At 41.1% G+C, this 247,205-nt stretch overlaps 10 protein-coding genes across 21 annotated transcripts in view; 6 read left to right on the forward strand and 4 right to left on the reverse strand.

Moving 5' to 3' along the window:
• Positions 1–12,582: 12,582 nt before the first annotated feature.
• Positions 12,583–107,684, reverse strand: gpc5c (glypican 5c). Of its 2 annotated transcripts, XM_051404541.1 has the most exons (9): positions 107,181–107,684; positions 97,795–97,956; positions 82,093–82,796; positions 67,181–67,344; positions 65,963–66,019; positions 64,703–64,825; positions 43,483–43,603; positions 30,083–30,224; positions 12,583–15,153 (listed from the first exon to the last, which is right to left on the reverse strand). In XM_051404541.1, the coding sequence occupies exons 1-9, from the start codon at positions 107,356–107,358 to the stop codon at positions 14,966–14,968; spliced, it is 1,839 nt and encodes a 612-aa protein (XP_051260501.1). In that variant the 5' UTR covers positions 107,359–107,684; the 3' UTR covers positions 12,583–14,965. The 2 variants fall into 2 exon arrangements, with proteins under 2 accessions (XP_051260501.1, XP_051260512.1); XM_051404552.1 differs by lacking the exon at positions 65,963–66,019.
• A 9,012-nt stretch (positions 107,685–116,696) lies between these two features.
• nyap2b (neuronal tyrosine-phosphorylated phosphoinositide-3-kinase adaptor 2b) lies at positions 116,697–136,040 on the forward strand. 2 transcript variants are annotated; one of them, XM_051405091.1, is made up of 8 exons: positions 116,697–117,690; positions 120,099–120,300; positions 124,141–124,191; positions 124,313–124,629; positions 127,765–128,841; positions 131,806–133,188; positions 133,318–133,421; positions 133,693–136,040. In XM_051405091.1, the coding sequence occupies exons 2-8, from the start codon at positions 120,122–120,124 to the stop codon at positions 133,978–133,980; spliced, it is 3,399 nt and encodes a 1,132-aa protein (XP_051261051.1). In that variant the 5' UTR covers positions 116,697–117,690; positions 120,099–120,121; the 3' UTR covers positions 133,981–136,040. The 2 variants fall into 2 exon arrangements, with proteins under 2 accessions (XP_051261051.1, XP_051261060.1); XM_051405100.1 differs by lacking the exon at positions 124,141–124,191 and having other exon boundaries at positions 116,698–117,690.
• Positions 136,041–136,207: 167 nt separating this feature from the next.
• Positions 136,208–160,766, reverse strand: LOC127366190 (collagen alpha-1(I) chain-like). The gene is made up of 47 exons (XM_051405032.1): positions 160,661–160,766; positions 160,299–160,398; positions 158,790–158,832; positions 153,082–153,153; positions 152,517–152,651; positions 152,297–152,341; positions 151,608–151,724; positions 151,093–151,158; positions 150,898–150,933; positions 150,666–150,728; positions 150,472–150,507; positions 150,314–150,355; positions 150,087–150,170; positions 149,883–149,927; positions 149,716–149,787; positions 149,584–149,628; positions 149,449–149,502; positions 148,962–149,025; positions 148,016–148,120; positions 147,588–147,749; positions 146,650–146,739; positions 146,359–146,510; positions 146,164–146,236; positions 145,845–145,951; positions 145,518–145,701; positions 145,347–145,418; positions 144,906–145,013; positions 144,503–144,721; positions 144,189–144,353; positions 143,839–144,006; positions 143,306–143,449; positions 142,655–142,765; positions 141,467–141,645; positions 140,990–141,053; positions 140,675–140,749; positions 140,406–140,513; positions 139,927–140,034; positions 139,512–139,583; positions 139,172–139,300; positions 138,882–138,989; positions 138,579–138,734; positions 138,389–138,496; positions 137,975–138,112; positions 137,749–137,865; positions 137,245–137,433; positions 136,856–137,139; positions 136,208–136,767 (listed from the first exon to the last, which is right to left on the reverse strand). The coding sequence occupies exons 2-47, from the start codon at positions 160,355–160,357 to the stop codon at positions 136,507–136,509; spliced, it is 5,034 nt and encodes a 1,677-aa protein (XP_051260992.1). The 5' UTR covers positions 160,358–160,398; positions 160,661–160,766; the 3' UTR covers positions 136,208–136,506.
• A 242-nt stretch (positions 160,767–161,008) lies between these two features.
• On the forward strand, positions 161,009–183,678 carry LOC127366197 (collagen alpha-1(IV) chain-like). The gene is made up of 52 exons (XM_051405044.1): positions 161,009–161,125; positions 162,812–162,859; positions 164,260–164,349; positions 164,554–164,598; positions 164,763–164,807; positions 164,903–164,965; positions 165,525–165,578; positions 165,761–165,787; positions 167,716–167,784; positions 167,908–167,970; positions 168,194–168,229; positions 168,745–168,789; positions 168,980–169,057; positions 169,486–169,539; positions 169,727–169,792; positions 170,992–171,036; positions 171,154–171,207; positions 171,295–171,336; positions 171,474–171,552; positions 171,712–171,747; positions 171,895–172,071; positions 172,627–172,716; positions 173,016–173,096; positions 173,237–173,307; positions 173,384–173,572; positions 173,656–173,827; positions 173,952–174,041; positions 174,157–174,258; positions 174,494–174,588; positions 175,031–175,181; positions 175,312–175,425; positions 175,649–175,813; positions 175,929–176,015; positions 176,143–176,286; positions 176,472–176,570; positions 176,703–176,801; positions 176,941–177,080; positions 177,228–177,351; positions 177,459–177,539; positions 177,735–177,833; positions 177,993–178,040; positions 178,530–178,712; positions 178,979–179,109; positions 179,456–179,528; positions 179,772–179,846; positions 180,109–180,234; positions 180,459–180,554; positions 181,005–181,214; positions 181,297–181,474; positions 181,686–181,800; positions 181,889–182,061; positions 182,254–183,678. Exons 1-52 carry the CDS (start codon positions 161,054–161,056, stop codon positions 182,339–182,341), a joined length of 4,977 nt encoding a protein of 1,658 aa, XP_051261004.1. The 5' UTR covers positions 161,009–161,053; the 3' UTR covers positions 182,342–183,678.
• A 1,157-nt stretch (positions 183,679–184,835) lies between these two features.
• LOC127366394 (somatostatin-1-like) lies at positions 184,836–186,065 on the forward strand. The gene is made up of 2 exons (XM_051405237.1): positions 184,836–185,043; positions 185,537–186,065. Exons 1-2 carry the CDS (start codon positions 184,903–184,905, stop codon positions 185,726–185,728), a joined length of 333 nt encoding a protein of 110 aa, XP_051261197.1. The 5' UTR covers positions 184,836–184,902; the 3' UTR covers positions 185,729–186,065.
• Positions 186,066–191,988: 5,923 nt separating this feature from the next.
• Positions 191,989–228,897, reverse strand: fgf12a (fibroblast growth factor 12a). Of its 5 annotated transcripts, XM_051405180.1 has the most exons (7): positions 220,458–220,524; positions 214,100–216,414; positions 212,671–212,718; positions 209,391–209,501; positions 204,860–204,963; positions 196,317–196,515; positions 191,989–194,958 (listed from the first exon to the last, which is right to left on the reverse strand). In XM_051405180.1, exons 2-7 carry the CDS (start codon positions 214,293–214,295, stop codon positions 194,843–194,845), a joined length of 774 nt encoding a protein of 257 aa, XP_051261140.1. In that variant the 5' UTR covers positions 214,296–216,414; positions 220,458–220,524; the 3' UTR covers positions 191,989–194,842. The 5 variants fall into 5 exon arrangements, with proteins under 5 accessions (XP_051261140.1, XP_051261139.1, XP_051261168.1 ...); XM_051405179.1 differs by lacking the exon at positions 220,458–220,524 and having other exon boundaries at positions 214,100–220,297; XM_051405208.1 differs by lacking the exons at positions 212,671–212,718; positions 214,100–216,414; positions 220,458–220,524 and adding an exon at positions 228,879–228,897.
• Positions 228,898–233,574: 4,677 nt separating this feature from the next.
• Positions 233,575–238,465, forward strand: parla (presenilin associated, rhomboid-like a). 2 transcript variants are annotated; one of them, XR_007885302.1, is made up of 11 exons: positions 233,575–233,706; positions 234,664–234,847; positions 234,956–235,060; positions 235,145–235,277; positions 235,398–235,493; positions 235,637–235,786; positions 236,052–236,122; positions 236,212–236,313; positions 236,529–236,590; positions 236,692–236,789; positions 237,812–237,833. XR_007885302.1 is itself a non-coding variant. In XM_051405149.1 (10 exons), the coding sequence occupies exons 1-10, from the start codon at positions 233,576–233,578 to the stop codon at positions 237,966–237,968; spliced, it is 1,227 nt and encodes a 408-aa protein (XP_051261109.1). In that variant the 5' UTR covers position 233,575; the 3' UTR covers positions 237,969–238,465. The 2 variants fall into 2 exon arrangements, 1 of the variants encoding a protein (XP_051261109.1); XM_051405149.1 differs by lacking the exon at positions 236,529–236,590 and having other exon boundaries at positions 237,812–238,465.
• A 158-nt stretch (positions 238,466–238,623) lies between these two features.
• Positions 238,624–241,929, reverse strand: extl2 (exostosin-like glycosyltransferase 2). Of its 2 annotated transcripts, none has more exons than XM_051405170.1 (5): positions 241,838–241,929; positions 240,613–241,061; positions 240,307–240,377; positions 240,057–240,172; positions 238,624–239,949 (listed from the first exon to the last, which is right to left on the reverse strand). In XM_051405170.1, the coding sequence occupies exons 1-5, from the start codon at positions 241,918–241,920 to the stop codon at positions 239,544–239,546; spliced, it is 1,125 nt and encodes a 374-aa protein (XP_051261130.1). In that variant the 5' UTR covers positions 241,921–241,929; the 3' UTR covers positions 238,624–239,543. The 2 variants fall into 2 exon arrangements, with proteins under 2 accessions (XP_051261130.1, XP_051261131.1); XM_051405171.1 differs by lacking the exon at positions 241,838–241,929 and adding an exon at positions 241,588–241,726.
• zgc:110366 (uncharacterized protein LOC550476 homolog) lies at positions 240,980–244,992 on the forward strand. 4 transcript variants are annotated; one of them, XM_051405177.1, is made up of 8 exons: positions 240,980–241,077; positions 242,282–242,373; positions 242,718–242,966; positions 243,151–243,252; positions 243,343–243,434; positions 243,757–243,939; positions 244,037–244,096; positions 244,394–244,992. In XM_051405177.1, the coding sequence occupies exons 2-8, from the start codon at positions 242,301–242,303 to the stop codon at positions 244,487–244,489; spliced, it is 855 nt and encodes a 284-aa protein (XP_051261137.1). In that variant the 5' UTR covers positions 240,980–241,077; positions 242,282–242,300; the 3' UTR covers positions 244,490–244,992. The 4 variants fall into 4 exon arrangements, with proteins under 4 accessions (XP_051261137.1, XP_051261133.1, XP_051261135.1 ...); XM_051405173.1 differs by lacking the exon at positions 240,980–241,077 and adding an exon at positions 241,948–242,069; XM_051405175.1 differs by lacking the exon at positions 240,980–241,077 and adding an exon at positions 241,993–242,082.
• Positions 244,993–245,131: 139 nt separating this feature from the next.
• LOC127366347 (glyoxal reductase-like) overlaps positions 245,132–247,205 on the forward strand; it is a 2,401-nt gene continuing 327 nt past the window's right edge. The window contains exons 1-7 of the mRNA XM_051405178.1: positions 245,132–245,452; positions 245,678–245,926; positions 246,019–246,120; positions 246,332–246,423; positions 246,589–246,771; positions 247,019–247,078; positions 247,203–247,205. The exon at positions 247,203–247,205 is cut by the window's right edge and continues 327 nt beyond it. Of these exons, the coding sequence (XP_051261138.1) occupies positions 245,377–245,452; positions 245,678–245,926; positions 246,019–246,120; positions 246,332–246,423; positions 246,589–246,771; positions 247,019–247,078; positions 247,203–247,205 (765 nt within the window). The 5' untranslated portion in view covers positions 245,132–245,376. The remainder of the gene's footprint in view (positions 245,453–245,677; positions 245,927–246,018; positions 246,121–246,331; positions 246,424–246,588; positions 246,772–247,018; positions 247,079–247,202) is intronic.

A 247,205-nucleotide genomic window follows, 5' to 3' on the forward strand; every position in this document is an offset into this window, starting at 1 on the left:
TGGTCTGGTTTTGAGTGAAAGAATGCGCCTCTACGCGTCCTGACAGCTTGCTCTCCACCAGCCCAGGTGTCACAGGTGGACTGTGGGCGTGCTTTCGACCCCTCTTACCCACCCACTCACCAATATGGGTCACTGTTGAGTACCTCTCCTCCACTCTGCGGAAGGTATCTGCGCACTGTACATGCGCCATATCAGTCTTCAAGGTGCAATTAAAGGACAAGTCGCTACCTGCCCTGTGCCGCTGCTAGTTTACCTGTCACCAGCTGAATGCCTTCATTATCGGAGTTTCTGTACGCTGGTTGCAACACAAGCATGTCATGTTCCTGGATCATTTCAGGCTTGAATATATAAAACAAGGCATGATAAACAATATGCTCACCCTTATGGAATAAATTTGTTCTCTTCTACGTAATAATTCACTTTTTGTTGTTTTTGTTTTTGTTTTTTTTCTTTTACCATTCTACAGTTCCTTAGCTTTTGCAATCTGAAGGCTGTTTATATAATTGGCTTTGTTTGGTGAAAGTTATTTCTAAAGGAAATGCTTTGTTTATAAAACCGGCAACATTTTATACATACTTGGCATTTTTCAGTCTATTCATTACTTCTAATAGGATCAGTGAGTCCAGGTTCCCAGCTCCAGATCCAGTAAGTCATTGCCTTGTCATGGCCAATGGCAGCAATATGTCCATGACTACCCTTTTTTTCCCTCTTTTCTTTTTTCTTTTTTATATGTGAGTACATTCACTCAGTTCAAGTTGGTTCTCACCCAGGGCCCTCTTCCTGTGAAGCAACAATTTCAGTTTAAAGGTCTTATGCTGCAATGAGCTGATTATACTTTGCACTGGTTTTCATGAGCACAAGGATCATACATCCTCTAATACCCATGCCTGTGAATATGCATAGGCATAGGTTCAGGTAAAAACAGTAAAGCACCACAAAGTGTTACATGTTTCCTGTGACTTTAGAAATCCACAAAAACATTTGGCCGGTGTAAAGTACCTCTGCGGTTTAGACCTTATATGCTGGATAGTTGTGTTGTAGCAACAAAGAGACATACAGTTCTCCCACTTAAAAATAATGTCTCTTTAGTCATCTCAGCGTGTGAAATTGAATCAGACGGCGTTTGATGGTGTCACTCCTGTGGGAGATGCTTTTTAAGGATTGTTTGTGGAAGAAGATGCCACCGCACATTATTGCAGTGACACATGGAAAAACTCCAGCACAGCCTGAAATAACCAGCCGTCACACGACAGATAGACAAACAACAGCGAGAAGCTAAGAGAGAAACGAGGAAAGACAAAGAGAAGGAGAGAGCAACATGGCAAGAGCAGTCATCTTCTGCCTCCCAATCATTCTATTTATGAAGGCAGACATTGTTTATGAATACATTAGGAAATGTTACTCTATAATTAGTCTGTTCCTCATGACTGGATGAGTCCAAACAAAGAGGACAGCATCTCACATATCACCAACTGACAAATGGCACTCGCTTCCCATTATTACAGCTCTGAAATGAGAAGGCATGAATTACACCTTTGCTCTGCAATGTCACGTGTCTCACTCATCTGCAATACGCCATCGCAGTTACTCTGCTAAAGTTGAGAATTGTGTAACTGTGACGTACAGCAGACATGAAGCATTTTCTAATTATAATACTGTTGCTTCATTTTCTTGTTGCTGTGAGAGAACACCAGGCAGAGCTGAGCACATGTGGCCAGAGGTTAATAAGTCTAATGTTCTCAAAGTGTGTGTGTGTGTGTGTGTGTGTGTGTGTGTGTGTGTGTGTGTGTGTGTGTGTGTGTGTGTGTGTGATAATATGTCTGTCGGTATTATATATGGGTTTGTGCATGTATGACCTTTATACATGTGGGTCTGTGCACATTTCTTCTGTGTGTCACAGGCAGTTGGTGTGTGTGCGTTATGTGAGTTTATGTGTCTGACTGTGGCCCACATGTGGCCATAGGTCGGCAGTGCTATTGGAGAAACTGATTGGCGCTCCACTGTCTGGTACGGGGATCATGTAATTAACGCCACAGAACAGCCATGTTTTCTTCAGGCTGCTTCCAATTGAAGTTTTATTGGCTCTGACCATGAAAGGCCTTCTAATGAGGAGCAGGATGCTGGGGGGAAGTTCGGGAGACCGGGGAGAGCAAAAGAGGGGAGGCAGAGTGGTAGCAAAGAAAGGGGAGAGTACCGGGGTGAGAGGCCATACAACTGAGCAACTGTCAGTTTAGTGTACACATGCAACAATTATGTGGTGAGCATTTTCAGGGCGTGATGAGGTTTTCTAGTGAAAATTACATTGCTTCTATACAGAAATGCTACAGATGTTTTACCACTCCTTTCAGGAAAAAACACTCACACTTAGTTGCAAAGAAGAGGGATGAAAATTTTAATATAACACAGGCCTTTCACTCTAAATGCTCTGTAAACTTTATAACCCATGTCTGAGCATCTGCACACTGAAAATCAGTATGTAGCTACAGTGACTCTTAACAAGGCCAAGGATAGCTTTGTCAGACAGACAGCTCTCAGTACTGCTCTGGTCACCACAGCAGACCTGTCTACAGCAACGACAGAATCCACTGTCGGTTAAGTATTGTGAACCTAACTTTAACTCCACTACGGTAACTTAGAGACCTCGAGCTTCCCATAACCTGAATACCTCAATCATTATAGTCCAAAGACATGGATGAAGAGATGGCTAACTCAAGTGCATAAAGGGACTTGTTTTCCTTCAGCTTCAAATTGACTAATTTATAGTATTTACAGAAATACTTATTTCATCAATTCTGCATAAGAAGAAGAACTAAGCATATTGATTCTTGTATTTCTGTGTTATGAAGGCATCAGGAAAAATGTAAAAATACACTGCTGTCAAACCTCATGTTTTCTAAATTTCTTTATTTTTTGTGCAATCAGAATAGTTTTGAAACCTGGTGCTGTGTTAAACATTCAGTCCATGCCAACTGAACAGTTCCTGCAAGCCACTAGAATACCTTTATTGTGAAGCAGCTACAGGAAATGGATTGGACTGGAAAATCAAATTAATTCAAGTCTAGAGTTTGACATTGCATGTTTTAAATATTCCTTGGGAGGGATGGCAAAAGCAGATGCTAATACATAGAGATGATAGCAAAAACTTTTATGATGGAGTTCCTGTCATCCTGGTTTACAACATGTCATTTCTACAGTTACACACACATATATAGAGACAGGCATTCTCATCCTCCTGTTGAAGGTCAATTTATGTAACCATATGAGTATGGTGCAAAGGAGAATATTGACATTTTTTATCATTTTCATACTGTGCCATGTGCACAAGTACAGAGTGCTCCCACCCATCGCACCCAAGAGCACAGTTTTATGAAGATGTGAATGACAAAAAGAGCAGGGTGCAGCCAGATCTGATCGAAGACACACAAAAACACACACCGGTTTCTCCCAACAAATAAAGTAATGCAATGAGGGAGCAGCAGGATTGGCCAGCGTACAGGGCCCAGCAGCCTGCTGAGCCTCAGCTGGGTTTCTATGTAAATATCAGTGCGCTGTTTCAACAGATGTAATCAGCCTTTAGAGGGAGATCATTGTGTCCTCTTTCTAAAACCTGTCTCATCCTGGCCTCTTACAGATAGCATCGATTCTGCCTCTTTTCTGGGTTTTTATGTCAACCATTAGCCTGAGTTCAGCACATTCGCCAGAGTGCTCAAGTGTGTACACATTACTCACCAGGACTACCTCCCTTTCTCGGATCTTGTTCATTCTATCTTTTCTTCTTCCAACTTGTTACTATATTCTCTCTTGTAAAACCTCCACTGTTCTGTCTTTTCTTTCTTCCCATCTAAGTCTCATGAGATCATATGATCCTCGCTGCCTGTTAAAACAGTCATGCGTACAACTTAAATTCAGAGTTGTTTTAAGTCCTGCCTTCTCTTCTTGCCATTTTGCACATTTTCCATTGTGCTACATCATCCCTTGATCACATTTACCCAGTGTCTGTCTGTGCAAACATAGCCTCCACAAACAGTAGATTTGCATATCTCCACACGTAGCCCTCCCTAGTTGCCAGAGACGGATGATGACAGAAAAAGGAGAAATTTTGATGGTAAGTGCAAAGGGTTGACAGATAGTATTGTAGAGAAAAATGCGAAATAGTGAGGGGAACTGGGGGCGGGGGGGGAGTTATGAGGCAAGATAAGGAGGGAGAGAATATGATGATGGATGACACGGGGAGAATGACAGAGAAGTGAGTTGGGGAAAAAGTAGCAGGGAAGGATTGTACGTTCAAAATGGAAAGGATAAAGTGTTGGAGATAAAACAAATACAAGTTTCCAAAGGAGAGGAGTGAAAAGAAAAGGGTTAGTATTACATGAAAACACCCGGTGGCCAACGTGGTCCGATCCTTAAATTCTTGGGGTTGTTCTTGTGAACAGGCACTGTCCTAGATGTGAAATGCCCCCTGTGGTGTATTGCGTTTTGCTTTTGTGTCTCTCTGTGGGCATCCTGGCACTTTTTCTGTTCAGTAATCTGAGCACATTCTGGTTTTCTCCATGCATGGACACAGGAGAAGAAAAAAAAAACATGTTTATGTAATCCAGTCGCAAAACAGCACAAATAACTAACAAAAAATTAATACATGAAGAGTGCATGAAATCTAATTGAAACACCACTTAAATCTGAATAATAACCACTGAATGCAGTGTTTTAATATTTGTTCATTTACTTATCTAGTCAGAAAAGAAAGCACATATCTCATTTTAGAGAACTGCATTGACTCAAATACTGGACTTTTTCCTAAATCTCATACAGTGGCAAACCGTACCCATCTGGCAGTGGTGTCTCCTCAGTCCTGCACCAACTTCATCCAATCACTCTGTTCATTTTCCTGCATGCTGTTCTCATAAAAATATTTCACCTCCTCTATTTGTCATGTGTCTTAGAGGATAAATGAACTACTCTCCTCATCTGCCTCTTGCTGTGAAAACTCATAAACTCATGGGAAACAATGACAAAACTGCAAGACTCTTATGTTGACCTCTTATGGCTAACTTGCATGCCAGCAATTGTTTTCCAGGAATTAATACTTCTACCCATATAATCATCAAATTCATGGTGGTAAGTTCTATGTCTTGTGCTAAAAAATAACAAGGTTGTGAATAATATTTTCCTGAGAGCAACCTTGACAGTGACCTTGGTATCATAACAGAAATGAAAACACTGAAACTGGCCACAAGTCCTCTCTGAATTTTTGATGCATGCAAATGGTCCAGAGTCGACTAACCTCAACTCTCCTCAGGTTTAATGTGGTTCTATGGCAGATCTTCAACCGGATTGGCAGCATCTCCCTCCACGTGGACTTTGGAAACAGTGGGAGGCCACGTCTCTGTGTGATTCATTATTTTCTCACTGCCACTTCAGTATATGCACACATTCCTTCAACATTCCTCTCATGCCTCCCCCTGCACAGAGACACTTTGCATTACTCCTCTTCACATTTCTCCAATTTGTTTTTAATGAGAGAAAAGTAAAAAGTGCAATGCATCACCCAGTTTGATCACCGAATACAAACACAGTGACTGTGTAAGTACTAATTCTTGTATATAATATATAAATACACCGCCAGCTTTCACAAGTAATGTTTTCTATTTTACAACAACCCACTTTTGAAAGCTGCCCAGTTTTTTCTGAAGCCTTTTCCCTCATCCTCTCTGATCAGAGTGAAGCTGCTAATGGGGAATTGCCATATAGACGGGTGGTTCTCTGAGCAATCCCTTCATATGGTGTTGTAAACTGGATTATAAAACAAATCTAGCCTGTAAATCTCTCTGCTGAGAAACAGTCTGTCTTTGGTTGGATTTCAAATGAAGCTGTTGTGCTGGGTGCAGTGGAAAAGTGGTAAAAATGCTGTGCGTCTTATCTTTGTTGCAAAAGACCAACCAGTGATGCATACATGCATGTTTCACAAGGTGCCTACTGTGAGAGGGTAGGGATGCATATCATTTGTCATTGCAAGACTTTAAAAGTATAATTTGATGAGAAGAGTAACTCCTGGACAAAGTCCCCAGCACACAAATGTATTCCATTAATATTCGGATTCATGTTAGCCTAGATCTTTATCAGGTCAAACTTTTTCCATCTTAGTATTTGAATACATTTATAGATTGTCAGTGTTCACTTCTTCAGCTCAGTTCTTTCCCTAATAAGGACATCAAAAGCTGCGTCAAGTCAAATCAGTTTTATTTCAAATTGACTCGACACTTGATCTTAGCATGAATGCTATTCTGTGAAAATCTACACCATTCATATCCTGCTTCCTAAATATTCAGTTGCAAGTTTTGAACAATGGACATTTCGACTTGTAACAGCACAGGTATAATTAATGACATTAATGATGGCCCCGTTGCACTGAAACTATTATGACAAAGCAAAGAGAGCAACCTGTTGTCCACACACCATGCATGAGCAGTGTGTGATGGCTGCCTGGTTGAACTACTGCTGCCAGTTCTTTCTTTCTACATTGAGTTTGCCTTTGATAAATATAATACAATAAAACATTTGTTAACAAATTAATGGATTCTGCCCACATAAATGCTAGAGAGCTTTTAATCTGGAACAAACACAGGAGGTGTCGAGTTGAAAAATATATTCATATGTTTTCATGTCTGTAGTAGGATTTTGCACAATCAGGTTTAGGGGTTAGAGTGTTATAGAGTAGAGAATCAAGTGCTGTGATTAAAGTAACATTATGAAACATTTTTACCTTACAATAACAGCTTCAAACTCAATTTGATGCTACACTGACTTATAGGGCAAATGGTGCCTTTTTCATTCCCACTCTGAACCCCGTGTTCCTGAATGTAACTGTCATTGATTTTGATTATGTTACAGGCAATGTAACCTGGCTCAATAGTTTCTGGACAAGGCAGAGGCAACAAGACCTAAACGGACGACGGAAGCTAAGAAGAGAAAAGGAACGAGAACCAGCCAAACAGGAGTAAATCTTGCACTGGTAAAAAAATAAAATAAAAAATAAACTGGAAATAAAAGGCTGCAGACAGATGGCAAGCTAGCCTCCTTTCTTTTGGACTAGTAAATAATATTAGCTGGTGTGTTATGTCTTACGTTGTTTCACTCACTTAACAGTAAAAAATATCATTAATGCTTATTGTTAAAGCTAGATTTGAGTGAAAATTGTCCATGTTTGCATGTTTAGACTGAACTTTCAGCAAAGAAATGTGGGGAAAAAAGCAAACAGAAACAAATGAATTGCAGACATGTCTACATTACAATAGAATTCTAGTCCAGGTGGTACTGTGCCAGGTTGAAAGTAAAACAATGCGCTAGGCTTTTGTTGGCCCAACAGTAGTCATGTCAACCAACAATGTGTTTTTAGTGTCATTAATGTAATCCAAATCCTGTCTGGTATGAGGAAAGGCAGATATGTGTTATACATGTATGAGGATGTATGAGGGTGAAGGCCTAGAGGCCCTGCAACATTGATTTCCCCTCTCTCATAATCTGCAGAATCCGTCAGCAGCAGGCAGCCCTGAATCCCTAATGCCAATCAACGATGCTCCTGTCCACCGGTATGCACATTCATCCTGAATCACACACCTAGCCATCATCCTTGTACATGTATTTACCAACAAATTAGTGACTTAACTGCCCTACTCCAAATGTAACATTCACGCTAATGTAACAAACTGATATCAGGTATTCAGATGACAAATGTGCGGGGGGAAATCCTGACAGACAAGGGGAAGTATGAAATTAAAAACAAAACAAAACAAAGACCAAATAATACAATAGTCATACAGGGGAATGTGTGAATTCAGTTCCAACCCGATAGAGATGGAAAAAGAAGGAGAGAGCGGGAGAGAGAGTTGGAAAGGTGGAATGGCACCCAAGGGAGCCATGGAACATTCACACCAGTGCTCATCCATCTCTGGGACATGAGGAAGGAGGCTGCCTGTAGCATGCCAAACAGAGCGCGCCTGACACAGAATTCAACATGAGATGCTGACCAGCCTTGAACATGTTCCACACACACTCACACACACACACACACACACACACACACACACACACACACACACACACACACACACACACACACACACACACTCTTTCTTTAGCTCCTCAATCAAACCTCACACCCCACACACACATATACACCAATGCCGACCCCACCGGTCTAATTGGAATGGGGGCTCGTGCTAGCCCGGCCACATTTCTCTCCGGCTGGCCATTGTCATGTGGCGACATAGTTAATCTGTTTTCCTAACAGCCAGACTTTCATGGTGACTAATGTTCAGGCCCCCCTGTACGACCTTATTAAGACACAATACATTCTAATGACAACTCATCCTCACCCAGCACTTCTGTTTCTTTCACCGGCGAGGAAATAACTTTGAGTCTTCTGTGGGCACGTGCATGACATGTGCACAGTGTGTACAATCATTTGCATCTGTTGGTCAAAAATATAGACTAATGTGGAGGTTGATTTATGGGTTCCACTCTCATTCTGTGCTGCCATTACTGGGGTAGAACTGTCAGACTGGGCGCAGTGAAAAGACTGATGGTTACATTGATCAGTGTCAGCAATCGCTCTCTCAGATGGATGCAGATAGCCAAACATAATGTGAATGTGGATGTTTTTCAGCCAAAACACTGGTCTGAAATGTGTGCAGGAAAGTCTCATGAATGACATTAACAGTATTACTTTTGTTATGATGCCTAAATGTAGTAATTAAGCTCTATGCAGAATTACTTGTCAGGATTTGGTTAGTTTATGATTATAACTCAACAAACTTGCAATCCATGTTTTATTTTATTGGAATTAGATGAAATATATCATTTGCAGCAGGAAATATAACTACGTAGAAAGTATGATTTCACATTACAGTTATTACAGTTTATTATTCTACAGCCGACATAGCACAACCCAGTAAGCTTTTTGGTTATTTGCAGGTGGAAAGACATCTAGGTGTCTCTTAATACTGGGCTTCATTTCTTTGAAAACATTTTTAGACATCTGGCTTACATATAACCCATATTCCAACTGAATTTTAATGACTATATTTTTACACATAATAGGCTCTACAGAATCTCCTGTTCATATTTCTTGGCAAACGCTATATAAAAGCAGTGAGATCCTTTGCATAAAATTCAGCGTTGTTGTGCAGTTTTACAGGTGAGATGGTACCGCAGTAATGTGGCCTGTTTATTTTGGCCTAGAACCTGCATTAGTCTGCACAGTAAGGAGCAGAAAGGCTGGTAAATGAGCACACACTGATGCTCAATAAGCAAAATCCATGTTGTATTGCCAGCTGAAAAAGGGAGGGAGGGAGGGAGGGAAAACCTTTTCTATCTTCCTCTAACCAAGATGCATTCTCTCCTCACTCATCTGCCTGACACATGGTCAGGGATTTTGTGACCATGAGTGGTGGTCAGCAAAGTCCAGAAAACCTCTTCACCCGTGGGTGTCCTCAGAGTGGTTAGACAGGGGTCCATGCCAGACATCCAATCCTTTGGCTTGCGGTATGAAAGTTCATGTCTGCCTCTATTTGTCTTTTATAACAGGCAGAATAAATTGGGATTCTGGAGGGATCTGAAATTATTCCACATTTGAATGGCTGTTCTGCATTATTGCCTTCATATCCGTCACATCCAGAGACTTGCCAGAAAGAGTCTACTGAGTGACAATCTTAAACTCTTTCAATTGTCAGTATGCATGAATGTTTTGTACATGCATTTTGTTTTTTATGTCTTCAGTCAGCAACAAACAGCTGTGCATTGCCCCACATCAGTTTTTCTCACAGTCAGACAGGAAATGACAACAACCTCATGGTAGCTTGCAGGAAGATAACACCTCCTAACACTCTTTTTGCACTGTTTACCTGCCCTCTGCCAGCAGCACAGTGCATGATGCGAAACATAACTGACAAGTGAGGCCAATAAGTGAATAGGAGGAATCAAGCAAAAGTTGCTTGATTAGATCTCTGTCAGTGTTGCTGATGCTCCTCTTGATGGTCTGTCATGTCGCAAATTTGTTTAATTGGACTCAATGAGTAAACTCAAGAGCTCAATGAGAGCATAATTCTAATTGGCCAGTGGAGCAGGGTGACAGAGGGAGAATTGGCAGTGACAGCTTGTGTTAGCCTGTTGTGAGGGCGTAGGGTGCTCTGCGCAGAGGGGAAACAGATACAGCTGACGACTGAAACTCAAGGAGCAGAGCTGTGGTTAATAGGAGCCGCAGGTGCCCCTTTCGTTTCCCCTCTATCTCACCCAATTGTTCGTCTTTGAAAAGCTATTTCCAGCGCCTCCCGCCTCCTTTGCTCCCTCCTCCTAGTTCAAGCTTGTCACTCTGATCCCCAGGCTGAAAAGGTAAGACAATCTCGGGAGGGGGGGGTTTGCTCAACTGCTGTCACCTTGCTATCGCACAATCAGGTTGACTTCAGGGGACATCTGTTAGAAAACGCAGTTATGCATCTTAAGGCTCTTTTCACAGTGTGTGATGCGACTGTGGTTCATCCCTGATGTGTGAATTACTGTTAGATCTACTTTTTGCTAAGGCAAGAACGATTACAGTGTGTGTGTGTGTGTGTGTGTGAGTGTGTGTGAGAGAGAGAGAGAGAGAGAGACAGAGAGAGAGAGAGAGAGAGAGAGAGAGAGAGAGAGAGACATTTAGGTGTGGACTTGGCCAAGCCAGTGGGACAGAAGCGCTGATGTGTGCTACCGTTTAAAATAGCCCAGACAGACAGCTGAGCAGCTGTGACCTCAGGTCCCCCGAATTCTCAGTTACACTCACTGACCACACTGCTCCTTGCAATGTGTGTCTGTACATACAGTATAATACACTGAATCATCCTTACCCATTTTAAAGACATTAAACTGTCTCTATAAAGTTAACTTAAGCCCAATTGAAAGTCATTTTCAGACTAACTCTCTTTCACTGTCTGAGTTTGCTCCCATTATTGTCCATATTTTAAAGTAATCCATAGCTTTCTGCGTCAGTCAGCGGAGGTTATTAAAGGACGACAGACGGCTTTGGTTTTGTCAGGCAGGGACAATGCAGTTCAATTACGGCTCAGGCGAAGACGAGGCACGGTATCCTTGGACTGGGCACTGTCTCTGCTCTCGTCTGCAGCCAGCCAGACACTCAGTTTCACAGCAACAAGCATGAAATAGACTCCGAGGATCAAATACAGACTGCGTGCAATTGGAAGTGTACAACTGTGGGACGGGGTGTGTGAATGAGATCATCGGTGTGCGTTTGTGATGATTTTGGTGTTCGTAAAAATGCGTGTGTATGTGTGAGAGAGACAAAGAGAGTGAGAAAAAGCTCATGGACACTGTATGCTTCAGCCAGGAAAGTGCTATTAGTTATGTGCTCGCAGGCTGATGGCTAAAACAGTAGGAGGTGTGGTGAGACTTGGAGGGCCACTGTCGCCTGATACGCTGCCATCAAATGCTTTTATAATCACTGTGGAGGAAGAAGGAAGAAAAGACCAGTGTTACCCTGAAGACCAATTATATACATTATTTCTAAATATTTAGCTTCAGTCGCTTCGTAGGTCACGTGTGGCTTTATCTAGTAATGCTAAACTAATGCATGAAAAAGGGATACCACATGACATACACCTGATTTAGGCCATAACCTCACTCCATTACATATGTGCGTCACCCCACAAGAATGTCTGTTTTCACCAACAGTAGCACCCCACGCTTGCTTTGTGTTTATTTGTCTTACAGTATCTAACCAAGCAAAAGGCAAAAGCTAACATTGAAGCCGACAGCACAGACTAATACGGGGCAATTACGGCCCATGAATAGGCAAAGTTTCCCCTGCAGGAGCAGCCAACGGGTCAGCCACACATCAGCTGAGTGAGCAAACTGTCACTGTCGACGCCGCTGTCATCATGACCGACTGCCACAGCCCTTTCCAGCACCGAACCTCACGCTCTACCCCCTGCCTCTATTCCTGGTGCACACGGACTGATATGTTTAGCAAGAGACTTCCTGGATGCAAATAGAGAAGGTCAGACTTAGACGGCTTACCCTGCCTACACCCTCATAACTCAGTCCTCCTCCACTGCTCACCAGCAGCCAAGTATGGTTAGTGATCATAGAACACCATAGAACATAGTATCATAGTTAACAAGTCTTCTTTGTTTGAAGGAATAGTTCAGTATGTTGGGAAAATAGCTTCTTGCCGAGAGTTAGATGAGAAGATCAATACCACTCATGTCTGTGCACTAACTATGGAGCGTGAGCCAGGAGGGGATTACCTAGCTTTGCATACAGACTGGAAACAGCTAGCTTGGATCTCTCTAGTTCAAAAATACACCGTAGCAGCCCTGAAGCTCACAACCTTGCTGATTCTATTTCTTTAATCCAAACACAAATTAAAATGTAAAACTGACAAGTTGTGAATTGCAGGGAACTACATGCCGTTACTATTTTATGGCCGGGCATAGTGACTTCTTGGAATCCTGGAACTTCCATTGGCAAGAAAGTAAATTAAGTGTACTTCCCAAAAAGAAAATTATTTTTAAAAAAAGCTCAAACAGTATCACTTGATGTGCATAATTTGGCCACTTCAGTTTAATATTCTGTTTTGCAGACAGGGGAAATGTGAGTGGTGTCAACATGAAATATCCTGAAAGAGCCTGTATACCTACACAGGTGTTTTCACTTATTATGACTGATTAGACCTCCTCTCTTATTGAGGCTGGGTGGAGCTACGCTGGGAATCACATAAGGTCACTTAACTCAGCGTACCAATAGAACAAAGACACGAGTTGTCCTAACAGGTGCAGTAGGAGAATGTGGTGGGTGTCAATCAAGCGCAGTGTGTACAATCTCACACAGGCATAGGAGGATGGAGGATTAATCAGGAAAAATCTGTAAAACACCTGTGTGCCATAGGTGTGTATGGCCTTAATAAACATCCTTTCTAAGCAAATCTCAGTTTATCAATGTCTAGTGTGACTGATATTCTTTAAGGAGAGGCTATTGAGACAGGCAAAAAAGCAGAGCACCTTTAATAGAGCTCAGCTACACTGTATCATACTGATACAAAAGAGAGGAAATGAGACACAAAACAAATGGCAAGACTTACAATATGTACATTTATACACATGCAAGGGTAATGGGCTGTAAGTGATCTGTGGGTGGACAGCCATGAACAAAACATACATGGAGGAACTTATGAACTAAACAAATATGGTTACAGAGCACAGAATGTGACACAGGTCAAAACCTTAACATAGCTGCAGTCATCTCCATTATTCATTAACTACAGGGCTTTCATGTATAATTGCATGTATTTGCATGTAGTTAGCAGGTAATCCTTTCCCCACTTTTAGGCAGAGTCAACGGTGAAATACTTTTCAGTAAGGAGAGGAAGAGTTTGTTCAAATAAAGGTAATGAAAGAGGTATTTCACTGCACATAGACCCATGTAAGTGTATAGACCTATTTAGCTTAGATACTGTGTGTAGCCTTTAGGCATTATCAGGTTTAATACTGTAGCTGCATAGCATTGATGATACATTCATCCTCACACACACAGGTACTCTGCTGTACCAGTACGTAAACCATCCTCATCTACACAAGAGAGAAAACAGTTATACAGAGGAAGCCATTATAGAAGTCACTAATAATAAGTCAAACAAAGAAGGATTTGTTTTTATTCTGTTGGAATTCTAAGGAATGGTCTGCTTAAGAGAGGGTGGAGAGATGTTAGAACTTATTTGGCAAAATGTTTGATAAATCCATGTATAGGAACTTACCCAATGGCTACCACTCTACTAGATCAAACAATAGATGCACCCAACTTTGTAAAAAATATTTTGTTTTTTTGTGTTTATATGAAATTGTATCTGCATGTGTTGGATCTGCAGCCCACCTTCTCTTGTATTCAAGTTCCAAACTATCATTTTAGAGAGGAAGACCAAACCTGACGTCACGCCATCAGCGAGATGCAGTGGAAAAGGCAATACATGAGGTTTTTTTTTTTGCTTCCTGAAAAAATGCCTGATCCTATCATAACAATTATGATAACTTGGTAAATTATACATGCATTAATGTGCAATTCAACGAGCAAACACACAAAACTGTATGCGCAATAAACATTAGTAAAACCAACAATGTACAGTCTTTTTTTTTCAAATGTCCAAAATGTGTCCATTTATGTCATGGGCTTGAATTGAAAAATAATGTGCATTCTTGATTTATTTTTTTACAGAAATTAATCTCTATAGGTATTTTTTTGCATTGTTTTCTATGTAGCAGACAAGCACAGTCCATTCATAGCTAAGGGAAAAGAAAACCCCATTCAGCTCAATCAGTTAAGAGCTTTTTGTTGAATCAGAACCTCATACACTCCATCAAATCTTTCCACCTATATACAGTTACATACTATACACACCTAGTTTGTCTGCACAATGTGTTCAGCCGTGCAAGTGTGCCCGTGCTCTACCTGTGAACTCATTACATTCTAATCCCTGCCAAGGTACACAGTCATTAGAGTATATCAAATCTGCTGTTCTGGGCCAGGCACCTGGGATTGATCTATCAATCTATCATGCATTCCTTAATCCTCAAAAAGAAAATGAGTTGAGTTTTCAAATGAGCTGAATTCTTCTGCCTCGCTGGCAAATGGTGCAGTGGCCGTGATGAGGTTTTTAGCCTGAAAGGATAAGTAAAAACCAGCAGCAGAAAAAAAGAAGTCAGCTGTATTTCTACTGTATATGCAAGTCTGTATATGTGTAAGTGTTTTTAAGTAAAATCAGACTGATGCCGTTTTTATTTTTCCATCATTACCATCCATCCATCCATGTCTGCTGAGGACAGGAGTAAGGATACTATGCGTGATATGTATATAATATGAGTGTCTGTGTGAATGTATGTGGATCCTAGAGGGGCAGGGTTGGGTGGCAGATTCACAGAAGGAGCTGGCATCAGAACAGGGTCCACTGCAAGCACAGTGCAGCAAAGAGCAGTGCAAGGCTCCAGGGTCGTGCCCAGCTGGCAGACTCCGAGCCCCCTATCACCTTCACTGAGGGGGGCTTGGAAGGGTTCTCATGTGGGCTGTCACCTCCAGGCTGTCTCCCAATGGGCTTCACTTCACTGGAGGTTTCTGGATGTGCTGTGAAAAAACAGAAACACGGGAAATAAATGGTTTGGCTCATCATGGTAATCATGTTAATCTGCTTTTATATTCAGACTCTTTTAGGCTTGTAAAATTGTACATTAGAGGCTCCTCATCATCCAATCACTGATCCCATCACTCCATTCCAAGGGTTTTCAAAAACAATCACACATAAAAATGATGTATGATTATGTTTGAGTGAGTTCATATGTACACCAGAAGAAGCACAGCTGTGGCTGTTGAAGATAAAAGCAACCATAATTTACTTTGAAGAGTGGCTAAAAAAAAAAAAAAAAAAAAAAAAAAATGCATTTACAGTGCCACTGTGTTAATATTCAGCTACCAACTCACTTTTAAATACTTTTGTCTAAGTTACACAAAAAAAAAGCTGTGCCGCTATTTACTGGGTTTCTCCACACATACATCATGATGCAGGACTGACTTGGTGTCTAATCTCCAGCAGCAGATGATAGACAGCCCTCACTGTGCCATAACACTCAGTCAGAGATAAATCAGGGTGACGAGGGTAGGGAAGACATTAAGCACCCATTTAATCACAAGCCCCGCAAACACATATAAAGTTACACAAACAAACCCTTTGCTGATGCTGGTGAAATCGCAGCTTTCCTTAAAGAGGACTTCACTCATGTCTCCACCCCTCGCTGTTTTTCCAGTCTCCTTTAAACTTGATCCCTTCTATCCTCATACAGTATCATCGCCCTGGCACTGAACGTATCTCTCTCCTCTCGCTTCCCTCTGGGATGCGACAGGACGTTGGTGTCTCCAAAACTGAAGGGAAATTGATTCCATGTGCTCATTACCCGTTCTTCTTTTCACTGTTCTTCGTGTATCCCAGCCAGACCCAACTCAGCCCAGCAAAGTACACCACACACTCCCAGTTACCAATGAAATGCCAGTTAATCTGCACCACTAAGCCCTAACAAGTGTCATATACATTCAGTTTATAACCATAGGATAAAGGCTCTGCAAGCCTTGTGTGAGTGCATAGAGAGGGAAAGGGTGACAAGACTGTATTGTGATAGGGAGTAAGCTAGGTATAAGAGTACTGACAGTGCCAAAGCCCAGTGTCAAAATGTCTCTTTAAGTTGTCGCTGTCACAAAAATGGCCAAGTTTGCAAAGATGATTCCTACCACTGTGTGTTCAACTGATCTGTCTAGGATTCAGTTGTCTAATTAAATACAGTTACAGACTCCCCTGTGTGGGGACTTGACAGCCAGATGTGTGATAGGTTATGTGAAAATTCATAGCAGTCCACAAGAGTTTTGAATACCGAACTAAAATCACTCCTTCTGACATAAAAGAACAAAATGCATTGCTCTTTTAAGCTGCCGTTTAATTAAGAATGTTTCCTTTCACACCTGGCATGGTCAAATGTGTAAATCTAAGAATACATTGTTCTGTAGAACTGAGAATGCATATCAACCCATCCCTACTGTGCACTTGGGTTTGTATGTGTGCATGTGTATGCATGTGTAAATAGGGCTAGGCAGGGCTCTAGAGAGAGAAGTGTTTCCCGTGCCAGTCGTTTTTGTTGTTCTAGAAGACAATAGACAAAGACATCATTTATCCTAAATCAGATTGCTGTTATTGTTTCAATGGAAATGGGCTGCATCTCATCAGGGAGATGTCAGAAAACAGCAATTGAATGGGCCAACACAACACTAATACCACTCCACTGCAGGCTAACCAACTGGCTAATTATTGAAGCAGGTCCTAGTGCCAGAACAACCAATTACAGCATAAACAACAGTACTGCCAACTAGTTAAAGTGTATTTTTATATAAGGTAGGCATTTTGGAATGCATGGTATTGTAATGCTTTGTGATCTTTGAAATAAAATACAATTGGACACAATAAAATGAAGTTACAAGGCTGAGAGTCAATACCCATTAAACGAATCATCTAACCGGGCAAAGCCAAACTATGGGATTGCTTGGGAGGGGTATAAAAAATAAGACATGGAAGAAATGTTTGTGCAAATGATATAATGTCTCATTTCCTTTCAAATGCCTTTCAAAATTGCATCTGATGCAGCAAATTAATTTATAAATAAACCAAAGCTCACACTACTCTACACTACACATGCCCTAAAAGAGTATTCTGAGCTCATTACAGCAGGATGAGGCCCTGGAAAAGACCCAGAACACGTACAAGAGATTGTGTATCCCAACCAGAGAATGCTCCAGTGTCCAATGGGATGGAGGACATGGCTGGGGAAAAGAACATCTGAGCTGTTCTCATGTGCCGCTGTTGTGACCTGGACCCAAATAAGTGGCCACATTTTGATGGAAGGATCAATGTTGCAGTAGTACTGTGGTACATCAGTTTGAAATATTTTTTGCACTATGCAATATGTTTTATGGACAGATTTATACAATTTGTTTGAAGTCTTGAAAACAGACGAACATCTGTAATGTAAAGTGTTCCAAAACACAACAGAATTTTACAAAATCATCATTTTATATTGAAATGTAATAATGCATTGTGTCATATTTAGGTAAACACATACTACAGAAATTTTTATCATAACATTTTGAGCAATATCACCTACCACTAGTTAAAGATATATTAATTATTAAAGCAATAAAGTGGAACAGTAGAAGAGGTAGAACACTGAGGAGAAACAGCCTAAAAGCAAGCAACAACTTGAGGTACAAAGAAATGAAAAACCAGGAGGGCAGGAGGATAATGGAATGTGATGTTGTTGTTGTCATAATGAGACAATGTTAGCAGATAAGCTGTGCTTTATAAGCTGGCTCATGTGTAAATCCCCCAAATATGGCGGGGAAACGAAGGGAGAATGAGCAAGACAGAAAAACAGAGGGTGGGAGTGAAAGATGACGTGGAGGGTTAGAGGAGGAAAACAGTTAGTTTGTCTTTTAAGTATGAGGATGAAGATCTATCATCACTCGTGTCTAGGCAGATGGAATCAATCAAGTTCGGGCGAGCAGCAGTGAATGACATATGTTCCCCACCAGTAAAAGACAAATGTGATTTGATTGGTAAAAAGCTTTATAATAGGCAATGAACAGTGACAAAGACAAACAAAAACAGAGTGAAGGAAACCAGAGAAACAAATGGAACTGGAGCGCTGAGAGGTCCATACATGACCACAAATGAAACGAAATAAATATGTGTGCATTTTTGTGTGTGTGTGCCTTATACTAGAATAAGTAATGTGGTAGCTTTAATTTGTCAGTAAAGCCTGCAGTAGGCACGGTCATGGAGAGGAAGGGGATCGTGTCAGTTTGTCGTCCGAACATCCAACACCCAGATACAGTGTATAGCCATTGTGTTACCTTCATAACTACACACACACACTACAAGGAAGCAATGTAGCTCAACCCAAGGCTGTGGCTTGTTAAGGAGGGATGTTCTGTCTTCTGCCCACCTTGTTGACCTTGGTGTTGGCGAAGTGTGTGAGAAATGGTTCATAGTGTCCTTTGCCACTAATGCCTCTCCAGATGGGCAGCTTGTGTGTTTGAGAGGAGCCTCCATTTCCCACTGGCCAAGGGAGTAACAACAGCTGCTTCTAACAAGCCTGGCCGCAGCACTGAAGAAGAGGTGGACCTCGGGCCCTCGCCAAGAGGAAGGAGGGATGGGAGGGGACGGAGAGAGGAAGGGAGGAATAAGGGCTGGAAGGTGAGTGGGAGGAATAACAAACGCCTCTGCCATCATTTTGACCATGTCAGTTTTCTACTGCTACTCTCCTCCCTCTCTCTCGCTCCTTCTTTCTCCCTTCTCTTCTTTTCTTCAGGGTTTACCAGCATACGGCCACTGCCGCCACACAGATTAAATCCTCAAACCTATGCAAAGGGAAGAAGCGAACTGTTCTCAAACAATCCTCCCTCTGTCTTCAGCTGATAAGATTTAGTCTCTCCTCCTGAGCACGTCATACATGCTGCAGACAAGAATACACACACACACACACACACACACACACACACACACACACACACACACACTAACACACACACACACACACAGGCAGCTTGAATGCACATAACACACATGCACAAAAGCATACAGAGGAGCAGTACTGGGACGATAGGGCTACAAGTTTATTAAGGGACCAATGAGTTAGGCCAAAAAATTAAGATCCATATGTGCATGGCTGTGTGTGTGTGTGTGTGTGTGTGTGTGTGTGTGTGTGTGTGTGTGTGTGTGTGTGTGGCATGTTGTGCGACCCTGCATGTGGGCTTGGCTGAGCACAAGCTGCAGAGCTGTAATCCAGTGAGGAATGGTGCTACTGTATACTGGGGCTTAGCAAGTTGTCACACTATATGCTATCAAGATGACAAGGCAGCTTTTCTAGACTCAACTCTGACTTGCAGCCAGTACAGACATAGCTATGCATTATTATCAACTTAATAGTGATCATATTTTTCTAGTCTAAATTGTGTTGTAGCATCGCAGTGTAATTATAGTGTAACCTGTTGTTGTCCAGTGTAACTTAACCCCACAGAGTGGTTAAATGTGTGAATAGAAGACTTGTTTATCATGGGCTTTAAAGCAACTGTGGCAGTTTTTACTCTTATTATAAAGACGGTCAGAAGGTGGAAGTTTGATTTATGATACATGGAGAGAGTGTGGTGGAGGTGGGTGGAAGTCGGTAACTTCCCTCCTCCTCTCTTTCTCCTTCTCACCATCTTCTTCTCTCTTGGCTCACACCCCAGCTTTGACCTTGAGGGTCTTCGCCCTGCTAAGCGTTTGATAGGAGGCGGGGGTGGCGGTGGTGGTGGTTATAAAGCTGCTCATGGGCCTGGCTTTTGACAAGGCCACTGGACCTGCCTCGCGGCGATGTTTCATTAAGAGAGGTGACCTTTGACATATTTTTTTTACCACTCACACAGGCAGACACATAAAGGTAAGCATGCACACAGGCGCAAAGATTTACACACACTCATGGTGCACGCACACATGCAGACGGACATGGTGTTTGAAAATTAGTGAGATGATATGTGATTAGCCACCCTTCTCCACAGTGTGTGCTTGGTTCCAGCATAAGTTCCACACTTAGACTCAAAAAGTACAGTTTATCTATCTGTTCCCCTCCTGTGACATCTCTGCCCAGCAGAATTTGATTGACAAAGTTGATTTACTAGATCCATCCTTATTTGCTGTAAAACAAGATATTTATGCAATAGCCAATATGTCTTTGAAGCGTGGGCGCCAGCTTACCGTTTTTCAAATGCAGTGAAGTCAGTAAAAATGATTTGTACCATTAGTCTCTGTCATTAACAGGGACAGAGCATTTTCCTTTGATCCAACCTGATGTGTGACCTTTGCTAGATATCTGCTACCTGCCATCTATCCCTTTGAGAGAAAGAGGCTCTCTGTTTCCCAAGTGAAGAGAGACGCAGATGTGGTACAATGTTCCTCTACTCCCTTTTACTATAAGCACGTATTAAAAAGAAGCTTTATGATTTTAGATTTTACCCTAGTAAATTGTATACACTTATGCCACTTTGTATAGATAAGCTGGCCCCCATTTGGGGTTCAACAATATTATACAATACTGATACACAGAGGACTTAAACCACACACCCATTAAGCGACCGTTGTTACTCCTCGGTTGCAACATTACCATCATTTTCACACACCACAAAATTTGATTGCACATGCACACCAAGTATTATGTTGGTATCTTTTTATTCCTGGGTAAAGCTAGCATTACTGAGACACAGAGCTATCGGTCTGCCTCCGATCAGACCTCTGGACACCAATAAAAGACTGATGCTGCTCTTGGTGGCTATGGATCACGGGTGTCCTGACATTGTTTGGCCGAGCCGGAGAATGCTAAACCTCTCTAGGTCACTATGTTTTTAGGGGCTTCTCTTTCACTGTCTCATACACACATATATGCCTTCCCAAGCACTCACACAACATTTCCTTATCTCTTTTCACACACACTTTTCTTTCAAAGAGGGTAAGGTTAGAGGGTGGAAGGAAGGGGAGGATGCATTCACACAGTTCATTACTGGCCATCCATCTCTGTGCTGTTTTTGTCCACGACTCACTCTTTATGTGGTGCCATGTCAGGCAGGGCCTCTTCGCCCCATCTAACTAATCTCCCTATTCCCCATACACCCATGCACACACACACACACACACACACACACACACACACACACACACACACACACACACACACACACACACACACACACACACACACACTCACTTCTCTGGGAACTGTCCCTCTGGTTCACAGGCAACCTATACAGGGAATCCAGGACTGGTACAGGGTCTCTGGCAGGCCATTTAAGGGGCTAAAGGGCCAAAAATACTGGGGCATCAGTGGGGTACACATCTAAGCCTACAGCTAACCTAGCAACGGGCATAGCAGCCTGGCAACTCCAGAGCAGGGATCAGTGCAATGGAATCTGCCCAGTGCGTTTCTTGGCTGTACTAGACTATTAAGCTCCTTGGCAAGATTAAGATTTACACCCCTATGAACACACACAAACACATACACACAGAAACAAATGGGCAAAAGGGGCCCTGGGAGGACAGTGACCTCCACCAGTCAATGTGACAGATTCTCAAGATGGAGGGGAATCCTGAGGAGAAAACAGCCTCTATTGAAGACAGAAGTTAAAGGCTCAGTACAACTCCTCAATGTCTCACAGATGCAAACATACCACATTCCCCACCAGCAGCACACTGATTTTGGATCATACCAGTGTTCGGTCACACACACCACCACACCTGCGTGCACTCAAACACCAGATGCTTCATTGCATTGGCAGGTGTCAGGTTGTCCTTGTAGACAGACAAGCGTGAAGGAGGCAGAGATAAACTTCACATTCATATTCTTCTGCTCTCTCACTCTGATGCATGCATACACTTCATTGCCATCCATTATCGCTGAGAGGAAGTGCACATCAGGTAGCACTCAAGAGATACTGTCACCGTGTGTGTCTCCTGACATAACATTTCACACATGAATCCCTCCCCCTGCCCACCGGAATCAGCCGAGCAGAGCAGAAATCTCAAGTTGCATCCTTTCACCTGTTCTGACACTGTTTCTATCTTAATGATTTTGCGTGTCATCTTGCCTCGAGTATCGAGAATCCAATGACACACTCAATCTTTTTATAGTGTTGCTGTTGATGTTCAAGTGCAGTGAGGCTATAAGGGAAAAGAGGTTTTACTGTTAATGTTAAGGCGCTAACTGCTCAGTGACGCCAAGAAGCAGCAGCAGTGCTCACACAGAAGTAAAATACAGAGAATAGAATGCAGCCTTGTGTTGCTCCATGTGACCAGCCTCCTCTGAATTAAACTGATCTAAGTGATACATGCCTTTTCAACTTCAAAGTCTTTTCAGAAATCTGTGTGGGTTAGAAGAAAAAAAAAAGTTGTGCTGTGATGTTATAAATGTTTGATTTTGTGGGGGTGAGTCAAATACTTTGATGTAAACTCTTGGTTGCATAACTGACTGCAGTTTTAGAATCAAATTAGAACGGTGCACTAAGTACACTGTCAGTGGCCGTTCCTATCTGATCTGTAATCAGCAGAAGCAGTGAGAGGTCAGCCCCCTCCCAGCCCTCAGGCCTGACAGTCTGTTCTAGGTTCAGCTCTAATTGCCACATCAATTATGGATAAGGGAGAACGGCTTGGTCGCTCTCACCGCTGGTCAATAGGATAGGCCTTTAATGAAGTGTCTTGCATCCCTTTGATGCATACACATATATAAAACTCGCACTGCAGGTAGTCAATACAATAATGGGCTCATTGCTACCAACCTCCATTATCTGACCTCTCATGCAATGCTAATGCACCTATGCCATCTAAAACAGATACAATGATTGGGGTTTTACTTTAAAACAAAAGTTCAAGTCTTTTGAGTTTGAGATAGAGTACCTGTCTCAATGGGAAAATTCCACCCCAAGTGCTCCATGCTTTCCCTCCTTCTCCCCTCACCTAGTCTGTATTTCCCCCTGCATACCAGGCTGAGCTGAGACAAAGAGGATCAGGCTCATCCCTGCTTATCCTTCTACTGTATTTTTCAATATCAATGGAATGTCTGCCTTTATTTGCTCAGTGCTGTGTTACAGCAGGAATGTCAGTTTCTGTATTAGTAGCCAGGGCTGGGCTCCAGGCGAGTCAAGACAATCAAGGGGGTCACTCACGCAACAACCCCCTGCCCTACCATTCAATCCCTATCCCAACCCCAGCAGAGAAGCCTGGGTACAAGCATTAATAAAGCAGCCCAAATAAACCGGGGCCACCACTAAGTTGTCTCAGCTGCACATTAGGTCTGCCTGTTAATGTGTATAGTCAGCAACAAAATACTTCAACAAATTCATTAAGAACTGATTAAATCTGGTCCCAATGATGAAAAAGCTTAAATGTTTAATCTAAGGCTGACTGGGGCTGATGTGGAGGTTGATGTGCAAGGGTGTTTTGCAGTCATATCTACTGAATTTGCAGCTTTCAATAAAGAACACTTTATGAGTCTGAACACCATCTTTAACCATCTTTAAAATGCCATTTACTGCTTGGAAACCCACACATGTTGTAAGTATTTCTTGTTATATTACCAAATAACAGTTACTTCAGTAGTAATGTAGTTAAAGCTTTTATGTGGCTATGGTATCAGAGCACTGAGACACTAGCATTCCTTGTTGCTCTGCTATAAACTTCATAGCAACCATACGAAGTGCTAAATTGTACGTATCATTTTTGCTAACTTCAGAGGTAGCAACTCCCAACACTTCCTTAGTTTACAACCTGTTGCCACGCCAGAGATTCTTGGTGTTTCCCAATCAGGGTCCCAAAGGTGTGCTGGAGAGGCTCAGTCATAAAGGCCTCGCTGATACTGCTTCGAAAGGAAATGATGATGCTGGCTAATGAGAACCATTCTCCTCTGATGACCGCACGCCTAGGGAGCCCTTCAAGCTAAATCACTCTCAAAGTGCCATAAAAACCACAGGGCAGAATATGCCAAGCTAGGTAAAAAAGGAGACCACTGAAAGGAAAGGTGGAAGATGGTATAAAGGGGGAAAGATGGGGGCAGCAGGAAATGGGAGACAGTTGATCACAAATGCTGATGTGTACAATAAAAAAATGTGTCATACAGTGATTATAATAAAACTGAATATGTTCGGTAGTTTAAGTTCTATCAAATGATTTGAGCACATATTTGTCTAAAGGATTATACCTCTGATTGTTTTGTTTGAAAGTCCTTTCCAATATTAATTTCATAGGGAATGATGATGATATCATTTCTCAGAATTGTTCATAGATTTTGTGAAAACAAGTACTGAGAAAATTATGCAATGTTGGACAGATAGAACAAATATGAAGATGACTCGGCATATCAGAGTGAAAAAGTGAATCACTCCTCCCACATCCATCCGCAAACCAGACCATCTTCCTGCCTAGCTAAAGCCATCTCTGATCCTCTTGTTCCTTCTTCTCCAACCCTACTCTGCCCTGCGGAGCTCTCTCTTAGCCCCTTGAGCTCCAGATGAAAGGCTAAGGGAAATGGCAGTCCTACTGATAATATCCGCATCGGGACACAGCCACCACATCTGCTGGCCAGGCGGCCTCTATGCACGCCAGTCCTCGGGACCTAGTATGGGAAGATCAAGGGGTGGATTGGTTCTACCCAGTCTAGAAGAGAATACAAGCACCAAATCCCCAACCCACCCTTCTAACCCCCCTCTCTCACGGTAGATTGAATAATAGGTTTGGATGTTGCAATCATCTTTACTGAACTTCAGGCCTCGACATTTTATTTTAATGTTAGCGATACTTCCATGCCTGTTATCTCTTGTCCTGTAACATCACATCATATAGCTCTATGGTATTACCCCTCCATTGTTTTAACTCTTAACTACTACCTCTGACCTTGGGACCTCTCTCAGACCCCGACATGCAGCACTTCGCACTTAATAACCACACTTTTTTCCATCTTGCAAGTTTTTTAAACATGAAAGACAGGTGTGTGCTGGGTCCAGGGTAACAGCAGGCTGTAGTGGACTTGGGGCCGATCCAGGGTAATCCTGCTAACACTGGTGCATGTTGGCCATATCCTGCCCAGGCAGCCGTTCATTTTAGGAATGTGCTTTTCCTGCCACGACGAACAGCTGCCGCACACCTTTATGGCCTTAGAGGCTTTGGAGAGTTCTCTCTATGCCTTTGACATTCAGGTACAAACACACCAGCAACCAAAGAACACTGTGAGGCTGATATGTCAAAGCTGAATCACTGTATCAAGGCCAGGATCAAGGTCAGTATCTATACGATACCATACAGTCTTTTGAACCTTCAAGTGGTAGAAACGAAATACAGAACAGAAGTGCCTTACACAGCTACACAAAATCTAAACTGCATATTACAGTGGACATTGATAGATGGGGAGTGCAGATTTTGCTCTGGTGTCCTTCAGCCTTAAATTCAAAATCTGCTGATTGGAGCCTTCTCGTGCCATACAGGCCCAGCTCTCCCTGTCTTTGAATGTGTGTGTGCCTGTGTGGAGTCAAATTCACAACTTATTCTATACTCTATTTTCTTAGGAAAAGAATGTTTCACAAAATTAGCAGCTGTGGATTTGAAATAGTGTTCAGAGTTTACCTCCCTTGGGCCAGGTTTACACACTGACATACACACACACAGCCAGCTGTTTCCTTCTGTATGAGGGTATGCAAGGAGAGACAAAAAAAGTTAATATATTTGTCCTTCTGTCCAAGAATAACTAAAATCCACTCTTAAATCTCTCCATCTTGTCATATTTAAATAATTATGTTCTTTGACAGCAAAAGCAAAACAATCATTGCCAATGGCTTCATGCTAATAGACAGGTTTAGCCACCGAAGTGCAGAGTGTGTGAGCAATGCCGGGGGTGTCTTCACTTTCTTGATGAGCTCACCAGTGTTCCAGACAGATGGTGTTTGTTACCAAAAGAGAATTGTACTTTCATGGCTGTACAATTCACACGTTTGCACAGCACATCCCTCTGGCTCAATCACAGGAAGTGTTTATCCATGCATTTACTTCTCCTCCTCTGAGATGGATAACCTGCTTTCTCCTCCTTTTTGTTTTTATCACTTCTCACACCTTTGTCAGGCAGATTGCAGCAGCAACAGCAAAACAAACAACACTATACTGCAGTCAGATTCAAAGGTGTAGCAGTGGGAAAGTTTTTGGTTTTAAATCTCCCACGTTCCATCCTAAACTCCTACAAGATTTCATAAAAGCTAAACTTTTATTGTATATTCTCCTGCACTTTCAATATCAGAAAAAATAACATATCTTCTCCTCATCTTCTTTATTAACAGGCTTTCTTCCAAATCTGCACAAAAGGACAAAGGAGAAAAGTCTGCCCCTACCCTGCCAGAGACTCAGACAAGCCTCCTAAACTAAACTCCCAAACTCACAGACAGACAAATAAAGTACTGTTCCACCTTTTGATGCACAGACATTTAGAGTCTCCTCTCTCTTCCTAATGGAGAAATAGTGGTCTAATGTGCCACAGTGGGTCTTTTAGAGATTAATACGTTAATGAGCTAGCTACAAATGAATAGCTCCTTTGGAAGGAGCAGCCATAAGCGTTCCCGGGCTAATACAGTTAATAAGCCATAGTCACGCCACAAAATGTACCACAGAAGAGGCTCTCATAGCTGCAGGGGAGAGGGATGATATGGTTCATTAAAGATTCACTGATTTATTCTCCTGTTAGTGGCTGTGGCCATGGCAGCTCGTACATGACCAGGCCTTGTTTAGTTGGCACACACTTGCATGTCTCCAGGCAAGAGGGGGAGGATCTGAAGATCAAACAGGCATGACATCATGCAATCCGACTTTTCTTTAGTGGTAGAGAGCTAATTGGAGTATGTGAAAAGAATGTAACTTTTCCAGCTTTTGTCTGTAGTTTCTTTTGCATATTTGTAATCCTTTACTTAGAACTTAGTCAAATAGTAACACTGTGCTACATTCATAGCTCACTTTTTATATGGTTCCCTATAATCATTTAGTTTTCACAATCACTGCTCTTACGTATGTACTGTATGTATGAAGCATTTGCATCTGCATTCTTAAACATACCTTCACTATGCAGGGGGCTGTATAAATGCATCTTATCTCATTAGTAAGACTTGCAGCAGTTCCATCATATCTGAGTGATGATAGAGACAGTGAGTCTGTTCTCTGCAGATTAGTGCTGTTCATTAACTTGGTGATGAAGTCTCTCTTAGCAGAACAGTAGGTGGTCATGCCCCCTTTTAACACGGAACTTGGGAGCTCTGCCACAGCTACACAGAGGCAAACAAATGCACAGACAGATGGAAGGTAAAATATGCCTCCTACCACTATAATGCATTACAACCTCATTCAACTAAGGACTTCCTTTAAAGGTCCAGTGTGTGATATTTAAGAGGCTCTGTTGGCAGAAATGGATAATAATATTCATAGGTATGTATTCAGTAGTGTATAATCAACTGAATATAAGAGACATTTTGTTTTTGTTACCTAAGAATAAGTCTTTTATATCTACAAACACAGAGGGTCACCTTCTATGGAATCTGCCATGTTGAACCACCATGTTTCTAAAGTAACCCAAAAGGGCAATTCAATAAAACTTTAACGAATATTTGTGAAGTCATAAGAGAATAAAACAAAATATATAGATATATGTAAATCCAAACAAGTCAATATTGCATTAACACGCCAATTTTAAGACCTCACTTGATGATTTGTGAGGCAGATGGAATAAAACAAAAATCAAGAGGCATATAAATACCATGTAAAAATATAATGAGAAAGTCTTATCTAATCATTATGGAAAACTCTAGACCCCAAAACTGGTCACTTCAAAGAGCTTGACAGGGGAGTGTGTGAGAACAACACATGACTGAAAAACAGAATTAAAGAATGCCTATTACCATAGCTGTTATCCACCTGAAAGCTTCAGAAATTGCCAAATAGCAGAACATATCCACAGCTGACTTCAAAGACAGGCTTGGCTGGCGTAAATGGATGATGTGCCAAAAATGGACTGTCCATGCGTCACTGGACAACATGTTGCCCAGCTCTTGGCATCAGTCTCCAGAGAAGAGAATAACTGTCTTATAGTCAGAGTTGTCTTATAATAGGGCCAGTGCTGTAATTTGCTTTGACAGATACCAATAGGCCAGTCACCTTTCCAAGCAGCATTATTGTGTTACTGGATGACTAATATTCTTTTGAAACCTAAGGGACAGTTGCACAGGCAACAGGGCTCACCATGATATGGATTTATACTTTGAACACAGACTAATGGGTTTTGTTCTGTAAATCTCAGACAGTGGTTTTGATTGATTATCCCCTGCAGTTGGGACACTGCTGCTGCTGTCACAGCTCTAAGAAAGGGTGGCATGTTTTATCCACATCACAACAAGGAGCAGGGCAGAGAGGACCTGTCCAGGGCTGGTTGTACTGGAACTGGGAATGTAATGGCTATTGATTAGTTTATCAGCTGTACTGTTGTGTGGATAGCCTTAGGTAAGACTATACCAGTAGGTAAGCTATGATGATAGCACACTAAGCCACACTGGCTGTCACCTGTTATATGCTGACTTAGAGCCCTTATGCCTTGTGAGTATAATTTTGTACATATGAGAAAGAGATGAAAGGTTTGTTGGTATTTGAAAAAACTTTTGAATTCCTTTTGTATCCTTTGAAAGGATATTTTGGGGGCATTTATGCCTTTATTGTTATAGCAGAGAGTGGACAGGTGAGAGAAAATAAAGGGAAACAGTGGAGGGATGACATTACTTGCAACAAAGGTCCTAGGGTAAATATGAAATGTGTTCATTGTGATTCTTAAACTCTAGGTCACCAGGACCCCCCCCCCCCCATGTCTGTTGTATTTATTTGGTTACATTTATTTGCTAATACATGTGGTTGTGCAAAATACACCTTTGTGCATTTGTATTGGAAACATAAACATGGCACGTGTTACATATGAAAAGACTGCTTATTCAGCATCTGGCATTTCTGCAGTCTTGCAAAAGATTTGGGGAAGCCCAAAAAGACTATACTTACTCCAGTGATGATCTTATCACGGGGCTTGTATTCATTGTGTTTGTCTGTCTGCTTGCTTGAATGTCTCAGCTTATCTCCTGACGGCCTATTTACTAGCCACATGAAAAAGACATTTTTTATACTTCACCTGGCCCCTGCTGCTATTATGTGCATGGATGAGTGCATATTTGCTCCTCCGTATTTCTCTCTCCTCCCTCAGTGCCAGTAAGACAATGCTTCACACTAGACTCCTTTGTTTAACTGTGTAGGTGGAAAAAACCAACATGATAATTAGGGTTGGTTAACAAGAAGCTTCTGCAGGAGATCAAATGATTCTCATCCAACACAAGCCCTAACACCTCTCACTGCCTTGTGTGTGTATATGTATATGTGTGTGTTTCTGTGTGTGCCCACTGGATTAAAAATATCTGAAGAACCTCATATGCCTCCACCTTTGCTCTAACCTCAAGACACAGTAGGTAAGGATGTTAAAGTGTGTTTGAAAGTGAATTTCTCTTGCCATGTAGGAGGTGAATGAAAGAGTGACTTTGTGGCAATCCTTAGAAAACAATTCAAGACTCACTGAGCTAGAGAAAAGAGAGGAAGGACGCTGCCTTGTCAGCAGCTGATCTGTCCTTGGTTCTAAACTGCACAAAGTCATCTGATTAAAGGCACAATTAAAAATATAACAGTGATATTGTAAATCATCACAAGATTGATGAATAAGAGGTGATAAAAAAAGAAGTAAGGGTCCTATATGTAAGAAGTGAAGGAAACTTGCACAAGATTAGGGCTCATTACTTTTGCCAACAATATTGCAATTGGCAAAGGGAAAAGGAACAGAGGGAAGGGGATTTGTGTGTGTGTGTGTGGAGGTGGGGATGTATTACTTACAGTTATGGCCTGGCCCGTCTCCTGAGGCTTGACATCCATCTTCATCATCACAGTCTGTGGTGCTGCCCTCCTCTCTTTCACCACTGCCCAGCTCATCCCAGGCCTCCATCTGGCCCAGTTTTGGAAACCTCTCCTGGGTCTCCTGAACCACAAACAAAGTAATATAAGGTTTATTACACACTGGTTTATGTATAATAGTCATTTTACTTTATCATCTTTACCCCCCCTTACCCTGTAGACGAAACCTTATAGGAAATGAAAAACTCAGTAATGGACTGGAAAGCAAACCTGATTCTCAAATTTATCACATATAAGCTAAGCCTCTACTATATAAGTAGAGTCTTTGTAAAACACATTTCAATTCTACATGAAACACTCTAAAATACATTTGCGTAGCAAGTTATAGATCTTGCAATCAGTAAGTGGTATAATGTTTCCCAGTGGAATACTGGTGGTTCTATGTTCCTTCTCTAGCTCTATAACAATACGAATTCCTGTAAATGTCAGCAAAGGCTCAATAGATGATACATAGCATCCTGTGGAAACAGAAGAGCATTGTGGGTGGTGTAAAGTGAGGGCCCTGGGTGGTAAAATGACGTGTTTCATTTAATTACAACCACATTTTAAGAGGATCATTGATTACAGGGTTGAGAAAGTAACCCCCAATACAAAAGGTAGTTTTATAACTTTGTACAATTCCCTTCAGACAGCAAAGTTTAAATTTTTTGGATGAAGTTAAATTTACTTTTCCATTGCTAATGTCTACAGGAAACCAAATATATTACCCAATACTGTAACATTAGTCAATTTTTAGGTGCATGATTTATTCGTATGGCAATTAGAACATCAAACATCTGCAAATATCTAATGACATCTGTTTATTTCCCCACAGTACAGCATCATTCATACACTGTAAGCTTTTCATATAGCACACATTCATTTGTTAGATTATGAATCTTTCTGTCACAACTGATTGAAGATTGCTTCATTGATCGATAAAGTAGATCATCTATATTTTCACTACACTCTTGCATCTAATTGTAATCGACACCGGGACCTATAGAACCCATATCACGCCCCACTATAATCACAGTTCTCCATGAAAACTTTCTCAGCCCGGAGCGTGAAATACTACTCTTTATGATGTTCCTCCCTCTCAGCATGAGGCCAACTAATTGGACCTCCTGCTGGCTCTTCCTGCTGTCCACCATCATGAAGGTGGTCTTTGTTCCATCACACCATGTCTGACAAGAAGCTCTCCTGACACAACAACAAATGATCCTTTGGAGTACGGGGCTAAGAAAGTCACCTGAATACCAGATTTGTAGAACATGTGGAGCTATAGACATACACACAGTTCGCTTATTTTGACGGGCGCGCGCACACATAACACACACACACACACACACACACACACACACACACACACACACACACACACACACACACTACTAAACATTCATGAGAAAGCTGACAAGATCAATCCTGGTACACAGCTGACCTTCATATGGAGAGAACAACCACTAAAGCCATGTTGAGAGGTGTGTGTGTGGGGGGCGGGATGGGTGTGGGGCTTGGGGTGCTGAGGGATGACTAATATCCTTGCCATTGACACCAGACTCTGACTCTGTCACTCAACACACCTGACAGCAAAGGTGACCTTTAACCAGTTGTCTCCTAAGCCTTCAACACTCCAAAAGAAATGAAAGCAGACAGGATTATATATACTGTTTACAATGCAGAGCTAAATGTAAGGTACAATCCTGAAACAACACTTGGAGTCTACGGCGTGCTTGCAGTAGCAATGTTAAAATGCTGATGTTTAGCAGATATAATGTTTAGCGTCTTAGCATGCTCACATTTCCTAATTAGCACTATAAACACAAAGCTCAGTTAAGGCTGATGGGAATGTGATTAGTATTGGACACAGCACTAAATTAAAAGCCAGAGGAGCACCAAAATCATGGGGATACGTCATCTGAGGACCTTAAATGTATGTGCCAAATGTCATGGCAATCCATCCAAAAGTTGTCAAGACATTTCACACAAAACCAGAAATATCAAATTCTTGGTGGTACTAAAGGAAGAGTCAGGGGATCACCAAAGCCATGAGGTCTTCTCTAAATATTTCTCATGAATATGTATACAAACGTTCATGGCGATTCATTCAGTCGTTATCTCAGTCTAGACATTTCTAACTTAGAAATTATATAGAAGAGTAGATGCCCAGACAGTCAAGGTCTAAAACATCCAAGTAGGAATGAAGAGGCAAGTAATGGGAAACCTACACAAAACTTAGCTGATGTTTTTGTATAAATATTTGATTGTTAGCACTAATTCTACAGCAGCTTAATTGGTGTCAAAGTAGTGAGTAGTAATAATCACAAGGGGAGAGTGGAAAAGGATGAGAATGTTCCTGCTCCGAGCAGGTACTTTTGATATTGTAAATCACTGCATCTTTCAGGTATCCTATTTTTACTTCATGTAAATGCACCCTCTCTCACACCGGCCTGAGTGAGTGAAACAAATGCTACTGTACAGTGAAATGAGAACACAAGGCCAAGCTTCATGAAACTCGAGTGGGCCCTTTAGTGAAAGCAGGTAAAACATATCACTTATGCTCATTGCAAAAGCCACTGACAATAGCGGGGTGGCTCAGTTTTCACAGATGGACAGAGACAGTACAAGAGGATTTCTTAAAAAAAAAAATATGAACAATATTGCACACTTGTCACAGCATTTTATGGTTATGTATTGGCTCACATTACATACAACCTGTTGACAGGCTCTTTGTGTGTCCTGTACTCGTTTCGCCTGTTTTGAGGCTGCAATGTGATATTCTATTAGAAGAAGGAGAAACTTTGTTTGGACTCATATATCATGTACTGTGTGGTACTGGTTGTTTTCATTACACGTTTAGGAAAAACTATTCTGTTGCTGTGAATTACAGGAAAAAGTTTAAAAACTATTAGTGCATAACAAAGTAAGCTATAATTTAAGTATCTATCCTGCATCAATACTGCATCAATCCAAATAGTTTAGCAGAAACCTGCAAGGGTAAGATAATGGAAGATAGAAAGCTAGAGAGAGAAAACATCTCACTTGATTCTGGACAGCAACCGTGATAAACCCATTAACATTTTTCTGTGTAAAGCAACTGAATAAATTCAATGCACATTCCACGAGCTTATGAGGAAATGCTCTGCTGAACAGCAGAGTGCTGTGTACCAACACCATCCAGATAACCGTTTGGGTATTAAGCTAATAACCATGCCGTTCAGGGGACGTTTAACACAATGCTGCTTGGCCCAGCTGTCCTTAAAGCATGTTAATTAGGGAAGGAATCAATTAAGGGGCTGTCGCTGTGGAAACCACAGTTGGGCCGTTGTAGAATCGTTGGTTGGCTGCCGTCCAATGCAGTTTGTTGGTTTGTTTGGACTCTGTCAGGACTGCAAAACTGCCATTAAATTCAGTTCTTTCTGTTCAAATTTCAACTCTACTGTGGGTAATTTCAAAAGTAACACGCACGGAATGCAATTGTGGTATTCCAACAACATGGTGAAGAAGCAAATTTCTAATTTGCCCTGGGAGCGAAAGAGGGAGTGATATACAATATTCCAATATGAGTTCTTAAGGACTGTTGAATGCAAAATATGCAGTGAATAGTCTCTCTCTCTCCCTATCTGCTTTCTGATAGAAAAATACTGTTGCTGCACTAAGGACCAGCTCTGGGTTTCAATGAGTGTCTTAAGCCGTTTCTCAAATTGGCTTTTTTGTTCAGTTTTCCATCTTCTTCAGAGAAGCAGTCATCACGTCAGGGGAGAGTTCATATATATTATATGCTAAGCTGTGTAAGTTAATCACAAATACAAATAATAATGCAACTATGAAAAACAATATTTCCTAGCAACAAATGACTCAGAACCGATACATGAATACTATAATAACACAACAAAAGGTGGTCTATATATGCCATCCGAAACAACAACCTTTCAAAGGCTCTTCATCCTGATCTGTCACACTGTACTGCATGGTAAATGTGAACAAGTGGGCAGAATATTTCAATAGCAGCAGCCTTTATGAAATGTACAAAGAAGAAATGTAACCCTAGAGGAAGAAATGTCTTTGTTCTCACTTGACTCGGCCTTCTCTCTATGACATGCAAAACAATGCAGAATATCACTATACTATTGGACTAGATGGAGTTTTGCTGTTTCAGAAAAGCTTATTAATAGTGAGTACAGACACTGAAATAATAATAAAACATTGGAGCTTTTAAAGGTTAGAATTTAAGGTCATATAGCAATTTCCCTACTTTTATTACTGCGATTGTATGTTCCTTAAAATATGATGTGCATAAGAAAACTGGTGAATTTTAATTTATCAGTCTAGTCAACTTCTTCCAGAATTATTTTCATTGTTATATAGGTCCTGTTGCTGAGTGTAGCTGAGAATATTGAGAAAACAATTAACAAATAGCTACAGCAACCTGTTTTAACATATATGTTTTCCTGTTTCAGTATCATTGGCAGGTTTAAAGTTAATCCACTTCTCTTCAGTGCTGAGGGTCCGACACAAAAATCTGAAATTTTAGATCATTTGATTATTTCCTCAGGAAGTTATAGAGGAAATGGATTTTCCTTTGATACCCACTAACAATATGATGACTGGATGAAGTTGAGAGGGATGTGAAACTGGAACAATCAGTTCAAGTGTCAACTTCAGATCAACATGTAAGATTTGCAAATGCACCCGCCAAGTAAAACAGATAGTGACAGGTTGACGACGAATGAAAAAGAGACAGACAGACAGAAAGGGGGAGAGACTGAGGAAGACTGAGCCTGTAGTTGTGTAAGCAGGTGAGGGCGCTGAGGGCGGAGGGGTTGAAAAAAACAAGATGCCAGCCTCTAAACCCAGGGCTTGCCTTGAAATTACCCTGACATCCGAAGACAAATCAGGTATTCCCATAAGGCTTTGAATAAAATCCCAAATCATGAAATATTTTTTAGTTCTCCTCTCAGCCTGCCAACTCATTCTCCTCTCTTTCTTTTCAAAAGCATTCTTCAGTCAGAGGGTGATGGGGCATGTTTGAGAGCATCAAGGGCTGAATTCCTGCATGTATTTGACTGCATCCTAGTCACACTAAAATCTGTACTGCCAGGAGTAATCAATCAGGAGTTTGGAAGAAAGACAACCCTGAAAAAGAATGTGTGTGTGTGTTTGTGTGTGGTTTAAGGCTACTGTGAACACAAGTTCCAGTTTTATGTGGAAAGAGAAAATCTGATTATGATGTAAAAATGTGAACATGTGCACAAGAAATGGGATATGAATACTGCAACTGTCGCAGTAATTGTGTAAGAGGGTTTCTGTGTGTGTGTGTGTGTGTGTGTGTGTGTGTGTGTGTGTGTGTGTGTGTGTGTGCACACATGTCTGTGCATGTGTAATAAGTAGGATACTGCTGTCAAACTAGTGAACCAAGATCTTAAGTCATAACCTTTGTATGCCCACTTTAAGACATGTGCTCTTTTTCTTCCCTGACAGTTTGAAACAGTATCACCTCATTGAGGGCAGTCGTGGCAAAAACTGCATATGTGGACAGAGAAAGGGAGAATGGAAGGAAAACCTGGAGGAGACTGTAGGAAAAAGTGACAGCGGTAATCTCTAAAATCTGCAAAAGTCCTCCTAACTTTTAAATTAAAATTCTCTCCTGTACAGGCTCATAATGCTTTTGTGTAAAAACAAACATCAGCTAAGAGACAGAATACATGTGTACTGTATCTATGTGTGTGTGTGTGTGTGTGTGTGTGTGTGTGTGTGTGTGTGTGTGTGTGTGTGTGTGTATACGTCCCTGGATCTAGAGGGAGTATCTGCAATTCTCTCTACACCTCACATCAACAGACAAATGAAGCCTTCTAGGAAGAGTGTCAGGCTGCAGACAAACGGAACTGTTGATAGCTGCACTGCTCAGCCATCCATAGCTGCTGATTCTGGAGCAGATATGATGTATTGTTTGTGTGGATTAATGATGCCTGTTATGGCCAACCAGTTTCCTGACAGTTCTTAATTAATAAAGATCCTTTGACTGGCAGATTAAGCAAAGTTCTGAACTGGACAGCAATGGTAGCTGTCAGAGTCTTTACTTAAGCAAAAGCCTGCATTGCCATCCACAACATGGAAAGTGAAATTCAAAAGTGAATTTCAAATCAAAGGCATAACAACACTGTGAGCCAAGTACTTTTCTGCTGTTGTCCTTTTCCATGGTTAAAGATGAGGCCAATAAAAACCCTTTATCCAAAGATGACAAACAGATCTTTTGCCTTGTTGACTTTTAGATGTGAAACCCATATCACTCTGGAGACTGAAGGTTTAACTGTCAATAGATCGCTGACCACCACCTCACATAAAAACATACAAACTACATGTAGTTAGACTATAAAGACAAGGCAAAATAAAATAAATGAAAAAGTCTATTATCATATGAGTGGGCACACTTACTGACCACACGCACCTCTGCCAAGGCCACACAAACCTCCACTATGTTATTTGATGATAAAAAAAGTTTTATATTTCGGCATCTGGATCTGCATCAATGTACAAATAGCTGATGGCAGAAGAAATATGTGAGTCAGACTCATTATTTATGAGTCACTGCCAGTTAAATTAATCATATGTCTACGGCACCATCCAATTTGGCAAGATCGCTTGGAGTAAACCTACACAATGGTCATCTAAAGTTTGAAGTATAGAAAAGGTGTAGCTATAGAAAAAAAAAAAAAAAGACTGACTATTTGTTTAGGCAGACATGTTCCTGGACAAATACTGAAAGGTTTGTCTTGAACCAAAGAAGGCAACGTCTCAGGAGTTACAAGCCAAAACTAAATGCTTTTTTAAGTGGCCACATGGTTGTGTTTTCTGCAACAAAAAATGCATGAGTTAACTTCCCACAAAATTTCATGCAATCTGTATAAAATCTGAAAACAGAAATTGCTTGTACTTTTTGAAATAAACATGTAGATTTCCCAAGAGGTCTGAGTAATACTTTGAAAATTTTTTTAAACAATGGCAGAGACACACACCCCAACACTACAAGCTAGTACAAGCCGATTCTGTTGCTAACCATTAGTGACACTTTATTGGCCATGACCTCATGTAACCCTCATGAGTCAGTCACGACAACATGCTGTGGCGTTGAACTGTCACACCCTGCTCCTGTCAGACACTGGCTCAGGAACATTGGTGTGTGTGTGTGTGTGTGTGTGTGTAACGTATTTACGGGTGAATACACTTTCGCTTCTGTCAGGCAAATGATGGAGATGTTGATAAAAAATGCAAGACAGTTTGAGTGACATCAGCGATTTTCTGAGAGCATGTTCAAACAGCTACCTAGCTGATGAAAAGTCGACTGAGATGTGAGGGTCAACAGACAATGAAGGCTGCTGCTGGGTTTCTGGGAAACAGAAGCCTTGCAGACTTTAAACTGTGCTACAGAAGGCCTTATAAAGGCAGCAGTACAAATGGTTGATATGGTACCACTCCAGGTCGTTCCCCATGATAATCCATCATTATGATCATCAACCCACATATTGCATCAATCAATGCAGGCTCTACACTACATACATCTTTAATACAGTGCATGTGAGACAGGGAACAAGAAGAAGAAGTGCACTGGGTAAAACAACATGATTGTAATTGTAATTTTTTGTTAAGTGATACTGTACAGGATCAATCTTAAAATCCCAAGATCAGCCTTTGCATGCAGCTGTATTTATTTGTTATAAAGGATACGGTTAGGGATTCGCAGTGTGTAAAATACTGACATTATGGAAATTACAACACACACAAAAAAAAGTCAAAAAGTAATGTAAATAACAGCTGTTAGCTTATCTGATGTAAATCTTCAAGAACTGAATTTAACTTGAATTGAGTTGGATCAAATTAAATTGAATCAAACTAGGACTTTTGGAGTCAAAATGTAATCATATCAGGAAAACAGTGCCAATATCAATATCCATCCCTAATTAACAACATTTTATGTTCTATCATCCAAAATGGAATACTTTCTTTAATATTTACTAAATATATGAAGCCACAGGAGCCTATAATCCCTGTTGCGGATAAACTTTGGAACATGGTGTTTGCACAGCATATTACACTGAAAAGGGGGATTTTAATAACTATGAGCCAGAAACAGGTCACATATTTTCTCCATATGACAAGAATCACTGTCTTCATGTAACTGAAACCCACCAGGAGAGTAAATGTGACCCAATGTGGAAAAACAGTCACAGTTCACTGGAATTTTATGAGCTTTACATCTAATTATTACAGCCAAAAAAAAACTGTTATGCTTAAATTAGAGTCTGGATTCAAGAAGTTTGGCTGCCAAGCTGAGAGAGAGCCCTGGGCAGTGAGACTTGTTGCTGTGTTGTTGCCACAGCAGCAGCAAAGAGCAGCAGAGCTCCTGTGAAGGCCAGCTCCATCATCTTCTTCAAGTGGAAAGAATCTGTCCCCTCCCTGTGACGGGCTGCCAGCTCAGCCCCAGCTCTTCCTTCATCCCTGGACTCCACTTACTCTTTAAAGCTCAAACCCTTTCTGACTACTACAGGCATTGCTAAAACATAAAAGAGACTGTGAAGGTACATAGAAGTCACACAAGCAACTGTAGTGTGCTTTTTAGACACTTTTTATAATGTTAATAGAAAGACATCAAGAAAGTTAAGATGACACATTATTTGTGTTTAATTTCACCACCTTATAAATAGCATACACAAACTGTCCTCACTAACAAGAGCACGTATTAACTCTTGAGTCCTTTCAGCAGCTGATAGATCCGAGGATCGACTGGATCCACAGAGGGGATGTTCTGATGGTGTGTTAAGTACAAGTAAGGCCTCCCTGAAGTGGAACCTGGCCGGGCCACTGGCCAAACCAGACAGCAAAGCAGTAGTCAATCCCATCAATCACGTATACACAACTGGCCTCTCTGTATTGGATTTGTATGCAGGAGTCTTTCCAACTCTCCATCCACCACAGCTTTCTCTAATGATGCTTTCTGTGTTGGTGTGTGCGTCCAACACAAAAAAATAAAGATGGAAATTAAGCGTGAGAATGACCGCCTGGTTGTTTTTCCCCCTGCACTGCGTGTTGCCACTGGGTTTGCATTTACCATAGTGCAAATTGACACACTGACAAATTATCTGGCCTTAACACTCACATGGAAACAGATAGACCATTGTAAAAGGATCCCCACCCAAAAACAGCTGGACCGATGGCCGGGAATCAAAAATCCACTTTGAAACATTTATTGTCCACATTAGCAATATTTACAGGCCGAGAGAAAGAGAGCGGGGAAGAGGATAGTCAGAGGAGATACACGGGGGAGGACCATAACTTGGCCTGCTCACTTAATGGACCATTTTATAGGAGGTCAAGAGATTAGGCTTTTCCTGTGTGTGTTTGTGTGTTATATCCAACTTTTTATGTGTCGGATTCTGCATGGAGATGTCTGCAACTGTGTATGATTCCTCTGTCTTCTTTCACCTTGCAAACCTGTCCACCACAGGTTGGGTGTATATGTCTGAATCAAAAATCAATGTGCAAGCTTGTGTGCACACCAACACAAACACACACACACACACTAATGTTTTATGCAGCTCTGAGTGCTTTAGGAGGAGAATGTCATGGGTAGATGAGGGGTCAGAGTCTGTGATACATCAGCAGCGGTTTCCCAATCCTCTTAGTGCCACAGTGCTCACGGTCTAACTACTCTCCAGTAGGTAAAAATATACACATCTTAACCTCACTAATCCCGGAAATGGAGGTTATTCAAATTTGGAAAAGCTCAGATTAGCGATTCATTGAAATACCTGCAATACCTTTTAAATGGGAAAAAGAGAATATGCATGCAATTTAAAATCCATCCACTGTTTTGCTTTGTCTTTCACTGAAAACAACAAGCCAGACTGGGAAGGGATGAGGCTGGGAAGGTGATGGCAGTGGTAATGGTGACATAAAGCAGCAGTTGTGCAGTGTGCTGCTGAGTTTAACTTAGCCTTTTAAATAACTGTGATTTTTTGTATTGTATTTATGTACTTTATTTAACATTGTTGTCCAGTCATGTTGATTATGCATATACTGCTGGCTGTACAACAAATTGCCCTGTGGGGATAATAAAGCTACCCTTAAAAACTAGCTCCAAGGATAAAAGAAGCCAAACACACAGGCACTCCTAATTGTGCTTCTACTGTAACATTGACACAAAATCAAGCCTAAAAAGATCATTTGTATCATTCTTCCCTACTTCAAAGGCCTAACAAGAACACACACAAAGAACCAAAATTAATAACCCAGGAGACATTAGTTTGATCATATCTAGTCCACGGGAGACATCTAAGCAAATCCATTATTTAATGTTTCTCTCAGTTCAGCTTTTTTCTTACTGCGAAGGTCAGGTTTTTATTCTCAGTGTGCGGTTTCCAGACTTTCAAATGATCTGCCTGTTTAATAACAACAGATCAGATTTTTAAAGGAATATACTCATTTTAAGATATAATCAGTAATACTTTACTGAATCTTTCCACCAACTAGCCATAACACACAGTATCAGGTAGAGCTCGCAGGTGTTGCTGATCAATGTCAAGCACTCTGCTGTTACCGCAATGCCTGTTAAGATTTTAAGCTTTCAAAGTAGACCGTTTTTTTTGCTGGGAATGCTACAGTGAACTAGGTTTCATTTCTCAAAAAATTAAAGACATCAGCATTGTAACACGGAGGGATATAAGGACTATGAAAAACTTTCTCTGGTTCATTAACCCAAAACCTACTCCCTTCACTTATTTGCACAGGATCCACACACAGTGAATGTGCAGTAACCCCCAGCATCAAGAATCTGATTTGTGATAGTCATGTTGTTATATTACCTACTGATGATGGAGCTCTTGTCCACAATCACCGGGCTAAGTCGGAGGCCTTCATAAACAATTGTAAACTGTATGCCTCCACAGTGCTTTATATCTGTAAACTACTCCTTTAGGATTGAACTGCAATTAACATTACAGCCTAAAAGGCACCAAGGGTGTCCAGAAAAGTTTGTAATTTGGAGAGGGATCCAGATGGGCTTGCCAAAATGAATCTGTAAAATAACTTATTTTGTGAACTGACTCGCCCACCTGGAAGATTCTTATATAATGGCCCTGTCTCCAAACATCTGTTCAGGGCTCTGTAGCCAGGATAAAGAGAGCCAGGGACAAGCGTTTGCTCGAAAAGTAGACATCAAGACAGGTGACAATATGTTCAGGGTTTTATGCCTTTATTTATTAGAGCAGAGGAAGATAGACAGAAGTGGGGGAGACGACGTGCAGCAAAGGGCTACATGGGGCTACCATGTGCCTCGGCTTGTAACATTTCTGACAGGGATGTGATTTACTCTCATTTTAATAATATGTAAATTACACTTTAAGTAAATTACTCTAACTTAATTTCAGACTACAGACAAGGGGAGAGAGAGAGAATATGATATTTTGCTTTAAACAAGTAGTCAGTTAAATACTCAATGAGTCAATGTCAATGAGAAGATCAAGTTAAATTAACCTAGAAACCTGAGGAGGTAGAACAACTAAGGATACACTCCCTGATTTTGTGCCATATAGCCTCAAAAATGTCCGTTCAGTTCAAAGTTGACTTCAACAGTGAGGTGGGAAGAAATTAGGAAGCGTGCCTTTAAGCCTGTCAAAGGACTTTTGAGCATGAAATGGTATTAGCCTATTTTGGCGGTTGGCAGAGCTTTTCCTTCTGAACAAAACCACTTTGATCTATATGAATTAGTTTGGATAGTAACCAGTGTCAGTAGCAGTCAAAGGTGAATGTCAAAAGTTAGAAATTAAAATTCTGAAATAAACTAGATTTTAAGCAAACTTTTTGCCATGTTTGATGCTTTGGAACAGTTAAATAGATGGAAACTTCAACTGTGTAACGCCGCCTGTGTGCAGGTATGCGCACACACGTGATAAAATATTATTTCTGCGCTTGTGGATGTTTAACTGTTCCGGATATATACCTTAGAAAGCCTGCCGCATTATGGAATTTAACACTCTGTGATCCTTTCCTCTTATCTGGCACAAACACAAAGCTCTGTCACCGGGTCTAGATTCAAGGTAGGCTTTTCAACCGTGTAAATGTCAACAGGACACCCGCTCCACTCTGCATAGTTACCATGACGACAGGGCACTTGACAGCCACCATGCACAATGGGATGTTGTGGTCTGACAGAAATGATCTTGAGCTGTCAGTGGCAGACAGGTGGACAGGCTGGCCTCTGAGATATATGTAAGATACAAGATACACGTGAGCAGAGAGGGAAAATAAGTGTACGGATGGGAGAGTAAAGAAAGAAGGAGATGGGGGTAAGGGGATGTGTGCTGATAATGATAAAGAATTGTCATGATTAGGGTGGAACAAAACAGAATAATACAGAAATGCATTAACAGAGGGAAAGAAGGACAGGTTTTTAGGTGCATTAGAGAGAAGATTTAGCAATCTAATAGGTACCAAAAAGGGTAAAAACAGAGAAAATAAAGAGGTAGATTGAGATAAAAAGTGAGAGATGGCTGGTGTGCTATCTGTGGGCATAATTTTCAGGGCAACAAAAGGGCAGACAGGCAGAGGGGAACCAAATCCTGGTCCGTTTGTCTCCTCAAATGGCCTCTAGGGACTGTGTGAAATGGCCCTTTTCTTCTTGGTCCTTTTCAGCACTAAACCCCATCTACATGACAAACAGTGTCACTTTGAAGCTGCTTGTGTCATCTCTGCCTATCTGTCACTCATTCCTGACCTTTTGCTCCCGCCTCTCATCTTTCTTTTTTTTTCTCTTTCTTTCCACAGTAATTCACTTTTTTTGTCACCGCCTCCCTTTCACCCTCTATGCTTTTCATTTTTCTTTGATATCTGCCTCTGCTCTCAAAACAAGTCTTTGGATCTGAGGAAAATGGAGGGGACGTTTTAGCAGTTACGCCTATGTGTCATATTGTTCGAGGCTTTAATGTTGTTGATTATATAACTCATTAATTGACGAACAACCTTTGACCTGGTTCAGTATAGTGAAATTTTTTAGTACACAAAACAATTGTTCTTATAGAAATATAGACATAGAACAGCCACCATTACTTCATGCTGAAATCATTATTCAGTCTTCTTAGGAAGTCTCTCCTTGTTTGGACAGGAATTTTAGCAAGCCCCTTGGCATCCAGCAGTGTCTCAGATATTATGTGTGAAATGTGGACGAACAAACAAATGATTGAGTGGCACCCTTAGGCCAATCACTACGTTTACTACATGCTGAAACACAGACACATGCATTGTGCGTATATATGTTTTTATGTGTACAACAGTGCATGTCATCCTACCTGGTTGAAGCGCTCCAACCTCTCCTTGACCTCAGCCAGCGCAGGGTTCGGGCTGCGAACTTTGACTTCTGGGTTTTGCCTCTGAGCGTGCAGACCATTTCCTACAACTCTGCCACTATAGCTGTGAAAGGAAGAGTCAGATATTTAGAAAAATACTGCGGGATGCTGGTGTCAAATAGATGCAGATCACCAGTTAGTTAGTGGAAAGACAAGAAGTGGTTGCTTGACAAAACACAAGCCATGTTCTGTTGTTATTTTGCTTGATTCTGATTGTTAAAGTGCATTACTGTATGGATTTGTTATTGTGGGGTTCTTTCTTGTTGATTTTTTTATTGTTGTATGTAACAGTGTGTGATTATATAACAGTATCTCAAGAACCACAATGGAAAAAGGTCTTGAGCTGTGCTTGAAAAATAAACTGAGATGTAATTTTGCTTCTGTCAAACAAACTAAAAAACAACAAACAGAAACATCATCATCATGTAGTCTATCAATGTCTGTATTTAGAAGTCTGCCAACTGTACCACAGCACTTCTTCAACATAAACTTAAAACCATTAGGGCCTCATTTGTCAAAGAGGAAACACAGAGCCTGTGGCACGGAACTCCTTAAAAGCTCCATTATGCAAAAATGTTTGCTTCAGCATTGAATCAAATGTGGTCAAAAATTACATTTATGTTCTACTGTGATTGAAAGTTTTATAAATGAAGATATGACTGAGTACAGCCTTGTAAAAATGAAATTGAGAGGCATGGTGAGCTCGACTCTTTAATCCCTGGCATGCTCCGTGGGCATGCAGCTTGGCAGGGATTATAGCTGTTGATTTTCGATGTAGAGATGACGTAAGGGAGGCTAACATTTCTAGCAACTGCCTGATGTGGATGGTGGGAGTGTTTTAATTGTGTATAATAGACACAAAAGTTGTTTTGGCAGAAATAGCTTAGTGTCATGACACATCAAACCACAGTCCACGCTCCAGAATGAATTAATTTAACACCTTAAAGTTATAAAGGGTAAACAATGTTTGAACCATGGAGTGAATTACATTGCTTTTTGTTTTTCTTGAATGGACATTTGATGATATAGTGTACCAGGCACCACACTTGTCCCAATGATTATACACCAGCAACATGTGGGGAAACTTGGGCCAGCAGATTTGTATCAGTGATACAATCACTGTATCCTTTTGGTTACTACCTAAAGCCTTAAACCCCTTAAACTTATCTGAGGGCCTGATTCACAGACTTTCAAAGCTTTGCCTTACATACATACGTAAAGTTTGTTTTTTCCCCCAACAGCCGTTATACGCATCTCCAAATTAATTTGAGAATTATATGTTGACGCTAATCGTCCATGCATGGTGGATTTAACAGCATTGGAGAGGAATGACATGTACTGGCATCAAATCAATGGATGCTTCCACTGGCAGGACAAGGCTGATAAAGTGATTATATATTGTGTAAGTGAATGTGTTTATATGGATGGGTTTAAGGGTATGTGGTTGTGCATGCACAAACATTGCACGTGAATATGTGACTATGTGAATATGAGCAGAGGCAATCATAAAAGTGCTGAACTTGAGAATCTTGGGCACATGATCTAAGCAATGTCCCGATAAGGTCTGTGCTCCTTCGGCTTGCTGAAACAGCGCTTTCCAGATCAGGCCCATAAAAATGCAAAAATGTCTTGCTTAACCCTCTGCCACTACACATTACTTTACATCCCCTGCTTGTTTATTTCCTCTTCCTCCTTCAATTGCTTGGTTCACTTTAGTGTATTTGCAAAGTGGACCCCCCCCCCCCAACAACCCATCAGCCTCACACACACACAAACCACTGTCTTCTTTTGACAACAATTGAAGCTCTTAATTGCCAGTGGCTCTGAATCTTCTCTTGTCAAGATGGAAACAATCAATAGCTTTTGGACTTTCAACTCCCCCCTGACATAAATGATGAATTGAAGAATCAAACAGCTCCGTGCACAGTGGTTGAAAGTGGGGGCCTGTCTGTTAGGGAGCGTATGTGTGTCTGTCTCCAGGCTTGGCTTGGGATAATAGTGTTGGCGTGGAAATGAGCTCATCAGATGGGATGCTAATGAAAGGGAAGTGTCAGGGTGAGTTTGGCAGTGTGCTAGGCCTGGAACATTTCATTGCAGGCTATGTTTGATATTATTTTAGGGGATGTGACAACTGACACAGCAGGACATCCCAGTGCTTATTACCTGATAGACAGACAATTAATGCTGCAAATTTCTGGACGGATCTGGAGCAGACATCAGATGGTATGATAAGATTCCTGCCAATGGCAATAATGTACTCTTTCAAAATAGTTCTCTCTAGCCTCATGTCCCAATGAATTAAAATGTGACTGCAAAAATAGAGCAGAAGATTGTACAAGAAAAATAAAAGGGTGCTGCAGGCTTTTATTTTGAATGATATCCCTCTCCTGTTTGGCTAATGAACGAAAAACAGCTTTCTCTAATCAACAGTCCGTGCTCTCCTCTGGTGGTTTCAAACATTCAACAAAAAATCAAAATGACTGCCTACACATGTATGGCTTCTGACTCATGGCTCCGACTTCTTTCTATGGAATTGACTCATATCCCTGTGAATGCCCAATTGATGCACTTTCCTAAAGGCAGCTTTGTCTGTTCTCATCTTTCCCTCCGCCTGGAGCACAGACTAACAGTGACCTCCACTCCCTGATGCTGACCGCAAACTGAACTGTCTTGATCTTCTGGAGGCCTGCAGGAATGCTCGTAGGTTGCAAGGCAGAAAACAGAAATTAAATATTCATCTTTCAAGGTGTACAGGGAGATAACAGGGGGAAAAAAAGAAAAGAATTATGTGCATTTTGAGCGTACATGCTGGTGTGTATGCTGTAAACAAAACTAGAGTATAGCATGAATAATAACATTTCAAGGATGGGTAAGCATTTGATGAAGGGTCTGCAGAAGCAGTGAGGGGGTGTCTAGTAAACTGCCCCCAGGTAAAGTAGATTCTGCTTGTCATTCATCTGTTCTCAGTTCTTCACTGATCACCGAGGTCTGGCTGGAAGGTTTAATGAGCAGACAAAACCCACCAGGAATTCAATTAGCTGGATTATTTGTGTATATATGTGCACGTCTCTCTTTAACTACAGGTAAGGCGGTGGAACTCATCAGAGCACTCCACGCTGTTCTGGTTGGTCACATTTCCCCAAAAAACAAACATAACAAACGACATCAAAACTAGACTTTTACTTAACCTTTTCAGTGTAGCTTCTTTTTAACCCTCCCAGAGTACGATAATTACTGGAGACCTACGAGATGACCTATAGACACAATAAAATAAACATATGGCAGGTGGGCCTGTTGGATTGTAATTTGTCTACACTAACTGCTTAATTGCATTCATACCGCAAGCTGTCTGCAGAGATCTTTGCCAGGATCCCAGTGGTTAATGAGATTATCCACTAGTATCTGCCAGGGAGGGAAATGGTTGCACATCATCTGTGAGATGATTAAAGGCAGTTTTGTTGATATTTCTGATGCGCTTTCGAAATTTACATCAGGATTATAAAGCACACCGAGGTTACATGCCGTGCTCGGGGCTTGAAATTTTGTGCAAGGAATTTTAAGTTAGTACACTGTTCATCTGAATCTTTGCTTCAGTAATTACAATCAATAATGATCGTGTAGCAGCTCAAAAGCAGGACATTTAATGAAATCCTCGGTTTATTAAATCAATGCTTTGATAAAGTGTAACCACAGGATAACATCACTGACTAGTATAATAAAATCATTCTTGTAGACAATAAAATGATTTCCCACTGTCAGCATGTAAACACTGAACTACACAAGTCCCAATGGATCCTTGAAGACCCTGCATGTTACAGTGTTTTTATAAGGCCAGAGCCCAAAGACAAGGGAGAAAACATACAGTAGTCTCCGCCAGACAGGTCTTGTAAGTCCTACACCAATGTAAAACTGTGCTAAACATAACTCTGTTGTTCAGTGAGATATGCAAATTATCAACTGTATCATATAAAAGAACTCACATTGGAAACTGTCTTCTAATAAAAGTCACAACTCAACTTGAAGCAAAGTCTTTTAACATTGAAGTTGATGAAAAAACTGATTGTTTGAGGTGTGTATGTGTGTGTGTGTGTGTGTGTGTGTGTGTGTGTCAAACATCATAGGTGCCACAAAACTGAACTACTGCTGTCTGAATATATAGGCCATGAGGCATTTGCTGTCATGCTTCCTTCAAATTTGCACTAGTACTAACTAATTATTCACATGAATAGTTTTTATAATATAATAGTAACTTTATTTTTTAACAATGTAATCTTAAAAAAAAAAGAAATACACAGCGTTACTGAAGGATTTGTAGTTGTTTCATTAATTGACCTAAGGCTTCTTCTGCCCAGCCAAAAGATTAGACATGAAACATGTTTGTCATCTTTGGCTGACACATAAACTGATTTGGATGAATGAAACAAACATCAGGCTGAATCAGAGAAAACTGAGGAGGGGAAAAGTGTCAATGAGTTATGATTAAGAGGGGATGGTTGCTTTCATCTGAGTGAGTGTGTGTATTTCCGTGGCTGTGGGTGGTACTATTTCAGCCTAGGAGGGCATTGGATTAGAGCTGGTGGTACTGCTGTCAGGTAAACAGCAAATTGTTGGTTCATCATGATTAATAAAGCCTCTCCCCACCCTCCCGGCTGATCTGGGAATACAAAATTGAACATGTGTTGAGTCATATGATTAATACACGTTGGGTAATGCCAGCTGTAGTTTTTTAAGATGTCATGTTTGAGTTAGTTTTTTTTTTTTGCTCTTTGTGATTTCTGTGGGAATTTTTTTGTTGTTGTTTTTGCTGCTTCTCTGAAAAACAACAAGTAGTGTCAACATTACACTTACAACATTATGTATTTTCCACCAATGTGGCAATTACCACACATAATCAATTTTTTCTGCAATGTAGACAATAACTAAAGGAGTTAAAATGTCTGCTCTGCATCTTTTTCATTACACACACACACACACACACACACACACACACACACACCCCATTAATAACTGAATTGTACTGCGTATGGTAAACACTCACAACATTGCTGCTGAAGTCACGAAGAAAGCAACTGACATGGAGTTTTAAACTCAATGTGTCTTGTGGTCGCCTGTGCATATTTTAACAGAATGGATGCTATTAACCAGTCCAAAATAAATTTTAATTACACAGTATAGACATTTTTATTTCCTTTTCTTTTCACTCATACAGCAAACATGTTTACACATAAACCAAGATAAAGAGATATCACATTTTAGAATCAAAACCAGATAAACTTGCAGAGATGCACTAATATGTTTTTTTTAAGCCGATATAAATTTCACATACTTGACTACCCACACTGGTAGATTCCGGTATTTTTCAAACACGCCTTTTTTCTGCTAAGACCAAAACATTTTATTGTCTGTTGCTAAATTTATAGTTTTATTAAGTGGAATAATTAGCAATACAACAGTAAGCCCATAACATTGAATAATATAGTATTACAACTTTCTCTTCCTGGAACAAGAGGACCTGAAGTCACGAGTGAGGCCAGTAGTGAGAGCAAGGGAGGGGCTGAATAGATGTTTGTAGCCAGCTAACTTTACGAGCAGTGCTTGGACATGTTGAAATACTCTGAACAGGAGGTTTTGTTCTGAAAGGCCAGGCTGTTCTCACACACTGTGAGCTTAGCAGCCATTCACTGTATTAACACTAAGCACATGAACAGGCAACTGGTCAAAAGCCATGGTGCAAACATTTAATCAACATGACATATGTGCACATGCTGTCCCTTGGACTGTAAACATGAACATGTGCAAACACATACAAATGTTACGCAAGCTGGTGCCCTGTAATGCAATGTGAACATACACACAGCACACTCAACCCACAAACCCTTGTGGTAGGGCTGAGTTTATGGCAGGTTCCGCAACGATAAACAGAATGAAAATAAATATGTCAAGCTATCAGGCTATATACAAAATTAAGCACTGGTAAAATCTTTGACTGCTCTTATAGAAGATGTCCAAACTCCTGTCAGTTTGTATCGTAACTCGCTGTGCTTCAAAGACAATGTTATTAGAGAGAAAAATACTAAGATCATAAAATGTGCAAGAAGGAATAGCAAACAAATCAGGAGAGGTCATCTGCAGGGTAGGCAAGCTCAAACAGTGTACTTTTTTCCTATGCTCTATTTCCACCGCCCTACCTATTATTCTGCATCCTTAAACGTTGTCTCAAAGCCTCAAAGAGGCTATATCTTCAGTTTAACTCATCTTTCTTCTTCCACTTGATTTCTCTGCCCACTACCACAAACTCCATTAAATGCTGCTTTCTCTGTCTTTGTTCTCACTGCTGTCTTTTGTACCCCAGCTGGTAACCACATGAACACGCTGAGCACCACCAGTAGCTGAAGTCACTTGGAAGTCTCAGCAGTACCTGGGGCATGCAGTCTTGGCTTAATTTTACTCTCACTCTATTCCCAACAGCTCTGTGTTTTTCCCCTCTTTATCTTTTTCCCTGCCTATCTTTTGACCTCACCTCACTTCTTCCTAGTTCCAGCTGGCAGCTTGGGGATTTGGAAATTAAGCAGTTCTCTGGCCAGTCTCTTCCCAGTGAGACATCAACCTAATGGTTGTTCAGAAACACTGTGACACTGCGGATGATGAGGCTGACTTTGAGAAAAGTTATTCCAAGTTCAACTACTAGAAAAAGGTTACATTTACTGTAACTGTTCTGGTTTCCAAAGTGGAACTTTTGACTATAGTTCTAATCAATGAGACTATAGTTCTATTCAACGAGACTCCAAAATATTTGTCCAAATTCTGTGAAGCTCCCAGTTAATTTCTTAAAGAGCTGAGTCAAGGGTACCGTGTGATTTTATAGACCTGGCCAGTAGCCCAGTGGGCCCTCTGTCATGCTTCCTTGCAGACTGGCCAGCTTCTTTATTGAGTGATGAGTCAGATATGTAGGCAGAGTCAGCGAGGGTCAGAAATATAAAGAGCACTGACACGGCAGTCATGTTGGCAACTCCTCACAAGATCAAAAACACAGTCAGCTGCTCAACCCAGCAATCCCATCACTCTTGTTTTGAAGTTAGCTTTAAACTGTTTTGATGATTTCATACTGACTAGCTGCTCCTTGTGCTTGGGAACCATCTGCATGACTAATTGGAAGATGGTGTGCAAGTCTTTAAACTTGTTTTGCCTACAAAATCTGTCATCTTCAGTTTAACAAACAGTGTCCTTCACATGACTTCAACTTACAGTGTGTTGCCTCGAGCAGTGGTTCGCAACCTTTTTGACCTCTGACCCCTTAAATGAACGGTATGTCATTTCTGCCGCTAGGGGTCTCCCACATCAAAACAATGATAAACGGTGTAGTTTGATGTTTTGAAGTAGCATGGGATCAAAGTTGTTGTCTTCATTGTTAAACGACAACCATTGCTGATGAAAATCTAAATGACACGAAGAAATCATGTTCACGGACAAGGTAATATATTAAAGTTTTATTTATCTTACGTTTGCCAACTTCCTTCTTCACTTCCTGACATATCCTGTGTTTCCCTGGAAGTCATAGCAACTAGTGGGGCTAAACAGCATATGACGCCATTGACAGGCGACCAAATATTACACACTGTTACCTTGAATAAAATTACAGATTTATCTGAGTTTGAACAGTCCTCGAAACAAAATGTGATTTAACTGTGATTCTACTTGTTTTAGGTAATTTGATTGTGGAAATGTTTCATATTATATCTTTAAAACAAAGCCATGTCTACTTGCAGTGCCTTTGTTTGTTAGTTGGGAACCACTGACCAAAGAGTAACTGCAGTGAGTGCTGAAGACATGTCCCTTTACTATTAATAATGGGGCTCTACACTCAAAAATAAACACTGTTTGTAACTCTAGTAACACTAACTGCAGGGTTATGTCATTTCTGCGTTTACGTTAATGAATCTTTACAGTTTCTGTCTTGGGACTTCACCTGAGGCACGACACCTGTGCTGAGCTGGCTGTATATCTGTCTTTATGGGACTGTGGACCAGTGAAATATGGCTGTTTATGGCTGTGTGGTTGGGTTGGAATTACACACCACTATGTTGGTCTCAACTGCTTTGCCACTTCTTAAGAGGTCCCAGGGTGATTTTACCAAGACCAGGCTGGTTTATTGAGTGGCTGCACTGTAACAGCTATATGTTTGAAGGTCCAATGGCTCAAATTACTCATGGCTATTACGCACTGAAAGCCTGTCCTCTACAGTGCAATAAAAGGTGTTACTGCACTTATGAATGGCTCCCTTCATGCTGTATGTTTGTTTTCTATATCCTTTTTTAATGTTCTCAAATACATGCACTTGCCTTTATTGGGTTAGGTCAAATATCCAATCAATTTTTCTCCTCCATCCTGTTTTTCAACTCACCCATCACTGCCAACACTTATCTTTTTCATTGAGTACTCCTGAGGGGAATCTAGCTTTCATACACAATCATTACACTCAGATTTCCTTTCATTTGTATCATGCTCATGTCCCTCTTTTTGCAGCGACCAGAGCTCCATGTGGCGAAGCAAAGCAGCATGTCTGAATGTTTGCTTGTCTCTCTGTTTGTTTGTGTAATCAGCATGGTAGCGTGGTAGCTGTTGACTGGATGTGTCTTATCAGATTGTTGGGTGGATGGAGATGAAAGCTGACCCCAGTCCCCTCTGAGCCAGTAGACCATGTGGAGATGTGGCCCACTGCTAATAGCGGGCTGGAACTCTCTTTAGAATTTGGGATTTCCAAAATGCTCAGTGCCAAATTTATATATAAAAAAAAACACACAGCTTAATTTCCAGTGGGAAACAGTGTTCTCATTTTGCAGGTTTTAGCAGATTGGTTTGGTGTCTGCACGGTTGACCAAGGTTAAACTTACACTTCCTGGATACATCAAACCTAAAAGTTTAAATTTAGATGTCGTCCGACTCCCTATTGTGGTAGCAAACCAACCCAGCTGTAGGCTACCCCAACAAGCACTCTGGGTACTCTTCTAGTTTCAGCCCAACCTTCCTTGGTATGCTCTTCAGGTCCCTGTGACCTGGGCCAACCCTATGAGGAGTCAGAGAGCTGGAACAGAGACTGAGCAAGAGGGAGGGCAGTGAGTTTAAAGAGAGAAAAACAGAGATGGGAAAATGATCTGTGACTAGGCCCAGTGATTCGCTTAGCATGCGCATACACTTACAGGTAATCACATACTGTGATTACCTTGTACCCAGGAGGCGTTTGATACTCATCATTAGGGCTATTCTACCTGTCTATTTCTATTTCCGTCTGCAGGCTAGGTGATGTCTACAATATCTAGTTTGGCTCATCATTAGCCCATTATAGGCCTACACACAGCCAAGCATGTTTCATTTCAATGCTACTCCAGGCTAATGAACAAGTATCGATTTATCTAACAATCAAAGCAACTGCAGAGAGCCGAATTAATTTGGTGTAAGTGACTCGCTTTTGCGAACAAACTCTCTCTCTCTCTCTCTCTCTCTCTCTCTCTCTCTCTCACACACACACACACACACACACACACACACACACACACACACACACACTCTCTTTCTCACTCCATTTCTCTCATCCCTGTGGCAGTGTAAGCAAATCCTGACATTAGCAAATCAAAGCAAAGTAGCAGCACAGTGTAATGTATATACTCTCCTACTCTCTGTATGAAGCCACCAGATCCAACATGTACTGTCCGTGCTTAGTTCTGCTTCCAAACACTGCCATAATAAAAGAGGGCTAAGATGCTTTCTCATGCAGAAATATTACAAAATACAAATGATTGTAATTTGATTACACAATACATAAACAATATCTTCAGATTTAGCTGCTGGTCTGACAGAGGAGTAAAATATGCTTCCATACTGCACCCGTGTGGCCAATATTGTGTACTGAAAGTCTCTTGTATCCACCGTTTGAGGCTAATATGCTTTTATTAACAGTACTAGTTCATTTTAAGCTTGTATCTGAAGTGTAAGATATGGCTCTAACAGAACATTCAATTGTTATCCATTCATTAGTCTGCTGTACAGCGGTATAATACTTTTAAATTATACATTCCTCAACTTTGTATCATAGTAAAAACTAATTATGGTATACGTATGTCAAGAGGTGACTCTGACTTCGACTTGAATTGACTTTGTAGGTATGCCCGACCTACATTAATATTAAACTGCAATTTACAGCTTTTATTTTCAGCTAATTCAATACACTTTCTTCATAGGAATGAAGGAGAGCTGCTACCCACACTGCCCCTCCACAACAAGAAATCAATGTGACTACTTGGTTACTTGCAAGTTAAGCAAATTACACAATGAAGAGCTTCCATTTGTCTGTCTCTAGTGCTAGAGACAAATGGAAACTATAGTGTTTAAAGCTTTAATAGTCTCTGGTGGCAGTTACATAGATTACAACTGTAATTGGCCCGTGGTTTCCTTTGAGGACATTCCCAGGCCTGACTGTCCCGACTGTGTCTGTCACTGGGTGTAACTGTTCCCCACCTCTCTGTGTCGCCTGCGCTGATGTACCAGCAGACGTACTGCAGGCTGAGTCAACAGACCACACAGACTTCTGGGAAAAGACCATGCAGCTCCATTAGATTGGAGTAACAAGAGCTAGTCATGTCCGCCTTGCCCACACATGCAAATTACATGCAGACAAGCATCATTTCCTGACAAAGAAGGCAATTTTTCTTTTGTACATATGCCCCCACACACTCACTCACACACACACACACACACACACACACACACACACACACACACACACACACACGCTTCCTCCTCTCAGGTTTAACTACACAGCTATGTTTTTAAAATGTTACTGTTGGTTCTTCTTAATGAGAAAATGTCACAAGTTATTACGCTATCATCAAGTGCTACATATCTTTATGTCAGCACAAAATAAGCTTTCACAGTGTAACTGTATTGTTGAACAAAGAGCACTGATATATTTAACTTTTATTTAACAAACAAGCAAAGTGGGCAAGATTCAAGCAAAATTCACAGATTTCCATCCACCATCAGTATAGACAGTTTGTTCAATGATAACCTGTGTTGAATTAATTTTCCTAGCTTTGCAATTATTTCTCAAATACATTTTGAAACCTAATTACTTCCTGTGTAATCTGATTAAAAATATACCTACAATTCTTCAATGACATTTCTTTCCCAGTAGGTGGCAGCATTAGCCAATATAAAATCCACAAAGTTCCACCAGACAGCTCACTGACTTCAAGAATACTGTATGTATATATTTAGGAACAAAGGGATACACAAAGTGTGTACAATTAAGTGACAGAGAAAGGACGACAGATAGATACTGGACGCAACAACAATTTGCTTACAAAAATAGAGAAATGGCACTACAGAAACCAACAAAGCAAGGGCATTAGATGGAAAAAAGAAAGAAAGAAAGAGAAAGAAAGAAAAAGAAAGAAAGAAAGAAAAACATTACAAGACCTAGAGCAATGAATCTATCTCTCCTTCCTGCCACATGCCCACATGCCGAGGAGGGCATGGATAACTGAGGTTAGAGGTCTGGGGGGAGCTGGAGGGGCAGTTGGTGTGTGGAAGGCAGACAAGGGCAGGCAGGGGCAGAGCCAGGAGAGTAAACTATGCCCCGGAGCACAGACGGGTGGAGTGGACCATGATCCTCTGGTGTGGTACGACCACCTGTTTGTCTGTCTGTCTGTCTGACTGATCCAAGCCAGAATGGCGTGATCTAGTGCTTAAGGTTGACAGCTCCAGTGTAAACTAAAAACCAGTGACGGGGTTCACTGTGGATAAAACTAAATATACCACACGTTGTGATTTTATGGTATTTTATTAAATATGTATGTACTAGCAGCTTTGCAACCACATAATGGCTCGGTGTGTATCATAAAAACGGACAAACACAGAGAGAGAGAGGCATAATGTCACATCTGGACTGTACTGTATATGCTGCCTGTGTAAGCAAAGAGCACTCAGTGCAAACAGTCCAGTTTCAACTCAAACATACAGTACATTTGACTCAAGGCAACAAACATACACAGACATCCACATACTCAGACATACCCAGCATAGAGAGTGGAGAGGGCTTGTGAGGGTGTTGAGTGAGGGGGTCAGGGATCAGACTCTCTGCTGCTGCAAAGGGCATGTGGGAGCACAACTCACAGCGATCCTCTGCCACGAACACATGCACGCACACGCAGACAACCACACAGTACATTTATATGCTTATATACGATCACAATATAGCAGCGCTGGTCCCAAGACACTCAATAAGATGGACATTTGAGAGCATATTCTAGATAGACAGACAGGGAGGCGGTTCTAACTATCTACTTGACATACGTAGGATTATTTCCTGCAGTGTTGTGCAAACTACTGTTAAGGTCAGGGGAGTAAGAAAGAGTGACTGTACTGTGGGCAGAAGAAACAAGGGCAAAGGTTAGGGCGCTATTATCCAAATGAAGTCAGTCAATCTGACTGACTTCATTTGGATAATAACAGATAACAGTAGCACTGACAAACACATGGCCAAAATGGCTTTGTTGGCAGGAATCCCAGCCATAACTACGATGTTTGTCATGATCAGCCACAGGTTGGAAATTGGACACATGGTCATAAGTCAGTCAGTGAGCTGAGTCTGAGAAGTCCAGGTTTGGGTTAAGAGGTTCAGACTGTAGATGAGCAAATTTCTCCCTAGAGTGCCGAGTCATTGACAGTATCACTTTTTATAAGGTCAGTCCCTCTCTGGCATTTTCTGTGCTCTATACTGTTCCAATAAATTACAATGTTTTGCCAGGATCTTCTTAAAAGGGGATAATTTATGGAGCTGGTGATAACTTGAACCTATTAAGAAAGTGACATTCCTAAATGTAAAACTATATACAGTAGGTCTTACTTATGTTGGTGGCCTTGTCATCACCTCAAAGAAATACCATCTTTCCCTGGTGTTCTTTGTCTTTTTTTTCCCTCTCTGTTTTCTGGTTAAAATCTGAAGTGGCATTTGTTTAAATTGCAAACATCTCTCCACAAAAGGCCTTCAATGTATATGGCTGTGGGATGGTCACCCTATGAAGCAGCCACTATTATGTAGCCACGATGATCACATTTACCTTTAATGCCATTTAGTATTTAAGTGCCCTTATTTATTTCATTTGTCCAAACAAATGAAATGAAAATGAAAAACTGAATGCCTGCACCCTCAAAGTCTAACCAAATCTGGCAGCCATATATGGACCAGATCCAGTTCACATTTGGTCCTTGCATGCATCGTCACTCTGTCACAATCAGACTGACCTGACTGGTTATGAGACACCCATACTGTCCTCAACTTTCATTTTAAACAGTATTTAGCGCAATAAATAAGCTGTATATGTACACATACAGTTTTGAGTAAGGTTAGAGCAACAGGGTCAGGTTCAAGGGTTAAGCAAAATAGACTACTAAAAAGCTGTTCTAAATATAAACAGTTCTTGAATACTTCTTCGAGTACTATCCTGCACCTATATTCTATACATGCATTTATTGATTAGTCTGTAAAGAATGTATCAGTGTGTCTATGTGTTTGTTTGGCAGCAGGGTGAAGTGTGTAAGGATGTATGAAAGTTTGGGGGCAGGGGGACTTTCCCTTCATTCAGTATAGCTCTTCCGTGCGGAGGCCGCATTCCCAGCACCACTCAGGGGGCTCCAGTGAGTGAGCCACGACACCAAACCCACCCGGAATTCTAGGAACGTTTTCCCTGTGGTTTCAGGTTACCACATACACACTGACCACAGATCAGAGGCACAGGCACACACACACACACACACACACACACACACACACACACACACACACACACACACACACACACACACACACACCCTCCACAGTAGTGTACTGTACTTTTGTTGTTTGTACAGAGTTGGTTTTGTTAGCTTTCCCTCTCTCCTCCCTTGCCTGTCATTCATTTTCATTTTAAACTCACATACTTATCCATCGGGTTGGACAACAGCTCGGAGCAACGCTTAAACTTGCAACTGGATTCAAACCAGAAGTCTCGTTCAGAATCTCACTCTGATGGTAAATACCACACACTGAAAACTTAAACTGGTACACACATTCACACCAAAACGCTACAGGGAATCTTGCCAATGCTCGCTACGGGCCCAAAATTCTGACTTACAGGTAGACATTGCATCACACAAAACTGAGCTCAAATTTAGACAAAAACTTTCAATCAAGCTCTGACATTCGTAAAGTTGACTGTATCCCCCAGGATAAGGGATAACAGTGTCCCTTAAATAGTCAGAACAGAGAGAGGTTCAGCTCTGCAAGTCATATGTGATCATGCTGTGTGAGTGTTGATGTGTGTTGGCCGTGTGAATGTGTTGTGTATAGAGCGTGCGCTGTCTGTGGAACACAGAAATAGTGTGATGGTCTCTAAGGCCGTAATCCCGTGTCCGCACGACTGAAGTACGAGCTGCGTGTTTGGATCAAAGCAGAGGTTTCAAAGTGGATTTTCTCTGCCTTTGAAGAGTGTTAAAATGCACACTGAACTGACTGATTCAGTAAGTGTGTGTTACTGATATGGTGAGAGTCAAAGATATGAAGCCTTTCTCATACAGTACCAGGGCCTGTATTACCTGAGAACTAGTTTTAGTTTTCTTTGTTTTAACGGCACTAAAAGTCACACTTTGCCGCTTCAACAAGTGGCAAATGTGTGGCTTACTTTGGTAGGCACATTGAGGTTTGACTCATGTGCCACCACTCAAATCCCCTCTAAGGTCACAAGGGGCAGCCAGTATAGACAATGTATACTGTAACCTTTGATTTTGTAACTTATGTTACAAAAAGTGGAAATTAAACTGAAATTGCAATACAAAGTACATTAGGAACATTGCAACACCATGATAAGCATCACAGAGTGTGTTCCGGTAAACAGCGAGCACTTCATTGCATAGCTGTGGTGTCTTCCAAGAGCAAATTTATGACACAAGATAAAATTGCCTCTAAAATGCAGGGTTCGTCCTGGAGGACTCTTCCTTGACTGTTTTGTTTTACATGTAATATTTTAGGGCGGTGTGGTGTTTCTGTGTGCAAATGCATATAATCAGTGGCGTAATCAAGGGGGACACATTTTTTAGGGTTTTGCCCTTTGTTCACTCGCACGATGCGTCAAAACCTGTGTCTGAGATACAGAAATGCTCGAGAGGCTAACCTGACCCTTTTTAAACACACACCCACAGACCACACAGACCACTACTGGCTGTCACCCAGACACGCTAGCAGGACTTCAAACAGGCTCATAGAGGCAATTAAGCCACAAAGGCAGAGGGCTCTCCTAAAGCCACTGCTTCCTGCTGCCACTGACCTACATCCCTCATTTTTTCCCCTTCATTCATTCATCCATTAGTTTGTTTCTCCTTCTATCCATTGTTTTCTCATCCACACCTCCTTTGCCCATAACCAGCATGTCTATCCCTCTTTTTCTCATCCTCCTCTCCAGTCATGAGTTTGATGCCTTGCCAATGGGCAAGGACAGAGGTTAGTGAGTACAGTCTACCTCGCCCAGTAGGAACTGCTCCAGTAAAACATGCCAGTCTATTGTGGCACTTTAATTATATTAGCTCAAACCACACTACCGGCTGGACACACAACAGAAGGGAGGGACTGAAGGGAGTTGGAAGGAAATTTCACAAACATGCAATGTGCACAAGGCACACCATAAAACCTAAACTTGAGGGGGCCCAAAGACATAAACACTCTTAACTCAGTGGCATGTTAAGTCCCAAATTGGCAAATAATTGTACAGTGAGGCAAACAAAATCACATTTGCTTACACACAAACTATCTTCCTACACATTTCCCCCTATTTTCTCGTGCCCAGTTACAGATTTAGAAATACCATAACTCTAAACTCTCACAATCCAAGCATTTCAGCAGAGAGAAAAAATAACTCACAGTTATTGCAATATGATCGCTGTTTTTCCACACACACACACACACACACACACACACACACACAATACAAAGATGTAGATGCAAAGAGAGAAAAGTCTAAGCAATGTAGTAATGTAGAGCGGGTCATGCTGAGGTCCCAGGCAGCAGCCCAGGGTTATGGGAAAGGGATGGGCCACTGAATCAGAGCTAAGGAGAAATAGAAGAGAGGGATTATGGGAGGGACGGAAGGAAGGACTGAGAGGTTTCTTGAAGACGCCAAATGCAAATGGAAGGGGTGAAAGGGTAGGTGCAAGAGAAAAAAATGAAGTCTGTATTTCCATAACTTCATTATTTCTCTGATGTCAACTGTTCTCATGACTCTACTGTGCCACCATTCCATCAAGTCTGTCTTCATGTCTACATTTAAAAAAAGAATATGCATACTTAACAGACTGACTTCTGCTGGTGTTTTGATCCCACAACAAAAACCCTTAGCTACACATTTACAGCACACAGAGGCTCACAGCAGGGACTGTCCTTCCTCTGCATATTGTAATTAATTTATTGTCCCTGCTGCAAGAATTTCATTATCCAATCCCTTGCAGTCATTGAACTGAGCTCGTCTGACCCAAGAGACCGACACGGAGAAGGGAGGGAAGAAGAAAAAACTATGACTCGATGGAAGTGGAGGAAAGAGAGAAAGTGAGTGAGAGTGTGAGGGGTTAGGGCTTTGCCCGGTGTAGCGCTCTCCCCTCTTCTCCCTGCAATAGCAAAATGGATTCCAGATGTCAAAATGATAAACAAATGGATTGTCATAACCTTATAAAAATGCAAGGCATTCAGAAGCTCTCACACTGCTGTATTGTCTGTGGTCCGTCCCCTTGAGTCAATCCAAAACTTTAGAATCATCCCCTAAGTATAGTGATGAGTTATTAGCTCTCCATTCTTATTGAAGAGCATACACACACATATCCACATGCACGACACACCCACATGTGCATACACCCACTCTTGTTAAGGTCTCATCCCTTTCTTGTCCTCCCTGCAGAATATACACTGTGTATACAGTTTGTAAATCAGCTCAATGCAAAGTGAATCCCTAAAGTCCACCTAAATCATCTCTTAACACATGCACCGTAGGCCAAGTTCAAACAGGAAGACTTACGTACACTCCTCTCCATTACTTTTACTTCCTTCTACTATACTATCAGCTTAGGATTTATTTGCCTTCCTAGTTCACATCATTTAATCAAATGAGTCTAAGGCTACAGCAAGACAACGCACCAGTAATGCCACACAGAATCACCTGCTTGTTCATCCAAATTATGTTTAGAGTTTGCTATCATGGTTGTTGCAGCTAACTTTCATTGGTGAAACGGCTGGTTGCATGAGCTGCTGTCCAATTTCATCAACAAAGTCACATGCTGCAATCTTTATTTAGATTAAAAACACAACCGACAGCTGTGACTGGTTAACATGCCATTATTGTTCACCCTTTCCAGCTCACTATTTACTCATTTCAACTGGCTTTCTTTTGTCACCTAATGTGCTGCTTCTCATAAAAAAATTAAATAATAATGTAGAGGTGGCTACAGCTAGCTAGCTGCTACCAGTTTGGCTTTACCCTACAGTAACTCCCGCTCTCACAAACCAACACAGGGACCAATCACGTATCACCAATCCTCTTTTCAATCCAGTTAGCTGCACCTACAGTGTTCCGCTTGCAGGCTCCCACAACAATGATGCTAACAGCTATTCACTGTGTTCCCCACCACTTAAATGAAGAATCTCTTATATCTGTAAACTGTCCTGAGTTGAAATATTATTCCCCCTTGATTTTCCAACCATACCCAATTATTTTGGGTCTGATTATGTCTGGGAGAAACTTAACAATAAGTTGTTGTCTAATAAAATCCTTATCAAGCCTCATGTGTTTGCCATCATGCGGCTAGTCAAGGCCTTTTTGATGCCATAACAGAGGCTACAGCCTGCAGCATTATTTCATAATCTATTTTATAACCTGCACACACTATCTACTACATTAAGTATGTCAAAAAGGCAAGCGAAAACAGGGATGTATCAGCATAATCATAGTTAATTATAGTTGCATAAATATAGTTGAAAGAGATAGCAATGAATTATTGAGGTTTGTGATGAGACTGCTACAATAGATAAATAGTAACTGGCTAACCTAAATAAAGAATGGTAATTTTGGTTGATCCTATCTTTCCGGAAAAGATGCTGCAAAGTATTCACACATGTGATGCTGTAAATGTTCAGAGATGTTTGAACACATGCCAACATGCACTTTTGGTTGTAAGTACAACTGCAACTCGCGCCTCTGTCATCAGATGCTGAATAAAGAGAGGAAGGGAATTTCAACCCTCAATTCCTTTGATGTGCTTTGAAGTATTACAACATACAAGTGTGTGTGTGTGTGCGTGGGTGTGTGTGGGTTTGTGTGTGTGTGTGTATGTGGAAGTGTGTCTCCTTGCCCCGAGCACAGTATGATTGTGTCTGAATGAATGAATAACCCCTCCAGCTGTTGAATAGCATATGGATCCCGTGTGGATTGATATGCGAGTGTGCATGAGTTTATGAGTCCATGTCCTCCTCTTTATGGGGGAAACCCACCAAGTCTCCAGGGGCTTTATGTGCCCAACACACAGGAAGTCAGACTATGACAGCGACTAACACTGTAGCATTTTAGCATGTCCACTTTTAACCATAATTCGAGTCTTCTTCACTGCACACTTATTCTCATCTCTTCTCATATTTTCTCATCTTTGCTTCTCCCTATCTACCCATCTCTCATCTCCTCTGCTGTTCTCATGCAGCTTTCCCAGGCATGGTGTGGGCAGTGGCAGTAGTAGTGGCAGTGATGTCCAAGTCTTTCCCATGCAGCCTCATAGGAGGGTCTTTGTTTCCCCTCCAGGCTTTGGGGGTCCCCACGGCAGGGCTGTGCCCCACTCCACTGACTCCACAATGGGTCTTTATGCTGCCAGGGCCCCCACCCCCACATCACTCCATCATGCTTCCCTCATCAGGGGCACAGGGAGGCACAGGGGGCACCACAGCACCAAAACGCCAACCCTTTTCATGCCCTGCCCCGTCCCTCTCTCTATAATACATGCCAACAGAGTCAGATACAGTGAGAGAGGTTTGCTGAATAGCCACAGGCCAATCGGAGCAGTTTATGAGTGGTGCCAAATGTTTCAGAAGGGTACTGTTTTCTTATTCAACCCAAGAACACTTGAAACCACAAGCAAAGACCTGGCTCTCACCAGGGAGTGTGTGATAACACACCGTTACAACCCATTAGCACTGTTGTTGAAAAACCAATGCCCTTGGTTGTAAAAGTGACACACACACACACACACACACACACACACACACACACACACACACACACGGTGAGGGAATAAAGAACTGGCTTTGAATACAGACAATGAACTTGACAAGATTAGAGATTTCTTGTTTAAGGCGCTGAATTGTTGCCTTGCCCTGTGTTTACTCACTCATATGCTCCTGATCATGGACCTAGTACACACACACACACACACACACACACACTGGCTGCCTACTGTACTTTGTGTGCTGACAAACTGTCACAGGCCATGATGAATGGGTGGTCTGCTCAATATGTCTCAGTCATTGGCAGATCCTCTGCAGCTGAGAAGGGTAGGAGAGTACAGGGCCAGAAGAGAAGAGAAGAGAAGAGAAGAAAAGAGAAGAGAAGAGAAGAGAAGAGAAGAGAAGAGAAGAGAAGAGAAGAGAAGAGAAGAGAGCCAAGCTAAAACAATGATGAGATTTTGAAAGCTAACTATTTATAAGTATAAGGCCAAACTAAAGCCTAACTTATTCATAGAACCCTCAGACAAAATACTTATGCCAACCACTTAAGATAATAAAAAAGATATCTGAGACATCTTTTCATGTGCCTAATGTCTTCCCATGTATTCATGTAAAGCAAAATGCATGGCTTAATCCAGCACAACAGACAAGGGCCAAAGGATCTGACAAACACTAAGGGTGGATCATGGGGAAAGGCATCCCGGACCTCTGTTTTCCTCAGTGAAGGCCAATATTGACAGTGCCAAGAACTGAGGTTGTCATGGTAATGGGAGCCAGTTTAGGGCCACCGCAGAAGAAGGAGAGCATAACCTTGTCATAATTGTGGACTGAGTTTCGAGAGCATTTAAGAAACAGATCCAGCAGGGGGAATCAGTTACAGACTTGCACTGGCTCAATAATCTGCATCAAATCTCCTCATGCTAACTGAGAAAGCACATAACCACACACGCACACACACACTCATATAGAGTGTAAGTACTTCAGTCTCTGAGAGATGCACCCAAAACCATAAGCAGGAAAAGGGCTCTGGGGCCACACCTATAAATCAGCACAAAATAAAAACTTCATAAATAAGAACAAAACAGAATGTAGTAGAAAAAAAGAGAAAGGCACAGATAACAACTCATTAACTGACTCTCATACAAAGGAGAGGAGAGCCTAGCAACTATTTGTTCAGCCTGCAATCACTCAATGTGGAGATGGATTTAATGACTTCCTTATTCCACATTGATTAACAACAGTCAGCCACACTGACTCACAAACTGACATTATCCAACACAAGCACACAAACAAATGCACAGAGGGTTTTTTACAACTGAATGTATTCAGAACTGATCCTTCTCAAAGCAAAGTATTAGTTATTTCTCTATTATTGGCTGAAACTGGGTGACCTGTTTTGAAAAGAATGCATACAAGCCAGCATCTACTGTCGTGTCATTTGGAGAAATGAAATGTCTCATCTCCAAATTCCAATGCTGCCAAAATAATAAAAAGAAGTGTTTATGCAACAACTGGCAATAGCAAAGTATTATAACAAGATACAAAATGTTGCCTAATCATGAGGAACTCTACAAATCTAAATACCAAAATTAATTAAAGTCTGCTGCTTTTATTAAATCTGAAAAGAACAATGGATTTGTGCCATGTAGGCCAATAAGGGATCAGCTGAAGGGAATGATCATTTAATATTTCTAGTTTAAAAATCTAAAACAACTTTTTAGTTGTGTTCACAGCACTGTCCAACAAAAAAACTGATTTACAGGGAAATCTGGTTTGTTTCTTTGTTTGATCAGAAAGAAACATCTGTAATGTGAAGGGTCAGGAGGGAATGATTGTCTCATCTCTATTTGTAAAGTCTTTATCTTCAAGCTCTTTTTCTCTTACCTCTCCACCACATCATCTCCGCTCCAGCATGTGGAGTCGTCCACTACATTCTCCCCCTCGCACAGCATCTCCGGCAACGCTGCAAAGAAAGACTTGTAGCGCTGCAGGTACATCAAGAACTCCCTAAGGAAAAACACACACACACACGGGGGGGAAGGGCATAGAGTGATTTTAAAACATACTACAAATGTTTCTAAATCACTAGCCATGTTAGAAAACATTAAACTGAGGAATGCATTGTGTGGTTGTGGTTACATTTTTGGTGTGGTTGGTGATCACACTTCTCAATACTTTGGTACCGTACCACTGACAACAAACAGTATCTGCATTCCACTCAACAACACATGCGTGTGAAAAATACATGTTGATATTGATGGTGGCAGAAAATGAGTGAATGTGACCACTTCACTGAGTCAGCACATTTTTCTCAATCATACTGTGCGGTAAAGTGCTTGCTTCACCAGATCTGCTAACACATGTCATCGATATAGACACTGTCATCTCAAGCAAAACAATGCCGTAGTATTATGATCGGACACACATTGTTGCCACCCATGAGGCAGAGCAAGAGGGTGGGGGTCATGAGAGGTTATGTGCTGAGTCAGTCAGTGTCGGGAATCACAACAGACAATATGAATATGGATTGACTCTGTAAGACATTATAAATGCAGTCACCCAAAAGACAAAGATAATTAACCGTTAACCCTTTATAGGGCACTTATTGAAATACTTTTATACTTAATATACTTAAATTTAAAATTTTAACCCTCGAGGTGGATATAAGAAGAAATTCTTTATTTTTTGACTTTTTTAAAAAGTTTCAGTTTTAGGCTGCAGATCAAAGTCAATGATGTCTAGGTGGGCTGGCACAACAACAATCTGCAGCACAGCAGGCCTCCTCTTTCCATAGAAGGATTGAGCAGACAGCTACTGCAAAAGAAATATGCCACATCAATATGCTATGAAAATATGTAATAAATAAGCCATAAGCAAATCAAGATCAAGCCCACTTTGAGTTATTTGTCAAAGAAAGCCGTAACAGTGAAGTGTATATTAGTATATCACTTATTAAAAAAACCCACCAAAATATGCCATAGAAGTGTATAAAAACTGTCATAAAGGAAGTTACCATATATGGTTCTTGGCCCGATAAAGGGTTAAAGTAAATTAAATGTCCATACCAGTTACAATATGAGCTGTCATTGCTAGATTAAATGTGTGAGAGATTGAAAGAAATACGACGCTTGTGTTCATGCTTACCTAGAGAGTGTTCTCAGACTATGTTTATTGTTCTTGGAGGGTTTCAGGGGGAACGAGCTGGGAATGATGGGAGTTGGAGTCCAGGGGAGATTGTTGCAAGCAAGGAGGATGCAGGGATGTGAAGGGGGGGGTTGAGAGAAAGAAAAAAAGAAACAGAAGGATGACATGACAAGACACGTAGGGAGGAGGGAGAAAAGACAGTCAGTTGACCCTGGAAGAGAGTGATTAATCATGCACATGCAGAGACTGGCCACACCACATTTAAATCAATAACCATTTCTCCCCACACCGCACCAACAATTAAAACAGACACTGGTATATGTTAAGTCAGAAAACACAGACCCAAGCAAACATCTGCATATGAGCAAACAGTAAAATATTCACAGGAAAACCAGAGAAATTCTGCTGAGCTTCTTGATTCATACTTTTCCCCATTAAAACGAAACATAAATGTTGCTTTACTCTATCACATTTCATATTTTTTGAAGCAATACACTATTCTCCCTTTACTGCAGTGTGCCGCTGCCACGTCTCTGAAGTGGTCAGCGCTCACATGTGCTCTGGTCAGGGTTGGCAGCAGGCTGGGAGCTGGATTGTGTTGCCATGAATGGCGGTGGCAGTGCCAGGCCAGACCTGTCAGCTAGGCTGGCATCAGTGTAGTGATTCATGGTTTGGGACAAGGTCAGGCAGGAAACGCTGTGTGTTGTTGTGTGTGTGTGTTTCTGTCTGTGATGCTATTTAAGCTGCGGCCGACTGGTGTGCAGAGTTGGTGGTATGGCCGTCTGGGTAAACAGGAAATTGTTGGTCCGTCAAGATTAATCTTACCCACTCTCCCCCTTTCATGGCACATCGCTGCCAGCTGCTGTGGGCATGGGATGGCTGCCTCAGAGGCCAGGTGGAGGGCACAGACTTTGGTGCCAGGCACTACATTTACTATGTGTGTCTGAGTGGGTGGGTGGGTGACTGGGTGTGTGTTGTGTCCAACTAACAATATGAAGAAAGAGGGAAGTGATAGCAGCTGTGAATAGACATCGGCCAACCCCTCAGGCTATGTCATACAGATCTGACCAGTTTTTACTTAATTTACATTTCCATCGAGCTGACTATATAGAGCTATAACTAATTAACAGGCAAAAGTTTCAGTTAAAATAAACGATGATTAACAAAAGGCAGTAGTAAACTTCTAAGTTCACAGTGCAGTTCATTGCTTTGTCTTACCTCTTCAATTGGGCAAACTGCCCCAGCCACTGCTCTGGTAGAGGTTTAGAGGGGGCAACAGATGGAAGAGGAGAAGATGAGGTCACGGTAGAGGTTGTGACCTCTTCGGTATAAGGCTTCATGCTTGTAGGTTCACCAGTAGACAGGCCACACACCTTGTCCACCTGTGGGAAAGACAGAGCAAATACACACACACACACACACACACACACACACACACACACACACACACACACACACACACACACACACACACACACACACACACCTGTTAAGCAAGGAAAACATATAACAGCATGGGTGGAGCTGCAGGGCAACTTCCATAAACCGCCAATTGGCACCTGCACAGTTGAAAGCATATAAAACGCAAATAAGTTATATGTGAACACATTTTTTTAGAGTGATGCCATCAGTTTGGTTGAGAATGCACACATTTCAGTTGAATGATTGCAGGGTGAGAAGAGGTGAAAAGAATTATGGAACAGAGAAGTTCAGAGTAACTGACAACATGGGAAAACGGTGGGCGTGAAGTGAGGGATGTGATGAAAGAAAACGGTGTGATGAGTGAGTTATTGGCGGGAGGGCTGACAGTAAATGTAGAACATTCCACTACCTCATGGAGGTGAGTGCACGTGTGCACAGTTGGCAATGATGGCGAGTATCTCCAGTGGGCTATTAAAGCCAGCAGTGGAGAGGAGGAGACAGCGGGGTCATGAAAATTAAGGGGCGTGTGCTTCAAACCAAGAGGTAAAATCAATGACAACTCATTGGCTTAAAAGCCTCTGGCCAGTGTTATTAAGTGGTCCTCAATTAGCCAGAGAGACAGAGTGTAATGGCTGTTGCACACAGGACTGAGTATCTCCAGTGATCGATGCATATACACCGCTTTGTCTAGAGGGATGAGTCATTGTACCGAGTAAGGGCGTCCAACAGGAATATGTAATATTTAGCAGCACCACTTATTCATCACTGATTTAGAAACAGGAGGCTTACAGTAAGAAGCAGCGAGAATGATTCAGTTCAACTTCATTGAAGGAGAGTTGCCTCTTCATTCTTAGTGACGTTTTCATACATACAGTAAACCACACCTAGACTATTCCCAGAACAGATGGATGAATATACTGTGTTTGTGTGTCTGTTTGTCATCATAAGAACGTCGAAAAATATTGTTTTGTCATTTACTTCGCTGGTAGGTTTGGGCAACTAGCGCATCCAAAGTACAAAGACATGTGACAATACCCATACCAATTTATTAAACAACACAGTGATCAACTCTGACACTAATCCTCCGCTCTGGACCTCCCTATAGCCAAAATATGAAAGCTATTGTGCAAACTTTGCCACAAAGTGTTTAGGATAGCCTGTGAGGGGGCCAAAACAATGGAATGCACAAACAAATACATAAACTTAATTTGGGAAGGAGCTGGCAAGCATCTGTGTTTAAATGGTTGGTTGAAGGGGTGTGTCCACATGCTGGGAAGAGTTTGGATAAGTAAGTCTGGAAACAGCTGAAATATGTGTTAACGGTCACAAAATGTGTCTTGCCAGCCTGCTAAAAATACAATTTCCCTCCGGGGTGAGACAGATCCATCATCTTGTGTGCCTTATAAATGGAGTTTAAATGGGAAGTTTTCACATTCTTACAGCAGAGGGGTTGTCAATGGCTCAGGAATCCAAGAGATGCTTCCTAACAGCATAACTAACTAGCCGAACATTTTTAATCTTCATTGCTCTGTTTGCACTTCGCTCTTCACTCTGGCCTTTCTCTCCTACTTTAGCTCAACTACGGTCTTAAATCCTCTGTTAAGGCAGACGCTGGGCACGGGGATGGTTGTTTTATTGCATTAACCTTAACTCCCTCTGGACCAATAAAACATGCTCACATGTGGTAGAGCTGCTCACAGTCATGCATACACAAAGCCACACACACACACACACACACACACACACACACACACACAGACACACACACTCACACACACACACCATTGTGGCAGGGAGAAAAGATAGAACACAGCAACTGTTTTGGCCATGTAGCCTATCCACACACTTAGCTGAATGCTCTTTGCATGTTGCAATGCTTTTGCAGACAATTACTGTTTAATTCATCTTCATACCGTCTGTGCAGCAATATGTGTTCAGACATTATTACAACACTTGTAAATTTCAAACCTCTAAAGGAATTGCTTTATGAAACAAAGTTTGCCAAATTCGAATATCTGAGCGAGGGTAATGGCAAGGATATTTTAAAATTTACAGTTTAAGTTTATAATTTGTCGATAAGCCTGAAGCTTTCAGTATCATTCAGTCCATAATTATCTACACTGGCAAGTACATGAGTGTTTGTAGCAACAAATAAAATGACTCAGTATAGCGCTGTTAATTCCAAGAAGCAGTGATGCTATAAATGTCAAGGCAAGTACTTAGCCAGATGTGGTTCAAGTGAACCATATTCCTCTTCCTTATTTAGCAAAAAATTAAATTTCTATCAAATAAATCCCAAAGATTCAAAAGACACATTTCAGACAACATACAGTCCAATGACATCATGTCCAGGCTGCAGTGTTTGGGAGGTCTACGGCACTGTGCGTGTGAAAGAGAGAGTGTGTATGTTTGAAAGGGGTGAAGCTTGCAGCTGTGCAAAGGGCCGAGTATAAACCAAGACTGGTCAGTGACAATAGTTGCTGTTTTTTAATACGGAAATAGTGTCCACTTCATTGTGGACTAGGACTTTAAAAAGACACTCTTGGTTAAATACATGTACAATAAATGGGGACAAAAAGAAAATACCTACCTTCTCACTGCTAAATACACTTCAGCAAATATAAACACACCATAACATACCCAATCAGTATACAGAAAAATATCCATTGTGCTATTATATAGTATGATGCCAATTGCTTAAAAGCGCAGGGAAATAGTACTAGGCTGTAAATGTTTGTTTATTGCTACTCTTGGGCAGCCTTGTGCCTCCTAAAAGTGTAAAATTATGTTTTAAATGCACTTCATGGGACCAAAGGCGATACAAACATAAAATAATTCACATGAATAACAGCCAAAAAAGGTCAGAGCTCCAGGTTATCATTGCTCTGCAGTGGTGATAAATGGAGGATTAAGACAGGATCTAGTTCTGACATTGTGAACTTTTCGAAGAGGCAGACTACAGTTTTAAATCCAGTGCCATTTCTCACCTGCCTTTGCATGACACTTTGCTATTCTCCGAGACAAAAATGTAAACATCCATGTAAAATATGGACATCAAGAGGAGGTCATTCTCAGTTCTGTTTGCATTACCCCATTATTTTTACAACCAAACGACAGAGAAGAGGTTCAAAAATCCACTACTTTTGAAGAGGCCAGAAGAGACCGAAGAAAGGCCCGCATTTCAAAACAAAAATGCTGACACAAATCATTCTCATGCCTAACTAAGCATACAACAGTGTAAACAGACCACAAAGTCATCGCAGGGAAAATAAACAGTATCTTGGTTATGGATCCTCTTGAGAAATGGAGACATACTCCTACAGGTTGGAGCTTATGACCACATAATCCTGAGGGCCAATCAGACGGCAGGTTGAATAACGACAGGGGCTAGAACACGGCCATAAATCAATTATCTCTTGACCTGATGATGGCGTGAGAATGAAAATCCCGTTTGGGAGCAGCATGAGTCTTTGGTTTTGTATGCGTATGTTTGGGCAGACACCTGTTTGTCCTCGTTATACCTCCACAATTCCAGCTATTTTGCGGGGCATTCCTTGTATGATTGCCTGAGGACAGAGACAGATGGAGGGGGCAGATTGGTGGGATGCATGTCATCCACATAGGAAGACTTTAGGGAAATACAAGGCATGTATTCTATGTGCGTCTGAGCTAGCCACTTATATTTGATTTCTTCTGCTGGGGGCAGAACGGATCTTTTACAACTACGTACATGTGTTTTGCTGTTTTGCATATCAACAGAATATACAATATAGTCAACTCAAACTCAATCATTTATTTTTACCTTACAAAAGGTGTGTGCCAGGATCTGTTTCCATGTGTTTATCTCAAAATGTATATATGTATTTGTGTGTATCTGCGCCCTTATGCAAAGTCAAGCCAGTGTAAGAGTGCAGCTCCAAGCTAGCCAAGTCCAGGGCCATCCCTCCTCTAGGGGAGTATTGGTTTACAGATAGCAGCGGTGGTCTTGTCTTCCCAGTTTATTTATCAAGGGATTACCCAGTAAAGCCAAGGGAACTTTCTCAGCCCCCCTCTCACCCCAAGCACATTGCACTGTGGGATGAAGAGAGCTTGTTCTGTCAGTTAAGACCACCCTCTTTCACTTTTTCCATAGTTTGTGTGCTAACGATGCATACACGCATACAGTTCGGTCACCTCACGCTACCGACTGTTCGGGAACAATACGATATTTGTTATATCTGCCAAAGTGAACAACAACTTTCTAGTAGACCTCAAACATTCTTACCATTTGCAACAAAGACACACAGACATTTCCACTACAGCAGTTGGCCAAGTGTACTGAAATAAAAGTCACATACTGAGATTGTGTTATATTAGCTGTTCCTGACCTTAGCTAAAACAATATACACTTTTCAACCAAGCCTTAGGAATTGTTTTAATTTATCACAGCTATGCATCATAGGGCTGGATGGCCTAAATCAGAACTAAAAACCACTGGATCTGTGCTGTTTGTACTGTTGAAATTAATCCTAGGAATTCATATAAAGTTTTTTTGCACCGTCTCATTGGTGTACATTTTGTAAGTGCTCGTGTAATTGAGCATGCATATGTGCAAAGACGTACATTTTATGACTTTAATTATGGCAGGAAGCTCTAAACTGCTAATTGCCTCTGTCTTCATTTGTATCTCTGAGAATGGCTCTTGAGACTGCTGCTTACATCCATTATCCAAACCACAGTCACTGTCATCTCAAATATTGGAAACTCTTAAACCGTTTTTTCTCATAACCATGAAATATTCACTAACCAGTAAAAATTAGGAAATTAAATTACATTTCCGTAAGTGACAGTAAAACATAGCCTACTGCTCTCAAAGACAGAAATCAAAAGTAGCAACAGTGCTCTCCTACTATTTGGGTTCCGATACATGAGGCTGTGACACAGAGTCAGAGAAGAGATGCACCAGAAAAACAGAATCCCCAATTCAGCATCATGTTGGACTACCTTTGGCATGGTAATTTAATTCAAAATCTATGTTTCAGTGAGAGTTATGCAGAACAACCAACGCCCAGACTGAAAAAAAGCAAGCAAATGAGAGCGAACGCAATTAGCTTTATTTGGTATTTACTTAATTGCGGTTACTAACTAAACAAGAAAAAATAAAAAGCAGAAGAAAAAGTGCAATCAGTAGCCAAGTAGTGGAATGATTAGTGGGAATGCAGAGGGAAAACCAGGCCACTGATTCACATACCGCACAGGAAAATCCTTGTTACTTTGGCAACATGTTTGTTTATGATGTTTTCTCCAAAGAAAACCCAAGGCATCAATTTTATTTGAAATGACTGGGTTTTTTGCTGTAGAGAATCACGATAATTGTGTTTAAACAAGTAACAATTTCCAGCCCTAATTGCAACACATATGAAAATAGAAAGGGAGGGCCCACTACTTGTGCAGGGTCTCCGTATTCACAGAGTGAAAATAAGAGAATTCATCAACAACCTTAGACCTACTCTTACTAATATACTTTATAAGGCTTTTAGGTATATCTGATTTTGTCTCATCCAAATGACGAAAAAGGGGACACATTACATGATGTATGTATAACATCCAAGAATAATCATGTATGTATAGCAAGGACCCAGCGAGATACAAAAAACATTTGCCTTTTATTTACGAATGAAGGTGACCACTTGAATTTCGCAGGACTAACATTGTGGTGGAGGCCTTGAGGTTAAAGAAGCAAGCTTGAGACTGGAAAGTTGCCAGTTCAAACGCAGATCCATCTGGGGCAATCTGGGTGGGTTAAGGGAATAAGGAAGTCTCTCTCCCCCCTCAACGACACTGTTAGACTGTGTTTTAAACCACACAAAGAGAGAGATGTAAGCTTTAATGTATTGAGTTTAATCAGACCATTAGAGCCTCAAACAATCAATCCAGGACTAGGACAGTATACTTACATTTTCCGTCAATAGAATAGATAGCAAGGTACGGTAACTGTAGTGTGCCCTCCAAACAAATAAAGTGTCTGGGTTTTCAGAGACAATGTAAAGTGGCTCTGAGTGGAACAGCCAGGGATTCTATTAAACCCTGATTATATACAATGAGAGGTTTACACCTTAAATGATGAAGATTGCTGTGTGTGGAGCCAGTTGACAGATGAGTCACTTATATATAGCTACACGTCTCCAGATATAAGATTTATGATAATGTAATATATGAGCCATCAGTAGACATTGTTCTCTGTGATTAGACCTGTTGATGATAGTGAGTCTTGAGTGACAGACAGAAAACAGTAATTGCGTGACTCAAGGATGGTGCAAAAGGAGGTGGGTGACAAGGCCTAGGACCTATTTTTACATGCACTCATGAGCAGTGTTAGTCCGTTTCTATGGTTTTCCTGCTGAACACAAGATCTCTCATACTTGAATGTAAAGTAAATTCTCAGTAAACGTACACTGTTGGCTTCAAGTTTCTACATTACACTAGTATAAGTTACAAATTGGACCAGAACTGACTTCCAAACTATTTATGATGTCACAATTCATGGTCTTAGGCCCACCCTTTAAAATCTTATTTTCAGTGAGCACAGACAAACGTTCTACTTTTAGCAGAGGAATGTGAAAACATCCCTGTAGTGTCATACTTTGCACGTACACTATTCTGGACAGTGCAGCTCAAACATTAAACTGTAGGAGCATATTTTTGAATGGAAGAAGGCTTGAAGTTCTTCTGGGCAGGTAAGATTAAAGCTGGAGACTGAGAGCAGGCGGTGTGTGTCATATGAACTGTAAAACACAAATTCATAATCAATTACTGAATGCAAAAGAAAGTCAAAATCATCAATTTATGGGTTTGGCTCCACCCTAAACATTGTAGTCTTCATTCTATTTTAGTGTAAAACCATTCAGCATATACAAAACCCTCTGAACCACTCGTAGGCTAATGCGACAGCTTTCCACTTGGCCTCTCCCAGAAATCCTTGAGAGAGTAAAGATGATTTACAACACTACTCTTTTCTCCATGCCTTCTTTTTTCCCTCTCCCCGCTAATTCTTCATTGCCATCTTTTTAGGTCTCTCTTCATTCTTTCTTAATCACTTTGTCTCCATCTTTCTCTTCAGTCTTCACTCTGCAGTCACTGTCAATCAACCCCCCCCCCCCCCTTTCCCTCTCTCTTATCCGAAATGATGTCAGTGCTAATTAAAGAGAGCCTCGGTCCCTCGTATATCACAGGGAAAAGTCCTTGAGATTCCAATCAGTAAAGAGAACATTGAGTTTCTCTCTCCACACTGAGGCTTGTTTATTCTGATTAAATCACTCACAGATGATCTAAAAATGAGAGCCTCTCATTTTTTCCCCCCCTTGTAAATATAGGTGTTACTTTGCAGTTTGTTGACAACATTTTCCCATCTTTGTAAACAAATTTACGAGAAATTACAGACACAAAATGTGGCAAGATGTCTCAGAGGATTCAAGTGGTGTTAAACCGCAGAGATCGAGGACCAGGAAAAAGGGACAGGGGAAGGTCAAGCGAGTTCATCTCGCCTGTGCCTGCAATATGGTGGAACATATGCGCGCAAGCAAAGAAAATAAGCTTGTGGATAGCACCGTTGAGGGTCCACGTGTCCGTTTGAAGCCTTCCAACGAACCAGCAATTGCCACTAAAATCATAACACAGATGCAGTAGGCATTCGCATTAACTTCACAGCAGCAGCTGCACAATATTATCATCATACCAGCTAGCTTAAGTTTAAAGACGCTCAAACACCAGGTCAGCAGGCACCAAGGCATCAGGTGAAGTTGTTGGGAGAGTAAAGACACATACAGGGATGGCAGGGGATATTTAAAGGGTGACAGAGATGGAGGGGGAGAGGCTTGGAGGGGTAGGAACGAGGGCTTGCAGTGTGATATTGAAACAGCTTATAGGGGGAATAAGCAATACCACATAATGAGGTGTCCTGATTTACTAGATAATAGATAAGGTGGAGGCAAAACCTCTTCATCATGTCACTCACATCATTTTTCTCAGTCACAACTTAAATGTATTGCCCAAATCAAGTTCATCATAAGCCATGAATCTCATTGATAAACAGCATCAACATATTTGTGTGTCAACCCTCTTTCTTTTTCCAGTCCTCTCTCTCTCTCTCTCTCTCTCTCTCTCTCTCTCTCTTGTCGTTTCTTATTCTGTGTGAAACAGTTCGCCGGAGCAGCAGACCTCAGGCTCTGAGGGAATACCCCACATCATTTAGTCTCCGTTGTGTGAACATCTCATCAACTTATAATCAACTACATATCTGAGAAATGACATGATTTCTGAAATTATATGATTCCACCGACCCCAGTTTCAGTTAAGGACCACTGCTTTATGTTCAGAGCCAAATTTAATGGCCCAGCAATCTATCATATGACGACCGCTCACTGTTACAACAGCATTTTTCACACAGAGGAGAGGAAATGCAGGATTTTTTTTTGTGGTGTTGAGGGCTGCTGCATATTAGTAGTAAGGCAAACACTAAACGAGGGAAGAGGAGAACGAGAAAGAAAAGATGTGTGAGGGTGGCTGAGGAGAAGAGAGGCTGCACCCACAATCATTAGCTAATGGACTGCTGAGTAAGTCAGTCATTCAGTCTGAGGGTTAGACAGAGGGCCAAAGGCGCACACAACTTAGAAAGATGGGTTAAGCTTATAGACTGGCCATGAGCACGTTCTGAGTAAGCTAAACACTCTGCAAACAGTCTCAATTATTAAATCCAGAAACCATATACAGTATAAAGGCTAATCCTTTTATATAAGGTGAACTCTGGAGGTGCGTCAGCAGCTGATGTCAGAGTGTAATTTAAAAAGTAAAAAAAAAAAAAACTTCCTCTGTCTTACCGGCACACTTAGTTAATTAATACATTAGTTAAAATATGGTTTTGCAATTTTGCATAACTCTTTTTTTCAAACATGCCCCATTGCAAAGAGTACTGACTGTAACGCCTAACTAACATGAGTACAGCTCTGGTTACATTTTAGTTACACCTGTAATTATCTTAATTAATTGGCTTGAGTTCACACATTTAGTTTCCCCCCCTTGAATTAATATGTTTAAAAATAAATCAGTTAAGAAAAAACACTGCATGCATATATATTTGATGCATCTCCATCTCATGTCCATCAGATTATACAGACATTTTTGGTTTCCTTGTCTTATATATACATTTATTTAAAGGAAAATGCATAAACTGTCAATTTTTAATGTGAGATGATGCCGAATTAAGTATGGAAAAATCATTTGTTAATTGTAATTTTATATTTAAATATGAATATATATATATTGTGCCTGTTTTTGTCTTATCCAATAAATGAAATACCCACATCGATAAAAAAATCGATTTTGGATCGATTTCATTAACATTTTGCAATATCGATTCATAGGGCATGAGATCGATTTTTCCCCATGAAGGTTTTTTTTTTTTTTTTCCAGATTCTCCACAGGCCATAAAGATAACAGAGGCCATCGCAACTTTTGTTTGCAAAGATTTACGACCGTACTCGGTAGCGGGAAACGAAGGCTTCAAGCGGCTCATTCAGGTGCTCGAACCACACTTGAGACAGTTTCGTGTACAGCTCAAGTTTAAACTGTCCAATTTACAAGTTTGCACTTAAAACCTGTTGTTTAAGGTGAAGAGAAAAAATAAAGTACATTTGTATTTTGTAACACAGTTGAGCCATTTTCATTATTTAAGAGCAGATTGAATTGAATCGACTCAAATCGAATCGTGATTAATCGATTCAGAACCTTATGAATCGGAATCGAATCATAAAAATTGGCCACGATACACAGCTTTAAACATCATCACATTGATAAAGAAAAATCATAAAAATGGAATAGTTTTTTTTTTTAAATATGCTAACTGCTTTGCTGCATTGCCCACAATGCCCTGATACATACTGTACCCCCGTATGGTAAAATAACTGATGGGACACTGATGGGATTGCTCAGTCCTATGCTGAAACTATAAAAATACAGGGTTGCAGAGAATGAGACAGGGAAAGTAAAATAAAAAAAAACTGTGATAACAACAAAGTTTATTTTCACACCAACGATATCTTTTTATATTATTGTGGGATAGAGTAAAGTAAAAAGTGCCTGCAATGTAAGCCACTGCAGTCTGTTGAGGTGCCGCCGTGGTGAATGGAAACCTTCCAGCCATCCCACTGGCCCTTGTTTCCATTATCTAAAGGCCCAGGCTGCTATTATCATTCCTCCATAAGACTCTAATGAGAAGCTGGGGTAAAACCAACAAGCGGATAAGGTAGACCTGCATATAAACTGCTCTAATCTGGACCACTGGTACTATTTTCTCATAAGCAGACTATAAAGCGCTCAGTGAGCAACTGACTGAGTGAATGAATGAAGGTGTGAGTGATTATATGCTTCTCTATGTTAAGATTTATCCTAAAGTCTACTCATCTTAAGCAAGTAGAAGTTCCCTTCCAGGTCATATGAGCCATATCATTTTTATGGCCATGTCAATAAACAGCAGTCTGTGGCCTCTTAAGCACAGTTGACTCTGGAGGGAGAAGATGAACTCAACAGGGCAGCATTCAGATGGAGAAAACCTCACTAAACATTGGAGCTACCATTTCCACTGGGGCCCAATAAGAGTGGCCACTTTTACTGGACATTTTCCAATTTTCTCCTAATTGTGTCTACTCGACATAATCCAGCCCCAGGCTCCCCCAATATCCATAACCATAACCACTTCCCTTTGACCCGCGTTCACGCTCCATTTCAATAAGAGCAGGAATGTGTTAAAACAGAATCTATCCTTCTGTTGCCCCACATAACTATCAATAGCTGCCTTTCAGTCTCACGTGCACTGCTAGTATTGTCAAAAGGTGTGGGCTGCACATCTAGGCTCCGTACAGGACTTCTGAAAACCTGATACCTGCGCACAGCGTGGTCATGTGTGTATGTACAGTATATGTGTTATGACCCCGGTCCTGCCCCATGACGTATTGCAACATATAGTGCAGACTCTGTGTAGTCTGCAGCTCTCTAAGTGAGAGAGAGAGAGCAACCACAAAATGGTTTGGGATAACATCCCAGTGTAAAACCACACAGTCACAATAATTCCTTTAATAACAACTCCATATAATATTCTGACTCTGCAAAAAACAGTTACTTCTTTGTGCTTGATTTCACATGTACAGCATAAGTTATAAAAATCAACAGTATGTTAAGTAAGGTATTTGCACTTTATTTGCTTTGCAGTAAGATAGTAAGGATAATAGGTGTTTAAAACTGGGTGTATGTCTGGGAAGGGGGGTATATGGAGGTGTAAGGGTGAAGGTGGCTACGCTGACACAGTAGTTGTGCACTGGAGACTTAACAGTTTTCCTTGACAGGCCACTGTGGCTTTATAAAAACATACTGTGATTTAAAAAGGCCATGGGTTCTAGGTAGTACATGGCAATAGACCTGTGTGTTAGTCTGTGTGTGGGTAAGGGTGTGCGTCCGTGTGTGTGTGTGTCTGAATGAGTAAACTTCGGTGATCGTGTTTGTACTCCAGCCTGGGTGAATGGCTAGAGCAATGAGAGCACTGAAAATGGGAGCCACCAGTATCCGACTGGGGGCCGCCTCCTTTATCATCAACAATTCTCTGGGCCCTTTTTTCCAGCTGGCTGGGTCTAGTTTGTATGGCCTAGCTGGAACCCTTTCAATTCTGTCCCACTTGTCCCCGTGCTGGACTCCCTGCTCCAGGATTGCCTGCCACCCCATGAATACCAAGCAGGCATACACACACATACGTACATACATACACACACGAAGTACAAGCTGGGTCTCTCTCTGCATAGTTTTATTAGGTCAGTCTTCAAGCCTGGCAACCAACCCTCCTCTGTCTGCGCGTGCATGTATATATACAGTAAGTGTGTGTTTAATGTGAGTGTTTAATTTAGAATCATTCAGGCTCTGTGATGTTCCTTCACAATTTTAAAAAGACCATACCAGTGGTTTTGCATGTTTAAGCCCATTAACCACAAATTACTTGCATTTTATGTTACTGCCAACCATTTTCCACTAGAATTGCTATATATGTTAGAGGTGTTTTTCCACCTCCCAGGCGGACATTCATTTTGGTTCATTCTGGTACACTATGACCCTTTACTTGCAGGGAGTATTGAAACGTGCTTGACAAAGATAATCTGTCACACTTACCACCTTGTCATAGCTATTATTTGTTACTTCATTACTGCACGCTGATTGCTGCAATTTATGCAGGAAATTCAAAATGAGTAATTTCTTTTATTTGTCTCCATAGTGCCTTCAAGAGTAACTTTGGTATTTTTCAACCTGGACCTTATTTCCACATGTTTTGTGTCAAAGTGACTAATGGGGACAAGACGTTTTGAATTTGGTATTGAGCGAGAGTGCTGCAGCTGCGAAATGGGCTACAATGTAATCATTATGAGCAATCACGCACCATCAAAATACGTCCATTACAAGTGCTTGTTTTTGCCACTGACCAGCTCAGATTGTTATTATAAGTGTTTGACTGCATTATGAAAAGGACCCTACAGGCAAATTACATTCTTCCTGTACCTTTCGCTTGATTTAGTCTGTGAAATCTCCTCTGTGGGCATAGGGTCACAGCATAGTGTCAGCGCTCTCACTCTAGCTCTCTCAGTGAGTGATGTAAGGGATTACAACTTTCATTCTTTAATTCAATAATTACATTAAGTAATCCCAGTAGTGCTTCGTTACTTTGACATTTTGGGAGGATTGCTTCTTTGCTTGCCAGGAGTTGAATGGAGGGATGATATTAATTTTGTTTTTCGTTCAGTGGAGAGACTGGTGTGGACCTGGCAGCTCGGAGCAGGGATTTAGGTGGGGAGAGGCAGCTAGCGTCTGCCAAAAGAACAGAAATACAAATTTTGATAACTCTGTAATATGTAATTGCTAATGGGCTAAAACATGCGGAACTAACTGGTATGTTCCTTGACGCAAACCTTTTTCTTCACTAAGTTACCAAAGTAATGACTTGTCTGTCAGAATAATTGACAACAGTTCACTGGAAGACTGCAACTGTACATTAAGTCAAACCAAATAGCCAAGTCAAAGTTTAATCCACTAACAGCTTGCACATTATGGCTTCTATACTGTCGTCTTACAGTCCAGTCCACTTCTGGGAACAGTTCCAGTGTAGACGTGTCCACAAGTGGTTAAAGATATTAGGGAGCTGCACTGTACATAACCCTGTCAACATCTGAAGCATTGTTCTTCCCCTCTCTGGTCCCATGTTCAACACATTCATATCACAGAAAGCTTTTCCAAAGGAGCAAGTCAAGGTGTTGACAGGATATTAATCATAAAAACTCATATCTTTAACCTGCCATAGCCAGCTAATGAGATGTAGCGAGGTGGGGATGAGGATAAGATAGACATAGACTGGGAGAATAAACAGAAATAACACAAGACTATTCCCACAACTGGGGAAAGTCTCGTCCAGCCACGTACTCAGTAAAGGAAAGCATGATGTCCACAATTTTCCAGCTCATGCCCAGAGGACACCCATTTATAAGTGCTCTTATAGATTCATTTAAAAACAATAAATACACATACACTGCATCGACAAACATGCCTGAAAGAGAGATGCAATGGGGACTGGCGTGCTAGTAAGTATTTAGTTACGCGTTTCTTGATGATGCCTTCTGTTCCTTGGTGTATGACTCATGTTACCATACACCCTTATGAATTCCTCCACCTTTCAATTTAGGTATAAAGAAAGTCAGGTTCTGTTTAAAATAAGAAGATATAGATCACAGTGTACTGTATTTACTGACAAAGCTGACTTTAGATGCCATCTCAAATAAAGCAAATTATCTTTACACATACACATCTGATGTGTTATATATATTACATTTAAATATGTGTAAGATGTGGAGATTTGATCCACATTCAGACACATCATTCATGAAAAGGTCTACATGTTGTGAACATCCAACTTAAAACTGCATTTAACATAAGGCATATGGTAGCACTCACAGCATGAAAGAGCACCAAATCCCCATTTTATCGGCAACTTTCCTCATTTTCATCGTAGTAAATTAGGAATTTATAATACTTCCCTACAGTCCTAACTGAAGTTAGAGGCAAATTTTCCAAAATGGCAAGGCAGCATAAAATCACCGTTGTTGTTTAGGGTCGGACTACGGAGCCCCTAAAGGGACATGGAAAAAAAAAATGTAAATTAAACGTTTCTAGTGCGCACTAGATAGTATCTAGTGCTCACAAGATAGTATCTAGTGCGCACTAGAAGCGTTAAATTTTTTTTTTTCTTCCCCATGTCCCTTTAGGGGCTCCGTAGTCCGACCCTAAACAACAACGGTAATTTTATGCTGCCTTGCCATTTTGGAAAATTTGCCTCTAACTTCAGTTCAGCCGGCATTTCTTTGGACACTGAACTTTTATTGTATTTTTTTTTTTTTTTTTTAGTATAAACATATTTTTCACTTAATAGTTTCAACACTGTGCAAACATGAATGTGGTGTGCAGGGTTCTTTGTTGCACGAGTGGAAAAAAATACCTCATAAATCACAAGCACCCTGCTAAAGCTTTCCAATCAATACATTGAACATTGCCAAGGTATATGTATAAAACAAAGATGTTAAATAAAAAGGTTTGTGGGTGGTTTTTTTTTTGCATGTGCCATTAAAGCTGCTGATCTAGTGTGTACTCACCGTGGCAGTGATGAGTGGACCATGGAGCTGTGCGTAGAGCAAAGCTTCATTAACGTGCCCCCTGACCTCCAGCAGGGCTAGTTCCATGCTGTGGTGCCCGGCCATGGCATGGGTTAGCTGCTCCAACAAGCTGGTATACCTCCTCCAAGGCTGATCCAACTCCGACACGCTGGCCAAGCAGCCGCGCATTACATTCAGACAGTATCCCACGCAGGGCTTGATCAGCGTCAAGCCTCTGCAGTGGGAGCAGTACACCATCTTCACCAGGCCCTTCACACACTCTTTGCTCAGGGTGACATGTTCGGTGGCATTCATCACCTCCAGACCCTCCTCCAGTGCTAGGGCCAGTTGTCGCCCGGCTCCCAGTGCCCCAGCCAGCTCCTGGGCCATGATGGCTGGATGAGGCCCAAAAGGGTTGACATCCTGCCTGATCATACGAAGACAGTCGCCCATTTCACTGCCCATCATCATGCCGCCTTTAATGCCTGGATTGATGAGCCGAGTGTAGACAAGTGGGAAGAGGTTGTTAAAAAATTGGTGAACTGACACCTCCACAGAGACGTTGGCCCCACGGAGGTAGAGGGAGAGTGAGGAGAAGAGTTGGTTAACGTGGGGTAGGGCATGGCGGGACAGGGATGAGTAGGTTCCCTCCAACAGAGAGCTCAGGTGGCCCTGAGAGAAGGATAGAAGGTACTGGAACATGTCTGCAAGTAGAGTAAAAAAAACAACAACACAGAGATAAGAGATTAGAGGAAAGACATTTCATATGAGAGGAATATTGAAAACCCTTGATGACATGATCTACAAGCTCTCCAGGAAATGGGTAAGGCATTCAAAATGCAAACTCATATCCAAAACCCTGGCTCCTAACCAGCCAGCCTTGGCTTGTGTGTATTAGTAAGTGGGGTTGAGAAACCAGTGTCAAGTTTCCCTATAACACGGCTGGATATCATGTGTATGAAGTGATCACCCCAATAACTATGTCTTAAGTAGGCAGTCTGTCTGAGAGAGTTGTCTCTGAGAGAGAGAGAGAGAGAGAGAGAGAGAGAGAGAGAGAGAGAGAGAGAGAAAGAGAGAGAGAGAGAGAGAGAGAGAGAGAGAGAGATTGAACAGTATCCTGATGTGTGTATAACTGCAATCAGTCTGCATTTTCTGAGGTAAATACTCTATATTCCAGATTCTACAGGGGTCACACACAAACACACACCCACACCCACATACACACATACATACAGAGTTGAGTAATCCTGTTCTTATGTCATTTCCTGGTGAAACCATGAAGCTGTAAAGCAATCAATGATGTCAGTGCGGAGGCTGATTAGTGCCAATAAAGTGCCACTTCTTGCTAAGCAAGATACTGTAACAGAGTGGAGACGGAGTAGAAGGAGTGACAGGAGGTTAGCAAGGGAAAAAAAAGACATGTAATATAGAAAAACAGCTTGACTCTCTTGCCTGTCAATTTCTCTTCCTTTTCTCCAATGTACCCCTTTGTCTAACCCCATTTGCACTGCTCACAGACATTTATTTTTAATAACTACACTTAATTAAACAGTAACTACAAATGAAAAATGATCAGGCAGTAAAACGGGCAGTCTTGCTTATTACCATACATGAGGTCACTTATATAGCATAACCTAACTCATCCCTTCCATCTCCTTCAACTTAATCATGTAACCAGCAACTCCACACATCCATGCTTCTGTGTGCAATGTGTGTATGTGTGGGACTGTATGTACATGTATGTGTGTGTGTTTGTGTATGTGTGTCCTGGACACAACACTCTCCTATGGGGTGTGATGTCAGCCTAAAAGCATGCCAGGGCATGAAGGAGCAGTAGCAACTGTACAGAAATTGAGACAGGAGAAGGAGGGTGTCAACAGAACCCCACCACCACCACCACCACACACACACACACACACACACACACACACACACACACACACACACACACACACACACACGCACGCACACATGTAAATCCATACATCAAATTAAAAATAAATAAATCCTAAACTCACAGTGTATGAATATTCTGCATATGTTTCTGACCTCTAAGCAATTGTTATTAATCATGTACTGTGGTGTTCAAAAAAAAGTTTGATGGAACTGAAGCTTGATGAAAACACTTGCACATTAATTTACGAGTGTAACTCTCTCATTGTGAATGTACCCCGGCACAGTGATTGTTACCAAATTCAATTCAATTTCAATTCAATTTTATTTGTATAGCGCCAATTCATAACAGAAGTTATCTCAGGACTCTTTTCAAATAGAGCAGGTTTAGACCGAACTCCTTATAACATTTACAGAGACCCAACAGTACCACCATGAGCAAGCACTTGGCGACGGGGGCAAGGAAAAACTGCCTGTTGAGTATATGTGTTTGTGTGTGTGTGTGTGTGTGTGTGTGTGTGTGTGCGCCTGTGTGTGTCCAGCCCCTCCCAGCTCACAGACAGAAGGATAACAACAGTCATGTCCTCCTCAACAGCTGCACTAATATGACCGCTGTCTGTGACACACGGGGACTCCCCACTGGCCAGTAAGAGGCACGACTCATTTGTAATGCACCAGAAAACACCGTCGTCATGATCAGAGCTAGTCTCGCACACACGCTACATTTAATGTTGTAGCCTGTTGGGTTTGAAGAGGGTGACTGCGTGTGACAGAAATAAAGCAGACAGACATGACAAGTAATGGTCTGTTAGGGATTATTACTGTAAAGCAAGGGGTGATGAGTTGTAGTCTGACTGTATGCTGAGAGCAGTCAGAAAGACCTCCAGCTAGAGACAGACCAAGAAAATCAACAAAGTGCAAAAGCAACATGAGAAAAACCAAAAGGAAGGGAATAAGCAAAAATTGCATCAGGCTGGCAGAGAAGTTCCAGTTTCAGTTCCACTTCAGTCTCTCCTAAGCCTGTGGGGCCACAGAGTTGGTACCAGTGTGAGGTCTAATTTCTTCGATAGCCACAAGAAGTTTACACCACAAGATGTACCCACAGGCTTATGTTACACAGCATTACATAATGTTATTATAAAATTATCATGCTCAGAAATACCACAGTTTAATCTTACTCTTTATGAGGCGTGGTGGGTGCAAAACAAAACCAGATTAGTCTACATGACAAGGCAATCGAGTTTTCCTCGAGAAGGCGAGAAAAGAAGAATCTCAGTCTTATACTCTTCGAGCATTAAGACTGGATGCACATCTTTTAAAAGGGTTTATGACAGGATCATTAAATCCTTAAGACATTCCATACTTGTTAAAAAATCTTTTTTTTATTTGCCAAGAGAGTGACACAGAGAGAGAAGACGAAAGAGGAAAAACGGGAAGGGAGAGTGAGACCGCCAGGAAAAATTGGAATAAAAAGAGGCGACTGAACTTTTGAACAAGGAAAAACAACTACTGTACAAGTGGACTCCACCTTGTGAACATGCTCTGACATCTGGATTCATTTGGCCCCTGGGTCCGGTGCACTTCCCTGTCTCTCCATGGCTGTTACTTCAAACATGTCCTTCTCTGAATGTACAGAAGTAGGACAAAAATCCACCTTTCTTTCTCTCCACACTCCCTTTGAAAAAAAAAAACCTGATCCCATGATTCATTCATTTTCAACATCAGTTATTTTCTGTTCTCCATCAAGTTCTCTCCCACGCTCAAATGGATCCTGTTTCTCATTCTGTGATAAATCAAGTGCACAATCGTTGCGGGTTTCTCTACACTTTCCAGTACTGGGAAACAGTGCGATAACAAAAAACAAGAAACCAGCAGCTTTTTAAGTCCTAACTACCATTGCATGATAGTCAGTTGGGTTTGATTGGGTTTGATTGTTCTGTCTGACCACTATGTCTGAATCTGGATTTTGACCACACTCCATTCAGACACTCAGTCGTGGGTGGCTATCATTACCATGTCACAGTCTCCCATCAGTAAGCCTCTTGGGAAATAAAGTCTGGCTGGATCGAGGCTATTTTGCATGAAGCAATTATCTTTAATTTCCAAGGAAGTCCAAAATTCAAAACACATAATTGTCAAGCTAACTATACGGGAATAAATGAACAGGCTTGCTTTGTCTGTGGCCCCGTGGGGCTAATCTGACATGCTCTCTGCTTGGAATAAACAAGGTATTAAACAGATAAAAAAGCACCGTGGAGGAGACCTCTGTCCTGCAGTGACCTAAACTAAGTATTTATGTCTCTGTGATGGGATGGGATATTATACCATATCTTTCCACCAATGCCATGCCGAGGCCACTTTTCTGAGATCACTGGGTTTAATCATAGGAAGCTATTTGTACTTTACATTCTGCATGGCAACCCAGTGTTTTACTGGCACAATTAAAGCTTAAGTGTCACCATGGTGAAGCTGCCACAATAACTGACTCAAAACATGCACAGTGGCAGCTTTGTGATTTAAGTCACAACTATGGCGTTCCTAATTTCTAAGCCACTTTCACACTGAGAAAAATGTGTGTGTACTCAGTCTTACTGAGCAGTATTGTCACAGTTTGAAGAGGTATTTAAGGCCAAGGCATCAAAGCTGGGTTGCCAGAACTCACAGCACAGGAGACGTTGCAAAAAAAGGCCATCACGGACCAACACTGTAAGCGTGTGGGGTTGGACAAACTGATTATACTGTATGACTAGTAGTAGTTGTTGCAGCAAGTTATTTGTTAATGCCTTTTTAAAGCTCCTATGTGTAACACTTGGAAAAATCTGACTCTAGAGACTCATAATGGTGGTAACAAAAAAGACACAGTGGCAGACAGCAATGCCGCAAAAGTTACGTCACTTACACATGTGTGCAGCGTTTACTCCCCAGAGCTTACAAAGTGTGGCTAAGCTTCACAGCAAAATGTTATAACTTAGTGAAAATAATTTATGAAAGTGAGAAAGTCTGTCTAGCTCGACAAAGCATTTCCTGAAGTGTGAGAAAGCAGCATTTCTGAAATCCCTAGTCATAATTCCCCCGAATAAGCTCATGTTAGTACGTCCAATTTAATTAGACACAAGTGTACAACAGCAAACATTGCCCTTGCAGTATATTTTTGTTATTTACCCTTTAACCAAAAGGAAATGTAACATGTTTGACCAAGGCTACCTTAGCTACTCCTGCAAAATCCTGGAAATGTATTTTGTCCCATTAGATAAAGATATCAAATGTTTTCAGATTTGGCCTGTTGAGTGATCAAGAAGGTGTTGAACTTTGCACAATGAAATGGTCCTTCAAGTTTTTATTGTAGTGTAATTAAGACTTTGCTTTTAAATATACAGCAAGCAAATGATTAAAAATAAATAAAAACTCTACATACACAAAAAATATAAAGTGAGATTAGATAGATCAAATAATAAGTAAACTGTAAAAATACACACAGTTGCAAAATGCACTGGAAAATTTCATGTGTATGCAAATATTTTGAAAAAAAAGTGAAAAATTGATCATGTGTGGCCCCTTTCCCCATCCTAAACAAGTTGCATAGTCCTATGTTAGAATGAGTGAGACTGCATCCTTTAATAAGTGTAAGCGGTGCATGTATGTGTGTATTTTTAAGTTCATGCATGTAGGCCTGCAGAGTTGGGTGTGCATATGTGTGTGTATGCTCGAGCGTGCTGGAAGATGCGGTAATATTGTGATAATGAGGTAGGAGACACTGTTCTCATACCATGAAGCTGTGGGCCTTTCCTATCTTGGCAATCAGACCCGACTGGACCTGACCAACCTTTTTCTCAGGCAAAACATTTTAATCCTGCCACAGGCTTGGGTTTCAGACAGGTCACCACACAGATATATGACATAGTGACACATGTGTAGATTACATATCCTTGTTTTAATTAGTAGAAATACTGTACATAGGGCCATCTCCCACTCAGCACTGGTCATCTTAGGTTACAGGGGAGAGCTGCAATGTCATACAATCTCCCAGCCTCTAACCTTTCAACAAACAGTTTAATGGTAATAAACTATTAATAAGTCAATGAATCAATCTGTTGATTCATCATACTTGTGTGGCAAAATCACACGTCTGAAGTCTAAAGTGGGAGCATGACTCATCTGTCAGACAAGACGCGCAGACATGCTGTCCATGCAAATATGACCTGCACAAACTGGGGAGCCGCACTCCTGCCAAAATCACTGTGACTCTAAAAGTCCCTTAGAAAACCCTCATATTTAATCACAAAAGTGTGTGCACAAATTTCAGCGAAACCCTGGCTCCAAATCCTAATTTGATTGTGTTGTCCTATCAGGGGGCTAACAGGTGGGATAATGAGCTTGAGAGGGAGCACAGGAGGAGGAGGAGGAGAAGGTGGAGGGAGGGAGGAAGGGAGGGAGGGAGGGAGGGAGGGGGCAAGCTCCCCATCTCTCAATCAGCATTCCAGTAATTAAAAAGGCAGCCAAGCTATATCAAAACTCTGAAACATAAACAATTCCACAGATGCCAGGGGCATTCGGGGTGCACTGGGCTATAATGTGGTGGGGGGTGGGTATTAGACAGGGTGGGGGGGGGGGGGGGATCACTGCTCTCTGCTCTGGCCAAAGTAGGGAAACATGATCGAAGGCAGGGGAATGAGCAGACGAGAGAAGGACGGGGACAGAGGAGACAGAGCACAGGGGCAGTGGGTGAGGGGCCGAGGGAAGCGCAGGGGAGGGAGAAAGGGTTGTTCAAATGGCTAATACCATAAAGGGGAGATATGGAGGACCAGCCTGAGGGCAGACTGTTGACAGGCTGATGGACAGCACCTCTGGTCCTAAGCATTAAAGGGGCCACAGGCCTATAGAGACCCCCCATTTCTCTTTTGTTTATTGGTATATAAATCAGTGTCTCTTTTGATATAGTGTAGTGCTGAGGAGCAGCACAGAGTGTCATACAGAAAAAGCATTTGGACTCAATGATAACTACTACTGCCAGTTACACAAGTAGGAATGACTTCTGACTCTTGACTACAGCATGAGCAGCACTACTGTACATACAGAATGTTAGTTCATTCTACACCTTAGAGGGCCTGCTACATGCATGTTTGTGCAAAACAGCTGAAAATCAGCTGTGAAATATTACTTTGATCGGCGGATTGGAGTAAGTAGAACATCCACATCCAAAAAAGGACTCAAGTGCAGGAAAGAAAGAAATTTGCAACAGCAAATCAGCTGCCATTAGCTTATTGCTCTGCAGACTGAAGTCTTAAGAAGTGAATCTATTCGAATGGAGGCATTTTCTCCGAAACCTGGCAGTGTACATGACAGTCTGTGGTTATGTAATAAACAAAAAAACCTGTCATAGGCTTGTCATGCTAATGGCTCGCTATATGAGTGGAAACTGATGATGACTAGAGACGGCCGAAGAAAGAGACTGGATTCCAGATTTTCATGAAAGAGGAAAGGAAACATTTAGGCAAACATTAGATTAACATGAAACAGACCCATGAACTGAGTCGGAGGTGTGAAAGGACTCCAAGATGAAAGGCAGTCTAATGAAGTATTTTCCACTTTTCTTTCTTTTCAGGTGTGGCCCCTGTTTTCATTTTTTCAGCTTTATTATAAATTAAGCATACAGTAGAGGTTCATTTTTGCATTGTTTCAATTATGGGTCAAAGCTACTCTTTGATTGGGCCTGAGCCCTTATGCTTGTGCCATTAAAAACAACACAAAAACGCTTCAATCCATTTTGTGGGAAACAAATAAAAAGGAAAATACTAAATAATCAAGATGAATGCATAAAAAAAAATTGTGAAGGACAAATTCCATCATATTACTGGAACCACATGAAGTATTAAGAGTTTGCTGGTAACAGACTACATTGTGGTTGATTTAAGAGAAGATCCGTGTTCATTTTGGCAGACAGTACAGCAGATATCATAAACCATCATGGATCATACAAACAGGACACGCCTGGGCAGAGTGAGAACAACATTTTTTATTTATATATTGTTCTGTCCATTTCTCTCATTTACTGTACCTCCTTGTCTGAAATACAATGGATGAATGACTGGAGGATCAGTGAATAAAGCCCACCGTGGGGACTCCTTAATGGTGCACTAGGAGCCATAGAGACGAGGAGGAAGACGGAGAGGAAGCAGAGGAGTGTCCAGCACAGGGCGTAATGAGGACAGTAAGTTGACTTGAATGGGGGAGTGATGAAGTGAGTTAGTGGTGAGGGATGGGAGAACGACAGCCAACTCCAACCTACTCTGGGCTGAAGGAACAGTATGAGTCACGACACGGAGACATGTACATCACGATGCTCATCCACATATGCATTAGAAGGACATATTAAGCACACACCCTGATCTCCCACAGGCGTCGGATGGAAACGACTCTCCCTTACAGACATGCGAGTCCGGCCAATTTGCGACTTTCAGCCCCTTTTCCCCCCCTCACGCTACATCTCACCAATGCTCCCTCATTTCTTCCAGGATGACCTTATTTCGGTCAAAATCCACCATAATTCATCCTGACAATATCTCCTTTCATTAAACAGAATAAAAGTAGATGTGTGGAAACGTCACCAAAAAGGGAACTAGTCTGTCAATTTTGTTAGTTATTAGACGTTTTCTGAAAAAGATTTTGACTGTCAGCTGCTATGGACACGTGCACACGCAGATCTACATTTCACTCTTCCACACATGCCTAAACACACACACACACACACACACACACACACACACACACACACACACACACACACACACACACACACACACACACACATTTTTATGGCTTGTGAGATCAGTCTGTGAAGGACGGGTGCAGCAGTGTCAGACAGGACACAGGAAAAGGCCAGGCTGGACCAATCAGCTACAGCAGAGTACAAATCCCATCAGCCAGGCAGACAGATTGTGTTCCAGAAAAGCCAAATTCTCTTGGACAGAGAACAAGCCCCGGGAGATGCGTCTTTGTCTGATTACCAAGAAACTTCCTGGACATCAAGCTTATTGTGCTCATACGATAGTAGTGAGACTGATGAAGCTTAGTCTACACCGAGAGTGTTTGTTCACGCTATCTGAAAGGCAGTGTCAGGAGCAGTATTAGTAAAGTAGTATCAGAAAATCATTCCATGATAGAAGAGATTGTGTTGGCAAGAAATAAATGGTTATTTATCTCAGTTTCATTTCATGCTAGTATGTCAAATTATGGCCGAGGAGACTGGCGGCAGGCTAATCTACACAGACCTCATCTTTGTTTAGGCACTGGATGTAATATTGGGGAGCATGGATGGTTGGTGAGGTAGACTGGGGCTGTTGGGAAGCAGAATAACAATGATGAAGGAAAATGAAAGGAAACTTGTGGGTGAAGAAGAAGATGGGGAAGAATTTTGTGTTTTTATGGTTTCATTCTGTGGAGCGCAATCTTGGCAGCTGGGTTATCTTTGAGACGCGAGCATATGCCAGCAAGCAAGCAGTTGGCATGGTGCCCACCCAGACACAGCATGCTCTTGTTAAGCAACCAGTGCTGACAAAGCATGGGCCACAGACAGAGAGAGACACCCGGTAAGAAAAAAGGGAGAGCTGTCAGAGAGCAGCAGTACACAGTGAATCTTTAGGGCAAAAACCTGTTGATTTAACGATCTTTAAAAAGGCAGACCACACTGCACACACGCCTGATAGAATCACACTCAAAACACACCTGTGCACACTTTCACTGAAACTTTGCTTTAACCATCAACCCTACCTCCATCTCATTTTTCTTTTCCTCACTTTCTAGACCCAACTGCCGGCTCCTCTGGGTTCTCACACATTCATGCTGAGGTGAGAGGGGCAGATGAAAAGCAGAGGTAATTAGGGAAGCTTTGAGTGTGACTTTATGACTGCGAGAGGCTTTGAGCTTTCCCCCTCTCTCCTCCCTCCTTCCCTTTGTTCTATCCCTCTTTTCCCAAGCGAGCCCGAGTCCTGCAAAAAGGGAAATGCATCCTGCCCTTATGTGTCATGTCCACTCAGGAGACCAGAAAGGCGTAGTTGAAACACAAACATGCTTAGGACACAAACTCAAATACGCAATGTATTCGATCCTCTATTAGGTCCATAAACACGTTTCCCCTCCGCCCTGCATGATTAAATAGGACGTGTAGGGATGGATTCCGGATATCCTCCCTAATTTGAGCATGAGCTCATGGTGCAGCGCAATGTCATCCTGTGTCCAAGCATCAGCCTCTAGAGCAATAACCCTGTCGGTCAAAACATCTGCAAAGAAAAATACATGCAGACATGAAGTAAGAGGGGGAAAAAATTATGATGTGAGAGAGAACGGACTAAAAAGATCACAGGCAAAGTGAGAGAAAACTTCCAGACAAATGCAGAGAGATCGCAATATAGATAGAAGGACGTGCGTCTGATGAAAGAATGACGATAAGACACAACAGCCAAGTGATTCATCATTCTTGTCACTTGCACACACATATAGGCATGCAGACACACATAGATACCACATAAATCATCACTATTTAATAAATAAGACAGTTGCTTTTACATAGGCTGTGTTGTGCCACCCAGGATGATCCTGACAAAGTCAAAGTGAAGAAAAAACACTTTCTTCACTTTGAAAAAGGGGGGGGAGATCTTCTTCTTATAAACAGTAAGACTTTAGGCTATATATCCTTGTCTATGTGATTGTCTATAACTGGAGGGAGATTGAGGAACATTTGCAGATAGGGGTGCAAATAGCAACAGACGTGGAAAATAGTCTACTGTCTGCAAGCAGGCAATCGAGGAGGCTGCGAATTCCCAGGGGGCAGAGAGACAATTACTGTAGGTTGAAATCAGCCACCTGTGAAAGCCTGAGGAGACAAACATCCACAGGAGAGAAACAAACTAACCATACAGTCAGTGTTTCTCACTTCACATCTCACTTCTCTGAGTCCTCTTATTCTGCATTCTGCCATTAACATCTGAGGCCCTCAAGTATTCCCGTGCCTCAGGTCGTGGTTTTGATCACTTTGTCTCTTGCAAACACTCGTGCACATGCTGTCTCCCAGGACAGGGGGGTCTGGAGAGTTCCTGGATGATGAGACAAAGATCAGCTAATTATGGTGCCTCAATGAGAAAAAGGCACCGTCCTTGCCATGGCCTCTTTCTCTATTCTATCTCTCTCTTGCTGTCGCGCTTTCTCAAATGAACTCCTTGTCCCTTCTTTGAAGGGCACCTAAAGTTTTAAATGCAATGCACTTTCATTGATGATAGGGAGCTATCTAGGCCAGGAGAATACATTTCTCTGAAAAGCATTTGTCAACTCCTGTGAGGAGAACTTGAGCTCGGAGACGGTCATGGTGACTTGCAAAGGTGGTAAATATTGTACATGCTCACATGTCTTTGGTACACATGTATGCACACACACAATGATCAAGATGCACATGTACAAAACGCTTGAACACCCACATTAGACACACACACAGACACACACACACCCATACACCCATACACACACACAGATGTCATGGCCTTTAGCTGTGGGACACGTCCCCCTCATATCGGTGACACTGGTGATCAAAAGTGTCAGCATTTTCCTGACATCTGCTCCCCAGCAGTGTGAGTATACAGTATACCCAGATACTTACTCTCTTGCTCATCATTCCCACCTGTCATACAGACATTCAAATTGGATTGCTTGCACAACTATTTGTCAACAAGAGATGCTGCATATTGGACTAAGGGCTTGTTAAAACTAACTAACTAACTAAAAGTACACAGACCATTGGACAAACATATTCCAGTTGTCAATCCATCTGTTCAACTTTCTCTCGCCAATCAAGAGGCCACAGAGGTGTCCAGCCAGTAAGATTACTCCAGATCTGATTGGCTAGAACAGGCTGACAGGACAAAGCCCTTGATGGCAGCTTTAAGCTGACCGAGCTTTGACTGGGGCTTTGTGGTTGACACCTACCCACCATCAGGCCCAAACACTCATTACCTATCAACTATGGCATAGATTAGGAGAGTTGGTCACTTTGTGAGTTGGGGAAGAAAGTAGAGAACAGGGGGGGCTGTGACTGTGTGCATGTTTTGGGAAAGTTGAATGGCAAGAGGAAGAAGGAGGAAGATGGAGGAGATTTAGGGTGTGGCAGTCGCAGGGTACAAGTGGACAGCAAAATCTGGAGAATCCTGAAAGATAACAGGTTGTTTCACTAGAAAGCTTTGTTATTGCAGCATTGAACCTATTCCTTCATATTAATGCAGTATCAGAAATATTTGAAGAAAACCTCTCAGCATTCATAAATGTGGTCTGTGTTTATGGGGTCATACTCATGACATGACAACTCCCACACATGACAAAGCACAGTAGGGCCTTTAGGGCTGTCAAAACAAAGGCAGGCCAATGAAAACACACAGACACACACACACAGACACACTTCTTACACATGAACACTCCTACCACACTCCTCGCACACACACACACACACACACACACACACACACACACACACACACACACCATCTCCCTTTTAATGGGCATGTCTTCTGGCTAAACTTTAGCAATCAGCTGGAGTGATTCTGAGTAGAAACAATAAAAGCTAGTTTGTAAAGAAAAAAACACACACACACACACACACACACTAACACACACACACACACACACTAGTCGTTATAAGATTTATGGTATGGCTTGAATGACAGACAGATGGAAAGCTGTACAGAAAATAGTGGCCACATCATGAAAGAATTATCAAATAAACACATCAGATTAACAGCAGAGTTTTTAGCTCGCAGACAACTGGCTCTGTGGTGAACTGCATATGGTGCAATTGGATAGATACAGAACAAACAAAAAGGAGCAGGAGAAGAAAGCTACCCCCCAAACAATTTCCCACCATTCGGTGTGTGAATAACAGTACCAGTGGTATCAGCCAAAATCATACTCTAATTACTTTGTGCGGTATATGAGCCACTTGCTACTTCACATTCCACTCGAGGCACTCAGACAGCACAGAGACTGTCCTTAGAAGGCCTTGCAAATTGAGGGCTAGTGACATCATCATTTTCGGCACCACCATACTCTAGTTTCTATTGTTATTCCATTGTTATTTTCCATCTTGGCCTTTTCTGGACACTTGGAACACCTGATCATTCTCCAGACAGGCTCAGACATGAGGTAAGAAGGGAAAGATCTCAATAACGATGAAAAGGATAAATACCAGGAACACTATTCAAACACGCTTATTGCTTATTTCTATTCATGTAACCATCCTGCTTGTAAAACAACTGTAAGAGGGGCTTATCTTCAGCACTCTGTGAACACCTACATAGTCATCTGTTTAAAAATGACTGGAATTTCATATCCTGGCCTTTTAGTACATTGAACACTATGTGACAATATTCTGTCCAGATCATATATAAGTTAAACATGACAGTAATCATTCCCAATTTCATGTCTGCAAATAAGAAATTTTCCATGAGCTAACCACTTTCATTCTCTATTACACGATTTGTTCACGTATGATATGAGTTCCATATTGGACGCCAAGACACATAGTGTTCTTACATCCGTCATAAAACAGGACTTGGCCACATGGTGTCTCAGAAGCCCATTGTCTTATAAAACTAACTGTATGGTACCAACATTCCTGTAGCGCTAAAAACATCCAAAGCATGTCTCCCACCCTGTGGGATTGTGTTGGAGGTTTTGTGGAGGAAAAAAATTGATCCGTTTCGGAAATGTTTAAATGTGAATGACACTGCAATTATACAGAAAGAGGAAGGACCAGCTTGGGCAACTAGTGTACCATTTGATTCAGTTGTGCGTAGTACAAAACCCAGAATTAAAATAGGCTTTGTATTTACAGCAGAGGCTTGTTTATCCGGAACTCAGACATCTGAACTGACCAGGCTCCCAAACAAAAAAATACACCCAGAAAATAAACACCAAACAAACAAACAAACAAAAACAAATGACTGTGTACAGATTGTTTCACTCTCCAAAACTACTGTACTTTATTTAAGGGCTCCAGTAATTGTTTTGTTGTCCTGAGAGCAAGATCAGATAATGACAAAGCAGATCATCTTCCACCAAACTCTAAAGCCTGAGAAAAAGGCCTCTATACCCTCTTTTTCCTGTTTACCCTAACTGATCCTTCTCCACAGTTCTGTTACTGCCAAACCCACAGAATAAGGGAAGAGGGGAGAAAGTGAAGCCATGCCCATTTTCTGAGTTGCACACTTGCCTGCACACCAGCTACCGCGACCCTGGGAAACGGAGTAAAAACTTTTTTCACCAAGTACTGGACAAATAAATATTCTTTACAAGCAAGAAAATAAACAGTTATGTTGTCTTTATTGCTGAATTTGGATTAAAATAAGGGGCATAAAGTTCAGTTCCAGGTTAACATAAAGCTGGATCAAGTTTTTAAATGAAATACATTGCAAAAGCTAGCATTCTGGGGTATCAGGCCCATGCACTAAATTAGCTTTTTATCACCTCAAAAATATTGCTAAGTAACACCATTTCTCTCTCTGAGTGGCACTGACATATTAGAGCTGATTCAGACCTCTGCAGCCCCAGTGCTTACCAGGACCAGAGGAAGAGAACACATTACACCTGTTTTAAAGCTTACATTGGCTGGCTGTCATCTTCCGCATTGATTTAAATTTTTTTTTATATATGTCACACATGCTCACAGTGTATGAGCTGGCGCGGCCCCTCAGATCCTCTTGCACGAGTCTGTTAGCAGTGCAGGACTAAAACCTTTGGTGAGGCAGCTTTTAGGTTTTATGCTCCAAGCCGCTGGAGAGGATCTGAAGAGCAGCTGGAAGTGTTAAAACTTTTAAAACGTAAACTTAAATTATACCTCTTCAGCCTGACTTTTAACTTAGAATGGTTTATAAACTATCTAGTTTTTTATTCTTATTTTATTGTAAAATTGTATTGTTTTGTATTTTATCAGATATTTATTTTTATTTATTTTATCCCTCATTGATTTTATTTGTGCTTTGTTTTGTCTAATCTTCTTAATCAACTTCATCCAGTCTCTAGTCTAGCTTTTATTAAACTATTTTATTGTTATACTTGTTCAATCTGTCCTGTTAAATCTATTTTATTATATTTTATTGTCTTTGAAATCAATTTAATCTAGTTTGTATTTCTAGACTTAAAACATCATGAGGAGAGTACTGCAGACAAATTAGCTCTGTAACCTATGACCTTTGCAAAACATTAGCACATCAGAGAACTCAGTGTGCATGATTCATTGCTGCTGTATTTGAAGTCTGTTCTTGGGATCTGTTTTGTATTTTATGGTCATCATTCACTTAATGAGTTTGTTTTCCTCCCTCTTCAGTGATATCGTTTCCTTGCTTGGCTATGGAGTTTTGGAGAAAAAATACATTTGGTTGTCTGTCCCCATTACAGCTCTTTTTCCTTTTAGACAGTGCCATGGTACACTTGTGCACTCATATGCTCGTGCAACCATAGTCATTTAAAGTGACTCTGATATCAGTGGCACTCGCAAAAGAATTCGCCGGCAACAACACAGAGGTTTGAGGAAAAAAAATGATATTTGTCATTATTTCTGTCATTTAAAAAATAGATTTTTCTGGCTTGGCTGTGGTTCCCTGTTGGGCTGGTGGCCGGCCAGGCCTGTGGTAGGTATAGTATGTGCCAGATAGCTAAATGACAACTCACCAACCACTGAATCTCAACATCTCTTACCAGTTCATTGACAATGACCCAGTGTGTCAGGCAAATCCCTTCCAACCCAAGCTTGGCACCCTTTGCCCCAGCACTTACCCTGGAAGGCATCCGAGTGGCCAGAGATGAGGTGCTCAAGCTCATAGCTGTAGGAGTGAATGTTGTGGAGGGTTTCCCTTTTTACAGCAAACTGGTAGCTCTCCTCCATCTTTCGGGTGCAGCAGGATGGACCCTGGTGCTTACAAACCAGCAGATCCACATCTAGGAAAGTCAAGTAGAAATGGATGCATGTTACTTATTTTTCTTCAAATCAACCTTTAGCTTTTGTTCTATTTTAAAGTGGTAACACATAACACTAAAGCATATCACATGAATTGGGAGTGCAGAATAATTGAGGTATCTCAGTTTGGATGAAAAAACTTATTTGTGAAAATACCAAGAATATGAATGTCCTCTATTCTGTGAGATATAGCCTATATGTGATTCTACACTGCGCTGGGCAAATATGTGTGAGTATATGTATAGTGTCCTGAGAATGCACATAGATAGACAGGCCATAACTCCACTGGGAGACAGAGGAGGCACCATGGGAGGGTGAGAAAGTAGACCAAGAATTCATCCACGTTTCCTGTTATAAATACTGTCTCTGCTAAATATATAAATATCTTTGACTCATACGCCTGCACACGTCGTCAAGACATACATTTGGACAGGCATGTACTGTATACTGTATGTCCCATAAAAACACAAAAAAACATATGCATGCACTAGCAATCAGCAATGCGAACATGCAGTATTTACTGTCGCACACACATGCACACACAAACATATACAATAATATGTATGAAATCATCTCTAGAACTAGACAGTCATTAGACATAATACTGCAGATCATTACAACCACATGAAAGCAATGACCTAACTGCAAATACTATGATCCAAGGAACAGCTCAATCAGGCACAATTACATCAGCTGAAACGGAGTCCACCCCGCCGCCCTGCCAGTGTCACCTGCTTCTCACCATTGCTACACATATAGACACTGTCATGACATCACTGAGACTGGTCACAATTAGCACAGGCTGTTAGAATTGTCCTTTCCCACACATTTCCTTGTCCAGGGACATTTCCATAATGCAGAAGTCTGATATGATAACTCATTTTAAAGGGGGGTTGGACGGGGGTGGCTGGAGGCAGGTGTTGTAACCAGAGCCTAAAGCATGGCCTTAGGACAGACCGCAAGACCAGTGCCTCACTGTCCAAATCCCTCCATGAAACACAATAGGGTTGCATTCTCAATCCCTCTTTCCCTTTCTGCTCCCTCTCTCCCATTTGCCTGGCATATCCTAGTGAGGCCTGGGTGTCTCTTAATTACCCAGTGAGGCTCCATTTGTTCCCATCCCAGAGCCAGACGAGTGAAGTCATAACTGGCTGTCCTGCCCCTTCCAGCTCATTATCTCCATCTCTGTAGCAGTCCACTCTTTTTATGTCGACACTGTCTCCCTGTCGACACTGTTTCTGCACAGTCCAATCCAGTATTTCGATCATTTACCCGGACCTTTGCATATGACCAATCTTAACAAAATAATAATAATGCTACACTTTTGTTTTTGGCTTACCTCTACTACTTCCCAATGTACTTCCTAGCGGGCTTAATAGTGCTCATTTGATGAGTGCAATATAAATGAGACACCCGATCAGTTTCAACATACAAACAAAAGGAGGACCTAAATGGTCAGAAAAGAGCAAATAATGGGTATGTCAGCACTTTAGAGACACAAGAACAAGTGAATACTGCTGGCGGCTCATCCTTCAGTTGAATGTCATCAAATCTTTGACCATCAAACATTGAATGACACCAACCTCTTGAAATGGATCTCTTTCGATATGGGAGTATTTTGTTGAGAGCAGAGCTCGCACACCCACCTCAGCAACCCAAAGAAGCAATCCAAGAACATATTTCCACTACTTTTTACTGGCAAAGTGCAACTATGCAGCTATCCAACAACTCATATGCTTTAAACTTCCACCAACAACAAAAGATGTTCCAGTCTCTCAATAAATATAAATATCCACACAGAAGTGGGACCAAATCCTTGTAGATACTTTAAATAAGCTCATTCACCAAACACATTACCTATACAACAAGCTCAAACTGTTTTCTCAGCAGGACAGTGATTATGTCCTAATATGAAACTGTTGGAGAGAAATCTTTCTTGACATTTACTGGAACCCCTTAGCGGTAAAGAAAAATACTTGAATGAGTTTGCCTCCTGGAAAGCATACTGTGGGCCATGTGGGAAGGGTGTCCCTCTTGTAAAATCTGCATTCCTCATTGAAAGCACGATTGTTTTAATTCAGTTTTAATGTTGTCATTTGACCATATTTGGTGTCTGCCCTCTCTCCTGTTCTGTCCCTGACCCTGTTCTCCTCACTGGCTGGCTCTTTCTCTCCTTTGTGTTTGTGTGTTATCTGTGATATGAAACTAATATCCAGGGACTCACAGTGGAATCCAGCCTGGCCTCTCCATCCCTTGCGAGTAGCTGCATGGAGTAAGTGATACTCAGAAAGACTTTGGCTGTTAAAGCCACCACAGCAGTCAGGACAGGCTGACTGTGTCACGAATATACCAGGCCACTTTCTGGAATCATTAGAAGCCGTGTCACTGCTCGTATGTCCAACAGCAAACATATTGCTGAAAATATTTAACATACATTATATTAACAAAAAGCATTTCACTGGCTTCTGCCTGAAGGGCTTACTAAAATATGTATTGAGGACTCAGGGAAGCAGCCTTTTGAGGACTCTAAGAGTCATTGAAGTCTAAAATGAACTATCTGTTCATATCTGACTGCCTTGTTTTTGAGTAACATGTATTTTTTAACCATACTCCATTTGCATACAGAGTACAGACCTGTAAATGGCATCGACTTCTTCTTGAAGTTGAAATTCAAGCAATTGGTGTCATGGGTGTTTTAAAGGTTGTTTAAGATCAACTTAAAAACAAATATCTACATATTCCAAATATTTGTAAGCACCTTTGGCAACAGTAAAACTTTTGAACATCTGGACACTGCAAAATCCTCCCATTATTCTTTGCAAAACAACTCATGCGCTTAGAAATTGCTTGGGGACCATGACTCAACAACAATTTGAAAATTCTGCTCCAAATGTTCAATTGGATGGAAATAATGTTTTTTAAGACATTCCTGCATAGGTTTGGCTTTAAGTTTAGGCTTGTTATCTTGCTGGAAGATGAGTTAAGATGTAATTTTAGTTAATTCCACTTACTCTTTGTCTCTCTGCCATAAAGCTCCCAGACATAGAATGTTACTATATGCACCGTCAAACCCAATCACAGCCATGGAACCCTGTAGCTACGTCACACAGGGATCTTGGTGGCCTCACTCACTAGTGCCCTGCTCAGCCTCTGTTCAACTATTACACCCTTCTAAGGGCAGCTGTGCCAGTGATGATTAAGCTGTGTCATTACTGTAAATACATATGTAATAACTATTTTTTAAGGCATTACATAAGGCAAATGAAGCTCAGCGTAAGTTGAAGCAGGAAGCCCTTCTCATTATCCCTCCTTCATTCACAATTATCTCACTCTCCTTTTTAATCAGCTATGGCCGTTTACTCTTTCAGTTAATCCAATCAGACTTAGCCTCAATCTCCTCCGGCCAATCATGCTGCTGCTGTCAAACTTTAAATCTGTCCTCCTCTCTGCTTCATTTCAGCATGACCTCTTCTTCATTGTGCACATATCAAATATAATTGTTCATTCTAAAATGTTGTGTTCTTAATATGTTGAAAGTTCACAAGAACCGATAAATTGCATTGTCATGTCAAATCTTGAAACTAACCGGCCATGGATATAACAATGACAATGGCAAATGTAGCTATTTGGCATGCAACATGATATGAGTCACTCTTGTAGCATTTGTTATTGTGATTTTCAACAAATCAGTTTCTAACGAATTGTAAATGTTTTGTCTACAAGCTGCAGCCATTTTTCTGATTTCAAAGAACTCTTGGCTCTAATGTGAATTCAAATGGACTCCAATAGCCCATGAAGACTCCACAGCTCCTTTGTAATTAGTGCCCAATGTGTATGCTACTCATTCTGCCTGGCTAAACCTTAACACACTTTGCTCTCCACGCTGGGTGTCAACTCTGAATCCTAATTCACTTAATCGTCCTCAGGTGACAAATACCTCTGGAGTAATTTGCCGTATTAAAGCCATGGCTCAGGGGTCTTGACTTGTTAGTCACAATCCCTTCAGCAACACCTCAGTGCCCTTCATTGCACAAGTCAAAACTACTGAGTGGAGAAACTCTACCACTGTATAATTGCCCTGCTATCTCACATGCCATTTTCAATATGCCGTATAACAGTAGCAGAGCAGAATACAGTATACTGCTGAGAAGACGGTTTTCCAAGTTATTACCACCCTTTTCAAACACACGTACATAAATTCCTGCACTCATAAAATGATTTATATGCCGCTCACATCTCCTCAATATCCTATGGAAACTTTGTTTTGATTTGAAATGCGTTGATGACCAGGAGGGGTTGCAGTTTCCTGATGCTGCTGTTTTGATATTTTTCCAAAAACAAGAATAACTTTGTTAGAAAGTAGGCAATTAATGCAGTTACCCTTCTCCTGCCTCAGGAAACCAGCTCACTTTGAAGTTCCCAGATCCACTGAACATACACAATATTTACTCTATACGGATTTGCTGTGTTTTGGATGGACCGTGTTTAATGAAAACACATCTCAAAGGGACTTTGCCGCATACCTGCAGTTTTGGACAACCTTGAAACTCAACTGGAATGTTTAGATTTCTCAGACCCCACGCTGGAACTGCTTCCAGCAATTGGCACGGGGTCCAAAGCCAGACCAGCCAGAGGGCAGAGGTTGGTCAGACGGGGCTTAAAAAGAAAAATGGAAGGCTGGTGGGCAGATGGATGCAGACCTGATGAAGCAGCATTATATCAGGGGGTGCTCAAACACAGACTGGCACAGTAATTATGTTAACATTTAAGATAATCTGAGAAGGTGAAGGAGCATTCACCTTCTCAGAAACCAGCTCTCCTGTCATGTACTATTCCTATTCCTAGAGCGCAAGAGGATGGTTTTATTATTGCGGAGGTAGAGATATACTCGGCAGTCAAATAAAACTGTCAGAAAATTACAACTGCCTCTACCACAGTAGCAAGCCAGAAGGGTAAGGTCCCACACAATCCACTAAATGACACAAGAAAGACTTACGCTGAAATCCAATAAGATGTGCTGTGTAGAGACAGACTCAGACACAGTAATCAGCTTCACACTGGGACATTACTGGTAAAGCTGGAATGTTTGGGGTGGACTGGAGAAAGAGCATCTGAGGTGCTTGAAAGTTCAATAATCTGTACTGTGTCTTTTTACTTGACGGGATTGTCAGAGATGGGTTGTTTTTTTTGCTTGTTTGTTGTTTTTTTAACCACCAATGGCTTCTCCAAAATTAACCGGAGATGTTCTTGTGTGACTTTCACATCAGACTGAAGTAGGTAGTTGAGAGATGGCCGGGAAGAGAAAACACAGATGTGCAATGATTTGAAGTGTGTATGCAGTAGGTGTGTACCATGTGTTACTCTCTCAGTGAGAAAGGCCAAGTTAAAAAGGGAATCAAAATAACTACAGCCAATCAAAGACCATGTTGAGCTTTGAGAGCTTGCCAAGGCTTTTGACGCTGTAACTGGTTAAGGATGTGGCGACATGTGATAACACACTGTGTTCCCATTCCCTTGCTATTAACACATGACCCTGCTTGCCTTTTATTAAAGATATAAAGACACTTTCTCTTTCACTCTAAAAAAGCTGTTAATGATTTAGTAAATCACAGTATGACAGTGGAGTCACTGAAAAAACGTTTTTGTGTGTGGTATGTACACAATCAGATAATCCCTGCTCAATCAGATAGTTTCAACTGAGCTGTAAAATAGTCCGATCATATCTGGGGACATTATCCCAGAAGCCAACTGTAGAAGTGGTCTGTCTGTGAACAGCACTGCTAGCCGTCTGCTTTCCAAATGACCTGTCTCCAAAGGCCTATATCAGCACCCCATAGTAATCTCAATATGGAGTGTTTGGCTGCGTACCACCGCACCAAAGTGGTCATAACTCTTCAAAATAATCACAGGATAAGCAACTTCATGTCCGTCATTATCTAAGTTCCCCTGATGCTGAATCTGGCATGGATATAAAGTCGCTCTTTAAAAAAAGTGCGGCCCATGGAACAAACATTCAGTGTCTGGAAAGTAAATATTTTGGTCTGAAATAATTAAACACAAAGACATACAGTGTTGGTTTAAGGGTCATTCATTAACATCTAAGCATAACTAGCAATTAAGTATTTTGTACTATAAAATACAAGTGCATTTAAATTACATTGTAGTTTAGTGGTGGAGATGCCTATGAAGAATGACATTTTATAACATTCCAACTATCTGGACAGAAAAAACAGTAACAGTAGGAATTCACTTATATTTTTACATGGAGCTATTGCTACATTAAAGTATTTTCCTACTTTCTTAAGTAGGGAATATGAGTATTTCTTCCACCACTGCTTGCCAACATGAGATTACAGTGCTCTTGATAATCATAAGGTGTTATCACTGCTTACTGCACTTCATGCTTTCTTAGGATACGAGAAAAACAAACGAAGAAATACTGCATGAAAAAAAACTTGCTGCAGAAGTGCAATTGATTTTTACATAAGATCATATCCAATTGGCCGACTCTTAAGCTCCCTGCTGCCGCACTCCTGGCGCTTAGTGAGAAATCCGTTCACCTCACATGAATGAAACGCAGCACTGTATCCTAAAACAAACATCAAACTGTGAAAAGAGCTGAAGTTTTGCCACTTCAAATTTCAAGAGTTGCTTTTGTTGGCATTTGATCTGAGAAGTGAAGCAGAGTAGTATAATTGTGTACACACACACACACGTATACACCAAATCTCCCACTCTAACACCCCCTTCCATTGGTCGGCGCTTTGAAGACATGATTGCGCCTGACCCAAAACAACCTCTAGGACAAGTACAAATAAAAAGCATAAAAAGGGATAGAAGCCCAAAACGTACTGGTGAAGGTACAGCAATGTTTAATTAGCTGTTAGGGGAAGGTATAGCAGAGAAGTGGTGGAGTGTAAATGCACAAAAAATGTAGTTCACCACACCTTGTAAACAAACATAAATATTTATATCAATTAATAGTCCAGACCAGGGAGCCACAGTTTGTATCTGGATCATATCAGCCCCATTTTCCAAAAATGTTATACCTACAGACATAGGGTGTGTGTCACAAAATATCCTGCTGTTGGAAGTCGGATGTGGGGAAGTTCAATAAAAGAGAAGACTATAGCATACCTTTCACACCATACTGTTTGAATGTTTCTGTTCGTTCACTGTCACGCAAAATGCTCATCAACAGCTGCAATCGCCGGCAGAGATACCCACATGTAGCCCGTGCCAATGCACTGCAGACTGTAAACGCTTGTCATGCCAGCCTCGCTCCAGACTGCTGACATCCTCAGAAGACCAAGGTCCTTCTGTTGTCTTTAAGAGCTAACCCTAATCTACAGCTTGCAATGAAATTGACATCTTCTGTTGCTAGTAGTGACACCCTGCTAAACAAACATATCAAGTGGTTTGGATGCACCTCTAGGTATGTTTCCCACTCAGCTATCTATTGCTCTTCTCCCCGTCACAGCTTGCAGACTCATACTGGGTGATACTTCAGCTGCCACCAACCTGCATGTGACACTACTGAAGGAAGGAATTCTGGTCTTTAGTCACATAGATAGCTGTACATTGCATGTCTACTGGTATTTTAGTAATTACGGAGGACAAATGCACTACAATTTTAGACACATTTTAGGCTTAAAGATTCACAGTAAAGGAAAAGAGACCAACAGTAACTATTTAAAGAAGATTAAAGATTTAAAAGACTGGAGTACAACTGTATTGATAATGCCCACTTAGTATCCTGATTTGTTTGAAATGACCCCACAAACATGACTTAAGTGATAAGTGATGAAGTGTCTTACAATGCCCTGCAGAAACTTTCAAGCAAAACTAGCATACTTGAACTAAATCCTAAACCCGCACAAAATGCGTTTTGCCTCCAAAACAGATTTGGAACCAATGTTTATCCTCATAAAATAACTTTTCCTCGGTGTGGAGGAGAAAAGCACATACCACAAAAACTTCAAGGCATTTGAAGCGACTTTCAAGCATCGCTCTGACAAAAATCTAACAGAAGACAGGAAAAATTTGGGAACCATGTCCGCAGAGGTGCCAAAACACTTTATAGGCCCCACTGTGGGAGTCTGGACATCTATTCTCATAAACTGTGGCTCCTGAGCTCAAGAGCATGTAGGGTTAAGGGCCACCGCAAGCATCTAAAGACAATGGCCAAAAGGGTTGGTGATGGCTGACGTCTGCAAATCAATATGAAGATCCAAATCATTCACTCCCCTTATTGTGGACACAATAACGTAGCCTCTTTATCTAGAGATTAAACCTTATGAGACCTCTGCGTCACACTAGACCTGTTCTAGCTCAGAACCCCCGTCTCAGCAGCTTGTGAATGTGCTCCGAGGCTTTCTGCCAAAATACATTTGCAAAATAATTGCATAATCTCTCCAAACAGCCTGCTTGTGATAAGCAGCTGTGTGGCATATGAACCTGCAAACTGTAGAGAAAATCAAGAGGCTCTGATGCTTTAAACCAGCCAGATCAGATGGGGCCCATATAACGGGTGACTTAAACATGTAATATTAAGTACAAATAAACACATACATGTTTTTTTGGGAAAGAAAAATAAAACTCTACATGCTCCAAATGCACAATGATGGACATATATTACGCCAGGAATTTAATAAAATGGTACAGACAAACATGTTAGCTCACTTTAAGATCGTTTTTCAGAGTTGGCAGTGGGCTATATTGTTTAGAATACAACACACAATAACCAATAGCATCCATATTCTCCAAGTCTCTTTAACTAACATTACTAATATGGGGAGAGAGAGAATAGGACAAAAGTGCAGACAGAAAAGGTATCTGTTCTGTCTCTCAGCCATTCAATCTCTTGCTGCTGTCACTTGAGTGGGCTTACATTTGCTTCTGGGAGACCACTCACAGTGCATGAGTACTGACCCACGTGTGCTTTTGACAGAAGCACAGTTAGACTGTATAGTTAGAAGTATAGGAAATGAATTAAAGGCTATTTGTTTGTTTTTAAATACAAGTAATCATATACAGTATCACATCGACATGTCACATTGGATTTGCTAAACTCGCTATGATTATAGTAGTAGTAGTAATAAATGTGTGACTTGTGTCAGCGCATCCATTAGCAAAATCTCTGATGTCTGCAGTGCGCTTTACACAAAGTGCCGTTCACTTTGAGGTGCCGAACCCACTGGCTCACCTGTGCCAGGTGTCTCCGGGACGCGGTGCAGCGGCCCGACCTGCCGCAGCTGGAAAGCGGTCCTCACTTCATGACAGCTGTACGCGTCCACGTCGATCACATTCGCCACAAATATGATCAATGACAAAATCCAAAAGGACCCGCAAGAGTTTACGCGTGGGCATATTCCTCGGGACATTGCCGCATCTCACACCAGGTACCCTTGTGGATAGCCTACTGTAGCCTGACTGCAAACTGTGTGACACTGTTGAAAATAGACGGCACTGGAGTACAATGAAGCGACGATGACTTTAAACATCTGACACACGTTTCCGTCTGATTTTCACATTATTGTTGCGGATGAGTGTGAGCGCCTCACAGCAGAGGTTTGAGGGTCTTCTCTTGGACAGAGGAAGAGTGGTGTGGGCTAAAGCCGGTCTGTCCCGCGCTCAATACTTTGCAGTGGTCGGCTGTCTGCATGCCTGTCTCCAAAGCCTTGCGCACACTCCCCTCCCTTTCTGTTTACTTCAGCTAAGTGCCCCAACTAAAACTCACTACAGTATCCCTATAGGGAACTTGCAGAGTCGGTGTCCTTATAACAGCATTTTAGATCCCAACAGCAAAACAAGTTCTCGTGGTATTATAAAACCAGAAAAGTTCATTATATAGCTGAATCATAATTGAACGCGACTTTTTGCGTCATTTTTAAAAATGTTTTTTGTTTGTTTGTTTGCTCCTGTAACAGAACCAAAGATCTTTCCAATTTTAAACTAAAGGGAGACATCCAGTCACTACTACAAGTAGGAGACCATGTTGAAAATGTTGAGAGGGAACCTTATACATACTGTCATAACTGTTCTTTATGAAGACTTAAGATGATGACTAAATGAATGACAGGCCAATATAATTCTATCTCTTCAAGACAAATAAATATCCATGGCAGGGGGGATGAGGTTAAACAGAACAGCATATTTTATTTAGTTTTCAGGGTATGATGATTGTTGAGTTGCAACTGATTTTCCCTGCAACCAGGAGAATCCTGTCCTGGTGTTGCTGAAGCATGAACAGCAATACTTGTTATCTGATTTACATTGCTGCCATCTACTGGCGAACACGTTTAATGAAAAAGCAACCAATATGTTTTTTACAGACTAATTTGCGCGCACCGTGCTTTTTTATTTTACAGCCTTTGATGTCAAGTTTTATCCATAGTCTGTCTATGGTGTATCATGTAAGAGGATGATTCAAATATATGATTATTATTTTTTTTTTTTTTTATGTCTAAAAACCCAGAGTGTGGTCATTGGAGGGCATGCCCCATGTGAGAATGAACACACCTGAGATACAAAACCTTCAAACTGTGTTAACCACACATATCATTACAAAATGCTATTAGTCTACACCCCAGTATTTTTCAAGAAATGTTTCCTTAGTGTTTTGCATACAATTTGAAAGTTTGTCACCACATTTCCAAATTTAACCTTACAGTGTTCAGTTCTTTTTACATATTTACTGTTGAATACTACCCTCTCCTGGACAGACACAGCACTACATCAGTGGTCAGGTGCCAACTGTTTAATATTAGTCTACAAAGAATTTTGCAATCTGTTTTTACAAATTTTCTATATAAATAAATGATCAAATTGTAGTGGGACTGGGCAAGTTTATTGTACTGTGGTTTGCAGGGCTGCTTCAGCAGAGTTTTCCATTGCTTATTGTTCTCTGAACCAAGGATATCATTTTCATTGTAACTCCTACCACCAGTTAAAGCAGTGTGTTCTTAATGGGATGCTATTCACCTCTGTAATACACTTATACCATATGTAACCACAGCCTGAACTGAACTGTGTATTGAGAAAGAGAAAGGGGGTTGCAAGTTGTAATTCTGACATTTTTCTATATAATACTGAAAATAGGTAAAAACATGAGGATAAAGCTCAAGTTACAGTGAAAATGTCTCCCAATGAAACATCTTCCAGGTGACCCTAAAACCTGCTGTCCTGATCAAATGACATCTGATGGACTTTTAGTTTGAGCTATAATGTCAGCAACACAGTTCGAGCTCCTACTTGGACAAGGAACCACCCATCTCGTGGCCTCCATAACACACAAACAGCTGCTGCCGCAATATACTCTTTAAGAAGTTTAACGGGGCAGAGACTGACATTAGCTCTTCTTCAGGTGGTTTAGAAGCGAAAGCAGCCAGGCTTGAGAGCTGGTCTCTTAGGAATAAGGAAGGTGCAAGGTCACAATAGTGACTCCACATTAGGGCTGCACAATTAATCTAAATATTATTGAAATCACAATATGGCCAAGTGCAATATGCAAATTACAGAAGCTGGTAAAATGTATTAGTGGCTGTTCTAAAGAGATGGCCTGGCCTACTAATCTTGTTCTCCAGATTTAAGAAAACATGTTTGTTTGGTGAAGACCACAACAAATGCCACATCTTCATGATTTTTATAGTTTTTTTTTCGTGAAATTAAATTTATGATCCAAAAATCATCATTCACACAGTAAGAGTGAATCATATCGTATTTGCAATACCTGTCAAAATAATGGCAATATGATATTTTTTACCATATCATACAGCCCTACTCCACAGCAATCAGGATTACCACAAAAACAACAAACAATGCATGAATGTCACTAGAGCTCACTTTGTGCATGCAGCAGCGAGTCTGAGCTTACAAATGGCCTCCTCAGGATGTCGGGTCCAGAGGCATAAATGGTGGTGACTACACTTCGCCTCAAGAACAGGTAAGTCTTGTGGGGACACCTGTAGAGAAAGTAGGACCACAGCTGCACTGCCTCGTAGAGAGACAACTCACACACAAAAAAATACCTACAACATAAACTACATGTACTGTAGTCGTTACAACTACATAGATACATATTAAAGACATAAATATGTTTATTCAGCAGTGTTTGTAATTACTACAGACCGTTTCCACACTGTACTGCCTGCACCCTTCTGGTATTAAGTTCCAATCTACTGGTATAAATATTCCACTAGAGGGTGCTATTGAGTTAAGTGCTGAATGTTGGCCTGATCACGTGTGATTCTGATTTATACCAGTGATTCTGCTACTGCAGAGACAAAACATAGCAGTAGATCTGGGTGGGGGAGCCATGTGACCCCTACTTGTAACAGAAGAGCTAGTCTCAGTAGGAGCAGCCAAAGCATTCTATCAAGAAGTCTGTATTGGTATATCTTCCCTGGCTAGTTTGGAGGCATCAGCAGTACTGGCTCAACCTGGTCACCCTGCTTTTTTTTTGTAGCATGATCTAGAACAACAGAGTCCAAGGCTATTTGGTCAGGTATATACTAGTTAATCTTGGCACAACAGCTGGTCAGTTCAAAGTGGTAAACGATTCTGAGATAAGCAGGTCCTCCTCCTGCTTATCTTTCCCACATGACGCTCTAGCTCCGGCTCAGTCTCCACTTACCTGAAGGAGGCCTTCAGCAGAGGCTATAGCACATGAAAGTGCAGAGGTTGCATGTAGTACACCACACTCGCTGATTTTCCTCCATTCCTGAAAGGCAAATACGTTCTTAATTAGTCTTGACCTCAACATGTTCAATGTGAACAACAACTAATCAAGTGAATTATTAAGATTAAGGCGGTCTCAACAGGACCTGAAGCTTGGGGGCCAGCTTCAGAACTGCATATTGTGTCAAAACCATTTCTTGAACTGATACGGTACTCGGTGCTGGTATGGTGTATGCTTTTATTATAGGCGAGTTTAGGCATTTTAGAGATGACTTTGGTCTTTAGGAGTACTGTTAACTTACAATTTATTATGAAATGTAAGTACGCCGTTTATTTTATGTATAGACTTTTTCTCACAGCAGCCATTTTAACATGAAATAGCAAACACAAGTGTTATCAATGATAAAAGTTTTGGTCCATTTAGGTCAAACAGAGTCATGGTGCTGCTGTTGTGCATCACTGGAAAGGCTCTGCTATACTAAATGGAAAGGAGCCTTGCTTGATATCACACTTGTTGATTATTTTATGTCAAAATGGCTGCTGTAAAAAAGGTCTAATTTTAAGGTCAGATTTCTTACTTTCTTGCCAAAACAAGCTCAAGGACACCTAACACGGGAGACTTTCTTGATATGAGATCAGACGTCTGGTTTCACAACTGATCTGTTCTGCCATTACGCCACAGTACTAACATGGAGACATTGCAAAAGGTCAGTCTGAAGGGGATGTACGTAGCTTGCTAACTTGGTTTAAGGGACATCAACTCAGCTGTTCCACCATCGACTCAGCAGGACCAGAGAGATTAACATTTTAACAGCCTAAGGAGAACATGGACACAGCTTCAACCAGGCAACAAGTACATTAGTCATTTGCTGTGATCATCAAACGATGGTAAAAAAAATAGGCATAATCACTATGAGGCCATCTAGCTAGTGTGACTTTGTTGGTGTGTGCCTGGTGGTGGAAATCCAGATATGGATTTTCTGCTGTGGTGGTAATGAAGAATGAAACAGACCAATTTCTCTCGTTGACAAATTACATAAAGTAATGTGAACTGCTGAGTTTCACACCTGATATTCATATGAAAATTAAATTATCCATTCTTCTTAAGACCCAGAAATCCTGTCCTGTTAATGTCAGACAAAAAAAAAAAAGATTAAGACACTTAATGCTAGCACAGAAATGCTCATTTAACGTTACATAAGTGTGTACAATAACGTTAGCATACGACACAGACCAATGTTTGGTTAAACATAGCCACGAACAGTGACTCAAATTTATGCTATTTTATACTGTAGCTAGTCCGTTCATACGGTCCATGCTTAAGTTAGCTTCTAACAGACACTCTGTTAACTCACATTTCTGTTGTTCCATTATTTAGTTCGGCAGGCTGGCATAAGACCCCATCTTACAACTAACTAAAACAGCCGACTTGGGAGATTTGGTTAAGGTCTGAAATGTACAATATGTAACGCTAAATATAAAAATACTGCGAAAGTCCGCCACCATTTGTGCATACGTGCTCACTAGCTACTAGCTATTATCTATAACTACAGTAACAGCTTCGAGGTGTTGCTAACTTACATGAATTAAGCTAGACTCCGAAAAGAAGGATGACGGTGAGGTGGTTTCCGAAAAAGTTGTGTCGACCTAAAACAAGGCCTTAATGTCCAGCTAAAACTCTGTTGTTGTTTTTCAACTTGAATAGTATAGGCTCTACTTTTCTGTTCTTTGAGTATATCTTAATAAGGTCTTAAAGTAAGAAAACCATTTTTAATAGCAGACATTTTGACTTGTTTTAGCAGGAAATATACAGGTTGTTTGACCCCCAGCTCCCGTCTGGCTTTACAGTGAAGCTCATACACTGACCTGCTGCTCCATTAGGACCAGCAATGGGTACGTTTGCATGGGTGAAACATGTTGGAGGTGCTTTGGACTACTTTATATAGGTCCAGTTGTTTATTTTGGTGTTCATTGTGTTGGGCTTCTTTCCTTGTAGCAACAGCATGGTGTCACCTTTTTAAGAGTTTTGGTGTTTGTTTGATATGATTTATGTGAGTAATCTTCTATTTATTATTATGTCTGACTTTTTGGACTTTATGGTTGTTTCTATATGTAGTATTTTTGTTCATCCAGGACTTGGATCACCCGAAAGGTCTCCAGTGAGAGTAGGTTATCATAGTGTGTCTCTACCTATGTATCCATGCCACACTGAAACTGTGATTATGAGCTGCTAAGTTCATTTCTTAACCACAGGCAAACACAAATCAGCAATGTTATACAGTCAGTTGTCCATAGCAAATATTCACTTATTTATTATTTATTTAGATTTATAGACTAAAGGACAGTCCCGATGCAGCTGCTTCTGGCTAGGCTTTTTTGACATTTAGAAACCAAGTGAGGGAAGAGAGGAGGGAGATTTTGTGTGTGTGTGTGTGTGTGTGTGTGTGTGTGAGTGACATATATGTGTCAGCAGATGGCGCCAATAACCCTAGATTTCATAGTCCTTACTCAGACACCTTTGATGCTAATTTATGCAGGTTATATTTTTTCTGTGCAAAGTACTATTACCATTACCATTAACTGTAGTTCAAAATAAGGTCAGTAGGAGGTGACTAGGAGCACATGTTTTCTGTAACCTGTCTGAGGTGACAAGAAGTTCTTATTTGCTCTCCAGACAGTCTAGACTTTATTTCAAAGCCAGCTAGACTTTATTTTGAACAAAACTAATCTCCTGTATCCCTAGTTATTGGCTGGCAGTCAGTCATCAGTTACCCCTAGAATCCCGACTTTGTCACATAAAACATGGCAATTGTATCAATGTATTATCACTGAAGAACAATATATATCAGTATTTACACTTTAATCATAAACCTGATCTTTTAAAATATGATAACAGTCATAAACATAACTGTGGCACTTCTGACGCCAATTAAGTCCATCCAATCCTTTAACTAGGACTAGGATGAACTGGCTGCAGTAGTCGTGGTAGGGGATCCATTCTGCGTCCTCATGCTGTGTCGGAGTCCAGTAGTTAGTACACAATCTCTGGGGGCTTTAGCCCATCAGTTCTGGCCCTCTAAACTGGGGATTTAAGGGGGTTACAGGGGGTTAAACCCCCAAGATTGGAGCCCTCAACCGCCTGTTTGAGAGATTACGCTGTTCAGTCTCCCATTTTCACCTCTCTGTCTTGGTGGAACAGCGGGAAGTGTAGAGGGTGGTCATTAGAGACATGCCTCAGCTTGACATCTCTGGAGGGAGGAAGTGGTGATAAATGAGTGTTGAGAAGCTTGATTAAGTAGAACATTGCCTCATGCTGTGCAGCTCCATTCTAAGGAATGTGTGGATAAGATTTTGGTAAAAAAAATAAATCTAAGTAATGGAGAATCTTGTATTCCAAAATTCCTAAATAGGGTATGTAGTGCATTAAGTAGGAAAGTGGTGCTGCATACATTTATAGTACATGCATGCATACATGAAAGATGGAGTGGTCAAATGTCTGCACATTGCTGGTCAGAGCAAGAACCTTATGCTCCATTTCTCTCGGGTGGAGATGTGAGGAGTGGAAGTAAGCCATGCTGCATCTTTAATGAGAGTCTGACATATTCAGTGCCACTGTCTCACTATCTGTCCTGCCAGTGCCTTCTTCATCCTCACCTGCATGTGCATGGCACTCCCAGGGAGGACAGCAAAATGAGAATGCCACTGAGCCCCACACCAAAGCTTTCAAGAATCGGAATGCCACCCCACACCCACCTTAGGAGCAGATACAGCCGCACCGTGTGTAGGTGCCAATCCCAGATGACAAGAAATCACACTTAAAAAAGCCCTCTAAAGCTATTTGTAATGGCTCTCTTTCCTCAGTGGCAGTTAATTGATTGCTATAATGGTTTTTATAGACTCTTCATTAGCCTGTTACAGCAGTGGATCAATACAACATCATTATGTGCATGATTGAACCGAGTACCAGGCATCTGCTCCGGAGCACTTTGGTCTGTATTTGTAAACAGTCATTAATGTCACAGTGTGCCACTACATGCATGAACTGTGAGGTTATATTACTTTGCCAGACTGATTGGTTGACTACATGTTATTGGCTTGTTAGTAAATGAATGAGGGAGATATTATCTAACCACAAAATTGATCAGATGTATTGTGATCAGCTCCCAGTCAAAGTCCTCTGTTTCCTTATGCTATGGGCCTTAGATGATCACTAGAAGGTGTGAGGCTTGGTTCTTAGCTCTGGCATTACAAATGTATATAAGTACTCGTTGGCGTAGTGCAGCCCGTATGATCATATCAAGTGTAAATTGAGTAGTATCTTCCCAGAACATGTTTAATCAGCTTTACTAAACATAAAAAGATAATAATATCATTATCAAAATCCAGCTACAAATGAATTTGAATACAGTAAAACATGGTTTTAATAATGTATTCAGAAGGTTTGGATCTCTTTCTCTCAGTATGCAGTATGTCTTTGTGTGTCTGTAAGTGTGTGTAAACAGAAAAGTTACAGGCATTGTATCTTATTTCACCCTTTATTCTGCCCCTGAGGGAGTGTCCTACACTGTTCACAAAACAAAGTACTGTTGTGCACATAGGTGGAAAAATTTGTTTAACCCATTCACCCCTGAGATTTCCTTACTGTCTGTGTTCATTGAACTCCGATAGGATCTAAATACTTCCTTTGAGATTGTATACATGGGCCGTGCACCGAGGTCAGACCGGGGCCTTTGTGTATATGTGCATGTGCAAGGGTGCGTGTGCTAAGTTGGTCTGGATGGAGGGACTCGCTTTGTGCGTGACCAGTCGACCACATCCCTCACAATAGGCAGAAAAAGGGGGTGACTACCTTTTTGACATAGCATTTTATCTCAGTGAGATCATAGCAATTGGCTATTTATGGCATGTGGCATGCCGGTGTGAGGGGAGTGTTTGCACTGGGTGCAGAGAAATAGTGTTTAATTTCACCCTATTTTACCTTTCCTTTTCTCACTCCAAAAACACAGGTGCCTCTTTTGATAATAATATGCAGTCCAGCAGAGTGGTTCATCCATAGCCCTTCTGAACTCACCACTGTGTTTTTGCTCTTTTTGGCTCCCCCTCCCCATTATTTTTAACCAACCCATTATCCCCTTCTCTCCTCTTAGCAGATCACCACATGTTTGTGAAATCTGATTTTGGTGCCTCCGATTTCCCACTCCTGCACCCCCACCCCCCACCCCCCACCCACCCCTTGCAAAGTGCGAGACAGAACCAGGGATAGAGGGAGGGGGAAAGTGAGGAGGGGGGAGAAGGGCGGGGGTTAAGAGAAATGGAGGGAAGGGTTGATGAAAACAACAGATCTCTGCTCCCTAATCCTTTTGTGTCGACGGTGTTAATCCACCCGAGCAAACCCGGCCCCCCCGCACCCACCCGCACTACTCACCCTCCCGCAACCCCTGGTTCTGCACTACTGAAACCAATACTCTTCCCCCAGACAGTCAGGCAGAAGTATACGGCAGCCGCAGTGTACCCCCCTGATAAACACGCAACTCAGGCTCAACTCTGTCCCTGCTTTCATCCTGTTCATCTTTGTGGACACTGGGAACAAGTTTCCATCCTGAATTGCTTGCTTTGTTTGTTTATGCAAACATTATTTTAATCTTGCGTCAGCATGTCAATGTGTGTGTATTGGAAATTGCAAAGTACTGTTTTTCCCCTTTTGTGTGTTTTGCTTTCATACATTTGCTCCTCTTTGTTTTGTTCTGCTTTGTTTTGGCTACTGTACATGTAATGAATGCACTTGAGAGCAACACGGTGTATTCACTGCAAGTGTTTTTGTGTCGTGGTCTTGTTTACGAGCTGTAAGAGAGAGGGGAGGGAGGAGGGAAGGGGGGGGGCGTCGGGGAGGGAGAGCACAGTGGTTGCCGGGGGAAGAGGAGGTTGTGTCTAATGAGGTCACACCCTGGCAACCCGGTGACTCCTCCCACTCAGAGCCCCCCTTTCCATTTGGCCCTTCTGAGTATGCCCACCCACTCACCCCCCCTCACCCACTGACAGGGAGAGCTCTCCGTGGTGCTGAAAGCAGAAAAACACATCCAGTCTCCAGTTACAGTGCAGCTGCAAAGGGAAGGCAGGCGAGAGACACGAGGAAAAAAAACATAAAACGACTACATGGAGAAAGAGACTGGGGTATGAGTACTTATGAAGATGAGTTGAAAAGCGCACAGCGAGAGAAGCAGGGGGGTAAGAAAAGGAAGGGGAGAGACAGCGAGAGTGGATGACGCTCCAGTAGAAGGCGGCTACAGTAGGCAGTGGGCGTGTTCTTCTTGTTGTGATCTATAGTTGGGAAGCCCGGTGTCATCTGCTTAAGCACAGACCGACTGTACAGACCTGTGTGGACGAGCAGGACGGAGCCGGCAGGGAATGTCATAACTGGAAACGCACACCACTCTGCTTTACCTCGGTCTCAGGCTTCAGGGTACTGTGGATGAGGATTCCTTTCACCTGCATGACACTCTGAGACATTTTGTGCATTCTGACATATGAAAGCAGAAGGAGAGGCTTTCTGGGAAAGAAGCTTTAGAAAGATTGTGAGTTCCTGGTCGGCAACTGTAAGGGGAGTCTTGATGTGAGTGTGTTAGTGTGTATTTGTGTCATGCTTGCGGTCGCGGGTGCGGTCTGTTGCTACGCTGCGTCTTCCTTCTGTCTTTAGCATGTGCAGATGTTTGGAGCAGTGAAGCTGGCACCTGGCTTGGAGTTTGGCACCATCTGGACTGGAGGGGTCGCATCTCCCTTTTGTGCCCAGGGGAGGGAGCATTGGGCTGGGCACCCAATGGCCTACCTCCCCTCTAGCACCAGCCTTATCCTGGGTCACAGGGACTCCTTCTAACAAATCAATCAGTTGGACCATACAATGGATGGAAGTCTATGTGGATTTAAGTGGAATAGTGCACTGGTGCTCCAGCATAGGTCAGAGTTCACTAGCGTGCACTGGACTCATCGGGGGAAGACAGAAGACACGTTGGTGCACAAACCAGCAGGGACACAGCCCCATTGTGAGTATGCATCATAACACTCGCTTCAGTCCACATAAAAATCCCAAAAGCAGAGCTGCCAAGTGCAGCACCTGTGTGTTCATGGGTTTGCAGGTTAATCTTTACTTGGTCCACTGCACTTGTGTCTGTGTGTGTGTGTGCGTGAGTGTGTGTGTGTGTGTGTGTGTGTGTGTGTGTGTGTGTGTGTGTGTGTGTGTGTGCACAAATGCCCACATGTGTTGTCACCAGACAATTGGCCTTGCAATCTTTTTGACATTGTGTCTCTAGAATATCCATGCTGCCCTTCTCCTGTGACATGGTTGCCTGGAAACAGAAATGGTGTGCCACTTTCATTTACTTTTAAATCAAAGTGCACCTCGGTGTACTCCAACTGTTGCAGCCCATGTCAACTGTGGCAAAGGGAGAGAGAAGCAATGAGATAGGGGGGAAAAAATGCATCAAGTTAAGGGAAGAGAGTGAGAATGGAGAGCAAAATAAAGCTAGGTTGAAAGAAATGGCTTGCTCAATTGACAGGTTTTGTAGAGATTAACAAACAAGAATAGCATTTTACATCGATGAGTTATGGGAGGACAATCCAATGTGAAAGGCTCGGTTGGTGAAAACAGTGTGATAAACAAGCTGATTCTAGTGCAGAGTGCTGCTGCAGGCTTACAGGGATTAGGCAGGCAGGCTTAATTCAGCTCAAACACTGTTTGAACTGTGCCTTCCTATTGCTGCACCCTCAACACATCTAACTGGTGCACCTCGTTTCTCCTCAGAAACCAAGATTTATTTCCTTTGTACAGCTTCAGATCTCTAGCTGTGCCTGTGCACCAGTGATAAGAAGTGATAATCAAGGGAAAAAATCTCTACACCGCTTGACACCAGGATTCTGTGCCCTAGTTTGAACTCTGCTCCGAGATGGTGAATCTGTTGGTTCTGTCGGCTCTTATCAACCCTCTCCTCACACCCGTAAGAACCTTTGCTAAGGAATGTGAGAACACGGCGGAGTGAGTGGAACCGGAAGATAAACCCACTGACCTAGGCCCCATGCAGGACTTAATGATAGACAGACACGAGTTAGAGGGACGCTGAGGATGGCCAGACAATGCCCAGTCTCTCAGTTAGCCCTGCAATCTCCATCTGGCACGCCCCCCCACCCCCACCCCACTGCCCTTGCCTCCCTACGCACACAACATACATACAGTTATCACAAGCCCCCTCCCCCCTCCCCACGCACACTCACACTCAGTGCATCTCTCACACGTAAACAAGCATGAGTCTTAGGCTGATCTGAAAACATTGACCTACATAAAAGCATGTCTTCTTCTCTTCCACCACTGCCCGGCTGTTGCACATAGGATATACCATGTTGCATGCAGTTGCACATGTTTTTCAGGCTAATACATACTGTACATGCATGCACACTGAGTCACATCATTAGCTGCTCCGTGCTGTGTTTGGATCTTAAGTGGCTGCAAACAATACTGATTCCCATACAGAAGAAGTGAATCATTGTATGAATGCACCAATGTATGTGTTTCATTGAAGAGGCTTTTCCTCACAAAAACATTCTCACTCTTTCTTCTGACAATGATGCTGTCCGTAATAGACTTTTTGTTTAAAAGAATCAAAAGGCAGAGGGAGGATTATTTTTAGATCTTAAACATAAGACTGATGCTGATATCCGCATATGCGAAACCATGCATCACAGTCTTGTAAGATTGGAACACTTAATATGTGTGGTTGGTCCCAGGAGTGCAATATTTTTACATCTGAGTCCAGAACATATTACAACTGCAGAAGATGAAAGGCCTTTTTCAGTTTCATTCAGACACTCACTTGGTTAAAGCCAATAATTTCAGCCAGAAAATGTGCAAACACAACTGAGAAAATGATCAGCCGCCACTGATCCGCAGCCAATAAGACAACTGAAACGGAAGGTTATGAGTAACAGCAGCTACATAGTGAGTCCCTTGACTGTTTGCATATTTACTTGTGCTTTTGTATGTTTGTGTATGTACGTGAGCACAATGGACGATAGAGAAAGATGTTGCAACCCTCCAGGGAAAATGTTTACTCTTGTGGACACAGGCATGATGCAAGTCTATGAATCTTTCATACATGTAGGCCATGAACTCCACAATGAGGGACAATAAAAACAATAGCAACATCACACAAACTCAATGTGTGACACTATTATGGTGCTGATGCAATCGTGCTTCATCTGTTTTCATCTAACCAAGGTTGACCTTGAAAAATGAAGGTTGAGAGAGTGATTACAGACATAACGGCATACTAGTTTAGCATTTAGATCATGGTCTTATAAAGTGCCCTGGTAGTCCATATAAATAGTTTTATATTTAGTATTTTGTGTATCTCGTTATGGCAAACAATTGTCACTAACATTTTCTTTATGTCTCTATCAGAATGCTGTGGAAACACTTGAAGAATGATGAGCTCCAAAGAGGAGGAAACTCTCCGTTTTTTCCAGTATGTTGAGGAGAATGGGCTGAGAGCCTACAACGGCCTGGTAGCTCAGAACTTGGACCACGCCAGGAATGAGAGAAATAGGACATTCCTGCAGGAAAAAAACGACAAGAAGAGAAAACAGGAGGAAGCCATAAGGAGGTAAGAAGACAACAAACAAATAAAGAGCTTCACAAAAATAGAAAAGTAACAGACTCATTGACAAAGAGAACATAGAATAGAATAAGGTAGTGGTATGACAGCATTTTATGAAGTAGACTCACTACTTGCTACAGCACACATGCAGGGATGTCACTGGGTTCACTTTAGGAAGAGGTTGTAAGGAATTGGGACAAGTGGCCAGAGGGTCCCTGTGGCAATGGCAGGCTGCCATATTTTGGGGGTTGCCAGTGTGGACTGGTGCACCCCATGATCTATAGAGGATAATTAATTTTTCACTTTCCGACTTATTTAGGACTTGCCCTTGGATTGAGGTCGTCGCTGCTCCATTTCTGAGATGGAGAGAATTGAGGAATGGGTTGGGCTGTGACAGAAAGTGTGTTAGGATGTGAGACACGTTAAGAGACTGTTTATGCTATTGTGATTTACGTATATCTAACTGGTCAGAAAAGTATTGTACAACTGTGTAGAAAATCAATGTTATTGTCAGAAGTTGTTGTAACACCCCTTAGAGTTCGAGATAATGTGTTTTTTCCAATCGACCGATGTGCTGCTGTACCCTGTTTCACATGTTGTGATGAGCAAGCAGTTAAAGTGGTGCCGCTGTGCAGGGCAACACCACTGTGTGGCATTCCAAAACTTGAGCGAATAAGAGGCACGCAGTCACAACGTGACTAGCACGTGGATACGGCGTGGCTGTGTTGTGGGGTAGAATACCGAAAACTGAGTCACAGAGTCATTGGCTTGATAACAGAACGTTGCAGAGAGGTTTGGAATGTGTTGGTGCGATAACATGGACAATTGTGTTGCTTTATTTCCCGAAAAATTGAGAGCAGAACTTCAGGATTTTTAGGGTTATTTTTTTGTGGGCTTTGTTTTACATTTTTTAGCGGCAAACAATGATTTGAGCCTTGCTTCAAGACCACTGAACTTAAGTCATGAATCATAAATCTGCTTAGGTGCTTAATTTTATATTATAACATGGAATAATATCACTTTTATCGAGTCTAAGGACAAATTAATCTTTTTTTTGATTTGATATGATTCTACTCATCATAGGTAAAGGACATCAATCAAGTGGATGCATATTTTATCTGCAAGAATACCCATCATAGAGTAAAGAAGCACTTGTTGACGTCAGCGGAAAGGCTTATGGGAAATGTTGTCATGTCATCTAAATAATCATTTGTGTCCAGTCGGTATTTTAGCAGCTGTTGTGAGTTTTAGCTGTCCATGAGATGATTACATTGATGTGGTTTCAGAGGCTGAGCATTTATGTGCGACCAGATGTGATTCTTCTTAACTGATTTATTCGGGAACACTTTGAACCCTGTGACATTCCTGTCCAAGGGTCGTGCGATTCCAAAAGAGCTGTTACTCTCCGCTGCTACTGTGATTGTCAGCACATTGTACAGTATACTGTACATTTTGTATATCGCTTGCACAGTCAAAGTTGACTCAGAGTTCAACTTTATACCTCAGGAATCAGAAAGACAGCTAAGTTATAGCTCTAAAAAAACACTTTGAAATTCATTCTGGGCTCTCTTTTATCACTTGCCAGCAAAATTTCTGCACTTCCATCCTTATTAGTAGTCTGATGCAGTCCCGTACAGTAACTTGGTGAATGGGACAAGGCGATGCCTGAGGAAAGTGGCATCTACTGTTTTGCTATCCTTCCACTGTCTCTCAGCTGTTGCTATAGCTAAAATATTAATACACAGTCACTGGAGGAAGAGTCTAAAAAATAACTGGATTTTTCATGAGGCCTATAAGTAGGTCAATGAGACGACCCATTTTTACAGTAACTGACTGAGAGTGTGAGGATTCATGTGTGCATGCCGGCACTTGCGTGTGCGCGGGCTAGTACATGCATGCTTGTGTACATGTGCGTGCATGGACATGAACAACAGGAAACATAGAATATATTGCTTTCTGAGAAAGGGTGGGAAAGAACAAATGGCCTTTGTGGTTGTGTGAGGGTGAAAGAGCTTGTTAGAGCAAATGTGTTTAAGAGTGGGGGAAAAGAAGGGAAAAAAACCTGTTAGAGAGAGATTAAGTGTGAGCTCAGTTGCAGGAGATGTGTTCTGCCTGGTGACAGCTGGAACAGCCATAAGCCAATCAGAACAGCACACTAGGTTTGAGTAAGGCGGGCCTTCCTGCCTGCTGCTAACTCGCTTTGGATTTCTTTTATTGTATTTCATCAGAAGAACTTATTCACACAGTCACAGACACACGCACAAACAGATGCCCACAAATTTACTTAAACGTGCAAGTGTATTCAGAAATACACACACACATGCCCCACACAAGCACTTACATTTACTTATATTTACATATGCTTGCAAATTCCAAACGGCTGCTTTCCTCTTTCTTTACCCTCTGTGCACACATTCACAGATTTATTTTTCTTTCAGGTTTTGTTTCTTTCTTTCTGTGATGTTGTTTTTCTTGTTGCATGCATGGTGTCACAGTGAGAGAACCAGAGCTGCCCGACAACAAGTCAACTCCAACTGGTCCAAGTGCACCTGTGGTCTGTCCTCCAGCCAATCACTGGGCAAATATCCTATAAATAATCCAGTCACCACCACCACTCCAGTCACACCCACCCACCCACACACACAAAACCCATGTATATGGGTGTGCGTGTACACAGTCACAGCAGACGCACACCCAAAACATATGAGACGGAGAGACTGTTGTGCTGCTTGACACCTGTGGCTAAATGTAATAGATGAAGATTTATTTTTTATTTTTTCAGACACATTTTTGCCCAAACATGGGTGGATTATTAATATTTGTATACAACATATGCATTAATATCCACTAAACATGTGATTGATATTTGTTTTTTTCCCAGATTTTTTTAAAAGAACGTCGACATTGTGGCTCGACGGGTTGCTGCAGGCACCTTCTCTTGTATCACCACTGTCATCTTTTAAAGGAAAATGTGATGTGGTTATGATATGCACACCATGTGCACGTGCGCTTTATTATTGTTGTGTGGTGGCAGCTGGTTTTGTGTCTGGTTTCTATGGGTACCCTGTTGCTAGGCAAAGTTAAGCCCCTGACCAATGAACCCACCCCACCAAGCACCTTCTGTTCAGCAGCTGGCCTGGAGGGAATCAGAATCAGCAAAGTCACACACTGAGGGGTCACACAGATACACACACACACACACACACACACACACACACACACATAGATACATACACATCCACATGTATACACACAGTCACACAAGATAGAGATTTGTGAAGACACAAATGCAAATTCATCCTGTTTCATACCATTTGTTTAAACAAATCTCTGACTTTAAACTTAATTGTGGCTCTCTGATATGAGAATAAATGAATGTGTGAAGTGAAAAACATTTTCCCTGAACACAGTCAGATCTTGAGCTCATTTACTCTGCTATACACACACACACACAGCCCTCCTTTCCCCCCATTACCACGTAACACTCAGACATCATTAACGCTCCATTCAGGCCAATCATCCATTTATAGGGATTGATTGTGTACAGGCTGGGGGACTTCCATGGTGTCATTATGTGTTTGGTTGTGTGAGCGGCATCGGTCATATCCAGGGTTAAACTCAAATCAATGTTTTGCCCTGAAAGTGACCCTTTTTTCAGTGCCACTAACATGTCTTTTATTGTTAACTTAGCGCTCTCATCGTCACTTGCACAGACTGAAATGCACATATTGTATTGTATATATGTACATACACGTGCCCGCATACACATGCTCACACAAATGGAGACATGCCATGATAGCTCTGTATGTCAGGGTATGGAATGTTATTTTTGCTGTCTTCTGGCAGGAATGACTTCCAGTGGATGAGGAACTTGGGTCAAGATTTTTGTCCAATGATGTAAACTAATATATTTTGTATATTTATCATTCATATTTAAATAGATCATACATATCTCAGTTCCTTGACCCTATATCCATCTTCTCTAACCTCTCTCTCGCTTCCTCTCTTTCTGTTTTAGGACGGGTGAGGACATAGCAACTGAAGGCAAGCACTTACGTATGGGCTCAATTACCATGCCGGACCCCCAGGAACGTATGCCAATGCCCCACCCGCATGCCCTTGCCTGTGGGCAGGGCTTCTCTGTACGCTCCCAGTCCCTTCACTCTGTCGGCGGTGGGAACAGTGGGGGCGGAGGAGAGGAGGAAGTGGGAAGCCCGACCTCTAGGAAGCAGCCCCCACCCAAGCCCAGGAGGGACCCGGCAACCAAGCTGAGCATGTCATCTGAGGCGGTGGACCACAGTCCTGTATCCACCTGCCGTGGGGAGAGATGTGATGGTGAGTGGTGGTGGCACTTCACACCAAACTGCTGCGCTATATTTAGCTGCTCTCTGCAGTGCCCTCCTCAACACATTTTCTCCTACAATGACATGACATCTAACTATTCACAGCATACTTCACACTAAGTACCACAAGTACCATAGTGGCAAATTAATGTAAATAAAATAAATAATGAGCTATAAGTACAAAACATTGCATTTGGCAACAATGAAATGTGATAACTTGCAGTTGAATAAACAACATATGAATGAAAGAATCTTTGAATGACAGTGGACCATTGTACATACATTCCAGTATGATTAAGCACAGAACAGTTGCAGATGCCAGAATCTATGAAGAAAGGTTTGAAAGATTAAGGATAAGTTGTAACTTTATTTTAGTTTTCACTGTGCTCCTATACTTTCTGTTACTGTCCGATAAACAAATATACAGGTTGTTCATGTGTTTTCCCGTGCTCCCACTGATAAATCAGATATTCATTCAGAAAATGTCAGGATGGAAAGTATCAATATGTGATGCATATGAATGTCTGATCCAGTTTTTATGCTTTATGTGATGGCACATTGTCAGTTTTCACAGCAGAAACCAAAATGTGATCAGTATTGTCTATCTGGTCTTTTGCATGTAGTCCTCAGGTGTCATATGTCCACTATGTCTTTTGATCAGGTTTGAATACTGTTTCTACTGCTGAGAGTAATATATTGACATAATTAGTGTAGTAAGAAGTGTATTAAGTTGAAGCTCCAAAACTCTATCTTAGTAGATGGATCAGAGTACTGTGCTGGTTACAGGGAATTTCCAAAATTGAGTGCACACAAGAAGTGTCTTGACAGTTCTATAACCTAATTCAAAACTGACATACTTTAATATTTCTACAAGGCAAATTACCAATAAAGGCCAAACAATTTTCCTTCCAGTTAAAACTGGCAAGGCCAACATTTAGAGATGCCTTGATCAAGATCCAGTAGAAGCACCCTACAGCAATTTCACTCAGTTTTCTGAAGCAAAATAAACAAACACAATATGCTTGCTTGGCCACGGATGAAAAAGAGGGCATAATTATAGTACATCAACTCAGTGTAAGAAAAGCTTTAATGAATAGATAGGAATTAATTGAGCTAAATGAATGTTTCCCTCAACAAGCCACATATACAATCACTCCTGTTGCAAATGCACAATGCACACAGTACACATTTTTATTTGGAAACAAGTCACCCATAGTACATGTGCTGATCACAAAGAAAAAATAAAAAGCACTGCAAAACTAAACAATCTCTTAGAGTATAATAATGTCTTTGAGCCAGGTGGCAGTGAGAGCAAAAAGAATTAGAGGTTGGAGGAAGCTTTGACTCCATTTCAGTTTGGATGCTTCATTGCCGATGTTTAGGGAGTCGCCCAGCCTGGCTCAGATTGGTGGGGATCTCTCTATGTGCACACAGATCTTCCTGGGCACCACGGCAACCATCCCACAGAAACAAGACCCCCTGCAGCCTACCCAATCACAGAATCACCAAGCAGCTCGAGCCAATGGGGCTCTAGAGATGTTGAAGTCTGAGGCGTGTGAGCCAATCAGAGTGAGAGTGTGGGGGTGTCCCTGGCTGAGGGGAGTGTTGCGTGCTCTGTAGCTGGCGCTGTAGCAGGAAGGGGAGGAGCTTGTCAGAGTACGATTCATTCAGGAGGAGCGATTGACCTAGATTCATTTTCCCCAGGAGGAGAGGGAGGGGGGAGGGGGTTGCGGGTAAACACATCCGCTACAGGGGGAGGGGGAGAAGAGGGAGCAATAGAGAGAGGAAGAGAAGTAACAGGGAGTAAAAGATGTTGTGAGGGATAAATTCATCATCAGTGCTGAAACAGATCCACCATGCAAACCTGTTAATGTAATAATGCATTTGGTGATTGCTCAGACATAGGTATACTACTGTGTACACATTACTGTATGCACGCACATATATGCAATTGCTTGCACAAAGAAAGGCAGAGAGAGTACACTAGAATACGTCAGTCAAGTTAAACACAAACAAGGAACACATCTGGGCTGAACCAAATCCTGTATTAACACCTTATTAATTAGTGGTAATGAGGAAAAAATGTGGAACCAAAAGGCCTGTTTGATCCTCAGTTCAAATTAGCATCATCATCATCGACCTGGATAAATGCATAGTGTGCAAAATACCAGTGAAGAACAAAATTAAATGTTTCAAGTGTCATTTATTTTCTTGACTTTGAATCAACTGCTTTTTCTCTACTTGTTTTCTAAACTTTAAAAAAGACTAATATTTTTTATCTACTCCCATTTATCTAACTTTCTGCAAAGCTATACATTCAGATGTAGAAACACACAAACACTTTTAGTCTTCCATTTTCTGGGAAGACTGACTTCATAGCTTGTGAGACCGTGGCATAAAATGTGTACATGCCTGTCCTAATTTCCTTCTCTGAATGTGTAGGCATGTGCAGTGTACGTGTGTGCGTGCATGTAGTGATGGTGGTGAGTCATACAGTTACGGGAAGTATGCGTGTGTCTGGGCCATCTGGCATCTGAATTATTAAAGGTGTAAAATCGGCAGTTTGAAGCCCTCAGACATGGTCCGGCTCTTAACTACACTTATCTCCCCCTGCCTATCAGAGAAAGGGACACTCCTATCCAAACATCTCAGTGTCTGACCTAGACACTGTGCGCACCTCAGTAGTATAGAGCGCTGTCTACTCTGAGTAAACTAGCATTAGGACCGTACTGTACAGTAGTAGCTAGTCAACGTGAACACTGTACCATAGCCTCACTGCACCACATCTAAAGAGATTCACACTGCAATGCTACGTCACCACTATCAGAAAGAAGCTCCACAGTGTGTGTGACCTAGATACTATACTCACATACTGCTCCACTGCCGTATAGCTGACCTAGAAACATGCATATGCCTCAACTTTTCCCACATATGACTTAAGATATTACTCCCACCTATACACATTGACCTGCATCTGGCCCACAAAACCGCAGTAGGCTTTATATGAAATGGCATACTCTATACCTGTCTTCTATGTAATGTAATGTAATGTCTAGGTAACGCTTATGATAAATGTGATTTTCTCCAGTGAGTTTGTGTATCGACTTTTTTCTCTCTGTCTTTTTAGAGGCTCAAGGATGCAGTGAGGACTGCAGGAGGGTGCCGCCACCCAAACCTAAGAGGAACCCCAACACACAACTGAGCGTTTCCTTTGATGAGTCCTTCATCAAGAGCCACGGAGGCGGTGGGGTTTGCTCCTCCAAACCCCTCCACCATGTCACCTCCCCCTGCGAACGCAACCCCTCGCCTCCACAGAGTGATGAGAGCCCTACAGACGACTGTGAAGATGAACCTGTCTACATAGAGATGGGCGGGATTGATGTCGGATCACGAGAACCCCTGAAGAGTGAGGACGAGGAGCCGGGAGAGTCTGTGTACGAGGAGATGAAGTACCCAGCTCTGGATGATATGGAGTACCGCACTGACCCTGTGGGTTGTCGCTCCGCATGCCCCACCCCGGCACCCTATGACCCTGAACCTCTCAGTCGCTGCTCCACACCTCGAAACATTCCCCTCTGTGACATTCCTGCACCCTTTCCCAATTTACTTACCCATCGGCCTCCGCTGCTGGTGTTCCCACCGGCGCCAGCCCAGTGCTCGCCCAACTCAGACGAGTCTCCCCTCACCCCTCTAGATGTTACCAAATTGCCCATGCTGGAGAACCAGTCCTACAGCAAATCTCCAACATCCTCCACCGAGCCACCCTCCTCTGCACATATCCGCAGGGAGCTCACTGCCACCCCAACCCTCACCGTCTCTGGCCGCTCCTCTGCGCCCCCTCTACCCTGCACCCTCTACAAATCCTCCTCCTCATCCTCCTATCAGCGCAGCCACTCTGCTTGTCCATCGCCGGTCAGCATGGGCCGCTGCCTCACCCCTCTCAGCCTCATGCGTACGCCTCCCTTTGACGCTCCTATGCCATTCCCCGGAGGTCTGCCGCGGAGTGCCTCTGCCACCCCTCACGGCAAAGGCTCGCCACCTCAAGACGGTGTGGGTCGACTTCACGGCTCTATGCAGAATGTGTCAACAGGGCGTTCACGGACACCCACCAGCCCGCTAGATGAACTAACCAACCTGTTCACCACAGGCAGGAACATGCTGAAGAAAAATGCCAGTGGCAGGAAGTCTAAAGAGCCTGGAGAGAGTGAGTCATTCCACACATTTGCCTCATCATCGTAGAACGTAGTGTAGCAAAGGGCACAAACACATGTGCTCATATCATGTCAGTGTCAAAATGTGTCTGCAGTAAACTCTGGAACAAACACTAATAAGTAGTCTCCAGTTGCCTAATCAGTAACAGTGTAATTTATCCCTCTTTTGGGTTACCAAGTTTAACCTGCCAAATTAGGAGGCTGTGGCAGAGAATGCATCACTTTTACAGTGCCATGCATGGTGTTTGTGGCACTCCCTGCAAACATCCATTTGTTTAATCTAGGACCAGCAAGCCAAGTCTGATACAGATCGTATGATTTAATCTGAGGGGATTAGAGACTAAAGCGGACAGCAGGTCCCTCAAACCTACTCATGGCATTAGGCCATCAGGCAGCATTACTTTTAAATATGTAAACATCATGTTTAAATACAGATAATAACCATGCCACACTCACGGCTCTGCCAAAACTAATGCAACTGTGAAGGAAAACACAATTTGCTTATAATCGGTGTGCGAACTGTACCATGGCTTTCGGGGGAGCTCACTTACGTGGACTGATCGTGACGCACAGTATGCTGAATAAGAAAACTGAGGAATGAATAATCAGTCTGCAGACTGACTGGGACTAGAACGTTTATGTATATTTTCTAATCTAAAGTTAATAATATTGTGCTGCCACGCTTCATCGGTGATGGCAAGAATAGAAGTATCTTTATTAAGGTGAAGTAGTGATGAATCACGCTTATGCACAAATCATGCATAGTATAGTATAGCCCAAGTTTACACATAATCCATGATTCCATGAATCGTGTGTTGTCATATTGTGAGTCTGGTGCCAGCAGCATCAGTCACAAATCAACATCATTGATCTCATGTACAATGCAATCATTATTTTTGTGCTAAAATAGCCATTTTAAGCCTAAATATTTTGAAATATAATGTAAATCAACAAGAGATTGATGACTGCAGGCTTTAAACCAAACTAAATAAGCAAGAGGGTGTTTCATAAATGCATGAAGGATAGTATAGTTTATGCAAAGGCCTATCATGCATTATTTTAAAAGGGTCACTAATAAATTAATATAGAGTATCTAATGATTTAGAGTGAGGTTTGACATGACATGTAATCCTATAGTTGACATATAATTCCAATGCTACATCCTCTTCGTAGCTGAGCTGTACAATGAAAAAATGAACTAAAGCCCTTAATTGAGTGCTCTAAAACAGATTTATTCAAGCAAATTTGGTACATAAATCATAAAAGAAAAAAAAAGAGTCCACACATCCATCCTTACTCGCTCTTAGCAACTACAACATAGCAACAGTGAAAAGAGGAGAAATCCCTGTTTCTTATTTGCAGATTCCCTCCCCATGGGTAATGCAGCCAATCACAGCTTAGGGCATGCCAGTCTACAACGGAGCAATGAGCTCCTGATGGGGAATAGCTATGGCTCTGAACTCAAATCTACACCTGATCAGAGGATTTCAGATTTTCTTTTCTGTCCAATCAGCGCATACTCTACTTGTGATTAAGCCAATCAGGTTGCTGTGGCAGCTGTGCATATGGTGATAGTGGAAGCTGAGACAATTTATGACTTCTTGCTATTTTGACTTCCGTGACAAATACATCCTCCGCTGAGCGTATTTACATCTGCCAATTGGTGCACATTTGCTTTTCAGTTCGGTGAATTCGTGTCTCATTGGCTTACATTTAGTAATGGTTAGCTTGTCAAGGGCTGCATCCAGGTGCCAGGAATTCCCTGTGATGTCTTACAAATGAGCCTTTTGACAGTATTATGTTCTCTAGCCTCATATTATTTGTAAACAGTTTGCATATGCTTTCCATACATCAATGGTGGGCAGTTCTGACAGGTCTTTTTAAATTATTTATATTTTTATCCCAACACCTGTGTGAGAGCACCACATGGAGCTAAAGGACTGACAGGTTGTGTGCGTTGCTCCGTGACTGGCTACAAGCACACACGGCGTAATGAGCACACAAACCTAACACAATGAATGGAGGTTAATTTTTTCTCTCTCCCTTTCTGAGGCAGTAACAACTAATCTGACCCACTTACCAACCGGTTAATCGCCACACTAGCTCTCATACACACACACACATGCATGTATGCACACACACTAAAAACCATGTATGACGCATGACATGATAAGGGATGGGCATGACAAGGGATGCTTGTGCATGGTACTGTATGTTAAAGCCCATATAGAAAATATATAGAGTAACAGCCTACATGGAAATCAATCATGCACATACATTTTTTATTTGCACAGTGAAGATCTATAATGTCTTTATTGAGCATTGAATCAGTGACATACATACGGTTCCCTATTTCCCCATTTGCAATGCTCACAGGCTGGAATATTATATGTATACATGGTTAAGAAGAGCAGAGAGAAATTCAAAATTTAAACACAGAGAAATGTGATGGCAGTGGTTCATGTTCTAGTTATGTTTTGCATTGGTACTCATGGTTGTTTTAAAGTAACATCTTGTGTATTATTTTGTAGACTTTAAGGTGAAAGAATAAGTACAATGAAAAAATACAAACAATTGAATTGGTTTTACTAAAAATGTAAGCTAATGATAGTGTGTATTATTATATACCAGGATGAACATAATTGCAATGCCTGTTAGCCCACATACTGACTCATCTAACTCCAGTGGTTTACTGCAGCTGCCTCAGTGAATATTGAGTGACACCTAGAGGATATATGTAGTAATGCAGATATTTAAAGCAGAAATTTAGTATTTCTTTATATATTTTTTTATATTTAAACTATTAATCTAGTATACAACCATATTTTAAGTAAATTACATTATGTATCAGCTAGTTATTAGTCATATTTTCAATGCATTATCCACTACAGCAGAATAAGCTTGGATGTAGCTTTTAAGTGTTTGTCTTCTGACTTTTTCTTCCGGTTCTTTTACAGCGGATTCCAAAAGCAAGTCTCACAGTGATTCCAAACGTGAAGGCAAGGAGCGCCACAGTCACGGCAAGGAGTCCAAGCGAGACAAGGATCGCCACAGCAAAGAGTCCTCTCACCGGAGAGACAGAGACAAAGACAAAGATAAAGAGAAGGATAAAGACAGAGAAAAAGACAGAGATAAAGACAGAGACAAACACAGAGACAAAGACAGAGATAAAGACAGAGACAAAGACAAAGACAGAGACAAACACAGAGACAAAGACAGAGATAAAGACAGAGAAAGAGGGAGCAGCAATGTAGAGCCACTGCCCCACAGACGCAACAGTAAAGACCGTACTTGTAGCGGTGTAGATGCACCACCTGTTCGCAGGGACAGCAGGGACAGCAGGGACAGCAGGGACAGCAGGGACCAAGGCTGCAGCAGCGTAGAGCCGATCTCATTGATAAGAAGAGACTCCAAGGACAGAGGCATTAGCAATGGTGACCTGATGCCTAGGAGAGACAGCAAAGATCGGAGCGGGGGACATGGAATGGAGTCTTTGCTGAGACAGGACAGCAAAGACAGAGAGAGGCTGCTAGATCAGCCACCTGAGCTGTTACCAAGACAAGACAGCAAGGAAAGGGCAAGAAACAGTGTAGACTTTAGACAGGAAAGCAGAGAGAGACTGCTGGACCAGCCACCTGAGCTCTTACCACGACAGGATATCAAAGAGAGAGCCAGGAACGGTGTGGACTCAAAACATGAAAGCAGAGACAGGCCACCTGAGCTTCTACCCCGACAAGAAAGCAAAGACAGAGCCAGAACTGGAGCAGAAAAGAAAGACCATCGTCCTGATTTGTTACCCCAGCAGGATGGCAAAGAGAGAGTAAGAAACGACATGGAACACAGACATGAAGGTAGAATAGACCAGCCACCTGAGATCATACCCCGACAAGAAACGTCCAGAAGCAGCAACAGCAAGGACAGGGTTGGCTACGGCTCTGAATCCAAGCACGAGGGGAGAGATCGCAGCTGCCACAACGGAGGAGATCTTCCTCCTTCTCCCCTGCCCAGGCAGGACAGCAAAGATCTAAGCCGAACTGGACTCGAAATGAGACGTGACAGCAAGGACAGAAGCTTGAATGGCTCAGAGCAGCATCATTATGATGTCAAGAGCACAAAGAGCCCTTCTGCAATGGAGTATAGGTGTGACAATAAAGAACGAGGATACCGATCGGATGGCACGCCCAGACGAGATAAGACGAGAGTGAGTTACAGCATGGACCAATCAAAAGCACAAGAGAGGAATGGCAGCACAGGGTTAGGGCAGCTTTCATCCACAACGACACCTACTCACCACGGAAGATCATCGGGTAGCCCACCAATGAACACAGGAACAGGAAATGGTGAGGCTGTAGATCTCGTATTCATAAAAGAATCCTCTATTTCTCAGATAACATTTGCATATGTGAAAGAAAACATTTAGCTAAAATGCATTTAACTCTTCTTATTCCTTTACGTTCCTCCCTTTGTAGATGTGAAAGTAGCACCTAAGTATGGCCGCTCACCTTCTATGCCTGCTAACCCCTCCCCAATGGGAACCCCACAAAGGAGAGCAGCAGAGACGCAACAAAGTCAGGTACGCAGATTTGCCTGTTTGTCTTAGCTCTTAACTTCTAAGCCTGTTGCAGGCCCTGAAAACTTTCAGTTTCAATCTGTTTCTGACTAACTACTAACGCACAAGTTAGAAGAGTTCTCAATTTCACTAGAGACATTTCAGTGCTTATTTAGTTATTAACAGTGTTGTAGAGAAATACTTCAGAGCTAAGTTTTAGGGCCTTTAAAGTGTGCAACTAACTTTGAAGTTGAGTTGTATATGCTTCACCTAATGCATTGACTCTGCTCTTCAGATGCCCCAGATGCCATGGATCTGTGGAGACACCACCATGCTGGAACAGATCGAGAGAAAACGCACCCTCTGCATGGAGATCCGCTCCAGACAACATCCACACCTGCAGAGATCTCTGGAGAGGCCTCCCCCTCCGGACAAGAACGAGGACAGGCACCAGGAGCGGAGTCAGTGCAAGCAAGAAAGTGCATCTGTCCTCCCAGGCTGGGGGAAAAGCAGCGGGGCCAAAAAGATCCGTCCTCCCCCTTACCCTACACAGACAACTGTGTTCTGGGACACTGCCATCTGACAGTAACGACACACTTACACCTCCATGCCACACAACCCCCAATTACCCGCTCCCTCTTTCCTCTGGGTTGTGCTGATTCTTCCCTGCAACATCAGGGGGCGTCAGGACAGCCAATAAGAGCACCGTGGGATGATTCTCGCTGATGTCAAAGGACAATGGTGGTTACCATAGCAATATTTCTGCTCGTTCAGGTTGTCATGTTTTCTTATCATCACTGGTGATATTTGATATTTTTCTATTTCCCGTGATTGGATTCTTGTAATATAATGAGTAGCATAGATATTTGATGAATAGATATTTTCTAAATGATGGGGATTAAAAAACAGCTTAAATGATGTATAGTAGATGTAGATGCAATCTAATGTTTGTTTTTATGTTATTTTTTTGTTTCGGTTCTTTTACATTTGAAAGCATAATCTATCAATATTTGTACTGTAGTAGCATAATTTTCTTATGCCCAACTCTTGTTTTGTGCTCAAAAGCACTAAAATGAATGGACTATCCAATTCTGTCTATATATTACTTTACATTTTCACTGTTGTATTGTAAGTTGAGGAGTTAACGTCAACGTGCTTTAGATTCCAGCGCCCTCCATGCCTGGTCCAGTATGTTCTAGAATGTACAACAGTTAATCCTAGAACACAAACAGGAAACTTTGTGTGCTTCAGTTTGTATATTACAGTAAGAAGCTGTGTAGTCACTACGTCAAAGCCTTTTGAAGCGGTTCAATCGTTTTATGGGAAAACCTGTTGGCTGGCATATTGTAGAGGACAGAGAAAGTGTGAAATGTTTCTGCTGAATTCTAAGATACACTATGAGGGTGGGTTGGGGAGGTAGTAAATTAGAACATACATTATTAACAGTATAATTTACAAAAACCAGCCAAAGCCTGTTAAAGCGAGATATGGGTGTGGTTGCACTTTGGACAGTTGGTTTTTTGAAATGGGGTTGGCGGCAATAGCTGGCAAGTACCAGCGCTCTTACTTTGCCATGCACACTGCAAGCACCATGACACAGTGTAAATACTTTATTCCAACGACCAGCCCGTACAATCAACACCTGAGCTTTTAGAACATTTCTTAATTTTACTGCAGATTATAATAGCCATATGCACTTGCTTAAGAAATAACTTTCAAGATTATGCTTATATATATTTTTTTGAAAATGTTAAAGGTAGCTCTGCCATGTAAGTTTTAATTTATTGGCGGGGAGGTAAAGCCTCAGGAGGCTGGCTGTGTGCGACATGCAGTCATCGATGATTGGTTGTCTTTGACAATATTCCCAATTCAATTGGCTGGCAACCATTTTAGAGAACAAATCATATAAGGACCTATATTATGGCAACAGCTCTACCCAGTCAAGCAGACAGGGGTTGCACACGGGCCTATAAATCTTTTAGGCTTTGTAAAAAAAATAAAAAATAAAACCTGCACTACTCATCATATTCTATTACATTTAATCAGGCTGATTGCATACATGTCCCTCTCCCCCCTGCTCTCTCCCTCTACCTCAAAGTCCTACTTACATCATCTAAATTGGTTCTCTTTAGCACATTAAAATGCAATGTTGACATTGCCAAAATAGTATGGGTTTGACAAATGAGATAGCCCTCCGAGTGGAGTGCAAGTGCAGTACATCCCTCTCTGGTGAGAATTAATGCTACAGAGGTCCCTCTGTGTTGTACCTGTATGTGTGTGTGAGGTAGAGAGCTGTGTGTGTTTTTGTGTGCCAAGCTACACTGTATGCAAGTTGAATCTTTAAAAATGATTGTTTTAAGACATTCACTTTGCCCTATCCATGATGTTGGTGGGTGGAGGTCGGAAATGTAATAATGATGATGTACAATCTTCTTGTGTGTATAAACGTGCACTGTGAAAAGGTAGAGAGAGCACCGCACTGTCAGAGTCCTCTGTCTTATTGCACTGAGTGTTCTCTTGTTTTGCGTAATAAAAAAGAAAAGGAAAAAACATGTTTGAGGAAAAAAGTACTGTATTCTGATTGTCACTTGGGTTCTGTTGAGAGAAATAAATAAATATGAACTTGAAACCCTCTATGGAAAACTGTATACTTTTGAAATTATTCATTTTCTTATTTTTTGGGAATTTTTGCATATAGACTGTTGTTTTTCCAAGGGAGATCTTGAACTCTGAATGACGCGTGGTGTTCAAACTTTTTAAAACATTTTAATTGAGGAGCACAGCTAAGATGAAGGAGAGGCTCTCCTGAATATTTTCCCCAAATGATGATTTATTTAGGATTTCAACACAAGTCTGATAAGGTGGATTATTACAAAATCTTAGTGTACAGCAGCTTTATAATCAATTATCAAACATTTTCATTTTTAGAAATAGCACCTCATTGAAAATAATGACTGACAGCAACATAAAAAACTATAAATAAGTGTATAGATTGCAATGCTACTAATTTTTGTCACCAAAATTAGTTTATCTATCTTTAAACCTGAGTGGTAAACAAAATTAGCTACAAATGGGTAAAAAGTTACAACTAAAAGTGGCAAGAGGTCCTTTATTGTTTTCTGAGGCAGACATGGCACTGGCTGGCCTTGCGTCGCTGTTGGTCAGCTGCCTTGATAGTGCCAGAGTTCGGGGTGATAAACTGCTCTCTCTGACCAACGCTAGTCAGCCAAAAACTGTAGAGGTTGGCAAAGTAGTGACAAGAACCACGCGCACCCTGGCACTCGATGAAGGGGTGAGTCCGGAAATCCTTAAGGCAGCTACCAGAGGAACTCAGAGACTGGCCACCGCCCTCATCACCTGCCCCTGTGTGCTGAAGAGAAAGGGGCAGCCAGTACACAGTCGGTAAGTTGATAGCATTTTTCTTTCATACGCAAAATCAAGTTTTTTATCGCACTCACCAGGAGGAAGGAGTACCCAGTCCACAGACTCCTCCAGCCAGGTGGGCATGCAGGGACAGTGTGATCCTGGCTGTGAATAGCAACAGCAGGTGAAACTGTCTCGCACACCACACAGCGGCTGATGTGGGAGCTGATCTCCTGGCCGAAGAGTGGCATCATGGGTATGGGAGCGGTGGTGGAGAGCCAATAGGATTTGTCGTTGCGACTAGAGTAGTGACAGGCAGCTTTGTTGCAGTAGGAGAAAGGCATGGAGGAGAAAACAGGGAGGCAGGAGCCAGCCTGGCCTACGGAGAGAAGAGGTAAAAGAAGATACACAGGAAGCTTATTTGTTAACCCCATGAACAAATTAATTAAACTAAACAGAAGTACAACTTTATGCTGACCCTTACCCAGATCTTGAGTGTGAGCCTTCTCTTGTCCTTCCAAGTAGACCAGACTGTAGCCCACCCAGAGCTGACTGTTGCCTTCAGGGCACTGGGGCACCTGAACTGACTGGCTGTGGATAACCAGAAGGAAGCCTGACCTCAATGCCCCCATATGCCCTGGCTCACCTGGATCACCGACTGGACCTGGGATACCTAGAGGATGGAACGGTTGAACAAGTAGCAAGTGGGTGACATGGAGGGAGGATAAGAGCAACGAAGAGATGACAGAAAGATGAAATTACCTATTTATTGGCTGTCAATTATTTTCACTGTGAATGACCAAAATCGTATCCAGATGTTTATAGATAAACTCAGTGTCTCTATAAGGAGACTACAGGATGTCTGCCAGTTATCAGTCCTGTGGAGTTTCTATATAACATATGTCTTTTATTTTGACCATACGGCCACAATCTCAGTCCTAATTTAAACAATACAAATACTGGGATTGTTACATTTCTATTTACTAACCTTGAGGTCCGGTAAATCCTTGCTGACCAACATCTCCTGGGTCTCCAACAGGGCCATCAAGACCAGGAGGACCTGGTTGGCCAGGGAAGCCAACAGACCCTACAGGACCCTTGTCTCCTGGAACACACAGAACAGACACATACAGACAACAGATTTATTTTTCAGGAACAGAAAAGTGTACACATACACATATACATACACAGAAATTGTATTAAGACTTTCTTGCCTTTACGTCCTGGAGTCCCAGGAGGACCCACATCACCAGGGAATCCCGGAGATCCTGGGTGACCATGTGGTCCTGGGAGTCCACGGGGAGTCGATCCTGGGCGTCCAGTGATTAAATCCCCAAAAGCACCTTTGGGACCTAGAAAAAAACATAAAACATTGATGGATGTACTGTAGTAATATATACCACAATATTTAATCAGTGTTGAATAAATGAGAATACATTTTAAACTAATGAAAGTGAAACCAAAAATTTAAAGAAAATTAATATTATTTATTATTTATACTCATTTAAAATGTATACACACACCAGAAACCTTCCTCCCTCTCCCGTGTCACTTTTAAAGTAAAAGTAAAGTTAAAACAATATGTGTTTTTTATAATCAGCATATCTCTTAGCTACAGTGCCACTCACCTGGGTGTCCGGCTGGGCCAGTTACTCCCTTGCGGCCTCTAGCCCCAGGAGCACCTTTCTGACCTCTCGGTCCTAGAGGACCCCTGGGACCAGAAGGACCTCTTTCACCTATGTAGCAACATTTTGAGTTAATTCAAGTGTTTGACAACACTGTAAATATTAATGTTAGCAGTCTTGCACTGTAATGTACCTTTTGGTCCTGGAAAGCCTGGGTAGCCCGGAAATCCAGGAGGTCCTCTGAGGCCCTTATCTCCCTTATGACCTGGTAACCCAGGGAGGCCAATTGGGCCTGGGTCTCCTTTGTAGAAGAGGCTACTGCCTGGAGGGCCTGGTGCCCCAGGATGACCTAAAATCCCAGTTGTGGACCGAAAAAAAAACATGTATATCCACAGTTAAACATGAATGTGTGCACAAAAAATGTACCGTCCTAAATGTGACCATGCAAACACTGAGATGAACATAGACAAACATGTATATATATAAATAGTAACACCTGGGGGTCCTGGAGGTCCTTCATATCCTTCCTCTCCCCAGGGTCCTGGCAAAGGCATGTGGCATTCTTTGCCAGGGTAACCAGGTTCACCTGGGAAGCCTAGAAGACCTGAGGAAAGAAACACGGAAAAGCTTAATACCTTATCTTGAATAATACTATATAGAGGAATGGAACAGTATCCATACTCAGCGGTGCAACAGAGTGCTAAATGGTAATAAAAGCACATTATGATCTGAGTGACCATAACAGATAACATGTTGAATGGTAAGAAATCATAACAGACGTAATACCTCTGTCGCCAGGTGGGCCCCTTTGGCCTTTACGGCCAGGAAAAGTGCCTCCTGGAGGACCAGGGTGGCCCCTGAGACCTTTGACTCCAGGAAATCCATGTGGTCCTGGAGAGCCCGGGATACCTATGCCTTGAAATGATAAACCAATACATTTGACAAGTGACATATACTGACAAATATACTGAAATTACACTAATTAATTTACTTTGACAATTTGTCAATACAAAGTTCACAATTGCATTAATATATATACAAGATACTATATAAACAAAAAATCTATACTAACAGATACACCATAAAAGTCAAGTAAAGAAATGATGATAAACTTTTTCCCTCTTACCATGTGCTCCTTTCATTCCATTTGGACCTCTAAGCCCATCAAGTCCATGCAGACCTGGTGGTCCAGGGGGGCCTAACATAGAATCACAATACAGCATAAGAATACTCCTGTTGGGTGTCTTCAACACTCAAAAGCATTTTCCCTTTAGCATATCACCTGGATTTGTTTTTTTCCTTGCCCACATGTCTTCTGACATTTTACTTACAACAACAGAAGATAAGCACATCCCTCATTATGAATTTGTCCACATGCAAACGGCTGCATTTCTGACTTTTTATTGGCAGCAACATTTTAGAACCCCTTTGACACTGAATTTAAGCAAAGATACAAGCCAATACAAATAACATAGTAGACACTTCCAATGTGTGTACCCTGCCTATCCAGTGACAGGAGGAATCTGTTGTTATCTTAGTACCTGGAGGCCCATTTGGTCCAGGTGGGCCTGGTGGTCCCAGGCCCCCATGATCACCTGGAACACCTGGAACACCTGGACTACCATATTCACCACGAGGCCCAGGGAATCCTGTACAGACACAGACATAAAAAAGCTGAAACAAACATTCATAAAATTCTAAATTTTATTTTAATTTGAAGAAAGTGGAAAACTGGAACTAGTTTATTGCTATTGAATGACACTTGAAATACCTTTATGTACGTTTATATTAAAGTGTAAGTCAACAAATTAACCTGGTTACTGACACGTCATTAGATTTTTTTTTCTGGGATGATATACAACTGCGAGGGTTCTTATTCTTCAACTGAATGTGACCATAAGCTAGCATTCAAAAAGCAACTTCAAAGCCAAACATCAGCAGTGTTCCTTCGTATATCCATTTAAAATGATTGCTGCAGTATATTTGTTCTCTAATGCAAATCTTCGAATCTGGAAATCACCTGGTTCTCCTGATCTTCCTGGTTCCCCGGGAATGCCTGGTCGTCCAGGCGGTCCTGACCTTCCCTGGGGTCCTGGGTCTCCTGGATCTCCTGCACACCCTCTGGGTGCTCAAGGGAATTATTTTGTGGATATAAATTTATTTCCAGTTACTACTCACGGTATACAGATTAGATGATATATATAGATACAATTTCTTATAGTCACTCTTCATCATTTGAAGCAATTTCTAAGTAGGTCCTCTGTTCTGTGAGGAATTTTCTTAACTCACCATTCAGTCCATCCTGCCCTGGCAATCCTTTGGGTCCAGGTGGACCAGGTTGTCCATACGACTCTCCTGGCTCACCTGGAACAGATTTGGACAGGTTTAATCAGGTTCAACCACATTACAAAGAATTTCACTAAATCCTGAAATTTGCATGTATTATAACAATTTATCATATTGTGTTTGATAAGCCAAACACAATTTGTAAATGATTCAATCTGTTGTGGATCCACATTCCGGTTTATGAACTTTTTTGTCCATGACATGAAATGCTACTTCAGAATCAGCTAAAACACAAGACCTCTATCTCTTTTGACTCACCCTTAGTCCCTGGAAATCCCGGTAAACCTGGGATACCCAAATTACCTCCAGGCCCTGGATCTCCCTTTAACAAACATCAACAAACTCAAATTATTTAACATCAACTGTATCATATATGTTTTGGGTTTGCCCCAAATTAACATATTTTTGGCGATCTATATTCAAATTATTTTCTGATGTTCTACAAATATCCATAGAACCTCTTGCTATAGTAGCATTATTTGGCAATAAGCAGAATATAGGCAATCTAGGACTAGCCCTAAACTTATTCCAAGTCATAGTGCTACAAGTAGTGGCATCCTGGCACAAAGTCATGTAATGCCTGTGCACAAGTTGTTGGAATCATCCAGTGACTCCAGTGACTACTATTTTTCAGTGTTCTTGGGTATTTACTGGGTAGATATTACAAAAACTGAGCACAGACAAAGGCAGCTGTCTCTAAAATTAAGTAGACATTAAATTAGATTAATTGTGTACCAGATCTCCACCATGTCCAGGATATCCCCTTGGACCAGGGAAACCTTTGATTCCAGGGTACCCAGGAGGTCCGGGCAATCCTCTCCTGCCTGGAGCACCAGTGGTGCCTTTAAACCCTGGTGGACCAGGCCATCCATTAGGCCCTGGATTACCTGGATCTCCACTTGGGCCCTTTGAGCCTGTGAACAACAAAACAAAATAGAAATGCTGTAGTCCTAAACTGGTTATGACAATCTTCTTTGTAATGAAGTAAATTACATTTTTTTTAAAGAATCTTGTTTCAAAGGTTATTTATACAATATTTAGTTCATTAATACTGCAGTTAACAACTATTTTGCTATGTAAATACATAGTTGAATGAAGGTGCCCAGAGCAGAGAATGACGTCACACTTCCTCTTCCTGTTTTGATCCCCAAGCATTATTTACATCTCAGGCCTGGCTGTGCGTGCATGTTAGTGTTATGTTCTCTGTGTGGACTTTGAACATAGGGACTGAAATGGCTGCTTTTCACATCTACCTCTGTGAAGTAAAGATTTATTTTGACCAGACCAGATTTGGTGATTGTTGGAAAGAGAAGTAAAAAGACTAACAAAGATGGTTTTGGTGAGTTTTATTTTTTTTCCCGTCCACTTTGAATCGGGTTACAATGTTATGATGATATGTGAGGTAAAAATGTTTGTCTATGGAGTCTGGTGGTAAGTGATAGTGATATTAACAGCTGTTTCTGGTTAAACAAAAGGTCTATCTCTTTAAGGATCATTTCAAATTGTTGTCAGACACTTTGAATAACGATCTGAGCCTGTCGAAAACAAGCACTTTTAGTGGACGCAATTCAACAGGGGCAAGGATTATGTTGCAGCCATCGAAGCCCATTTTGCAAATATTGCTGATTTGCTTTTTTGGTCTGAGATGCTGTGCTTCAGTGCACATTTTGTAAAAATAACTTTTTTTTTTTTTTTAAAGTAGTTGTTTTGGCTTTTTGTTGGCTTTATTGATAGAGAAAGCTGTAGATAGACAGGAAAGGTGGGTAGAGAGAAAGGGGATGCAGCAAAGGGCTGCAGGTCGAATTCGAACCCAGGCCGCTGCAGCAACTCCGCATATGGGTCGCCAGCTCTTCCGACTGAGCTAACCGGGCGCCCATAAATAACTTTTAAAAAGATGTATAAGTGAAGTGACAGCTCAATTGCCTGCAGGCCCATGTTGTCCAGGTTGCCCCTTCCTTCCTGGAAGTCCTTTTGGGCCTTTTGTTACATTCATGATCGTTGATGGTCCTGGTGGTCCTGGTGGACCGGGAAAACCTGGATGGACCACAGAGTTCAGATGAAATGTTTGCCAACCTGATTCATAAAGTGCAAGTGCAATTCAATAATCTGAACAGAAGATAAAATATGCTATCTTATCTTTCTGCTTTCCTCATTCTTCCTTACCTAGTGTTGTACCTGTGTAGCCACTACTGTAGCTGTATTCAGCCCATCTGTTCAAACTATTGTGGACAATTTTGTCAAGGCCAAGGGGACTGCAACTATCTTATTTATGCTATATTTATAGGTTTACCGTTCTGAATGGTGGCATCAATAACTGCCATGATTTAAGTATATATTCCTATTGACTGAATAGAATATTCAATGTATTACAACAAACACCTCAAAATAAACAATAATATGTAATATTCCTATATAAAATGTGCAGGATGTATTTTGCTATGCTAGCTTCACATCTGAATCTCAGTGTGGATAACAGGTACAGACATCTTTGATATTTTCAAATTTTGATACAGTGACTAAAAGACATAGGCCAAAGTTCACAGAAACATGGTATATATGTATACAGAGACATACCTTTATAGCCAGGCACTCCTGGGTCTCCTGTGTCACCTGGGTGACCATTAAAGCCTCTCTCTCCCTGTTTACCTCTGGGTCCCGGAGGTCCAGGAGGACCGGGTAAACCTCTGCCCCCAGCCCTGCCAGGATACCCCCTTTCACCTAGATTAATTGAAAGATGGTTTCATTTCAACCAGGACAGACTAGTTTAGGGGTATGGGACATAAAGCATTATGTATAAACAGTATGGATATAAACATAGAGTTTTGTGTGATAGAGTGTGATGCTGGTTGTGGTGGGAAATGTTGTGATCAGATGTTGGAAGGGTCTGGAGGCAGTGTGTACAGAAGTACAGGTACAACTGATGACTTAATGTGGACTGGCCACTAGCTCCAATATGTAATTGAGATAGAAGATGCAGTTTTAGGCTTAGCTGACTAGATGGTGTGAACAAGCACCTGTCAGATTCTACCTGGAAAATATTTTAAATTATCAGATAAAAACATAATGCTTTTCACAGAAGTTTTCATTGAGACAGGCTAGTTGTTCACCTTTCTGTCCTGGCCAGCCATCTATCCCAGGATCTCCTGAGGAGCCAGTGGTGCCTCTTGGTCCTCGTGGGCCTGGCACACCAGGAGGGCCAGGGAAACCTTTTGGACCCCTCTGTCCATGACCAGGTGGACCTATAGCTCCTTTAAAACCCTTCTGACCAGGGTAGCCTGTGCAATATTATAAAATTCAATGAGATAACTACTGTCTATTGATGGATGGTTAGATGGTGGCCTCACAACAAAATATTCATGAATGTACTCTGGAATTTATCATCAATTTATCAAAATTTTTAAGGGATATTCTGATGGACATCCAGAATAACAGCAAGACATCCATATGCTGTGTTCACCTGGTATTCCACTCTGTCCAGGGTTTCCTGGAGGTCCTGGAGGACCTGGAGTTCCACTTAGGTCACATAAAGTGCAGGGTGGGCCTGGGGGACCAGTGTCTCCAGCGTCACCATTTTCTCCTGGCTCTCCTTTATAACCTGGTGGTCCAGATTGGCCTTGTACGCCTGTAATTCAGAGGTACTGATGATCAACCAGTTCCAAAGTAAAGAATGTAAAGTGCACTGTAACTGTTCAGTGTGACACAGGCCACATTAACTAAAGCCCAAATTGTTAAGTGGTTTGTTTGTGTTAACCTATATAAATGAACACTTACCCGGAGAACCTGGGCTTCCAGGAATACCAGGAAGTCCATTTGGCCCCACAGCCCCAGGGCGGCCAGGTGGGCCAGTAGCACCGGGCCTGGCGGAGAAGACATCTCCTGGGGCACCCTTAATGCCTTGGGGTCCTGGTAATCCAGGAGGGCCTTGAGGGCCATCCAGAGTAATTCCAGTGGGACCAGGGTCACCTGAATCCCCATTCAAACCTGGAGGTCCTTTTACAAATAAGAGAGACCTATAAACAACACTCCTTATTGTATGATTAATTCATTATTAACTGACAATTTCCCTGCAGTGTGGATGCTTGATGATCCAAAAGCGTGAGGTTGGGTCCTCCAATAAAGACACATCTGGAAAGAATTGTGTATAATTTTTTACAACATTTTAGAAAATCATTACCTGGTGGTCCAATCCCTCCAGTTTCACTGTCATCTCCCTTCATGCCTTTAGGACCTGGGTGTCCCAGAACTCCTGGGAGACCGTCTTGTCCTGGCTCACCTGGAATCCCTACAAGGGGCCAAAGACAAATTTAAGTTAGCTTACAATATGGACTGACAGTGTCTCAAGTCTCATAAACAATATTTCTTTCATGACACTTGGCTTATTATGAACAACCAATTCTGCTAACTTCAGGGCCAATTTGATCAAACTCTTAAAATGGTGGAAGACAGCAGTGAGATGCAACTTATCTCCAAACTTCAGAAGAGACAGATCAATAATCATGGCACTTAGACTTGTAGCAATGTAGCAATCACCTTTGACAAATAAATGTAATATATATATTCCCTGGAAGCAGTGATGATATTTTTTAGTATCATATGTAACACCAGTAAGACTTACCTGGTGAACCTGGCTCACCCTTAGGACCAGGTAATCCAATCTCAATTTCATGACAGCATTGGTCAGTATCACCTGGTGAAACAAATACAACATGTTGTTTGAGCTTCGGGAGGGTGGGAAGGGGCGTATTAGCACCTACTGAGAATCCCTGAATTTAACCCAGTCTCTGACCTGGGGGGCCTGGTCGTCCAGGGAGTCCTGGGGGGCCAGGATATCCTTGATTTCCTTTAGGTCCAAGTACCCCCTTTGGGCCTGGATAACCAGGACCTGAGGGGCCTACAAGCCCTGGAAAACCTTTGGGTCCAGAAACACCAGGGTAACCTTTGGGACCAGGAAATCCTGCATATCCAGTACCCTGCAAATTGTATGTGATATGAAGAACCAAAACAAAAACAAAGTGGAACCTTTTTTACATGTACATTAACCAGGTTAAATTAAAAGATTCATACCATATATTCCATAAATTATATTTACAGTACTTAAAATGTACACACTCACCGGTGGTCCAGGGTCTCCTTCAGGGCCAGGAAGGCCATTGCTTCCTGGCCTACCTGTTGCTCCAGGAGGACCAGAAGGTCCATGGACTCCTTGGTCACCCTTGGCACCTTTCAACAACAAAAAGTAAATGTCGACGTTCATGTATAAAACAAAGATCTTTGTTTCCTTATTTGACAAAAAGCATAAAGTTACCAAGTTAAAAAATAATAAAATCTTCCCATTCTCTGTAGATTGTAGTTTAAAACACCTAAAGGAAAACACTATATCTTTGTATAACAATACTTTGTATAGTTCAGGTTGGGCTTCAATAGGTGCTCACCTTTAACACCTGCCACGAAATAGTCACCCTTTTGACCCTTCTGTCCTTTTAAACCAGGAATTCCTTGAAAGCCCTGCAAGAAAACACAAATCCAATACAAAACTATGTTTCTGTGGCTATGACAAAGAACAGAGTTTAAAACATGTTTCAATATGCATGCATCAAATGATACAGTTTGAGTCCTGCTGTCCTTACTTCTGGTCCTCTTTGACCCTCATCTCCTTCCAGTCCTGGGTCTCCCTTAAGTCCTTGAGTTCCAGGTAACCCTGGAGGTCCAGGATAACCAGGTGGACCAGGGGGTCCTATGCTTCCCCCACCAGACCTACATTCGCACTCCCCTGGACAACCTTTAGGAGACACAGGTGGCAAAAATACTAAACTCACCCACCCAAACACACTTTTTGCTATAGATATTTTTAGACTCTATTATAAGAACCAATCTCTGCTTTCGGAATCCACTAATGGATACAAACAGTCACAGATCACCTTTAATTCCTTTGAGCCCTTTGTTTCCAGTAGATCCATTGGGTCCTGGGTCGCCAGGGTCTCCTGGATAACCAGGCTCACAGTAGTAATCTGTAAAACAACCAGCCACACATATTGGCCATTATAAGTTAAAAACTTCTGCAAGTAGTTTTAACTTTTAATTTTAAAGGGGAACTTGGCAACTATGTCAACTTAATAAACCCGTTTAGAAATCATTTGCATGGTTAAATGGCCTGTTCCGGTGAAAATGGTGACTTTCCCCGCTCCCCCTAGCGTCCCCAGGCGGAAAACCAACCTTGCAACTTGGGACTACCGTCCCGTTAAGTTGGAAATAGGAAGTATCGTGAGAAGCAAGAACGGGCGAGAAACACAAACTGCTTTACGGCAATTCCACATAAACGCACACGCCCCCCCAATACTGGTTAGCCATGCCGGCTATAAGAACAAGCGACAATGAATGTATAACCCACCTCGGTAGACATTGCTCCACACGAAAAAAGTTGCCTGGCAACAAATGCACATCAGCAGCGGTAGAAAGGGGCAGGAGGGTGCCGCAAGTGAGTTTTTTTACGACAGTGTTTTGAAATATACGTCCCAGAGCTGTAGGGGGAGCTTGTTGACAAAACATGCAACAACAAAAGTGAATAACAGTGAAGAAATGGCTAAAGTTGCCAAGTTCCCCTTTAATTGAAGTTGAATTAGTGGACTTTAAGAAGAAACTGAGAACTCACCTCCACATCCTGATTTGATCACATCAAGTATTCCACATACACATGCAAAAACACATACACACACAAGCCAGAAGGTAAGTCCACATTCAAATGAACATGCACAAAAACACAAACTTATAGTTATTCAGATAATGGAATTAGATTTGTGAGATTAACTAACACATAGGAAACTATTTTGTGTTTAATATGAAGGAAGTGTTAGTATACCTGGAGGACCTGGGGGGCCTTTGGCACCTTTAGGTCCGAGATGCCCTTTAGTTCCCTTTGGTCCCGGAAACGGATTTATTTCAAAGTTATTATACCTTCCTGGCTCTCCCTTGAAGCCCTTAGGACCAAGAGGCCCTCTTGGACCCGGCAGACCCAGCTCCTCTAGGTGCGAGAGATGATATGAAACTTCAAATAAGGTTGGGTCAAGACAGACAGTTTAACTTTGAAAACACAAACCTTTGTTGTAAAACAAAGAGAGAACAAACTATATAGGGTCAAGACCTAGTAGTCCTACAAACCAGGAATTTAATCGAGAGTTTGATTCATAGTACAATATCATCTGCTATAACACCACATCTGTCATAAATGGTTGAAGGGAGAAAAAAGTGGACGTAAGTTGTTTAACCTGAGTCAAAGGCTGAACTGACCTGGTATTGTTAACCCTGGTGGGCCAGGAGGTCCAGGCATGCCCATGAACCCAGAGTCACCTGGAAATCCAAGGGTTCCAGGATACCCGCGATCACCTTTAGGCCCTGAATAATACGGAAGTAAAGCCATGAAAAAGTCAACAAGTTTAAATATTCTTATACAGATAAACACTGGAGAAGTGGCGTATGCTGCATGAGTGGTTTGAGGAGTTTCTATGGTTCATACCCTTTATAAATTATGTTTTTTTCAATTTGTTGCAACAGACATAATTAAAGATGACTACATCTTACAAACACATAAAAACATAGACATAAAAAAGCATAGATTCTGGACCCCACTGGAGTGTCACACTATTTCATTTGTATATCTAAAATCTCTACAGTAACAGTGATGAGAACACTGTTTTACCAATATACTGTAGTTACACTGGCCAAAACAATAAGACCAAGTTTGTGATTGTGATGACCCCTCCCCCCTCTGGTTGGTCTGGGGATTTTTCCCTTCTCTCTAGGAGACAGAGTGGCAGAGGGTGTGGCCATTAGATGGGCTACACCTGGTGTGTCCTGATTGCTGATCTTTATAAATGGCTGATTGGTCATTATTCTCTGTCTCTCTCCTTCCAGTCAGCAGGTTCCTGGTTTGTTGCAGTCTTTGGTTTTCTGATAGTCTTTGGTATTTGGAGATATGCATTACCTTTTTCCACACACTCTTCACCCAAGTCCACACACACACACTCACTACACTACTGATCTCACTGACGTACATATACATACTATGATTTGTGACTGTGAATATTGTTTAATTCTTTTTATTCAAAACATTTAAATTCTCTGTGCGGTCTCCCTCCTTTGTCATAATCCTAGAGCAGGTTCATGACAGTGATTCAAGAAATTATGTCAATATTATGTTTCAAAATAGAGAGTGCAGTCAGTGCTTTGGTCTCACCTCTGGCATCACTTCCATTGCGAAAGAGCAGTGGACCGGGGGGACCTGGATCTCCTGGGTAACCCTGTTGGATGGAAAGATGTTGGAGACTAGAACCACAAATAGAAAATGCCACTGATGCACATAATATTTCTAAAGATGAAGAAGGTGTGGTCACTGGTCCTGTCCAGTAAATGTGATAATCCCACTGAACAACCACCAGAAGGCAGCAGACACTTTTTTCCTATAATTGAAGTAAGAATCTTATTTTAAAGGGAACAAAGGTATCACTGAGATGCCACCAAGTATCTGTCCTGCTGGAGAATATAGATCCATGTCATCAATATCAAAGTGCATCCTCAAAGTTTAACTCCTAGCAGCACTCTAGGCTTTCAATATAATGGTCCATTTTTACAAATAACTAGCTTATGTTTGCACATAACCTGACATTAGCTTTCTAATTTTGTTGAAATTGTGATGCCGATTCCTTTGTGTTGTTCATGCTCACCTTTGGTCCAGTTCTTCCAATTAGACCTGGAAGTCCTTTCTCTCCTTGCAGACCCTGAAAACATATCAATGTAACCTAAAAAAATTGTCTAGGTATAGTAACATGAGGGAAGGCATTATTATATCACAGGTGTACCTTAGGTCCTGGAGATCCATCTCTACCAGGAAATCCTGGAGGACCCTAGAGATGGAAACAATGGTGTGAATATTGTTTTTGAATTAATGTATTTGTCTAACAACATGGTGCAATGTCATTTAAGTCACCTACCCGATGTCCAGGAAAACCAAGGATTCCCTGCTCTCCTTTTATTCCCTGATTATAGTAGTCTCCTCTACCACCCTGATAAGGAGGAAAATCCAAATCAAATACTTTTTACTTACTCTCAGACATACTGTATTCTATATTCTAATATACTGGATAAAAGTCATCCTTACTGGTATGCCATCTGGTCCACATGGTCCAGGAGGACCTATTTCTCCCTGAAAAGTAACAAAGAAAATATCTAAGGCGTGGAGAAGGCAGGGTTTGATTGAAAACGTCAAAGACATGAATCAAGTTGGATTTGTCTTCATACAGGTTTATGTAGTAGCTATAAATGAGCAGTCTTGTATAAATACAGATGAGAGCTTTGTCTTCACCTTGTAACCTTTAGGTGGAAGAAACTCTGGAGGATTTATTATGATTTCTTCTGGTCCTTGTGGGCCAGGTGTGCCTTGCTCACCCTGGAATATGGAATTAAAAGGGTGAAGACACTTGCTGGGGTTGTAAGTTGGATGTATGCACACACATCATATAAACTTTCACACAGAAACACACAATGTTAAACCTTATTGAACTGCTGCCAAAGGTAAAAATGGTTTCTTACATCATCACCTTTATCACCAGTCAGTGATCCTCCAGGGTCCCCCTATGCAAGAACCAAAAATTCAGTAAGGTTTCGTGTTTGTGTGGATGTATGGTTATGTATCAAAGGGTTTTCTTTTACAGCATGCACTGGCAAATATTGTGAAGCAGGTGACTCACTGGCAGTCCTCTCAAACCTTTAGGTCCTTCCACGCCCTGAATGGAATCACACACATATATTTTCACATATTTGTTCTTGTAATGGGGATTATTGCAGGTCTAATATATTGCAGCATACCATGCATATCCTCTAATATGGTCTTAATGACAACCTACATACAAAAATTCAATTAAAAAAGAGAAAACCTTTTCACCTCAGGTCCAGGAAAACCTGGAGGGCCAGTAGAGCCTTTAGGCCCAATGTCTCCCTGTCTTCCCTGAGTTTAAAACAAATGATGCTTGTTAAAGAGACTAAACATAAAGTTGAGTCAACTTAACTGCAAGCAGAGAGTGTAAGATCCAAGGCATTTGATCCTTGCTTTATTCATTAGCAGAATATTGCTGGGAAATACTGGTTTACTGTCAAAATAAGAAAAGAAAACATACGGGTCGACCACGTTCTCCATCTCTACCACGCTCCCCCTGTAACATAAAATGAAACAAAGACTGATGAGAAGATGTCAATATTTACAGACACTGTAAATGGCAAATTATAATGAAACTGATTAAACAATTGTTTTTCAACACTTGTGAAGCCCACTCCATCATTGATCTGAGCTTCTCCACACTAGTGGAACTTACAGGAAGTCCTGGAAGGGAAGTGTCATACCCAGGTTCTCCTTTAATTCCTTTAGGTCCAGGTATTCCCTGACGAGAAATATAAAAATATTTACATGACATGCATAGCTAATGGAATTAAAATAACAGGTGTAGTTATTTATATTTACACATACAGATCCAAGATCAGATCCAACGAAAAGTTAACATTGGACAAAATACTGAATCATGTTTATAGAGAATGACAGAGAACATTGCTATTATTTAAAAAAAAAAAAAAAAGAAGCTAACTGCTGGTAGGAAACAGGACAGAAACTCAGGCATCTGGTCTACATGTTCAACCACCGACCAAACTTCCACAACCTTACTTATCTTTGTGCTATTTGAATGCCACACCACGTCCTGCATTGTCACTGCACAAAAATTGTTCGCGGCAGAACCCCTACATTTCATAGAATGCCTACAGAAGGACATCTGAAGGTCTCACTCCTGACTGAATTATGACTGAGAGAAAATATCAGCACAGGAGTTATACTCACTGGCAGCCCAGGGAGACCATCCAAACCAGGAATACCAGGGACTCCTTGTCGACCTCCTTTCCCGTTACAGCCATCCACTCCTGGCAAACCGGGCTTGCCGCCTGCTCCAGGATGGCCCTGAACAATATAATACAGTTATGGTGATGAAATTTAATTGCAAAGTATAAGAAGTCACAATTGTGACCTCATTGACTCAAATTGAGTCAAATTATGCTTTACAGCATTCATAGCGTCAGGCCTATATTGCATAATATGCTAATATTTCATAATTATATAGTGGTGAAGATGAACAACTTCAGTTTTTATTAAACACAAGCTCTAGAGTAATGAAGAGGCAGCTGCAGTAGGTATAGAAGGAAACCAGGCCCACATCTACAGTACTCCATGATGTATCCACTAGAGGGCATACCAGACACATTCTTCAGTAGCAGTCTCCAATATTGTATCTTAAATGCATGCACTTGGCAGTTACATAGCTGGAATTATTACACAAAAAAGTTTGTAAAAAAAAGTTCATAAAAATAAGCAAAAAGTATGTCAACCCAATGTTGAGCTATACAGGGTTTGGGATGTTGGTGCAATCCCCTCAGAGAGTTACTCACCTCTAAGGGATTATTACTGTCAGTGTAAGATGTATAGGTTTTTCTTGAATTTGTAGATACAATTCACAACAACGGTAGTTTACTCACTGGTGAGCCATTATTACCAGGAAAACCAGGAACACCAGTCTTGCCCTGAAATGTACAAAGTATGTGCACCATTCATTCATTGCAGAGTTAGATTGCATCACTGGCAATATATCATTTTGAGGTTTAACAATGTATACATATTGTAATGATTAGCTATCTGCCTTGCTTTCTGTCTGTCTCTATCTTAGACACAACTATGCACATGAAGATGCACACTAACTTGGTCTCCTTTGGGGCCCGGTGGGCCATGTGATCCCTCTGCTCCCATCCGGCCTTTTTCTCCCGGTAGCCCTTCACGTCCCCATGATCCCATTTGTCCCAGGGGGCCTTGCTGGCCTGGCTTCCCTGGAGGTCCCTGCAAAGAGAAAAGTCAAAACATTAACTGAAACTGTGACACTTAGGATTAAGAACAGCTTTTTTTCTTCAGGAACATTAAGTTATTTACGACATTTAATTCACATTTTCAACTCTATCAGCAACCAAGGAATTATTTATTTGCACCTGGATAGTTGATTAACATAACAATAATGCTGCACTGTACTGGTTTTATTATAAAAAGCTATTAGGTGCAATATATGCCATTAGGTGCAGTATCTGTCAAATCATCGAATATAATATTTCTAAAAAACATATATATATAGTAATTTTGGAGAAAAATACAATAAATATAAATAGTTTCCACAGTTAAATCTCTTTCTAATGAAGAAAATATCAACCTTACTATTGAGAGAGTAATTAATGATAACTTTCCAATACATAACAACATGAGAAGAAAGAGTCCATACCCGTGCACCTTTGACAGTAAGACACTGACATACGGAGCAGTCTCTTCCTTGACATGGCTCCAGAATCTCCCCCTGGAACAACAAATAGAGACAAGCCATACGCAGAGGAGACTCGTCATTAATGCATTTGAAAGAGACATGTCCAAGCAGAGGAGATTATAGTAAGGGATCTTAAGGGCATCTGCGGGCACATGAGGTAAGGTTGGAATTTGGGCATGACTGCCATTCCTGAGAGTTTTACAACTTTGAGAATCAGCCTTGAGAATCAACATATTTACTTGTGGTGACTGGACAGTACTGATAAACAAATCAGTGTTCTCACATACACTTGGGCAAATAATAAGCACTCAGACCTTGATGAGAAAGAAAGCTCACAGTTCTAATTATGCATCTTGCTGAAAAACTATTCTTTTAAGTCCACACCTCCAGATGGCAATTATTCCTTGTGTGTGTGTGTGTGTGTGTGTGTGTGTGTGTGTGTGTGTGTGTGTGTGTGTGTGTGTGTCTGAAAGAGAGAGAGTGTGTGTGCCTATGTCTGCAGAGAGTTTTACAGTGCAGAGATGTCTGTGGCAAATATTTAGTCATGTGTTCTTGAAGCTTACTAAATATTTGGATGAGTTTGTGCTCGTGAAATTGAGTTCCATCCCACATCTGTTAGCCCACTTTCTCTTTCGGTCCAAACTTCGTGGTTATCTCTCACAGCAATCACAAAAACATACAACAGTTTGCTATGTCGTGGACAGGCCATTGAGATTCAGTGCATTAACTAAATTGGGAACACTTAGTGAAGTAAACGTAAAACTGGCAGGTCTCCATTGCCACATAACATGCTGTAGCAGCTAAACAAGAATTAGTGTTAAGCTAAGTTTAGCTTTAGCAGAGTAGAATTTGAAAGTTGGGGACTTTGGCAACCCCTATTTACTACTTATCAGTTTGGACTACTTTTCCTAAATGTAACACTGCTCTCTTGGCATTACTGCACCACCTGATGGGTGTGTGATAATAAGATAAATAATAAATATGTTTGAGTGTTACTTTTACATAACAAAACACCTAAATGAACCGTTAGGAACTGAGCTTTTTTTCTGAAAATGTGTGTTAGCCTTTAGCTAGCTCACATTAGGCTTATTAGGACTAGTGCGAGCCATTAGCATTTATACTAACGTTAGCTGCAGTTTACATTAGAGCAGGCAAACACACAATGTAGCTAATATGAAAAAAACATATATGAAAAAAAAAACACCTAACCCTAAAAAAATCGAACAAAAGGTTTCTTAGCTGTTTTTTGTAGTATTAGGTCTCCTTAATAACATACTAAAAGTTTACCAAAGTTTGACCACTTGAAAGGCCACCTTCATTATTTGACCTAGCCAAGTAATATTGGTGTGTAACCCCATGTTTTCTGGGTCTATGAATCCATTGCACTGACAAGATTACATACTTATGGAATACATGATTTTGTGAGATTACTGTAAGGTTTTATCTTTGTTTGGGGTGAACCAGAGATGTAAACGATTTAGCCTATGTCATGTAACTCCTACTCAGTACGTGTTTTTGGACACATACCCTTTTTTTTTGCTAAAACACAGACTTGACATTCAATGTAAAAGTTATTGCACCCAAAAGTAACTTAAATTGGAGTTGTATAACTTTTGATCATGAACAACTCTGAATTAGCCCGAACAGAGGCCTGTGTGTGAACCCTCTAAAATGATCACTCATTTCAATTTGAATAAGGTAATACATATGTAATGCACCCTCTATAGATGTTTTTGAGTATAAAGGTGGCATTATACTAAACCCAACAAAACTAAATTCACAATTTTTGGCAATTCAGAGGATGGTGGAAGAGAAAACTGACATTTGATATTGCTTGCCTCATTGAAATGTTGTTGGCAGCACAGTGTAGGGGAGAGTGGGGTAAGTTGAGCCAAAGGGTAAGTTGAGGCCACCCCTTGTTGCTAGGAAATGGTAAAAAACATTGATCACATGACCAAATATTTAGGAGGAAGGCATCATTTCATGGTGTCTGTGAATGTAAGAACCACATGGGTAAAGCGGTTAGATATTTATTTCCAAAAAATCTTTTTTCACTCTTGAAAGTGAATTTAGTCTATCATAAGTTTAATGAGAATTGTGTTTAGACCAAAATAGGTATGCTCAACTTACCCCACACACGGGGTAAGTTGAGCCACGAGACCACTTTTTTTGGACAAGCTATATTATCGAAACAGTTATGTTTACACTCATTCTATTTGTTTGAAGGGATGCACAACATCCTGAAATATATGCAGATATATTAGTTAGCGACAAAACTATGATTGCCTTGATGTAATGATCCTAAATATGAAAAATGGCTCATCTTACCCCACTCTCCCCTATACCATTCTGCTCAAATAAAACCCTTGCAGATGACTCCACCATCAAAGTTGCCCAAGACTGAACCATCGATCCTGCTTTGCTGTTCCAACGGTTCCTGATCTTATCTAAAACTCAACAGTTTTCACTGGAAGACGTAATGAGCCATGAGCTCTGCTCATTTCTTGCAGCCCTGTTCGAAGGCAAGGAAATCTTCCGTAAAGCCAACAAGCCCCAACTAGCGCAGGCAGTCACTGAGTTCTCAAGCAAGAACTCAAACAAAACTGTCTTGGCATGGAAAAAGGGTGACAGTTACGGTGCCATTGCACAGTCATATGCAGGCTTTACCATACACCATTATGGTAAAGCAACAGTCGTTTTTGATGGTTATACTTACTTACTCATTCTTCTCCTCTACTATGCTGGGACGAACAAAGTCCAAAGCTACTATAGTGTACAACATCAATGAGATGAAACAAGTCCTGGCTAGAGACTTGTGTTCCCAGTTGTTGTTTATTCACGCCTTCACAGGATGTGATACAACTTTACACAACGCATTTTTAGTGTTGGCAAACGGACAGCATTCCAGAAACTTGTGAATGGTGAATTAACCATCCAGTCATGTACAAATGTGTTTCTGCTCCCACATCAAGCAAGGAATGTCATAGAAGACCATGGGACCAAGGCAATGGCAGTGTTGTTTGGTGGAAAGAGAACTGATTCACTTGCCTCTTTGCGCTACAACCTTTTTAGCAAGAAAATCGTTACCGCCAAGTCATTTGTTACCTCAGAACGTCTGCCTCTGAGTCCTCAACCAAATACCACTGCAAAAGAGTTTACTTCCAGATCATGGTGTGGATTGGAAAGGAAGGTGACTTGAACACAGTGGATTGGAGATGGAAACTGGTGGACAACCAGTTCCTGACAGTTATGACCAGAAAGACTGCAGCCCCAGAAAGCCTCCTGCAGATGATCCACTGTAATTGCACAACTGCCTGCTGAACACAACGGTGCAGTTGCAAGGCATATGGACTACCATGCATGCCTGCTTGTGGACCATGTCAAGTTGGGAATTGTGAGAATCACTATAATCAACCTCTATGGGAGGAAGAGTGTGAAGACTAATGGTAAATCTAGTGAAGGTCACAGTGCAAAAAAGTATAAAAAATAAACCAGAATAAGAGGAAACAACTGAAGAAAATATAAAAAGATATGTATAAATAAGAAAAGTATTAAAAAAATATAAAAAACAAAAGGCAAAAAAACCAAAATGCATTTTAAAAAATATAAAAACATAAAACACAAAAAAATAAAAGGGGTAAGTGGTACTGAGCCTTCACGTGGTAGCCCTGTTTTGACTTATTTTACAGTACCACACAGTTCTAATGAATTTATTCTTTATTTGAATCAAAAGACTGATTATGAACCACAGAAACCACCAACATTAGGCAAAACAATATGAGACAGGAAAAATAAGCAACTACTTAAGGGAAATTGTACTTATTTTCCGCATAAATATGCTTGTAACCAATTGCTTTAATATATAATTGTACTTGTAATCACTTATCTATCATGCAAATATGCTAATTAGAATATTACATGGCCAAAACATGTATCAGGCACCACTATTCCTTGTCTAGGAGGAATACAAAGGAGTAATGGTCATTTTAAGGACCTGACGGCTGCCATTTTGTAAATGAGGCCTTTCTTGGAGTCAAACTTTGGTAAACTTTTAGTATGTTTTTAAGTACATCTGACACTACTGTAAACCATTGAGAAGTTAGAATTTGTTTGGGGTCAAGCCATATTTGCAGCTGACTATAAAGTTAATTCATTAATTCCTTGACTTTTGTTCTTGTGTTTTTAGTTTGGCAAAAAAAAAACCTGACCTAACCTGGAACAAGAAAAGTGTTCAACTGGCACAATAGCTTTATGCTATTTAAGTGAGTACACTCACTTGGTTGCTATGCATGTGTCTGCTCCAAAGCATTTAATATTTAATATATTTTAATGTGAATAGTTTATTAGAAAAATGAATTGTTAATGTCCTACCTTCCAGTCAGAAAGTGTGATCAAAAGTGGTCCGTTAATATTGTGTTAGCTGATTTATAATAAAAAACACACACATTTAAAAATAATTTTGACCCTGGTATATGTGCAGTTGCAGTTGTAATAGTGACTCTGTTTCTAGATTCTCTTAAACATAGGCCTACTGTATTTTTGGCATTCCTATATTGCCATTTCTTGTTCCTTAGCAGGTGACATATAAACCCATACATATATATGCAATAGACAAACTCAGCCGATATATCAGCATTAGCATATCGTGTTTGTGAACCATTAGACACCTAGCAGGTCTGTGCACTGTGCAGGAAAATGTTAGTACGAGGCAAGTACTACTTTAAATACTGCAAACCCATACGGAGAAACACATACAGTTTCCAGGTTGTGAGTGTGTTAACCCAGATGTGTACACAAACAGGAGGACACTGACATACCCAGAGACATGAAGTGTACTGAGAGTGTCAGGTACAGGACTATCTCGGCAACAGGCCTAAACTGACGAGCCTAAACTACATTCCCACAGCAGCAGTGTTTACAAAAAGTTGTTATTAAACTCAACATGATGAATTGATGAACACGACATTCCAATAAAAGTAAACACCTGTTTTTTGCCATGGGCCATAGTGTGTTGATTTAATTCTGGTGGGTTTTGAGGCTCTAATAAGTGATGTTTTATTGAACTGTTAGTGTTTTTCCACCCCATTTACATGATTGAGGGGGCATTAAGTTGAATTAACACATTAAAACAACAACAACAAAAAAAATATGATACCCTTCACAAAGCACTACTTGGGTTGCATTAGCTTGTACATACGGTAAATATGTAACTAGTAACTCAGAGTATATTGTAAGGTGGTGGTGATATTGTTGTACTATGTAAAAAATGTAATAAAATAATGGAGACATTTGTCTCTTCAATTCCAGTACAACATCCTCACAAAGTTTAATCAACAAAACTTCACATTTAAGGAAAATGAAAGTTTATTTCAGGGATATTTTACTGCTTAGCAGGTGGATATGTTTCACCCAGTGCACTTTAAAATCACGTTAAATCTATTGAGGTGCTAGTTGCCTAGATAATTTAAACATGTTAATATCTGCTTTATCTTGCAGGTTATGTCTGAGTTTGGGAGCAATGTATATGCATAATGGTTATTCTCAGCAATATGGTCATAAAGTGCAATAGTTCATAGTAGGTTTTTTGATTTAAAAAGGTGTCACAGTATTGATATTTTGGTTTGAATTCAAATGTGTATGTAATTAAGACTTAAAAAAGAAAGTCTTACTGCATTGAGCTGCTGCACCAAGATGACCAAGACCAGGATCCACCTGTGAATGTAACAGTAGTAATAAATTAACTGTAGTCTCATTTAGCCCAGCTACCTGATGCCTTCACACAACCATAAATGACTGTCACGTAAACTGCTTGACAATCAGAGTGTGTGTGGTGCTTGCTGGTTAACCCATAACTCTGGGATGCTCTCAACATATTACAAAGTGCACAGAATGCGATGCAATAATTTTATTAATGAAAATTAAGTCTTAAAAAAGAAATTTTGCTTATAATGCGTTGCTCTTGTGTACAGGAGAACTAAAACTCCACCCCTAGAGAAAGAAAACAACATGAAACTACCCAAAGTGTCACCACACTGCAGGTGATACCTGGCACTCACACAGACTGTGTCTCGTGTCATGGACGTCAGTTTTTTATACAGTCTACATATTGGAATGCAAGTATTGCTATGTGTTGAATATCTGCATAAACAGGCAAGAAGTGTGTTTGTCTTCAAGTAAATACATTTGGCATGTGAATACCATCAAACTTCATGAGACATACCTTATAAATGTTTATAACTGTTTGATTTATTTTCAGTGTGTCAGGGACATTATTCTTGTGAGAAAGGTAGTTTCAAAATAAGAATTTAAAAATCGCACTTTTAATATTGGAAAGATATGTTGATTTACGTTTTCTGATGTGGGGATGTATGAGTCTTCACATCTGACTCAACGCATTACATTGATGCACATTTTCAAACACTGTACAGCTCTTTTCACTTTAAAAACATATATTTGACATTTTTTGTATAGATGTTTCTATTTTCACTTTTGCAGTACTTTTTTTTTATTTTTCCTTATTTTTCTCGATTCCGGATAAGTACTTTATCGTATCGGCCTCGCGTCCAGACGGATACGGCGTTGTTGGGGTGTGAAAACGGTATTTTTTGGAAACGGGTCCCAGAGTGGGAAAATCCGAAACGCCGGATTGCCCGGAGTCGTCTGGACGGCGAAAACTGTTTTTTTCTGAAACGATGACGTATTAGCCCCGCCTCTCTAGCCTTTAACCTCAGCCGCCGCCGCTAGATGCGTCATAACAACAACAACAATGGCGGACTACTACTACTTGTTTGTAAACAGCGCATGCTCCATGGCTTCTCTTCCGGTTTTAGTGTATTGGTGTGGCGGCGTCACAGCGCCATATACAGGCCTGGCATATGTACTACAACGTTTTGGATCGTTGTCAGTGAATCCGTGTGGACGCAGATATTTCTGGAAATGACGCCGTGTTTACAGAGATTTTTTTCGAATTATTGGGTGAGGCTGCATATTCGTGAGGATAGGCAAGACATATTCGTTGCATGTAAAAAACCTACTTGTTGATAAACCTGATTCTTATTCTGATTCTGATATCATCATCAGATATGGATGCTGCAAAAGATGAAAAGAATTATGATATACATATCACATTGCTCCTATTGCTAATAATGAATTATTAATATTGTTTCAGTGGGACTTACCTGCGGGGGCACAAAGTAACAGCAGTAACCGAGGATCCCATCTCTCTATCCTCAGTCATCAGTCTACTTAACAGGTGAGTGCTGACATCAGTGCTGCCCCCTATGGTGGATAAAAGGAAACATGAATCACTGAAGACACCTGTGAGCCATGTGCCAGTTGATGTTATATGACAGTAAAGGATCACTTTCTTTGAGATCACATGTAATTGAGGCAGTTTTGATTAAAAAAACTAAAATATTCTACTGATAAAGAAGTTGTTGTTACTGTCCACTCACCCAGGTAATCTCTTTAGGCTTAACAGTTTACACCCCATGTAGTCTATAACAGTCCATCATGCACATGCACAAATTTCACAACTCACCCAAATTCAGGAGCTCAAATGAATCTTCATGAGCGCTTTAGTGCTTCCCAAGCAGGATAATCTCCGACAAGATTCAAGCTAATCTCTGTGCCTCTGTCACTGTTTGTAAGTATTAGAAATGAGATGAGGAGACGGAGGTTTGGGGTTGACCGCATGAGTAAGTTCAGACCGCCCTCCTCTTCAGGGTGAAATTAAACAACTTCTCCGGGCTGCTCTGTCTGTCAAGACACTTGATCCAGACAGGGAACTTTAATTTAACTGAAGCCCTGGCCTAAAATCTCCCATAGTTCAGCAATGGATGGGTGTAATGGGGAGGCTGGGTGTTGAAGAAGACGCTTCAAAAAGACATTAGGAGTCTGTGGTCACTTTGCTTTTGATGTAACTGGAGCAAGAATGTGGAGGCCAGTGTCCGTAGTTCCTCTGATCCTGTTTGCCGTGATGCTGATGGGCACTGCGGCCAAAAATGTAAGATATTTACTTATTCCTTGTTGACATAACATTGTACAGCAGAACGATCAGATTTACTTTAGCCAAAACCACAGACTCTTATCTGCACAGGTATTAAACACAAACATTGTATTGTCTTTTTTCATGTGTGCTTTTATTTTATACTGTACACACATGGGGTACTTACTCTTAGTTTTAATCCTTTCAGGATCAGACTTTTGGTTGTTATTTATTTCATATCAGACTGCAGAGACTGGATAAGTTGCTGAGCTACAATTGTGTATTAACTATTGGTGTGCTTTGTTAAAGAAAAAACTACCCATGTCTTTCTCTTTACCACACAGTTTTTTATCAAAGCTGTTTGAACCTGCTCTTAAGAAATACATCAGTCACATTTTACTTTTTTCTCTCTTCACATAGTGTTTAATGTTGTTCAGAATAACTTACCTTACCTTTCTCTTGCTGTAACTCTCCCAGGTTCCACACAGAAATCTACTGAATCACTGTTTATGGGAGAAAAGTGTCTTTCTGTTCCTTGTATTTCCTGTTGTGTATGTTAGCACCACTTGTTCTTTACAGTCTTAGCTTTGATATACAACAGTGTGGTCTGTTTGTTACATTTGTGTCTCTGCTTATCTGCAAAACATCTGCAAACATCTTGAGTCCTGAAGAGATGCAGGGTTTTTTTGCAGTCTGTTTGCACATGCACTTTACTGTATACAGCATATTTCACTGGGCAATGTTGGTGGGCCTATTTATGGTATGGGTTTTTAAGGTCATTGAAGAGGGACAGGATATGGTAGGAGCAAAACAGCAATCCAGCACTAGACAGAAAGGTTAGAGACATTTATTAGTTGACGTTATTTTTTCCTGCAAAAAAAAAACTTGACAGCATAACATTTTCATGCTGTTATAGCCTAGCTGCTGTTAAAGCCATGGCAATAAAAAAGCATTCTACCTTATAAGACAAAGATGATTGTGTCCAATTAATTGGAATTGTTTTATTTTAATTTCATGTGCACAAGGAAGTAAGTTTATTACAGTAAAAAGGCCTCTATTAAATGACCCAGAATTGGTTTCAGACCCTTTTTGTCCAGGAGCAGTGCATTCGGGTTTATTGCTGGATTGTCACAAGGTTAAAGTTAATTGGAAATATAAAACATCTCAAATAACTTGATGTTAACTGATAATGGTCCAGTATATCACCTTATAGCCAATTGCTGACCTATCATTTACCCTGCAGACAGCCCACCACTGTGCATGCAACTACCTTTTTAGTGTGTTTTCCTCTGTGATAAGCCATAATGTCCACAGCCTTCAAATTAAAGGCCACTGCGTTGAGCAGAGACACAGGAGGTGTTAGCCCTTAACACTGGAGAGTTATAGATGTTATTTAGTTAAACTGCTTCCATGAATCTTCCACAGATCCTCCCTAACAAAACTGTCTTCATTGGACGAACAACAAATTGTGGATTAACATAATGTAAAAGTTGCAATTGATCTTGCAACAGTTTGGATCACTTAAATCAGGAGACTGCTTTCGGTACCTGCTTCCCAAGCTTTGGGGTGCACCCAGCTTAAGAGGGGGTGCACATGACTGTAGGTGTGTGTGTGTGTGTGTGTGTGTGTGTGTGTGTGTGTGTGTGTGTGTAAAAAATTCCTTTTACACAATACATATTGAACAATGTTACAATTTCTTTTTAGTGTGTGTGCAGCTCAAGGTGCCACTGTAAAGGAAAGAATGGCAGCAGGGTGAGTGGATCATTTAATGTATGTGTTAACATTTCATCAGTTCTGTTGTGTGCTATGAATTATTTAATTCTGCCTCTTGCAGTTTCCACTTGTTTAACTCATTTTGTTACTTTGTTTGTAACTATGATTGACGTACATTACACAACAGGTCAGGTGTGCCAGCTCAGCATTTTTTGCAATGTAGGAACTCACATTTGATGCAGCTATATTATTTAATCTGAGTGATGCACCAATACCTTCATGATTTTCTTTTATTTTCTTCTATTAGTCAACCTAAATGCATCAGTTCAACACACAACGATATATGAAAGAATTGGCCTTCTTCACAGTAGACATGTTGACTGGTCACAGTAGGAAAAGCACTATGGATTTGTTGTATTCAAGTGTTGCAGTTAGTCATGACAGTGTGACAGTGTGACAGTGAGCCAGCGTGAACAATATCAGGACCCTGAAACTGAAACCGCTAATGGAAATTAAATTCAGATATCATTAATTTTATTATTTACACCCATGCTTTTCCAACTGTGACTTATCAAATGTCTTCTGTGACCTTCCGAGACCAGCAGTTTCATTTTAAATCAATTTGCAGTGAGCTCCAAGCAGAGAGCGCAGAACCCCTCAAACCTCTTTAATCTAATACTATTCATACTCAGCAATGGTCTGCAAAAAGTCCTGTCACTGTATGTATTCCACTGATTGTAGTCTGATTGATATTTCAGGCTAGCATGCAATCAGCAAAGTGCAAAATGCAATCATGAGGGAAATCATCAAATCAATTGTGTGTGTCAATTTCAAGTATCCAGCCATACTTGAACACGTGCAAAAAGACACATTGATTCAAACTATATGTAATATTTATTAAAAGTTTTTTTATTAATGTTCAACTGGGATTGAGAAGTAAGTATTGTTTAACAGCAGTCTCACTTTCAAAAACATCACCAAAACTCAAAATAACTTCCTATTACTCTGAAAGTTATTGACAGGTATTTTAATACAGGGACTAACACTTGACAACAATAAGTAAGTAGAAGTATATTATTAATGTTTGCTGATACTGCTAGAGGTTTGTTTACTGTAGTAATGAACAAGCTTTTATATTTTTAACCATGATCCAGAAAATTTTGATTTTACATGTGTAAATTGGACTTCACCGGTGACCTGCAATGGTATGTTATTTAGCAGCAAGTATGTTATTGATTATGCATAAATCTCATATTTGAGTGTGCAGCAATATTTCCATGTATCCATGTTGATAACAATTAAAGAAGTATGTAATGTTTGAAATTACATACGTCTGTACGTCTGTTGTTATTTATTGTCATTTGCTCTTTGTCTGCCCCCTCATCTCTTTGTCTACATTACTCCCTCTGCTTCTTTTTATCTCTCTCTCACAAACACAGGGAGACAAAGGCATTGCTGGCGTTCCAGGTCTCAAAGGGTCAACGGGTCGTCCAGGAATCGATGGTCATCCTGGACCTATGGGACCAAAGGTACAATTTCAACCTAGCTCCTTTGCACTTATATTCTGTACATCCCCGAATCCAATACTGTTGTCGGGGGCAACATTAACTCAGACTGTGTATAGACTGTGATGAAGTACACTTTCTCTTTGTGCACATAGACAACTTTTAGTTGTGCTTATACTGCATCTTACAAGATCATCAAGATTAATTATAGGTTTCTGTTTTTGCCAGGGCAACACTGGGCCTGATGGACCTGTGGGGCCAAAAGGCGATCCGGTAACACAACTGTGCAATCCAAGCTTGTGTTTGGGTGTTTGTTGGCTGTTTATATGATATCTCAGCGTGTGTTGAGTTATGCTTTAAATGACTTGTGTATAGACTCAGTAGCTGTGCTGTGTGCCTTTTAAAAGAGTAAACTATTTTTGCTACTGTCATCCCAGGGACCTCAAGGTAAAGAAGGATATGGTGGGACTCATGGTGTGCCGGTGAGGTTTTCTTACTCACTTATAAATCTGTGTTGTTCTGTTCATCATCATCATGTTAACTGATGCATGTTACTTTTGCTGTTATTCTCCTCTAGGGTATCCCAGGTTTACAAGGGCCTCTGGGACCCACAGGGGCCCCAGGCTGCAATGGGACAGAGGTAAAAACATATTACACTGAACAAAATTATAAACGCAACACTTTTGCTTTTGCCCCCATTCATCATGAGCTGAACTCAAAGGTCTAAGATTTTCTCTATGTACTCAAAAGGCCTATTTCTCTCAAATATTGTTCACAAATCTGTCAAAATCTGTGTTAGTGAGCACTTCTCCTTTGCCGAGATAATCCATCCACCTCACAGGTGTGGCTGATCAGCATCAGACAGCATGGATATTGCACAGGTGTGCCTTAGGCTGGCCACAATAATGTCAACAATATTTGAGAGAAATAGGCCTTTTGTGTACATAGAGAAAGTCTTAGATCTTTGAGTTCAGCTCATGATAAATGGGGGCAAAAACAAAAGTGTTGCGTTTATAATTTTGTTCAGTGTACATATTAACAGTGGTATTGTGGCATGTCTTCCATGTAATAGTTTCAGATTATTTGTGAGGTGCTCACATAATGGAGCTTTGAGTGCAAACATTTTTCAATTACACTTTTCTATTCTCAAACAAACTTTAACCAGGCTCTCATATTTTGAACACTTTATGTACTTTTAGGGAGACGATGGACTTCCTGGTATCGCCGGGGCCCATGGCATTAATGGAAATCCAGTAAGACACAAAATCCCCAAAAATGTATCCTATGTTAAATGGTGTTGTTATCAAATACAACAAATTCAGCTAATTTGTTACACTTGTTACCTACTTAGTTGTTTTTTGTTTAGTGCTATCCTTAAAATTATCCATTAAGAAAGTTGTTCAAAATGTGCCTGAACTTTGTATTTACTTTACAGGGTCAAGATGGTCTGCCAGGACCTAAGGTAATAAAATGGGTGCTGTCCCACCATTGGCCTATTGTGAGTTTTGTAGGAAGGGTGAAACTGCAGAATCCTTCAGCAATTACTGCCTTTTAAGAAGTTTATCAGCAGAATCCTGATGTACCAAGTAAAAAAATAACACGATGCTGCACTAGTAGTTGCCCTCTCGGCCTCCCCAAGCTCCCAGAGCTCATTTTGTATCTGGTCCATGTGAGACCAACAACTCATTTAATGATTTTCTTTATTAAGTCTGTCCACTTTTATTTGCAACAAGAAATGTGTTAATTCTCAAAGTTAATTTTCAGGACAAAAACATTTCAATGTTTATTTGCATGCACAAGAATGCTAGAAAGGGTATACGAAATAAACTCTTAGGGTTGTAATCATGATACATTTCTGTCGCAGGCTTTGCCCTAAAGTGTGAATCTGTTGTCTCTGTAGACCCAGTCGTCTTAGTGTATCTGTGGACTGAAAATTAGCATGTACCAGCTCAGTTAGTCTGCTCATGGACATTTCATGTGATGGTGGGAAAAAAAACATCTTGGGTTTCAAAAAGGCTTCCACTTTTTCCACTATTACCCCCACTCGGTAATCGCCCCAGCTGGGACAGACTGGCAGTTAAATATAAAAATATAAATGACAGTTACATATAAAGTCATATAACCTCATGTTAGCAATGGTTCCTACATCTTCATCATCACTTCTTCCAGTAGTGGTGACACTGCTGTGTTTTGAAATGGCGGATGATCCTTCATTTTTGAAAGACCTACCTCGCCTGGTCCTTTGAAAATCAATAAAACAATGGACATGACATCTCCCAAACCGGCACACACTATATACATAGGCATACATACAAAGACCCAAGGGACACTTTCTGTGAAATTTCTGTGGTTTCCGAGGTAACATAATTATGCCAACCACATATGCAAGCCCATTCTCCCAGTGAATCACTTAGTCTTGCAGAATTATCTTCCACATTTGTGGTTCCTAGACACAAAGGATACTGCCCACAAGTCCTAGCAGAATAAATACTTCTAGGAAGAAAGTGTTGCATGATGAGGCCAGCAGTTGCAGAATAGAATTCCTAGGACTTTGAGAACTTGTGAGAGAATATAGTGTGAGAGTTTGCTTGCGACCATTTACACTAATGTTGCCTGTGTCATGGCAGTGGATAATTCTAAATAGCTTCCCCCCCCAGGCCTGATGAAAAACTTCAGAAGTTGAAGCCTTTGTGTTATTTCTAGCCCATGGTTAATAAGCACAGTGAAATCCCTCTTTTGTCATTCTATGGTTGCGCTAGTTGAATAAGGTCTATACAGCTGTTTCAAAGGGGCAGCCCCCAAGAAATTAAATGTGGTCATTCTAATTCTAAGCACATGCAAGCATGTCAAGGGCACAAATACATAAAGATGAGTGATGAAGCCTACACAGCCCAACAGTGCACTAGAGTTGCAAAATGGAACTATGAAGTATTATTACATAGGGGAGAGTGGGGTAAGATGAGCCATTTTTCATATTTAGGATCACTACATCAAGGCAATCATAGTTGTGTCGCTAACTAATATATCTGCATATATTTCAGGATGTTGTGCATCCCTTCAAACAAACAGAATCAGTGTAAACATAACTGTTTTGATAATATAGGATGTGCAAAAAAAGTGGTCTTGTGGCTCAACTTACCCCGTGTATGGGGTAAGTTGAGCATAGGAGCGGGGTAAGTTGAACCGTATCCCTACTGCCCTGATGCCTTCCTCCTAAATATTTGGTCACATGATCAATGTTTTTTACCATTTCCTAGCAACAAGGGGTGGCTCAACTTACCCTTTGGCTCAACTTACCCCACTCTCCCCTATTCTATGCAATATTATTACACATCTACTGTCATTTTAACTACTCTGATGTTAAATAAACAAACTATTTCAATTTCACAGGGTATATCTCAGGTATCACATGATGCAATACCAGGGCCACCTGGACCACGTGGGAGGGACGGAGAGCCGGTAACTATTTAGATTGCATTACTAATAATACATTTTTGTTTGTATCGATAGAAGAGATGAGACAAGTAGTACTGGATCAGACGTGTATATTTATATTAAGAGGAAACTTCCTTTATATTTCAGGGAGATTTAGGTTTCCCTGGAGAGCCTGGACCAGAAGGGAACCCTGGACCACCGGGCTCTGACGTGAGTAAAGTTTTTTTGGATTACCTCCCATAGAGAACATAGCATATATATATATATATATATATATATATATATATATATATACACACACATATATATATATATATATATATATATATATATATATATATATATATATATATATATGTGTGTATATACATAACTCTCTGGAACAACATATTATGTGATGTGTGATATAACTGTCTGCATTCTTTATGAACAGGGAAGTCGTGGTCGCTCAGGGGGTCCGGGAGCAAAGGTAATGCTAATGAATATTTCTTTGGATATGTGTGTATGTGTCTGACAGCTTGTGCCTGTGATAACGAGGGTAACTATTTACTGGGTTTCTAAGTGGCACAGAGGAAAACAACAGCTGCAGGTTTTTTGTTTTGTCCTGTTTCTCCAGTTATTATAGTTGGCAATGCCTACACTATCTGGGAAAGTTTCCTAGTTGCTGCTATACTGGTCGATCACAGTTGTTCTTTGGAAGGGCAGTATTTTGGAATGTAGCATAAACATCATCATGTGATATTGTTTCCCGGGTCTCTTGTGAAACTCTGCTCAGACTAGTGAAAATAGTGGTATTAGGATGTATTGTATTACAGAAGGAGCATGGCAGTTTATGGCAGCAACAAGGATACTAAACATGAGAACGTGACCACAATCAAACTGGGTGTAACATGGGAAGAAATGCAAAATAAAGGACATCTCGAGAAAGCCTGGGAAACCAGGTTATTTACATAAACAAGTTACAAATGCTTTCCCATCCTACAGGGACAAGAAGGCAAAGGCGGTATCCAAGGACCTCGTGGGCCAAAGGTATCTTATTTTTTAAACACATCGTAACAGTATGTTGATAAGGTTCTAATTATTTATGGAAAGGATGTTGTATTGATTGCACATAATTTTTGTCTCTACCTTCGACTAATTCTATGACATGATCATTAGAAAATCTGTGTTCATTATGTCTTTTTCATGTTTGAGGACGATCTTAATGTGTTTGATGCAGGGGAGACAGGGACCAATAGGCCCACCAGGGTCTCCGGGTCGGATTAAGGAGTTCTTCACAGAGAGTCTTACATTAAAGGTACAGTAACAGACTGAGGTCAAATCACTGTAGCAACTATATAATCCACAGAGTGATGTTTCCTGTATGAATGGGGACAACTGGAATGCAATATCATGGCATTAACGCAATCAAAGTTATAGTTTCAGGTGATATGCATGACGTTTTTCAGTATTAATATATCAATCATATCTGTATACATCCATCTGTGTGGTGAATCTCCATTCAGTCAAGGTTCAGAATACTGGCTAGATAAAATGCTAATTTCTCTTGGTAAAGGGAAGAAGTAAAAGGAAGAAATTAAAACACAGGGTCACCAAAAATACTAGGATTTACCCTTTCAGGACTATGAATGTCCACAGTAGATTTTATGGAAAATTGGCAGCATTATAGGCAACTGTTGTCATTGCAACTAATGAACCATAACTTTATTTAATTTTTTTATTCAGGGTGTAAAGGGAGACAAAGGAGATGTAGGTGGAAAAGGCTGCAATGGTGCACCAGTAAGTTTCTCTTTAAAATTGACACCACACACCACTCATTCCCTACCTGACATTACACATTTCATTAATACAGCCCTTTTTTATTTTTCAAATCTCAAAAGCTTCTCCCCTACTGTTGGTTCTGCTTTGTTGTTGTTGTGTAATTTTACTCTCTCTGATTCGTGTCCTTATTTTAATCTGTTCTCAGGGACTCCCTGGTTATGGCTCTTACACCAAAGGAGCAAAGGGAGACAAAGGACCGGAAGGCCCAGAAGTAAGATACCACATACCATTTATTCCATTCACCCTCAACTTTGAGTCTACTTTTCTGATGCATACATATGAAACATCATGGTGTCCCAAAAGAACATTTTGCTTTTTTATTTGACACCACATATTTCTCCTTCCAAACAGAGATGTTTCACCACTCTGCTGTAGGCAACCCCTTGGGAATAGCTCAGTCAAAAAAAAAAAGATCAGCAGAGGGCAGCAATGCAACATTAAACTCAATGTTATTTGCCAATAAATAGGAAAAGAAAAGAAAAAAAGACCCATATTCATTTGTCCCTCCATCAGTTAACTGCAGGTTTTCACCAGTTGTGTGTTTTCTTGTGAGCATGTAAAGTGACACGTGTTTTTTTTTGTAATTTGTATACTAAGGTGTGTATACTTTGAGATGTTCGCCTTCGAATCGTTGTATTTTTTAACAAAGTGAATTTGCTTTCCTATTTTTTCCTATTTGGACGAATTTTCATATTTAATTTGTTTTATTTTTGTTGTAGCAATTCCCTTACTCTAAGGCAATTTTCACCTATGGGAGACAATAATAAACTTAACATTATCAAAATATACAGTATATACCGCAATTCATTGTAGCTCCTTTTTTAAGGCCCACCCAAAAAAAGAGCTGGGAGAGCAACTTCTCTGAAATGCAGGTAAAGGTTAAGCTCAAGTACTGGGACAAATTCTACAGTTTTGCAATGCAACATTAAGAGCACCCCAAAAAGGGCCAATGGCTGTGGTCAATCTGACTTCATTGGATCTGATTGTATCTAATATTTGTTTTGCAATCAGTGCATCAAAGCCACCCACATTTCAAATCTGAGCCTGACCTGAAATTTTGTTTGCTATGCGGATGGCCTGATATAGCCAGATTTTACTGTTATTAATTAACATGAAGACATCAAGAAGAGCTCAACAGACTCAAAACTGTTTCTCATTTTGTGACATACAACTAACTGGAGGAACTGCTTTTGAGAGCTTTTTGCTTATTAAATCTATCCATGTGTAATGAAAAAGGGGTCATCCCTCAAACTGTTGATTGCATTTATGATTACTGAGATGTAATACCAACCAAGAAGACATTTTTAGAAATCGAATAAATGGCTGAAGCCCTTGGTAGGTTGGTAAATATTTTCTTAATAGAAAGAAGAACCTACCAGTTCCTCACAGTTGTCCTTCATTACCTTACAGGGAAAGCCAGGGAAGGATGGTGAACCTGGACAATCTGCATTAAGGGTACTGTTAAACTATGCTATAAGTGTGTGTGTGTGTGTGTGTGTGTGTGTGTGTGTGTGTGTGTGTGAGTCATTATGTTATTATGTGTGTGGCCTTATACGATATGATTTTCTTTAGGGAAGCCCTGGCCGCATAGGTGATCCAGGATATCCAGGGACACCAGGAGGGACGGTCAGTGGTCTGTTCTGCCAAAAACTTTTCCCAGTCTATTGGTATGCTTTGTATCATAATTCTTTGATTGTATGCTCTAATATTTAGGGTGAAAGGGGAAATAGGGGTCTACATGGTCCACCTGGAGATGTGAGTTTATTCTTATCATTTTCTTCTTGGTATTCTTTTTGGTATTTTGATGCTAGTATTTCCAATACAGACAGTATGTGTGAATCCAGATATTCCACCATGAATTCACTGCATGCCCTCTGTGGTTTTGTTTACAGATACTTGTGACTGAGCCACTAAAAGGATACCATGGAGATCCTGGTCCCCCAGGCCCACCTGGGCTTCCCGGGCGTCAGGGTAGATGAACATAGCATTGTGTAATAAGCAGACAGACAAATAGTGAGATGAACAGTAAAGAATAAAGTCAGTGTCTGCCATGATTGAGTTGTAACAAATGTTGTTACTGCAGCAGACTGACACATACAGAAATAACAGATGTTGCTATTCTTTTCTCAGGTGTTGTGGGGTTTCCTGGACCTGATGGACCTCCAGGTATGCTATTCTCATCATGTCTCTGTATTACTCAATTTACCAATGACCAATAAAATGTGTTTTTTATTTTTGTTTTATTTAAAAGGCGAAGTATTAACAGGTTTCCTAAGATCTTAAGCTCACAGTCTCTCACTTTGCATTGTACAGGCCGTGCATCTGGGATTTATGTGCCAGGCCCACCTGGTCCCACTGGCTTCCCAGGCCCAAAAGGGGACCCTGGAGAGCCAGGTGATATTTATACTGGACTCCCTGGTCTTGATGGGGATGTTGGTGATCCAGGGCCCCCTGGGGATTCAGGCCCACCGGGACCTCCTGAAGACAGAAGTATGTGTAAATGTCTTCTTTCTGAAAAATAATTTTATCTAAACAGCCCAACTACTACTTCTACAACTTATATTAATAGTACTGGTATTGTTTCCACTTTCAGCAATAAGATAATAAAATATCTTAGTTAACTCAGTTCTTGCATGGGTGATAGTTGTGGTTTTGGTAAACCTTGATATCTTTTATCCTATAGGCTTATACCATGAACCAAATGTTGTGACCCTGTATCTTTTCAAAGCTCACTTGCTTAGTTTTATTTTCTATTATGATAAGATAAAATATCTGCATGTCATTTACAGTAATGAACGCAAACCTTTGCTTTATGCAATGGAAAAAGTGTCAGGCTGATAAATATTAAGCCAACATTTATCAGAGACTTCATGGTAAAAAAAACAATGATGAGGATACACAAGCAATCAAAGTTCAAGGTTGGATTCAAATTCAAACTTTGAGTTACAATGTATGTGCTAGGCACATTATTGATATATCAGTCACAAGCTGATAATTGTAATTTCTCAAGTACCAACAAAAATCCCCCAATGATGTTGCTTGTAGCTAACAGGATTACCAAGGGAATCCCAGGAATGAAGGGAATAAGGGGTATACCTGGACCTATGGGATATGACGGGAAGTATGGAACTAAAGGTGGGTGTTATTTATTAATTAATTGTTAACATTTAATTTGTTTCACATTGGTTTGACATCTCTTCTGACCTGCTAACTCGTATTCATTGATAAACTATGCTGGTAGACTATTACATGCAGTTGTTGTGACAGTATTGTATGCAGCCCTTTAATATCTTATGAAGGACATTTACATTTTAGTCATCCTAACAGTCTGGACTAGACAGAGTAAGAAGACAAAGTTAAGATGAAGAAACTATAGCAGTGTGTCATAAATGTGATACTCAAAAAAAATATTCCCATGTTTATTCTCTGTACAGGAGAGAAAGGCGAGCCCTGTTATGTGTGTGGATCAGGACCCCCAGGACCACAGGGTCCCCCTGGTCCCACAGGTATCCCAGGTAAAACAATTAAGTGCATGAAAACACAACACATATTCTAACAACTCTGTCCTGCTTCCATATCCAAATACAGTCTTACTGCTAATACTGGAGAGTATAAAAAGGTTTAACTAGACATTGTATATGTTTCTGTCACTCAGGCTACAATCAAGGACCAGGTGCTAAAGGTGATCCAGGTTTCCCAGGACCTAGAGGCTCTCCTGGAAGACCAGTAAGACAGTCCCATCTGTTTTTTTTTTTGTTTTTTTTACACACACTTAATACTAAGCAATAATTTTTCTATGAAGGGTGCCATTGGTGAAAGGGGATTTCCAGGCCCCCCTGGGCAAAAGGGAGACTCCTCTTCCTATGACATCCCTGGGATAAAGGGAGAAAAAGGAGATCCAGGTCGGCCTGGCCAGCCTGGTTTAGATGGCCGCCCTGGGAGCCGTGGGCTACCAGGTCGCAAAGGCTATCAAGGGTCTCCAGGGGATTCAGTAAGGAGGTTCTTCAGTTTAGCTTAACATACAAATTTATGGCCAGTTAGTGTTGCATTTTGATGCTTCTGTCCATTCTCTAGTATCCCTCCACTGGTGCAGTGGGTGACCGTGGTTTCCCAGGTCAACCAGGGCCCTTAGGCAGACCGGGACCAGTTGGCTACCCCGGGCCAGTGGGATATGGACCTGATGGATTTCCAGGAAGTAAGGGAGATGTCGGGGTTCATGGCTTTCCAGGACAGCCTGGAAGTCCGGGTAAGGAAACACATTGATCAGTAAACAGTTTGGCAAAGACATTTATACATAAACACACAAGTAGAGAGTCCGAAAGACTGATAGCCATGGTATGTCCTTTCTTCTGTCCCTCCTTCATTGGTAGGCCAGAAAGGGGAACCTGGCCACATCTATTCCAAGGGACTTCCTGGTCCACCTGGATATAAAGGTCTTCCTGGCCTACCTGGAAGTCCAGGTAAGCATAGCTCTGTGTTTGATGGATTGAATAATGTATAGTTGGATGGATGGTCTTTGCATTACCATACAACAGATGATGGAAGTGTCTCTTATACTAACCAATAAACATTCAGGTTATCAAGGACCTCCAGGTACTCCTGGAACACCAGGTTTACCAGGACAGAAAGGAGAAAGAGTGACATTTCCAGGAAGCCCTGGGGTCCCAGGGCAGAAAGGTAATCTATGAGCTATTAAACTCAAGCTTACTTAAAGTTACAACTTACAGTTTAAGTCACTTTGGATGTTTTTTTATATCTCCTGAAGACCATAGGAAGCAGCTAAGAGTATAATTATAATGATTCGTGTTTCTATCACTGTGTGTGTGTGTGTGTGTGTGTGTGTGTGTGTGTGTGTGTGTGTGTGTGTGTGTGTGTGTGTGTGTGTATGTGTGTGCGTGTGTGTGTTGTTCAGGCGACAAGGGGCAGCCAGGTCTCCCAGGCTTTACAGGAAGGGGCTTGCCTGGTCGGCAGGGTCCACAAGGCTCCCCTGGTTTTCCAGGACTGAAGGTTAGAGATACAAACAAAATCTGCAGTGTATATACATCTATCAGTAGTATATATAATACTGTATTGGCCATTAAAATGCAGATAAAAACAAGGAAACATTAAGTTAAGTGTTTTTCTGAAATGGTATCATTACTGTCCGTGTGATACAGGAGATTAGACACTGAATGTTCAATCTTAGCTTCAAATTATCACACAGACATGGGAGTGGTATTAATCTTCTCATCTAATTTTCAGCAAGAAAGCAAATAAATGTACTTCCCAAAATGACTGTTAAAAATGTGTAGGGATTGTTAAAAAAAAGTACTGGTGGTACCTTTTATTTACTAGTCAAAAATAAGGAACAAAAAACGAACACAACACTAAAACAATGCCATATGTCATGCACGTTAAAATGCATGAATATGAATAAATTAATAATACGCTGTATGTTTTTGATTATCAGGGTGATAGTGGCCCTGGATACCCTGGACCCCTCGGCCCCCCAGGGCTTCCAGGAGACAACGGAGTTCAGGGATTTGTGGGAGATCCTGGGATCCCTGGCCTACCTGGGAACCCGGGAATACCTGGCAACCCTGGTTTGCCAGGAGAAAAGGGTACAGGACTCATAAATCAAACAACGAATTGTGGCTCAAATACAAACAGAAGACACAAACACAGTTATGTGCATTCATGAATACATATTCATCCAAACACATTTACTGCTTTATTTTATGCTACATGCAGGACGGAAAGGTTCTGTAGGACAACCAGGATTACCTGGTGATAAAGATTCATGTAAAGGTGGTTTAGCTGGACCAGCAGGACCACAAGGACCAGATGGTTATCCAGGACATCCAGGTCAGTGTATATTAAAGTCATGGGATGTACTGTCAACTCCAAAAGGACAAAGAATAGGTTTGAAAGATTAAAGAGAATAAAATGTTAACTATTGTTTCTCCCATAATTAGATGCTGTGAAACACATTTAGAGTTTTACAGAATAAATGTTTTCTCATCATTCTTTTACCTCCTACCTTAGCTCCCCACCTCCATTTTCAGTCTGTTTGCTTCCCCTCTCCCAGGACTGAATGGTTCACCCGGTGAGAAGGGGAATATAGGTTTGCCAGGGTTTGGTCAACCTGGGCCCACTGGTGAGCCTGGTCTCCCTGGGGCATCAGTACCAGGTTCACATGGGCCTCCTGGACCAAAAGGGATCAAGGGACAAAGTGGCCTGCCTGGTCAACCAGGTATGGCATTGTTTCTCTGAGTGGTGATTTTAAAATGTACAGACTGTGTAATTATAGAATATATTTATACACTTGTATGTAGACTTTGCCTTTAAAACTTAAAATTGTACTTTAGGACTCAGAGGTGACCCTGGACCAGATGGGATATCAAGAAATGGACCAACAGGATTGCCTGGAATTATAGGACCACCAGGCCAAATAGGTAACGCATACCTTCACAGACAAGTGAACAATTTTGAGGTTACTGACATATCCTATTAGTAATTCATTTTAGCTGTATACTGTATTTGGTTCTTTGGTTGATTTTGGGTTTACATTACTCTTTACAGGTGCACCTGGCCCAGATGGAGCCAAAGGTTCCAGAGGTCCCCCAGGCATGAATGGGGAACTAGGTGTGACAGGCCCTCCAGGCCCTAAATCACCGTTAGACAAATTTGACATTATTGGGCCCCCAGGGAATCCTGGTGATTCTGGTAGGCTTCTTGTACAGATATCCTTCTACATCCACGCACTGTAAGATGGACTTGTTTCTCAGAATACAATGGAAATGTTCTATGGGTTATTTTCTGTAAAACATGTTTTGAAATAAAGAGAAAAAGAAAAAAAATAATTCTCTGATAATGGTAATAATAATCTAACTCTACCTGTAATTTGTGAGGTTATGATGGTCTACCTGGTCCCCATGGAGATACTGGAAGTATTGGACCAAAAGGGCAGAAAGGGAGACAGGGAGCACCAGGGGACCCTGGACAAAGAGGTTTGAAATTCTTACAATTGTAACAATAAACGTGTTCAGCAAGTATTCAGTATTTTGGTTCAGCAAATCAATGTTTCTATATTAACCATTTTGGAAACTATATGTCTTTGTTGTGTGCTCTTCTGTGTCCAGGTGCCACAGGTGATCCAGGTTTTGATGGACCAGGGCTCTCAGAAGGAAATCGAGGACCTGATGGATTGCCAGGAGACCCAGGAGTCAGAGGGCCTCCAGGTTAGACCTCCACTTTGGTTTTCATCCAAAATCCACACGTCTAACGTCACAAATCAAAGTACACAAACAAGAGTTGTACAGCTGTAAGATCTCTTTACATTATATTACATAAAATAATTGTTTGGTTTGACCCTCACAGGCCCAAAGGGAATAAAAGGTGATCACGGTATCCCTGGGGGGCCGGGTCCAGATGGTGCACCAGGTTCAACTGGTCACAAAGGAGCTAAAGGAGAGCCAAACTACTATGGATATGGATTTCCCGGACCAGTAGGACAAAAGGTACTAATGACTAATCTAAAGAGTCTTTGATGAAGCACAGGTCCAATCCAGTGAAATACTAAAATATGAATAGATTGAAAATAATATATATATTATAAATGATTAATTTTCTGTCTCTTTTATATTTCTTCTTCTTCTTGTCTTCAGGGTGAACCAGGAAAAAACAATACTAATGTGTTGAAGGGTCAGAAGGGTGAACCTGGAGCTTTTGGACCTGTAGGTCGACCAGGAAACAGTGGAGCTAAAGGAAACCCAGGACCTGTTCTAAATGGTCAATATCACCGGTCATGAAAATAAGGCAGTTTAAGATTTCTTGTACTTTTTCTCACTCTCTGTTAACATCTCCACCCCACTCCTGTCCCCACACTGCTATTCCAGGTTTACCAGGCTATCCAGGGCCTAAAGGTTCAGATGGGCCTCCAGGAAGCAAAGGACGCCCAGGACCTAATGGAGCGCCAGGCAAAATCCTTTGAAATATTTTCTACAATAGGACATGTCAAATTTAGTATTAATATATTTTAAAAGTCAACCCACTGTGTAACATTTATTGTAGAAAAACTCTCTATCATCTCTAGTATTCTAGTTCTATTTTTCAGTCATATTTTAATTGTAATTATTTTAAGTTTAACCTTTTTTCACATCTGTTTGTCTCAGGTAACCTAGGTCCACCAGGTGTCGGTGGTTATCCAGGTCCTAAAGGCAACCAGGGCAGGGATGGGATCCCTGGGCCACCAGGGCAGAAAGGAGAGACGAGTAAGAGGATCTTGCATGGAAAAATTCTGAATGGCTATTTTTAGTATGTATTTCCCTTCAGCCCAGACAACTGGCCTGTTGAACTAAATGTCTCTAACTGTACCATCAAAAGCATGGCTGCAACCAAAACTTATCTATTGCCCCATCTCTCCTCTGCAGTCATAATAGAAGGGACTCCTGGCAGGCATGGTGACACAGGTCAACCAGGTGAGTCTCAGGTAAATTACATCATCCTTTTCAAGGCTTTAACAAACATTGTCATTGTCAGTGTCCTCTGTTTAAAAAAAGACATTTGTGCTTTCACACTTGGCCCAATTGCATTTGGTTAGTTTTGACAATACACTCCACATCCTGGTTTAGTATACCACATAATGTTGTATCTTATTGTGTTGTCTCATTATTATTACCTGCGCCAAGGAGGTTATGTTTTCAGTGCCATTTGTTTGTCTGTCAGCCAGATTACCGAAAAAATCTACCAGTCTGATTTTCATGAAACTTGGTGGAAGGGTGCAGCATGGGCCTAGGAAGAATGTGAAGATGTGAATAAAGACAATGACGTGGTGATCCACTGTTGAGAAGAATGCTAATATAAACTATTATTTTTTTAGTTTGGCAAACTGTCAAAACACCCACGAGCCAACAAAAAACCCACATTCTTCATTTTTGCTGAAACGTCTCTGTATTTTTATACTGTAGGTCCCATTGGGAACCCTGGCCCCCCTGGCTTGTCTGTTACAGGGAGTCCTGGAACGATAGGAGACAGAGGATCTCCAGGCCCACCTGGGGTCTCTGGTCCAAGAGGACTACCAGGAGCAGAAGGGGCTTGTGTTCCTGGGTCTAAAGGAGACCGTGGCCCACCTGGCAACACTGGTAGCCGAGGTGAGAATGGAGGTGTCTCACTTACCTTTTTCTAAAAGCGACACAAAATCAGACCCCAATCTCAGAACTCATTCGCTTATTACACATGATAGAACACTTCTGATGCAGCCTTTTTTTTGCAAGTACAAACATCAATAATTTTTTTCACAATTTTCAATGAAATTAAATTAAAAATTATATTGGTTCCTTATTTTCTTTGTTGTTTGTTATTGATGTTTTCTCAGTTGCCACGTATGTACTTTCTGTCATCCCTGCTGTATATGTAGGCTATCCTGGCGCACCTGGACCTCCAGGTACCACAGTGTCTGGGTCAAAAGGAAACATAGGAGACACAGGTCCTACAGGAAGCCCTGGCTATAATGGACCCCCTGGAAATCTAGGCCCTCCAGGACCACCTGTAAGTGAACCAAGTGAAGGAAGTATTTTTTATACACTTGAAAAATGCCCGACATTCTGCATTCATATTTGTATTTAATAACGGAGTTGTGATTGTCTTTTCTAGTAAAGGTTTATATATGAATGGTAAAATGTGTGTTGTTGAAAATGGACTCAGCACACACAAAAAAATCACAGAATATTTTTTTACACAGTGTCGCTTAACCAGAAGTAGATAAGTAGATTACTTTTAAGCATTATCTGCAGCTGCCTCTCCAACTGAATGTCTAATGCTGAGTCCTCAGAATTTCACTGAAATACTTAAAAGTCTAATCTTTGACCTTTCATTGTTTCATTTGCCTCCCCAGGGTGGAAGAAACAGACCTGGAGGCCCAGGACCAAGAGGTGATTCTGGTCCTCCTGGAATCCAAGGGCGACCTGGTAATTTATCACTTCAACTTCAGCTTATAGATTATGTTTCCTTTTTGAATTCTTCCCCAGACAAAGGCAGATCTGTCACCACAAAAGAGTATTAGTCCATGATTGATTTATGTTCCCACGACTCAGATGAAACGCAAATGGGACAGAGGATAAAGTAGACAGAGAAAAATAAGATATATGAGGATGTATTCTTCTGTGATACCCAATAAGATGGAATTCATGTAAAAAACCTGTGTGTTCTAGGTGACAAGGGAGACCCTGGATATATCCCAGGCCAACCTGGTCCGCCTGGGAAGAGAGGTTTTCCTGGACAACCTGGTGCGACAAAGATCTGTCTTACTATTGTTCACAATAACCCTCTAGCAAACTTAATCGACGTCTGCATCATACCAATCATCAGTTATGACTAGCAGTAGAGATGCCATATTTCACCCATCACTGTCAGATAACCTGTCTAGAACTTAAACACTTGCTTGAAGTACTTGAACATTTTCAAGGTCTAGACATTCCAGAAGATCAGCCATGGGTTTTATATATTTTGGGAAATAGCTTTCTAATTGCTTCTGTTCTATCCATACAGGCCTCAAAGGTGAACCAGGAGTTGTCAATGTGACATATGAAACAGGACCTCCTGGCTTACCTGGTCCTCCTGGCAATCGAGGATCCCCAGGGAGCACTGGACCATCAGGACCACCAGGCCATCCAGGTCCAAAATTTTAAGATGTATCATACATGCTAATATGCTTTAGTTCCAGATACTCATGATCTTCAAAGCCAAGGATATAAAATCTGTTTGCTAACATCTTATGAATGAAATTAATAACTGTACAGTTGTGTAATGTAATGTTGTAATGTAATTTTTAAATTCTGCCACTTCCACCAAGCTAATTTTCTTTACCAACTATGTGACACTGAATTTGTCTGTCCCAGGCCAGCGAGGCGTCAAAGGACAGCGTGGTTATGGCAGAGTTGGCCCACCAGGATTTACTGGCCACAAAGGAGACAAAGGAAGAGCAGGACTGCCAGGTGTGTGTGCATGTGTGTTGATTAAAAGGTGTGTTTGTGTGTGTGTGCATAATGTATGTGTGCAGATGTGGGTACCAACTTAATATGTAAGACTTTGACAACAGGAATTTCCTTTTTCCTTTCTATATGTCTACACAACATAGGGCATATAGTTGGTGTAATGGAAACACATTCAAGACAACCCAGGTTCAACTATCAGCTGCAGTACCTCTGGCTGGGTTGTGCGTTACATCAAATGCGCTTGTGTATTTTGGTGGGAAGCCAGTGAGGGATTTAGTAGGAAAAACCTGGACCTTGTGTTACATTCTCCCAGTTCCTATTTTATTATAAACATACACTTAGTCCAGTGAGAGTTAGCAGTGACAAAAACTGTAGTACAACTCTCTACCCAAAAAAAAATAATCCAACAAAGTCGGCGACATGATGTCACTTGATGAGTTTTCTCTTTAGGTCCAGATGGCAGACCTGGAGACCCAGGCCACAAGGGTTTTCAAGGGTTGCCTGGCAAAAGTGGTCCAGGTTTTGTTGACACTTTCCTGATAGCTAGACACAGTCAGAGCATCCATATCCCTGACTGCCCTCAAGGAACCAGCCTCATCTATTCTGGTTACTCCTTCCTCTTCATCAATGGAAATGAGAGAGCTCACGGTCAGGACCTTGGTAAGAGCATGGAAACCTTCATGAACAGACATACTGTACAGTGTACTGTGTCTTTTTGAAAACACTTAAAACTGTCTTGCAGGCACCATGGGAAGCTGTCTCCCTCGTTTCTCCACCATGCCTTTCCTGTTCTGTGACACAGAAACGACCTGCCGCTACGCTTCTCGTAACGACTACTCATACTGGTTGTCCACTGACACGCCTATGCCTGCCAACATGGTTGCCATCACAGGGGACAATCTGGCTTCATACATCAGCAGGTGAACTTAAATTGTTGTTTATTTAATAAACAAATACAATACAATATAAATTCAGTCAGTTTTCTGCTCATTGAAATATACTGTGCATTTGGCTCAATAGTCCTTTTCACAGCAGTCATTTTGACATAAATTGTAGGGTAAACATAGGTGTTGTTACCAATGACACTAATTACTTGATATTAACATGGGTGTGTTTGCACTTGCGGTTTAGGTGTTCAGTGTGTGAAACCACCTCCAATGTTATAGCCGTCCACAGCCAGACAACTTTGCTACCTGAATGTCCCCGACGCTGGGAGTCCCTGTGGAGTGGATACTCATTTGTCATGGTAAAGAAATCACCAATTTTTGTTGTTTTTCTCTAAATCCCTGGATCTTCTTATGTGCCAATTTCCATGTCATTTTCATCCATTCTAGCAAACTGGTGCTGGTGCGGAGGGGTCTTCCCAGCCCCTGGTGTCTCCTGGCTCATGTCTGGAAAGTTTTCGCCAAGTCCCCTTCATCGAGTGTCACGGCAGGGGCACATGCAACTACTACCCTGATTCCTACAGCTACTGGCTGGCCTCCATAGACCCCAACAACATGTTCAGGTAAACTGTTTTCTTCTGTATTTTTCTTGGTTTTGTATGTCCTATGATAACCACACTGCTGTTTCAGAAGCTTTCCCAAGAATAAAATTCTTACCATATCTTAGAAAGGACATGTTTTTTTATGATTTGCTAACTTAATGGTAATGAAACTCTACTCAAGTTACATTGCTTTTGTTTTGTTCTTTGATACAGAAAAACCATTCCTCAGACAGTGAAGGGACCTTCTCTACAAAGTGTCATCAGCCGTTGTCGAGTCTGCAGACGTGGGGACAATTTTTAACAACAAGCACAATTTCAATGCTATATGCATGTATGAAAGTATGAGAAATATGAGATAAAATAGTCTGAGCATATAGTGTGCATATCTTTTGGTTAAATTGGTGCCTTCATGATGCAGATCTGTGTTTGAGTCTTAGCACATTTATACCAAATTGCCAATCATCTTGTATGGCAGCTGTTATATAAGCTTTGATGATAATGTACATTGAAGTTAATTAAACATTGAGTGTGTCATTATATATTACAGAGGCTGGAGTGTACCACCAGTGTGTTATTTTTCTAGTGACTTGACTTGAGGCCCAAGAAAAGCGAGTAACAGCAGTGATAAAAGCACTGGTAGTAATCGTATTAGCAATAGTATTACTGTGCCCAATTTTTACATAGTCTATTTTGAATTGTCAATACTTTTTTATATTGTCATTCCCCTGTATCTAAAGTTCGCTTGGATTTCAACAAATACACCAAATTTGTGCAGATGACAGCCATCTATACAGTGCCGATGTCACTGACATTGCTTTCTCCCAAGTGACCTGAGAAGACTGGTGCAGTCCAGTCCTTCAGTGACGTAAAGAGTAAGAGGTTACAACAAATGACTCTGAGGCAGCATGTTGTAAATGTGACGCTCTTGCTTTGGAATTGCTACGTTGTTGTGTTTTCATTTGTGCTCCTGACTCTAAAAGCATTTCTCTGAATTTCAGCATGTTAAATGGTGCATGGAAAGATGACCTTTTATGACTCATACTGCCTGCAACTTTTTCCAATCCATTTCTAGATGAACTGTTGAGAAGTAAAACTGCAATCAAAATGCTGCTTCGAGACAGAAAATGCACATTAAGATCTTGTGAGGATATATTGGGAATTTCTGTCAATTGGAGGAAAGGATATTAAAATAAAATACAAATTAAGAGAAATAATGATTATTTGTATGGTATTTTAATGTGGCCTGTGAGCTATTATCAAAAGCTGGATGAATATATAATAGCCTCATTCCTCTCTTTGTTTTATTGCAACATCTTATTTTTCTCTGCACTTTTCAATCAGAAAATCAGTAGTGTAATATGCCCCTGAGGAACAGTCATTCAAGCTTGCTTATCCAAATCGGTCACTGATCGATAGATGCAAACTCCCCATATAGCTAGATGCAAAAAGGCACAATAATGTCCTTAAACAACACCGTGTTCAAAATACTGTTTCTGTTTGGCATGCAGATATTCCAAGATATCGATTGCTCGGAGTCTAAAATAACAAATAGCTTTATATGCTTATGTAAGCTGACACAAGTAACAGCTGAAGACGAGCTGGACCCTCTTGTGTGAATTAAAAACCTGTGAAGTATCACTGATTATCTAATTCATTTTTGACATTTTTGGAGCAGAACCTCCACCCATCAAGACTCTAGTCCCAACACATCTGAAAGGCCTGATATAACATGCAGTCACTCCTTGAATGCCACCTTGAATTAAATACGTCTTACATGGCCTGGTGCAGACAGTTGTCAGCATGGATAGAAACACTCTTGCTGTAAAGTGCTCTCTGTACCCTTCTTAACAGGATTATTCTGCTCCCGACAGTGCACTTACTAATTGTTTAGGCAGCTATATTAGGCTTCTACACCTCTCTAATTGGGTTAGAATGGCGATTTGTTGAAAGGTTGAAGCAAGTCAAGGTTGTCTCCCATTTGAGAAGGACACATGTCCCTTTAGTTTTCTCCACACACGTCTTACATGGACTAGAAAGACATCTGTTCATATTTTAACAGGTTGTAGCTTCATGTGTTGAAGGTTAAATTCCTTATATAAAACATGATGCTTTTAAAAGGAAGGGTAACTAAATTGTCTGTCTATGTAACGCAGTTGCATATTTGCAGCTTGTACCATTATAAAATCATCATAGCCTGTGACAAATATGCCTTAATTCAGATGCACTAGAACTGTTAAGTTAAACGGAGCAGAAATCTCATTAAGGAGATTCCCAGAACAAGCTCACAAGGGTGTAACAAATGATAAGTTGACCTTTATGGCCTCTGGGTATCTCAATGTCTCAGCGCTGCCCGTTGATTCAACTTTATGGCACAGCAGGGTTAATGAAATCATTGTTTCCCCCATGTCAGCGTCATTAATGTTTTATTTTACATGAGTGCACATCACACTTCGCTTACAGGGATCTGCTTTGAAACAAGGAGGCAGAAGGGATCTTTTATGTGTACAAGTTATGCCAGTGACAGCATCAGGATGACCTTCACTTATACAACCAGATTACAGTGTTATGTGAATGATGACACCAGGAAAGACTTATTTAGACCCTTTGTCTCTCTCCTAATGACTGCTGTAAATTACATAGAACATGCTTCAGTGCATTGATGGGGGCAAACACAAAATTGAGAATTGTCTTCACGCAAATAACCTGCATGCTCCTCCTCCATTTCAGGGCCTAAGTACCGCTTTAAAAATAAGTGTCACTGTGCTGTACAGTTAAGGTGCACAAAAGCAGTGGATGTTGGGTTGTCTTGCCAAGAAGAATTCTTTCAACAAGAAGCACACAAGCCAGATTGCTCAACTAAGGATGGCCCACATCTTGTGCATTTTGGCACTTCTGTGTTTTGCGTCACGTGTTGTGGAAAACACAGAGACTGAGCAGAAATTGAAAGACCTCCAACTTCAGCAAGATTCACTGTCATGGCTTGACAAATTACAGGAAAAGCAGGTAAGATGTCTTTATTTTACTTCATATGCTTCTCCAAATGTTATTTCTGTCTTAAAGAATTTATGTCCTTCAGTGATTGAATCCAGGCCCCAAATCCCAGCTATGATTACACTGCAGGACACAGACTGCCCTGCCTACAGCTTTGTACACTTTATAAAGTTTATCTCTGCTTGTGCACACACATTTTATTGATCTCGATCTGTTAAAAGTGTAATTTTATTCTCAGTGAAACATTTCTGATTCTGTCAGTGCTACCTGCTCAGTATCTATCATTTGATTATCCTCAGAGCTGCACCTCCATGAAATTGCATATTGCTAACATAACTTTGCATTTTTTTCTGTTCTGTAACGCACAATAAAATGATTTAGGCTACAGTTTGGTAGAAATTCCCATTTCCTTGAGGTACAAACATGATAAAGGAAATCTTTATATTTGCTTTGCCAGTCTGCTTATGCTTTATTGTTTACATTATGTCACTCTTTCCCTCCATAGGAATCAACAACGAAGCAAAACTTAGTAGACTTGTTTTATAAACTCTTCAAATCTGAAAATGGAATAATTCTCCAAGGACCTGCAGACACAGAGAAAAAGGAGAAGAATCGACGTGGACTGTATGGCAGGACAACTCAGTCTCGCAGAGCTGGCTGTAGAGTCTTCTTCTGGAAATCCTGGACTTCCTGCTAACTCTCACTGAAGTGCCAAACTGTCTATTTTTATAGTAGTTCCATCTGTATTCAGTGATATGTTACATGTTGATGGGATATTCAATTATTTTGTATTAGAGGTTATTATGTCACATTATTCTGCTTTAGCCTGTGAATATAAAAAGTGGAGCACACAAAATATGTACGAATATATGTGATGACTACACAGCTTTAATTTTATAGCCACTAAAGCTTGCATGACTTGAGGCATGACTTCTTGTTAGCATCCTGCCATCCATTTGTTATCTTAAAGTAATGTTTTGGTAATATTTGAAACAAGATTTAACACATCCTTCTGCTTACAAATAAAATTTCATAAAAAAGAAAACCTGGTCTTGCTTATTTCAGTATGCTTACTCTCAGGGCTTCTACTGTAACAGCCTTACTTGGTCGAAACTCACTGTTTAGTGTGGTGAATCTCAACATATTGGGCCAAATTACTCATAACTGTACCATTTATATCTTTTTAATAGCTCTCAGCTCATTCTCATTCTTGCAATTACTAGAACAATAGCTGACCCTCTTGATCCTGCGTGCCTACATTATTTACAGCACACCTGACTGTCTGGAGGAGGTGTACGGAATGAAGTGGGCACTGAATATTTAATGATTGTTAAATGAACAGTTAAAGTGGAAAAGTTGCAGCCAACCCCTACTTATCCTGCTTGTCAAAGAGATATAGTTAAAAGTGTGAAGCAGAGAGCTGAAAAACTCAGCAGGCTTCCTCTACGAGCAACTGTACTCCACTAGGCCTGTTGAGTGTTGTATTTGATTGTGACATCTGCTACATTTTTTTTTAATCAATTAAGATCACTCACATGCATTCATCAAACACATCAAAGTATTCCTTTCTGTATGGGCTCTCTTCGCCAAATAATTTTCACTCCAGCAGAGGAGGCTGTTCTTCTCTCTGTTAAATCCAGATAGACTTTAAATGTATTAAATGTCTGCAGTGTGTTTGATGTTTCCAAGTGATCTTCATGGTAGACTAACAAAGCAGTAAACCGTAACTTTACAGACATCCATTCATCTTGTCTTTGATGTTCCTTCAATTGTTATATTGCATATTTCCCCCCATTTTTAATAGTTCTGCAGTTTGGTTGTGCAGTCTGCAATGAGACAAAAGATCTTTTGTGTGTGCACCTCCGTGTGATTGTGCAATTCATATACATTGCTTTTGCATATTTCCTGATACATGCCCGTGTGTGTGCTGGTGTGCATGCCATATACCGTGTAACATCACATATTATTGCACTGATGAGCATGCATTTAGGTAGCTCAGCAGCAATGCACATCCTAAAGGCCTTTCTGTTAAAAAATGCATTGATCTCCACCATGTATGTATTATGCATGTATATAGAACTGTGAGGTAGGTTTTGTGAGAATTACATGAACTCATTTACCTCAGACAAGTAAAGAAGAATCTTTAGGTGAAGCACAAAGGAAGGAAAGAGTAGATGTAGGTTGTGGGAAAGAGAAGGCTGGATTGAGGAGAAATGTCTCAAACTGGATAGAGAGGTGGTGAGGGAATAGAGATTAGGAAAGTGAAAAAGTAGAGGAAGGGAGTGAAAGAGAGGTGCAAAGATGATGAGCAAGGGGATGAGAGAGAAAATTATTAAAGTAGCAGTGTTGGAGCATAACTGCAGTAAAAGCTTGGCTTGGTATCTTTTCTGTCCCTGGGCTATTGGGATTCAACAGAACAGCTTTACTATGTAACAGGAACCACTGCCAGCACATTAACATGCTCATACTGCAGAGCTTCTTCAATAAGAGTGTGTGAGAGTAACCCATACAAAGTGTGTGAGTGGGTGTGTGGGCGGGCAGCTGGGTGAGTGGGATTATGGTGTGTGTGTGGGTGCATGTGTGCACTGTGCATGGATCTTTATGTGTCTTATGTCTCTTAAGGATCAGCGATTTGCTTGCAGTGATCCCTGAGCACTTATCAGCAGACAGGAGAAGCCAAAAGCATCAAATCACACAGAAGGTATCTGTTTTCAACTCGAAGAAGTGAACTTTCTCACAAGGTGCTGCAGCAGAAGCTTGAAGGTTTTCAGTCTCTTTAACCATCAGACCTGATTTCATTCAAACATTTCTAATCACTCCCAAGCAGCTCCTCTTTCTTCCCCCTCCCAACTTACGGAAGTAAACACATTAGAACCAATTATCCAATACTTTTGCCAACTCTGAGCACTTGATTTGGATGTAAAAGACACAGATAAAAAAAACACTGAGCCGGCTAGATCAAAGGAGCATCACTGAGCCTTAATTGAACAGAGACCAATTATTTTTAATGAGTAGAACTGAACACCCCACTTCTGAGTAGGAGTTCCCTCATTCACTCCCTGGGAGGACAAGAAAAGAGAAACATGTGGAGTCCCAGTGGCACAGACCCATATCAAAACAACAGGACAAAAAAGAGGTACAGACAGAGAGGGAAGAAAGATGCCTAGGATAAAAGATCGAGAATATTTTTACTCTGTGTGCTCATGAGTCTGCAAAAGACAAACAAAGTCATGTACAGGTCTGTATAAATAACTGTAGAGGCCATAAATAGATGTCTGCATTGTTGACCAGCTAATTGCAAAACCTAAAAGTTATCCATTACAGTAGCCATATCTTTATTGTTGCCTAATACCTTTGTAAGTTTTGTAAGCAGCCAAAAGAACATTTATGATTTGACAGCAGATGGTAAGACAGAAAATGTAATGACACTTATGACACAGAGATGCATTTGACATTATCCTGGCAAAGGGATTTTTGTATTGCAGAGATGTTGTAAACTGCGCCAGCTGTGACCTTTAAAATGCAATGAAAGCCATTCAGTCCCCTGTCACAAATCTGCCACATTTTAACACAATTGGTTTGAGAGAAAAGAGAAGAGAAGGAAATAATGTGCTACCATGGGATGATAATTTTGGAAAGATGATGTTAAAGCAGTCACAATTAATTTAGTGTAGTTTTAAAACCACCACCTGCTTTGTCTGTTAAATGAACAATTTAGGAGATTAAAGAATCAAACTGATTTATATCGGGTTCACCGTGTGTTCACAGTATTCACAGACAACCTGCTGGGATAATCACATTTCACAGCTCTTATCTCAGTGAGATGTGAGATATCCTGTATACAAACCTGATATTCTGACCTGAGGGTGGCACGAGAGGAAGCTGTCCAAAATGGAAACAGTTAATCTTCTTGGCTCTGGGGAGCATGAATGTGCTCAGTAAATGTCACGGCAATCGTACATTCTTAGATTTCTTACGTCCAAGTGGAAATTTTGACCCAGTGATGGATCTAGCTCTAGAACATCCAGATTTCAAAGAAGTCTAAACGATGTTTTTTTTGCCACTATATCAGCTAAAGGGATGGCAATGTATGTCTTTAAGTTGGTCCAAAACTCCTGCTAAATCTCTGCTAAACACCCTCGTCCTCCATTAGAAAAGTACACATCAACCAAAGAACACAAAGAAGTTGTCAAAAAAGGAAGCCTATTAAGTATGTGTGATTGTTAAAAAATAAATAAATAACACATAATACAGACAGAGGATTGTATAAAATGTTCCTAAAAATAAAAGGAAGTCATCTGTAAAACAATATTCACAAGAATCTGCCTATACTATAAAATATCCATACAAAATTACATTTTCAACATCATCAGCTGATAATTATCAGTCTTAGCATGCTAATACACTCCAGTACTTTTTCATGTAATGGACCCCCACAAGAGATGCACATAGACCTGGGATCATTATTAATTACAATCAATAAAAACAGCAAACCCTGTTTCTTCCCTTGTTGTTTCAATTACCAAAAAATGTGATTAAAAATAAAATATTTTATTCCTCCTTTTGCTGGTGACCCACTAAAGGACCTCTGTTGGTTCCCCAAAACCCCTGCCCTAAACTAAGATGTGTTGGCATTTAGCTTCCAGCAATACTGTGCCTGTCAGTTTTCTTTAATGGTAGATGATATATTTTATATCTCAAGATCTGTGAGTTGGTGTAAAGGTTATAAAATGTTTCCAAACAAAATCAACAGACTCTTCCTTTGGTTATCCTGTATGTCCAGTTTGCTGTGAAGCTTTGGGCAGCAGCCAGTTAGTTGGCTAAAATGATTTCTGGCTACATGATCAGATATCTGTCTTTGAAATCAAGGTTATTTTGATTTAGGCGTATATCCTATGCACAATTTGCATTGCCAAGCTTAACCTCACAAAGAGTATTTGAAGGTTATTACAGGGCCTAGTTTTGAAAGAGGTTGTTTGAATTTGAGATTATTTGTTACTTTGGTTTTGAAATTGTAATTCTCGACCAACTTACTGTCATTACACCATAAAACAGAGAAAGATCATTTCAATACAAAACAGCTAAAAAAGTTACATTTCCCAGCAATTATTTTATGGTTATTATGAACATTATTAAGTACATATGCACTCAGGCAGATATTTGAATACAGCTATGAAGTCTAAGGTTGCCTGTTCCACACAGGAGGAGAGGACGGAAGGTGGGGGAGGACAGGTGGATGTGAGAGCAGTAGCAGGGGCCATAGCCACAGCTGTAGCTGCGGAATAGAGGTGAAGAGAGGAGAGTGGAGTGGCCTTCAAGCTGTTTGCAGCCCTTGCCCTCCTTATCTGAACAGATGACCCTGTTTTGACTTCCAACTCCTATGGGAATCTGAATGGCTGGCCTTGACTTGTTTCTGCTCCTGGTGAAAGTTAATTACAGAGGTAGATGCAGTGACCATGACAGCATATTGATTAATTTGGGGGTTGCGCTCATTTTTACAATTGTGTAATTTTGAGTTGTAATAACTTTGGTGATTCCTTCCTAGTGAAAATTTTATATTTTCAACAATCACTTGTACAACTTGACATTCACATTAGCCTCAGCTAATTGGCAAATGTTGGCATGCCAACACACTACTGGACCTGGTAAACATTATAGCCTACTTCAGCATGTTAAAGATCCCTTCCAGACATGTATTAAAATACATATATAGTCTGCTTGGAACAATTCTGTGTGTTTGATATATTTTCCACAAAAAAAAAGTATAATTTCCACATTAAAATCCTTAAAAAGGAATCTACTCTTTCTACCTCATTAGAAAGACCAGAATCTATGAATATGCAGGGTTTTTTTTCTAAAGTTTTCCTGATGGATATAATATATCTCCTACTTCACATCTCAGTGTATGTGCCAGTGGCTATACGTTTTTATATTACACTCGTATAGATCCAGAAAAACCTGAGCCCTATGTAGGCACACTGTTTGGTTTGTCTCTTCAACTATTCTTATTCTTTCATGTGATCATACACTAATAAAAACATACCTTTGAATATTATATTCCATTTCTACCAAAAGATCCTCTTAAATGTTACATACTGGACCTTTAACTCAATCATTGTCAGCATGTTAAGATTAACATTTAGCCAATCCTAGCATGGCTCTATGAGAAAAGCGTCTGTAGAATTTTTTCAGTTGTGTTGGAGTTTTGTTTGAAGTCATCTGATGTAAAGATGAATAAACAATGCAGACAATAAATTGCAATAAAGATTGGACTGTCAAGAAGTGTGCACATGAGAAAAAGGTGTTTGGTGTGTGTGAGTGTGAGTGTAAATGTGTGTTTGTATGAAGAGAGAAAAACTTTATTTTAACTTTTTTTGCTATCTTTTTGTCTTTTTATCTCTTTCACCCCCTTCTTTGTCTATGGTATTGTGAGTACACCTATACATTTGTCCCCCAGCAGGCAGGGCTGCACATTGCTCAGTTGTTTAGTGTGCCTGAAGGAAACCTGAAGCAACCCCACCCCCAACCCAACTCTGCTGTTCTCTCTGCTGCAGCCATCATCAGCAGGAGAGAAGACAAGCCACGTCCTGAAAGTCAGGGTAGCCTTCATCATCCTCCTCCTCCTCTTCCTCCTCCTCATTCTCCTTGCAGACGGCACGGAAGGTCTGTTTCCATGACAACAGGAGAATTAAGGGCGAAGGAGCGCCATCCCAAAATGACACATCGGATTTAGGGGCTAGTGAGAAGATAGATCACCCTCCCTGAATTGATAGAGGAAGCGGATTGGATTTTCTGAATGTGAACCGCATAAAGAACCCACGTTGATGGATTTAGTTTGTCTGCTTATCCTGCTGCTTCTCTTGTTGTTGCAAAGAGTGACATTAGTAAAAAGAAATACACATTACAACTGTCAGTCATGATCAACAACACATTGAATCAATCACTGCGTAGGTGAAAGTTTTTTGATAACATAATCTTTATTCTTAAACAATCACTAACTTCATTCTGATTTTTTATTATCAATGCATATTTTTTTATTTCATCTCACAATTCATAATGCATATATGAGCGTGTTCCAATGCAGTGAAATCATCTGCAAACATAAAAATAATAAATTATACTTAATATCACATACAACCAAAGCCTTTGATCCCCCTTTCATACATCAATAAACCCCCCGGAAAGTGCTCTCCTTTACTGCTTTCTCACATCAGCTATTTTTACCTCCTTGTTTTATACATCCCTTTCGTTCCGCAAATCCTCTCATTCCGCTGTCAACAGCTGACATCGAGTACATCCAATTTCATGCATTGCTTTAAGTCCACATGTATCTCATTTGCACCATATAAACCTCTATAAAAAGATACCTATATATGCTGGTCTTGCCTGCTGACTTTCAGTGTCACGTCTAATATACTGTATGTATCACTGTTATGCTGGAGGTGCTGTGGAAGTTGAACTAATCTACCGTTAGCTCTTGCAGGTAATTTGCACCAGCTATGGACCCGGGACCCCAGGTGGAAGGCCCTCCTAGATCCATGATGATATATCACTGCGGTTTGCTCTGTGCAACTGAATGTGTGCTATTTACTGTACATACCACCAACTTAGCCTATGATTTCCAACCAGATATAGGAGAGATGCTATAAACTCTCGCTAAAATACTGATCAAAATGTTGCATAAAAAAGTTTTGGACCTATTCTCGAAAACAATCTTTTATTAGCTCTCACCTCAAAATCAAACCAAGCTAACATCAACTCAGTCATGCGAAGTTCATGCTTTGTCTTGGCTCCAGTAATTCCCGTTTCAACCTTTCTCACCTGGCTAGGCTTAGCTGTACACCACCTTTAATGATAAAACACCACCGACCCCATTCCGACCTCCTTAAACCCCACACCAGTGGCCAGGCTTTGTGCAACGGGTGCTGGACAATGAGCTGCCAGCCTTTATGTCTGGCCCCATTCACGGAACAAGTGTAGGACTTCCTGAGTTAGACAAACTAATTGGGGATTAGGAATGAGCTATGCGGCGTACGCGGTGTACCAGTCAATTCACCTTGTTTATACAGCCCTGTCAGCATGTTGATTTATGAAAGAGAAGCTTTCCTCCACAATGCAGCAAATGACTCATTTCATGGGTCACAAAACCAGGGGGGGGTGGAGTCTGTGTGGATTACCATGCCAGAGAAACCAAACAGTGACATCCTCCCCGAACCTGGCTAAATCCAGATGAACTGGTTTCCTCAATGAGACGTTCTGATTCCATTGTGATGAGAAAGTCTTAATGATTGTGACCTTGCATTGAAAATAACAACAAGTCAGGTCCATGGATTATTAAACAGTCAGGCACCCTGTCCACCAGTGTTGAGAAATCTCTAATGCATTCGCAAAAAAAGTAACAGAAATAGCAGAACTTCTTGAAAACTAGTCAACACATACAGAGTCTTCACTGCCAGGCCTGCCAAAGCAACTTTCATCCTTTCTTACACTTAAAAATAAGCATTTTAATCAAGGATTATTTCATGATTTGTCCATATAGTTCAAAAGCCTGAATACTGTTATATAGTTATATTTTGAGAGTTGTTGTTACAGCCTAGCTAACAGCAGAGAAAGGGGTCTGTGTTTCTTGAGGTGCAAATGTCAAGTGACCGTTTTTGGCCATGGCTCATAGTGCTGATGCTGGTCGTTATATTTCTCTCAGCTTTTGGAGAAAATACTATTATTTGCCATTTTTGACGAGTTTGGACATCTCTTTACTTAAAACCTAACAATCCTTGCAAATATTAAGAGTATATTGAAGCTATATCAAAACAGATTTCCTTTGATTCAGACTTATACCTGCTTATACAACTTTCTTTGTCAGACTTCTTCTACTGACAAACACACCTACCACAGAGATGTGTTGTCAGCTTGTTATTACTATTATTTAGAGACATACTAGACTGCTCTCTATTTATATTGCTTGTATCAGTCCTGTCCTGTCATAGCAGAACAACGCAGGGGAGTTCATGTTAGAGTATTTGAAATAGCCCTCTCCGTCCTATTAGTCACATTAGTTACACTTACAGTACACACCTGAGTAAATTACATCCCACCACTCTGTTTCCATTGGAGTACAACACAGAGAACTATCAAATACATTCAGTCTTACCCTCACACCAGAGCAGGTAGTGTGACAGTGCATTCAAGATCAAACTATGAGAGGAAAACATGGGAGTCATTGAAAAAAAAAAAAACACCTTTCTTTTGTCTAAAAAAAGGTCAGAATAACCATGATTGTTACTGGGATGTTCAAATCAACAGATTAGTAATGATGATGATGTTATAGCTATTACTGACAACAATAACACAATAAAGCATATGAGAGTGCAATAGCATTTAGAAAAAAAATGTATGAAAATTGAACATGTATTAAAGCTTGTTTTTCACAGCATAAATTGGAAATGATAGATATTTGTATTTTTGTGAAGAGAGACCACCATTCCTTTGTTTGTTTATCACAGCTTTTTCTCTTTTTTTGCATAAAATGTTGGTCAAGTCCTGATTGAAAATGTTTTTTTTTTCCATATATATATATATATATCCTCTGGTTTCATATTAATTCATCTAAAAGGTTTTCACAGGCAAGAGTTCAGTTCTTGTTTTTGTTGTCTTGGGTGTACAGTAATAGCTCCTCCTCGTCGCAACGCCCTCTTTTTTTATTAGAGGGGATGGGGATGCGTATTTTAGGGGGTGTTGAGTTTTCCTATGGCCCCTCCCCCTGAGTCAGGATGAGGCCACTCCCCCCTGCTGGAAGCCCCTCCCCCCGCTGCTATGTGGAGTCCTGATTGACAGCTTTCCCTCCGTTCATGGTGGGAGTCCCTGAGCTCTTCCTGGAGCGGTGCTTGTCCTCTATCTCATGCAGTGACGGCTCCCTGTACATACAAACTGTGGTGGAGATGTAAAGAGAGGAGAGGAGACGGAAGGAGAGGAGAGGAGATGAGAGGACAAAGAGAGGAGGAGCTCAGAAAGGGGACAATGGAGAGCAGATTGAAGAGATGGATGTGAAGACAGAGACAAGGTCAGGTGTGTGGCTGGAGGGACAATTATACCAGGCTGGGAGGGATAAGACGGGGAATTAGAGCCATGTCAGCACTTTTTTTTATCACATTGCTCGACAAGTTTTCCTGATAATATCTAGCAAACACTGCTCTCACTAAAAAACATGATATTAAAAAATAAAGCTGTACCCACAAAAGCTAAAGAAACAAATACATTTAAAATAAATAAAATATGCTTGTTTAATGTTTTTGCAGAGAGTTAGATGTGAAGATTGACACCACTCTCATATGTGTATGCTTAAATATGAAATATTGTTAATATGATTCACTCAAAAACCAAAGTGTAAAAAGTGGTGTTAAAACCCCAACTTGGCATTTTTACACTTTGGATCAAAGAAATAATATGATGTGTAAGACAGAGCCAAGCTGTCTGTTTGCCCATTTTATTATGCTATGCTAAGCTAACCAGCTGCTGGTTGCAGCTTCATATTTAGCATACAGAGAGAGAGTTGTGTTGATATTCTCATCTAACTCTCGTCAAAAAAAGGAATATTTCCTATTCCTATTACTATCATCAGATCCTATAATACCTGTGCTTTTCTGTACATATCAAACATGAATTTAAAAGACAATACCATTAGGTTTTTAGCCTAACTGCAAATGTGTATACTTTGAGTGGTTGTCAACTCTTTCAAAACATAAATTGTTTATTCTTTCCTATCTTCAGTGCAACCACAGTTCCACCAATTTCAATAATGGAACTTTCAGAGACATTAAAACTTGCTTCGGATACATAATCCATCACAGTAAATGCACAGTAGTGTCTTTGCAAGATAATTTACTTAGAAAACTCTCCTTGAAGCTGAAGGATACAGTAATATCTGAAACTAGAGAGTCATCTGTCAAACCAAATTACTTGTAATGCAAGAATGAAACAGTTTTTCAGTATCCTTCTTGGGGTTTGTTTGATGAAATGTAGTGCTTTACATGAATTCAATCTGAAATATCTTGTTCAAACCACTGCAACAGCTACAAAATGTTCATTATGATCGATTAAAGACCGTAACTAAATAACTCAACAAATTTCCACGTCACACAAGAATGTTTGGAATGTGTTCCAAAGTAATTACCAGTATAGTATACCCAATTTATAATATATGAAGTAAAGAAACTACACAAATGAACAAGCCATTAAAAACATCAAAAACATTACTTTAAAGATTTCCTAAAACATTTTTCTCATACCTTCGATTGGCCTGGGCACAAAGTGTGACGAGGGCTTAGTCTTCTTGACCCGGTTGCCCTTCATGACTTGTCCCTCCTTGGTAAGGCCGAGGAACCAGGCCCGGCCCGACTCCTGCTGCCGGTACACAGTGGACGAGTAGATCACATAGTAGTTCTCAAAAACAGACTCCTTGAACTTGCACTCCGGCGTGAACATCTCCTGCAAAAATGAGAGAAAGGATAAAGATTGAGTATGTGCATGAGATGGTGTTGTGCACGCACAATAAGGAATGTATACAATACATATGAATCAATGCATGCACACACAAAAAAAAACATTTTTGTATCCACTTGAATACCAAAGACACACAGACACAACAAGCAACAAAACAGACGGGTGATTTTAATGAAGTCCTATTTGTGTGAAAAAAAAGAAAGCTGTGTCTGGTTCACTCTGCCAATATTGGCTCTCATCACTACCATGTGGATATTGCCAAGGTCAGTAATCATAGCATATTCTCACACACACACACACAGACACACACACGCACACACACACACACACACACACACACACACACACACTCATCCTTGGAATCCAAGTAATTACAATGATAGCCTTATTAGAATAATGGTGAACAATGGAAGATTTTTATCTCTCAGCTTCGTTATCAAAGCAGCAAGTCAAGGAGAGAGTCAAGGGGACACAGAGGAGGTGGAGAGGAATGACAGGAAAAATGGAAAGAACCAGATATTAGATACACTATCGGGACGGAGTGCAGAGCCAGATTGCTGCTAGTTCAAGAGACGAAACAATGCAATCTTGACAGTCTTAACCATAACAAAAAATTGGGGCACCCTGTTCATTTTAATGACCATAATGATGGCACTGACCTTTAAATTGGAGCAAATGTGTGTCTTTGCTTTTCCCAAACAAAATATATCCTTAATAAGGCAGGTGAGCTGATTACCATGCGCTGACAAGGTGGATGTCAAACCTCATCGCCCTTACCCCTCATCTCTGCTCTCCTCTTCGTCTGAATGCTTCCTGACCACAAGAGGCTAAATTAAAAACTGATGCCAGTCTGTTTGAAGGACGGGGAAGTCGTGTGTGTCAAAAAATAGATGCAGGTGATGCGGAACAGCTGGCTTGGTGAATGTTGTGCCGTCTCAGTTTAGGCAGGTTTTGTACTGTGTGTGTGTGTGTGTGTGTGTGTGTGTGTGTGTGTGTTTGGGAGTTGGTGCTGTATTTCATTCATTAATATCTCCTGCAGGGTTCTGTGCCCTTTTAAGGTTGTCCATTTGACAGACAGCCCAATTCTGCTTCCTGCTGGAGGTGACTGTTTACGTGTTTGTGTGTGTGTGTGAGTGTGTGTGTGCGTGTGTGAGTGAGAGCTAGAATGTGGGAGAGCCTTTAAAGAGTGAAAAAGTGTTAAAGGATTGGGTCACCAAAATTACAAAAAAACATATTTTATATATATTTTATATATGTTACCTGTTGTACTATCTAGCTACGCAGATAGTTTTGATTTTATTACTCTGGGGCTTCTCACTCCACTCTAATACAATGAATGTGAAAGGAATGTGGTATGTGATGCTCAAAGGAATGAAAATGACATTAAATTTTTTACAGCGTCTTTTCTTTCACTTTTCAATGCTCACAGCACCACAACAACAAAATTCCATTCATCTCCATTGCACTACGATGGAGATAAACGGAATTGGTTTCTATAAACCTGGGCAAATTAAACCTCATCCATCTACATGGTCACCAGCAGTAAGTGAGAAACGGTGTGTTGTAATGTTGTAATTCAGGTGAAATGACCCGTAAAAGCTTTTTGCTAGACAGCAAACAGTAAACAACTCTAAAATATGTGCAGTGCAACAATCTGTAAACAAAACATTGACATATAACCACCTGCCGACCACCCTATACCAACCACCCATACAGCTGTTATGGCGAACCTCTAACAGACTTTCACATTGAGCAGACACAACATCAGCATTAATTTGGAATTGTTGATGTTCTACCTCCCTTATTCACTTTCCTTTTAGCTCAGTTTTTGCTCTCCACCAACACCAACACTGTCTGCTGTTCCATGCCAGGGCAGGTAGTGTACAGTCGGTTTTAGCTTTTTCACTGAAAAGAAAGAGCTGCCTTGCTGCAGCTGGAAACAGGGTTGATGTGAGTGTGAATTAAAATAGTACAGCTGTCCTTAAAACCAAAAACAGTGAGTTGAAAGATGCTAAAAAGCTCAGTAGAGCTGTGGGGAACAGCAGAATTGGGTTGCACATAGTAATTTGATTTGCCTTCAACTCCCAATCCAAAATTAAAGAATATGTTTATCTGTGCTGACATAGCACACCACAGTTCAGCATAATAAGTCACAGTGTTTGTGACCGCCCATTTTGAGACACAGCAGTGCTTGGCAGGCTGTGTAAAGGACTCGGGCAAGGTGAGGTCACATGGTCGGCGGTGTGAAAGCGTCTCGCGCTGGTCAGCAGGAGGGAGGACAAGCTCTGTGGAGAGCTGGCAACTGGGTTTATCTGGGCCTGCTGACACACTGTCAAACAACAGACATCTCTCTCTCTGTTGGGGCACTGAGGGTCACGTCGTGCCTGTCTGGCCGCGTGTGTGTGAACATATGTGTTTGAGTGGGTAGGGGGCAGACAGTGATACATTACAAACCAGCAGGCTTCGTCCCTTCTTCATCTGTTTAGAGCCCAAATCAGGCTGAGCACACACACATACACACCCACACAGACACGTAAGTCCGCTCCACTATCATACCCTTCACAATCAGCCACTTTGGTTTGCTGACACACTGTAGAATCCCCTCCAAATGTGTCCACAAGGACAACACTCTGTTACTGTCTATGAAAAAGCTTGGAGCAGTTTAGAAATCACCCTGACTGTGGCTTGGGAATGATAGGGGTTGAATGTAAGTGACTTTGAAGTCTTTGACAGAGTACCTTGTTTGTGGATGACTGAGTGGAAATATGAGGTGAAGAGACGGGGTCGGAGTCTCTCGTGATTAATGAGCGCTCCTTAATGGACACACGTGAACCACACAACCACAGAGGGAAGGAAAAGCACAGAAGTACACATTGGCAAGCTGACAAAGTGACAATGCAGCACACATGCTACCATACATTAAAATGCATGGCAACAGGTTTGCCGTGTCGCTTCCTCTGCCAGGAATACATAATCAGCTAAAGTTGTTACCGCCGCAAAACAAGGGAAATTTAAAAATGACGTGCCACATTTCAGGGCTGTGCTTAGTGATAGTAAACAGATTACAAGGACGCCTATTTATATTCTGTGGTGATCTGAAGGAGAAAGGCGAAGGACTTGTTAGTGAAACTGGGCACGTGAGACTGCTCACTTGCTGCTATTAGGGGTCTCAGTAGGGAGCTGAAGATAAATAAACACTGTGGTCCACCTGAGACCCAGTGAACAAACACCAGGAAACTGGGGACAGAATATAAATGCTTAGCAGCGTCAGCACACAAGTTACATCGGTATTTAGCAACAATTGTCTGCTGAATTTACCACAACTTATACTTGTTTAAAATTGACAGATGTGATTCTTTAGGCACAGATCTTAAAAAAGGAAATAATGGGGAAATCATTTGAGGAGCTGGTTCGCATTTTATTTGCATTTTCTGCTCTACAAGCACACGCAAATCAGTTTCTAGCTAGACTTGCACATTAAATTAACCAATATGATGGTAACCGGCAGTTACATAAACAAATGGCCATATGTAACAAAATGTGGGGTATATGAGAAGAATTATTATATCCAGTGTAACATGAATGTATTATAATATAATAATAATAATATTCAACAAATTGGCTTTACAAACATTTTATGAGGATACTGCACTGCACACATTCATTAGACCTCAGCAACATACAGCACACATAAAGTATAAGATGCTGGATGTAAACCCTGTTTGTCTGCAAAAAACAGGACACACATAAAAAAAAAAATAGAAGTATGACATGCAATAAAGGTGGCCGGCTGGAATTGATCGATACATGACCATCCCATTGTAAAGCTGTTCCTACCATGAGTTTTATCATTTTGTAATAGCGGGTGTCATCTGTTTCACTGGATTTCTAAATGGATATCTTAAATCTGGAGCCTGTTGCCACACAATGTCAAAAACACCATTGTGGAAGGTTGGGGGGTGGAGGTGTAAAATGAAACACAAAGTATGAGAGCAAGATGTAATGGATATGAAACTGGGTTGCCAACAAAATTGGGCTGAACGCATCCTGAATCCAAATCAGATATTGGCTCAATCTGAGGAGGGAGGCAGCGGCTCTACATTAAGGAGCCCCGCTGCTGTCGACAGCCGTCCTTTGACTTTTGGATAAAAATGTGGAGGATATTGGAGGAAGGGGGAGGGCTCCATTTAAATATGGGCCTGAGCCACTGGTGTATCCAGGAGATTTGGCCTCGGTGAGAATCCCAGGCCCGCCATGGAACTCCCGGGGAGCTCATTATCATTCTTGGAGAGAATCAGGTCGGGGATTGTCTAGACATTACTTAAAATGAAAAACTCTTTCTCACTTTTTCTATCCCACTCCTCCCCTGTTTATCTTTTTCTCTGACTCACTCTGAAAGTCAGTCACTTTTAAACAAGGTCCTTTCCTGTCCTTCCTGAACTTCTTCTAGAGAGGACGTTGATGGTTAATGGTTAAAATCGAATCACAAACACATACAAATCGCTCCAATTCTCTCTGTATTTGTCATTCTCCTAATTTTCGGATCCTCTTTTACGCTCCTCGTTTTGCTCTTTTTACCTCCAGAGCACAGTCAATCCATTACCTGCCATTAGCACTGTCTACTAATCAATTATTAGACTGCCAGAAAATGAATCACCAACCATTTTGATAATGGATTAGTTGCTGAGATCATTTATCAAGCAAAAATACCAAACATTTGCTGTTAGTAGCTTCTCAAATAGAATCTGAAGATGGCAGCTGTGGAAATGGGCATTTTAACCATTTTCTGTCATTTTAAACAATTAAGCAATAAACTGAAATATATTCTACAGATTAGTTGCAGCCCTAATGCACCCAAACACACACAAACACTCGTTTTTTATTCAACAACAAGAGCTCCTTATTTTGTGCGAGAGATGGAAAAAGATAAAGACATGGGGGGAGGGTGGGGGGTGGCAGAGAGAAACTACTCACAAAAAAGCCCTTTTGTCATTTGTCACCCGAACAAAATCTGAAGCTCTCCCTGACCTTCCACACCTACTCTCTCTCTCTCTCTCTCTCTCTCTCTCTCTCTCTCTCTCTCTCTCTCTCTCTCTCAGTTGTCCCTCGGGGCCTTCAGTGAAGGTTTTACTGCGACACATTATTTCTTTCGGTGACATAAATAAGAAGAAGTAAAATTAGTAGCCAATTGAAGGCAAGAGCAAGAACAGTTCAGAGGCTGTTGAGTGTAGATAGATAGATAGATAGATAGATAGATAGATAGATAGATAGATAGATAGATAGATAGATAGATAGATAGATAGATAGAGAGATAGATAGATAGATAGATAGAGAGAGAGAGAACAGTGGTTACTGCTGTGCAGTAAACTAGGTCATATTGAGAAGTGTTATAAATAATGGAAGGGAGCTCTTCATTGTAGATGCTCAGCCCCCACACACTTCATCGCTAAACACTCCACACAAGCATTATCACCCTGCTCACCCGTGGCTACATCAGCTCCACTTAAATGATCAACAGTAATAGTAAAATGACCAGAAAAAAATGGCGAGATACGTGACACCTAGATGAAAGACTACAGAGAAAGGCTTCTCATAGCTGTACTGCAGCAGAATCATCTCATCAACGTACAGAAGACAAACCTTGTTGCATTTCCTGACTAACAAGACACGAAGCAGGGAGAGGGAAAGGGAAAGAACGAGGGAGAGTTAGAGACGTAGGAGGATATCCCTCAGTAATTATCTCCCAGGAGGGGGGCGAGGGAGAGAGCTGTGCATCTCTGCTCTCAGATGTTAGGAAGACTAAACAAGACAACAAAACAAGCAGTGAGAAACTTTATAGTTTGGAGAGGCAAAAGACCGTAATGGAGACCTTGAAGGATAAGGAAGGAGGAGACCAAGAGCAAATAAGATAGGGAGGTGAGGAACTAAGATAAAGAGCGGGACAAATAATAATAAAAGTAAATGTGAGTAAGTATGAGAAATGAAAGTGAAGGACTTATTTTATAGCTTTGATTGCACCATGAGAGCTCTCATAAAAGTGTGAATAAAGAACAAAAATGTTCCCCCTTACAGTCCTCCAGAAACACTTAGTTCTCACACTATCACATACATAATCTGTATTGGTAAATAAAACTGGTAAATAATGGAAATGAGAGAGAGAAACAGAGGCGATGCGTGCTTTCATCCAATGGTTTGCATGTTATTACAGCCTCTTTATGAGCACTCTGTGACTCTCCAAGGCTTATAAGCCTCCCTGTGATCCAGCCTACCACCCGCATTCTGCTTACCAATGCATGCTAATTTCCCATGCTTCACATCTGAGAAAACTGGACCTCCTCCATATGGCTAGAGACTGTATTCACTTTGGGGCTTTAATTAAAATGGCCTTTCGAATGTTACTGCAAACATGCCTTGCCTTCTGACAAACTCCCACTCTCCCTGCGATAAAAAGGTCAAAAATGTGTTCCTCCGACCATAAAAATGATGATTAAAATGATACACGGAGAGTTATGTTTGTCAGGGCTGAGGCTGTTTGACACTGATGTACTGAATCATCTGTAACTAACAATAGTCCTGTACTCTGACACAAATGATGATTTCATCAAGAATGGGTGTATATGGGGGGTCATACAGCATCCCCCAACATGGAGTCAATTTAATAAATTAAAAGATTGCTGTCTGGGTACAATTAAACTTTAATTAGACGCAGATAGGTGGGTGGAGGGTTATTATAAGCCTCTTAGTAGGGCTGTGAATTGGGCGCTTGTTTATGAGCCTTTAGTTATGAATGAATCCGTCTACCTGGGTGAGTCATAACAGCCTGCGCATTTATCGTACGTCCTTCTCTGAACTTGTGAGTGCTCATACATCTGCAGAGGCACTGAGTTGTGTTCAAGTTGTACTGAATGAGAATGTTTTTTTTTTTTTTAACAATGGCACTGAATTTTCTTGACTTTGCACATTTAAAAAAAAAATAATGCAGCATCCATGCCATTTATCTGGTCTATTTCGAAATGTTCTCCCGTCTCTCTCTCGCAGTAAAGCGGCTCCCTTATCAATAAATGTAAGTTGCAACCCGACACACCCTGTCCTTCAAGGATTTTATGAGTATTTTGAGAAAGAAAAAGTTTGATGGGCAGTTTGTGAATTCTAGCTCTTGCCAGCCATTAATCATAGCTGTCTGGTTATGAGACAGCCATCACAAACTCTCCCAGCAGAGGTTTGTGGCTACCTTAGCCCTCCCATCGTCTTCTTTTTTCTGTAACACTATCTTCAACAGGATTAGGAACCATGAAACTTGGAGGTTATATAACCATGCCAACTAGGGATATATTCATGTCTCTATATCTATGCCTATGCCCCCACCCCATTTCTCTCATGCTCTAGCTCTCACACACACACTCTCTCTCTCCCACTGCAACTCATCTCCACAAACGTGCTCCAGAAGCATGTCTTCATCCTCAACAGCTACCACTTAATGCTTTCTCCAACTGACATCTGTGACTGTGTCCACCCCCGCCCCTGCATCTGCTACCCACACTAGCCTATATGCTTCTCATATCTTACACTGCAAATAAAACATCCGTCTTCACAATATTTACTCCCCCACTGAGTCTTGAGATGTGTTTTTTTTTAAATACCCGAAGGATGCGGTGCTAATGTGGTGAGATAATTCTACTTTTTTGAAGGGAAGTGCAGGACCTCTATAATCATGCAGTACATTTGGCTGAAAAATTATACTTTATTCAAATTCCTGAAACAAGTGAAAGCATTTCACAGCTCAGATTGCATTGATATAAAAAGTATGTTTTTGCGGTGTAGTATCCTTTCATGACAGTGAGAATCCTGAATAGAATTCAGGATGAGAGTTGAACAAAGACACATCATCTCCATCAAAAGACAAAGAAATTCAGAGGAATCTCTGTTTGTAGCTGCTACATAACGAGCCTCCGATAGTAGCCCTTAAAAGAAGAGAACCAATTTTAAAAAGGGCTGAGCACTGAACTTGATGTCAAATTAAATGTAAAACATGCACAGTGCTGCTTCAACAACAAAGGGGGGGAATAAGTGCTGCACAGTAACACAAAGGCACATCTGAAGAGCTCTCGAATAGAGCAGAGATGAAAGGGTTTGGAAGGGCTGAGTCTTTGCTGCAGTGGGATATTAAAAGAGACAACAAACTGAACAAAACACAACACTTGTAAATGAACAAATACACATGCTTGTAACACACAAACACACACACACACACACACACACACACACACACACACACAAACACATGCACGACCTAACAAGTGTCTAACTGGTGCAAGGGGTTGTGCCTTACCGAGCTGTAGAGCATGCCCTCGCCATTCATAGCAATGTAGAAGCCACTCTTCACTCCTTGGATGGCCACCACTCTCAGACCCACAGGAATAAGATTAAACAGGGCTGCAGAGTGGACAGAGTGAGGGAGAGGGAGGGAGAGTGGGTCAGACAGATACAAAGAGGCAGGGAAAAAGGAGAGACATCAGACAGAAAGGACAGAATAGGACAATTGAGTTTTCACTTAACTCTTGTAGACACGACAGCCTCGGATGTCTGTTCTTTGGCTATCTGTCAGCAGTAAAGTGAACAGCACAGGACATGGACAACGGGAACACTGACGCACGTCAGCGTGACAGTGAAACATTAATGATAAATCATTAAAGTCATAATCATTAAATCATTAAAGTAGCATAGGATGACCTATAGTAGTATATAAAGTAATTTCACACTACTTTTTGTATAAGCTCTGGCTTGAACTGACGTAACTGGCATTAGCGAGCCGCTATTCCAAGAGAAACGAGCCTTGTGCCAATCTTAAAAGAAAAACTTTTCTCTAACATATAATAATCATGATTAAATAATTAACTGTGAAAATTTTAGTTCAGAAAAAAAACTTTTATATATTTAATCAAAACGTAACACTAATAATCATTTGCTCCATCAGGAATGTGTTGATGTGGTTTGATCAGATTTAGTGGCCCTGCAAAAAAATCTGCAAACAACCCCTTTAGCTCTGACAAAACAGCACAGACAGAAATCTCTCATGTGAAATATCCGAAATGGTTGTAAGCTATCCAGGATGTAAAAAAAATCTAAAATTAGTATGTCAGACGCCACTAGCCACTGTCGTTGGTCTCAAGATGTTTGGCATCTAAGAAGATTTATAGATTCTGTAAACAACAAGTCTTATTCTATTCGACTTAGTGCTCCTACGAATGAATTAGTTACCTCTGTTCCATTGAATCTGAGGACTGAGCTGTGACTTTCATGGGCTGCGGTTTGGTGAAGGTGTGAGGACACTTTACGTTCTGCAGGCTCCCTGTATTGTTGGGATGATTGTTCTGCAGGTGGTGATGGGGACTATCAGATAAAGCTGGTGGGGACGAGAGGAGACGTGCCAACACGGGTCTGTCCTCCAAGCAGATTCAATTTCACTCAATAAATATCGACATGCTGCTTTCGCCTGCCAATGGTCTAACGCTGCCCTCAGGCCACTGGTACGGTGATACACACTGGCCGCTTTTGCACTTACTTATACCCTTGAGGGACCGTTGTTTGGGCCTATAATGGCAGAATGTCTGTCCATTAGTACCTTGAATTTTGTTTTCTCAGGCTTCTCATTCTCTTTTTTTATCACCTCTTGTTTCTGATTCTCCGTCATAACTCACTCTTTCCCGTCTGTACGTTCCCTTACTCTTCTTTCCATTTGCCTTTCATAGCTGCTGCCTTTGTCGCTCCAATGACTGGCAGTGTCTCTCAGAGGCACTGTCCACAGTTCTGTCACGTATTTCTAAAACCCAGGAGTGTTCCGCCCCAGAGCACCACCACCTATCAAAACATATTCTACCTTTTTCTGAGCAGTCATACTTGCAATAGGACCCTAAAAAAGTCACCAAAATAGCTTGGCTTGAAAAGTGGGAGGTAAAGAAACAGACAATATGGCTTGCTTGTACATTATTTTGCTATAATTATGTTCTGCCCGTCCCTGTTCTCATTTGCTTGCCAAAATATTACACAACTGACCGGTGCTGTCATTCAGCTACTTTCTAAATGTTCTGCTTTTCTATTTTGCAGCTACAGCAGTTGATGGATTCCATAATTACAGCTGCACTGACTGCTGTTAGAGTACCTGATGACTGTTCTGAAGGTGATTCCTCTTCCTTAATAGCCTCAATCCAAATCTCTCATGACTGGGCTGGTGCAGGGACAGAGCTAAGAGATTTCCAGGGATCTTCTATCCTCAAAGGGCCAGACAAGGTGGGCTCAAACAACCCAATAAAGCCAAATCCTTGAAACGGCGAGTCCAGTAGAGCAGTAATCGGCTAAAAGCAAATCCTGCAGGTAGGCTAAAGGAAGTGCATTTGATGTGAGGGATACAGGCGCAGCAGGAAATGAACCCTGAAGGAAAGGTTTGGAAAAATACCGAGCCAAACTCCAAATGCCGAGGGCATGCCTCCAAATCCAGAGAAATGCAAATCCAAAGATGGGAGTGCTGGTATATAGTGTACAGTCCGTGTTCTTAAATACAATGTTTAATAGTCTTAGTCTTTAATTCAGTTTTGGTGAAACTCCTTCTCCCTGCCAGAGTTGATAAAGTACTTGACATTAGTGACTTGGTCTTCAGCTAATAAAAAAAGTCTTGCTTCATCTCATCCATCAACCAGGAGCATCAGAGACCGGCAGAGTGTGAACACCAGAAACCGCAGGTGTCTCATAACCAGCAATATCTTTCTAGAGCTTCAGAGTGTGCAGGTAATTACTTCAGGCAATCAACTGATGACAATCAAATTAAGAGCTGCTCAAATTTGAACATGTGTGTTAATTAATTGAATGGTGTTTCATAGCCCTTGCAGTTAGTTAAGCGTAGCTCTGCCAGTCAGCCAGGTTTACCACAAAAACACCCTCACGTACTGCAGCAACAATCTGTTCTATTACTTCTCGCAAATTACTGAATATTTTGGGTCTTAAAATTCAGAAGTCTATGATTTTAGTAAAGCCAAATTCTACTTATTTGTTATGCATTTCTCTTGCAAAAAAATATTTTGCTGTTCATTTGTGTCCTTGTCTCAGCACTTGTTGTCATTCAGCACAGTAATACAGCAAATAATAAAATATGGAATTGAAAACGCACTCTGGGCTCAGGTCGCACCTAGTATGCAGGCGACATCATGCTCCTCAATCCCATCGGTTTCACTGAACCTCCCCCTGAAAATAAATTACTGTATTCCATCTGCTGTTGCTGAGGATGCTGCAGGTCAGAGGGTGGCGCGGTTCAAGGGTGGGGGTAATCTATTATTCTAATAATCTAGCCGGGCAATCAATAGATCAGTGCAAGAGCTGAATACCAAAGCTACTACGTCCATTTCTATTTCTCTCTTAATCACTGTCTCTTTGTCATTCACGCTTTTTGTCTCCATTTTTCTCCTCAAAACACTTCACTCACGCTCCCCTCTGCTCTCTTTCTGTGTCTTCCTTCGGACTGTCTCTGAGCTTGAGGCATCACATATAGAGAATTATTCATTGGGTACAAATGGAGAAGGGGGTATTTTTAGTTTCCTGTGGCTGAATTATTCACTGCATTCCTCCATCCCTGGGCAAGTGGGACTGCTTAACAAGAGGATTACCTAGAGGTGGGGAAACCCTCACATACAACAAAAACCTCATCAGCCAAAAACCCTTGGACACAATGGAGGCTCAAAAAAAAAGGCAGCAACACGTTTTTAACTTTCTTCCTAATTCTCTTGTTCTGAAGACCCCTCATTTACACTATAAGTAGTTCTCACTGAAGATCTGTCCCCTCATAAAATATAAAATGATGAGTGACAGGGAGAAACCGTTCTTTTCACCGCATGACTGCTACGGTCCAGCAGCTTTGGCTTTGGCTTCATTTAAGATTGGCAGGATGTTTTAGAGAAGAAAGGTCATGATTGGTTTCCTGTCTGGCTTCACTCCAGACTAGGAGTGTCATCATTATCACTTTGGCGACCATTCTCCGTTGACATATATCTCTTCCTTGATCCTTCACTTCCCCTAGGAAAGTGTTACAAAAGCCTATACATTTTAAAATAGAAGACTGTCTACAGACTCTGCTGATTTCTGTTCCTGTGAGAGAGGAAGGGACTATACCCTGGAGACTATTTATCCACTGGTAGTCCACTATGGAATGTCGATCGGTGGTGAAACATTGCAAAGAAGAGGCTCACGCAGGGATCTCCATGACAAGGAGGGAAGCTGTGGGGCTACGGTTGTTTTAGGTAATGAGTTTTTCCTGGAAGAGAATTTCTTGCTGTAATATTAACCACACACTTCAGAGCTGAATCAATCAAAACAATGTGACACTTGCAATCATGCAGTGTACACAGTAGAAATGGTTTACATAGAGAGACCAGGGCAGGGATATTGGAATTAATTTCACTTAGGGATAGAAATTTTGATGCAAGATGCTCCATAAATATTGTATTTACTTACTGTGAAAGGTATATTTTGAGGAGACTGGGTAGGAATTCATAAACCATCTGAGGATGTTTTGACACATTTATGTCTACAGTTATATCTCATGCATACTATTGCATAACCAGATGTAGAAAAGAGGGCATTCTGCCTTGTGGAGTAGTTCCCTTTAAAATTGTAGTTTTTTTTGTAGCGATAATCCAATTCAACAAGGGCATCTTAAACTGATTTTGGCGTTCTTTAGACTGGCATCAGTTATACAGGAATTAAAAATGATTAAGCACTGCATATAAAATTGGTAATATATTATATAACCAAGTGACTCATTGCCATTAAATGTTTTATGCTGGAAGCTGCAGCTTCCACAATGCTCCACTCACTGTTGTCGCTGTTCTCGTCCTTGCTGCCGTCAATGGTTCCATCCGGCTGCATCTGCAGGTAGAAGCCCTGCTGGCTGAACAGTCGTGTCACGATGCCTTTCAGCTGCGGCTCTGAAACACACACACATACACACACATACACACAACACACACGCGTACACACAAATTGTCGGCCAAACCACAGCCCCAACCCCACCAAGAATATGTCAGAGCAACCTCCTCATAATTGTAAACAAAACACACAAAAGAATTGATGCGTCTGCCTTCAGCTACGTGTTTGCACACTCACAGCTGTTCTTAACAAGCATTTTAAAATGCTGAAATGTTATACGAACAAATGTTTCACGAACATAAAATGCACGGTGTTTAATTAATTAAAAAAAGACAAGTTGGCTGTGGAAGATGGAGTGTACCAGCACAACAATTATAGACTTTTCACCCTTTAAATTGCATTTACTGGTGTGTTTTCCTGTCAGATATTTTAAAGCCTATAAAAAACAGTTTTTGCATTGCAGAATTTAAATACAAAATTAATTCATAACTTTATGAAGGGAATCTCTAAATATATGAATTAAATACTCAGTTATAATCATCAATTTAAAAAATGACACTCTGAAACAGTCTTATTGTTCTTGTGGCACAATCTAGCCTCCGCAGATCTCTGCTAACAAAAAGAAAACTCAAACTTACAGCACTAGAACCACTTCAGTCCAGCTGAATATCAATATGACTATGATGGACAGTTTATAACAAGTCGTCTGTTGTACCAAATAATCCCCAAAATAGGGTAAACAGCTGTTTGACTGGAAGGCCTTTACAATGGGAACACCGTGACAGAAAATCAATGAGTATCAATGAGTACTTTCTCATAATATCTTACTGTGTCTAATACAGAAAATGAACGATTTGCATCATTTGGAAACCCTTTTAAAATCACTTTGTAATGTACACTGACATGCCAATGGTTTCTTTATTTGGTATGAAGCAACTGTGCATATTTGGGTTGATATCACTGATATTCAATGACATTTACTCTTTACAGGCAACAGGTTCACCTCAAAGGATTCCAGTGCTTTTTCTTGACCTAAAGGAAACTGACCTAAGTTTTGTAGAGTTTCTTTTATTTTTCATTGCAACAACCCTGAACCGACCTCCAACTTTGAGGCTGTGACATCTGGCGCCGGGCCAGAGCGCTGCTCGAAGTGCTCAACACTTCAGGGGAGCAGGTGGAAACGAGGATTAGCTCGGGGCAAAGAAAGCCTCTTGGCCTCAGGCAATGCCAGGAAAAGAAATGTGTGAAAAACTGTTTGTCTGAGGGAAAATGTGTGTGCTGTCTCCACGGCCTGTCTAATGTCCGGCAAGTCTTTTGATTTTGTGTAGAAACGGTAGCCAGAGTCAGATGACACCATTAGCATAAACAAGACTCGGGTTGTGGCTTGTGACAAGGAAAAGCTGGAGAGGTGAAGCTTTAAGATTTATGACACTCATTTTGAGTGCACATAAAAGAAGAGATAGTGTGTATGTGACTAATACAGTCATATTTTTCTTAAGGTTTACAGTGAATAATGAAACACTGCTGAACAGTAATGTGCTGTTTTTGCAATGGCAGAGATTTTGAGACAAGCTCTATTGAAATCAGACAGCAACTCAGACGCTGGATGTCACTAATCCTTTGTTTATTCTCTCGCTCGGTCGCTCTTTATTCTCACAAAAGAAACAAATTATGCATTTTGTCACAATTGAGTTGCGGTTCACTTTCATTTTATGTGGCCAAATAAACATTCAGTAACTGACAAACTGACAATGCTTGCTTTGCAGGGCTCACAACATGATGTATGTGGTTGGAGTAAAGGAATATGAGTGAGCCTGACTGTCCTCCAAGGTCATAACGAGACTTGGAGGTCATGCAAGTCAGTGCCTTCCAGTCAGGCACAAAAAAATCCCAAATGATCTGGCAGAAAGAAGCATTTTCAAACTTGGTATGAGGAGAGAGAAAAAAAGATCCAAGTTTTAGCCGGATCTGTTTTCAACAGTAACAGCAGATGCTAAGTCTTTAATTGAAAACTGATTAAATAATTACTGGTGCATATGCTCTGTTTATATTGTACAGAGGACAAGTGTGTCGAGAAGAGAGCCCGTGGAAGGACTAAACTGAGTAGAGACCCCCAGCTAGAGTGTGTTCACCTCAACTGTGCATCATCCTGACCATGAGTCCCCAACTCACCTAACCCCGGAGTGGGGCCATCAATTTCTGGGACTGGCCCTTCATCATCCATCACAGGCAGGGTGAGGAGACTGTGTGTGTGTGTGTGTGTGTGTGTGTGTGTGTGTGTCTGCTTATGTGTGTGAAAGCACATGGGTGTGTACACATCAGTAAATCACATGTGATAACTACACACTCATAAATTAAGGCATCAACATGCGGCCCGAGCAGTCGCTGACGGCTCATCAGTTCCTATCATTTAGGAGAGAGTGTGGACTGTGTGTGTTTATGTGCGCGCAGATATAAACAGGCTGAACTCCAGAGCGTACAACATGTGCTTGTGCATGAAAAATGTCTTTCAGTGGCAACATAGAGTAGATCATCCTGTGTGTTTGTATGTGTGTATGGGCCATTAAAACGTCAATAAATTTACTTCATACCAATACAGAAGGACAAAAACATTTAGGTACGTCGACAAATGGCGTCATGACCATGAAATGGTGAATGATCACCTGTTCTGATATAGTGTTTGACAGGGAGGAACACATCATATCCATATACACCAACGTACACTACAATAAGAACCTCTACTACACTTACACAGAAGTACTTGACACATATTTACAGACAAAGAACAAGGAGCGAGGATAAAGACTGATCCGACATTGACTGACAAAGAGAATGAGGCAGAAACAAAATGAGGAGAGGCAGAGCCAGAGACAGAGAGGAAAGAGACAGAGGAGCGACAAAAACGACCGGCTACAGGAGAGCTTTAGCTACGAGAGAAAAAAAATAAAACAAAAAACAGGTACGAAATTAAGCTTGAAAAAATCCAAGAAAGCCACACAGAAGGAGGGATGAAAGGAAAAAGAAGAAGTCAGCAGGGGAGAGGGTCGTCGGCTGTCAGACAGGTGTTGAAAGCCCCCCGCCCCTCCCACCCTCTCTGTCCCTCCCCAGCCCACCCACTCCCCACCTCCCCCTCCCCCCTCCCTGGCCAAGGGGGAGTCGACATGGGCGCGAGATGGGGTGGAGACGAGAAGAAACACAGCACACACGGATGGAGGCTGAGCTACTGACCTAGCCTGCAGCCCTTATGGGACACCTGTGGAGGTTTCGAGGGTGCATCTTACGAGGGGGGGGGAATAGAAGGAAAAACAACAGTCTTTTAAACAGGCAGAATTCATAAATTCTCCAGTGTATCGGCTGTTTATATGCAAATATATGGCAAGAAATATAAAGATGATCAATTAGAGGAAATACAGCATCTGTCTGTCTGCCTGTCTGTCTGTCTATGTGCTCTCTGTCTGGCCATGTATGTGTCAGTTGAAAGGAGTTACCTACCTGCCCAACAGTGTCTGGAGGCCTGACTGCCTTGTTGTCTGTCTGTCTGCTCATGTCTCTATTCAGGCATTTTGTGGCAGTTTTTGCCGCTGAGATTGTTTGTCTGTCTGATGAGGCTGTGAGACGACAGGGATTTAATTTAGTCTGTCTGACTGGGTGGGTGTCTGTCTCCCTTTCTGCCTTAAAAATTGATGCCTGTCTGTCCTCCTGCCTCATTCCTCATCAGTCTGTTTGCAGGACTATGAGAGGACCTGACTGTCGTCCATCACACGACAGATATATCTGGATTCGGAGAGGGGCGACTTGCACCGCTGGCTTGTTATCTGTGCGCCACGGACAGACTCTAGGAGAATAAAAGAGGGGAAGGCTGTACCTTTGAGTGTAGTAGGCACGGAGCCTATGTCTATCAATACAGCCAGAGTAGCTCTTAATCACTACAGCCATACCTCCCTTCACTGCAGTAAAGCTCCCTCTCTGCAATAAACATTTACCATTAAAACATTTAATCTCAAAAGAGCCTTGGTGCACTGCGGTGCAACTTATCTCCCCTCTGTACCCCAATCTACAGTTATACTGAATTAGGCAATTTAAAGCAGCCTTTTTTGATGGTATTCAAGAGTGTATGTGTGAGTGTGTGTGTGTGTGTGTGTGTGTGTGTGTGTGTGTGTTTGGGGGGGAGGAATGGGGGAGGAGGGGTGCAAAAATCAAGTGTGCATAATCGAAGGCTTAAATATATTATATAGCTGTTGGAACAAAACCTACTCAAGATTTGACTGGGATACAGTAGCATCAGTTCTGTTCCAGGTTTATTGATTATTCTGATCAGGGCAGTAAAAGAAAGGGGGGGGCGTCACAGCATATAGATAATTTCCTATATATTCAGGCTGCTCTTCTGTAAATGGGGGTAGGGTTGTGTCGTGCAGTGGATCGACAGACAACAGGAAGATCTAATGGAACAGGTGGATTTTTTTCGCACCGCGGAGAAAATCTACCTTCTCCTCCGGTTCAGATTGGAGCCCTTGACTGCAGTATAATGCCTCCGCTGCTCCAAAGAGGGGCGGGGTGGGGTGGGGGGTTCGGGGAAAACCGCTTCCATACGCACACATAACACACATCAGTTTAAAAAAAAAAAAAGGAGAAAAAAAATCTACACTACAGCACTGACCTGGTCGCCGCCGCACGGGTCTCTTCTTGCCGCTGCAGAAACGGACTTTGCTGAAGACCCCCAAGAAATGCCTCTCGCAGAGAGAGCGGGGGTCTTTGCTGGGGCTGGGGCGACGTTTCGAAGTAGAGACCCGGTCGCTGTTCGACTCCCTTGCCTGGCGTTTCTGCCGGATCAGGGAGCTGGCGATCGCGGCCATCTCCCCGAACCGAGTCTGAAAAACCGAGAGTCTAGTTCGGCGGAGGTCGGATCTTGGTGCAGCTTCTTGGCGCAAAAAAAAAAAAAAAGACCAGAGAGTTGTTTGTTGTGTTTCAGGTTCCACGAGGGGGGGTTTGTCAACCAAATGTCATCCTGATCAGAAAATCCTCCTGAGTCCAGGCGGGCATCATTGCGCTTCGGGCAGCATCCTCTTCAAGGGGGGGGTGGGGGGGCAGTAGCGTGTAATAATTCAGCTGCTGCGAGTTTATGGCACTCAGGGCTTCGAATCAACAACGACCGATCTCATATAAAACATACACCTACGGGCTAGGCCACAGGGGCCGACATATCAGTCCTGAATACATGCAACAGTCTTGATAAGTTGATGCAGATGTGTGTCATGGGAGAGCTTCAGGTATTCCAGGTGGACGGTGCCGCGTCTGACGAGAACGACTTCGTAATCCTCATCTGCACACCAGCCTCTCTCCTCTGGCTTCCTGACGCCTTTTTTTTTTTTTAATAATTCGCATCAACCTAAATCCATGCATAAGACCCCCTCGTGCTTGGCTGGAGAAGGATCCTAACTTTTTTTTTGGTTTTTTTCGTTTGTTTTTTTCTAATTATTTACTCCATCTCACATCGATGAATGAGACAGTCCGCTGCTGGTCCAGGAAAGGAGGCTGTGCGGGAGCCCGGGATAACCGTGAGCCCAGTCTCCGGTTCTGTCGATGGCACCTTCTAAATGCAGCCGGGGAAGAAGAAAAAAAAACGGAATCGGCAGCAGAGGCTACTCTGCAAGGATGCTGCAGAGATGTAATTTAAGCCTGCAGGGAGGGATTCTCGTCTGTAAAAGCAACAATTAGTTGAGGCGGACACACGCCGGAGTGCTTTTTGTTGTAGTGCACAAATAATAAAGTAGCACTAAGCATTATTTCCAAGCGTGTCCCGAATGGATGCTGTCGGTGTGTTATATCGCCGACAGCGAGAGACTGGACGGTCGCGGTCCTTAGCCTCCTCTCTCTCTCTCTCTCTCTCTCTCTCTCTCTCCCTCTCCCTCTCTCTTTCTCTCACCCCCCTCACTCCCTCTTCAACTCTTTTAACGCAATCATACGTGATTGAGGTTCGTATTAGGAATTCTCGGAGGAGAGATCGCATGCGTAAAGATAGATGATCTCCAGGAAGGAAAGATGCTAATGTATTGCATAAAAAAAGGGGGTAAAGTGGGGGAATGCTGGGTCGATTGTTTATGCAGGGAAAAATGGGTGCGCGTGATTTCTAGTCCTTTGGGATACTGTGTCTGAAAGGGGGGGGGGATCTCGCAATTGTCTCTTTGAATTACAATTAAAATCCGAAGTTGCGAGCCAGTTTTCAGGGGCACGTCGGGGAGCAAGGGGGCCGCAGTGAACTGTTCTGAGAGCAGTGTGCATGAAAAAGATAAATCTTAATCAGCTTTGGTTGATAGGCTACTACATTCTTATCCTCATAGCTTATACTTAACGGGACATAAGCGCGCATTTTATTTTCTAAAGCCCCCGTGGCACCCCACACATGCCATAAAGAACATATTCAATCTGGCTAAAAGGATTACCTGCAACAGGTTTCTGCACACCCCCCAAAACACAAATGGTACACTGAAGACCCAGACAGTGACACAACACATGTATGTGTGATTTAGGGCTTATGGAAATGAAATGGACTTGCCCATGACACACCAAAAACACACCAAAACATTACAAATAACATCTTCACCAGCAGCACAATAGTTCTTCACAAACCATGAATAATACTGTAACACCAAAGCTTTAAAAATCCTGCCCTTAGGACTCTTTGCAGGAGGAAGGAAGAGCACACATGGATGTATATGCACGTAGAGAGCATTATTCTGCCATCACATCTGGGCATAAATGCAAACCAACTGAATGATTCTGTTTTCACTGGATTTAATGGAGTGATCTTCTTCATCACAATAAAAGGTAAAAATCCCCCAAATTGTCCTGCAAACGTGTGTGTGCGTGTGTGTGTACCAGCATTTGTCTGTGAGAATGCCTCTGGTTTCATGTTTATTATTGCATGGGCTGGGGAGCACACACACCACACTCACACACACACGCACACATTCACTGTGGGAGGAAGAACACGTGAGTCTTCAGCAGCACAGCAAAACCTCTCTCTTCCCTGTGATGAAACAGCATGAAACATTTAGAGGCTTTTTCTAGGACTCGGTTTGACATTCTCTCTCCAACCGAACTCGGGGAGGGAGAGAGAGACAGGGAGAGGGAGACGATTTTCTTTTGACTACCACTGTCTGCAGCCCCCCCCTTACATAAGATTTGGATGTAATGGATGAAAGTGTTGAGTGTGAAACTGGTATCCTGGTTAGCCCTTTGTGTGTTTCTGCATGTCTGTCCCTGGGTGTGCATGAGAGAGAGAGAGAGAAAGAGAGAGAGAGAGAGAGAGAGAGAGAGAGAGAGAGACTTCTTCTCCCACAGACAGACAGATACATAGATAGATAGAATACAGATAGCAAAAGAAAAGTTAGAAACTGAAGGTTGGAGTCTAAATCAAAACCCTTAATCTAGCTTTGTATTCTTATTGAGTTGCCAGTGAGTGGTAGAAATGAATATGTCACTGCAGCATAAAAAATATCAATAGCAATTTCAATATAACATCAATCATTCTAACGGATATGCAGGAGTGTGATATACATTTCTTAGAAAATCTGGTGGTTTGTGAGCTTTCTCAGAAATGGGAGGGATTTTGCGGTACAGTGCTGTGAAGACATAGCACATACATCTTTGTCAGGGAAAGATAAAGTATTCCCTAATGAGGATCTGCTAGGCACCCTCCCTTTACCAGAGACAATTGATGTTCACTTCATCCCAGCTGAGATACGTCCACGAGCGATAAAACACTGCTGCTATGAAATGCACTGCAGGCAATATATAGCAATCATTCGAATTGTCAATTAAAATGGCTCGCTCATTTACACAAACAGGATGATGTTGACATTTTTAAATGTTTTTTGATCCCCAGCGTGTCACTTGTCTTCATGGAAGAAAGATTCTGAATTATGTGTAAAAAATCAAGCAAACATGTTGCATTAAATGTGTTGAGTGTGTTTTCAGTTCGTCTAACTGTGCTAGATCAAAGTATGTACCATGATGCACACACTGTACACGGAACTTAATACCTCTGAAAACTAAAAGAAACAAACCAAAAGCCCAGCATCTCTGTGGCCCCTCTTTCAGATGCCACCACTGCAGGAGTAACTTCCAGTCATTTCTTTATGCCTGCTGCCACCTTGTGGAATAAGAATGAACCACGGGTGTTCAGAGAGACACTAGTAGACAAGGTTGTCACTCTAATGTGTCCTTGAGATACCTCACAGATGTGTTGACTCACAATAGCTGAAACTAGTTTTCATTGTGTAATGTATGCTAAACTATCTTGCCAAGTCTCCAGGAGGCAAAGGCGAGAGATGTGTGAGAGTAAGTGCAATGCTGTGGCTCACACAGAGTGCTCATTACCACATTTACACTACACCAACACAAATTACACAGCTTACTGTGTGATTAGAGCTAGTGTGATGGGTATATACTTTAACTGCACAAAGCCCAAGTTGTAGGGATAAAACAAAAATAAATCTGAATTGGATTTAGTGCAGCAAAATGAGAACAGGCAAGATCCATACAGATCATTTTCCAACATTTATCACTCAATAAACAATTTCAACAACGAATCTTAGTGTTGTTCTAACAAAAGCCATAAAACCAGACAAACATGAGCAGAGAGATGACAACCAACTGTTAGTTAAGACTATTAGGTTAGTAATTGAAATAAATGGTGCTCGACAAGAAAGCTAAATAGTTTGGCTTTGGGTGTTTGATTCTGCTAAAAATGCCACACAGAGACATCAGGATTGACTCGAAAGAATAAAACTAAAAGTTACTTCAATGAAACCTGATGTTACAATGATCCAACAGCCACAAGGAAACTGACAGAATGACAACTATCAGAGTGGCATCATAAGAAATAAACATTATCTTATTAGCTTTTGTTAATGGTTGCTTCTCCACGATGCCACCCACAATACCAGCATGCTGCTGCAATACAGGACACCCCAACTACTGTATTTAACTTATAGCCAGGTGCAAACTTGACACTACAAAGGAAAGCAGGTGCAAAGATTTAAGCCTACTCAGAAACATCTTTCAACAGAAATCCCCAGGGGGTAAAATTTGGCATAGTTCCTGAATCTGGAGCGCAAAACACCCTCTGCTCTTCCTGCTTAACATTATCTTATACGAGCTAACGTCACCAAGAGCAATGAATGGTGCAGACAGATTACCAGCCGCGGTTGTGGCCCCTGCCTCTGAAAAGTTACGTGTATGATCCCTCTTTTTCTGATAGGTGCTTTACTTATACTGAGTGAATAATGTATAACTGCTGACGAACAATAGACAGACAAGTTCAGATTTGCAAAAAGAGTATTAGAATATTTTTATGATGATGTTTATAGTCTTGGATGAGCAGCAAAGACACAGTGGAACTCTGCTTTAGGAGTTCTTGCAAAAGAACCACAACAATTCAAAAACAGAATCAAACAGAAAAAGACTTGTAAACTGGCTCACACAAGTTGAAATAAACATGGAGCAAACTTCAAACAAAGCCTTCACCCGACGCTGCTTCATCGCAAATAGGGTGAACTAGATTTCTGCATTCATGCATAGCATCCTTTTGTGTCAACACCTGTGAGATGACTCATAAGGTTTTGATTGAGGTCATAAGGTTCATCTAACAGTGAACAGAGATGCAGGATAAGGACCGGTGGCGCTTTATATCCGAGTCCTACAGATCCCAGTGTGCGTGCTGCTTTTGGTCCAACTACCTCAGAGGAATCAACTGTGCTTAATGGAGTTTCTAATTGTCTGCCCTGAATTTGAGAGCCTGCTCCAGCTGAAACTACTGGAGATCCTACAGCATTGCAAATGATGGGAGGACACAGGAGAAGGTGTTGCATTTGTCTCTCAGTAAAACGACATTTTGTCTGGCTCTGGAAGGATGTTTTTTTAATGACTTTGGAGATCTTGTTATGTTATGAGTGAACAACAGCAGCAATGCAGTGAACTGCTGAGACATGACTATAGAGGACATGGCAGGAATCTTAGGCTTATTGCCAAAACACTGTTGAGTGCTGGTTGTGTATGAGCATGTGTGTGTGTGTGTGTGTGTGTGTGTGTCATTGAGACTACACATTACTGGGGCATGTTTTATAGTGGACATATGGCAAAGTAAGTCACTTTCAAAAGTAACGTTTGTTCTCCAGGTGAGGGTAAACTATCAGTGTCTGGTTTTCAACGTCCATTAAAGTAGCTAAAGCCAAAGTGGAGTTTTGGGACTTCCACGAGGTCCTTGACAGGCCCCAACATAAGGAGTTAGTTTCATTTCAGGAAGAAAAGGTATACTTTCAACTGATATCCAATTACAATTATTCACAAGAGAAGAGGTAGTTTCAAATTGACATTTAACTCTTTGTCAAACAGAATCAAGACAAAATAGAATCAATCTGGGTTCCTGCTTTGATATGAATCTGGCTAAACGCAAAAAGTTTGGGAGCCTCTGCCCTGGAGCACTTCTGCTGTGGCGCTATCCGTGGTGCTGAAGCCCAGCTGCTTCGTTTTGGGGCCCTTCCAGGCCCCTGAAGTTTAATGACTTGATCCCTGCATTGTCCTTTTTTTTTTTTTTTGGCCCGCTTCGGATGCAGCACTGGAACGCGGTCGTCTGCAAAATATAGCTCTGGTCTGGGTAAAGTAACTGGAGCCCAGTTCTCCTCCTCAGGAGCAGTGCGGCTGGATGCTGACTGCCAGCAGCTATACCCGCACACTAAAACTCGGGACAGATGCACACAAGGAGCACAAGGAGAAGCTCTCTCCACTGCAGACTCGGAAGATGTTACTCACACACTCGAGTGGCCAATGAAACCACTCACCCCCCTTCCTTCCTTCCTTCCCTCCCAACCCACCCCCCCTCTCTCCTCCTCCCCTCTCTCTACATCTCCCCCTCTTTTCTCTCTCTTTTTTTCTTCCTCCATCACTCAAGAGAGAAAGCATGCAAAGGGAAAGGTAGCCATAAAGCTATGGTGCTATCTATGTTTGTCTCTCACCGTTGGTGATAGTGGTCGACTTCGATCGTTGTCCACAGAAACACTGCAGCATATGCGCTCCTTTCTGAAGGAATGGCCTCAGAATCCTCATTGATTTGGGTTGATGGGAGCCTTCCTCAATCCAAACAATCGGACAACGCTATCACAACACAGCAGGGTCAGGCAGCATAGCGTAGCCAGCCAGCCTCTCTCTCTCTCTCTCTCTGTCTTTCTCTCTCTCTCTCTCTCTCTCTCTCTCTCTCTAGGCTCACACAGCAGCCCTCAAAAAGCCGGAAGGGCACAGTCTGCAGGACAAATTACGCTAAAACGAGGCATCTTGAGTGATTCCCCCCTCTCTCTCTCTCTCGTTCTCTCTCTCTCTCGCTCTCTCTCTCTCTCTTCCTAGCCCTATCTCTCTCTGTCTATCCTCTTCTCGTCCACCGACGGTCATTCGCGTTCACGGCACACTCCTCTTCCGCCACGGCAAGGCAACGCAAGGACGTTACAATGTGCTCTTAATTGTACATCCCCCCTCCCCCCCAGCCCACTCTGTCTCCGCGTCTTTACCAGCAGCGGACGTAATAGCAGGAAAAGGGAGAGAGGGAGGGAGAGAGAGAGGGAGAGAGACAGAGCATGCACGCTAAAGTTAAACTGCAGGGGTAAGTGGCAGGCCGTGCCACGAGTGAGGTAATGCGGAGCTGACAGTTAAGAAGGCGACGGGTGGGGGGGGCACGATCCGACGCCGGCTGCACAGATGTTGGAGCCCGCAAGAGCCAATAGTTTTTCCTTTTATTTTTTATTTTTTTCTCAGTTTTGCGGAAGCGGACCACGCAGAGCCTACGTCAGCTGCAGCCCATCGCTTTAAAGACAAAGGTTGTATATATATATCACGCATATATATTATATATATATATATATATATATATATATATGCGTGATAAGGTACCACACCAGAAAGTTTATTGGCTCAGTCACAGTGCGTTATGAAAGCCCAGGTGTCAACAGTGGTCCCCTCTATGGAAGCCAATTTCTGCCAATGTGAGGAGAGAGAAAAAGGGATTCTGTAAGTCATTATAATGAGGAACTTTCTCAAAATATTAACTTAGTATCTCAAAATAAGAACTTGACAAACTTTCTCAAAATAATGAGAGACTTTCACAGTATTTTGAAGTCTAGTTGTTTCATCTGCAACAACGCACCATCATTTATAAAATCATATGTTTTTAGAAGTAAAACTATTGCTGTATAATAACTGTAAAAAGCTCAGTATTTTCCTCTGAACTGCAATGGAGCAGAACCAGTAGAAAAGTAGAATATAATGGACATACTCAAGTTAAGTACAAGTACTTTAAAATTGTGCTTAAGTACGTATACCATCCACTATTGCACCTGCTATAGACATTTCAAGATTCAAGATTCAATAAGCTTTATTTATCCAGAGGGAAATTATGTGCAACAGTTTCAATACAAAGGTGACACACATAAAATAAAATAAAATAAAATAAAATAAAATAAAATAAAATAAAATAAATAATAAAATAAAGGCTAACATAAAATAAATCAAACAATTAACTAAATGCAACAAAATGCAAGCACTTACAGGTAACATAAGTAGAAAAGAAGAAAACAAGTAACTAAATGTGACAAAATGCAACAAAAATTGCAGTTAAACGTAGGTTTTTAAAATATACAACAATACGCACCGTGCAGTTTAGCAGCATAAATTGAACTGAATAATTTCTGAGTAAGCTTCATAATAAAAAAGGAAACAAACAGTTGAGGAGACATAGAATTATGTGTAAGAATAACAAATTAGAATGAAAACAAAATAATGACCTTTATTAAACCACGGATGGCTTTTTATCTAATAAGTGACCATTGGGGGCCCTGTAGCAATCTTAGTTACCATGTGAGACTAATACATCAGTTTGATCTCACTGCATTAGCTGCTCTTACAAAACTGCTTCTATATGGCTCAATACTTTTAGGACTGAATGGAATAAACTATGAGAACAGAAGAAAAACAATAAAATGTTACTTCTGTGAAAAATGTAATGCTAAACTTACTATGCATGGAGATACAGCCACTCAAATGTACCTACAGACATGTGTGATTCCAAATTTACAAAGTTCACAAATGTGTGAAAACTTATGTAATTTTAATGTATTCTAAAGATCTATTTTGTTGTTCTTTACTAATCGTTATCTAAAAGCCAAAAATCTAAATCATACTATGTAATTTTGCCGGAATGATGAGAGTGGCACTAAATTGGCATATTAGCAAAACTATGTGCAACTTTCTACTCTAGGGGGCGCCAGACCATAAAGCACTCACATTAAAATAAGATGCAGAGAGACTGAGATTTGACCATGAAACAGAGAGAGGAAAAGAGAGAATGAGACATCACTAGTTTTTAAAGTATTCAGCTATACCAAAGACAAAACTCAAACGTGTGTCAAGTCATCATTGTTCTTGAGGCTGTGTAGTGGACAAAGACACCCTGCACAACCTCTACTGCTGTAGTCAGTTAACACACTGCTACATTTAAAGCATTTCACTGTATATCTAATATCAACATCACTCTTTTTAGTGCTCATATAACCTTGCACCATAAAAACAAAACAAAATATATGGCACCAACTACCCTGGGAACATGCCCTCGCAATGTATAACATATACAATGTGCATAAAAGGATGTTTTAGGTCAGCAAAAAGCCTCAACAACAGCATCCATGCAAATAGGAAAAGGTCAGAGAGGAGTAAAGAGAGAATGGGTGGAGGGGGGGAAGCTGGCATCAGACCCAGAGTCACAGATATGGTGATGGTGCTGTATATTCAGCTGCCACTATACTGTCCTACTGCAGAACTAATCACCACTATATGCAGACAGAGCATGAGGAGGAAAAAAGGGTAAAACGCATGCTCAGAGGGAACTAAAATGCAATAAAATTGGCTAAAATTTACAGGACAGATTGATGGCCAAAACATCACACAAACGCACAGACAGCAAAATAATTTCACTTTTTCGCCGTACAGTGTATATAGGATAATTAGCTGTAGTCACTCAGTGAAACACAATTACACATGTAGTATAGGGCTTGATATACTGGTTAAAGGTAAGATATAAAGGTCTTACCTATATATTATTAGCTCATTCCTCTAATCTCCACTCAAAGAATTTAGATGATTACTAAAGCATATAAGTACAGATCTGTGTCATGTTATTAATATATCATACTGTATTCTGGCAGAAGGGTTATAGCACTATGTCTTGGAAAGAATTGCATACTATCCTTTCCAGCTCCCAAATATCTATATTGTCACACCAAATATAACAGTAAAATCTATGCATGGACAGAAAATGACTTCCCTTTCTACTCCTATGCTCACTAATGATTGTATCCATTTTAAATAGTAATCACTTTTAGTTTCCTTTATAGATACCCGATATTGTCTGATTGATAATGTATTTGCATCTGCAACCCAACATTACTGCCCTATATTTGATTAAGTCTCTTTTTAGGAGAATATTAACTGGAATCAAAAATAAAGATTAAACTATTTTCAACTCAAAATATGAAGTTGTGTCTGCAGTTATTTCTTTCAGGCTACAAACAGCCCCAACAACCTTCACCGATATGGTAGAGCACACTGTATATAGCCTGAGGGACAAAACCCTGGGCAAATAAAAAACTCACTATTGCTTTGAGTGCAAAGAAATAACTGAAGGTGACTTCAGGAGAATATGAGTGTATCAACATTTTTATCTGCTCCTCTCCTCTCTCAGTAAGAGGACAATGTTCATATAGATTTTAATAAAAAAAATCAACCGGAAACAGTAAAAGTGAAGGGGGACATTTCACCGTATCCTGTGGAAATGAATAATTTCAGATTCCCCCTCCTCATATCAGACAGTATGTGACACCTCATGGATGACCCATCTTCATTTACACCACATGTGATGTAACTATACCTCTGTCCACAAAAAGACGTGTCCTGTCAGTATTTGAGCAAACTCAGATCAGTCTGTGATGACACAGTGGAAAGATGCTGGACAAGCCAGCTCTCACCTTCCTATTATGTCAACAGAAGTGAGGTTAAAATGTTGACCTTGTAAAGTGATACCAGCCAAACATTGAAAGAGAAAAGTTAGAAAAGTAGACTTAGATGTCCTTTTCTTCCAGATTATTTTATATGAAAGAAAAGAAGTTGTGCTTTATTTATTATTTCTCAACAGAAAGAGGTAACAGAAACAGTAATTCAAGAACACTGAACCTAAAATAATTCAGGGTTGAATTATTTTAGGTTCAGTGTTCTTGATGGCTCCATTACAATTTCATGCTGTGCAGCCAAGCATTGATCAAACATCATTACACAGAAATATGTATAGAACAACGCACACATCTAGAATTTGACTCTCCATATGGTGCAGCCATATAAATTGCCTTTTAGGTTTGATTTTGGTTTCACTCAGTTCACTGTTAAAACAAGCAGGGACACTACACACAATAGAGTTTGTCCAACATTGAGAAAAAAATGTTGAACATTAAGCACTGTATATATTGTTAAACTGTTACAACTAATCCAAGTATATGACTGTGAGAATGACTCAGTTGTGTGTAAGTGTTTACAGCAGAGCTGCCCACAATGGGGCATGCTGGATGACATGTGTTACAAAACGTGAAAAAGCCACTTACTCATTTAAACCTTGTTTAAGATTGCATGTATTGGTTTACAGAGACATTAAATGTTTGAGTCTCTATTTTACAAGTAGTATATTATATTATAAATATTACATTGTTTATTCGTTCTTTAAAGGTGCAATATGGAAGAATTGGCCTCTTGTTGCATTCACACCTCAAACAAACTGGTGGCAGCATATCACCAGAGTAACTGCTAACTGCTGCTAACTGTAACTGCTGTTACTATCTTGCAGCTAGCAGTCATATTAGCTGACTCTGACTGGACTGGGAGCTCGGACCACTGGGGGAGTGTTGGTGTTTAGCTTTAGACAGCCGGGAGGAGACAGACGGAGGCCAGTTTGACGACATGGAATGCGGTACCAAGGCGATTTACAGCAGCTCTGACCAGGACAAAGAAGAATTTCTGCTGAGAAGCAAAGGAACTTTAAATGCAGAGATTTGTGAATGGAGTTTCATATGATGTTCTTTGCTTAAATTTGAGACTGAAACAGGTCAGGACTGAGCTATGCTGTCAGGCTATCACTTCTTTTGAGGTACAAAGTGGTATTACAAGACAGGATGGGCCAAAATCTAGCTGGTTAGTATGCTAACTTCACTTAAAATAAACGAAAATTATGTTTCTCTACACTGTTTGACAACATCCAGCTATAAGAGTCTATACAGAGAAGAAGAGGAGGAAGAAGAAGAAGAACTACAACAACAACAGTAAGAACAAGACCTTTGATTTGGTCGAAGTAAGATACACTGTGTTGTTCAACAGCACTGAGTCACTGCTGATGGTAGCTACCATTTGCTGAAATGTCAGAAAGTATTCAGAAAACATTCTCATATTCTGCAAAGCTACAGCAATGCCAATGTCTGTGTTGCTAAAATCAGCGGTACAGCAAAACTGTGAATGGTTGCATCAAGTAAAAGCTGCCAAAACTCTCTTGCAAAATGACAAGTGTGCAAACTTGAGGTTAGGGTCTGCGTACAACAAGACAGCAACAAGATACTTATCACAGATAACGTATATCAGCATCACAAAATAAATGTGGTGTAGTACTCCGGCCCAACGAGGTTTGCTACATGTATGTTATTTTCATGGGGCGTGTGTGTACATCGCCATTGTTTCCTGCTTTGTGATGGCAGATTTTAGTAAAAACTACAGCAAATTATATCTGACGGTTCAAAGAGATTTGTTTTTAAACCATGCAATAGTCAAGACTGCAAAAACGTGGGGAATAAGAAATGAGAGGTTAAGATAGCTGCCGTGTGCATGACAGAGAAAGACAGGATTTAAAAGTGAGAGAGGGTAGAGAGATGTGAAAAAATGAATCAGCAGCTACACTAAACGGCTGTGCATTCACGTTTGTAAAGAGCTTTTCCTCCTTTCTTAAAGAGGAGTGCACAAAAAAGACACCTCGGTCAGTGAAAAATGCCTCAGCCAACATAAATTTGCTTTTTTTTTTTTTACTTAAGGTGTGTATACAGAATGAAGGGGCTACAGTGGCTGCATTAACCTGCTTGGAGACTCCAGGAGACTCCTATTAACCTCCCATTCCTCCCTCTCTTAGTGCACTGTGTTCAGTATTCCTGTGCTGGAATATTATATAACCCCAGGTTGGATGTGTGGTCATTTAATTAAACATTAACTAATTAATTTAGGCATATGCATCATGTAAACACAGTGTCAGTGTTGCCTTAAAATACACTTTTAACACAGGAGCCTTCTTCAAGACAGGGCCTCAGATCAGGTAAAGCTGGACCCACCTTCAGGTCTTTATTATATCAGCTGATAGTGGAGTATATTCCCAAACAAAATTAGATTCAATCAAATTATAATTGCTGCCCAGTGAACCTGGGTTTTTCGGGTCCCAGAGCAGTTGCTCATTTGGCCAGTTGGTAAGTCAGACAGGCCACAGCAGACAAATATAAAAACATACTCCCACAGCAACACTACGACACAAACTAACTATATTATTATATTATATTCTAGGAGGACATAATGTCACATGGACACACAGGACACATGTAGCGGAAGAGGCCCCCACACCACTAAATAAAAATATATACATATATAAAGTAAATAGATTCATAAATTAATAGTGATGTGATTAAATATGGGATAAAGAAAACAGAAAATAAATATTAAATGAATATGTAAATAAATAAGCCTTACTATCATCATACAAGGGAGACACAAACACTGATTCACAAAAAGAAAACTGTGAGCTCATACTGTAAGGACTGATATACTGTATTGAGCTAGTATGGTTTTTTTATTATGACTGCGGGTATATCGGCCCCTCCTTATATGACCACTGTAACTGGTCTGTATTGAAATGAAAAATGATCCTGGAGTTATTTACATATTTAATGTTTCCACAGTGTGTGGTAGTGCATGTGACAATAAAACAGTTCTATTCAATGGAGGCGAAAGAAAGGCTCCACAAAGGCCAATGAAATTACATGAATTATAAAGTTACTGCACACTCCACCTCTCCTGAAATACAGTACAAAGATGCAAACACTGTGGCCTGGTGGGAAGTATTAACAACAATGGCAGATAGACATGACAGTAAAGCATAAAGCATTTCATATTTGCGGTAGTGAACACTTAATTTCCCCTGTGTGGGGGTCAGCAGATCCCTAAGTGGATTCAAGAAATGTGAAAGTCAGGTTTAGAGCTTTAGAGGATTTGCAGGTGAAATGCAAACTGTACCCAAGACAGGGTCCCCTGTGTCCTATACTGTACGCCCTATGACTTTAGGATTTTTGCTATGTTGTAGCATTTTGCTTTTGTAAAACAGATCAGGGTGAAGCCAGAAGGTTACCCTACTTAAACAAGGGCACCCTGTCCCTCCTCCAAATATACCTGAAGTGGGGAATGTGCCTGTGTTATGTGCTTTAACCCCATGCGTGATTAAACTACCCTGCAAAACACAGCATGTTTTACAGTTACATATTTTAAGCTGGGTGTAAACCATTAAGCTGCATCTGGTTTTTCATGCAGCAGACTCTATCCTATAGCTCTGAATAACACCCTCTATATATCCCATTACTGGCAGAGTTGAAAAGCTTTGTCAACAACACGCATGCTGATCGCTGAGGCCACACCGCCGCCGCTGCACAGGGAACAGCAGCACATTCATCTCACCGAAAAAAGTGGAGAGCCAGCAGTTTTTTGTCTAAATCAACTGACAGCACCGATGGAGTGAAGGAAAGCTCCGGCAGGGAGACTAAAGCCGTTTACCATGCGCAACACTGGGGCTGAAACAGTGTAATGCCGGCCCTAAAAGTTCTATTTCATATGGAATTTAGATGTTTTCCTATACATTGTGGATTAATGCAGTTGATCAATCTTAAATTAAACCCCGTTCTGGAGAGGTGTGAGGTGCTTGAAGGGAGAGAGCAAACTAGTCGAGGCGGTAGACTGAGCTATGAAGCCGGGATACAGCAGCAGCATCGCGCTGCAGCACTGAAGCATGTGCTGGTGTGTGGTTAACGGACACATACACAGCACCATCCGCATCCCTCAACTTCTAGCCCATAAAGTGCATCCCTGCCCCTATTGCATGCGGTGTTCATGCAGTTTATATGATAATAAAATTAAAAAGGGGTTTTATGTGTTCCGCAGTCTATGCACAAATAATCTACACAAGTAAGCAGCGCTACGTTCCCCAACCCCCCCCACTAAACAGCAAAACAAAACGAGCTCATAACTTATTCATATACACGCACGTGGACGTTACTTACCGGCGTTTTTGTCACCCATGTCAACCTTGCGGTGCAGAAGTTGTTGGAGGTACTACCGACGTAGGCTGAGGGAATGCGCTTCCTTCAGTTGGGACAGCCCAGCAGAGAGAGAGAGAGAGAGAGAGAGAGAGGCAAGATGCTTGTTTCAAGTGATAAATTGCTAAATGAGCTCCTTCTGGGACCCCTTTGCGCGGATGCAGAGTTCTTCAGCGAGCTCGTGCTTACCCCTTGGTGTTTGGAAGAGTTTCTGAGTAAGGAACACTGAGGACTCAGGTAAAGACTGAGGGAGGGTTGGGACTTAGTGTGCATGTGTGTGTGTGTGTGTGTGTGTGTGTGTGTGTGTGTGTGTGTGTGTGTGTGTGTGTGTGTGTGTGTGTGTGTGTGTGTGTGTGTTTGCGTGTGTTGCCAAACTGGCTTGGTTGTGCAGAGGAGAGCGGGTGCAGTGTGTGCAAGTGTCTTGATGCGGGAGTACAAGAGCAGGAGCTTTGCTGTCACTGTTGGGTTGAAACACTGTAGCAAAACAGGCGAGTTTTTCCTTTTCCTTTGCAAAACCAGCATGCTTGCACTTTATAACCTACTGATGATTGTGTAGACAAAACTGTTCTATTTTATAGTTTAAATGTGATCAATGCTGTTTTTCTTTTCAAATTCAAGTGAGTGTTTTTTTTAGTTTTTTGTTTAACAGAGCCAATAAGAAGGATTTCAAACTGCAATTGTGATTAAACAATTAATAAGAACATTTTGCCCACAGTAGGATATTGAATAGATAAAGCAATGAATAAATGAATGAAGTTCTTCTTTTTGTGCCATAGGCCCAGCCCACATGGCCTTAAAAGACAACACAAGTTCATACAAGACCCAAAATTATACAGATCAGATTTTCAGACATCTACAACAAAATTCATACATTGGTCAAGCATATAGTTACTGTATAATACTGAAGAAATAAGAATAATACTGCTAGTTATATAATCCATCTTGCCTTCTTTTAGAGGTTTTTCAGGCGTAATCAGCAAACTAAAACACACCAAAAGGGCTAGTAGCCTAAGCTTGCAGAATGTGCTCTTTTATATTATATATATTACATATATTATAAGTATATATATATATATATATATATATATATTCTTTCTTTATTTTCAACCATACTCTGCTATAAGAATAAATAAATTCCACCTCCAGCCCACAGTGATGAGCTCCGTCCTCACACACCTGCTGACCACCATGTTGCTTTACTGTTAGGCAGGCAGATGATATTTTGCTGAGAAATCATCAATATTTAATGAATGAATCACAGATCAATAGTCGTGTCCTGAACATCTGACTCTTTATTGTGCCTGTTATTTGATTATACTGCAGTGAAGTTCTGATAGACACTGTGTACAGTATATACAAAGACTGCATTGTGCATTCAGAATGAGCTGGCTGTTTCAGTGTAATGGGTTTGTGCAAAAAGCTCTTGAGGAACTTGTTAGTGTTGTGTAATCAAATCAGTGTGAACTGCCAGGGCAGATATGTGCACAAAGGTACAGTGTTTGTATAAGAGTGTGCTGCTCTCATATTTATTCAAGTGCCCCTCTCATTTTTACCCAAAATTTAAAAAACAACAACAAACCTTTGTATAAACGTTTTTTTTTTTTTAAATGCTGGAAATCAATTTGAATAGTGAGAGGTTAATATTGCCATGCCGTCTTCTGTGGTATTCTGGGTAAATTAAACATCAGAACTGTGCAGTGGTGGAGTTATCTGAAATTCCACTCAGTATCCAATCCACACAGCTGTTATAGTGTAAATCCTCTGCAGACTGCTCCTTAAAAAATACCACAATCATACGCTGACCACCATCTCAAAATCTATGCAGGTACAAAAAAAACAGAAAACAAGTCACACCGTGGTATTATCTAACTGGCCCATTGATCCGTGTCTTCAAAAGCTCCTTGTCAGCACTCTGATAGGACGCTATGATAACAGCTAGAGTTTCCTCTGATGGTATAAAAAGACTGCACTGCTGGTATAAGATGTTTCAAGCCTTTGGGCTGAAATAGAAGCCTCAAGGCCAAATGACGTTCAACAGCATCATGCCCGTGGATCCAAATAACAGCACAAACACGGGAGCCATAACGTCAGGGTTGCTTGTATTATCTGCTCTATCTATACATAGTCCCAGTAAGATAAATGAGTGTGCTACACAAATGACAAGTTCTTCTGATTTTAGACATTGCACTTCCTGTCACATGGCCGAGGCCTTGCCGTTCCTGACACAGGCTAAATCCTGGCTGGCGTCGGTTCACAGTAAATCGATGAGAGGGCCTGAAAGAGGACACCTCTGCCGGTGGGAAAAAATGCACTGCATTGATCAGAAAAGGGACCTATAGTCCTCTACAGATTCAGCGAGGGATGAATGTGTGTGTTTGCGTGTGAGGGTTGTTGCGGCTGCAGTACAGCTCCTTTTCCAAAATCCAAATCACAAACGGCTTTTTACCTAAGTTAACTTCTGCGGACGCTTAAATATTTATGATTTTCACCCTCTGTTAGTCTACTCTCTCAGGCCTCCCCACCTCAGTCCGTCCTGCGCTCACTCCTATCACTGTCATCCCTCCCTTCCCTCCTCTGCTCTCTTCATCTCCTCCTCTCCCCACATCTCCCTGTCCTCCCTTGCCCCAGACCTGCACCCATAGGATATCATCTAACTTGGCAGTGTGTCCTTGGGTCCATACAGTGGCAAAGGCATAATGCTCTTCTTTCTTTGTACACTGTATCTTTGCCCTGAAACCCCTATATCCCCGCTTTTCTGTAATTTCCTCGCAAAAGTGTGAGATTGTATTATATTGTCCCCACGGGATGCATTGCCTGCTTCAGTTAAGATTAATTACCTACCTATTCATAAACGTTCTCTGTGCAATATTGTCTATAGCTGAAGTAGCCCATCAAGTCAAGTGCAGGTATTACACTGTAGGAGCCCTAGTTACTCTGCAAACACTGCAGTGCAGTCTTCTCACAGCAAATTCTACCTTCTTCACCTATTTCTGGAGTCACTGGCAAGCTTATGAGAGGTTTGTGGAACTTGTCCAGATGCCAATAGCAACACCTAGTGCCATCAATACTGTTCAGCTGCTGTCTATGGTTCCCACTACTTTCTCTCTGGTTTAAATAAAAACAAACGTCAGTGTGTTAAGTGAAGAATAAGTAGAAGAAGAAAAAGACAGAGTCATTAATTATGTTTTTACTGTTTTTTATTTATACATCATGTATCGACTCCTTTGTTGTTGTTGTTTTTACAGTACTTTCACTATTTTGGTGTTATCCTCTATGCTCAAAGCTTTTACATTCATTTAGATTTAATTTCTTTAATTTTAAAAATCTATTTGCAGTGTTGGAAGATGTATTTGGATCTTTTATTTAAGTAAAAGAAGCAATACAGCAATGGGAAAAAAAAACTTGCTTGCTATTACAAGCAGAATTCCTTTACTCAAGTAAAAGTACTAAAAGCACAATGTACAAAAGCAAAAAATACACAAAAGTAAAAGTAATTAATAATATTTCAAAACTGATATCATATATTATTATTATTATCATTATTATTATAATATATTTGAATGTTTGAGTAAGTCAGTGTGTCACAGTGTGACAGAGAGCCAACATGAAACCAAGAAGCTAAATGGAATTCAGTCATCATTAATTTTATTATTTAAACCTGTGCTTTTCCTACTGTCAAAATGTGTAAAAAATACTGTAATAATAATATTTCCCTCTGATATTAAGTCAAATAAATTAAATAATAGCACAAAAGATTCAATTGAAGTAAAAATACCTCAAAACTGTAGTTAAGTTAATTACTTCAGTAAATGTTGGTTATATTCCACCACTGTGATTTTACTCCTTAGACCTTCATATCTGACAGAGCCACTAGAGGGAAGTGAAGTGCTACCTATGGAAATACAGTTTTGTTATTGTGCCTGTGCAACACAGATGCCTACACCATTCAAATGCTTTCATTATTTCATAATGAGAATCAACTCTATATTTAAACATACATAGGATTTGGTTTCCAGTAGCTCCTAGTGTACTGACACCCAATGTACAGATAATGGACAATAACGTACAGTATACGGATCAGATTTTTACAGTTCTGTGTGTACAAATAATATGAGGGTGTTATAATGGTATGAGTAATGTTGCCTAGTAAGTTATTTAGGTATTGGTGGTTCATGTACAGTGTATTAGTATGTATAGTACGCACAACCTGCTTTGGCAATACATTTATATTTTGTACATATCATTGAAGTTAATTGCTATTTGCTGTTCTAAACCTTTGAAATAACTTTATATAAATATGTAAGAATAATTACTTATTTTGTAAAAACTAAATAGTCTAAATATATGTATAATAACTTAAGTGTTTACAACAAATACAAAGCTGAAAAGACATACAGTGAGATGACAAAATAAACAAAAACAGAAAGAGTACCAGACAGCGTTGCCATCTGTGTTGCCATTTTGTATGACACTGTGATGTTGTGTTTTTTGTATTTTTGCATTTAATTAAAAAAAATAACCAAATAAATAGATGACAACACATGTTTATTTGCTGCTAATATAAACAACCAATGCCCATTCCAAAAAAGTTGCCTACTCTTTCTTACACCAAGAGCTCTTGAGCGGAGGTCAAACGTCGCAGCCTTTAGAAGAGTCCTTGAATGCAGCATTCTGGCAGTGGGAGGGGCTTCAGACAGGAGGTCATCACAAACATGGCGTGGAGAGGATGTGTAATGAAATGGGCCCAAACACAGTTTATCAGATCCACTAACACAACTTCACGAAGCCCCAGGTGAGCAAATATGAAGCTGTTGATGTTGCAGGGTCCGTGTAAACAACAATAACATTGACAGGACTCGCGCGTGTGTGTGCCTGTGTTTGCCTCTCGAGCGGTAGTGCGTGGTTACCTAACTGTCATTGTAAAGAGATCCACAGGGCTGAAGACCACTGTGTTTCATTTGTCTGCAGTAAAAAGGCACTGTTCCTGTTATCTGTATTGTTTTAAGAACAGAGCTGTTCGAGCAGCATCAGTAATGTCCCGCTTTTAAATGCTGCCTGTTATTTACCCTATTAAATCTGTAGTTTATAGTTCAACCAAGAGGTGGAGTCAATGTAAAGCTGGGTCATGAAACCTAATTTCCTGAGCTGTATATATATATAGCTATAATTATACATTTTACATAGATGATGCTCAGGAAAAAGCAAAAGTGTGTTGATCATTGGACATTGTACAATATAGCACAATATAACAATTACACACTGAAACAATTAATTGACAGAAAATTCATTTTAAACTATTTTGATAACTGATTGGATAATTGTGTAAGTCAGTTTTTCTTGCAAACATTCCAAATACTCATTGGTTCCAGCTTCTTCAGTGTGAGAGTTTGAGGATTTTTTTGTCTCCAACTATAGTAAGCTAAACATATTTGGGTTTTAGAGTGTAAGTCAGCAATTTAGCAATTTGAAGACAATACCGTAGGCTTTAGGAAATTGTGACTCTACTTTTTCAATAATTTTGACATTTAAACCAAACAGTTAATTGGTACCATTAGTTGCAGCACTACAAACAGTGTTACTGAACAACAAACATATTATCTTAGAGTTTAATTAACACCTCAAGAAAAAAGGGGCATTATAAGCTTCACAGTTTTCACTGCAGTGCTGGTATCCTGCTTTATATCATATAGGTGTTCATGTTATTCTGTATTTGTGTATTTTTTTGACTGAACTTGAATTTTTCCGGCAGACCGAACCCCTGCAACCAACTGAGGTGCGGTTTCCGTCGGGAAGCCAAAAGGACGGATTCAAAGAAAGGAAATGTCACCCAAGAAACAAACGTTTCACCCTCTGAAGCTGGTGCACCAGGTCCCCCGCCTCCTCCCAGAGTGCCCAGGCCGACACTTTTCAAACCGCTGATGTTCACAGTAGGGGTAGGTCCTCCTGTTTTTCTACTAGAATGAGAGAGATAAACAGATTGAGCGCAGCACTGAGGTTTGGGACAGCATGATGGCATTGGTTGGCGCCTGACTCCCTGTTAGTTTACAGGTTGCTCCTTTGGTGCGGCAGCCATTCTGCAATATGAGACACTGAAGTCCAGAGTTCAGTCTGCAAAAGATGAAGAGGAGGCAGAAAAATTACTACAGGTGAGGTTTTAATGATAGAAACTTCTGGCTCCTTCCTCCACTGTTGTTAATGTATAACCAATGTGACCATTTATGTATTACCAGGGGTCCCAGGACATGACCTACTGGCATGACTGGTGGAACCAGCTGTCCGGCTTCCAGCAACAGCTCATCCTCCTGATGTCCATGGTGGATGACTTCTGGAGCAGCCTCACAGAAGGACAAAGGACTGTCACTGGTAATATCTGTTGCAGAAACAGACTCATTTTGTCCCTGTTTCTTCAGATTGAATGGCTAGCATCAACATCTTTTCCGGTGTTTAATATAATCAAACATTTCTTCATATATTGTTTTCCAGGTATCATTGCAGTAAATGCTGTAGTCCTGTGTTGCTGGCGGATCCCTTCTATGCAAAGAAGCATGATTAAGTACTTTACGTCCAACCCAGCCTCCAGTAAGTATGCCTGTTATACCTACATTTGAAAAAATTAAATAAATAATATAAAGTGCTTACACAAGGACAATAAGGGAAATTGTTCTCTGTGTGGTACAAGCGCCTGTTTAATGTTTCTGTCCATTTTTCTCTCCCCCCACCAGAAACACGGTGCATTCCCATGGTCCTGTCTTCCTTCAGCCACTACTCCATTATCCACATGATGGCTAACATGTATGTCCTGTGGACATTTTCTTCAGGAATTGTCTCCCTCTTAGGGAAGGAGCAGTTTCTTGCTGTCTACCTGTCTGCCGGTGAGTCAAATAAAGAATAGGAGTGGGGTCTGATGACATTTCATTTAATATAAATCCAGTATTTAAATTGCATTGAATCTGTCATAGCCAAATTTCTTTTAATCTCTTACAGAATCTATTTAGGTTTACATTTTTTAAGTAACACAAGTTATAAATAACTTGGTATAAACTAAAATGGCACACTGTACACATTACATATTTGCTATTTAGCTAAATGACTTCCTGATTTTTGAAGTGATATCCAAATCATATCGTGTATTTTCAGGTGTGATCTCCACTATGGTTAGCTACACGTGTAAAACAGTCACTGGACGTCTCCATCCATCATTAGGAGCGGTAAGATATTTGCTAAAATCTTTCTGCTTAACACAAAAGAAGAAGAAGAAGACTGTAATCTTTTGACCCACCTTTTGTTTGATTCATAGTCCGGTGCCGTCATGGCAGTACTGGCCGCAGTCTGTACAAAAGTGCCAGAAGCCAAACTAGGCATACTCTTCCTCCCCATGGTCACTTTCACAGCAGGAAGCGTAAGTGATACACAGTATACTGTATATATGTGTGTGTGTGTGTGTGTGTGTGTGTGTTTGGACTCCAGGTCTTGGGTGTGCGCTTCGTATGGTTTGAAAAGTTCTCTTGTTCTGCAGATACACACCTCTGAAGTGTAATGTGAATTAAAATAGTTTGGTAATCCACACATTTAGCAGGGTGTTGTTGACATTCCCGTGTTGTGTTTTCGCTGCAGGCAAGAGATGTAAATCTGTGCATGAACGAAACTGACAAAGTCCAGTGTGTGTGAGGGAATGTGTAAGTATGCATGTCTGAATGCATGGTAGAGAGATCGTTCCTGATTTAGTGTTATTTACTTAGTGTGTAACGTCAGGTTCATGTCATTGTTCTATCATTAGGCTCTGAAAGCACTCATTGCCATAGACACAGCAGGGCTTATAGTGGGATGGCGACTGTTTGACCACGCAGCTCACCTTGGCGGAGCCCTCTTTGGAATGTGAGTGGCCAATGTTTCTTTTACATTAAACAGAATTATTCGATGTATTTGTGGGTTTCGTAAACTGCACATAAATGATGGGCCATGGCCAATAATGCTAAATTGTTTTATATTGGAGAAGAATATGTTTATAGAGCCAGTGTGTTAATTTCGAAAGATCAACTTGCAGAAATGGAATATATTTATAGGAATGTTTTCCTTTGTGTATAAACTCCTGAAAATAAGAACAGTTGTGTTTTTGTTACCTTAGAATGAGTGTACCCGAGTGAAGGAGCGGGTTCACTTCTATGGAATCTAGAGCACTGGCTCTAGATACAGCCTTACAAATTTTGCAAGAGTTTTGAGAGTGCAATTAGCAACTGCACAACTAGATGCCACTAAATCCTAAACACTGGACCTTTAAGTCTTTTTTTGAATCCTTCATCCTTTATCTTTTATCCTTTATTTTGGATCCTAAAGTACATCAGATGCAGTTGGAGTTATATATATATATATATATATATACACACAATTTGCTGCTACTAGATGTTTTGTCAGAACACAGCATCTAAGACCAAAATAGCTGGCCACGACGGCCCACCAGGCTCCATTGGAAAAAAACTGTAACTTTTTATATATATGAATTTGAGGAGATTTCATGAGATCTTGGGCGCTCCATGCAAACTCCATGTGCTGATTAACCTTTTCAGGATCTTTCTGACACATTACTGTCTTTTGAATGGATGCACAGTAGATGACTAAGTTGTCATCACATGAAATCAGTACGGAATGAAACCGATGAAGACGCACAAAATTAATAAATAATTACTGCAAAAATAACTAGATACTGTAATAATACACTGTTGCTCATCATTCACGATATATGTTATTACTGGATGTTTTTACACTTATTTGGAACGACAGCTTTATACAACTTATTGGGGTCATAAATCATTAAAAGGATGTTAATGGGCTTTAAATGTGGTTTGGTGGCATCCTATCCTGCATCCTGTACATTAAACTCCATGTATCTTGTCCTACAGATGGTATGTGTCATATGGTCACAAACTGATTTGGAGGAAGAGGGAGCCCCTCGTGAAGATGTGGCATGACATGCGTTCTCCAGGTGCAGGTGGATCCAGGCCAGGAAGTAGGCCTGGGGTCAGTGGTAGTGATGGACCTGGACCTGGACCACAATGACACTTTGCAGGTTCTTTAGGATCCTTATTGAAAGAGAGTCCAGGGTGACCTCAGAATATGACAGGACACTTTTATCCACCAAGAGGGAGTCGGATATTGTTGTTTATCTGAATAGTTTTTTTATTCAAGGTTAGTAATGAGCAGAAGCTGAGTTAATGGTATGCAGAGACCTGAATTTTGAAAAACAGGTCAGACTTCACGCCTGGTGTTTCGGTCCAGATGTTGAATGCGTAGACAGACATCTGCTGCCCTACAAGTAACACCTTTTAAGCTACAAAGTGAAAACATCACTTTCCTACCTCTTATTAATCCAAAGATGTTTAACCTTTAGCCTTTGTGTCAGCTTTTTTCCTGTTCATATAATTGAAAGCAGTTGTATAACAGACAGATGAACCAGAATGCTGATAAAATTCAATGATCAATTGCTTAATTCAATGTAATATACCATCTTGGGTGCTGGTTTTGCTTTGCTATTAAAACTGGAGTTTCAGCAGTCATCAGTTATTTATTATTAGTCCTTATTGAAACAAATGTACCTCAATTTATGACCACTGGGAACTAATTCATAAGAGGTGCTATAAACATTGCAGAAGCAGCTTGATCCATATTTGCGTGACAATATTTGAAGCAAAAATATCATAATTATAGACAGACAGAGAAATAGTGTTAGCTTTATTTGTCTGAATCACATGATACAGTCCTACAAGCTGGACAGTTGTGCACACATTTAAAAAATGATTGTCCACGCATGCACAGTAGTTCACATAATACTTGGGATAATTCCATTATATTCTCTGATTCACACTTTGTTGGGGATTCTTTTTTGACCGAAGAACACTAAACAATGCCTATATTTTCTGACAAGCATTTTATATCTGTAGGGACTCTACGCAAGCTCACCAGAAAGTGACACATTCTATAAACAACAAAAAAAAACTGAATGAGATGGCTTCAGTGCTGTAAATCAGTTACAAACAAGGCAAACTGTCAAAGCAGATCAAAGACTGACACCTGCTGGCTATAAAGTAACTGCACTATTAGTTCAATGTGAGAGTTGTACATGCTGAAGGAAAGGCAGCTTTGGCAACAGTATACAGATGAAATATGGACGTTTCATCAAGCTGGGCCGTTTGTAGAAAAGTCTTTAACAATCCTTGCTGTTGTCCAAAGGAAGAAGGTCCGTGATAGTCCTGCTAATACCACAGTGAAACTGCTCGGTATCATGAAATACGAGGAGAGACAAAACACTGAGCAGGTAAACGCTAAGCACACAACATAAATATTTTTATGAAAACCATTTATGCTGTGTCTCACCCTCTGCTAAAATATTAATATACTACTACTGTTTTGCGATCATTTTTGATTGTCTAACAACTGAATGCCGGTTTTTACGTGTCTTACCCTGTAAAACGTTTGCCTGCATTCTTGTTTCTGAACACACATAGTAGGTAAATGATCACATGGACAGGAGAATATCAGCTGTACCCTCAATGATCAACCATGATCCTGAGCCTAGAAACTGCCACTGGAGTTTGTCTTCTTTCAGTCTGAAACAGTCAGCGACGTGGCAGTTCCTCAGCCTCTACTCTTGTGGTTGGCATAGCTAGGGAAGCCAAACTGGGAGACCATCAGGTTGGAGAAACAGAGTGGCATTAGGCCATAGATCTGTGTCAGCTTGTTCAGACAGTAGGATCTCTGAAGCAGGTGTTCAGGACGATGCCACATACCCTGGTACCCACTGCTGGCATCCTTTTCCAGGTTGCGGAGGTCCACAGGTTTGACAAAGATCCCAGAGGGTTTGGTAATGCCGCCTGTAGACTTTGAGTGTTTCCTTAAATACAGTGCTACAGCAAAGTTCGTGGCGATGTCGTCACAATTCTGTGTTTCATCCACCAGCTCATGCACTGCTTGAGGTTGGTCCTGGAAGAGCTGCAGGTAGCGGCGGTGGAAGAAGGCAGCACCAATTAACACCATGGAGTATCTGCCATGAGCGGATCAGGATATAAGAATTTAAAACAGTCTCTCATCATAGTAACACCAAACCAAACAGTGGTCAGTATGACACAGTATATGTGGAGTTGTACTTACTTGTCACCTCCAGCTGTTTCTGGGTCCTGCAATTCAAAGCTGCCATAACTGTACACTCCTCCTGGTGTTGAGACATGTTTCCGTGGAACGAACCCAACAATCTGGTCTGGAAATTGCTGTGGAACCAAACAAGTTATGTCAATCACATGGTGCAGTAAAAGTACTATATAATATCGATGCATTTTTATTTACATAATTATCAAGTCAAACCAAAATGTAATTTAGATGCAGAATGTCAACCACGTATTACCTTCCAGACAGAGAAAGCAAAACTGATGTCAGGAACACTGACCAGGGTGTCATCATCCAGCATCAGCACAACTGGGGATCAAAGCAAAAGTCTAGCAAATGCCACTGAGAAAAACAGGTATATACACACCGATCAGCCATAACATTATAACCAGTGACAGGTGAAGTGAATAACACTGATTATCTGGTTATTACAGTTTGTTACGTATGGGGATGCATAACGTTATGACCACCACGGTGCCCAGGTGGTCATAATGTTATGGCTGATCGGTGTATACACAGAATTAAAGCTTATAGATATACTTACCATCAGTATCAATCTCTGGGAATGCTTGTAGTCTGTTGCGCATCCGATTGCTACTCTGCTCCTTGAAGACCACAGGGACCGGATGAGGCCCCAAAGAGTTCCACAACTTCATGGGTGTCTGCTCCCCAACGTTATTCCAGACTATGATAATCTGCTGAAGATGAGGGACTGCCTGGTAATGGTTTAGGAGTTTGAGCAAAATGTCTGTGCGGTTGTAAGTTTGGATGATAATGGTAAACCTCTGCTGCTCCTCCGTGCTGTCACCATGGTGGCCCTGTGCAGGATTCTCCTTTTGTGATGTTCCCCGGCGTAGCACACCCAGCACACCAAGGCCTCCTTGGTCCTCAGCAGGGGGCAGCAGAGCTGTCAAGGCTGCACCAACCAGCAGTAGCAGCAGGATTGGCCAAACCAAATAGGTTCGCCTGAGCCCCATGCAGCAACGGGGGACCCTGCATCATATAGAAGGTACACAGATTATGGACTTTATTATAATATACTCCACGTTTCATCCCTCCCAGTTATGCTATCCCAGAACACCAGCTAGATCAAACAATGCTATGAGACAGAGGTGCATGGCTTTATACTCAAATCATTAGAAAATAAGTTTCTACTTATTTTTTGTGTTAACACTTTCACTGGATTCATTTTAAGGACTGTTAGTAACTAAATGGCCCAGGCCTGGTGCACATTAACACTATAGTGTCCCCAGTAAGGTGAAAAGTGGTGCTGATTGCTGGAGATGGCCAAAAACAACCCCTTTATGAATTTGTTCTGTAAGCAAATCAAATTAAACGTTAGCTTCCACGAAAACTAACTTGTATAAAACCATTAACGTAATTTTATGCTTAAATGCTTAAAAAAATAAACATAACGCCATAGCTTGACTTTACCGAAATACCTCATGATAGAGTTACTTCATTGCATTTAGAACAATAGAAGTTATGTTTAATTTATTTTCGGTCACTCAAAACTCACCTCATTTTGTTGGCAATGCAAACAAACCGTTTGCTCTACGTGGTCGCCATGTTGGCTAACTCTAACCAAAGAGCCTAAAAAGCAAAGAGCTCTGACAAGCTAACATTAGCCGCAACGTAATTTTAAAAAAAAATAAACCGCTGAGTTGTTGGTAAACCTCCAAATTGCCAACTACTTGAAAATGCGATTCATTTGAGTCTTTCTGTTAGCATTTCCTACGTTACAGTGTCGTACATCAGTTTTCACTCACTTGAGCGTATTCCGTACACTTTGGAAAGTGACGCCATCTTTGTTTGGCTGAACAAACGGATTGCCAGTAGACATGAATGACATGTAATTTGATTTTCCGTTGGGGGCGTATCTCTTCCTGTCCCAGAGATGCTAATGCTGTTGGGTTGGAAAGAAGATAAAACACACAAAAACACACACAAAAACACACACAAAACAAAACCTGCAACAGGAAAGTCTCCTCCAACTCTCAGGTACGCGGTGTACGTAAGTGACTGAAGTGTGTGTAACGGGTGTATATTTTTAACATTAGTAAGTCATTTGTAAACTTGTGGGTAGTCGTCAAGTATGGCAGATGTGTGATAAAAGGCTAGTACCATTGACAGTATGTTCTTTAACCCAGGCCTAGAGCAAGAAGAGAAGACAGTTAAAAGTAAGAATGTATTAAGACTTGTTTGTATTACAGCTTGCACATCGCTGCCCAGATGTCTTTCGCACCAGTGCTGAGTCCAACAGTCCCACTCTCCAATGGTCTGCAGATTCCAATATTTGGATTAGGTGCGTATGTTTGGGAAATCCTCATTACACTAATGCAAACACTAAACGCATTGTGTGGTGTTTTTACATTTCTTTTTAATCTGGTATGTATGGAATTTTATTTATTTTAAATCAGATGTTTGTTGTTTATTTTAAATAGGTCATTCTGCGGAGGGAATTATAAGGGAAAAGTTGACTATATAATAATATTTGTGTCCATTGGTAACTCAAACACTGACACATACAAAATTAAATTCAGAATTTGTGTAAATTCTGGTTTCTGAAAATAAAATAAAAAAGAGCAGTTTTGATATTTTTGGATTTTGACAGCCTATGTTTTGTCTAATATTCTATGTCTATACCAGGCACATCACATTTTGGCGGATACTCTCATGATTCCATTGTGTATGCGCTCACTGAATGTGGCGTGCGTCACATTGACACAGCAAAGCGCTACGGCTGCGAGGAGAAACTGGGTAAAGCTATCAGAGAGAGTGGGATACCACGAAGTGATCTGTGGCTGACCAATAAACTGTGGCCAGGGGACTACGGGTACAAAGCCGCAAAGAAGGCCTGCCTTGAATCCTGCTCACAGATGGGGGTGGACTATTTTGGTATGTGTGGTCATCGCTTTCTCTAATAATGGATGTTAGATAGATAGATAGATAGATAGATAGATAGATAGACTTTATTAATCCCCGGAGGGTAATTGGGTCGTCATGTTCTTTGCTTCTTTACTGCAGTGACAGTCCTCCATCCCTGACATTGTATGCAGTTTGTTGTCTTCCTTTTTTTCAGATCTGTACCTGGTGCACTGGCCAGAGCCATTGCAACCTGGTAGCTCCAACAGGGAGATGAGAGCTGAGACCTGGAGAGCTTTGGAGGAACTTTATAAAGAAGGTAGAAAACAGTTGGAAAGCACACAGGAAGTGACTAGAGCGAGTGTCATGATGTGATGTGATAATGACAGAGTGGGATATTTCCTTTTAGGGGTGTGCCGTGCTATTGGAGTGAGCAACTTTCTGGTCCACCACCTGGAACCGTTAAAGGAAGACTGCAGTGTTGTGCCACATGTGAATCAGGTAGGTTTTTTTTGTTTACAGAAAACCCTCAGCTGGATTAAATCAGAGGCATTTAGGTCCGATTTGAAAAAGATAAGCTTGTTTCAGAGATGATATAAAAAAAACTTTTGGTGGTGAGTTCCTTCATGAGGTTCCCGGTATACATACGTGCAGTAGTAAGAAGTCATTTTCTTTCATAAAAATGATATAGAGCTACTCTAGCATTAGTCTGCCGTCCCCCATAAACTGCTAAAAAAACTGATAGGAACTGAATAAAACAATTGGGGGCGATTTATACTTTAAAAAACAAATGATTCAATAATATCTTGCTATTACTCAACAGATGGAGTACCATCCTTTTCAGCAGCCCAATCACCTGAAAGATTACTGTCATCGGGAGGGAATTGTGTTTGAAGGGTACAGTCCCCTGGCCAAGGGTCAAGTCTTCAGCGAGCCAACCATTCTCCAGATCGCAGAAAAGTACAGACGCACACCTGCTCAAGTCTGCATCCGCTGGAGTATTCAGGTTGTCACATTGTTCAGACATTACCACACTCTCTATGTACAGTATATAATATACTTCTTTTACCTACAATGTTGTGATTTCTCTACTTTTCCTTTAGAATGGTGTTGTCACAATACCAAAATCAGTAAAAAGGAAGAGGATACAAGAAAATTGTCAAGTGAGTTGGCAATGCATTGTACATTAACCTTCATAAAAACAGTTCAAAATCAAGAAAAGTACAAATTAATTTTATTTGATGGACCAATTAATCAGGATACTGTCATTTTTTGTGTGAAATTTAGTCACAATAACCAATTCTTGAGGAAAAAATTCAAAACAGGCAGTGAGGCAGTCAGAAGCCAACTCTCACTTATCACTCACATAATGCCTAATTATAAAAAAAAATCATTAAATAATGAATGGCTGTGACACCTATTTATAATTTCTTCCTCTACCTCTGCTCTCTCACCCAAAGGTGTTTGATTTCCAGCTGGAGGAGTCGGACATGGCCACTTTGAGTGGCTTGCATGATGAGAGACATGTGACTTGGGATCCAACAAATGTGGAATAATGATATGTGAGAAAAACTCAGTGTTTGTCCTGGAATTAGTTTTGTCAGTAACCGTTAGCGGAAGAACTAATACGATTTGAATTTTGTGTTTGTTCATTACACTTTGTGTGCCACCGTTTGCCTGGAAGGAGACTCTATTATGATGTGAAGTTTATTCATCTCCTGGATGGAATGACTAAAAAAAGGTCCTTTACTTTATAGGAAGCTATATTGTTTATAATGCAAAAACAACTTAATCTTACAAGCATATGTGACAGAAAAGATGTTGACAAAGGTTATGAATCTTTTTGCAGATTTTTCAGTATTTCCCAAATCTTAATCTTAAAGGCTTGCATAAGATTTGCATAAGATGAGAGTAAACGGTAGATTTGGTTGCGATCCAATATTATTCTCATGTATTTTGTGAATTGTTGTGTAAGCTTTTTTTTGATGATGGTTTTCAGCCACTGCAAGCAATAAAAAAATGGCTTCACTTTAACAATACAAAAGCAACTGCACAAGAAGACTGTCTTCTGATTTTTTTTGTTTGCAACTCAGCATGATTGCTCATTTAAAGTCTTTAAAAAAAGATACCACTTGCAACAAGGAGTAGAATCCTCCTAAAAGACAGAAAAACGTGCTCAGTGGATTAACCTTATTCCCCCATGCCCCATGTGAGTTCTCAGATTGTTCTGGGTCTGACTGTCCAGAGGCTGTGTGCTCAAAGCACTCAAAGTCAGTTGGCGCTCATCAAATTGTATAATTATAATGTTTTTTTAAGGAGGGTGTGGCCTAATATTTAAGAAGGCTGTGAGGAAGAAGCTCCTGGCAAAATCCCTTCAGATGAAACAAAACTCAGGTCTTATTGCTCTCGGTTAGGTCACATTGATACAGTCTTCCAAAAGATCATGTCTTCTACACAGAGCTGGACTTGTCCCACAGTTAAACTTTCAAATGGGATGCAAATCCCAATACTTGGAATAGGTATGTATCATTTTATTTTGATGTGTGTTCCTTTTAAATAATTGTGGATTATGCAACATATAAAATATGCATTACAATGCAGCTCTATATAGTCCCCTTTATGCTACTTGGAATATATGTACAACAATACTATACAGTAGAATTAATTAAGTCGTTAAACATATTTTACTTTGTATAGTAGCTGCGACACATAAAATGGTCCACATTTTGTTTCCTCGCTTTAAGGCACATCCCAAGTTGGAGGATTCTCTCAAGATACTGTTTTGTATGCAGTCCGTGATTGTGGCATACGCCTCATTGACACGTCAAAGTATAATGGCTTTGAGGTGCAGCTGGCTGAAGTTATCAGAGACAGTGGGGTACCCCGAAGTGACCTGTGGCTCACTAATAAACTCTGGCCAGAGGACTATGGATGTGAAACTGCCAAGAAGGCCTTTGAGAAATCCTGCTCCCAGATGGGGGTGGAATATCTTGGTAAGGACTGAAGGGAAGGTTTTTTATATGCAAAAAATTACCATGTGAAGGATATTTTCTTGTCTGTTTGTTTATTGTCTGCTCCTGCTCAGACATCTACATGTTGCACTGGCCTGGATCGATGCCACCTGGTCACTGCAATAGAGAACTGAGAGCTGAGGCCTGGAAAGCTTTGGAGGAACTTCATGAAGAGGGTAAATATACAATTAAATTGAATTTAATTGAATATTTATTTTAAATTGAATTGAATACCAGATTAGTAAATCATCTATTAACCAGACCAATTTATTGGAATACACTGGTCATATCAACCTGTATAACTACTAGGTCACACATCAACATACTGCATGTAAAACACATTTCATTCTCTTTTCATAACATCTCTCTTGCACTCTGTTCCCACAGGGTTGTGTCGTACTATTGGGGTTAGCAACTTTATGATTCACCACCTGGAGCAGTTGAAGCAGGACTGTACTGTGGTGCCACATGTTAATCAAGTAAATATTTCACAAAATATTTCTGTCTGGACAAAAATGTCCACAGGGAGTCATGACCTTTATCTGAAGGGGTAGAGACATGGTTATGAGAGAATTTGGGTCACAACTACTAGAACATTACAAGCATTGTTACAGTACATAATCTAATAATTTATTCCATCACAGGTGGAGTACCATCCATTCCAACAGCCCAATAAACTGATCGAGTACTGCCTTAAGGAGGGTATTGCATTTCAGGGGTACTGCCCTCTGGCCAAGGGTCAAGCCCTAAGCAACCCCACTATTGTCCAGCTGGCACAGAAGTACAAACGTACACCTTCTCAGATCTGCATCCGCTGGAGTATTCAGGTGATATAAATGAAAATGAGAACCAGTATCAGTTTATTCCAGAATCGGACTGATATTTGCCATATCTAGTCAGGTTTGGATGCTGTTGTAGTGTTTCCCCACTTATTATTATTATTATGAATATCATATAACATTATATAAATAATATATTTTATTTCTATAAAATACAAGCACTGCCTTAGTCACAATTGCCAGTCTCACAGTTTAAAAGTTTCCACTGTGTTATTAATTCTTGTATTCATCTTAGAATGGAGCCATTACAATACCAAAGTCAACCAAAAAGGAGCGTGTTTTAGAAAATTGTCAGGTAAGTTGTAAATAAATTTAAAAAAACATCAATACAAATCTGAAACTGAAATTATCAGTCAATATTGTACTGATTATTTGAACACCACCTCTCCCCTTTATTCCTTCTCTTCACACTCTTTTAGGTG

The sequence above is a fragment of the Dicentrarchus labrax genome, unplaced genomic scaffold, assembly GCF_905237075.1.
Source record: "Dicentrarchus labrax unplaced genomic scaffold, dlabrax2021, whole genome shotgun sequence".
In the NCBI taxonomy this organism is placed as follows: domain Eukaryota; kingdom Metazoa; phylum Chordata; class Actinopteri; family Moronidae; genus Dicentrarchus; species Dicentrarchus labrax.

Excerpts from the sequence above, each read along its gene's own strand:
- gpc5c (XM_051404541.1), bottom strand. The coding sequence starts at position 107,358 with ATGTCCCGAGGAATATGCCCACGCGTAAACTCTTGCGGGTCCTTTTGG. Across the intron at positions 82,797-97,794 it reads CCACTCGGATGCCTTCCAGG|ACATGTTCCAGTACCTTCTA; the intron begins GTAAGTGCTGGG and ends CTCTACTTGCAG. Across the intron at positions 15,154-30,082 it reads AGACGGGCCAGGCCATAACT|CACATCCAGAAACCTCCAGT; the intron begins GTAAGTAATACA and ends GTTTTTTCACAG.
- nyap2b (XM_051405091.1), top strand. The coding sequence starts at position 120,122 with ATGATGAGCTCCAAAGAGGAGGAAACTCTCCGTTTTTTCCAGTATGTT. Across the intron at positions 124,192-124,312 it reads CAAGATTTTTGTCCAATGAT|GACGGGTGAGGACATAGCAA; the intron begins GTAAACTAATAT and ends TTTCTGTTTTAG. Across the intron at positions 133,422-133,692 it reads CAGAGACGCAACAAAGTCAG|ATGCCCCAGATGCCATGGAT; the intron begins GTACGCAGATTT and ends TCTGCTCTTCAG.
- LOC127366190 (XM_051405032.1), bottom strand. The coding sequence starts at position 160,357 with ATGACTGAGGATAGAGAGATGGGATCCTCGGTTACTGCTGTTACTTTG. Across the intron at positions 150,934-151,092 it reads CTTCCCTTCCAGGACTTCCT|GGGGAGCGTGGTAGAGATGG; the intron begins GTAAGTTCCACT and ends TTTATGTTACAG. Across the intron at positions 149,503-149,583 it reads ATGGATCTCCAGGACCTAAG|GGTCTGCAAGGAGAGAAAGG; the intron begins GTACACCTGTGA and ends ATATGTTTTCAG.
- LOC127366197 (XM_051405044.1), top strand. The coding sequence starts at position 161,054 with ATGTGGAGGCCAGTGTCCGTAGTTCCTCTGATCCTGTTTGCCGTGATG. Across the intron at positions 174,259-174,493 it reads TGGGGTCCCAGGGCAGAAAG|GCGACAAGGGGCAGCCAGGT; the intron begins GTAATCTATGAG and ends TGTGTTGTTCAG. Across the intron at positions 175,182-175,311 it reads TGGTTTGCCAGGAGAAAAGG|GACGGAAAGGTTCTGTAGGA; the intron begins GTACAGGACTCA and ends TGCTACATGCAG.
- LOC127366394 (XM_051405237.1), top strand. The coding sequence starts at position 184,903 with ATGGCCCACATCTTGTGCATTTTGGCACTTCTGTGTTTTGCGTCACGT. Across the intron at positions 185,044-185,536 it reads ACAAATTACAGGAAAAGCAG|GAATCAACAACGAAGCAAAA; the intron begins GTAAGATGTCTT and ends TTCCCTCCATAG.
- fgf12a (XM_051405180.1), bottom strand. The coding sequence starts at position 214,295 with ATGGCCGCGATCGCCAGCTCCCTGATCCGGCAGAAACGCCAGGCAAGG. Across the intron at positions 209,502-212,670 it reads CCATAAGGGCTGCAGGCTAG|AGCCGCAGCTGAAAGGCATC; the intron begins GTCAGTAGCTCA and ends TGTGTGTTTCAG. Across the intron at positions 194,959-196,316 it reads TGTGCCCAGGCCAATCGAAG|TTTGTATGTACAGGGAGCCG; the intron begins GTATGAGAAAAA and ends TCTCCACCACAG.
- parla (XM_051405149.1), top strand. The coding sequence starts at position 233,576 with ATGCAGCATTCTGGCAGTGGGAGGGGCTTCAGACAGGAGGTCATCACA. Across the intron at positions 235,278-235,397 it reads AGGACAAAGGACTGTCACTG|GTATCATTGCAGTAAATGCT; the intron begins GTAATATCTGTT and ends ATTGTTTTCCAG. Across the intron at positions 236,790-237,811 it reads GGCGGAGCCCTCTTTGGAAT|ATGGTATGTGTCATATGGTC; the intron begins GTGAGTGGCCAA and ends CTTGTCCTACAG.
- extl2 (XM_051405170.1), bottom strand. The coding sequence starts at position 241,920 with ATGTCATTCATGTCTACTGGCAATCCGTTTGTTCAGCCAAACAAAGAT. Across the intron at positions 240,378-240,612 it reads CCCAGAGATTGATACTGATG|TTGTGCTGATGCTGGATGAT; the intron begins GTAAGTATATCT and ends TTTGATCCCCAG. Across the intron at positions 239,950-240,056 it reads GAAACAGCTGGAGGTGACAA|ATACTCCATGGTGTTAATTG; the intron begins GTAAGTACAACT and ends CGCTCATGGCAG.
- zgc:110366 (XM_051405173.1), top strand. The coding sequence starts at position 241,966 with ATGCTAATGCTGTTGGGTTGGAAAGAAGATAAAACACACAAAAACACA. Across the intron at positions 242,070-242,281 it reads AAGTCTCCTCCAACTCTCAG|CTTGCACATCGCTGCCCAGA; the intron begins GTACGCGGTGTA and ends TTTGTATTACAG. Across the intron at positions 243,940-244,036 it reads GCATCCGCTGGAGTATTCAG|AATGGTGTTGTCACAATACC; the intron begins GTTGTCACATTG and ends CTTTTCCTTTAG.